We start from the raw sequence: 288,358 nt of genomic DNA, 5'->3' as shown, positions 1-288,358 counted from the left end.
CTCTGATCTCCAGTTGCCAAATTTTTCTTTCAGATTCCCAAGACTCTCCACAGAATTCTGCCCAAATCTCTTCGCTAGCAATGTCCAAAACCAGAAAGTTAGCCCACCAGTTGTCCAAAAATGTACATTACCTGTGCCCCCTTGAGGAGAAGGAGGGAAGATATTATGCCCCGGTACAAGTACAGGGGCAGGGTACAATCTCGGCACTGGTGGACACTGGATCTCAAGCTACCCTTCTGTCCAGAAGGGCCTTTGACGAACTGAATGCAGGAAGGGGAGAGAATTACCAAATTCCTCTCACCTCTCTTCCGGGACAACTACAGAACTTTGACGGGAAGGAAATTCCCGTTGAGGGGACTGCAGACTTGACATTAAAATTGGGCGACATAAGTTGAAACACCCGGTCATAGTTGTGACCCCAGAGGGCACCCCTTGTTTACTAGGGAATGACCTCCTGAGAAGGTTGTCACCCCTAATAGATTGTGTAAACAAGGTCCTCTGGACCCAGACTAGCCGACCAATAAAATTAAAACAGAGTGTCAACCATGTTAGTTTAAACGGCACCTGCCACATGGTTGAACAAAAATCTGACCAAGTAGAATTTCACTTCCAGAATAACCAGATTCCAGACGTGACAGTAATAGCAGTAGGACAACAGACTGGTGATGGGGGGTCCTCTCTATTTCTGAAAATCAACCTTCCTTCCAGTCTAAAGTGGTATTCCACACTGGAAGGAAACACTCTGAAATTCTATACCAATCCACAATCTGAAACTCCCACTCCTATAGTCCAGAAAGATGTGAAATCAGCTCAGAGCCTGGCTGAGATTCAGCAAATTGGAGAGCAGTTGTTCATCCCTGTTCAGTTAAATGATGGGAAGGACTCTGTTCTCGCTCGAGTGTGTGTGAACAACGGTAAGAGCTTCATCAGCGAAGCCATGTTCCGCCATCTCCCAAAAGATCCAGCCATTCCCACCTTCAAACTGATAGACAAATGGGAAATGGACCTGGAAGCACCTAATTCCAAACATCTCCTGTCAAACAGGTGTATGCTCAAAATCTCCATTGGCAACAAGAGCATAGTCCACAATTGTTGGGTCGTGCGAGACGTCCCTGCCGCCTTTTACTTAGGCAGTGACATTCTCAATCGCTTTGCCATTAGTTTGGACCTAATAAACTTCAAAGCTTGGTCCCGTTTAGCGGATAATCCCATGGGCTTTGATGATCCAGAAAAAGCATTTAGGTCAGCTCAATTGCTACCTTATGCAGTTGAAATTCAGGTTAAAGAGGAAGTCACCATCCCAGAAAGGACCCGACAATTCTCCCTGGAAGTGAGAGTTAAAAGGGGACAAGAATTGAAAAACCCTGATGCTTACATACATCTAAATGCTTCTCTCCAACAGCAAGGGTTAGGGGTAAACCCAACACCATTAGTCAACATAGAACATGACACCATTCCAATAGAGGTGGATAACAGCGACTTAAAGAGTATTACCCTAGCCGCAGGCACCATTATTGGAATGGCGGTTGATGACCGACATTTCTCCATTGATCTTGGAAATTAACTGTTAGGGCCAATCCCCAAGGACTGTTTTGACAGTGACAGTGATGACAATACAACACCAGACAGGATTTTTACCCGGCATGGGGGGAACTTCCTGGTGTACACTTCCTGCCCCTATTGTAAGGAAGATGTGACTTGTGACTTCAGGAGGGATGAGGTGATTTTCCAGGTCCATGAGGGCTGCCTTTCCCACCTGAAGCCTCCGGTCCAGATCAGCACTCTGACCAGGGACTTCTCCACCCAGCTGGAGGAGGCCGCGGAGATAGCCAAACCAGAAGTCTTTCCAGGCTTCAGGCAGATGGTGGAAGAGAGAGTCAACCTAGCTGATGCCTGTGTGACTCTGGAACAAAAGCAAAAGTTGAAACAAGTTTTCTTGGATTTCCAAGATCTCTTTGCGGTAGACTCATATGACTGTGGTCGCACCGACATCCACACCACAACAATCCCCACGGACCCTGGCATGACTCCTGTGTTTGTGAAGCAATATCGCTTGCCTCTCGCATCAATGGAGTCCCTTACTGAAATAATTAAGAACCTTGAGTCCCGGGGAATAATCCGTCCAGTCCACAACACCTTCAATAATCCAGTGCTGGGGATATTGAAGCCAAACGGCCAGTGGAGACTCTGCGCCGACCTCAGGGAGCTCAACAAACGGGTCCATACTTCCCGATGGCCTCTGCCCTACATTGACCAAGGGCTGGCCCAGATTCAGGGGTCACAGGTATTCACTGCAATAGACCTGACCAATGGATACTGGACCGTGCCTGTCAGCAGGGAGGACCAATACAAACTGGCTTTTACCTTTGGGGGCCAGCAGTACACATGGACCCGGACTCCCTTCGGATACCTCAACTCCGGCAATGAATTCAACATTTTCCTACATAAGGCCATGCCCGACCTGGGTGCGAGGGGTAACCTGGCTTATGTAGATGATGTCCTCATCAAAAGTTCATCTGTGGAGGAACACATAGCGGAGATCCGTTATGTTCTGACACAGTTGAGGGCCGCCGGAGCAAAACTTTCCTTTCAAAAAGCACAGTGGTGTAGAACCCGTGTTAATTTCTTGGGGCATGAGATTACTCCTCAGGGTCTCTGTCCCCAGGAAAAGAAAATGGAAGCACTTCAGAAACTGAAAGACCCCACAACTCTGCGAGAACTAAGGAGCCTCCTTGGACTGACTAATTACAGCAGAAAGTTCATTGAGGGCTACGCAGAGATTACCAGACCCCTGATTCATCTCCTGAAGGGGGGGGTCAAGTGGGAATGGGGTCCAGAACAATCCGAGGCAGTAAGACAACTCAAAAGAAGCCTCTCACAAGCGCCTTGCCTAGCTTACCCTGTCAGAAACAAGGAGTTCTTCCTGGAGACGGGGTTCTCTAATACGTGCTTGACGGCAGTATTATACCAAAAGCATGACAAGGTCAATAAAGTAATCTCCTATGCGAGCAAAACTTTATCCTCTGTGGAGGAAAAATTCAACGATTTTGAGAAGGCACTCCTGGCGACGGTGTGGGCATTGAAGAATTACCGCCCGTTTATCCAGGGGGAACACATCATAGTGGAGACTCCACACCAGCCTCTGCAATATCTCCAAAGTGACAGAATCCGGGCCGGAAATGTGAGTAATTCCCGAATTACTTCCTGGATTCTGTCAATGCAAGGCTTTCCTGTGGAGGTCAGATATGGCCAAAACAAGAAGAGTCCACTCGCGCAAGGTCTGGCTGACTTGCATGATTGTGCCAGAGAAAACTGTCTCGAGGACAAAAGTCTAAAAATCAAGGACAACACGGAGGCATACCTTAATTCCCCACACAAAGTCTTTGAAGAGGACAAGTGTGAGGGAATGCCCACTGTCTATGTGGATGGATGCTCTTACCATGTTGACAACAACGGGGAGAAAGAACTGGTGGCCGGCGTAGGGAATGCATGGGTGAATGAGTCCCCAGAACCCTCCGCTGGATACCAAATTGGTCCCCGAAGTAGTCAGGTGGCAGAATTGATGGCTGTGCATCAGGCCATCCTCACTGCTGTCCAGCATCAACTCCACGAACTGGTCATAATCACAGATTCGGATTATGTACGGAACGGGTTCGTGGAGCACCTGGTTAATTGGAAAACCAGAGGCATGTTATGTGCTAACAACAAACCCTTGAAACATGGGAAGTTGATCCAAAACATTGATGATCTGGTCACATCGAATGAGATGACCATCTATTGGAAAAAGATCAAGGGTCATTCCAAAGTAGAGGGACCAGACAAAACTGGAAATGACTTAGCTGATCAGCTGGCCAAAACCGGGGCCATCCAAGGGGATCTTATTGAGATTGAGTCCCTGTTGGGGGAAATCCAGGTCACTGCCATCACTAGGTCCCAGACAAATGCTCACAACGACCTTTCAATTGCACAATGGAGTAAGGAGACCCCTGATGCTGATTTGATTACTGCTCAGAAGGGGGATCCAATTATTGGTAAATTTTACCAGCACCTTGAGGACCCTGAGAACTTTCCCCTGACGGATACCGATTACATTGGGAAAGAGGACCTAAGAGTGTTGATGAAATGTCCAAAAATGTTCCGAATCCAAGACGGTTTGTTGGTAAGGAAATCCAAAGCTGGCCACGATCAGTGGGTGGTTCCTACCTCATTCCGAAGCCTGATGTTAAGTCACGCCCATGATGCGGCCACCGCCGGTCATAGGGGGTTTCACACAACATTGGAAATCTTAAGAGAGGTTGCATACTGGCCACACATGGTGCAGGACCTCGACCAATACTTGAAGGGGTGTCTTGTGTGTGCACAATTTCAGCCATCATCCCTTACGCACCGGGCGCCTTTACAAAAGAGGGGAATGACACTGCCATGGTCAGATTTACAAATCGACTTTGTAGGCCTGTGATTCGCTCGGCTAGGGGGAATAAGTACATGTTGACTGTGACATGCTTGTTTACCAAGTGGGTGGAATGTCTCCCAGCCCCAAACTGCAAGGCAGAAACGGCAGCTGCCTTGATGATTAACCACATCTTTTCCCGTTTTGGTCTACCTCAAAGGATTGAGTCAGACAGAGGTAGCCACTTCACCAGTGAAGTAATGACAAAGATGTGGGAGATACTGGGGGTCAAGAGAAAGCTGCATATTGCTTATAGACCAGCTTCTTCTGGGGCAGTAGAGAGATATAACCGGACAATTGTGAGCATATTAAAGAAGTTTGTGGCAGATTCTGGGCCAAGTTGGGATATCCGATTACCTCTGGTCCTAATGGCTATCAGATCTACCCCTTCATCTGCAACCAAAATGTCACCATTTGAGTTGATGACTGGGCGCAAGATGGTGCTTCCTCAGCATTTGCTCTACAGGACCCGAGAGCAGACACTGATAAATGCCTCCACTACTCATGAGTATGTGGAGAATTTACGGAAACACCTTCAACATGCTTTTGCTTATGCTCAGCGGAATCTAGAAAGATCGGCTGATAGCATGAAGACCCATTATGACCTGAAAACTTCCAGGAAGGAATATCAGGTGGGAGACCGGGTCTATCTATACAACTTCCAAAGGAACCAGGCCAAGCAGCGCAAATTTTTGCCTACGTGGAAGGGACCCTTTGAGATCATCGACAAGATCTCCCCTGTGGCCTACAAAATCCACATCCCCAAAGGTCCTTTGGCAGCGGGGGAAGACAAGTGGGTCCACCTAAACCAGTTGAAATGTTGCCATCCCAGGCACACTCTGCAACAACTGGAGGAATCCTCTGGAATCCTAGCGGGTACTGTCTCAGACTAATTCAGTTCCAACCATAAAACATACCACAGCTAGTCTCTAAAATATTGTGATTTGCATGGAACTGTCTCTTAGTTATACTGTTTTTTTTTGTTTTTTTTTCAAAATAAGAATTTAATGTTTCGTTATGATGAAATGCATATGCTGCCCCACTATCTCAACAGTGGTGGAAAAACGTCTATGAGTAGGTATTGCCGCTCTTCCTTTGTCGTCCTAGGAGAAAGAAAACCTGGAGACGGGCCAAGGAGGGCGATCCGGAGACCAGGAACGAAGATCCAATGGGCCCAGTGGACCGCCCAATATTCACATCAGGACCGGCGAGGAGAACCCATCGATCAGTACCGGATGGAGAAGAAGATGCTGAACTGTGTCATCTACAGAGTAGGAAGAAGATTATGCGGACAGACCGGTGCGTGGGTCAAAACCCTTGTGCACGCGACTCCCCATCGACTCAAATTCAAAGTGCAGTCGCGTGGGGGGGGGCTTGTTGGGTGTCCTGACCCACGTTTAAGCTATCATGCTACAACATTTGGTGCTGTGGGCTCAGAAAATTCAAGATGGCGGAAAACCCACATGTGCGCCGAAATCCAGGAAAGCTGCGCAGTTTGTGCGCACACCAAAATGGTTGCCTCACTTGCCACCCACCAGTGCGAGAATGAAAGGCCGGGTTGCCATGAGGGAAATGGGTTGCCAAAGGAAAAACAGTAGCGCTGGTTAGCTTCAAAGCGCTTTAAAACCACCATTGGACTACCTGCACAGTAGTCTGAAACCATTGGGAATGGCAATGCTGATTGCCAAATGCAACTTAGAATTGTGGGGAATTCATTTGTTAAATCCCAAAAATGGGTGCAGTACCAGTACTCACCACTATCCAAAAGCCGGCGTTTTAAAACCACCCTGTGTTTCTCTGAAGGCAGGCTCAAAATGCCTATTTTCAAACATTACAATATGTGCAAAATATTCACTGAACACCAGCAGACATTTGGCAGAATGGAGTTTTGTGTGCCTACAAAATCTGGGAAATGAAGAGCCCAGAACAATGCTTATAACAAAACTGGCTGAGCTATGGAGTCAGCAGTTTAAGTTGCACTGGATTTAAAGACACTAAAATCGAAAATGTTTAGATTAAATGAGTGACCTATGTTTGGTGTCACATGCCTTTGTAACTGTTGAAGTGTCATAGTTTTGCACTTAGAATCAGCATTCTAGCTGCATGTGTAAAATTGCAAGTTAATTTAAAAAGCAACAAAAAAAACATGACAGTTAGCTGAAAGTCTGGCTTAAGGAACTTGATTTTGCTTGACAACTACCCCCATCAGGAGTGAAACTTGAGTCACAGCTGTGTTCCCAGGACTAACTGCCTTTTTGCTGGCCACACTAAGAATATACCATCTATCTGATAATTGAATTACCTGTGCTCTGCAGGAGAGTGAACAATGCAACTCCCTTCACCCAGGCAGAGGGTTTATTGAGAGGATCATAAATGGCTTCCTCTTGAACAATGAGCCTTTCAGGACCCAAGCAAATCTTATATTGCAGGGGTCGTAAAAGTGGCTTACTCTTGGCAGAAACTGGGAGGGGGAGAAACTGGAGACAGAAGCTGGCTTGGCAGAACTGGATAAACCAGTATTTCTACCTTGTGCTGAGAGGAAACCACACCCCTTTGTAGCCAGAATATTGTTTAGAAAAAGATGAATAACTCATGGTGCGGACATGTGAAAATTTTATAAATGATACCATAATTCTTGTAATTTTTCTGCCCACAGTTTAAGAGGTTTTTAGAACCAGTGGTATGTTCAGGGGGGTGTTAGCGGAAAAGTGGATATTACTCTAAATGTGTGCATGTTAAAAATCTGAAACTTCATCAGTTAATGTCCATACTCCCTGCGCACATGTATGTAAAGTTGGGTCAATGTCAGAAATTGAAAAATCAGTTAAAAAGTCAATTATGTGCCATTTCTGAATGCAAGCTCTTAGAAACAGCAGATTTGGACAGAGACATGGCTAAATTCAGCCACACCATGTATATGTAATTTCAAGCAACTGTGTAACTGTGAAATATGTCTTTTGTTATCAAATATAGAATGTGTGCAATCTGACAGAGGAGTGTCCTATCTGCAAGCCATAAAATGACATCACTCTGACACAACTTAGCTTCGCCAATCAAGTGAGGAATGGAAATTTGACCAATGACAAGTGAGAGGGGCAAGTTTAGTTATGACCAACATACCCACCCACTCTCAAAACACATAAAAGCAGACAGACAGGACAGATAGGGACCTTCAATTCCATTTGCTGCAACGCGCTCTGCCGGACCATACAACATCCAGAGATCCAGACTTCAAATTCATCAACCTCCAGAAAGCCAAACTAGAGACTTCAATCTATCCAGAACTAAGAGACCAGACCAGAGAGCGAGCAGTTCCAGAGACCAGACGCTGTGCCCAGAGAGAGACCAGAGCCCAGTCTAAAACCCTGACCAGATCCGTGATGAGGCCCATTTAATTCAAGAATATAGTGTGAGTACCCAGCAGAACTGTGTAGAACCAATCTCTTAGTTTAAATTCATCTAATTCAATCTATTTAACCTAAGTAGAACTGCCTGATAGCTCCAAATCTGTCACCTGTCATTCTAGCTGCAAAATCTGTCACTTGTCCTTTTGAGCTTTTAAAATTTCAAATCTGAAAAACGACCTTCACAAAATCGCTCATATCTCCGCGACCGTTTGTCTTACAGACTTGCAGTAACTTTCATTTGGAAGCTGAGATCCTAGGCTTTCCTAGGACCCCAAAACGGTAGTGATAGTCCTTGCGGTTCCCCTGTAATAGCGCTCGGCGCATCCGCGAATTTTGCCGCGATTTGCAAATTTCTCCACGTGTAAAAAGACAGCAGTTTTGCTTTTCCTTGCCAAAAACTTCGTTTACCTGCTAGTTACTACTAAAGCATTGTTAAGGTGATCCTGAATTCATAGAGAGTAGCTATCACTCACCCTCAACCTCTGAAAGGGAATTAAAAGCATTTTAGCATACTTTTCACTGAATTGCCAGCACATATCAAAGCATTTTGCCTGTGTTTTAAAGTTCTGTTGTCTAAGCTTGCTGGGGTGAACTGAATCACATTTGATTGCATTTCTGAGAACTGTGTGTTTTCCTTCCATTTCCTTGCCTTGCATCAAGAGGGGGAGGGGATTGCCAGAGAAAAGTGATTACATTGTTTTGTTGAAATCATATTGAGTATTTTCTATACTGCATTTCATTCATTCAACCTTGCATTTCCTTGAACCCTATAAAGCATTCTCTACCACATTATACTTCTGTACCTATTTACCAGTGTGCTATCTTATCCATTTCATGTCAACTCATTAGTGATTATAAAGAAGTGTGCTAGTGCCAGATTCTCCGTTGTTAATCTTTATCATATCAGATTAAGTGTGATATTCAATTATTAATTTACTATAAAGCGTGATATCTATATATATTGTTTAAATTATCAAATAAACCTTTTAAACTTGCAAAACAGAGCTACTTCTTGGCTCAGTGGGGTCAGGAGGATTCCAAGAGAGGGGTGTTATATAGGGGTAGTCATCCAGAACGCATGAACTGGACATAAAGGTATATCAATAAGGGTTTTCATTCAGTACTATAAACTAGGCGCTGACTTAGCTGTAGTGTTGAATTGAATCCTCTTATAAATGCAACCTGAATTGTTTAGTGCGCATTTCTTTGAAAACTAGTATTGGTTCTAGAAACACATTGTTTAAAGTGTAGGCACATTGTTTTTGCCCTCTTATCTTTAGCAGGTTTTCTTTAGGTAGGATCCCATTAGAGCCATTAAGTAGCTCATGGCCAAAATATAAGAAAAGCTCAATTGGAGTTCCTTTTTTTGCCATATGAGTTACATATGTGTTATATGTATAAATGTGTTTTGTTCATGTAAAATTAATTATTATTATGTGATTGTCTTTTTAAACAGATGTAGTGTGGATTCATGTAATTTTGATATTAAAATATGACTATATTTTGTGATAATACATGGTTACTTGCCCTCATTTATGACGAAAGGGTGTGACATGATCACTTCAATAGGCATTTGAGAACTCACCAATCACAGGATGGAAGCAAGCTGGTTTGTGGGATTTGTTGTATTTCATATAGATTGGTCCTCGCTCACACAGCCCCTAAAAAGAGGACTCTATAGCTCTAGTTAGCTGATGGGCAAGCATGATACAAAATGTGCCCTAACCCTCTGTAAAGCATCAAAATTGCATGATACAAATGTAAGCTGCCCTTACCTCATACCACACCCTATGTACCCTACAGGCACGCAGCGATCATCGCATTGCAATGTTGATGATGAAGAAGCAGGCACATCCAGCTGCATGCCCAGACACGCATCGACCGGCACCACCACCCACAAAGGGACCGTCCAGAGAAGTCAAGGTGCAGGACACACCCCAGGTCACCCCACCGCAGCCTAGTCAGACCGGCTTCACGTCCACAAGCAAGCAGAGTGTCACTGCCTCAAATGCCGGAAGCCACCAGGGGTTTGCAGGATGTGGCGGTAGCCCCTAGTGGGACAAACATGGATGAGGGCCACACATCCACTGAGGAACAACACAGTGCAGCAGTGTTCTCACCCAGCTAGAGTGTCACTCAGGAGATGGGCACACCCCAAGGGACCCCCGAGCAGGTGCCAGTGGAAATACACTCTCCCCATGTACCTGCACGTGTACGCCGTGCACCACACCATTTCCTGATGTCGACACTCCTTCTTATGGCTCCCCTGAAGGTAGCCCCTCCAACCGCGGCAGCCCCACCAGACAGACCGCCATGTCCACCAACAGCTCCCCTACCACCAGTCACGGGAGCTGCTGTAATGGGACGGCGGATGTCATAGAGGAACGTCAGCGGAAGATTGAGGCCATGGCGACTGACCACAACTGCAACATCAAGGCAATATGCCGTGCCATTTGTAATGCAGCAAAGACCATGGAACGTGATACTGTGCGCATGCGTAGAGTGATTGAGGGCTGTAAAGCGTCCCTGACTGGATTTGGACAGAGAGTCCGTGCTCTGTGTGAGGGCCAATCTGCTCATGCAGAGCAGATGTGGGAGGCAAACAATCTGCTGGTCCAGCAGCTTTAGTTTGCAGGAGCAATCCCATCAACATTGACAACATCCACAGAGGGATCCCTGGAGGGTTCGCCCAGGCGACGTTCCCTGCGCAATCTCCCACACAGCTCACCAAGGAACCCGGACACGGGAAGCGTCCACGACCATCATAGATGGACATAGCACATTTGGGCCGAGTCCCGGGCACATGGACCCACATGCACTGTTTGAGTTGTTTTAGGGGGGGGATTGTGTGGTGGGGTGTTTCATGGGGGAGGGGTATTGTGTGCTGGGGTGTTTCAGGGGGGAGGAAGGATTGTGCGCTGGGACGTTCTGGGGGATGGGGGATTGTGTGCTGGGGTGTTTCAGGGGGCAAGGGGGTTTGTTCCACAAAAAATAAATCCGGGTCATACTGCATAGAAAGCTTGGACATTCTTGATTGTGTTAAGGTGCTCTTTATTCTACAAGTGATATTTGTGACATGTACCTATCCACCAGATCAAAAATGATTGTCAATCAACGCCTGTCTGGCCAACCTCCCCTCCCTCACCCCATACCTATGTGCATTTTCCCCGCCTACGGGCACATGCTCATCGTCACACCCATCCTCATGTGGATAGCCATCAGCATCCTGGGGCAGTGGCACATACCTGTGGCAGCAGATGTTGTGCAGCATGGCACAGGTGAACACGATTTTGCCCACTTCCTCTAGTGTATACATAAATGCCCCTCCCGTATGCTCTAGGCACCGGAAACGTGCCTTCAGCAATCCAAATGCCATTTCCACACTGAAGCGTGTAAATCTATATGAAATTTTATGTTATGTTATGTTATTTGGCATTTATATAGCGCTCTATATATCATTGGTATGACCTCAAAGCACTGGTAGGTTGAACACCCTCGGGGACCGTAGTCCAGGTCAATTGAGAAAGTAAGGTGTCATAGGGTACTTGGGTGCATCAGTTATTTGTACAGCTGATGCAATTGCCTGATTGTAGCTGCATCCTAGCATTAGGTGTGGTGATATTGTTATCAGTTGAATGTGAGCAGTCTGGTGGGTGGACACTGTGGGCCTCATTACGACCCTGGCGCTAATGGGTTAACGGCGCCATAAAAGGCTGCGGTGCCGTTAACTCATTAGCGCCTAATTACGAGGTCCCTTTGCGGGACCCGACCTTAACGGCTGGTCTAGACCAGCCGTTAAAGTAGAGAATCGCAAAGGGACCTTCGCGGTAAGTATGGTACCGCAATTTGCGGTACCGTACTTAGCGCCTTCGCCATTCCCATTATGCCCTATGGGGCAAAAATGGGAATGGGGTAGGGCCATGGGGAAAAGGGGAAATACCGCCCCGCCAACCTTGGAATGGGGCGGTATTTCCCCGTTTCACCATGGCGGACACATTACGATACCAGCACCAACCATGGTGCTAATAGCGCCATGGTTTAGCGCTGGTATCGTAATGAGGGCCTAAGTCTGGGTTCTGGCTGTGTTAGGCCTGTGTAGGACGCTTATGTGTGCAGCTAGGCCGGTTTGTCATGGGATGTACCTGCGTTTTATTAGAATGATGAGGTGTTCATGGGGTAATGTTCTTAGGTGAGCAGCTAGGCCGAAATTCATCGAGGGGTGTAGCTGCACTCTAATTGTATGTTGGTGTTGAGTAGGGAGTAAGCATAGTGATATGGGAGGTGAGTGTTTGGGTGGAGTTATGATCTAAGGAGTTTGCTATTCCGGATTTCAAGTGTGCGTTTGCATAATAGTGACTTAATAAGCGTATTCAGTGGCGCCATTGCTCGGGATATCATTGAGTATTTGTCATCGGGTTTCAAGGCTCAGTCGACTCAGATGGTCGTAGTCGGCATTACGGAAAGAGACACGTTTTTAGAGCTTCGCAAAAGGTCATATAGTCTTGGTTGTGTCGAATATGTGGGGGAAGTGAGTTCCACAGTGTTGGGGCCAAGGTTGAGAAGGCAGATCCTCCGATCCTGACAGAGTAAGAGGTTGGAATCACTAGAAGGAGGGCAGTGCTTGATCTTAGGGTGTGAGATGGGAGGTAGAGTTTTATCTTTTCTTATAGGTACATTGGGCCGGTCTTGTGCACCACTCGGTGAGTGATGCATAGGGTCTTGAAGGTGGCCCTTCATCCGACTGGGAGCCAGTGGAGGGATTGGAGAGCTGGTGAGATGTGGTCTCTTTGACCGAGGGTGAGGATCAGTTTTGCGGCAGCATTTTGGGCTCTTTGGAGTTTGTTGAGTTTGTATGTAGGAGCTCCCAGGTATAGGGAGTTGGCATAGTCCAGTCTTGACATCACAATAGACATAACTGCGGTAAGTCTGTTCGGGTAGGAGAAGTAGGGAAAAAAGCGTCTGAGAGGTTTGAGGGGGTAGTGACATCATTTTGACACGTTGTTGATATGACGGGAGAGGGTTAGGCCTGAGTCCATGGTGCAGACTAGGCTTTTTAATGTATCGGAGGGGAGGAGATGGGCAGAGGGACGGGGACCATGAGAGCGGATGTGGCAGAAGGGCAGTATTGCCGCACACCATGATTTCAGTTTTATCAGGGTTCAAAAGGAGGTGGTTTATTGTCATCCAGCGGTCAATATTGCAGAGACAAGCTTCGAGGCCGGGATGTGGGTTAGAGCCTGACTTGGGAATTCTTATGATAATTTTAGTATCGTCAGCGTAGTCGTAACAGGAGATGTTGTGCGTGCGGATGATTCCGGGTAAAGTGGTGATATAGAGGTTGAACATGAGAGCAGGTAGGCATGCGCCTTGCGGTACTCTGGTGTTCACAGAGCAAGCAGTTGAGACAAAAGGGGAGAGGAGGGTTATTTGTTACCTGTTGCTGAGGAAGGAGGTAATCCATTTGAGAGCAGTGCCACAGATTCCTAGGGAGTGAAGGAGGTCAAGGAGTGTTGACCGTGTCAATGACTGCAGAGAAATCGAGGAGAATCAGTGCTGAGCAGCCTTCAGAGTCTGCAGTGACCTTGAGATCACCCCAGATCGAGATCAGAGTGGTTTCTGTACAATGTCGCGGTCTGAAGCCTGATTGTGCGGGTCGAGGATACAGTTGGATTCTACAAAGAAGTTGAGCTGGGAGTATGCTGTCTAGTTAATGAGTTTGGTGAGAAATCTGTTGTTGGAGATCGGTATGTAATTCTTGGAGTCAAGGGGGTCAAGGGATGCCTTTTTTAGAAGTGGCTTGACATGCGCTATTTTGAAGGCATCAGGGAAGATGCCAGAGGTGAGGGAGTCATTTAGTATGGCTCTCACATGTTCTCCTGCGCAAGTAGATGAGAATATTTATTTCAGGAGAGAGGCGGGGCAGGGGCCGAAGGGCGAACTGGAGGGTTTGTTGGCTGATAGTAGGTCAAGGAACTCGCCTTTGGAGATGGGTTTGAAGGAGTCGAATGTAGGGAAATTGGGCATCGGGGCAATGGGATCATGAGGGGTTAGTGATGGGAAGGGGGAGAGGAAGAACAGTTTGGTATTAAGGGTTGCCGTCCTGTCAATTGCGGTGTTGTAGAAATGTAGGGAGAGGGAGTCACAGAGTGATTGTGTGGGGGTGGATTGGGTAGCGGTGCACAAGGGTTTCACTAATTCTGATATGATCATGTGCAGTTCTTTGCTGTGGTTGCCACAGTTGAGAATTAGTTTATTGTAATAGGCTTTGTTGGCCTTTTGAATTTTCGGATTTGTAGTTATGGTGGTGCAGGGCGAACATGGATCTGCTGAGATCGGTTTTAGATGCTCGCCATTTGCGTTCAAGGTAGTTGTTTTATTTTTTGGCATTCCTCAGGCAGGGTGTGAACCATTTGAGGGACGGTCCTTTGCGTGACGAAGTGGGACGTGAGGGGGTGAGAGGAATTAGTGAGTCATTAAGCCAGGAGTCGAAGGAATTGATGGTTAAGGGTCTAATCGGGGGGCAGTGTTGCAGGGGGACGAAGGACCAGGGCTTTGGGTAGGTCAGGAAGGATCTTGACTTTGTTCCAGCATTTCAGATCAGGGGTGGGGCCCGGGGGAGCTGTAGGAGGAGGGGCAGGCATGTGGAAAGAGAAAGGGATGGCATAGTGGTCGGTCTAGATGAGAGGTTTGGGATGGGATACATAAACCAGGTCATGGAACCTGAAAAGTGCATCAAGGGTGTCTCCACCTGAGTGGGTGGGATCAGTGGTATGATGGGAGAGGTTGAGCGCATCAAGACTGTCAAGCAGCGGATGAGTCATTTAGTTGTTGGGCATATCGAACCAGATATTGAAGTCTCCAAGGAGTGTAAGAGAAGGATGATTTACTTGAATGGTAGCTATTGAGTCACAGAGGTTGTTGGCGAAATGTCTGTTGTATCTCGGGGGACTGTAGATGAGTAGGAAGCTGTGGGCGAAAGTCGGTGGTAGCGAGAGTTTTACTAGAAGGGATTCACAGGTGGCAATGCATGTCTGGGATTTGATGGGTGAGATGGAGGAATGAGGATTGAAGAGGACTGCCACTCCGTCACCTCTGGAGGGTCTATTGTGGGCGAAGAGCATGTAGCCAGGGAGAAGGCTTCATGTGCTACTGGGGCAAAGTCATCGGAGAACCAGGTTTCAGTGATAAAAATTAGGTTGGATTTGTCAGAGGATAGGATGTCAAAGATGCTGTGTCTGTTTCTTGCTACGGAGCGGGCATTAAAAAGGATGCATGTGACTTTGTGAGGGGAGGTGGTTTTCGTGATGCTTATCATAGTGGGAGCTTGGTGGACATGAGTGCCCTGTGGGGTGGTGAGTGTGGTAGGAACATGAAGGGTGGTTGAAAGCGGTTGAGGTGGGGTATGGGAGGGGCTTTGAGTGTCGGGTGAGAGGGTTATGTCGATGGGGGAGGGAAGAGTAGGCAGGTGGAGGTAGGTATGTGAGAGGCGAGGGGCGGGTCAGGTGGTGTTGGGAGGGTGGTGAAAGGATCATTTGGGTGTGGGGGTTTAGGCGGGTTGATTTTGTAATCTCTGCTGGAGTTTGTGGATTACACACAGAGGTCATGAGCCATGTGTACTGCAGGTGTCCAGAATCACCTGTAGGGGACAAAACGTGTATATTATGCCTAGGTTGGTAATGTGTATGTGCAAGTGTTACACTACAATTCACTGACTACAATGATCACATATGTGTGTAACAGGTACATGCTATCTAATTGAAATACTGATATGCATCCATCATCATTTTGTTCGTGAATGTGGTGACCTATACATGCAGTCTGGGTAAATGGGTAAGGTGTTAGGTGGCAGGCTGGATATACATGCACTGTCTGGCAATGCACATGCAGCAGTGTAACAAACATGTTAATGGATAAATGTGTCACACTCATGCTGAACATGTATGGTCATGTGTACATTTCCCTTTTCAATATGGTGTCTTCATGTGCAGCGTGTGTGGTGTGCAATGTGCGCTATGTGCCTTATGGGGTACTCACTGCATGCACCACCCCATGTGTCTCATTGCCACAGGGGTGCATCCCTTACCTCAGGAGGCAGGTCCCGTCATATCTGCCTGTTCAGGTATTATATTGTTAGGTGATGGGTTGTGGCTGTCACTATGCCTGGTGTCACGTTTGCTACTTTGCAGATTAATCAACATTTGGCCAGGCATGTCATTGGACATTCAGGGGTCAGTATTTCAGGGATGGTCATGGGTGTTCCCATCTACAGTGGTTTTGTGGATATGTTTTCCATTAGACTCACTTGGCACTCCTGTGTGCTGCACAGGATGAGATTGTACTTGGGTGTCAGGGTGAGTAGCAGCAATGCAACACAGACAAGATGCATTGTGGTTGTTGTGTTTCCATATGTCATTGTGCATTCACATGTGTGGAATTCACCTTCAGTGTGTTCTACTGTGGGGACCATGTGCAGGGGTCCTTATGTGACACACATGCATATGCATAGAAATGGTGCTGTTCTCGTGGTGGCTGTGTCTCCTGATGGCATGCAAGGATTAGTGTGTGTTTGCCCCCGCGCCCCTATCCGAACGTTGGCATGTATTTCATGTAGGAATTCTACTCACCCAACATCCATGTGTTTTGGCTTTGGTGCCTCTCCATGAAGGCTGGCAGGGTACTGTTGTGCACCACCATGGAGTCATGGGTAGAACCTGTGTAGCGGGCGCAGCAGTGGCTAAAAGTCAGGTCGGGGCTACAGGTCGTCTGTGCGTTGAGGGTATGGAAACTCTTCTGGTTCCTGTAGGCTGCCTAATGCTCCTGCGGTGCTACAAGTACAACATGTGTGCAGTCTTCGGCTGCAATGACATTCGGGAGTTGGGCAATGGCATGGAACTGTGCCTTTGTGGCTGGCAGTGCAATGTGCTCACTGACATGGAGCAGCAGTGCATCCAGCACCTGTTCCAGCAAGGCACTGAAGGTGGACTGGGCCATACCATGCATCATGGCAACTGTGTGTTGGAGGCTGCCAGTCCCGAGGTACTATAGGACGGACACTAACTTCACAAGTGGGGGCACAGCGGTACTGATGGATATCCGGCTAGCTAAGTCACCCTGGATTGTGTCCAGCAACTTGGTGATGGTGGCCCTGTCCAGCCTGTACTCAGACAACTGCCCATCAGTCAAGGCCCAGCGTGTTGGCCTGACCCTGGGGATGGCTGGCTGCCTTGCTGGTGCTGGTCTCCTCCTCCTCCTCCCTGTGCTCCCAGGGCACTGGGCTGGTTTTCAGGCCTCTGTAGTTCCAGGCGCAGCATTTACATGTCCGCAGCAAGGCTCCCAGCTACAAATGCAAACATGGTGTTGGGAAGGGTGTGTGATGCATGGGTGGGTCTTTTGTAGGCATCCTGTGTGCATTGTTTCCACCTGGGCCCTTATTACTGTCTCCCCCCTGCTCCTAATGGCTAAATGGTTTTGGGGAGGGTGTGTGGGTCATGGGTGGATCTTTTGTAGGCCTCTTGTGTGCATTGTTTCCACCTGGGTCCTTATTGCTGTCTCATGTGTTCTTTTACCACCAGCATTTGGCCGGCTGTATTTTCAGCAGTATTAACGTTGATTTTCCAGCGGTATGTGCGCCAACGCTGTACTTGTGATAGGTCTCTAATAGTGCGTTATGTTGTTGGCGCTATTACGGCTGACGATATCACAGCCGCCTGTTTTTTCCACCAGCTGTAATAGCGCTGGCAGGTTTTATAGTCGTGATCCGGCAGAGCAGTATTGCCAGCGCTAATACTGTGTCTGCCGGATTTAAGGGTTACCACCCAACTCGTGATGACCCCATATGTTTTTTTCCCATTACTGCTATGTTTCAAATCTAGGTGTTTCTTCCTACTAATGTTGTGTTCCAATTCTAGGTGTTCCTCCTATTACTGCTATGTTTCACATCTAGGTGTTTCCCCACTACTGCTGTGTCCCAATTCTATGTGTTTTCCCACTACTGCTGTGTTCCAATTCTATGTGTTCCCCCATTACTGCTATGCTTCAAATCTAGGTGTTTCCTCACTACTGCTGTGTTCTAATTCTAGGTGTTTCCTCACTACTGATGTGTTCTAATTCTAGGTGTTTTCCCACTACTGATGTGTCCCAATTCTAGGTGTTTTCCCACTACTGCTGTGATACAATTCTATGAGTTTTACCCCATTGCTGTTGTGCTTAGAATCTAGGTTTTTCTTGCCACTACTGCTGTGCTCCTATTCTAGGTGTTTTCCCACTACTGCGCTGTCCCAGTTCTAGGCGTTCGCCCACTACTGTTATGTTTCAAATCTAGGTGTTTCCCCACTGCTGCTGTGCCTCAATTCTAGGTGTTTTCCACTATTTTTTATTTTTTATTTACTACATTTATTACTCGCCCAGACCCGAAGGTATCACATCGAATTTGCAAGCATATCACATTTTTTATACAGTGTTGCGGTTATAGTCATATAATCACATTTCTCATACAATGTTACAATCAGTCAGGCAGTGAGATCACAGATCGAATCAAACACTAGATGCAGGTCTAATAGTGACCACTGCAAATACATGTGGGCAATACATATGGACACAGATGTGGGATCAGCATTTGGTATTACGGTTCCATGAAGATGAGGTAGGCCTGGGACGTTCTAGTGCTAAGGTGGATTGAGAGTAGTAAAGGTTAGTATTTATTGAATAACCAAGTTTTCAGCACTTTTTTTAATCCTAGTAAGGTGTCCTCATTTTTGATACTGAGTGGTAATGCATTCCAATGCGACGGGGATAGGACTTTGAAGCTACTTCCTCCTGCTCTGCTGTATTTATAATGTGGTACTTCCAAGAGAGACAGTTTATTAGATCTAAGTGTCCTGCAGGAGATTTTTTTCTTAATGGTATTGTTGAGGTAGCTAGGCGCTTTGTTTGTGATGCATTTGTGAACAACACTAAGTGTTTTGAATATGATTTTAGCTTCAATTGGCAGCCAGTGGTTTTCTCTCCTGATGTTGGATATGTGTTCGGATTTCTTTATACCTAGGGCCGCTCTACTGCTGTGTTTCAGTTCTCGGTGTTTTCTCATTACTTATTTGCTTCGAATCTAGGTGTTTCTTCCTACTACTGCTGTGTTCCGATTCTAGGTGTTTTCCCCCTTATTTTTGTGTTTTGAGTCTCGGTAATCTTTCCCACTACTGCTGTATCCCAATTCTAGGTGTCTTTCCCACTACTGCTGTGTTGCAATTCCCTCCAGAGGCACTGTCTAAATTAATCGATGTACTAACCAATTCCCCCTTTCCCGCACCTCCAACATAACCAATACCAATATACACGACTAGGGGCAAATCACACCGCACATAGACACAGGTAGCATTAATCTGAGTCACGGCACAACTACTTCTCGGAGACTCTGGAAATAACCTTAGCTGGAACACACCAATGCACTCAATCCATAAATCCATCGACATTACTCAAAGCACACCAGCACAACTCAATCCAACACCTAACAGATATCTGCAACACTGGACACCCCTTATGGAAAAAGCAAAGGTGTTCTCTATTTTAGGATCAAAGGTCCTTGGCCGAGATGTTCTCTGATTGGTTGGTGTAAGCAAGCAGCAATCCCCACCATCACACCCCATTTGTGACAAGAGGAACCCGCTCTTTTGTCCTGGCAGGAGGTAATAGCACTTCACTCTCAGGTGTTTGACAAGAGGGAAGTAGGATTAGGGGTGGGAAGATAGCTCAGGGGAAACGTGTTTGAAACACGGGTTTGAATCCCAATCCTGCCTTTAGAGACTGGTCTCCTTCATAAAACATGAATTAAAGAACTGTGGATTCTCAGCGGGTTGTTTCCGGAGAGACCAACGCACATTTCACACTGAGACCTGCAATAATGTGATACATGTATACTTGGCACGTGTCTTGTGTTGAATATACATTTGAAGAAAAAAAAAACATCCAAGCCAGACATTTCTGATTTCTATTTTTTCTCACAGGTGGGGATTAGTCTGAGTCACTGCGACTACTATCATGAGTTGGTGCATATAAGCATGGGCCGAAGAGACTGTGGGCTGTGCACTCCACCCAAGCGCTCTAGGCGCACTGCAGCCGACAAGTGGCTACATCTCAAAAAGAATTTGTATAACCACACACTGTTCAGGGAAACAAACTGTGACGTTGAAGCGATATTACTAGTCAGCGTGTTCCAGGGCAACCACTCATTCCAATTAGATCATTGCTTTTGTTACTCTGCCACGCTCCAGATGAAGAAAGCCATACCACATTTGGAACAGAAGGTGCTTCTTTGACCTTGATCTGACAGTAGAGCTTGCCTATGGCTGAGAACCTTGGTTTATTTTATGCCACAGCAGCCCCCTCCTGAATAGAGCATTGTCTTGTCACCCACTGCATGGACAACACAAGGCAGGGGTGTCAGCCATCAACCAAGCTCAAAAAACGTTACAGCCAATCGGAGGCCTCAGTAGACTAGTAGGTCAGCAGAATGCAGGCAGGGTCTTACATTCATACCAGGCCTTTGTCTTCTGAAAACCTATGCTCCGCCGTCATAGAAAGTGAGACCATTTTGGAAAATGGCTGGATAACTTCAGCTTGATACTGTAATTAGAGTTGTATAACATCAATTAATCTACAGTTACACTGCCCTCTTTACACCCAGTGCACAACAAAACAATGGTGACTCTTAGGTGCACTGTGTACCTGTACTGTAGGATCAAACAAGGAATATTGAGGCTTAGTACCAACAAAAATTGGATCCACCAGTCACGAAGTAAAAAATGTATTCTGTACAGATTGAAATATCAAAGCAGATAGCTATCTGGCTCCCAACACCTCGCAGTGTGTACCGGAAAACACTGTGAGGGGAGTGAGTACTGGTCATCACAAAACATGCAGTATTTATACACAGTCCTGGGCATAGCCCACCCCATCTCCAAACTAATACTTACAAATTTGGGTTCGTGCCCAGTTCACATAACAAATATACAATATTGGTTTGTACTTTTGACAGGTTGTCCCATCCTTGAAGATTCAATGGTGTTGTTGGTTCTCCAGTTTAGGTTGATCCTAGTTTCAAGAAACAAATTCAATAGCTTGTTGCTAAGGCACATAGTTCTAGTTTGTCTAACATTCAGTTCTTATGTTTGAATATGGCTGAGGCTATTGATGCAGACAACATTTTAAATTGAAGTTCACTTTGGCTCCAATGTTCCTTAAACATACTGACAAACTTTGTTGTATTCAGCTGTGTGGATCTTTAGTAAGTCCTGTTTCAGGAAATCTGCAAAGGATTCCTTCAAAAGCACACAGCATTAGTTTACATGCATTGTATGTCACTGTTTGAGGGAGGATAAGTTTTGTGGACAGAGATAACACTTTGAATGATAGTTCATTCTGACTACTAGGTCTGTTTGCACAGGAGAAATAGTTTGCTCTGCCAGCCCCAGTGTTGACATGGTCGTTTCTGCTCTGGCAGCTGAAAACATGGTTAATCATTACTGAACAGAGAGCAGAAGTTAGAATCAAGATGGTGGATATTTTCCAAAATGGCGTTTGAAGTCAATTCTAATTAACTGCAGGTTTTAATACAAATGCGAAATGGCTTAGGGCAATATTCATAATCAGACGGTATTTATGCGAATATGGTTTAACAAACCCTCCTTTTGGCCTCTACCAAGTGCATAACTCAAACATTCTGACCATACAATGACCATGTGTCATAATCAGAACACTCTTAGTTGTTGGATTCAAAAACATCAATTGCCATTAACTCTTTAATAGTTATTTCCTGCATTACTAAGGCATTGGTTGCTTTTTCAGGCATTTGTATCCTAGGTCCTAGTGTACCTACTGCTTGTGTACAACATTCTCCTATCATGGAACATATGACAGGGAGGCATTGTACACAACAACAACAGAACATGAGAATACCAAGAATCACCATTAAGACTGCAAAGATCTTCCAACTCCATGATCGTAATAAGGCCCAGAACCAAGTACTAAGATTCCAGTTTCCCTCTGGGACATGTACTTCAGTACTCAAGGTATGTAGATTTTGAATTGCCTTGAATATGGTAGGGGAGGAGTCAGGTACGAAAACACAACAAGCAGATCCCACCAATTTACATACTCCACCACGCTCAGCCAGGATGACGTCTAACACCATCCGGTTCTGTAGAGCCACTAATCTAATTGCTTTTTGTTCTAACGTCATATTGTATAGTATATTCGTGGCCCGGTTGATGGTTTTCTCCAATACTCTTGCCAGTCTCCTAATATTTTCAGAGTTCATGATCTGTCTCCAAAATGGCACAAAGGATTTTGCTACATCACCCATGACCTGTGAAGGAGTATCACCACTCTCGTCCCACCTTGGACGAGAGGTGCTAGCTACAAATACCCCCGGTAGCAATATATCCAAATAACAAGTACCCTGCCAGTCTCTAGGTAACCAAGGATAAGCTTCATTGCCACAGACAAAATAAACGGGATCACCTACATACAAAGGTTTGTCATCACTAGTTAGATTCGCAATGTTGGGCAACCCTCAAAAGTACCCATTGGCTTAGAACCATCCCTTTGTATACAGAAGGAAATGGAGTTGGGGCTAGGATTTATAGTGTAAGAAGGGGGCATAGCATCCCGGTTGCCTACGGGAGCCATCTTGAAAGAAATTAACGATTGGAAAGGCCGAGATAGTCTATTGGAAGGCCTAATAGAAGCAACATTGAGTTTGCTCCTATTTGCGAAAAGGGAACATCCCAGAGGCGTCAGGACTCATCTTTCAAATTCATTCAAGTTAGTCCCATCAAAGTTCCCAGAGATGCTATCATTCCAACGACCAAAGAATAGTGCCCTTAGAGAGGCATAGCATGCAGTAGTCAATGGAAGAGGATGAATATACCAGCCCAACCCTTTTTCACTGTGCTGTGGCAAATGCGAACATATCCAGCAATTTGTTCTATTGAGAATTGCATGACCGCATTCATGATAAGTAAAAGAGTGTTATTGTGGTAACTCTGTCTGTGTTGGGAATCCCTAGTAGGTAGAGTGTGCAGATGCACGAAAGGTGAAGACATAGTGGGAATACTTTCAGTTGGTAACAAAGTCTCAAGTGGACACACCCCTTCAATGTACCAAAACCCAAGCGCTATCACAACTGTTAGACCAGTTAACATTATCACAAGAAAACAGTAAGTCCTCAAGGACCGTGACTTTTGATGGTCAATGGGCCTCATTCCGAGATTGGAGGTAGTCATGGTGCTATTTGCGCCATGACTGCCTCCAATAACGGTACCAGCACTGGTCTCGTTCAATGGGGACTTACCGTGTAGTCCGACCTTTGCGGGACCGGTAAATCCCGGTAAATCCCTATTGAAAAAACCATTCCCCATTCCCTTTGAGCCCCCATATGTCTCAATGGGAATGGGGAAGTAGCTAATAACGGTACCGCAATTTGCGGTACCATTATTGGCTCTGATTTCCCTTAATGGTCCCGTCCATAACGCCTGGTCAGACCAGGCGTTAAAGGAGGGACCCGCTAAGGGAACTCGTAAGTAGGGCAGTAAGGGATTACCGGCACCGGTCTCCTTACCGGTGCCCGGTATCCCTTACCGCCCTACTCGTAATGAGGCTGAATGTCTTTCTTAGCCACACAACGATTGGTTGCTCCGTACGAGTAGAGTTAGCGATGGGCATTGTTCCTCAAAGTTCGTTTCGAAAACTTTCTGCAACAAGTTTTGTTCATTGGCGATCTCCTGACCACATGGTTTTTCTTGATAGAAGATAGCTTTGCCGGTCCCGGCCACTCACTTATGTTTCAGTGAGAGAGTGGTAAGGGACTAGCTCAACAGTCGTTTCCTGTGGGCACAGCTGTGCTGTGCTGTAAGTCTAATGTCGTGGATGCAGATCGTAGCTCAAGACTCCTGGTACTGTGTGATCTGCGAACAGTGTGTCGGTACTTCCTGATGGAAGTGGTGAAATAACAACAGAATCATGCAAGGGTGTGGAAGAATCTGAAGAAGAGTTCAGAGACAAAGCAGCAGTCTCCCCAGGCCCCGCAGGCTCAGGAAGTGTCTCCAAAACACCCTCGATGTTGTTCAAGACTGATTGATCTTTGGGAACAGAGCAAGTAGGTTTCTTCTTATCTTCTTCGTCGTGTGGTAAAGGGAAAGGTATTTTCTTGATGTGTGTCGATCCAGTGTCTTTTCCCCTCTACTCGTACAGCAGTCTGTGTGGCCAACGGGACCTGGAGCAGTCCTCTTCAGTTTGGTGCGAGACTGGATGCTCTCTCAAATGCTATAGTTAGAACCCAGTCGCCGGGTCAAAGTAGATGACCTGGCCGTGCGTATTTTATTTGGAGGGCTTCTCGCACCTGTTGATAAATCAAAAACAGTTTTGAGTTAACTGGTCACAGCATTCAGGAAGAAGCAAATACTCCACATATTTTAACACCCTAGGTTTTTGTCATACTTCGAAACATCAGCGGGCCTCCCCTCCATTATTTCATCCGGGGGGAGGGATTCCAGTTCTAGTCTTTGGGATCGCCCATATGGACAGTAGAGCTATACTTAAGTGTCTAGTTATTCAAATTACTGAGATGTTTTGCGTTTACCCAGACAGGTTCTAACAATTTACAAATCTTTTTGGCACATATATGAGTTGGACCATGAGCCATTGTTACCATAGCGTAACATAAGCATTGGGCAGAATCCATTTATATTGTTCAGTGTCTACCCAACAACCCTCATCATCTAAACTTGCTGGACCCTCAGCCCACTGTTTGATTTCGTCTGGGGTAGTGACAGCCTGAATTTCTTTTATGCAATCGATCCCTTCATCTATCACACGAGTGTTAGTGACCCCTCTTGTAGGGTCCAGAACATACATCTTAGAATGTAAATCAGTAGCAGTTTGTTTGGCTATTCTGTCAGCAAAAAATGTGTTTCCTTTCTCCATATCATCTGTTACTTTCTGATGTGCAGTGCACTTCATGATTGCTAGTTGAGTAGGAAGCGCAAGTGCTGAGAGTAGCCAAACTATCAAGTTACCATGTTAAAATATTTTTTCCCGTGCGAGGTCAAGGAAACTCGCTCTGCCCATCGTCAACCCAAGTTATATACCACCCCAAAGGTATACCGGTTATCTGTAAATATATTCACTCTAAGCTGTTCTGAAAGTTCACAAGCCTAAATCAGTGCAATAATCTCTGTGGCCTGCGCAGAGTTATGCAAAATTCTCCTTGTTTCCACAATCGTGCTTAGTGTAGTGATGGCATAAGCAGTAGTGGATGAACCATCCTGAAGTTTGAAGCAGGAGCCATCAAAAAACAGCTCCCCTTGTGGATCATTTAAAGGTGCATCATTTAAATCAATCCTGCCTTTAATTTCTTACCCTGTGGTATAAAGGCAGTCATGTGACATTTCGTCACTGCAAGCAATGTCTTGCGGAAGAGGTAACAATTCAGCCGGATTTAGTACACAACATCTTTTAATTTGGATATGCGGTGCAAACAAGATCAATTCATATCTTGTTAATTGTGCGGAGGTAAGATGTTGTGCTTGCGTTCTGTTTAATAGAATGTCTACAGAGTGAGGTACCAACAAGGTTAAAGCATGGCCTAGGACCATACCCTCGCTCTGTTTGACAGACGCAGCAGCAGCAGCGACAGCTCTCAGACATCTAGGCAAAGCGCATGCAACAGGATCAAGGGTGGAGGAAAAGTAACCACACAGCCTATTCTTCCCCCCATGTTCCTGTGTTAACACAGCCAAAGCACATCCATCACGTTCATGCACATACAATTCGAAGGCCTTTTCATAATTTGGTGTGCCCAAAACTGGTGCTGAACACAGTGCAGTCTTGAGCAGATCAATAGCTTTCTGGTGTTCCAAGTTCCACGGTAGTGGCAAAGAAATTCCCTTCTTTGTCAATGCCAACATTCGGGTTTATCACTAGTGAAAAGTCTGGGATCCACTGTCTACAGTAAGAAGCCATTACTATCAAGGCTCTAACCTCTTTCTGTGTATTTGGGACAGACATGCTAAAGATGCCTTTTATCCGTTCAGGTGTCAATTTTCTTCCCTCCTTTGACAGGAGATAGCCTAAATAGGCGACCTCCTGTCAACAATATTGCAACTTTTTCAGTGAAGCTTTATGACCATGTTTTGCCAGATGAATAAGCAACAACACAGTGCCTTCCTTGCCAGCACTTTCTGAATCTGCAGCTAAGAGAAGATCATCGACATATTGTAACAATGTATAAGTAAAAGGCAATTCAAGTGTATCGAGCTGCTCTTTCAAAGCCCTACTATAGATACTTGGACTCTCCGTGTACCCTTGTGGTGCACGTGTGAATGTAAACGAGCATCCCCCTAGGGTAAATGCGAACAAATATCTATTATCATCTACTATCCAAGGTTCCTTAAACATACTGACAAACTTTGTTGTAGTCAGCTGTGTGGATCTTTAGTTTTTAGAGTAAGTCCTGTTTCAAGAAATGTACAAAGGATTTCTTCAAAAGCACACAGCATTAGTTTACATGCATTGTATATCACTGTTTGAGGGAGGATGAGTTCTGTAGACATAGATAACACTTTTAATGAGAGTTCATTCTGACTACAAGGTCTGTTTGCACAGGACAAATAGTCTGCTCTGCCAGCTCCAGTGTTGACATAGGCTCAAAGGTCGTTTCTGCTCTGGCAGCTGAAAACATGGTTAATCATTACTGAGCAGAGAGCAGAAGTTAGAATCAAGATGGTGGATATTTTCCAAAATGGCGTTTGAAGTCAATTCTAATTAACTGCAGGTTTTAATACAAATGTGAAATGGCTTAGGACAATATTCATATTCAGACGATATTAATGCAAATATGGTTTAACAGTACTGTATCTTTGACTCTCACAGAAATGGCAGGCCTAGCTCCAGAGACAAACAGAGCTCAGCAGCACCAAGAGAAAGGAATGCCAGGTGTGGAGCGACAGCGGCAGCACCGGAATGCCAAAGGTGCCCAATCTGGCAGTGGAGCGCAACTGAGCCGAGTGCAGCAGTGCATGCCACACCTTGCAGTTGGCATCTCAGTTGAGGCAGCTCGCTACCATAATTCTGAGTTCACAATAAAAATGGTGCAGTATTTTATTTGAACAGTTTCAGTTGTTTCTGTGTACAGCATATCCCGTACATCTTTTAACCTGTCTGCATTAATTCCACCTGGGTAATATTGAACCTGATTTGAAGGTTTTCCGATTCGACTAATAGTATTACTGAAAGTAGTAAATACTACTTTTATAGCATCACACCCATACTAGAGTAAGCTGCTCTTACTCTGCCTTGCTGTATATAATTTGCATGTACCCTGCACATTATTCTGTCTTGTTGTGTATCCTTCACATCTATCGTGCAAGTTATTCTGATGTGCTGTGTATGATTTGTATTTACCTTGCATCATTTCTGCCAATTAATATTTACTAAAACTAAATTCTGTCCAGCATCCATTGTGTCAGTAAACATTGGCTCGGGTCTGCTGTCTTTCTTTCATGCACATTGGATCTCCATTTATGTTGCTTAGTTCTGAATGTTTTTCATTTTCTACAATTATTTTGCATTGCTTCATCATTGCCCATTGTATTAGCGCTGGTGCACCAAGGTCTGGAGTACCCCATTCCACTTCTTCCCCTACCTCAGTCATCCCCATTGACGAGGCCTGCACAGTAACTAGCCCATCCACACTGTTGATTCAAACTCAGGAGTACTTATCAGGTTTCCCATTTTTCATTGAACCTTAATTTTGTGGAGGTACTCGCTCGTAAGAACCCTGGTTGGTCTAGGCCCTCACCTTATGAGGGTCATTTGAGTAATGTGCACCCTTTACATTGACTTGTGCTACAGGCGATCTAAATAGCTACAGACCCCCACAATGACTTGTATATCTGCTCCCTTTTTTATAGCCCCTGAGGATACCAAGCTCGAAGTGAGCAGGTCTAAGGCACAGTGGAAAATATCAGATCTTCTTCAGAAGATGGTGCAGTTTACATAGAGTATCCAGGTTCAAGCCATGGGATCTGCTAATATTACCCCTCCAGGGGAAGAGTCATCAAAATGAAATGAGAGATACTTGACCATATGTGAATCCAGTCAGATTACAGTTGTTTTTGTACCATCTGCATTGTAACATAAAAGCATTACTCTTACGTATTTTAATGTGTCTGTATTTGTAAGGTGGAGCTATTATCTGAATTGCAGGTAGTACATAAGCTGCCATGGTTTGCATTTTGTACAAGTTGCTGAAATGGAATGGATTCACAGTTAGGTATGGATACATACACAAAGCATTCATTAGAGACGTGTTCCTGTGCCACATGGTTTCAGAGAGTGCATGTATTTTTCCACATGGATGAAATCTGAAGGATTTCATTTATAGGTATGTTTTTGTTTTCCAGTACTTGTAGTAAGTACATTAGAAATTCTTGAGGATCTTCTTGTGAGTTTATAGTGAAAAGACTGTGCTACCTATATCTATTAATGCTTTATCTAGGGTAAGATCTTGTGATTTGTGAATGGTAACTGTGTATGCTAGAGTTAGTGAAAATTGTTCTCTGCGTACATACATGTCTTTGAAAAAAAGGAAGTGGGCTGTTGAGCGTCCTATCCTTTTAACTTCTGATAGTTTGTCAAAGAGAATATTGACAAATTGAATGTTGTTGTCATGTGGGTATATTTGAAAGCCAACAACTGTACCAAGTGCACCATTAACTAGTCCTTGCTCCACGTCAAGGTTACGTTTAAGCATTACTCTACAGTTTAAAGATAATTTTAATATTTTCTCCAAACCGGCTGTGTTCGAGGGTATTTAGTCTTGTTGTGGCTTGTTGGCACATGGGTAGTGTCATCCAATATACGTCCAGTTTATCTGTGGAGCAAATTTCAATTATTGGTTGTATTTCTTTTTTCCACATTGTTTCATTGAATTTTGAACAGCTTGCAAGATTTGGCATCAAGGACATACAATTGACATTTTTGTGTGCTAATTGTTCCATGACATCATTAGCACATGAGTTATGGCCATAGAGTGCATGGATGTGCCTGTTGTTTAATATTGTGTGTAATTCTTGAGATAGTACACCAAATCTAATACTTTTTAAAATGTTGGCGTATGTGAGGTCTGCAGACTGGCACATGTTTTCTGTTAATTCTCTGTACTGGAAATGTTGCCATAGGTTCAGCTTTCACTGGTGTCAATTGAAGAAGATCTCCGAAAACAATAATGTATTTTCCTCCAAAGAGCTGTTCATAGTCTGTTTTGAGGACCTCTTGTAATCTGCGGTGAATCAAAGCCAACATTAGGTTGGAGACCATGCTCACCTCATCTATTAGCATCATTTTCATTTGTTTGAAAACTCTGGTTAGTTCCATTGCAGCTTCTGTGTAAAGTTTGTAATAGTCTAACTTGTTTTGGTGTTCTACTGGAAGGAGTAGTAATCGGTGTAAAGTGACACCGCCTATGTTGTAGGCAGGTAAACCTGTGGGGGCAGTTACAACAACTGACAGTTGGTTGTTTGTCAATTGTTGCTGATGATTTTGATTAAGAATGTTTTGCCTGAACCAGCTTCCCCCCTATGTATAGCAGTATAGGTTTGCAGTCTAGGCAGGTACAGTTTTTATTTTCATGTTCCACACCATGTGCAATTTGTTTTGTTATTTCTTGGAAAATGCTACGCTGCTCATTGTTCAGTTGTGATTTTAGTACAGCAAAGTCTTCTGTAGCTTGTTCATACTGACACATGGTGTTTTCTACTTCTATCATGGATAATTCTGCCATATTTGCTATTAGTGGCTGTCCAAGTGGTTCTTGGCTTCCTGTAACAGAAGGTTGACAACTGTCGGGAGTGTTCACTTGTAGTTGGGCCTGGAGTTCTTCATGTTGCTGTTCATTGTGCAACATTGGTACTGTGTAAAGTTTACGTCTGTTATAGTGCTTTCATTTGGTTTGAAAGCGTCTTCATAGGAGTCATATGTATCCAGTAACTCTTCTTCTTTTCTCCATGGTTAAAAAAGTTGTAGCAGGGACATGTAATACAGTTCTTTATGTTGAGGAGTCTTTAATGACAATTTGATATGATTCATTAAGCTGTGTTTGGTAAGTTTCACTAAGCTGCCTTCACAATTTACCATTCTGTATCTACCTTTCTTTTCATCTGGTTTAACATTATTTTTGTATGTGATGTTTTGGGCTACGTGGAAGAGACACATGGTTTCCAAAGTGGTACTCCTGTTTGGGTAGTATGTGTCTAGTAAATTGTTTTCCAAAATGTCTTGGCAGTTGGGATCATTTTTGGCTATTGTTTCTATGTCCTCATATGATTTGAGAACTCTTTTTCTAGATTTAGCAGGACCAAGACTTAGCCATACTATATTGTCAGATTTTCCATACAAGGCAGTACCGGTTAAATGGTCTGCAGCTACATAGCAGCCACATTCTCTATGAGAGAGCATTTCCATGCCTAAGCTGTACAATTTCTGTGGTAGTGTTTTGTCAGATGATATATCATCCCAGAGGTCCTGAAGCTCTGTTTCCTCTGCTTTGGTTAAGTAGGCTGTGACATATCATGCAAATGCCGTGGAATTGTCTGCAATGTACTGAACATCTATGTTTGAATTCCATAGGAGGGCAATGATTGCATTGTAATCATTGATGTATTTTGATTGTTCTCTTCGATTAAAAAATGGCCTTAGGTGATTTACCTTTGACACTATGTCTGACTGAAGACATGAAATTGTTTACTTGACCTGTGGCTGAAACTGGTCTAGGGAAACCAAAGCGGCATTTGGTGTAGTATTTCCTTTTTTAAAAAATATTTGCGACAACAATATATCCCACATATGTGTCTTTGAAATTGTAAAATTTGTGCATGAAGGTCACTATGTGTTTTTTATGAAGGGATTTCACAAGTGACACATTTTTGGATGAACTGCAAAACAGTGGCATCACTGTCCTGACCAAATTTAGGAGCATCTTTAATCCACAATAGCATGTGGATGTGTGGTGCGCCTCTGGCTTGGTATTCTTTTCTCCAAAAGAAGTGTTGAACTTCTCTGAGGGGAGGAACAGTCTTATTACAAATAAAGTGTAGCATAACAATGAAGCGATGATGGAAATATCTTGATACATTTACAGGATCTAGAGAGCAGAGTTCTCCTGGTGTTTTTATATTTGTGTTTGTTTTATTTTTGTTTGATATGTGTAGGAAATCATGTAAATCTTCCCATGCATATTCTGTACAACTTAATGTAACAAACCAAGTGGGTGGGCCAAGGTTTTTTATCATGCAGCGTAAATCTCCATGACGTCGGAACCAGTATTCTTTTGTACCATGCATGTTTGCTAAAAGATTTGTAATACTTGACTGTAAAACCTCATCTTTTTCTTGCACTTTTTGTAATAATTGCGTAGCTGACATATTTTGAAAATGGTACCTGATTTTAATGTGTGTGCAACTCCGTAGCATAGAGTTGCTAGTTCACTGTCAAAGAGAAGGTGGAATATGTATTCCACATTTTGTCTGAATCTGGGGTTGTCAGAATACATTCGTAGAGAGCGATATTCTGATGCTGTTATCTGTGTGGGTATATCATCGTACCTTCCTCCTTTTCCAGTAGGAAAGAGTAGAAGAAAGGCCCATGCTTCTATACTTTTTTCCCATATGCTGATTGGAGATCCTTTGGCTTGTCGCATTTGGTATGTTTCCAGTGCATCATATATAGTGTCTTTAGAGTGTAAAGGATGAATTGTATAATGGTCTAAAATATTGGATTCTGTAGCAGGATTTACAAGTTGAAATTGACCAGTTTCTGGTGCCTCTTTAATTATTTCAATGGTTTCTCTCAGGTTTTCTTCAATATTAATTTCTTCGTAGTAATCATTGTTGTTTTTTAGATATTGCAGGGCTTGTCTAACTTTATGTAAGTTGACGAGTTTCTGACAAATATTTGTGTCTTTTGTAGGTATGCCATTTACTAAGAAAATTAAAGATTGATCTATTGGCCGATGCACTCCTAGAGTGTGTACATCTTCTTTGAGATCTAATGGTAAATAAACTACTTTGCCACAAATTCCTTTCACTAATTCAGAGGGAGGTAATTTTGCTGTTTTCGGTTGGAGGCATATTACTGCTTGAAATGGGTGCACTGTTTGAATTATGATGCTCTCATATAACTTTAGTTGTTGCAGGGGTTTTGGTAGTGGTAATAATTCCAAGTTATTTGTGATAGCACGTGAAGGTGTTTGGTTGTTGTCAAGATTTGCAGTGCAGTAATTGCAAAGTATTAAGGGGTCAGTAATGTTGTATTTGTTTTCTGCTATAAGGTAGAGAGCTAATTGGAACCATTTGGAATCTTCATTTTCTTCTATTTTGTACGTTATGTCTATAGTTTTTGTGGTATTTTTATAAGAAGTTCTGCAGCAACAAACACACATGGTTTGGTACTTCAGCTGAGGTACTTTGAAACTTTAGTATTTCTTTTTTGTATGTGTTTAATAGAAGGTTGCTATTTGTACAGTAGTTGCTAGTTTGTTGTACATCTATTGCATGTTGTAAGTGGCTTTCAATTCCAAAATATTTTCTCTGGATATACTCTATTTCTTCAAGTAGTTGTTTGGCTGTGCCATGTAGAAGATTGTTATTTAAATTGGCTAGTGCTAAAGCAGGACTTTTAGCATAGTAGAGCTTTTGGACCAGATTTTTTATAGTTGAATGATGTGTTGATATCTTTTTGATATGAGGGAAGGTGCTTTTGCAAATAGGTCCTGAAATTTGTCTTTGCTTTTTACATACTGATTGAGGAACTGGCATAAAGATTTTAAAGATTTTTTTGCAATATTACACATTGATGTGCACAGCCATTTTTAGACTGGACGTTTTGGTTCAGTAGAATGGGAAGGTGATACTGAGTTTTCTGGGTATATTTTTGTGAGCAGAGTTTCTTGTTCCATAATGGTGTTATTAGGTTTTTCATACCCTCGTCCACTGCTATGTATGGCAATTGGGTTTGTTTGCTTTTGTTTATATGCTTCTTCATTAAAGTATGGTTCTGTGGTCATGGTGTGACTCCATTCACCTCCACAGATGTTTAAGAAGCTATATTTGTTGATATTCCGTTTATTGAGAAGTATTTTTTGTAATTTAGTAGTTAGTTTTGTTAGGGGTTTCACCCTGTTTAAAACTAAAATAAATAACTTCCTCTTGAGAAGGATTGCACTATGAGAGCTTCTAGGATGAATTTTCTACGGTAGGTTTTAAGGGTTGTGCATGATTTCGCTCCTGTTTTTAAAAGGTTCTGAGGACTCTTTGGCGGAACATTTTTTGTAAAATATTTTTTGGGGTATGCTTACTTGCCACTACATCAAGATATATAGGTGCAGCGTTAGCAGTAGTGGTAGCTGAAGTCTTGTTAATCACTTTCTGTTTCATTCCACATTTTGATAGAGGAGGGAAAGTTTCTGTACTGGAAGCTTGTTTTGTTTTGCTTAGTGAGCATTGTATTAGCTGTTTTGTTTGAACTTTTTGTACAAAATCTGCTAGAGATGGATGCTTATTTTGGACACTTTTATTTTGATTTGCTCTACTTCTGCATTGCTTTCTACAGAGTTGCTTTTTGGTTGGTAGGCATTCTTAGGGGTCTATTGGAGAAAAAAAAGAAAGTGTGGGTTGGGCTGTTGTGCAGTGTATGCATGCTTTGTGCATGAGTGTCTGAGTGTGATGGTAAGTATGATTGTGGAGATGTGTGATTGTGCAATGGGCAGCTACATCAAGTTGGGAAGGCTATTCTTGTATTTGTGTGTTACTATACTGGGATTCAGATAAGAATATTAAGTATGCAACTGGTAAGTGGAAGCACTAATACTACATCTAATGGTAAAGGGTTAATATACTTGTTTCTTCTACAATACTAAAATGTTAGTGTGTTTGAGTAACAGTTAGAACATTATGTTAGCTTTGTACTTAAGTTTTTGTATGGAAAGAGTAGGTTTCTTCTATGTCCTTGTTCGTACTTCAGACGCTGCTGCTTTTCAGGAGAGTGGTCTTCACTGCAATTGTAAAAGAAAGAAGTTAGTGAATATGTGTGTTTATAGCACGTTTGTTAATGTAGACATTGTTTTGCCCTTTCCGGCTGTTGAGCAGAGCTGTACGCATCTTTGGGTGAACTGTGTCTCTATGCTCTGAAGTGAAGTGAAGGACACTGAGACGTGTATTCCTGGCTCTGTCTCTTCCCCAGAGAGTGTGCTATTTAATGGGTGATAGGGCAATACCTGCTGGTGAATGGAGACTCTGCAGGCCACCAGAAGATGAACATAGTCATACAGTGTGATGCAGATGCCCCCACACTTGGCAGCCAGTGTCGGAGGCTGATGAAGCCACTGAATGCTCGGCTTGTATGGGTGTGTGCCTGGCAATAAGTTGCATTTATTCTGTCACGGTAGCTTGGCAGGCAGTCAAGGGGTCAGGAGGCGTGAGAGCGATCAGAAGCCTACAATGAGCACACACAGTAAAGATACCACTGAATACTCGTAGGCAGGTGTATATAAAAAATACATATACGTTTATTTTAGGCCCAATAAAACAACACAAAAAACCAAACGAATAATGCAACAGTTACCACACAAGCATATCACTATGTAACATATATACAACTACTGTAGCCTAATGCGATAAAGTGAGTAAAGCATACATAACCCGCAACACTAGGAGGCTTAACAGGAATTATGCATTAGGCAATCTTCAGGATGGGACCCTAACTAATACAGTCCAGCCCTATGAAGTGGTGAGCCTTGTGCTCAATGTACAGCAGTGCGTAAAAATGCACGGTTGTGCGTAAAGCAAAGACAGTACCCTTTCAAGATGCTGGGACAGTTAAGTAAGGGTCTTGAAGGGGGTGGAAGAAGTTCCAATCACAAGGGAAGGGTCTGCCCTCACGGACAGAACCGTTTCTGACTTTCGGAACAGGCCAGTGAGTGCAGGCTGTCCCAGCCAAAGAGAGGATCTCAAGGAACCCTTGTGCGTAAAAACTACTGAATGAGCCAGGTGCCACCGGTAAGTTATGCAAGTACTCACCGCAATCCAGACCAAACTATGCCAGGTTAGTCGAGGTCGTCTGAGGTTGAAAATTCCACCTTTACTTCTCGGATCCAGCTCTCAGGTGCTGCGAGACAGGATAGAAGTCTGTGACGGGACAGTAGCCACAACTCTACCCACGAAGGGAGGAGGAAGAAAACAATTCAGGTGCAGCGGGACTCAGGGCACAGCAGTGAAGGCGGAAATGTCTCACTCAGCGACCATCACTACACCGTAGTGAAGCAGGGACTGCAAAGGCTTGCGGCATGACACACTTAATTTGTGACCTAGAGTAGCTAGACCTATGAACTTTGGTGGAAGAGTGTCGAGAACCACGAGCTGAGGATTACTAAAGTTTTGAGTCTTAACTCGAAACGGCAGTGCTCTTATGTGGTGTCCCGAGACAGAGATGGTCAGTTCACTGAATGGCCCAGGAACACTCCAGGGAACGCTCTTTTGGTGGGAAAATCAGGCTATGCCCGAGAATAGTTGTTCCCACTTCTCAAATGGGTCAAAGCACCCTCGCAGGCCTTCTAAGGTCGAAAACAAAGCAGGGATCCAACTGGACAGCCGCAGGCTCAGGGTGCTAAATCTTCCAGCGTGTTTCCGGTGGGTCCTCAGGTCTGCTTCAGCTCACAGGATAATTGGCTCCTCTGGTAGTTCAAGATGAACCACCATAGATTGACCTGGAATGGATGCTAGGCTCCTTCTCTTTTCCAAAGTTTGATGCGTGATTGGATCTGGATGACCAATGGAAGATCTGCTCCCTTGCATGCATGGTAGTCGTGGTCCAATCATGGTCCACGATGGCCCTCATGAATTCATGCACACCAGACATCCTGGCACCAGTAGTGTGGATTGGGAGCAGACAGTCCCATCCCTCTTCCTGGACACTAGCACACATGACATGCAGGAGCCCGCTAAAGATGTGGTTTTCGTGGGAGACTGCCTGCCCAAATAAGGAAGTCCCAGTTCAGCTCGACCTGGGGGAATGCCAAGGGACAAGATAGCCAAAGGACAGAACAAAAGATTTTGTGGCACAGCCATTTTCGGCACTGGTCACAGTCGAGAGCCATCTGTGGTAAATGTAGTATTGTTTGCTAAAAAGTAGTACAAATTCCATTACAGTAAAGTACTGCCACCAGTTTGTCCTAGGCACACTTGTACATTCACCAAAAATTCCTCAGAGGGTGCCTAGGGCCATAAAACAAAAAGGACCCCAGGGCCCGGTACTGTAATGTACTTTGCGCACTGATGAAAAGTTACCAAGAAATGGCAACCGAGTAAAAGACTAAGGGAAAGATAGTTTCCCAGTACTGACAGCCTGAAGGATGTGTCCGTTTCCCCATAACAAATTAGCAAAAGCCCAGGGGAGCACAACTGAATGCTGTGCTCCACTGGAAAAGTCAGGATAGGATAGTCAAACAAAAAGCAAAATGTTTGGGGGGTCCATAATATGGAGGGAAAATTGCATTCAGCGACAGCTTTCCAAACAGCATCCAAATTTGCATGGGTACGGGGTAAGTGCAGGTTGAGGAATGTCTCTCTTGGGCACAAGCAGCACCTGTTTGCATTGGAGAAGCCTAGTAGCATCTTGGTCTCTGCAGCAGCCAAACTAGTCAATTGGATGCCGCAGCCATCTTCCTCTGCAAAGAACACAGGTATCTATCTAAAAAGAATCTGGTGCATCAGGAAGATATCTAATTATGCATGCTGAGCCTTTGGACATGCAAAGGTTCCAGAGGTTGGAGTTAAGCAGGAATAGGAGGAGGACGTTGAAATGCCACCAACAAAGATGCAAGAGGGAAAGATATATCAGATCATCAACAAAGAGAGAAATCCACGGATTAGGAAGAAGAGGTGATTCCTGAAAATTAGCCACCTCTGATTTCTTTTGGAACAGATGACAATGAAGACAATGGGCCTCATTATGAGGAAGGCGCTAGAGGGTTAATGGGGCCTGTAGAGCTGCCGGCCCTGTTAACCCCGTACCGCCTCATTATGAGTTCCGCTTGTGGGGCCCGCTAAGGACGCCTGGTTTTACCAGAAGTCCTTAACGGGTCCCGCGAGTGGTCCAGCATGGTAACAACTGGCCCGTCATTAACAGGCCCATTGTTAGCATGCTCCCCATTCCCATTGAGCCCTATGGGGGCTCAAATGGGAATGGGGATGGACCGGGTCCGGGTTCCTTGAATGGGGAAATACCAGGCCCTCCAAGGTCGGAATGGCCCGGTATTTCCCCATTCAGGGAACCCGGACCCGGTACCCAGAATGGGGTTAGCCATGCCGCAAATAGCGGCATGGCTACCACCAATGTCGTAATGAGGCTCAATGACAAAAATTATGCTCCATCGACTGATTCAAAATCGAGACTCAGATACGTGTACTTTTACTATATCACAGATATCAACGGAGACCAAGAGACAGAAGAATAAGGTGCAGGCACTGACAAAACCATGCAATTGTCAAGTGCATGCACTGTACGTCTCAGACACTCCCCATGCACCAGTGTACAATCTTTTCCAGTAACTGCCTTAAAAAAACAGATGCTAGTGGAAGCACAACTTTCAAGTGAGTTACATAAACCCAAGAGTTTTGGCAACCATGACATAAATGAGGAAATCAACAAATATGAGTTTTTGTTGCTTGCTTTTTAGGGAGCTTTTGCAAACTTGTCAAATTCGGATTTCTGTCATATTTTGCTGGGGTCCCAGGGAAGTAAGTGTAAGATCTTTGCTGCATATGTTTTATTGGGCACGGCCTCAATCGGCCTAGCCTCACCATGCCGTGAGTAAATCCCAGACATATCCTTATTGCGCAGTGAACACCTCCTCTCTAGCTATTTCTCAGCTTGGTGTTGCACCCCATAGCATACAGTTGAGTCCCACGATAAATGAGTTCCAATTGTACACATAGCTCCTCTACCTTTTCATGCCTTCCTGTGCATCCTTTCTATCCCTCACCCTCATGCCAACTATCTAACCGACTTTGCTTCTCCCTTACACTACTGAATGTTCTGTCATATATCTCCTTTGCCTCTCTGACTGATAAAGCGCTTCAAAAAGGCTGAAAATGGTGTAAGGCTTGTTTATTCCAGTATGTAGCAGCTGAAGGAATCTGGCATGAAGTACATTATTGATACTGATTCCTATGGATTCTAAAAAAACATTAAGGCCCATGTTGTGAAGCGGGTGGTGGTGGCCTACCTGGAGGTATGAGATCGGGTACATCTGGTTGCATGGGTCCACTTATCGCATTTTTCTGCAGCTTTATGGGGCCTGCCCCTCTTTCCCCTCTTCTACTACTCTAGCTCTTTTCCCTGACATTCTCACCGATCGCCCAGCAGCTATTCTACCATTCCCCTGTACCCTTACCTCCTAAAACATACTGCAGTAAAATTAGGTAAATTGTCTCACTAACCAATGCGGTCAGTCAGCTGCGGCCGAGGTTTTAAATGGGTGGACTCTACTCCGAACCAAAAATGCAAAATGCTAGTGTGGGCACGTTCTTTTGGTCAAAGTGTACCACTTTTTTGGCCAATGTGGGCCAATTTGATGAGTTACTTCACAATGCGGCTAGTAGTGTTGACCATTGCTCCTGAATAAATATTCTTTAACTTGCACAATTTGCATCACACTTTATCAAAAAAACTCCCCCTTGGGTACCATTGAAACAATCTGTCACAATAGGAATGCATTGCCATTTGCAACGCAGGGCCACTTTTTCATTGATGCCCGAGACAATGTTATTGCCCAGTCTGACCCTGAACCCAATCTCATCACTGGTTACAAAGTTTCATCATCGATTACATGTGAAGCCATCTTGTCCTTTTTTATTATGCAGCGCTCACATCAATCCTTCTGTCACTGATAGAGGAACTCCTTTTTAATTGGACCAAAGGCCTTTTTTGCATTTAGTGTTGTACTGCATATACAGTTCGCTTCTCTCCTGTTCCTTCTGTTACACAAAGCAACCTTCTCAATTGAACTGAAGCTTTACTGCCTGCAGTGAATCACAGTTTTTCTCAGTGCAGGTGCTTCTTTAGAACTCTACCCAATGATGTGGCTATTCTTTGACTCATTCCCATACTATCTTCTTTTCCCTGCTAGAAGCACTCAGCAGTTCCTTGTGGGCTGCCAGAATGAGTGCTACCTCCTCTGACCTCTAGCGCTGCCAGTGGCTCCGCCAGCTGTTCCTCGTCTGCATCACGGAGAAGCTTCCTTGTTTTTCTTTGGATTGGGCTCCATTTCGATAGGAACATTAAATGATTGGAATCCTATCTGCGCCCGATAAAGGTGAATGCTCTTCCAGAAGTTTCTCTGCTCTTCCCCTTTAACATGACTAAGCCCAAGAGACTTTCCAAAATGAGTGTTTACTTCGGCAAGGTGGTCTTTGCCTAAAGTCCTTATTCCTCCTCTTTGTTACATTTTAACCCCAAAGCTGTAAAGGCAATGAGAGGCAAAGCGGAGGAACCTCAGACCCAAAGGAAGACAGCTTTTATCCTGGTACAAGCAAGGTTAGTCACAAGACAGTCAAGGGGTTTGTACCACCCTATTAGGAGTGACATTTTTTAGTCCCATCTCTTGGATGTGGGTCCATGGTTGTTGTTTGTAGAGGCCTCCCAGGGCCCATTCCTTTGCCCACCTATGTGGTTGCCTAGTGTTGTTGTCCTTGAAAACCTTTTCCTGTGGCTTGTCTGGCTGCAATGGAAAATAGTGTTACTCTGCTTTCTCATTGGTCCAAAAAAGGCTTTTCAGGGCCAGGGTCTGTCGAAAATTATCTACAGAAGAAAAAATGCAGTCAGAGCTAGTTTCTTTCATGCACCTCTGTCCTTGAAGACATTAACACATGTTATTACACTTTGGGCGTCAAAACCTGGCTTGGCATGGCTATAAGGTGGGATGCTAAGGGATTCCTGCATACTGGGAGTTAGGATGAGGAGGCAATCAACCCCCAAGACGCCCATGAGTCTCTGAAGGCAAGAACTGGGCTGCTCATTTCAGCCAACATGGCTAATTCTGTTATAGAAATTATGATACATATCTTACATTATATATGTTATATAGTTACTGAAAAAAGCTTCAGTTCAAATTTCGATAAGGTGATGGTTTAAAGTACCCCATGAGTACACAAATGACATCCTAGGTGACATCACTGATGACATTGCAGATGCCATCACTAGAAACTAGAGCACACTGGTGACATCCATAGCCTGTTGACACATTGCCCAAGCACTGCCATGCCACCCAAAGTGACCACTCTACCCCCATACGGGATCTGTGTGCCACTGGCCAGGCCGGGGACCATGGCCACTGGCCACACTACCTGGGGCATGGCCTTTGGACATACCCCTGGCATGCCACCCAATGTGGCCACTGGGGTTGGCCTATTGCCAGGACCAATTTCTACTTTATCCCATAACATACTTGTGTGTATATTATATCTCTGTTAGAATGCACTACACATACAGCTGTTCTATATGTTTGTCCTACTCCTTGAACTAGACTAAGAGAACGTTTTATTCTGACAGGTATGTTCCGGTAATTTATGTGTGATGTCATCTGTGATGTTATCTGTGATGCAATCAGCATGATCTAGTTTCCAGTGATGTTATTGATGATGTAATAACTGATGTCACAAGGGATATTATCTTAGATGTCGTTCGTGATGTCATCTGTGTTATCAGCAATATGCTGATTGGCTGTGAAATGGAGGGCCACAGTTAAGGTGATGTAGCTCCCAACACCTTCCCAATTTCAATGGTTTTGTTGCACTAAACCATCACTTTAATGTCATTTCATGCAAAGGGTTTTCATTGAATTCTAATGGTTTTGTTGCATTGAACTGTTTCTACTTAACTCTCTCGTAACTAACGTTTTTTTCAATGAATGTCAATGGTTTTGTTATGCTGTATCTCCAACCACCTGCAGTACTAATGTTTTGGCTTTTCACATCATCATTGAAATCATTTTCGCTACTATCAGTGTGTTTCTAAGCTGCACACCATGGGATTTTCCCCCATTTTGGGTCTGTGCCCGTGGTCATTTTGCAATAATGAGGGACCAGGATGAGACTGTGCACGATATTTGGTACATGTTAGCATATATTTTGAAAAGGGTTTTTTGTGTTCCCTACTTGTTCTTGGGAGAAAATCTCGCAGTATTTTATCCGAGAACGCACCACAATTTCCTCACGTGAAAGCAACGATGTTCCCATATTTGCGCGAATTCACAGTTGGGAACACGTTGTGTCTCTCATGCATGATTCATGTGAATATGTAATTTATACTCACAAAATGACTAAAACAAAAGCCCCCACAAATGTTTAATACACCCAAATGCTACTCTTTTACACTGGCCCACCCAGCAGGATGGCAAACTTCCCCCTGAGTCCGTACAATTTTCTTTAAGCAAGTTGCAATTTCCCATTCTGCTGAGAATATTCCTGAGAATGCCCTGCGCTGGAAAAAATGGGAGCTTTTCATTTCTGGAAAGCCTCAGTGGTTGCAATGCACTATGGAGATATTTGACAGATGTTGGTGCTGGGGCACCCTGTCACCAGCATGTTTTAAACAAACTTCACAGATTTGCAACGAACCACCAGAAGGCACTTCTGTACTATATTTTACCCAGCTTATTTTTTATTTGAAGGAAATCGGTGCAGTGGTTTAGGGTGTGTGCCTGTGCAATGGGGGCTAATTTTCTCTCTGGGAAAAGCAATACACAGTGTAAAAGAACACCCTTTTTTCCACACTTTATACGTTTTAAAGCATTGTACGATTTTTATACAAACCTTCTAATTATGCAGAGTTTTTGCTAGACAACATCTTTGTGAAAATGAGTCAAAAGGTATTAGCAATACAATGTTCACTAAGTCACGGGATCTTAGGTTTCACCTTAACTATAGACTGTTACCCTATTTTATATATATATAATATTTATATATTCAGTGAAAAAACGTTGTTAAAAGGGATAAAAGGGACGTTATGGTTAAGTTGCGCTACTAAAAACCTATCAAATTCAGTAAAACAACTTTGTTAAAGGGACGTTATGGTTCAAAGTAAAACCGAAAAACCCCTGAAATTCGGCAGTTATGGTAAGAGAAGCAACCATAACTCGTACCACCGTGCACTGCTAACACTAACACCCAAAGATGACATCACAAATGTCATTGATGACATCACAGATGACATCACATGTGCATTTACTTTTCATGAAAACTCTGTAGGAGGGATATATTTTATGCTTGTTAACTGTTCACTGGTAACATGCAGGCAATTCATCGGGCAGCAGTAATAAGACATAAGACAATGAAACTAGGAGACAGATCATGAAGTTGTTGACACTTTACTAATCAAGCGCAAACTGGCGCTCTGCGGGAAACCCCGCCTACAACAAACTTGTGGATGGTAGCCCACAAATAGGACATTACATGTGGGTCACAGCCCACAACCATAGCAATGGAAACAGGACATTGCAATGCTCAACTGTTTTTACACTTAGAACCATCAAAAAAATGCTTGGGGCAGCCCTTGGACCCTCTGATCGAGTGATCAATGTCACACAAAGGTTACCCTGACATTCAAACCCTGCTTCAGTGTTACAGAGTGTTATTTTGAGGGTGAGCACTGTGAACATGAAATGAGCACCAAGCCCAGTGTGCATTATGTACTTACTGAACCATACGATACATTTATCAGAAACACATCTGTCAAAGGTAAAAATCTGTGTTCATTCTTATATTCCTGAAATGCCCTTTGAATTCATGCAAAGCCAGCTGGAGTCCTCATTGGTGCTGTTTGTGTCCCTCACAGAGTTATTTCAAAAGACTACAATGGGAGTGTACCAGAATATCCATCTTGGAATGACAACTTTCTATCAGAAAATAATTGACAATGGTATTTTAGGGTGTGATAATGTGCGTTGCTCAGTAAGACAAAGGTAACATTGGATAAAACATTGTATAACATGTAAAAAGGTGCAGCCTGTGAGAATGTGATGCCCAGCACGTTGGGCTGTAACCCCTTAATGGACCCCAAGTATTTCCTTAAACTTAAATTCCATTCCTTTGGGAGATATGACATACCGCCCTTCCACCAGCACTGTTCTGCTTACTTTGCTACTCCTCATTCACCCAGGAGTGCCTTTACATAGACACCCCTGCCTGTGTTCCATTGTAAATATGAGCCCATTTTTAAACATTCTGCATAATTTGCCTTCAGACATAACACAATTTTGTCCAAACTCTGACATGTATCCAAAATTTTGCGTGCCTTGAATCCCACGGTTATTGCTTTCATACTCTATCCTGTACTTATATTGATGAATGTTTCTTTTGAGCCCTCTGCCCCTTGCCATGTTGTTTTGTGTCTTAACTTTTTAACTTATCGTTAAATTACTTTCCCTTTGATTTCTTTTACATTTCTTTTTTAGCCAGTTCTTTCATCTTGCTGCTACCTCACATTTAGTCATTGTTCTTTGCCACTACATCATAACTCTGCCACTACATCTGTTACTGCATTCATCTTTATGACTATCCCTTTACTGCCACAACGTTTGTTTCTCTGCTGCCACCTCTTATCTGTCATGCGACCCTGCACATTCTGTCTTTCTCTCTGCTGCTACTGCTGCAGAATGAGGCGCTAATGCATTGCATGCAATGCAACAAACCTAACTTCCAAATGATATGGCAATAACCTAGCAGAGAGTACTAATGCAAATTCCAAGATGCACAGAGTTCATGTCTGGTAGGGATATTTGTGTAGCACCAGTTGGCTTGTGGAGCCAAAGGTAGCCCCTGAGAGCTGTTGGTGCCATGTTAACCAGGCTCCCTTTGTCCCTATCCAGTAGCAAAATAGCTCCCAGCTCCCATCAACTTCTAACCCTGCATGTACACACAGCTATCCTTACCCCGGGACTGGAAGTCACCTCTCAGCCCTTCCGGTTACATGTCTTTATATCGAAGTAATTTATAATGAATACCCATATATATCAAATCTTTTATCTTGAAAACCTTTATAGTGAATGCATATACTTTATTTTTGTGGGGTTGGGGGACGTCGTCCCAAACCCCCATTTCCCACCCCTAGAAACCCATCCCAATCGTTTCCCATAAATATTTAAACCTTTACCCCACCCTAAATGCATTCACTATAAAGGTTTTCAAGATAAAATATTTGATGTATGGGCATTCGATATACAGGATTCGATACAGGATTCAATATAAATACTGTATACCAGCCCTTCCTCTTCTAGAATTGTAGCACAATGGATACCTATGGGCTAGTCCCGTTTCTGAAGCAGGACAGTCATAGGTCGAATGGTATATGCATAGGTAGCAGGCATTTTATTCTCATATCCAAATTCTGAGGCTCTTGCAATGAGTATATACATGGTTATGTTAAGTTAGGGTAAGTGTTGCGAAGAATGGAAATAAGCACCAAGTCAAGGATACATTATATACTTATTGATTCTAGTGGTCAACTATGTTATGCTCGTAGTCTGTAGAGCCTGGTGCCGGAAGCTTGGGATACACAATGTTGCGCACAAAAGAGTGCTGTGCTATTCCCCAGGCTTCTGCCGCCACTCTCTACAGATTGTGAGCAGGAGCAGGGAAGCCGGGAGCCGCCCACAGCAGGCAAGTGGAGGAGGGAGCGGGAGTGGGTGGAGGGGGGCAGAGGGTGCCACATAGCGGCCAGGTATTCGGCGTGGTGACCCCCAGAAAGGGAAAGGGACGAGGGCTGCGCACAAATGGTTGCCCCCTTTGTAACGAACATTGTAACATTTTAAAAAGAGGCAATATAGAATGTTAGTACAATTAAATAATTTCCTGTTTTTAATAACTCCTTTTTCCGAGAATAAACACTGATTAAAACCAATGATCTGTTTCTACTGTGAGCACCAAGGCAATGTTTAATTTTGCGCGCTCACCACTGATTGGTTGGTAATGCTGCATACCAGTGCATTTGTTCAACATGCACAAACATTAACAATTAAAACAATAGAAAATAGTTGGTCTGTTAGAATTCAAACACCCCCTGCAGAGCCTATCCATGTCCTGTCATTCAACCATATGCATAATGCATGCTTAGTGTGATAGTGAAATTCCTGAAGGGCATTCACGATGATACTGTACATCTCCAAATATCAGACCAAGCCCATGTCGCGGTTTGCCTCAGTCACAGGTGCTTCCATTACTATTCTAACCATGAAAAAGCAACAAACATTCCCCTTCCTTCAAGATATCTTTGTTTTTTCTCTGGTCATGATGCTATTATAAGTGGCTGGGGTGGCTACAGCAAATGTGCCCCTGACACTGTAACTCTTGCCCCAGAGAATGAGAGAGAAAGAGAGAGAGAGAGAGAGAGAGAGAGAGAGAGAGAGAGACGGAGACAGAGAGACAGAGACAGAGACATAGCATTAGACAGCAAGAAAGAGCAAGAGAGACATAGGGAGAAAAAGGAGAAATAGAGCTCAGATAGAGAGGGAAAAATGATGACAAAGAGGGGGATAGAGAGACAGAGAGGTAATGAACTAGAGAGAGATAGACAGAGATAGAAAGAGATAGAGAGGGGGAGAGAGGGATAGAGAGAGTGGGAGAATGCTAGATCAGAATATGATACTCAGGGTGCAGCCAGTTGTGTGTATTTGCAGTGGAAAACAACCTTTGATTTTAATTGTATGTGTGAATGAAAAGGGATTGATTGCACCTTAAGATCAAGGGACCAATCAGCGTTGCATATAAAAGTATACTTGTCTTCCTATCATCTAACGTTTCTTCCAAAACTTGATGACTTTCAGTTTTAAATCAGTCATTCAGTTTCACTGAAAAACCTTTGTGTTGTGGGGGCTCACCATCAAGGAGTAACCATTTTTAGAGGCACTGTACCGCATAAACTCTCAGAACATAACTAGGAAGACTGTCACACTCCCTTCTTTTCAGCTTCAGGCTTTCCTAGGTCCAGTTGTCCAGTATCACTATAGACGATCTCTGGCCTGGGACACCTTCTCTCTATCAAGGTGTGATGGATGTACAGTCGTAGGGAACCTTGAGGTGGCGGCGTTTCTCATTGCTACCCACCCAAAATTCCCCTGCTGGGAGATGCAATACTTTCTAGGCTGCTTTGGACCTTTTACAGCTCACAGATCCAATGCATTATGCAAGGTGAGCCCCCCTGTCAGAATCCTGAAGTATGGGCCTATTCTTTGATAATCAACTAGCTTCACTCTTCCACTGGGTTCATTGGAGGCTTCCCTCTATACCCGGAAATGATGCTGACTTCCTTCCAAGCATGTTTGAATGCCAGCAGGAATCATTGTCTAGAAATGGTTACCTGGGGGCGGGGGGTCCCTTTAGTAGTGCCTGCTGATTATTATTATTAAGGCTTGCAGTGTTAGAGTATTTATTTTGTTTATATCTCAAAGTGTATCTATTCATATTTATTCGTTGGTTCTCTCATCAGTATAGCTCTACCATATGGATTTCTTTTGAGTAAGAAATGAAATTTTAATGAGCATTTTCTACATTTATTCAAATTACATTTTTACAGAAGTACTTGGAACTCAATGTTAATTTTGAAACATAAAAAACGTGTCAACAGTGCCATTCTCACGTAGTAATTCATGCCACACTCTGCCACTAGTGCTGTTCCAATAGGTGTTATTATTACCCAATGTAAAAGTGTTCTGCAGTTTTCTCCGTTCAAGACATGGGGCCTGATTCACAGAGTATTTTCCAATGGGATTGTGCGTTAGAAAATGCTTCTGTGAATCAGGCCCATATGGTTTTAGCAGCAAACAAATTACACGATGCGCACCAAGCTAAAGATTCTCTTTTTAAAACACATGAAGATGAAGAGAATTAATGAAAAATAAAACCACATTGGGCATAGGTAATTTGGCTGCCGAGGGAAATCTTCAGTATTTTTTGTTTACTTGGCAAATCGAGCTTTAAGGGATGAAAGGGTGTGCTGGTCGTGTCTCGGTTCGTCCATGTTTGTTCATTAAAATCTCCATGCATCTCTGAAGAGCTGCATATAGGCGCACAATAGTCATTTGCCTGTAAAGCAGCTGCTGAGTAAGGCCACGCCGAAACCCAATGAAGCTATTAATGCTGACACACTACTGCTCACTTTCTTTCACCCAACATCACTCATTTATAGCCTGCTTCTGCAGTTCTTGTGTTTTTAATGTATGCCATTCTGCAGTACAGAGTTAGTTTTCCATAGTAAAAGCAGGTCTGCAAGTAAACAAATACAAAGTGATTTGAACCTTTCTTCATCATCACTTCCGCCACCTCCAGTGTCTGTTCCATTTAATGCACATATGGATGGGCAACAACCTTAGAGTTCTGGTGTATTGTGCTTGGTGTGGATGCAGGTAATGCATGAGAGAATGTTTAGGTGTGAGTGATGGAATGTGTGTCGTGAAAGTTGCACAGAGAGTCACTTGGAGAGCTCCTGCCTGGGTGATGGAAGCCAGTGGCTCATCTTAAAGCAACCTAATGTAACAGGAATAAAGGTAACTGATGGAACCTGCCTGATCTGTCCAAAGGATCTTTGATTATTACAGTGGCGGTGAGTAGGTCTTGATGAAGACAAAAAAAGGACCTGCGTGGCAGAAGAGTGACCAGTCAGCTGCGGGGGGTGCACAGAAGAAGGAGAGGATCCACTGCCCCCACAAGTAAGCCCCATCACCCAGGGCCAGGAAAAAGGGGGTGCTGCTGCTCATCTGATAACCCAGGGTGAAGAAAGAGATGAAGGGAAATGTGCCAGGGTTCAGAGGCACCTTCCATGGATAGTGAAGAACAAGTTAGCCCCCTGTTAGCACAGGAAGAAGAGGAGCAAAGCGGCGGGAGCTGCATACCTGTGCGATACCCTAGCAGTACAGCAGTGAAGGAGGGGGAGCGTTCCCATGCCCCAGGGCTATCATAAGAAAGCAAAGAGAAGGAGGAACTGTGTCACAGGCAGACCCAGGGTCACAAGAGGTTTGCTTCCTACCTTGTGTGAATCCCTGTGTGACTGCTTCAGCACGTTACAGATTTGGAGAGGCGCAGTGATCTGTGGCTCCATTCTGAAAGAGGGAGGTGTGAATGGCGCTATGTTTCATGATGCAAAGTGGAACTAGTGACCCTCCCACTGGCTGGGCCAGTGTGCAGTGAGTACCTGAGGGCTGTATGTATTATGTGCATGCAATTGTGGTAACGAGGAGCAAACCGGGCTCACCAGAAATGGCACCAGGGATAGGGAATGGAACAGCCAGAGTAATCAGAAGGGGACGCCCTCCGCCTTATCTTTAACTTGCACCTAAAAAAGTGCCATGTGTGGGCGTCCCCCATTTGTTTTCCTTTTGTGGATCTGTGTGTGTGAAGAAGGGGGATGTGTTGTATTGTGCTTGGTGTGAATGCAGGTGACAGGTAATGCATGAGAGAATGTTGGTGTTTCTGAGAGAATGTTTAGGTGTGAGTGAAGGAATGCGTGTAGTGAAGGCTGCACAGAGAGTCACAGTTGGAGTGCTCCTGTCTGGGTGATGGGAGCCAGTGGTTCATACTCTGTCATCTTATAGCAACCTAATGTAACAGGAATAAAGCTAACTGATGGAACTTACCTAATGTGTTTAAAGGAGCTTTGATTATTACAAGTACCGTTCATTCTGATGGATCCATCTGCTCCTTATGTACAGTGCGCCATCCTTTCAAGGGGGATTTATTGTTTTGTTGATACTGGACTGAAAGCCTCTGAATTTCCCCACGTTCCATGTTCCAGACGAAGCGATGAATGTGGTGGGTATGGGGCTCAGCCGATACTCCACCAGGACACATGACCTATGACTTTTGCCTTGGGTCATATTTCTGAACACCAAGCTTTCTTATTTAGTCTTTCTATGCCCGTGAACCTTCCATGCACGGATCTGCTATGCAAAGTATGTTGTACTATTTACTGTTCCCCTGGTGGTATTTATTGAGCTGCCACTCGGCATAGAGAATTGGAATGTTTGACTTTGTTGCGAGAACATACAAATCAGAGAGACGAACAACAGGATGGCACTCCTGTGCAATAGGGACTGTTAGCCCAAACACCACCACAATCATGGCCCGCGCATGCAAATGAGGCTGCTCGCATATTGAGTGTGGATCCTCTGCATATCACTCTGAACCCAATCAAACTGTCATACCTCAGAGAACCTGGCGGCTGTGGACTAAATGGAAGCTGCGTCCTCCATTACTGGTTCCTTTACGTACAACGAAACGCAGAGTACGAGTCTAGTCTTTTTAACGCATTCCGACGCCCGTTTATAAGCCGCTCACTTCCGGGGTCGGATGCGTTGCAACGAACAGTTTTCCTGATCGCCTGCGCTTTCGTACTCCTTGTACTCGCCCTTCAGAGTTTTGCCCTCTCTTTCTCGCCTCGCTTTCCTCCCGTCCTTGCTCTTAGTATTTCCACCATTTCTCTTCGCCTCCGTTTCTTACCCTTACCCTTCTACCTTCCGCTCCCTTCTTCCTCCCGTCCTGTCCTCCCGTCTGGTGTTCCTTTACTTCAGCCTTACCTCCCTCCATTTCCTCCTTCCAGTCTTTCCTACGAGTTTACTTCCCGTGTATCGACCACATTCTGTGTAACGGACTGCCTTGCCTTATCCCAGTGACTTTGTTGTTCTTCCAGTGCACCGACTCCTGCTTGCCTACGGACTGCCTGCCTTTTCCTGTACATTGTTGTGACGATCCAAATTTACTACTACTGGACCTACCCTGGTTGATCCGGATATTCCGAGTTCACTCATCTCTTCAGTTGAAACATTCCTTTCTGGGGTTTTTTATGCCGCCGGCTTTTTCCCCACCGTATTACGGCTGAGGAGGGTAGCCACAGTTCACCCATTGGGTGTCACTGTGGCGTCCTTTCACGGTCGTCCTTCCCTGCAAAAAAAAAAGGGAAAGAATCGCACACAAGACAATCCGAAGCTTGCTTCACATCGAAAGATCAGAGGTGAGGAGGAAGGGGAGGACAGGGGATCAGACTCTTCACAAGCAGAGGAAGAATTCTCTGACACAAACATCTTCTGCGTATACCATAGTATCTCATTTCAAAATAGGCTGAAGAAGAGATGCAACCTGTTCTTGAATCTCTATTCAGCAGAAAATTATTGTCCATATCTGAAGTCTTTGCAGTACGCTTATTTTCTCCTGTGAAAAAAACTGGCACAGCAATTCATGAATGCATACAGGATCTCTGTGCTGTCAATGAGGCTGTTCTACCCAGTGTGCCTGCTGTTTCTGATACCAGCACTATCTTATTGTGTAACACGAAACTGCAACCCATTTGAAGTAGTAGATCCGTGCTCAGTGATTCTAGCCATACCTATGCATCTACCCATTTACTTCCAAAAAATGAGCTTCTGGAGGAGTTTGTAGAGAGCTCAAACCTCTTTTCTTAGATTTTGAAATAAGATATAGACTCAATCTTGTTCAAAAGAAGGGAGGGGTACGTTTGCTGACAGCTCCATCACTAGAAGCTTGCCAACAGGATTCTCTTTCTTTGACGGGTCTTACAAAAAGAAAAGCTTCAATTGTGTCAAAAAAGCGTACATTTTCTTGGACATGCTATCCCTACTGGGGTGATACACTTATTAATTTGACTTTCCAGGAGCTCAAACCCCAAACCTGTTAACAATTAAAGGGTTTGCTTGTAATGGCTCTAAAATTGCTGCAAATGGCCAAAGGGGTTATGGCCCCATTGTAAAATCCCTCTAAAATATTACCCTTGATGATCCTCCTGAGCTCCTTCCTTGGCCTTTCGAAGCAGTTGAGGCATTTGTTTAAATCAAAGAAGAGCTGCCAAAGGCTCTGGCCTTCGGTTTGTAAGATTATCAAAAGCCATATATCCTTTATTGTGAGGAAAGAGGAGGATTTGCCTTGGGAGGTTCAAGTCAAAAGCCTGTGACAAGCACCATCGTATTTCTGGACTGGATCCCCTTGCAGTGGGTCTGCCACATTGCTTACATTTTCTCCAATAACAGAGAAGCTGCTGTGCTCTTGGTGAACACAAACAGCTTAGTCCTGGGCCAATCAGCCCCTATAGTAATTCCCTCTGATGTCACAGAGCTACTCTTAAAAGGGAACACTCAGAAAATCTCCAATTGTCACTTAAATATGAGAAACTGTTGTTTTCTGCTGATAATGTAACTGTATCATAATGTTCTGTTTTAAACCCGGCTTCTTTATTCCTGACACATTCTGATGACAAGCCCCACAATTGCCTCTTAATTACCGAGACTCTTTTAACTCCTAGAATTGATCTAAAAGATGTACCATGGCATAACCCAGAAATTACTTTATACATGGATGGTTCTTGTTCAAGAGATTCTCAAGGAAAATCTACTTGAGATGAAGCAGTGTGAGCTCTATGTGATGCTTTAGGAGAATATGCATTATAAAAGGTTAATTCAGCCCAGGATTCCCAGTATCCCCATAGTGTCACACACTTCCTTGGCATACTGGAGAAGTAATATGGATCCAAAACCACAGCTGGAACCCCCTAGGTAATGGTCCTAATGTTGCTGCTTGCTTTGTTGCTCCATAAGTCCTTGTGACAACTCATGTGTCTTCTGGTACAATTGTTGCTACTGGTAACTCTTTTGTTGATATATCAGCTTCAACTGAGGCCCTAAAAGGCCCTCTCCCTCCTAATAATATCCTTGTCAGTGTTGTGGCAAACCAGTGTATGATTGCCACTCTGTCTAGCCTGATCTAGGTTCTGAGAAAGAGAAGGTGTATTGGGCTTGGAAAAATTGTAATTTGTGTCAGGAAACCTCACGGCGTAATCCAGACGGTTCTTGATAACACTAAGATATCTTTCACATTAACTTGCTCAATTGGCTCACTCTGTGGTTCATTCAGGGAAAAACTGTCTGCTACTGGTCATCAACTGCGAGGATCTACGTTAGAACATCAAATCCATCACTGAAAATAGGATTTCTCCAAATTATTTTTTGAACACTTCAACGCAAAACAATGCGGGAGACCCCATTACCCTCCAAATGTCCATACCTTATTAATACCCAAACCCACACTGCCCTCTATTTTGCAATGAAATGCGTAAAAAAGGATCCAGTGAAATCTACCTCGCAGTAACGGGCCGTAATGTATTGGTATGATATCCAACTTGCGATTGCTTTGCACCTTATTTTCCTGCTACGGCTCAACTTTATTGTAATACTTGTACTATTTGATATTTGTCTAGTCCATAGTGTGGATCAAGCTGTGAAGGGCTTCTCCTTTGCTCATACTGCTCCAGAGGACCCCTTTCTATGTACTCAAATTGATTTTATCCAATTACCCAAATGGTTGTCCAATGAATATTGTTTAGTCCTAGTCAATGGGCCTCATTATGAGTTCGGCGGTAGCCATGCCTGCATTACAGGCACGGCTACCGCCGAACTCGCATCCGGCACCACCACCCGCGAATGGACACTTACCGGCCCATTACGAGTTGAATAGGGCAGAGTGGGCAGAGTGGGGATGAGGAGTATGGATGCACCGGCACTGTTTATAACGGTGCCAGTGCATCCATGTGTTTCCCTCACGGGTGCCGCACATCCCACCTGCGAGGGAACCCGCGAGAGAACCCTCGAGGGAAACTCGGAAAAAGGCGGTACGGTATGGACGGTGCCGGTGATATACCGGCACCGTCCATACCGTACCGCCAGGGTCGTAATGAGACGCAATGTGTTATCTGGGTGGGTGGAAGCTCATTCTTGCAAAAAGTCTGACTCTGTCAATATTGTACAAACAAATCTTGAATATTCTATTCCTCAATTTTGTATTCACATTATTATAGAGAGTGGCAGAGGCACCTATTTTATAGGCCAATTGTCCAGAGGCCTTTGCAGAGCTCTGACTATTTCCCAACAGTTACTTTGTGCATATCATCTGCAATCCAGAATGCAGAATTGTGATATTAAAATCATCCGTACAAAGGTTGGCAAATGATTGGTCTTAAATGGGCTGAGACCCTACCATTAGTTCTGCTACATAGTCGCAAACATCCAAATTGGAAGCAATGGATTGTCACCCCATGAGACCGTAACAGGGCATCTTATGTGCATGGCTACTCCCCCCTCCTTCATCTTCAGGCAACTTGAATACCCATTTGGAAGATTAGACTGTTTAGTACTCTTGCAACTCCTGGTGGACTGTGCCAATGCCTTAAAGCGGGGTGTCTCTGTAGGTGCACCAGAGAAGGTCAGTGCTTTAGCCATGTTGGCAGGGACCTTTTCAGATTCTCCTCCTGACCTAGACAGCTCTCAAGTGTGAAGGAAGTCGATGTGGGTACATGCCTCCTCCAGCAGAAAGCTACTGTCTCCAGTAGATGCATCTGAACTGACTATGGATTCTCCGGGGACTTCTGCTTCACTCCCTCTTTGAGCCACTCCATCCTCAAGATCATCCTCACCCGAATATGCTCCTGTACATGATCCGGCTGAATCAGATGCCACAGTTGTGTCAGCTGTTCCACACAGTGATCACGCTCCAACACAGGCTCCCTCTCCAGCTTCTATCGACAATGCAGTCTCACTGCCATGGATTGCTGAGATGGATGAAGAGATTGACCACCAACAAGCCTCCACTCCCAAAGGTTATGGATCTGTGTTTTGCTGAAAGTAACATGTCTATCCTCGCTGGAAATAGCTAAATCTGTTTATTGTGTCTCCCTGAGAGAATATTGCTGATGGCAACACATCGATAGAATAAGCCCCATTGACCTGCATTATGATTGCTGTTGAAGTGAAAGTGTAAAACACGGGAGGCAACAACACTGCAATGAACTCCTCTGCTCAAGATACATTTCCCTGTGTTTACATGCCTTTCTATAGTGTTATCATTTGGGAATTGCTACTCTCCGTTGGCATATTAATTTGGGTTTGTATGTGTGGTGCTATCTGAAGGATGCTAAACATTGCTGGGTGTACTGTTCTACCACCTGCACAAACAGACGACAGTCTTTGCTTAAGGTTGGCGTTGTGGTTCTTCCTGCTTGTGAATTTGCATACGCATATCGACTCCTTAACTGCATCTGGAAAACTGTGTAAGAACTGATCTGGAAATTGAGCTGAACTGTTTGTTATGGGTGCCTCATTCTTGTTGGTTCTATTCCCTGCATTAACTGTAAGTGCTTTCAACACTTCCTGCCATCCGCCAGAGAGCTATGACGCACCTCTTTCGGTAGAGAGCGGGATTAGCTCTATGCAGGCTCACTGGAAATGTATTTGTATCTAGAATGTGTCAGATGGCTGGGTGTGCATGCATCTTCCTCATTGCATTGGCTCAGGCTTTCCTATGGTACCCGTCCCTTTAACATGGGGAGGTATTTGTAGTGACTTGAGATTAGTTTATAAATCCTACTGTCCAAAAACTTGTTCTGGACATTATTCTCAGTTGGGGTTCACTAGTGTACCGAATGTCCTACTCCTGACCAACTAAGCAAAACTGCTGCTATCAGGCTGTCATCCCCAGCAAGAGTATGATATAAACTATGACTCCTTCTTCATAAGACCAAGACCAGAAGGTAAGTAGTTTACATGTAGGTTTATTCTCTTAGATAGCAAGTAGAGAAAGCACTGGGACATCCTTCCAGGCCAGCACATTAATTCCAACTGACACCAGTGGAAGCCAGCACTCCAAACAACCATCAACACTCCACAATGATGCCCCTGACATCACCACACCAACACTCCACATGGAATGTCATTGACATCACCACATCATCATAACACACCATGGGCATAATCCAAACCAGCTGATTATGACAGAGTTCCTCTCTGCTACACCAATCATGGTGTGTTATTTATAGAATCCGCACCTGTAAATATGCTCTGTGCATTGGTAAACATGTTACTATTAATGGTGTGCTTTTCTCTTTTGCTAAAGGGTTTTATTGTACTGAATCTGTTTATGTGTCTTATCATGGTACATATTTTTTAAGTGACACCTCAGCCCACAGCTGGCTTCCAAGAACTGGATTTGTAGTTGTTACATGGGTTACGTATTACAACTACCTGCCATTAGGCACTTTATTAAACTGCCGCCTTCCCCCAGATATAGAAAATAATGTTTTCTGAAGGTATAGTTTATCTCAGGGGTGTTGCTAGGTCTGGAACAGATCCGGGACTACACTAATTTTAGCAACGACTCTGGTTTATCTGATACTAGAAGTATGCATTAGTTGAATCATGACAAGTGGCTTAAGCTGTCATTACTGTTGTAGAAAGTTGTAAATAATACATCAGACTCTCTATCCTCAGCTCATGAACAAGTGGATTTATACCCCAAGGTATTGCAGAACTGTATGACCCTGGATACTATTCTGGCCCTTATCTGTGCAGATTGTTTTAGAAGTGTTCCTAATTATACTGACCATATAACGGATATAAGCATTAACACTAGAAGATTTGTTGCTATCCTCCTTAGGGAAAACACATATACAGTTTGGTCTCTCTGGTCGTGGCTTTCCAAGTCAATTGTTTCACCGAGAGCCTCATATGTCAGTGGGTTCTAAATGTGTGTGTTATATACATGGGGGTTCATTGTTTATATCTACTGACCATGTAGACCATGTATGTGCTCAATTGCTTGTATAAACAACCTATGAGCACTTTGAAGGTACAGGGGAGAGTGATGTGAACACAGAAGAGGTGTTTGAGAAAGACAATGGTTATTTCGAATTGATTTTTCAAAATATCTAAGAAAATGATTTGAGGATAGTTAGTAACAGCCACAAAATGAGGACTTCTGTAGAGGAAAACATGCAAATGAATGTGCATTAAGGATCTTGGTGGGAAATTCAATTTCTAGTTGACATAATGAAGTTGTGAAGTTTCTCCGATTTCTACTTCTGATACTATGTCTTTGCTGGCTCGTGCTCACCCTGCCCTTTCGGACCCTAACCCTTCTTCCTTATACCTAATGTCTATCCTTTTTTGGTTTCTTATCTTACTTCTCTCTTTAACATCACTCTTCTTTCTTTGACCATTCCTTCTACCTTTAAGCATGCTTCTATTCTTCCTATTTTGAAAAAGCCTTTTCTGGACTCTGTGCTTGCTTCAAATTTTAAACCTTTGTGCAGTAGCACCTGGAGAATTCCAAATAACTGGACAGACTCAAAGAACATGGTGAAATACTACTTTATTATCAGCTCAAATGAAGTAGGTAAACCTGGTTAACAAACAAATTATAGCTCACTCACTCTCGAATACCTTTCAATTACACAAAGGATTTATACCTCCATGTACGTCAGCTATGATGTCATCCTATGTGGCAAACAGTAAAAACCTATTGAAAAGGAATAATTGGTTAAGGGAACATGTATAGGTATACTTTGTTTAGTTATAAGTAGCATAATTGGCCACCCTATATCTGGTAGCACACCTTCAACTACCTCTAACTACGGATACTACAAATGAATAGTAGAATAACAGCAGCAGATTGGCTTCTGCAACAATGTATGGTGCATTGCTAGACAGGTCCTCACGAGTGGTTTGCATTCTCCCCCAACCTTGGACATTTGGCTCATTAGTAGCACATAAGCAAAACGAAGCCTGGGTGCAGCGAATGACATCAGCCCACTTGGTCAATTAGCCTACCATCTCTTGCCAGTTAGGCCCTAAGTCAAGGATTTTTCTGTGTAGTTGGCCTTGCTGACTATTCTCTTCCTCAACTTTTAAGGCAGTGAATGTACATTGCTATCTTCACCTGGAGCTTAATGAATAGGTCTTGTTTCTTGTCTTACAGAAGGTCTGAAGAGACCACAATTTTGTCTATTCAGACTTTTTAGCGCTATTTGATTCAATTATACTGGGTGATATTACTCCTCTTGGCCTCTGGAGACTTGGTTGCTTAGTCTTGTATATGCTTTCTGCATCTTTGATTGTTCATTACTTGGCACTTGCAAATGTTCACTCGTTTATTTAATATAAGAGAAATATATTGTGCGTATTTAGCTTATCCTCTTCGACTCCTCTTGCGCTTTGCAGTTACCTCTTGGTGTTGCATCCTTGATCCTAAGCCAAAAAAAATTCTTTGTTCCTTTCAAGAAGTTATTATCCAGCGCCTCTCAGCTCTGCGGGCATGATCGTTCTCTTCAAGGCTTCTTTCTTATTATTTATGCAGAAAATCCATCTTTTCATCATGGCCGCATTACCTGTGTTATATTTTCTACTGCAACAAGCTTGTTTATGTCTCATCTACCTTGCGCTTTTACATATATACATCTACTGATTCTCTTCTCACTTATCTTCTCACAGTATATGATTTCTTTGTATTCGCATACATGTTTACTTTGTTACTTCAGTTACATCTTCATTTTTTAAGTATTCGCATATCGTTTCAGTGCGGTCTCGTGTATTCTCTGTATGAAGTCACTTTACTCTTGTCTGATTTCACTTACAGCTCTTCTGTGTCCAATGTAGATATTCTTCCACTATGTCAGTGTGAGGGTACATTCGATACGGTTGTCTGAGTGTATAACATCTCTCATACCAAACATACTATGATCTTACGCCAGAGAAAATTGGACTCCATACAAAATTTGGTAGATGCGGGTTCATCAGTGTGGATTTGTATAGCCGGAAAAAATACACACATACTTACATTCCACTTTATATATAAAGATTGAGCATAATTTGTGATAATTGTGGTGAAAATCTAAGCCAGAGGTGGCCATGTTCCACTGCAAGATTCTTATGAAGGGATACCATGGAGAACTAATAATAGATGGGAAAAAGATAAAAGGTCTACTGAATAGCTAGGGGTAATTAGTTTCTCTTCAACTCATTAGGTAAAGGAAGCACTGCAACATTGATCGTACCAGGCCTTTACATTCTGTTCACTTTCTTGTGTGACCGGACATGGTTCTCAGCCACTGCTGTTTACTGGATCTATTTCCTCCAAACTGAAAACACCCCTCAGGCATCATCTATCCCAATAACTTTCAAAGGAAATAAATGGTCTGCATTGTTGCTGTTATTGTTAATAATCTGACAAAACAATCACCACCTAGGTGCACACTGTAATTCTACTTGCTCTAATTAATGACTTTCAATACAAAATTACCTAATTGTCTGAGGCATATGAGATGCTCCTACTAGGATTAATTGGTACCATTAATCAATAATCCATAAAGTTCCTCTTCGAACTCAAAGAAGATCCCAAACACACTCCTCACACGCTATGAGCTCTTCTTGAATATTCTGAGTTATATTGCACAATCTTAAAGCTTTTTACAAAAATATCTTTTTATTTCAAATTCCTTTTATGCACTTTTCCACAAACTATAATAATTTGATACACATGTTCATGATTTTCAAATTCACGGTATTGATTCATACAACAATATATAATTCTCTTATGTTTGTGTCTGAGCCATTACATGTTCCAAAATCCGTAAAAAAATGGGTTCACATAAAATTCATAACAAATTCAGAAATCATCCAGATCAATTCTCAAATCCAATTCTCACAAACAAATACATAGGACATAAATGAGAGAATACAATTCTTCAGATTCCCCAGGTAAATCTTCCAATTCGATAAATATGCAGACATTATTCCAATGATGTTATATGGAATTACTCTACACATTTCTGGATCCCTATCCCTTCTCCAGGCGTGCCTGAACAATTTTCTTCATGTGTTGTGATTTCCTCCTTTTTCCCTTAATTAATCTTCACCAATTCTAATTCTTCATAGTCAGCTGTATGTTGACTTTACTGGTATCAAATACTCCTTAAAGGTTCACTCTTGACAACAAATGTTTGTTTCATCGTGTATATGACCAAACCTGTAGCACTGCTACCACTGTATGGAATACATATGCATTTGTATAGTTGAGAATTTGAGATCAAGCAAAGCCACGGCAATTTTCGAGGCCACGTTCAAGTGCAAGAAACCGGGTTGGAAATTCTTCAGGCTTCGGTGCTCTATTCTTTGGGTGGGAATGGATCCTTGATGCCAACCTGACAGCATTCTAGAAAGCCTGCAATATGTCTCCTACATAGCAGTGTTTGTCTTCCTACCCAGAACTCTTTTCACCACCACCCCTTTATGGTGGGAATGGGCCTTGCTCACTCAACCTGAGACTAGACCACATCTCACAACCAGAAATGGATACCAAGCCAACCATAGCCAAGCCAACCATAGAGAAAAACAGACATCTTTTTGAGTGGTCAAGATCATTATCTGGGTACAACCACTCACAAGAAACTTAATCCTGCAAAGTTACGATAGGGCAGTTTTTTGGTGCCAAAAGAACCTGCTAAATAAATGAGTAGAATTCCCTATCATTTGCTCAACGTGACAACACACCAACCAGGTAGAAAATGTCCGACATTTTGGTATCCTGCTGAATGTACACTTTGCACTCTCCATGCCAGTTAATGCAGTAGACTAGGAAGTACCTAGTTAAGCAATAATAATGTGTTCTGCAGCCTTCACCGGCGGGTAACAGCCAGCGTTCTAGGTTTTTCTCACGCCTTAATGCTGTGCTCTGGTGCTATTACCAGGTGGTTAATGCAGCAGAACACATTGTTTTTGCTATTACCAAACCGAGGCAAACCCTCAAGGTTCTAATAGCAATTGGAAGAAAAAGCAAGTCAGCCTTGCTTTGTTCGCAACAGCAGCTGTGGAGAGTCAGCATTGCCATGGATTTGGAGGCAGGACTCCACTTAGAACGCCTCTTCCATTTCCATGGCTTTAACAGGAAGCCAAGCGGATGGTACAGCCGGGCGTAGGAGCCCTTTTCAGGTAAGGAGAGGGTGTTGGGTGTTTTCAGGGGCTGGATTTTGGGGCGGGAGGCAGGGGAGGAGGGAAAACAGCAGTGCCGGGTGGAGGGCGGGTGTGTAGAGCACTCGTGTTGCTCTGAACGCAGGCTTGCATCAGTATATTCAGCCTAGGTTTGGAGCAATCTGGTTGCCTGCTGGACCCACCAAGGGTGCTAATAGCTAAACATGCCATGAAAGATACTCCGACTCATCCGGTGGAAATAATCATTGCACTAGAAGTTGGACCCCTGTAAGAGCATATAAAGAGCCATTCTCTGGAAGCATTTACTAGAGTGAATAGATTATAGCATCTGCCTTAGGTGCCTCAGGGATTTAGCCCCGCTCCACATCTTAGCCATGAATGCCATTTGTAGACAGTTAGTGCCATCAGCCAGGCAAGGTTCAAACAAATCAGACACAGAAGGGGTCAGGACATTCATATTTGGAAAGTTCCACTGGTGGAATAATACCATGGATGGCATTTGTGGGTTATCAGGGGTTGCAGTTGTGACCCCTGGTGACTTCCCTGTGATCCCTGACAATGCCTCTGCACCTCTGGTTTAGAAATGCAGAGGAAGTGTGAAAAAAATAAAGCAAATTCTTAGAGCCATATTTATTTCCAGATTTTCTCCTGTGAATGTTGTGTTTCCCATGTGCTTTATTTTCAAACGTGTATCTGTAGATTAGTGTTTCTCTATATAGGCTTGGCAGACTGGATACCCCAAATGCAGAGCTTCCTATTTGAAGTCAACTTGATTATTTTATGTTTCTGAGGCCTACAATTTTGTACATAAATACCCCACATTGTGTGTTACTGTGGCCTAGATTTTCCTGTATCCAGGTAAAATGGTAGCTATATCATATATTGGTGTATATTGCTTCATGTCTGACTCCTGATTCCTCCTGTTTCTAAGCGCTTTAAAAATAGGTGTTATTACTATGAAGTACTGAATCTATCAATGTGAGACAGATGACGGGCTGATTGGCCCTGCTGATATATGAACTTGGAAAGAGCAGCCCGGCACATGTCAAAGTTAAGCTTTTAACTAGCTGAGCTATAGAATTGCGACACACTGTGCTGTTTAATGAATACTGCAGGTAAAAATAAATAGGTTATCAACTCGCAACCCCTTCATGTCCCCTCAAGTCCTTTTTGAAACAAATATAACATTGCTATTTGCAGGTTTATCAGTGGGCAATGACATATTCTTCTTGCTTATAAGCAGTGGAGGCTCATCAATAGGGGGCAATAGGGCCACGCCCCATCTATTTTTGGGGATCCACTGGGTGCAAAAAAGTATTCAGGTAGTTACGGAAAACAAAAAAACTAAAATATTGCATTATTTGTTTATTTAGTTTTTGTATGTGTAAAGCACCTAAGTCTGAGGGCATTAAGGTGCTGTTGTGAAACCAGTTCCACACAGAGAAGACGCTTCAAGGCAATGCATTGCAGAACTAGTTAATGTACAAGTATTCTCTTAGTGCTGCCCACATTGAGGAAGTCTGGGAGGTGGTAAGCCACCTCCTCTGGCTCTTTTAAATTTTGGTGGTGCAAGGCGGTGAGCGTGGACTGACTTTACCGGTCTGATGGCATTGGTTCTCACAATTGTTTGTGACAGGTACTCCGGGGCAGTGTTAGAGAGACATTTGTGAGTTATAGAGAGCATTTTAAAAATCACCCTTTTGCGAATTGGGAGCCAGTGGGTCTCTCTTCAGTATCCCCACAAAAATATTGGCACAAAAATATTGCCATATTTTTGCGGCGATATTAAGGCATGGAAGCTGTGGGGGACACCCCCACAACCCCTGTATTATTTTAAAATGCGCAGGGGGCACCCCCGCGACCCCTGCTCCCAAAAAACCCTAATATTATCCCCACTAAAAATATCACCTATGGCCGTTCCCGACGACCATATATACGGCGATATTTTTGGTGGGCATAATATTATCTGATACCCTCTCTTCTTGCTGCTGAGATGTGGTCTCATTTTGAGATGTTTAGTGCTGCGCGTAAGGCATTGTTTTGGATTACCTGCATTTTGCTAATGTTCTCTTTGGAAGTCCCGGTAAAAAGGGCATTGCAGTAATCGAGTCTTGTGCTGATGACCGCTCGGGCGATGGTGAGGCAGCTGGTGGCTGTTAGGATTTGTCTGGCTGTATTGATAAATTTGTCAGTGTAGGCGGCTGAAGAGGCAAACACATTCACTTGTTTGGTGAGAGAAAGGGAGGCATCCAGATGGATGCCAAGTCTTTTCACTGATGCCGAAACAGGGATCTTTATCCCATTGATTGTGAAGGATGTGAATTGGGGGTTGAGATTCTTCAGCGTTGCTGGTGATCCCGCCAGCAAGATCTCAATCTTTTCGTTGTTGAGGCAGAGATGGTTCATGGCCATCCAAGCCTGGATAGTCAAGTACATTTTATTGATAATCAGGGAGTCATCATTATAGATACCTGACAGGAGGAGGAGGATTTGGGTGTCAACATCATAGTTAGTGTAGGATACGCCGATGTCGTCCAGTATCTCAAAGTGGGGTTTGGTAAATATGTTATAGAGGAAGGGGGGGACACATGAGGCTTGTGGGACACCACGTAGGATAGGGATGGGTGGGGCTCTAGAGGTGTCAGAGAAGAAACTCATGGACCTTCCTTCCAAGAATGACGCCACCCATGTCATAGCTTCTTGGGAGAAATTGGCGGCGGCTATGAGGTGGTGACACAATTTCCTATGGTCCACCATGAGAAAGGAGAATTATAGATCGAGGAGAAGGAGGAGGACTGGCTTTCCCTTGTCTACAAAGTTGTCGAGTTGGTTTTTCAGGCACAGCAGTTCTGATTCCATACCATGACCTGGTCGAAAGCCTGATTGACATTTTCCCAGGATGTGGTTGGTTTCTAGGAAGTGTTGTATTTGGTTGTAGGTCGTCCTGTGCAGAATCTTAAGTAGGAACGGGGCTGTTGCAATGGGGCAGTAATTGTTGGGTGCTGATGGGGCAAATGTGTTTTTTTTTTTTTTAGTATTGGGAGTACCCAGGATTCTTTTAGGCTGGCTGGTACTAGGCTTGATGTGAAGTAGGCATTGATGAATCTTGTAATGAAAGTGACTGGGGCTTCTGAGCAGTCTTTGAAGATATTAGCTGGGCAAATATCACTTTACATCGTGAGAGTTTTAGACTTCTAGGTATGTTGGAAGTTTCTACCTCTGAGACTTCTCTAAATTGAAAAGACAGGGTCTGCAGCTTTGTGGTGAGGTGAGGCGATGGGTGGTGAGTGGTCGTTTTGATTGCTGCTTGTTTCCTGGCTACTTCCTGCTGTGAGGAGCATAGTTTTCAACTGCTTAGCATTCTGGATGTTTGAGCACCACATCTCATCTTTCGTAATGGTGGTAGGGGGGGGGGTTGATGGCGTTTGCAGCTCTCTGAATATTCTGAACATTCCTTGGGAGTTCGAGACAGCATTCATTATTCTGGTGTTGTAGGCAGCATATTTGGCTGCAGTGAGGACCTGTTTATATTCTCTTGCAATCATACTGAAATAGAGTTTGATAAATTTAGTTGGGGCTTTTCTCCAGGTGGCTTCTGCCAGTCGTTTATTAGAATGTAGAGCTTGGAGGTCAGGGGTGAACCAGGAACTGATATGTCCTGCTGGTTTGGCCCACTCAGGAGCTAGTGGGGCAACCGTGTCCACAGCCTTGGTCATTGTGTTCTTGTAGATATTGCATTGACCCTCGGGTCTGTCGAGTCTAGGTGCTCGGGTAAGAGTTGGGTGAGATGGGGTGAGATAGTGTCTTTGGTCATCTTTCTTGAGCTACGAGACCAGGTGGGGGTAAGGTCAGAGGAGCCGGAGATTGCCGTTTCATAAGGGGGAAGGTGAAGGTTAGGATATGATGGTCTAACCAGGGGCAGGGGGTGTTGGAGGAAATTGTAATCTGGCTAATCAGGTCAGCTACTGTTAAGATGGATTTCTAAACTCTGACCTGGTCGACAGAAGTTTAGGAGGCCACCATCAGTTTATTGAAACAGGGGAACCTTCTGGACAAGCCAGAATAAACTAGGTAGTTGGACAGGCGGTCAAGACTAAGTCACAGGCAGGGTGAGAGTGATCAGAAGCCCAAAACTAGCACACATAGTAATGAACCACAAATTACTCTTAGACAAGTGTATATCAAAAATATCTATACATTTATTGTTGGCCGGACCAATAGACACAGGTAAACTTTAGTCGTATGAAAACAGTTACCACACAAATACAATACTAAATAACATACATACAAAACATTTCCTAATGCGACGAAGGAGTAAAACACAGCCACAACCTGTAAAGAGAAGGGTGGGTTAACACACTAGGAGCATTAGACAATACTTCTGAGTCGTTCCCTAACCTTTGAGTCCAGCCATAAGAAGTGGGGAGCCTTGTGCTCAACAGTACAGTTGTGTGTAAAAACGCACGATCGCGCATGCAGAACAAAAAGTAGGCTTTCTTGGGAGAGCTGTAGCAAGTCAGGAAGGGGCTTGAGGCAATGAAGAATTGGTTCCCACTACTCTAATAGGATCTGCCCTTGGCAGCAGAGCAATTTTCAAATTGTGAGAATAGCTAGGAAGCGTAGGCTAACCAATCCAAAAGTGAATACCTTTTTTGGGATATTCGTGTGTGAAAGAGATCGGTTGTGCCAGGGGGCCACTGGTAAGTGATGCAAGTACTCACGACCCTCAGCACAGTCCAGACCAAACTTTGCCAGTTTAGTCGAGGTCACTAGTAGGTTTGAGTCCTGCAGTTTTGTGGTGCTCCGGCTGTCAGTGGCTGTGGGATGGATCGATCATCCGTTATGGGACAGCTGCCTTTTCTCAGCTTCCGAAGGAGGTATAAAAAAAAGTCCAGTGCAGCAGGCTTCAGGGCATAGGAAAGCAGGTCACCAAGACACATACAGTGACCATCACCAACAGGTAGTGACACCGGAATCACAGATGTGTGCAACGTTACGCACTCTCAGGGACGTCATTTCACCAAAATGCCTGGGGTAGCGGAAGTGACATCACACGACCCTTGACCCACGATGACATCAGAGATACATGGTGCTGGCCAAAGCCCAGGAGCTTGTATTACAAAAAAAACCTTTTATTTTTTAAACATTTTTTAGAGGTCGCAAGGGAGATGCGACCTCTGGCGACCCCTAAATGACGTCCCTGCACACTCCCCTAATTTGGGACCTAGATAGGCCTTCGAAATTTGGCGGGCGAGTGCACGGGACCACAAGCAAGCAATGTCCCAAGTCTCAGGTTACAACTCGAGACGGCGTTGATTCTGCAGGATACCCAGTGGTAGAGCTGGACAGTTCACTGGACGGCCCAGGAACACTTCTGGAGGGGTTTGGTCGAGAGGTAAACAGGGGGTGCCGAGAGTAGTTGTTCCCACTACTCCATAGGGGCGAAGCGCCCTGGAAGGCCTTCTTGATCAATGAAACAATCAGGGGTCCGACAAGACTGCAAAGGGTGAAGGGTGCCAAAACCTTCTAGTGCATCTCCGGCAGTGCTATGAGTCTGTTTCTTCGTACAAGATACTTGGCTCCTTCTTTAGTTCGGGGAGAACTCAGGTGATCGACCTGGAATGGATGCAGACACCCTTCTCTTATCCAAGATTAGCTTTGTGTCAAAAATCGTCGACTTCCAATTGAAGATCTGCTCTCATGCAGACATCCAAGTCATGGACCAATCACGGTCCACCATGGTCCCAGTCATTCAGGCACTCCAGACATCCTGGCAGCAGTAGTGTGGATTGGGTCCAGACAGTCCCAACCCGCTTCCAGGGCACACACATGTGACATGCATACTCCTGTAAAAGAAATCGGTTTTCACGGGAGGCTGCATGCCCAAATAAGCAAAACCCGGGTTACTCTTCCTGGGAGAAGGCAAGGAACAAAATGGCCATGGGACAGAACAAAAGACTTTGTGGCTCGGCCATTTATGGACCTGGTCACAGTCTTGAACAAAAAGTGGTAAACACAATATGATTCAGTAGGTATTAGCCTATTTGCCCTAAAACAATTGATCTAATGACCAATTTGATCGAATTTGCAACGGTGATTTGGCCTTTGGGGCAATTTGGTTGCATATATTGCAAAATACCAACTCTCAAGAGAGGGGATTGCGGGGGTGTCCCCCGCTCCCCATGTTTGATATTTAGCAATTTTGGGTTGTGGGGGTGTCCCCCACTTCCTTAAAATTGGAGGCGAGGATAAAAAAATAGAAAGAAATGAATGTGCGTTTAAATTGGGCCCCGAGCAGATAAATTGCGGTCAGTTTGCCCCGATCCAAAAAACTTTGGTCAAACACACCCAAACCGATTCAGTAAAAAGAAGTAAAACAATTATAAAAAGTAACTGCTGCCACCAGTTCGTCCAAGGCACACTCGTACACTCACCAAAAAATCCTTTGAGGGCGTCTACGGCCATAAAACAAAAAGTACCCCAGTGCACGGTATGGGAAGGTACATTGTTCACTGTTAAAATGTTACCAAGAAATGACAACATAGTCAAAGACTAAGCTAAACATAGTTTTCTAGTACTAACTGTCTGAAGGACGTGTCATTTTCCCCATAACAAGTGAGCGAAAGCCCAGGTGAGCGCAGCTGAAGGATGTGCTCCACTGCCAAAAGTCGGGATAGGATAGCCAAACAAAAGCAAAAGGTTTGAGGGGTCCACAAGTGGAGGGAAAATTACACATTGATGAAATATTTCCTAACAGCTACTCGGTCCAGAGTCCTGCCCTTGTTGTGAGTCTGGGCTTTAAGCAGTGTTTAAAGCCGAGGTCAGAGAGCGTGTTGGCCATTGCAGTGGCAATAGTGTCTGAGGGGTCATTTAGGCCTAAGTTTAGATCCCCTAGAAGTATGATTCTAGAGGTAGGTTTAATGTTTTCGCCCACCGTATAGATATGGTCCTCTTCGAAGGAGGTGGTGGGACTGGGTGGGCGGTCGATTATATGGATGGTGAAGGAGTCGGAAAGGGATGACGAGAGCTTGACTGATAGAAGCTCGTAGTTCCCTTCCATAGAGCTGTTGGTGAGTTTAATTTGTGTGGAGTCTTTAAAATTGAGTGCGACGCCTCCACCTCTGGAGTCGTTTCGGTCACTTCTGATGATAGCAAGGCCATTGGGAAGTGCTAAAGACGGGGCTGATCCAGAGGCTTGATGAAGCCAGGTTTCTCTAATGGCGAGCAGGTGTACGTCTTGGGATGTGATGAAGTCATATATGTCTAGGGAGTGAGCAAGGATCAATCTAGCATTTATGAGGGCTCCTTTTAGGAAGGATAGGGGCAAAGCTGGCGGGTAAGTAACTTCGGTGGCAGGTGGGGAGGGAGCATGGAACACTGTAGTATTGGTACTAGAGGTGATGCTGGCGGTAGTGGCATGGGTGGTCTTGTGGAGGGTTTTGACCCATGTGGAATCATTAGACGGGGTAAATATGGGGATTAAGCTGTCGCTGCCCATCATTTTACCCCAGAACAAAAATAAATCATTGGAGTGCGTAAAGATGGGGATGCGCTGTCGCCGCCCATCATTTCATCCCAGAATCCAGGAGAGCTGCGCAGTTGTGCGCACACCAAAATGGTTACCTAACTTGCCACCCACCAGTGTAAAGAAAGGTCTTTGTTAACAAAATCCACTGTTACTGATGTCAAAAAGTTTCTGAAATCGTGACTCATTGGACCACTTCAAAGATTCAACCCTTTTGTGGGGTTCCACATAACCATTTTACTGTAAGGAGCCCCATCAAAACAATGTTAAGCAAGGATTTACTACCATGTAAGAACCATTCCTGTTTAGAATGCATTAACCTAAAAAAATCCCAAGGATGGATGCAGTAACCACAAAATCCCGATGGTGGCGCTAGCGGTCTAAACTCTGACAGGAGAGCTGTTTTGCAAGATTGTCTAAATGCAAAGAAAAGGGGTCTTATTTCATCAAAGGTTCAAAGGGGTTGCCTGTCTTGGGAACTCTTGACACTTCAGAACTCAACACAAGAAGCCAGGAAATCACAGGGTGCTGTTAATTAAATGCAAAGTGGCCCCCTGGCCTCCTGATGTGAGCTTGCCAGACACCACACAAAGGACCCTTTCCTCTGAAAGGAATATGTTAATTCTGAAATGTTTGCTGTCAACAAAGATCTGCCAGCCAGCAGAGATCTGTGACTGACCCACCCAAGTCTTGGAGGCGGACCTCAACACTCTGAGGACTGAATTGAAAGAAAAATATATATTTTACAAAAACACTGATAACTCTTTGTAATCAAATGACAGAAATGTATAACTTTGAGAGCTTTAATTTAAAAAAATGTACCTTTAATTCAAGGCCAAACTCCAATTTGTGTGATGTTCTGGGGCAAAACCCCATTGTTTATTAATATTACAGGCTCCCTGTTTCAGCTAGACAAACGAAAATGCATTGGTATGTGGGTAGATATGTGAGGAACAGTTGTATAAAGTTTAATGAAGATCCAATGTTGTTCAGCACATGAAAAAGTGCTAGAAGTTGCCATTTTTGAATGCAAGCTCCTAGAAACAGCAGATTTGGACAGAGACATGGCTAAATTCAGCCACACCATGTATATGTAATTTCAAGCAACTGTGTAACTGTGAAATATGTCTTTTATTATCAAATATAGAATGTGTGCAATCTGACAGAGGAGTGTCCTATCTGCAAGCCATAAAATGACATCCCTCTGAATCACAGTTCATTCCCCAATCAAATGATAAATGGAAGTTTGACCAATTAGAAGCTGAGAGAGAGGTAGGGTCAGTGATGCTAGAACACACCCACATTCTAAACACATAAAAGCAGACAGACAGGACAGATAGGGACCTTCAATTCCATTTGCTGCAACGCGCTCTGCCGGACCATACAACATCCAGAGATCCAGACTTCAAATTCATCAACCTCCAGAAAGCCAAACTAGAGACCAGACCAGAGAGAAAGCAGTGCTGTACCCAGAGAGAAAGCAGTGCTGTGCCCAGAGAGAGACCCGAGCCCAGTCTAAAACCCTGACCAGATCCGTGATGAGGCCCATTTAATTCAAGAATATAGTGTGAGTACCCAGCTGAACTGTGTAGAACCAATCTCTTAGTTTAAATTCATCTAATTCAATCTATTTAACCTAAGTAGAACTGCCTGATAGCTCCGAATCTGTCACCTGTCATTCTAGCTGCAAAATTTGTCACTTGTCATTTCCTACTTGCAAGCTGCACTTGTCTTTTTGAACTTTAAAATTTGCAAATCTGAAAAACGACCTTCACAAAATCGCTCATATCTCCGCAACCGTTTGTGCTAGAGACTTGCAATAACTTTCATCTGAAAGGTTAGAATCGTGGCTTTCCCACGAACCTAGAACCACATTCCTACCCCTTATAGTTTTACCGCAATCGCGGAACACGCATTCGCGAATTTTGCCGCGATTTGCAAATTTCTTCACATGTAAAAACTGCTGCTGCTTGCCTTCCATTTGCCAGAAATTCGTTTAACCTGCTAACTGTCCCTGCACCATTGCTAGTGTGAGCCTGGACTAATATTAACTAGATACCACTCACCCTGAACCTCTGAAAGGGAATTAAAAAGCATTTCCAGCATATTTCTCATCCATTGCTAGCACATATCAAAGCATTTGGGCCTGTGTTTTCAAACTTCTGTAGTCTAAGCTTGCTGGGGTGAACTGAATCACATTTGATTGCATTTCTGAGAACTGTGTGTTTTCCTTCCATTTCCTTGCCTTGCATCAAAGGGGGGGAGGGGATTGCCAGAGAAAAGTGATTACATTGTTTGGTTGAAATCATATTGAGTATTTTCTGTACTGCATTCATTGAATATTGCATCCACCTGAGCTTACATAAAGCATCCTCTACCACATCATACTTTTGTTCCTATTTACCAGTGTGCCACCTTATCCATTCATGTCAACTCCTTATTGATTATAAAGAAGTGTGCTAGTGCCAGATTCTCCGTTGTTAATATTTACCATATCAGATTAAGTGTGCTATTCAATTATTAATTTATTATAAAGCGTGATATATATATCTATTTTAAATTATCAAATAAACCTTTTAAACTTGCAAAACAGAACTACTTCTTGGCTCAGTGGGGTCAGGGGGATTCCAAGAGAGGGGTGTTATACAGGGGTAGTCATCCAGAACGCATGAACTGGACTTAAAGATATATCAATAAGGGTTTTCATTCAGTATTCTAGACTAGGCGTTAACTTAGCTGTAGTGCTGAATTGAATCCTCTTACAGTCTGTGAGCCGGTAGTCTACTGTTTGTAGGATTGATGGTTTGCATTGTGCAGTGAGAATCTATGGTGGACTGCATTTGATATTGCCTATTTTAGGGGTCCCTAGTGGGTTGTATGGAGGGTTTTCTACTTCTTGTTGGTCCGCAGTTCAGTGTATACTTGGTTCTTACCATCATGATATTGGGAATAAAGCGCAACTGTGTGCTTAAGTTATGGTTCCTTGCTGAAGTCGTAGCTGGAAGGCAGTGTTTAGTTTAGGTTAGTTCAGTTTATCTGCTTGTATAGCACGCTGAACCCGGAGGTAACTAGGCGCTAGACTTGATGGCGATACAGGTTACATAGGATACAGTTACAGAAAATGTACAAATGATAAGAGAACAAAATTACAGGTTTACAGATAAGGCAGTCACAATTTACAAAATATAAAGAATGTACAAGGTATCGGTAGTAACTTACAGGTGAACTAAGTAGATGTGATAATAGAGAATAGCCAGGTTTTGACTTTGATGCTGGGAAGGATGGTTCTTCCCTAAGCGCTGGAGGCATGGTATTCCATGTTTTTGCGGCCAGGACAGGGAAGCTGGCTCTGTCTGAGTTTTGGAGTCTGTATTTGGGGATGCTGAGGCAATGAGTATAGTTAGCTCTGGTGGGTCTAGTGAAAGTCTTTTTGCAGAATTTATCAGCCAAGTATTTGGGAGCAGTATCATTGAGACATGAGTGATCATAAGTGTTCTGAAGGTGATTCTGTCTTGTATGGGGAGCCATTTGACATTTTGTCTGGCTTGGGAGATATGATCAGAGCGTGGAATGTTTAAAGCTGCGTGGAGGGCTTTATTTTGCAGGATTTGGAGTTTGTGAAGGTTTTGCTTGCTTGTGCCCAGGTAGAGGGTATTACAATAGTCTAATTTTGAGAGTATTAGAGCTCTGGCCAGTGTAATACAACTCTGTGAAAATAGGAATGGTCTACAGGCATTTATTAATTTGGCGGTGTAGGCCGAGGAAAATGTTGTGGCATTGAATTGTCTTTATAGTGAGAGGGTTGAGTCGAGGTAGACACCCAGCCTTTTGGCGTCTTTGGAGGCCTTAATGAGGTTACCATCAATGTTGAAGGACTTGTACTGTCGGTTGATTTTGTTGAAGCGTTGCATGGAGCCAATGAGTAGGAACACGGTTTTGTCATCATTTAAAAAAAGACTGTGCTTGGTCATCCAGTCTTGTATTTTGCTGTAAATATCATTAAGGATTAAGGCGGGCGGCGTCATTCTCGTAAGAGCCTGAGAGCATGACGAGGATTTGAGTATCATCTGCGTAGTTGTTGTAAGAGACATCCATGTCATCTAGGAGGTCAAATAACATCTTGGTAAAGATGTTATAAAGCGTTGGGGAGACACAGGAGCCTTGAGGGACTCCACAGCTGATGGGGGACGGCTCAGCGGAAGCAGTGTTGGAGAAGACCCTCATGGATTTGTCAGAGATGAAGGATTGGATCCATTTGGCTGCATTTGTGAGAAGGAGGCTGATGTGGTTAAGTGAGAGGTCAGAATACTGTGGTCAACCAAATCGAAGGCCGCTGACAGATCCAAGAGTAAGAGAAGGGAGGGGTGACCATTATCTTTGACCTCGTCATCTGGATCTTCAAGTCTAGAAAGGCTGTCTCTGTGCTGTGTCTAGGTCTGAAACCTGATTGACAGAGGCCTAGCAGATTGTTAGTTTCAAGGTGGTTCTGAATTTGAATGTAGGCTGCTTTGTCTAAGTATTTTAGCATGAATGGGACAATAGTGTTTGGGTGGTAATTCGTAGGAATATTGGGGTCCAGGGTGGGTTTTTTGATAAGGGGCTTGATACATGCGTCTTTGAGATTCTTGGGTACAGAGCAGGAGACAAAGGAGGAGTTGATAAAAGCAGTGATGAAGGGAGCAAATTCTTTGGCTCCTTCTTTGATGATGGAGGCTGACCGAATATCCCCTTGGCATTTAGATGGTTTGAGTCCTGCTATTATGGTCTCCACCTCTTTAGTGGTGACAGGGGAGAATTCAAATAATTTGCCGTTCTTGGGTGAGGGTGAGCAGCTTAGGTTGGAATTGGTTTTGCCTTTGGAGGCTAGGATGAGTCTTTTTGGTTTCTATTTTGGCGTGTAGTAATGCTATTTTGTCCAAAAGTGCTTTCTGGATGTTGGCACACCATGGGGCATCTTTGTTGCTGGTTGACTGTGGAGGTATGGTTGATTCCAACTCTTTAAGTATGGTGAAGAGTTCTTTAACATTAGAATTGGTATTTTGGATTCTGCTGTTAAAGGTGTCACTTTTGGTTTTGATGATGGCTTTTTTATAAGTGGATTCGGCAATGTTGAATAAAGCTTTATTTTGAGGAGAGGGGTTCTTTTTCCAATTATCTTTCGCTGTTCTTTTGGGTTTCCGCAGAGCCCTTAGGTCAGAAGTGAACCATTTTTTGTGGTGGCTAGGTTGTTTGGCTTTTCTAGTTTTGAGGGGGGCTATTTGATCTAGTGCTGAAAGAGTTTACTAATGCAGGAGGGTCTGATTTGGAGGACGAAGGGGTGTTGAGGATGGGCTGGATAAGCGGGAATAGGCTTTCTAGGGTGATGAGCAGGTTGTTTCTGGTGGTGGCAGGGGGTGCTTGAAAGGCGATAGGAGGAAGTAGAAAGGAGGTCTCTAGTTCGAAGTGGATGATGTGATGGTCAGACTATGCACACAGTGGCCCTCATTATGACCCTTGCGGAAAGCGACTGACCGGAGCGCCACAGCGTAAATAGCGTTTCCGCCATTGTACGAAGGAGCAAAGTGCGGCCCATTCCGACCCATCGGGCACGAGCACCACGCCACGGCGGAAGTGCAAAGTCCGCGATGGCGGAAATGACCCCAAAACGGCCCACACCGCCGCCGTACGGCGCCCTAGGTGCAATACCGCCACCCCACTTAGCGGTCACCGCAGTGTGCGCCTACCGGAAAGTACGGTGGCCGGAAATATACGGAAACGGAAGTTAAAACATGGGCCCGGAACGGGAAACATCCCGGCGTACACCTATAAAAACACCAAAACCACACAACCACTAAAATCACTACCCTGAAACACACCCCAACCCGTCAACCACCCTAGCGAAACCACGAAAAATGGGAAAAGTAGCGAAGAAAGCGTGCGACCGCAAGCGGCAGGTCCACTTCTCCCGTGAGGAACTCACCGTGCTAACAGAGACCCTCCAGGAGAATGCAGCCGTCGTCTTCTCCACGCAAATGACCAGGACGGCACTTGCAAACAAGAAGGCCATATGGGCTCTGGTGGCACAGCGGGTAAGTGCGGTGGGGACCGCACCCCGCACCCCACAGCAATGCCGCAAGCGATGGGACGACCTGCGGATACGCGTCCGCAGCATACTCTCTGCCAACCGCAACATTGCCACAGCCACCGGGGGAGGTCCTGAATCACCCATCAAGTTGACCCCCTGGGAAGAAATCTGTGCCTCCACCATCGGAATGGAGAGCATAGAGGGAGTCGGAGGGATGGAGAAAGGAGTGCAGACATCCGAAGATTCAGGTAGGTGGGCCAGATAAAACAATGCCAAATCCACAAAGTCCAACCATGTGAAGTACCATGCGTCCACATAGTGCAACAGAAACACATGTCCAGGAGAACGTCCACACACATCGGCCTGAAAGCGCACGTCAAAACCCACAATAAATACATAAATAATTAAAAACCCCTAATACACGCACTACACGTGCAGCAGGCACACCCTAACTGCAGGCTGCCAAACAACTGCACCCTCACTCCACACACAAATCAAAGCACCTCCAAGACCCCGACCCAAATCACCCTCAGGTACCACCCCAATGCATGTGATACAATGCCATTCCAATTCCCACTGACCCATCAATAACCCTCGCCCTCCTTTACTCCACCACAGGGTCCGATCCAAACGACGAGCTACAGGACACCCCTACCAGCACACCTGCAAAGAGGGCCAAGACCAACGGCCAGAGACCCTCCACCTCAGCTGCACGCATCAAGACACGGCAGCAGCACAAATCAGGTGGCAGCACAGAGGAGGGAACATCAACAGGCACCCCAGCAGCCAGCATGGCCACAACACCACCACCACAGGTCCCCCCAATGGATGCCACAGAAGGCACTGCCTCTGGTGGCAGCAGCACCATAGGTGACACCCCATTGATGGCAGCATGCTCGGACACAGAAGACGGGGATGTCGAGGTCAGATCCATCCATGACCTGTCCCAATCCCCCTGTCTGTCCCCTCCCGTACAACATGAGGATACCACGCAGGTGCAGCCACAAGACGACGACTGGCCATCCCCCACAAGCCCTGTGGCAAGGCAACATGAGGACAACAGCCCCTCTGTGACACCACCGCAAATGGCCATGGCCCAGCAGAGGCAACAGTCCCTCGACAAGTTAATCGTCCAACAGCAGCAAATGGCCACACTCCTCAAGGGCCATGCCGATGAATGTGGGGGCACCAAGGCAGACATAGAAACATCAACAGAGACACTTAGGGCAGAAATGGAGAGAGGTACAGAGACGCTAAGGGCACAAATTGAGAGTAGCACCGAGAGCCTGAGAGTCCAAATGGAGAGTAGCACCGATAGCCTGAGGGGGGAACTGCATGCGACGTCCAAAGACGTATGTGCCGAACTTGCCGCAGTGCGCCGTGTGCTCACTGAGCTCTCGCAAACCCTTAGGGACATGCATGGACGTGAGCAGGCAGACACATCATCCGTTGCAAGTTCCGTCCAGGGCAGCCCCCAACGTAGATCTGGAAGGAACCTGCGCTCCACAGGCAGGGGTGCCCCTGATACCCGCAGAGGGGGCATGCAATAGCGACAGCCCACTGACAATGAGCATCTTTGGACACTGGTGTTCGGGTGGGAGGTAGGAGGGTGGAGGGGGTGTGTTGGGCTCACTTGGGTGGCGGGTCGATAGGGTGTTCAACATGATATCACATATGCCATAAAAAGTGCACGATCAACCAATGAGAAGTGTGGACATTGATCTTTGTGTACTAGGCCATCATAGGCGTACAGTCCATATTGTGCATGTCCCAGACACACGCAGTGCCACGAGTCCCGTGTCCATGCATCAGCCACCAGGCGTGAGTGCTAGAAGCATACATCAATGAGATGCTGACGAATGTCACGGCCCTCCGGTGCCTCGCAGACTCCATGAGGTGCTGCCACATCCCCACCCTCATCATGACCATCATCAGGTGCTTGCAGTTCTGCGTCAGGGGGCATGGGCACATTTCTACGTACGCACATGTTGTGGAGCATGACACATGCCATGACCATCTTTGCAACCTTCTCATGGCGGTACAGGAGTGCCCCGCCAGACCTGCTGAGGCAGCGGAAACGGGTCTTCAGTAGGCCGAATGCCTGTTCTATGACTACACGGGTACGTGAGTGGGCATGGTTGTAGTCCTCCTCATGCTGGTCCCGTGGGTTCCGGACTGGTGTGAGGAGCCATCTCTTCAGTGGATATCCAGCATCACCTGTATGTGGACGAGAAACGTATGATGTGGAATGCCATTGATACGTACGCACACTCCCCCCCCCTTCCTGGCAGGTCATTGACAATTCACATACCCCACATCATCATGCATGTAATGAGACTCACCGAGTAGCCAGGATCTGTTCCCTGCGTGTCGTTCCATGTAGCGTGGTATTGTAGAGTTCCTCAAGACCATAGAATCATGGGTTGATCCAGGGAATCGGGCACAACAATGTGTAATGATCCTGTTGGAGTCACACACCATCTGTACATTCAGGGAATGAAATTGTTTTCGGTTGCGGTACTGGGCCTCCATGGCATGTGGGACGACCAATTCAACATGGGTGCAGTCGATGGCACCAATGCAACCCGGTATGCCGGCAAGTGCATGGAATCCCACTTTTGTGTTGGTAATTTCCTGCTCCGAGCGTGGTAGAGAGATGTAGTCGTCTGCGTGCTTCAGGAGGGCATCGAGCACTTGCAATAGTGTCCGTGAGAACAGTGGCTGAGAAATGCCATGCAACTGTCCGACTGTGTGCTGGTAGGTGCCTGTGGCCAGGAAGTGGAGTACAGACACCAGCTTCAGTAGGGGTGGGATGGCGGTTGGGCTATCTATCATGCTGACAAGGTCAGCCTGTGTCATGTCCACAATGGCGGCTATGGTGTCCCGGTCCAGACGGTAGAGGGTGTGGATCTGCTCATCAGTGAGGTTGAACGGATGTGCTCGGAGGCGTTGAATTGCGGGCTGCCTGCGTGGTGGTAGTGGCTGTGCTGGTGGGCCTTGCTGGCCCTGCCTTGGCCTCCTCCTCCTCCTGCGTCTCCTCCGTGCGGCTGGTTGTAGTTGGTGTTCGTCTACTTCTAGGAGTCGGAGCACTTGCAGTGCTATCAGGTCCCCCAGGGCCAACATCGCGAGTCCTGCCGGTAGCATTTCGGTGTGGTTGTGGGAGGAGACTGGCTGTGCAATTTATGTGTTTTCAGGCTGTATGGCCTCCACCTGTGGTGATTGATTCCACCTGTGCAAACTGCTCTCCCCTTTGGCCGAGCACGTCCCGCGCACAACGCTGCAATTCGGGGAATTGTATCTTGCTATTGCAATCATGTATTAGTACCCGATGGCCGTGTAAGATTGGTTGATATGTTCATTCTGCTGTGGTCCCATTGTTTCACATACTATCTGTGCAGTCGCGAACAGATTTGTGAGGGGTCAGTGGGACGTAGTACTCGAGTAACGGTGGGCCCTCATGCATCACTGTACCGAGTTGCAACGACGGGCGGGGCGTCCCATTCGTGGGTGAAGGCAGTTGCCATTTTCACACACAGCCGCACTCGATGGGATGATTAGTGATTTCAAACGGCCACAGATGCCTTTTCGACGTGATGTTGCAAATGAGGAATTCGAAGGGCGGTGCTTTCGGTTTCCAGCTAGCGGCGAGGAGATGCCCACAGGTCTGACTGCAAATGTAACGTTCTATTGTTCTATGTCCTTGAGACAGGGCCCATGGCGAGGGAGCAATGATTGATATGAATAGTTTGGGATGCGCAATAGCTACGTGGGCGATGAGGCCGTCCGTTCCCAAATACATGTTACTTCACAACACTGGAATTACGGGCTGGGGCACTGTGGATTTAGCAGGCTGCATAACGCACAGACTCAATGGATGTTTCTAATGTCATGTGAGTAATTATTCAGGCATTTTGATCCCGGGATGAGGGAATGATGGATGGATGCATGGGCAGGTGATTTGATACAGAGTTTGCCATGTACAGGGCTTCTTGGGATCTATCCGCCTCCCCTACGCTATGTGATGCAGGGCTGCCATAGTGGGACCATCGTCCATCTGGCCTTGTTGAGCCCTCCCTGTCTCGAGGCGCCCTCAGACACTCGTTTGCGATGGTGTTTGCACCTCGATATAGATGGTTATGAGTCGCAAGTGGTTTTGGGGTGGTGATGTTCCTTTGGAGTGGGCTAGCATGCATATGGCTGTGGATTTCGTGTGATCATTGAAGTGAGTTGTTGGTATGTAGTTCTGATGGCCATTCTGTTCTTTTTCTTTTCTTTTGGTTGACAGGTATCTCCTCCCCTTTTGCCACTGCCATCTGTATGCCACTCCTGCAGATGGATTTTACTCCCGACACCTGCTGCTTCGTGTTAATCAGTGGAGCAGCATTACGATCTTATGGGACGATCGCCAATGGGCCACATGCCCTTACGCAGTACTGGTGGCTCGGAGCAACATTTCGGCCTTTCAGCTGGACTAGTGCCTCCCCATTGGGACGGCCCTGCGGTTCTGTGCGCTTCCATGTTGCCTTTTCGGACGTGAATGTGGCTCTGTGTACCATGGGGGAACAGGGCGACACACAGGTAGTGGCTGCTCATTTCTTGCGGAAGCAGCCCACAATGGTGATTGGTGTTTTGGATTTCATGGCCTGATGGCTGTATGTGCTTGGTGATTTTGATGTGCATAAATATCTATTCTGATTTGGCCCGTGTAGCGTTTTTCTTTGCAAGTGATGTGGCATATGCCTATTTGGGGGGCGATGTATTGTGAGGAGATCTGCATTGGGTTCCAGCTTCGGGGTTTTGTTGCGTGGTACTGTGCTGTGCGCGTTTGCCTACGAAGCCCAGTGAGGTCAGGGTGGGGGCTGCCAATATGCCAATTTGAATGTTGTCATGCTCAGGGGCGGGGGATTGGGTTTTGTGTAACAGATGCCGGTCAGCCAGGTGGACTGGTTGATTGATGTGGTTTTCGGTATATTGCTGGTCACAGGTGCCTGTGTTTGCGTGCGTTTCTTGGTGGGGGACTGTGGTCATGTCCATTGGGATGGCTTCTGTATTCGTGCCATCTGTGCCCTGCAGCTCCCATTGGCCCCTGTTGTGTTTCTTTTGTTCGTTGGCATGCATGGGTGACTTGTACATTTCAATGGTTGCATTGTAGCTTCATTGCACCTACGGGGAGTTGTACTTTGTGGGCAGGGAGCGGTGTACAGGCACTCAGTGGGGCCGTTTACGGTTGATTCGCGATGCCGTACTTCTCGCCATGGCGGAATGGTACATTCCGCCATGCCTGATGGCGTTAGGTACATGTCCGCTAGGGTCGGAATTGGCGTACCGTTGCACCATGGTGGTGTTTGCGGTTTGGCATGGCGCGCGCGCGCGTGCTTGGTGCAGTTAGCGTTGGCGTTCACTACGGTGTCGCTAATGGCTTCGTACTTTGCGGTGACGGGTCATAGTCGCACCGAGCGCTATTCGATGGCGGTATTGCATTTCCGCCATCGTTTTTCGATTTCCGCCAGGGTCGTAATGAGGGCCAGTGTGTTGGAGAGTATTTTAGTGTTGCAGTTTAGATTTGCAAACCAGTCGAGGGTTCTTCCTTTGTTATGAATGGGTCCTGAGAATAGTTGTTTAAAGCCTAGTTCTTGAAGGGATTGTTCTAAGGCTATGGCGTGTGGGTCTAGTGGGTCTTGGAAGCCCAGATTTAAGTCACCTAGTAGTAAGATTTTGGATTTGTGTTTGGTGTGGTGTGAGAGTAGATTAGTGATATCATCTTCAAAGGTTGCCAAAGGACCGGGAGGTCTATGAATCAAGTGTATGAGTAGAGTGCTTTGGGGTGATAATGGCAGTTTGACGGAGAGGAGTTCTCCTGATGGGAAAGGTAGGGAGGCAAATTCTCTTATGCAGAGCTGGGTTTTGGAGATGAGGGCAACTCCCCTCCTTTACTAGTTGTTTGGTCAGCTCTAATGATAGTGTAATTTCCGGGTACAGAGAGCATAAGTGAGGGACCTGCTGCTGGATGCAGCCAGGTTTCTGTGACTGCTAGGAAATCGAGATTGTTGACTGATATGAGGTCAGCTATGTCGAGTGTGTGAGCTTTGAGGGATCTGGGATTTATGAGTGCTCCTTTAAGTTTGGAGACGTTGGGATGGTGGAGGCCGTTAGGACGGTTGGGCTTGTGAGGTGGGGGGTCTGATTTTGTTGTTACTTGAGTCATGTTGCAGGACTGTGTGGGTGGTGGTTTGGGTGCCCTGTCTAGGGTTCCTTTGTAGTTGGTGGGAGGTACGGTAGCTTAGTATGGAGTTTCTGTGTTTGAGGGTGCATGGTTTGAGTGGGGTAGGATTAGAGGTGTGAGTATGTGGTGGTGTGATGCTATCAGGTGAAGTAGGGCTCAACGGCTTGTGTGCAAGGGGATGCATCGCTGTAATTGGAGATGTTGTGGCTGTGACACTGGGGATAGCGTGGTGACAAATGGCCATTATAAGAATGGTTAGCCCTAGAAATGCCATGGAGGAATGGGAGTATGCAGGGTTAGGTTGGTAACTGGTGACTATAAAGTCGAAGGTGAGGAGGCCTGTGGCGGCGCAGATGTTGACCAGGCTAATCGACTAAATGCAATAATGCTAGTCTAGGATGCTAGGTAGTGGCGAGCACACAAATGCAGTGATGGATTAAATGCGATAAGGCTAAGAAAGATTACATTACTAAATGGGTCAATGCAAGGGTGCTGCACTAGTGTGTTTAGCATAAGTAGTAGTCACTGGGCTGATGCTAGGCACACACATGATTAAGGCTAATAACCAAGGTGTCAAAGTCAAGGTACTGAGGATAATCATCAGGTAGCAATAATGAGGCTAGCAATCATGATGTAGTGGCACAAATAGAGGATGCAGTAGATATAAACTAGTGTGGTGGCAGAGGCAGAAGTCACTTAGCAGCGGGTGAGCAGACAATGTTGATTGGCTTAGTCAACGAAATAGGCTAACTAATAAACATATTTGGTGCAAGCGAGAGTCATTGGAGGGTGCATGTGCATGAACATCACAGTTTGGAGCGTGGGTAAGCAAATCATGCCCAGAGGTGTGAGACCATGGAATGTAAATACAGTGTTTGTCGTACAGTAGACATGAAACAAGTTATATAGGCATTGCGCTGAGCTGGTGATAACAGTAGGCGTGACAAAGATAGTATTCAGGTATACAGGGATACAGGTCAGATCTACAGCCGTGAGATCACTATCAGGGGTAGTAGGATATAGTCTATGCAGCACAGTAGACAGGAGCCAGTCAATCTAGACCTGGTCAGGTGCCAGTGATTAGCAGTTGAAGTCACATTGATAACGAATAGTCATAGCATATAACTATTGCGTTGCAGACAGGAGGTACCGCAGTACAGAGTTTTGCAGGACGTCAGGCTGTTGGCGGTCTGGAGTAAATAGTAGGTGAGTAGCATCTGCATGAGTGGCTGGAGCTGTGAAGCGGAGATTAGAACTCGTGGGATCTCTTATGGTGATGTGGATGTGGTACGGAGTGTATAAATGGGAGAGCTGTCAGTGAACATATAGGGCTTACCGTATGGTGAAACTGGCGGTCGCAGTACGTGACGAGGTTGGTGTGTCCAGCGGAGAGAAGGTTAAGAGCAAGTGAGTGGAGTGGTTGGTAGCCAGGGTTCTCGGCCGAGGCGTACGGCATCTCATTCAGGCACAGTCACGCACCTTCCGATTGCACCTTGGAGTGCACCGGCTTCGCCTCACCAGTGAGCTTGATTGGCTGAAGAACGTATGGTGAGCCACTCAGCATACAGTCGCCACCAAAATGCTTTGGGACGTCGTAATGGCAACGGCGGCCATCTTGAGGCAGTGTAAGACGCGTTGCACTCAATTCAGGCACGGAATACTATAGATAGTGTGGGACAGTTCCATGTTGATAAAGTAAACAGCACAAAGAGAGGCTGAAAGGGGCATCGTGTAGCATGTCGTGATGAATTCTACTGGAGATCGGATGAGATCAGAGGTGGCCTTGCAAAATGCCGGCCAGGTCACATGGCCTTACCTCAATCTCTTCGACGAAATGCAGCGCTTCTTGCTGCTTCGGAGGTGGTGGGAGAGGAAGTGTTCTGGCTGCTCTGATGCGAAGCCTGCCATTTCTTACTTGAATGGTGGCTGGGATCATGGTACACACTAGCGGAGTCTCCAGCATTACTTGCTTTGGAGGCAGCACCGAGGTCTTGTTTGAATGTACTTGTGCCATAATGCCAATTAATCTAAATGCAAAGACTGGTGTTGTGCCCAATGCCTTACACAGCACTTTCCATGGAGCAGGGCTGCCTAGATAGATGCCCAGGCACTCATTCATGGAAGGCCTGTGAAAAGACTCCAACCTAAAAAAACTGAGTCCCAACTATCGCAACTTCAACATAGATGGTAACACAATCAAGGTGGCTACTGAAGTAAAAACTCTAGGCTTTTACCTCGATTCCACTCTATCTCTCAAAAAACAAGTTAACACCTGGCATCCTCTACAGCGTACACCTGTAAATTAATCAGGACCGGTAGACCTTACCTCTCTAAAACTAACTGCATCTTGCTAGCCAACGCATTAGTAATGTCCAAACTGGACTATTGCAATGCCCTCTATGCAGGTGCCAATATATCCATTATCAATAAAATGCAAATCCTCCAAAATAATGCTCTTAGAGCAGCCCTTGACATACCCCACAGAGCACATATTTCTAACGTTAGGAAAGATCACCACTGGCTCAAAATCAGTGACAGAGTCCTGCTGAAGACACTATCACTTACCCACAAAGGGCTCAACAACACAGCACCCCCCTACATCTCAGCCAGATTGACTAGAAAATCATCCAGCCACCACACTAGGGCCACCAACCACTACCTGCTCGAAACACCTAGATTCAGACGATCCAAAGCAGGCGGAGCAAGCTTCCCTGTCAGAGCTGCCCAGGCCTGGAACGCATTGCCCATCGCACTGAGAGCTAAACTACCCTACTCCAACTTCAGATGCAAGGTAAAAAATTGGCTTTGGTCGAACGACAACTAATTCTAGTGGCACCCAACGGCCATGACACCCTTGTAATACAGTCCAAGATGATTCTGCTTTCTTAATACTGTAACGTGTTAGTGTCTCATTCCAACTGCTTGCATTGACATGAATGTACCGTATTGATATGTTTTTAATATACTCTGTATGCAACCCAAGCTTAAGTAACCTTGTACCTGCTGCGCCCGGCTACCCCTGGGTTTTGTGCGCATTATCAAATAATAAACATAAACATAAAAGCATTGCGAAGACCAGCCCTGAGATCACATGGGTCATCTCAGTCCATAGGTGCTGGAAAATCCGGCGCATGGAAAGGCGCTCCCACTTCCTGTCTTTCTCAGGCCAGGGGCGGGACCTGACCCCGCCGCTGGCCTGATTCAACAACAAGAAAAGGGAATGGTGAAAGGAGGGCCCTAACCCCTGACCTGCTGCATGGATGAACGTGCTGCTGGTTAGTGAGCTAGGAGGGAGAAGATGCCACCAACCATCGCATGAGGTCCAGGTAAGTGTTTAAAACAAAACAGGTATCTATATATATACCAGTGTGTTTGTGTGAATGCTTGTAATATTTGTCTGTATGTTTAAGTGAATGTGCCCAGTTTGTGCTCGTGTCTGTATGATTGCGTGAATGTTCGTGAAAGAGTCAAATAGCTATGTATGCCAACGCTCTTTGATCAGGTAGTAGTCTCCCCCACTATACACCATCAACCATGGACGTCATTCAGAGGTCACCAGGGATCACAACTGTGACCCCTGAGGTCTCTCTTGCTACCCTTGTGGTCTCCCTTTCTACCCCTAAAAAAAGAGATTTTTAGATTGAGGCTCATGGGCTGTGGCCAGCAGCAGGTGGCTCTTTGTTCCTTGAGTGGCTGGTTTTCTGATAGCTATAGCCGGTAAGATAGCTCAGTGGTTTGAGCGCTTTCTGCTGCAATGTGTATGTGATCTGCATGTTGCAGGTTCGACTCCCAGCAAGATCAACTCAGCCTTTCATCCTGCTGAGATTGATAAATGAGTACCAACGCAGGTTGGGTGATATTATATGTATATTTGTTCTATATAAAGCGCTTAAGCGTAAGTGCTATATGATAACACATCATTATAGTTTGGCCTTGGTTGTCTGCTTGCATTCACAGTGATTTGGTAATATGGGCCTATACGCACAGATATTAATGATACATATGGTGATCCATTCTTGCAAGAAATTTATATCACTTTACAGTGACATTATAACCATATTGTTCGTAGTGTACTTAGAAACAATGCTATGCGATGCCACTTCCTGTTTTGTGATGGGGTGAAAGGTCGTATTCCATCGCTTCTGCGATGTCACTGCGGGGTGGGGTCAAATTACATCTCTCCCTGTGATGTCATCAGCGGTCAAGCGTCGCTTGATATCACTTCCGCTACCCCAGGCATTTTGGTGAAATGACGTCCCTGCCATCAACATCCGATTGTCTTTGCTCTCCATTTTTCCAAGTCAATTGGCAGAGTCATGTCACATGCTAGGAAAAGTGCTGGTGGAGCGCTCCTCCAGATTTTTTATTAAATGTGAGCGTTCCAATGCTTTTATTTTAAAATTAAACCATTTTAGTAGCTTCCTAGTCATTTCATCGAAAAAAAGCATCAAAATGCCACACCATCGAAAAAAAGCATTGTTTTCCAAAGCATCGACTGGGTATATTTTACATGTAAAAGTGCCTTTCAATCGCAACCACTCCATCGGAAATATAAATGGACTGGTTTCAATGGAAACACACTTTTACATGTAAAAGATAGCATTTCAATGCATTTTTTTGTAACGTTAAAATGTTACATGGAGCTGCACAGGGCTGAAATTTTTAGCACTGGCCAGCTCCTTGTAACGTTTTAATGTGTTTTTGTATATTGTGGGGGGGGGGTTTCCCCACTCAGCCCCCCAACCCCACGCCCACCCCCAACCCTAACCCTAACCGTAACCCTAATCTAACCCTTAATCTAACCCTAGCCCCAACCCTAACCCAAAGCCTAACCCTAACACTAGCCCCAAACCCTAACCCCTAAACCTAATCTAACCCTTAATCTAACCCTTACTCTAACTCTAGCACCAACCTAACCCTAATCTAACCCCTAATCTAACCCTAGCCCCAACCCTAACCCCTAACCCTAATCTAACCCTTAATCTAACCCTAGCGCCAACCGTAACCCCTAACCCTAAATGTCAAAATTAATTTTGATTACACCATCGAATTATCGTCATTGAAAAGGTAATTCGATTGCAGTGCTTTTCGTTGAATATAAATCGATGGTGTGGCATTAGATGAAACTATTTTCGATGAAATGACTAGATACCATTTTAGTATGGTTTCGTTTTAAAATAAAAGTATAGAAACACGTCAATTTCTCCTCTGCATTGTGCTGTGATGCAGCAGTCGATCTGGGTTTTGCCAGACACACTTTCTCTCATTGTGCACCTATGCTGCCCCCTCCAGTCCCAGCTCCTGGCATTTTACTAGCTTCGATTAAGGATGCCTGTGCACGCACGCTGTGCAGCACTAAGAAGACACACAGCAGGCCTAACACACAGAAGCATAGCAGGCAAGTTCCCGTCGTTGGGATAATATAGCGTTAAGATCCGATCCGGCAGTGGACCGGAGAGGGTCTTAATGCTATTAGCACCCCGGGTTTCCAATTTTTTTTGATTCATTGAACGGGATGCTGCTCCCGCCCTGTTCAATGAATGAAAAAACTGTCTAAATATGTCCACCATGGATATGGAAGGCAGGGCTTCATGCAGAGCCCCTCTTCCATTTTCATGGCGGCCACTGAGCAGAAGCGCGGCTGCGGCAGAAGGGGCATCGATAAAAGGAGGTAAGTGTGTCAAAGTTGGGGGGTGGAGGGAACCATAAAAATAAAGGAGGGTGGAGGTAATGTGGCGCTGCAGGGCGGGGGAAGCAGCCTACAGGTTCCATGGAACACGACAGTTTTAGCCCGCGATCCAAGGAACCTGATTGGCTGCTCCCCTCGCCCTGGGTGCTAATGTGGCACGCAGGCCGAGGTGGCGTCTACGAAACAGGTAAGTGGGAAAAGGGAAAAAAACAGAGTTTGTGAGAAGATGTCGGCAGGGGGAGCCAGCCGTCAGGTAGGATGGAACGCGGGCTTGCACCAGCGGTTCAAGCGACATTCCTGGTACCCCGCGCCAGGGTGCTAATTCATATTATTAAATAAAGTACGCTTTTTGGATTAAGAGGATGTTCGATCCGACAGGGAGCCTTTCGAAGTGGGAGCCGCTGCTTCAACTTCCCAGTCTAGGCCTTCCTAACAGGGCTTGGTGAGATGGCACTGCTTCCTCATTCCTGAGAAATGGGAATGGCACAATTACATTTTAAGGGCTACTGGTAAAGCACACGCAGCTTGCAAAGGGTCCAAAGATCTACCGCCTCCAACAGGAGACTGTTGTAGCTACGCAATTCCGGGGTTTGCATTTTGCTATTTCAGAGAAAAGCCTTATTTATTTCATACTTAAATAACCTAACCGATTGCCCGTTTCCGGCAAGCATAATTTGACAGCATTGCCAGGTATGATGTCCATATCCCGCTTTGTGCCACTTTTCAAAGCACCACTAGGTTTCCCGGTGAGCATCTTTGCTGTTTTGGACCACTTTCTTCCATACATGACCTAAACACCTTCGCCTTTTTTCAAACAACAAACATGCAGGCTCAAGTCCAGGGAACACGCAGGTGGACGGCGTCCTCCCAGTTTTTTCAGAGGGTGCACACCATCTTCCTTTTGTGTTTTAAATGAAATAAAACAATTTATAAGAGGTGCTGCTGCTGCCACTTGATAAAGAGACCACAAGAATCTGTAAGCAGAAGTCCTTATATAACTCCTATAGACTCTTTGCTCTAGCGTATATGTTTATTTACACATTTTAAGACAAAAGGTACCATCCTACCTTTTATATTTAGCAAGCAATGTTTTTTTAAAAAAAAACTTGTTAGCTTGGCAAATGCCTATTTGTCCTGTGCAATTCCTTCAGTTGTGAAACACCCCCTTAAAAATAAATATGCAAATGCCTTCCAATTTACTGTCACTGCCTGTGACATCACGTCCCATTGCATACGTCAGCGTTACCCCACTGCAAACATGCATCAGTTTCCTCCGAAATCAGTCTGTTTTTTCCATTTCCCAGGGAAATGTCACATCCCACCCCACATTTGCCAAAGGGCTACCGAGGACATGATCTTCAGAGGATAGCTCAGCGGCAACGTGCTCGCCTTGGAAGCAAAATGATACAGAGCAATACAGGTTCGATCCCCGGGTCCGCACTTAGAAACCAATGGGTATTAAGCACGTTATAAATAACCAATCATATCATACCACACCCGGATCTCCTCTGCCATGGCATTCAGGTATATGCGTTCCTTTGAAGCAGTGTAAAGTTTGATCAGGCACGGATCAGCACTGCTTCATGAGTCAGGGTGCCCTGTATTCACTTTTTACAATATTATTTTGATATCCAAAATGTGAATTTTTCAAATATTGCACACAATCACCTAATTGAAATTTCACTGAATCCATTTCACCGAAAAATGAAATATACTTTTTACTTGTTCTACTTTTTTTTATAATGCAGGGGGAGACACCACCAAGCCCCCACTCACCCTTCCCTACTCTAACTTATACCCATACCCTACACCCCATCTATTATGCAATACACATACACCCTTTCCCCTACCATTTTTGGTGAAATAAATACGGTGAAATGGTATCAGGTGAAATGGTATTCGAAGAAATCTACGGTAACACCATTTTAGGCATTTGCACAGTGAGAATGCAGACAGAGATGAATTGAGTTGTGGGTGAAGTAAAGTAAATTGGTTGAATTAACGTTCTTTTAAACGAAAAACTGGATTTAGGCCTTGGACGTTAATCGCAAGTGTGTTCCTTTCTGCTGGGTGAGATGTTGGAGTCTTTAAAAAAAAGGGAGGCTTGTGGGGACTGTATGCTATCTGGCAGGTGAAGTCAATCATTCCTAGAGGATGGGATCAGGCTGATAACATCAACACACTGAACTGTTGAATGAGTTCACCACAAGCCTCCAAGGTACTGCTCAGTGCTTTGTGTCAGAGCCAACTGCATTATTTCATGTTTCTGTGGCCTATCATTTTATGAATACCACCCGATTTCACATTTTTAGTTTGTGCTATTGGGTGTCACCAAAACTATTGCATTCGAGTACAGATAGGATGAAATGGCATATGAGGAGGGAAACACATCTTGTAAGTGTTGTTTGGTTATTTGCCCACCCATTGACTGCCACGGCCATGCTAATCCCTATGGCCATCCCACCCAGTTCCTGCCCCTACCTGCTCAAAACATCTCCTCATGGGAACTCCTTGAGCTCACTTTAATCAAGACTGGAAGTGCCTGACAGTGTTTTTTCAAAGCCGTCTTCTGAGAGTTAATCAGGACCATTACGAGTTTGTGGGTCTGGAAATAAGGTGCCGGAAACAACATGTACCAGCATCTTTCTAAACTGGCAAATGCTAAGTCTGCTGGTAAGGGCTGTGATGTAACTTGCCGGTAAATCAGGACCCTGCCGGCAGACGGTGCCAGTGATTGCGGCATCCCCATAACTTGGAGTTCTACAGGACTCCATGGGAATGGGAATTTACTGGCGTCTCTGCCACCCATAATATCCCAGTAATACCAGGGTTCCAGCGGCAGAGACGGTACGGTAGTCCCCCGGTATCCCTCTGGAATTACATGTGGGATACCGGGGGACCCTATCGAGGCCCAATGACTTAATTGGAGCTTTAAACCAGCTACTGTTTTAATACAGATTTCTTAACCACGTCTGCTTACAGCCACTCGATTTATAAAGACTAACCGTGACCTTCACTGAAGTCCTTTTAAAAACAAGCATTGGCAAAGCCAACAGTTTTAGCTTGTGTATAAGTATTAGGTAGTTGCCAGGAACTGTTATTAGATGCCCAGGTACTCGCACCATTTTGCACCTGCTAACATCAATGGCCAGTTAATACCCCTACAACAGTGCCTGGCAAGAGCCATTCCCATGCATACACAAAAGACCAAACAGTTGGCATTGCCAATTCTTGTTGCATTTCTGTGGCCTATACTTTCCTATAACTGGCTATTGCAAGGATAGTGATATTATATCCCATTTTTTGTTAAGCGCTTCATGCTTGATTCATCCTGCTCCTAAGCACCGTAACATCAGGTTTCTTTACTATTGAATGTGATGGTATTCACATTTTCAACGTATCTTTCCCCTCCCCTCTGAAGCACTCCCTTGTACATCCTCTTCTCATGAAACCCACAGCTGATCCTTCCTGTCCGGCTAACTATCGCCCAATTTCCATTACTCCCTTTCTGGGCAAACTCCTGGAAAAGCTGGCCATCTCTCAGCTTAACCTTCATTCTGATTCTGTTGGCTGTCTCCATGACCACAAGTCTGGTTTCATAGCGTCCAGAAGCACGGAAATTGCTCTCCTGAACATCCGTGAAGATCTACTTTCCAACCTTGACTCTAACATTCCCTCTGTCCTCATCCTACTCAATTTCTCTTCTGCCTTCGACATGGTTAACCATACCTTCCTGCTCAACCGTCTCCGTGAGAACCTGCGTATCACTGATCAGGCTCTGGCTTGGCTCACCTCTTTCCTCTCTGATCGACCCTCCGAGGTCTAACTGGGGTCCTTCCTATCATCTATCTTCCTCTCTACCCGTGGTGTTCCCCAGAGGTCTAACCTCTCACCGTGGCTTTTTAACCAATACTTGGCAACTCTCACCCACTGCATTGCCATTCTATGATCAAATTTCCAGTGCTACGCTGACGACACTCAACTCATTTTCAGGCTGCCCTCGGCCACCTCCTCTTCCTCTCTCATCTCTGATTGCCTAACTGCCATTCAAGATTGGTGTGCCGCTAATGATCTTTGTCTGAATGCCAGCAAGACGGAGATCCTCCTCATTGGCACACTTTCTCCATCCTTCCCCCTCTCTCTCTGGCCGGCCTCTCTTGGCCCTCCTCCTATCCCCACATGCGAGACTAAGAACCTCGGGATCATCTTTGACTCCACACTTTCCTTCTCCGCCCACATCTCTGGGGTCTCTAAAAAGTCAAACTTCCTACTGCACCTTCTCAGAGGTACTCTTCCTTTCCTCTCCTTCCCGCAGAAGCTCACTGTCTCCCAAGCTCTGGTTCTCTCTAGGTTGGACTATTGTAACAGCCTCTACTCTTCGCCCTCTGCAACTAATCCAGAACAGGACTGCGAGACTTGTCCTTGGCCTCAAGCCCTGGGATAGTATCTCTCCAGCTCTGAAATCTCTCCATTGGCTCCAAGTGGATGCACGGATTAAATTTAAAACCCTTTGCATTGTCCACCAGGCTTTCTGGGGCCTGGATCCAAAATACCTTCAGCTATCCCTCTGCAAATACCTCCCCTCTCGAGCTCTTCACTCCTCTACCTCTAACTCCCTCAGGGTCAGTCGCTTGGGGGTAGATCTCTGTCTTCGGCTGAAGCTTCCCTATGGAACAGCCTCCCTGCCACTCTAAAACTTGAGGAGAACCATATCCGTTTCCGGAAGCACCTCAAGACCTTCCTCTTTACATCTGCCTTCGCTCCCCCTCTCCCTGCTGATCTGCTCTCCCTTGGCACTGTGCAATTGGCCACCCACTGTCCCCTGGGCCCAGGTACCTGCTCACCCTGCCATCCTCCTGCACTGCCTCCCAGTCACCCCTTGGACTGGGGACTGTATCTGTACCCATACACCACCCATCCCCCCATTTTCTTCCTTTTATGCACTTATCAGACTTTACCCAATCCTGCTGCCGTAAACAAGGCACTTGCCACTTGCTGGCTGCACTAGCCCTGTTTATTTCTCCATTATCTATTTTTTTGTATTTATTATTATTTATCTGTTCTCCTCTGCTCTGCACTTTTCACTCTCGCCCTTCCATGCACTTTTCCCTTTTCCCTTTCCCATGCACTTGCACGTTCGCAATGTCACTGGGCCTAGTAAGATTGTTGTTTTGTTCTCCCCCGTCCCCCTCCCTTGCCTTGTCGCGCTCTGAAACACTTGTGTACGGGCGCGATACAAATAAAATATCGTATCATATCAGAGGGATGAAAGGCTGATTTGGCCTTACTGAGATGTGAAATTGCAAAGTGCAGGCTGACACAGGGCACAGTTGAGCGTTCAACTCGCTGATCGACCCGCTCATGCCACAGTATGTTGTTTGATCAACTGTGCATTATCATATATACTCAACACCCTCTCCTGTCCCTTTCAGTCCTTTGTCAACACAAAATAACACATTCATTGTATCACGTTTATTGGGAGGAGTGCCATGATGGTGCATGCAGCCTACCCCTAAGCACTGTTATAATAGCTGTTAAGTTAGGAGAAATGCCAATATATTAGTATTTATTTATTGCATTTAAATTGTTAACATTTTTTTTGCAATATATCTCATTTGGCAAACGAAAAGTATAGAAACAAAAAGCAGAAAAGGGTAAGAAAGATAAATATGATTTTGGTCAATTTAAGTTACATTAGCTCACTGAGCCCGATTCAAAGGACAATCTATCAAGAAATTGAAGAAGAGCAATTACATACTTGTGTGAAGGTCTCTCAACCCAAGGCATCCTGTAACAATGTGAGTCAGTGTTTCATACTCCTCTGGGTTTCTGCAAAATCGACAGTACTTGTCTTCCGACAGACCTCTTATTGCTTGGATCTCTTTTGTCGGATATAAGTTCAACCATGCTCGAAGGAACTTATCCCGCATTCTTTTATCTGGGAATTGCTTCAAGCAAGAGGAAATATAGTCTAATTTCTAGCCCTACAGAGGCAAGTGTGCCCATATATGAGTATCAATAATTCCAAGCAAAAGCTTGGGATAGATAAAGATTCATCATGGTACAGCATTGTTTAGTAGACAACTACGGGGAAGTCAGCATAAAGAGAGTTCCTATGCGGTACTGGCCGACATTGGCAGATCGAGTCAAGACAAATCCTTCCTCTAGCATGGCTTTGTTTACTGGGGATCATGGGTGAAGTCAGCATGATGAGTGCTCTCCTATGTTGTACTGGCCCACAATAGTGGGTCCAGACTTGACATGTTTCTTTAGTGTGGCATGGCATTTTTTACTGGGCATCAAGGGTGAAGGCAGCATGATGTGTGTTCCTACATGGTACGGGCCCACATCAGTGGGTCCAGACGACATGTTTCTTTAGTGTGGCATGGCATTTTTACTGGGCATCAAAAGGTGAAGGCAGAATGTTGAGTGTTCCTACATTGTGTTGGCTTACATTGGTGGGCCCAATCTGGACACATTTTCTTACTGCAGAATGGTATTTGGTACTGTTAAAGCCAACAAGAGTATGTAATTATATGATAATACTGGCATATATTGGTGCAGCTTACATGGACATTTATGGGTAAAAGCACACGAACATGCTTTTTAGACTTGCATATATTGAGTGCAAAGGTATTAGGAAAATGAGCTGGAAAATGCCCATGTTCAATGTTGATGACTTGCATCTCTTCAATGTTTACATGTGTTACCCTATAAAGCTCCCTGCAAATTTTGGCTTTTAATCCTATTTTTCACAGAAAGTGTCCTGAAGATACATGATTTAACTCAATATTTAAAAACATTTCTCTGGGGTGGAGCCCTTAAGCCCACCTGCTTGGTTCAGGATCCCTCGCTACAGTTGTTCGCTCCTGCACATTAAGCATATTCAGCCTAATATGTACACCCCTCCAATAAAAACAAAATCACCAGCCGCCACTGCTAATAAACACTGTATTATTATGTTATTACGAAATATAACCACGACAGCCAATGCAGTACCAAATGCTGTGGTATGCACATTTATGGAGAAATAGCTGTTCAGGGTTCGGGTTAAGTGCTCACTGCAAGAATCTATCTGTGTTCTTCTAGTCAGTCACAGTTTTGAATTCTAGAAAGGTCTACTCAACCATGTATGGTCAGTAGCCTATATGAGCACAACTCCACGGGGTCAGCCTCTTGGTCTCCCTGATGATGATTCATGTACGGATCGAAACACGTTCAATGATGGGTTCCGTGGATGTCATTTCTCCAAAATGCCAGGGGTAGCGGAAGTGACATTACACGACCCTTGACCTCTGATGTCATTACAGGAATCAATGTCATTTCACTCAACCCCAATGTGACATCACAGGAAGCGATGGAACATGACCTTTCACCCCTTGACAAAACAGGACGGGGCATCATAGAGCAATGTTCTTAAGTACACAACGAAAAATATGGTTATGATGTAACTACAATACGATATACATTTCATACAAGAATGGATCACCATATATAGCGTTAATATCAGTGTGTATTGTCCCATATTATCAAATCACTGTGAATGCAAGCAGACGTCAAGGCAAAATGATAATGATGTGTTATTATAAAGCACTTACGCTTAATTGTTTTATATAGAACAAATGTACATACAATGTGTTGGGACTCATTTATCAACCTCAGAAGGATGAAAGGCTGAGTTGAGGTGTTTGAGAACAGACTAAATCAGTGACTTACCCCCTGAAGTGTGCCTGAAATAAACCTTTAATGAGTCTAGCAATTATTGCGTAGAATTCCAGAAAGACATTATTTGTTATTCCCATTCTTTCTTGTTTCACTTGTGCAAAGCCCTGAACAAGAAAGCCAGCCACTCCAGAAACAAAGAGCCACATGGTGCTGGCCACAGCCAGCCCAAGAGCTTACATTTAAAAAGAATATGTGTCTTTTGTTTTAGGGGTAGCAAGGGAGACCCCAGGGGGTAGCAAGGGAGTCTTCAGGGGTCACAGTTCTGACCCCTGACAATCCCCAAGTGATGTCCCTAATGGGTTCCCTTTCAGTTTGTTTGTTATGAACTTTTGAATTAGAATTTGATGGATATTGCTTCCAAAAAGTAGGCATTTTGAAAACATATTTCTGTGTTTAAAGGAAATAAAGCGTTATTTGTCACTTAATGCAGTGTGCAGGGTTTTGTGTGAGTTGTCTATTCCTCTAACTTTATCTGGTGCCAGGTGTATGGGGCATTTAGTGAAATTGCGTGGCATCACTGGTCATTTGAGGGTGCACTTTGCATATGAAAGAAGGAACTGCATATATGAAGCTGTGACCATGCCTAGGCTGTAAGGCTATAACAGGCATGAGCAGTGGTTGAAGTGGGAGGGAGCAGTTGGGTCTGGTGACCCTTTACTTTGCTCTATTTAGTTTAACTGTTTCCGTTCTTTTATTTTAAAAAGTAACCGGAATGGTTTTGTTTTAAAATAAAAGTGTAGAAAGCAGTTGAAACGTACACTTCAGTGCACTGCACTGAACGTTCCCTTAAACAGCAGGAGCATTTGTTTGGGATTTGTATTCTGCGTGGGAGGGGGTGTGGCGATGGGGTTGGAAGGCAGTGGGACAGGCCAGCATGGAACATAGTTCTACTACTTCGACCACTGGACATGAGATGTCAGTATCCTGAAACAGAGGCTACATTAGCCATACTGTACTATGGCAGCACCTGGGAATGTGGGACTTTCCTTGGCATATGATTACCAGACCTGACATTTGAGTTATAACTGGTATAAGGTGGCAGCAAATTGACATATAAGGTTGTAGTGGCATATGCCTGCAGAGCCCCTGGCCTATGTTGGTTCTACTGGTATACACCTATCATAACATGACACCCTACAGGGCCTATCAAGTCAGCACCCTTGTTAAAATGTGCTTGGTACTTACAAAAGCTGTATGTCTACTTTAGTATTTAGTTTCGTATTGTGTGTCTGCTTTTTACCCCCATGAATCATTTCAGTTGATGACCTTAATATTAAATGTCATGAGATGCCACCAGGTCAAAGGTCATATGCCACCACTTCCTGTGATGTAATAGGATATGTGATGTCACTTCCGCTATCCCGGAACTTCCTGAATAACACTGGCATAAACTGTAGCCAGTGTTATTCCGGTGCCACATTCACCTAGATCGAACCATCCTGTGTAGTCCCAACTCATATTAAGATGGTGATTACGAAAGAAGTGGTATTTAAATAATCACTTGTTTTTAAAACTACCACTCTACTCATAATGAGTCCCTAGGAAGCACTTATTGAGAAAAGGGGGAGTAATGTAATGTAAGCTAAGTGGTCTTGAGTAGTATTCTTCTGCGACTATTGATGGCCTCAGTGTTATGATATGATAGGTTATTTATAACGCGCTTAATACCCAGAGGTTTCTAAGCGTGAACCCAGCGATCGAACCTGTGTTGCTCCGTGTCATCTTGCTTCCAAAGCGAGCACATTGCCCCTGAGCTATCCCCCCGAGACTGCTCTTGAGTAGCCTGATAAATCGGTTACTAACGGCAGGAAGGCAGCAGGGAAAGGAAAGTAGTGTCTAAAGTCCCATGATCTCGGTTGGCCGAGGACATTGCCGAGTTATTGATGCCTGTCGGGAATAGGAAGCCATTTTCAAATGTCCAGAAGGAATCATTCAAACTCTAAAATGAATTTAAAAACTAGTTTCACCATGTCGGTACAGTGCCTGAATGATTGTGCTATGCCCATTACTGTGATGCCATCTCTGCTCTTATATTAGGGCCGCATCCCTGCAATGTAGGGTAGTGCTCCTGGTTAAAAATGGGTTACAAAGGCACCTGGTGAGTCTGAGAGCACTGGCATAGCAAGGGGTGCGACAGGTTCACAAAGAGGTGCATTTGTGGACCTGGTTGTCAGACATAATATTATGGGTTAAATGTCACATGCCAAAATAGTCCCACAAACAATTTTGCATTATTTACGGTTCTAAACATTTTTTTCTATAAACATGAAAAAGTGAAGAAGTATCAAGTAAAGGTAACAACATAGATGAATTCAATGCACATTGTAAAGCAATGCTTTTCTGCAAAGTTAAATGATGCATTTTTTTAACAAGCAGTCAAAAGTTTAGCTTAACGCTGCCTCACATCAGCGCCAGCAGATATTCTCTCAAAATGAGTTCTTAGTTGCCTAGGGGACCATGTTACAGAGTTTGACTGATGGGGGGATGATCCAGAAGGATGAACCGGAACCGGAAGCTGAATATTTCCTTGTGCTTCAAGTGACACTCAGTAACCATCGATGGAGAGTGGAGGGTTGTACCTGGGAATGATGCCGCGGGTGTTCCCTTTAATGTTTAGTTATACCAACACCTGCAACATAAGCGGGTGGCTAAGCACAGAAGTGGGTGCATGCAGGTGAATGGGGCTGTGCCTCAAAGGTTGCATTTGTGATCTTTTTGCTTGTCCAATAGGCTCACTGTGGAGTGAAATCGTGCTTGTGATATATTGGGCCTCATTATAAGTTTGCCGGTGCAGGAACTACGGTACTGGTAAGCATGGCGGTACCGCAGTTCTCAGACCGGCAAACTACGAGTTGTGCTCGTGGGTGCCTTTATGCCTGCCAGGTCAGCGGGCAGAAAGGCACCCACGAGCACAGCATGTCGATGCACCGTTAAAAAGGTGCCGGTGCATCCGACCTCCAAATTCCCATTCAGCCCTACGGGGCCGAATGCGAATGGGGAGCATCTTTTTTCCCGATCCCGCAATGGGCAATTACTGGGTCCGACAGGGCCGTAATGACCCGGTAATTACCCATTCGCGGGTGCCAGAAAATTTCAGAAGTTTGCCGGTAGCCTGCCGGTTTTACCGGCAAGGCTACCGCTAAACTTCTAATGAGGCCCATTGACATATATTGTAGTGGTGGAACTAATTATAATTGTTCTTTTATAACATGCTTAATACTAGGGAGTGGTTTCTATGCGCGAGATCGGGTTTCAAACCTGTGCTGCGGTGTGTCGGGTTGCTTCCAAAACAAACACGTTGCCCCTGAGCTATCCTTCTTCCCCGAAGGAAGAGTGGAGCTTGGGCACCAACATTTCACTGAAAATACCTTACGTGGGAGTGGGTAATGAGGGCCATGATTAAGATGCATTAGCAGTGCAGTGTGCGGGTTTCCATTCTGGAGAAGTGAGGGATTGTAAAGTGCTGAAATAAAGCGTGCCAGTAGAGCCCAGGGGAGCTGGAGGTGCTTTGTCAGAACGGTCTACATGGGGCCTAACAGGGAAGCAGCTAGTGGTGCCCAAGCTAAGGATTGCCGCGCCCCAGCAAAGCTGCATGATGAATGAATGCATCACAGCCCCGTTCACCACATGCTGGGATCTAACCTGCGCAAGGCCCTGACGTAGAAAGCCAAGGTCAGTCAACACGAAATAAGACCTTCCAGGCAAACATGTCGGCGGGAGGTCATCCTTAAGTGAACAAAATGAGGCTCTAAAATCTTTACTGGGCTCACAGTGAAGAAACGGGGATGTTCATCCTGCTGCCACTCTATGGATGCGCGATTCATGATAGATCAGGGAGCGCAATCACACGATGCCCTTGCCACATCATTCAGCCCTGCGCAACTCCCTGCAACGTTAAAAGCCGCTGTGCCAGTGGCAATGTTAAATCCCACCCTGCTACACACTTAATAACCATATGCGCTGTCCTTGTCCGCGAAGGAGCCACTCAAAGGATGGCATTGCTCATCCTGATGGACAATTATCCCAGTGCAATTCCGGAGGATGCCGTCAGCAAGCCTTCTATTGCTGGCCAACCAAGACAAGCAAACACGAGCCTGGCCTTACTGCTAGGGTAGACATGTATTGCCATATGCTCTGAGCTCTCTTTATTTCCTATTTGCTTGGCAGGTCCGATCACCATTAGACTTCGCCACAAATCCCATATTAGTTGCAAGCTACCTTCCAGCGGCACACAATCCTCAAACACAGATAGCCAGAAAAATAACAACCTGCACGGAGCCCGTCCATATCCTGGTAATGTGGCTATATTCACTGCTTTAATGGGAAAAGTTAGGCCACTCTGCTAGTGGCACTGGTTCTGAATCGAGCCCATCCACTAGACTGCTTGCCACGTGATCATCACAAACGTTTGCACAGTTGATGTCATGCACCTGCCCTTATTCTGCTCGGCGCTTCATTGCAATGTATATAAGCAAATTGCAAGCAATTGTTGTTACCATAGCGAGAATTAACTTCAGAACTCTGCTCTATAAAGTCAATTAGCACCTGGGGTGGGAGGAGCAACTATTCAGGTGGCTCGGATTGCAGGCTGAATCCCAGGATCCAAGTCTGTGTTCTAAGCAACCTGATGGCTGTTTCCCCACTCCGCCTTCTTCCTCTCACCCTCCCTTCCCTTCATTGTCAATTTCCCATCCCTCCCCACCCCAACTTACCTGATGCCTTCAGCTGCCACAGCCTTTGCTGCTGCTGCCGTCTGTCTTCCTGCTGGCCACCATGGAAATGGAAGTGGGGCTCTGCTTGGAGTCTCGTCTTCCAGCTCTCTGGCGGCCATCTTGTGTTCGTATTTTGTATGAATGAACTGGACGCTGTGAGGCATCCCGTTCATTCATTGAAAAGGCATGGCTATCAGCACCCCGGGTTACCGGATTGGCATCCTGGGGTGCTAATAGCAATAATCATCCGTTCCATGGGCCGGAACGGGCGGTAACAGCACCAGGACGCTTGTTTAACTCATTGCCACCTGTTCCAGCTTGTGGAACAGGTGATTATTGCTTAAGTACAGCCCAGCTCCCTTTCCTCGTTTTCTGAAGGATCATTCCCACGTAACAAAACCCACCCATCATGTACTTCCCACTGGAAGTGATGGACTCCTCTGACTATTCCATAACCGTTTTCGAGCAGCAATGTACCCAGCCAGGGGGGTCTGTGCTTCTTTCATTCTGTCCTCTTGCTGCTTCATGAGGCATTTGCATGACTCCTTCATCTACATATGTTTTTATGTTTACATCAAGTCCCTGTCAGGGAGGTTACTTGACACGTGTACAAAATATATATGTGTGTGTGTTTTTTACATATGGTACAGCCCATGCTCCCCTGGTCAGGAACCACATAGGTTGGTCCCATAGTGCATCACCTCGCAGGGGACTTTTCAGGAATGCATGGAATGGAATGCTCATGTAGGTGCCAGAGCAGAGCACCTTTATGAAAGACAATGAAACAAGGTAGGGCACTAGAATGAGCAGATCACTGCGCTGATCAAGAGAAATCATACCCTGTTGCGTGTGTTGGGGTTCTGGTGGGACGGTGCCCTTCCATTCCAGGTGAGGTTTCAACTGATCTGCAGTGGAGAACCCATATCACATGCGCTGGGCACATGTTTTTGTTTCAGACTGGGATGTCTATGATCATAACAACACACAGATCCTGTTGGTTTTACACAACCAATATTTATTCTTGTAGCCAACACATGTTTCGACCCTCCTGGGTCATTATCAAGGCAATCTTGAATGTAGGGTGTATTACTCGATTTGCAGGGTTGCAGATAGAAACATCTGGAGGTGGTCATGTGGATCTGGCGGTCAAGTATTTGGTGAGATTGACCTGTGGGGGTAATTGAGGTACAGGACTTCAGTCCGGACAATCTGTCATGGTGATAGCCCTGTTGCGTTGTATGGTCCAGTGATGGAACAGGCGACTGGGGAGGCTGTGTCAGGCCTATCTCCTATGCCAAGCGGCGTGTTATGACAGATACTATTTACTCTCACTGTTGAAGGGTTGTGTTGGCACTCCACTCCAGTGTAGGCATGTCTCTGGAGGCCTTTTCTGCCACTCTAACACACCTGGTTCATCCTGCCCAATTTACCATTCATCTGCCCCCTGCCAGGATAAGCAAGAGAGGCACTGCGCTGCTCACCGCATTGGTCAAAGGCTCATACTGTAGCAAAACACTCCTTGCAATGGTGGGAGCACTGTTACTGTCACTGCACGGGCTCACTCACACTCCTGGCTAGCACCACCTGTTCCTTCTCTTCATCCAGGCCGCTTCCCTAACACAGCGTGTGTCTTTGGATTTTAACGCACCCCCAGCACTGCTGTTGGTACAGACCCAGGCTGCCCAACCCTCACTGCCCCGCACTCGGAGCCCTCTGCACACAAGGGGACAAAGGGTCTTCCTTCCTGGCCCCCACCCCAGGACCAATCAGTGGCTGGAACTTATCCAGCAACCTTCCTGAGCTTCTTGTTGACCCTCCAATGACACCATCAGTCAAGAGGACTGAAAATGACAACACCTCAGGCAGCCATGGCCTGGCTGCCTGCACAGTGATAAATCTTTATTTAAAGTGCAGTTTATATTTTTATATATTTTAGTTTTTTTTAATGTAGCTAGGGTTAGTTGGTGTTAAATATATATAAATAGGGGTAGTAAAGCTTGTTAAGAATGTTTTGTATACTTATGTGCAAACCCCGGTGTACTGCAGGGGGCCTTGCTCCTTTCATCTAGAACAAAACCAGAGAACATCTAATATTAAAAATGTAACTGAAGAAAACAGTACACAAGAGGCTAAGTGACCAGTGTTTAATTTTGGTTGACTATGCATATACCACCTCCTTAGACTGTAAAACAGGGTGTATTTACAATTTAGGGAGTTGGGGCCCTTTCACATCCAGCTACCCTCCTGTCATACACCTTCCACCTTCGACATCGCAGCACAACCCCCTGAGTGGGGTGGGGTCCTCGGACTGTAGGATCAGTGGGGCAAGAGAGACAAGTAAGAAGTGGAGTAAGGGCGATTAGAGTATTTACAAAAGAAAGTTAGTTCAGAGTTTGGCCTTGCCCACCTATGCTTGCCTGTGGCTCAGAGCTCCACAAACCATCCCCCTTCTACAGCCTAGCTGCTCCTTAGAGTGTATTCCAATTCTAATCATACACAAATCATACTTTGGAAATTGCCTGAAAGCCTTTGACAAGCAGATGCGCCTCCATTGACCCTAAATGAAAACAGATACAAAAGGTGCTCTTGGTGGTTGATTGAGAACTTCTGGGGCATCACCTTTTGGCCATTAGAGATGGGGACACCCACATCATACTCCCCACGGCTTAAGAACCTTGAAGTAAAAATGAATTGTTCTCTTTCACTACTCTCAGTGGGCGATGTAAGCGATATTCAATCAACACTACAGCTAAGTCAATGCCTAGTCTGGGATGCTGAGGAAAACCCTTATTGATGTATTTTTATGTCCAGTTCAGTACTCTGGATGACAATCCTTGTATAACACCCCCCTCTTAGAATCCCCCTGACCCCACTGAGCCAAGAAGTAGGTTTGTTTTGCAAATTAAAAGGTTTATTTGAAAATGTAAACTATATATATATATATATATATATATATATATATATATATATATATATATATATCACACTTCTATAAATAAATTGATAATGGATATTACACTTGTGAATATGAGCAGTAATCAGCAAGAGGTAACTTATGAATAGGAACAGAAGAGTAAGGTGGGAAAGAATGCTTTATATGGTTCAAGGAAACGCAATGATGAATGAAATGCAGTACAGAAGATAACTTGATATGGCTTCAACAAAAGACAATGTAATCACTTTTCCTTGACAATTCATTCCCCCCCTATGCAATGTAAGAAATGGAAGGAGAGCACACAGTCTTCAAGAATCCCAACAAAATGCAATACGAAATGCAGTCCCCCCCCAGCAAGCTTAGAGGAAAACAGGTAGAGGTTTGAAACACAGGCCCAAAATGCTTTTAAATGTGATGGCAATGGATGGGAAAATGTGCTAACTGATTTTAATTTCCTCTAGAGATTCAGGGTGAGGGAGAGATACTTTATATTAGTTCAGGCTCACTTTATCAATGCTCTATGCGTAACTACCAGGTTGCAAACGAATTTTAACAAAGGAAAGAATGGAGCTGCTATTTTGACAAGTGGAGAAATTGAACCAAATCGCAAATCGCTGTAAATTTTGCGAGTGCGTGAATCGCGATTGCGGAAAAAGTATAAGGAGTAGGTCCAGGTTCGTTGGAAAGCATAGCATCACAGCTTTAGAATGAAAGTTAAATTTCGTTCCTAGCCCAAACGGTTCAAGAGATACGGACGATTTAATAAAGGTAGATTTTTGGATTTAAAGTAAAACTCAAAATGACAGGTGACAGTTGGCAGCATTAGGATGACAGATGACAGCTCGCAGCTTTAGAATGACAGATGACAGGATTACTAGGAGGCAGTTCTACTTAGGTTAAAATAGTTTGGATTAGATTATTTTAACTAAGAGATTGGGTTCTGCACAGTTCTGCTAGGTACTCACAATATAAATTTGAAATAGGCCTCGTCACGGATCTGGTCAAGTTGGACGGGACTTCTGGCGGATCTGCTCACAGCGGTCTGGTCTCTGGTTCTGCTCTCAGCACTGCACAGTGCTGGTCTCTCTGGATCTGCTCTCAGCACTGCACAGTGCTGGTCTCTCTGGATCTCTGGTCTCTGTCTGGATGGGATGTCGGCCGTCAAAATGCTCTGCAGAAATGGAAAATGAATGTCTCTACCTGTCCCAGCAGTCTCTTTTTATGTGTTTTGGAAGTGGGTGTGTGCGTGGCATAACTGAGCCTGCCCCTCTCTACTTGTCATTGACCCAATTCTCCCCTCTCCCATGATTGGGGGAATTGGGTTGTGAGTCAGAGTGATGAGGTCTGTTTATGGGTCAGAGGATCCTCCTCTGGTCAATTTGCCCACAAATCTATATTTGATTCAAATACATATTTCCTAGATACACAATTTGTTGAAATGACATGTACACATTATATATTCCTTATGGTCCATGCGTGTCCGCCTCTGATCTTCCTGGGGGCTTGCATTCAAAAATGCCAACATTTTGCGCTTTTGACTGGTTTACCAATATAGGACATTTACCAAAAATGACACCCATGTGCGCAAGGAGTATGGACATTAATTGATGAAGTGTCAGATTTTTAACATGCAGACATTTGGAGTAAGACCCTATTTTCCGCTAGCAACCCCCCAGAATACACCACAGGGTCCTAACGCCTCTTAACACGTGCACAGAAAAATCACAAGAATAATGATATTACTTATATAACTTTGACCAGTCCGCACTATGAGTTATCTATCTTTTTAACTTATGCCCTGGTCAAAAAGGGGTGTGGCTTCCCACATCACATGATGGAAGAACTGGTTTATCCACTTCCCCCAAGCTCAGCTGGCTCTCACAGGCACTTCTCCCCCCACTTCTCCCAAGAGGAAGCCACTTTACGGCCCCCCCAATATAACATTTGCCTGAGTCCATTGATCAGTTTCCTGCAGTCCCCAGGTAATTCAATCAGAGAGGTGTCAACTCCTTTTGGTGGGGAAGCAGGATGCAGCTAGGCCTGGGAAGAGTGGCTGAGCAGGTTTCTCCTGTCGGGGGCGGTTGTCAGGCAGAATTCAGCTAAATGTCACTTTAGTTCCCAGTTTAAATCAAACTTACAATTTTTATCTATACATTAAATAATTACTTCCTTCAAGTCATTTCAGAATATAGTTTTACATTGTATCCACCTCTTAGCAAGTCTTTCCTTGGTCTGGTTTGGGTTCCTCTGTTCAGTTTTACACAAAAGTCTGGTGGTTTTAAAACGCCGGCTTTCTGATAGTGGTGAGTACCGGTATTGCAACCATTTTTGGGATTAAGAAAATTAATTCCCCACAGTTCTGAGTTGCTTTTTGGCAATCAGCATTGCCATTCCCAATGGTTTCAGGCTACTGGTTGTGTAGCCCAATGGTGGTTTTAGGCAGTGCCCTCCTGTGCTCACAACATAGGCAAAAATGGGTGGCAGCCTATTCTTCATGTTTTCCCTGTGCACTCTCTGGGGAGTTCTGGCCATCATGATGTTTTCCATGCCAGTACTGCACAGTTTTATGGTAGGGCTTGGATGCATGGGTAAAAACATCCACAGCGCTGCACAATTCAAAGTCCTGTACATATCCTGACACATAGTTCTCTTATCAACCGTCTGTGGTCACAGACACTATTTCATCAAGGCAGGACTAATGTAATTTCTTATACCTCAGCGGCCTAACATTTTTGTAACAGGAATTCAGGTTACAAAGAGTGCTGCTGCTCATACGTTTATAGAAACTGACAGGTGTTATCACATCTCGTGAATACTTTGCTTACTACATTTGTTGCCACCTCGCTACCGTATCCATTTCAAAGTCCTCTGCATCACTCATCAGGCCTTTTATGGGATAGAGGCTCTGTTCCTCCTTAATACCTTTCAGAGGTACATGCCCACTCACCTGTTGTGCTCCAGCTCTCCACTGCTTGCCCAGGCCGCGGCTATTGACAAGGTAAGATGACCCCTACTTGTGATCCCTCATTTGTGCAATAAGTGTCAAGAGACCTCTCAGTGGTTGTCTACTCTAAACATTTTACTAACATAACAAAACATAGCTTCACCTGGATGTTGAGTTAGTACTGATTACAGTATTTTACGAACTTTGCATGGCTGGTGATGAAGAAGGTGTCACTGCTGGGCTGATGCTTTGGAATGATTTTGATCACGTTAGCCATAACATCCTGCTCTGCTTCCTTGTGGAATCTGGAGTTGGTAGGTCTGTACTATTCTGGCATGGACCATATCTTTGTAATCATGCCCCAGTTGTTTATGTGCACCGCCATCAATTTTTTAATCATGCTCTTTATCTAGTGTGGTAAACCCGCGGCTCTGCCATGTCACCTCCCTTGCATAATATAATTTTGGCTCTGAAAAAGTGGATCCAGTCCTGTTTATTATGTTATGCTGATCACACCCAGATCGGCTGGACCAAGCTATGTGTAACAACCCTTATAAGCTCACAGAAGGCATGGCGGCGGAATGGGCAACTACTGGCTGTATCTGAACACAGAAGAAACTAAGCCTCAGTGGCGGGGCGGCAAGTCTGACCTTCACAATACCTCCTACTAGCCAGAAAAGATGGGATCACCATGCACTCATGTGACTACAGCCAGTGATCTGCTATTTATCACTAACACCTGCCATACCTTTTCTATTGGTGCAGTGACAAGCTGCCATTTCCCTCTACAGAGAATTCTCCCTTATTTGCTCATTGACCCCCATACCTTGGTGATTTCTGCTACCATCTGCTGAACATGAGCTCCTCCCTATCTGAACTGAGTTTCTCAGATACAATACTACAGTCCATTTGATTTCTGGGGTTTGTCGTTCAGACAATGTGACATCCTTTCTCCACTCCCTGTATTGGCTCTCAGTTAACAGTTTTCTCCTATGCCTTTTGTATTTCTCATCCTGCCTTTGAAGGCACCAGACTTTCCTTTCTGACAGACAAGTTGGTTCCCTAATGTTGGGGTTTTATTAACATATAGATCATGTAACTCATGTGATGGGTATATCAGTGTTCTATACCATGCACACATCTAGAATCCAAATTAGAGCAAAAGCATTTCAAATCCCATTCTGCTGAGAAATTGTATATTTTACATGGAAACATATGATGTTTGAAAGGTGTTCATAAATGTATTCTAGACCCATAGATGGGACAGAAAGTTATTGGCTGCGAATATGTATGTTTATTTAAGATATAAGTAAATGATTCTTACACATTTACTGTAATGTTCCAATAAAATAGTTAATCCTGCAAACTCCTGGTTCACATGTTATTTCAGCCCCCCTGTTACAACAGATCAAAAACATGTTGCTTTGCTGAAGGTACTGATGCTCATTTTTCTCACTAAGTATACACACAATATATAGAGGAAATCACAGTGTTTCTCTGGGCCAGTTCTGCGATTTGAATCTGTTAAGTATGTTCATTCACTGATGACTTGTATATGGAGAGAAAGATATTACCTGCCCAGCAAACTATCACCCGATCTCCATCATCCCTTTCCTGGAAGAACTCTTGGAAAAGCTGGTCATCTTCCAGCTTTCTCTCCACACTGAATTGGTTGGTTGTCTCCATGATCATCGGTCTGGCTTCAGAGCTGCCAGAGGCACGGAAACTAACCTCCAGAACACCCGTGAAGATCTGCTCTCTAATCTTGATTCTAACCTTCCTTCTCTCCTCATCTCCTGGATCTTTCCTCTGCTTTTGACACAGTCAATCACACTATTCTGATCAATTGACTCTGTGGGAACCTGGGCATTACAGATTAGGCCCTGTATTGGCTGACCTTCTTCCTCTTGGACCGCCCCTCCAGGTCCAACATGGTCCCATTCTCTCTGCCACCTCTCTCTCTACCTGTGGCGTTCCCCAGGGCTCTATCCTCTCACCCTGGTTTTTCAACCTCTACTTGGCCCCTTTGTCACACCTGATCTCTACCTTGTCCTCTACCTTTCAGTGTTATGTGGATGACACTCAGCTTTCCTTCAGGCTCCCCTCAGCCTCCTCTCCTCTCTCGCTCATTCCTGACACTCTATCCGCTATTCAGGATTGGTGCACCTCCAACGATCTCTGCCTTAATGCCTGTAAGATGAAGATCTATCTCATTGGGACTCCTATCCCCGCTTTCGCTCTCTCACTCGGGCCCCCCCTTTGGGCCCTCTTCCTTCACCTTCCTGCACGGCAAATAACCTTGGTGTCATCTTCGACTACACTCTCTCTTTCTCTCCTCACATCTCGGACGTCGCCCGCCAAGAAGTCCAACTACCAGCTGCACCTCCTCAAAGGGAAACTTCCCTTTCTCACTTTCCCCTAATAGCTCACTGTCTCCAGAGCCCTGGTTCTCTCTAGGCTGGACTACTGCAACAACCTCTTTCTCAATCTGCCTTTCCCTTTTCTCCGCCCTCTACAACTAATCCAGACCAGGACTGCAAGACTTATCTTTGGCCTCAAGCCCAGGGACCGTATCTCTCCAGCCCTAAAATCTCTCCACTGGCTCCCGGTGGCTGCAAGACCCTTTGCATGTCCACAAGGCTTTCTGGGTTCGGGCCCACACTACATCCAACGCTCTCTTCCCAAATACCTTCCTTCTCGAGCCCTTCTCTCATCTGCCTCCAACTCTCTAATTGTTAGATGCTTCTCCAGGCAGAGAGTGGCGGGTAGATCCCTCTCATATGCAGGTGCCTCCCTCTGGAATTGCCTCCCTGCCCCTCTCAAACTTGAGTCGGACCACCTGAAGTTCCAGAAGCAGCTCAAAACTTTCTTCTCCTCTGCTTTCTCCCCCCCCCCTCCTGCTGACCTACCTGACCTACCTGTATGCTGTACCGTCTGTTGCTGGGCTACCCTCAGAGTCTCAATGGGTACTAGGCTCTTTCTTGATCAGTCACCCTTGCACTTCCTCTGGCCCTAACACGCACTATGGGGCTAAAACTGTAACCCTTCAGTCCCTTGGTCTCCTTGCACTACCTAGAGCCGCGCTGCCCTGGCTGCACTTATTCAGAGCATTGCTGCCGTGTTGTCCCCTCCCCTCTCCCTTGCACTCCCTCCTCCCTTTCCCCTTGCACTTCTCATTCTCACACTTGCATGATTTGAATGAGACAAGGCCTACTAACTTAAGATTGTTTGTCTTGTCCTCCCTCCCTTGTCTTGTCACGCCTAGAAACACTTGTGTACAGACGCGTTATAAATGATTTATCATATCATATCATATCATAATGAAGACAATGGTTATCTGTAGCTCAAAACAAATGCAATTGATTCATAAGTGAATGAGACTGCTAGTCTTTTCACAGTATATGGTAGATAGCATATGGCCCCTAAGGACCCAAATGTCCTTCTTTCAAAGACGTTTATGTTTCTGCTTTAAAGTGCACAGACATTTCACAGTTACATGACTGCAAAACAAGGCCACAAAGTCTTTTTAGCATGTGCTATGAAATTGATAATCAGGATATTTATTTATTTATTGTCTTTATTTTTATATTTGTATAATACACCGAACCCGGAGGCCTTTAGGCGCTTTTGCATAAGGTGGTTGGTTACAGAAGTTGCTTAAATAGTAGGTTACAGACTTTGGTTACGGTGGTTGCATCTTACATTAGGTTACGGTAGTTACACATTGCATTAGGGTACTATATAAAAGAGAGGTACTATTTCGAGTACAGACAGGTTAGGGCATAGTTGTTACAGTTCGAGGAAGGTCAAGGTAGGAACTGGTGAGTATGCAGCTTAAGTACTTCTAGGTATCTTGGGAAAAGAGCCAGGTTTTGGGGCATTTGCAGAAATATACATATTTTTTCATGAAATGCTCTTCTATTGCATTACATTTTTATATATAAATCCAGGCATATTTTGGCACATGAGGACAGTGCTTAATTTGTAAAAATAAAGAAGTGGCGGGGCGCAAATATTTTGTAACACTCCCCTGATACGTCAAGATTGGCAGCTCCCCTGCCCACAGTTGCCACTACCTAGGATGCTCCCCATGCTGTCAACACATATGGGGTTAAAGCTGCAACTCCCACTGGCTTACTGTGGTTGACGGAAGTACTCAGTCGCTGCAGATAGGTGATTTACTGATACCAATCAAGACAGACATAAAATAAAATACTTGTGTCTTGACATGAGACAAATGTATAAGTGTGTCTTCACATACAATCATCATTTCATTTTTGCTCTGATTCTATAGGTGTTTATTATGTAATTGGCAGTTAAAATAATAAAGTTGCCAAAAACACCACATTATAATCGAATTGAGACAATAAGTACTCTGGCTCAGCAATAAGTGTCGGGTTCAGCAAAATGACAACTACCACATGACTGTAGCATCGTTGTTACACTGCCTATTCACAATAAGTGTATTTTAGCATGCCATACTTATCCCACAGTACCATGTTTATAGTGCGATCTCCCAGCAAGAATACCACTATTTAGCCAAAAGTATACTAGTGTATAACGTGATACCCAGGTCTATACCAAATATCCTACTTTTAGCTCCCACTAGACAGCACATCATACAGTTCAGTACTATATTTTATCTTGTTCCAAGTGCACAGATTTGTTTTATACCTCATGATAGGTTCTAAATGCACGGCACTGTATTATGCATCTCGCTTATACTGCATACCCCTTCCAAAAGATTCTAATTAAACTATCACTCCTTAGATTCCACCTTAGTTTGCCTAGTAACGCTCAGAGAAAATGCTTGGCAAATGGATCTCAGATTTTGTAAACAATTAGGTGCAACGCCAGGTGTGCTGGTAATACTGCTTATATCAATAATGAACGCCCAACCGCAACCCCACCCTCCCAGCACTTCCACTACAGCCTCCTATCCCGGCCTACTCACTTCATCGAACAAAAAGTCCACCTACACCACAGACACCACCCTCAGGGCTAGCTCAGGCCTAGCACACCTATACTTCCCCAGACACCACCCCTACCCTGCCCTACCCCATTTTTGCCTAATATACCAGCCGTCCCATCCATTCTCCTCAAACACGCCCACACCTCCCATCACCACGCCCATCCTAGGTGCATCACGCCGTGTCAGGCTCTCCACCAGAACACACAGCTCCCTTGTACAAACAAAGCCTATACTAGACACCTTGAGAAAAATAAGACTCCCCACCCGTACTGCCATTAACCACAACTTCCCACTCTTCACTAACAACGCAGGCACTCACCAAGCCACCAGCTCCCTCAAAACCATAAACCCCAGCACACTGACGTCCGCAAAACCAAATCCCAAACAACACGTAAGTCATTGCACCACTGCACCCCCGCCACCAGCACCCCCCCAGTACCCACAACCCATTTTCACCCTGTACATACCACTGCTAAAAGGTGCACTGATTAATGTAAGATCGCTAAGAGCGCATGCCATCGACATACATGACCTTATCCTCGAATATGAACTTGATTTCCTAGTCCTAACGGAAACTTGGCTGCACTCAGCCTGAGGCCCTTTACTCACCATCACCACACCACACAATTGCACACTACTTAGAGCTGATCGCCAAGACACTACAGGTGGAGGAGTAGCCATCATCTCAAAATCTTCTCTCCAGTTTAGAGAATGCAAAATGGAAATATTACTGGGGTATGAACTCCTAGCTCTCAAACTAGCCATGGACCCCAAAACCACTATCAACTTTCTAATAGTATACAGATCCTCCAGCTCAACCAGCAGCCCAGTTATAGAACTAACTCTCCTAATTTCTCATCTTCTTAAGGCCAATACCACATTCATTCTCCTAGGAGACATTAACCTAGGGTACGACGATACCTCCAACCTTAAAGCCTCTGCCTTCCATAATGCATTCCTAGAAATGCAATCCTCACAAATTGTTAACGCCACAACCCACTCAAAAGGTTGAATCCTAGACTGGATTCTTACACTGAATACCACAGTTCTCCTTGAAGAGATCCTAGAGATCTCCTGGACTGACCACTTCCTTATCAGATTCAACATTATCCTCACCAAGCACCCCACACTGCCCATCACACCAACCCCGCCCATACTAGCGAGAAACTCAAGGAAACTCACCTTTGAAAACCTATCCCCCTTGATTAACAAGTTACTCAATACCCATCTTATAGCGGATTCCAACCCAGACAACATCTCGCTACATTATCACACTTTTCTTAAAACAGCCATAGACCAAATAGCACCCCTCAAACCCAAGCTCCCTAAGCCTAAATGCAGCATCACATGGTTCAATGATGACCTCATTGAACTTAGAAGGAAAAAAAGAGCACTTGAACACCTCTCCAGGAAAGACCCTATCAGCAAGTCCAAAAGAGAACTTCAGCGTATATTCAAAGCCTAAAAACTTGAAATATTTACACAGAAAGCTAACTCCCTCAACCTACGCATCACTAACACCACATCCAATAGTAAAGAGTTACTCTCCATCATAAGAGAATTATAAATTCCCATCCTCCCTCGCTGCCTAGTCAATGTGAACAAGGATTGGTGTACCACCATCCAGGATGCTCTAGCTTCCAAGATAAACACACTCCAAAATAAAATACAGTCGCATAGAAAACTCTTAGCACCTACCACTGAACCTACCACATCAGCATCGACACATGCCACACCCAACTCCCCTGAATTTCATTTTAAGCCAGTGAACACTGACTTGATACTCAAAACCATAGCCTCACTCAAAACCTCCAGTTGTAAAGGAGCAAGTTTCCCCACCAAATTAGTCAAGGACTGTGCCCCTATACTAGCACCTATCATCACTAACTTCGTTAATGCTTCATTCAAGACTAATACCGTCCCAGCTAATATCAAAGAATCTTGGGTCACCCCACTCCTCAAAAAACCCTCCTTAGACCCTACCTCCCCCACCAATTATAGGCCCATCAACACAGTCCTCTTCCTCCTCAAAATAAAAGACAAAGTTACATATACTCAAGCACAATCCCATCTCGAAAACAACGAGTTACTAGGGGAAAGACAATCAGGCTTCCGCCCTAGACATAGTACAGAGAGTGCTCTACTGGACCTTAAAAACCAGATGGACGCCATCAGGGATTCAGGGTAACTATGTATCCTAATACTACTTGACTTGTCTGCAGTCTTCCACCTAGTAGACCACAATAAACTCTGTTTTACGCTTGCGAACAACTTTCATTTTTCAAAAGAAGCTACTGCTTGGATTAAGTCATTCCTCGCAGTCCGTACTTCTAGAGTAGCAATAGGAGATGTTGCAGCAGACCCATTCACAGTCCCATTGGGAGTCCCCCAAGGATCCTGCCTCTCCCCGACGCTCTATAACTCATACACAAAATTACTCTTTCCAGCACTTGATGCTATGGGAGTAACATATACTAATTTTGCAGATGACACACAAATACTCATCCCCATCTCAGGCAACCTCGAACAGGATACCATCGCCATCAACAAAATATACTCCATAATCCAGAACTGGATGGTGACAAATAGCCTCTGCCTAAATGGAGAAAAAACAGAGGTTCTCATAGGAGGCTCCCCAGACCGACTAAGTAAGCTACACCCACATTACTCAGCCATAGTCATCGCCGGAACACCAATCAATATTTTCAAACAAGTCAAAACCTTAGGGGTTTATTTAGATTCTAGCCTTACTATGTGCAAACATATTAGTGCACGCTCATCATTTACAGCATACACGGCTAAACTTATAGCCCTAAGCAGACCTTTTCTCGCACCCCAAAACTGCATCACGCTTGCCAGAGCCCTCATTCTGGCAAAAATCGACTATTGCAACATACTCCTATTAGGGCCCTCCAAAAAAACCTAAACAAAATGCAACTACTTCAGAACAAAGCTCTTAGAGCAGCACTAGGCATAACAAAGAGGGATCACATCTCTCAATGCAGGAGAGAGGCCCGTTGGCTACCCATACAAGCTAGGATATTACATAAAACCCTCACCATAGCTCACAAATGTGTATCGGGCATAGCACCAAGCTACCTCAACCAATGCCTTATCCACAAAACCTCACCTTCAACACTCAGATCTAACACAGACACACACCTATGCATCCCCCGTTTCAAGAATGTAATAACAGGCAATTCTAGCTTTCCAGTAACAGCCTCTAGAATATGGAACTCACTTCCAGCCACCTTCTGCAATGAGCCTTCCTTCCCTAAATTCAAGAAAATCCTCAAAACCTGGCTATTTAATAAATTCTAAACAGCCACAAAATCCCCAGTACACAAACCAAAAGCTAATGTAAATACTGATTGTAAGAATGTAAACCTGTATTACTGTGCCTTACTATGAGGCTATGCTTGACTGTGTATCACTGTATAAATGTTCAAACTTTACCTCTTGTCAAGCTTTCTCTGTGTATCTCTTTTGCACCTCGTCCAAGTATTTGTATTTGTATTTGCATTTATTTGTTTATATAGCGCTTTCATTTACATTATAACAACAGAATACATAGAACATTATAACAGTAGAAGCAATAAATAATCATGAATCAATCAATCATGAAGTAACAATACTGTATGCTCAGAAATATGCCAACATGTATTAACTAAGAAAATAAATATTCTTGTAACCTATGCCGTGATACCCGAGGGTTTGGGCGTATAACCAAATGCAATAAATTAATAAAAATAAAAAATAAAAAATACCATCCTACCATGGAAATGTATATGAACTTGCAGACAAGGAACTGAGGCATCCACAGAGGGGATGCAGCTACACCCTCAAAGCCTTGGTCTAGGACTGAGAAGGAGGATTACATTGTCTGATCCAGTTTTTACAAGGCCTTGCCATGTTCTATCCATGACAGAGGGGATATCGGTCATCCAAGCAACTCAAAAGATTCCTCAGTTGACACTGTACTCCTGTCCAATTCCCTACTAATATATTGGAAAACTTGCCCTTTGCATCACAGACCTGGCTCTAGACTGGTTGACCTCCTTCCTCTCTGACCGACCCTCCAAGATTCAACTGGGCCCTTTTCTCTCCACCATCTCACTCTCCACCTGTGGTGTCCTTCAGGGATCTATCCTCTTGCCTTGGCTTTTCAACATCGCCCTGGCCCCTCTAGCCCATTTGATCTCCACCTTATCTCCTAACTTTCAGTGTTATGCTGATGACACGCAGATCTCCTTTAACCTTCCCTCCTCTGCCTCTTCCTCTCCCTCTCTTATTTCTGACTGCCTGTCAGCTTTTTGGGCATGGTGCACTGCTAGCGATCTCTGCCTTAATTCCCATAAGACAGAGATCCTTCTCGTTGTGACCCCTGCTCCCTTTTTCCCTCCCACAATCTGGCCTCCCTCCTTGGGTCCCCTCCTCACCCCCTCTTGTGAAGCAAAAAACATTGGTGTCATCTTCGACTCCTCTCTCTCTTTCTCTACTCACATCACAGACCTTGCCAAGAAGGCCCACTTTCAGCTGCATCTCCTCAGAGGCATTCTTCCTTTCCGCACCATCCCCCCAGAAGAGGCATTCTCCCTTTCCGCACCATCCCCCCAGAAACTCAATATCTCAAGAGCTCTGGTCCTCTCTAGGCTGGACTACTGCAACAGCCTCTCCCTCAATCTGCCTAACTCCTACCTTCGCCCCTTTCAACTAATCCAGAACAGGACTGCAAGACTTATCCTTGGCCTCAAGCCCAAGGACGGCATCTCTCAGTCCCTAAAATCCCTAAAAAACTGTAATTCCAAATCTAATTGACATATAATTCACAACCATATAGCACCAGAGCTATTATCAAGCCTCCTTAGCCTTGGAAGAAGGGCTTGTCGCTCGAAACACGTGTCGGCTGTTCTTGATTTGAATTAAATTACGCTTAATCAAGCACTTTAATCCTTGGTTGTGTGCACAATTTTTGGGAGCAAACCAACCCTCATCACATTTAATTTATGTGCACACTTTAGGCAAGGTGGCCACACATTGCTTCCAATTGCTGTCCGTCAACTATATCAAGTCTTGTCAGTGCGCCAAACCACAACTGTCCTTTTCTGCCAAACTCTCCATTATTAGATATTTGCCCTGTGAAAATCTTAGTTTGATTGAAATTCCCCAAATGCACTTAGAGAGTTGGAGAGGGATTATTATATTTTGTAGTTATTAAACAGGTGTTATTCCTGTACGTAAAAGCAAACCAAACACAAATATTTGAGCACATCTTGTTTTGGGCAGCATTATTCAATTGCCCTATAAAGGTGTTCTCCAATTAATTATAGATATTCTGACACTAATTCCCTTCCCAATTCTTCTATTCTTCCTTTCTTCAATTGATGTATGTGTCACCTTAAAACTGGAAATGTAGAGGCATTTGATTATGGCCTGTCTTGGCTGCCATACTTTGGAACAAACTCGTATCCCCAAATTTGTGCTGATGTGACCATCTGTTTCCATAGAACCATTGAGACATGGTCTATCTGCTAGATGTGTGTGTAATTTGCTACCACGCTATTCTTGGAAGCTTCAGTGACAAATTCCTAATGCCCTCGTGCACCGTACATGACCCTTACCAAACCAGAACCATACGAAGTGTTTAACCAAAGGCAACTCCATGCACCAGTGCAACCAGCTCCTCCAGCGTTCTCCTCTAACTCTGACTGCCCCACTATGGCACACCAGTAAACGCATGCGCTTTAGCCCAGTCTCAGAGCCACCAATCCATTCACCACTATTAATCATAAGACATTGCAATGTAAACCATTTCAATTCAGGCCCCTGCCTCACACTCCTCAGCCAAGGAGAAAGGAGTCATTTCTCCTTGAACCTGCTCCTTAAGCTGCATTTCTATGATTAACAGTAACTTTGGGACGGCTCAGTTCCAGAATATTTATTTTGATCTATGTAGCAGAACACTCAAACACATGTTGTAACTGAGTCACCAGTTCTTCAGGGGCCTTTTTCAATGGGAAGAGTTCCCTTCTATGAGCTTCTGGTGTTAGACCTGGGAGAATTCTAACAGTCTCTACACCCAACTTAATATTTCCTAGGCTCCTGGCACAATTAGGAATGAAGTCCTTCTCATGTTTTTCCCAGACATTTAAGATAGTCATTGGCATGACAAATAGCAGCTTGGTTCTCCCATGTTGGTATTCTGAATTATTGTATTACATGTAGCCCTGTGAAATGATTGTCCAGCCAAAATATCCACTGCATATATGCCTCACAATCTGTAACTACGAGCCCTCCTGGCACCTGTCTGTAATCTTATATCTGCGTATTCTCTGTAACAGCGCCTCGATGCCTTATGGGCTGCAAGTGCGCTTAACAAATGCAGATAAATAAAAATAAAAATAAAATAAAACTCAACCTCATTACAAGTGTGGCTGTCTGGAAACAAGGGTGCCGGTATGCTTATCGGCACCCTTGTTTCGGGACTGCCACACTACAAATCTGACCCTGCCGTGCGCAGCGGCCCCGGTAGGTGCAGTTGTCATGGAATTACCGGCACCGTTAGCAACGGGGCTGGTGCTTCCGAGTCCCTTTTCCCGTGGAGTCCTATTCCACAGGAATGGGGACTTACCGATTCCCCCGCCTGACTTCCCACTCCGCCGGGACTTGTAATGTCCCAGTGGCACCGGGATGTCAGGCAGCTGACCCAGTTTTACGGGTATGGTGGCAACCCGGGGGTTACCGCTGTACTCATAATAAGGCCCGATGTCTGTGTAGGGACATCTTGTATGAAACATTCATGTCGGAATCGTCTCCCTTGCAGGTACCCAAGTATCCCTTTTTTTGTAATCACTGCCTAGCATTTCCAGCTTTTCTTTCAATCACCCATTAGAAACCAGAGGCAGACCACCCCTTTCACTCCTCATTGGTGCCATTCAGCCTCTTATTACTTTGCAATGGTTCTCATCACCTCATCTTCACCAACAAGGTGATGGCCGCCAGCAAGGGCAAGACGTACATTCATTCTGACACTTCAATGCAAGGGCGCACCCTTTTTTCAGGATCCATCAGGGGCCTGGGTATGTCGTTACTTGGTGGGCTTATCAGGGGGTCCTCAACATGTTGTGAAGGGGGCCCCTCATGTTGGGCTACACAACTGGCCTTCAGTTTCTCCTTTAGGATTTATTTTCCATAGCAGTAACTGAAGGCAGAACGTGATCTGACGTTATTGCCCAGCATCTCTGTGGACTTCATTATAGTTGTGGGATTGACTCTGCCAATGTTCTTAACTTTTTGTGGTTCTTTGTGAAGATTCTAAAACCATAATGTCTAAACAATACTTTTCACCTCTTTCCTTGTCGGCATCTTTGTCTGATCACAATGTTCAATTTTCTTCCCAGTCAGACATTTACATTATGGTTTAAGAAAGGACAGAAGCCCACCTGCTTGCGACACCCACTATCTGCACTTTTTAATAATGCAATACGAGGAAATAGCCTGATGCAGCCTTTTAATACATATACATGTAATGCCCGGAATAGGGTTTTAGGGCACGTTAAGCATTTGTCAGGAAACCCTACTTTACGTTTATCCACCCATATTCCTTGTAAGTGACACCATAAATCTTAGGCCCGTCATATTACATTTGCAGGCATTGAAAGAGATGATTCCCGACATTACAGAGTGAGAGAGCACGCCTATGAGGTCACGGGTAATAGAGTGTTTTTTTCAATTGAGGCAGGTTTTCTGGTTAAATACACTGGACCGAAATATAGCCTAGATTACTTTTTGTATAATGCTGAATGCTGTGGTCTCAGTCCGCAGGCATGCCTTCTGAGCCCTGAGTGGTATCCATGATAGAGTAGCAAATAGCACATATCTAGACAGCTGGTCGAGCTGCCAGGACCCCAGCTTTCTTTCCTATGTTATAGGAAATTTGTCATATTTACATTGACACCCTCTTGGCGCTGAATTATTTCTCAGATAAGAAAGAGGGATAACAAGAACAGCCAGTTTATTAGTGTTTAATCTGAACAGCATTTGATTATTGAGGTCTCTGGGAATATATTGAGAGGTTCAGAAGATGGTCAATCTCAACTGAAAGACATGTTCTCTATAGTGATTGAGGATGGATAAAGCTGCAACTGGTGAAGAAGGAAGCACATAGGGGGAACGCAATGATGAAATCAGCCTATTGATTGGGAAACTATCGGAAGCGGCCTCTGTAGTGCGAGCTTGGTCGTTTGTGTGCTGGAGAGAGGTGTGGCTTGATGGTTCTAGGTCCTTTCCTCGAATCTCGCGAGTGAGTACTGGTGTGGACGCAGACGAGGAAATGGGCGTGGGAGCAGGTAGCTCTGTAATTACGGAGTGCCGATGTTGGACCAGGACCCCGTAGTCCCCTCCACACCCACCGAGCCTGGCGCCTAGGCTGGACACCCTACGGTGGAGTTTGATGAGGTGACACGGACTCTGAGCCCAAGTCACTTTGCCCTGCACTACCGTTATACTGTTCGCAGCTGATTCCGCAGTTTGAGCTGAGCGGGCTGCAGGTTACGGGCCACGGGTGAGTGCTCTGGAAACTTATCCGTGTAAAGTGGTGATTGTGGTCTTCATGATCACATTAGTTTCACATTTGGGTGAGAGCGTGCGCCCGGTGATATGCTATGATATAGTGCAATAGGATACGGAGTGTGGTGAGCGGGGCTGTTGTTGCCGGTTGCCGCAGCTACCTCTTAACTATCACGAAGGTAGCGGTTTGCAGTGACCTAGCGGCACCGTTTGCTCTGCCGAGCCGCCCACTAACTCTGAGAGTGGGTGTGCTATATACAGGTGGGGTGCTGAGAGGGCCAATATTAGCTCAGGTTGGGTCCCCCTCTCTATCACCACAACTTCACGTATCAGCAAGCCAGTAGAAAGATAGCTATACGCTCTTATTGAAGGGTGAGATCTGGCTAAGAGGCGTTTGTAAATGCTAAAGTGAGGCTTATAGATATTGGGAGTAGCCAGGAGCCATGGCTAATTACTCAGTTAATATATGGGCACCTCTTCAGACATAGTAATTTGCTCCCCATACCTTGAACTTAAAGCTGAGACATAGCGAGTGCCAGTGGTCAGGAGACTGTGAGGACTTTTTCCCTTTGATCCTGAACCTTGACACTACCAGGAGACTGCGGGGACGTATGCCCTTTGATCCTGAATTCCTGTGAATTGAATTACTACTAGCATACTACATATCAGATTGTACTCTGTTTGAGTTAAGAGTGGCTTGATTACCTTGCACAAAGACTAAAGCGAATGGCACCCTCTAAAAAACCCACGCCTTCTAACTGCAATCTAAGAAGAAAGAAGCAGGTATAAGCAAAGGTGCTCACCGGGGGTGAAGCTAAAGGCAAGAAAAATAGACCTAATAAGGTTACTCCTGCCGACCAAGGAAGGATTACGGGATATTTCCCTTTGAACCCTCCAGTTGAAATAAGTTTCACAATCCTGGAGGCACCCTTGGCCCGAGAGGCTAACACCTCTAATCTTGGTAGCTCGCTGAACTTCGAAGACATCGACAACAGTTCCCTTTTGGACCTATGTTTGAGCATACAGAGAGGCATGACCCCACAGCTAGCGGTGCCCACTGGGAGCATGGACATTTCCCAGAGGGAGAGTCAGCACAAAGATCATGTCGACCAACCTAACCAGGTGGGGACTTTGGGGAGATTATCTGCCTCGCCTAATTTAAACATTGACACTACCTCTGACATTGATACAGAGAGAGTAAGCAATAGCTACCCGGGTGCTGCAGAAACCGCTGAGCTACAAGCATCTGTGGCTTCTTTGCAATTCACATTAAAAATTCTACTACAGATATCTGGGCGTATTTTGGCAAACACTGATGCATTGATCAATGACAATGCGCAAAGACAGAAGGCGGCCGAGGAGGTGGAATGTAATCTATCTGAGGCCATTCAGATGGTAAACGAGACACATCAGCTACAAACATCGGATTTAGATCCAGTGCTACCGGAACACACAGAGGTTCCACCCTCACGCAGGCAACGTAGTATGGCCAAGCAAGTATCCAGGGGCATAAGAGCGAGCAGCAATGGTACACCTTTGATGGAGACTGGGATGCCTACTATCCGCTCTAAAAAAGCTAAAAAGAGCTGCCCGTGCCAAGAAGCGGAATGCTTTGGGAGATGGCCTACTAACTAGTTGGCTGATTGTGGAGGAGGACGAAGCCCCAGAGGGGGCCATTGAAATAGAGACATCGGTGATCGACTCTCTCCCTGAGGAAGACCTTGCTACCGAAAATATCTCTAAGGCGGCAGGTCCCAATGGCAGCCCATATAATCCTGCACTCTCTAAACCAGAATCTATTAAAGAGGGTGATGAGGCTTGGGGGAATCGTATTTGCCTTATTAAAACCCTATTTCAAACTGGCAAAAGCATATGGCTCTCACGCTCTGAATTTCTGAAGAGAATGTTTTCAGTACCTCAACTAAGAGTATTACAATCTGATGATTTTCAATTCCTGGAACCATTATCGGGATCTAATACTAAAGTGTCAGCACTACACTGTAAATTCATATCTACTGCTCAACTATTAAGAACATACAAGAGTTGAGATCAGTGGACATTGAGATAGATGCGGAACTGAAGTACAACGAATCCAGCGGCCAGGAGATAGAAATAGTCACAGCTGACCCTATAGATGCCTGCCCCAGATTGCCAACTGGAAAGAAGGTTGACCTGACAGAAGTACAATCTGTATTGAGGTGGCTGGCAGAAGCTTTACCTATGGTCACTGCAAGCAAATGAAAGCTATCCTTGGTATCATGGAACTGCTGGGGTTTTGCCCATCTATTAAATCCAATAGGGCCGATGACTCAGTCACACACAATTGCATCTGCCTACAAGAAACACTGGCAATGAACCCCCTATATTTAGATGGGTTTAAGGGACATCAGACATTTGCTAAAATAGGTGAAAGGGGGAGGCCCTATGGGGGATTATGGATTGGGGTGTCTAATATCTTTTGCTCTAGGAGGATTGATATGAGCCAAGATGACCACATGATTGCTGTTGAAATAGCGCAAAAAGGCAAAGGGAGTACAGATAGATTGCTAGTGGTATGTCTATACAACCCCCCTGGGGCAGGGATGAGAGAGGCTATACAGGAAGTCCTGCATGAGCTTCTGGCCAATTGGTTAAACATCCAAGATAATACTGATGTTTGTGTGGTAGGAGACTTTAACACCCATATGTTAGGGGGGGAACTGAGTACCACCAATCCGAAACTGCATTCACATTGTGGAATGGTACATCATAAAATAGAGGCGGAAGGGTTAGGTTGGGTGCAATTCTTTCGAAACTGGGAACTTGAGATGATCAATGGTCGAACCAAAAGCGATTATCCAGGTAAACATACTTGGAACAACGGGCAATTGGTCAGTACATTGGACTATATTTTTGTTTCCCCAAGTATGTTGCTCCTTGTCAATGGCATGCCCATAGCCCCGAACAACTGAAGTGACCATGCCACATTGACATGCACAGTTGACACCCCTGAAGTCGATATCCAACTGTGCTGTATGGGGGAATTAAAAGTGAATCACGCAGGTACAAGTATTCGATGGTCTGGTAAGAATGTACAACGAGCAGCTGAAGCGATAAACAATGATTGCTACCCGAATTTTGAAGAACTTGATATGATGTCCATAGAGGACGTAGAAGAATGGATTCACCTGTTCTCTGATAAACATGCAGCTACCCCAGAAAGGGGCATGATCGGTGAACAGGAGAATCCACCTACATACGATAGATATATTCGAGATGCAAAGAGATCATTGAGGGCGAAACTAAGACGGGCTAAGAAATCTAGCATGTCACGGGAGACCTATTTCTCTACTGTTAAAGACTTAAGAACAGATATCGGGCAGATATAAAGGCTAACAGAAGCCTAGACAGAAATAAAACCTGACAAAGGTTAGTACAGACTATCTGCTCAAGGAAAGCAAGCAATATCTGGGTGCTACTTAGTGAAGCTAGTGGCAATAAAACACAGCAGACAGTTAACCCCATTGGCAGTGTTGAGTGGTGTAGGTTTCTGGAGAAACGCAATATAACAACTATGGGTGAGGAAACAATATTGGTAAGCAAAATACCTTCTGAACGCACTATTGACATCTCATATGAATCTGTTCTGTCGGAGATCAAATCGCTGAAATCTTCCAGGGCTCCAGGACCCAACATTTTGGCCAATATTGTAATCAAGAGCAATCCCGGCTTCTGGGCGTCTCTGCTGAATATCTTGTTTGCAAAAATCTTGAAGGACGGTAAGGTCCCGTGCTCATGGCAGTCGGCGATTTTAATACCAATATTCAAAAAGGGAGATCGCCTTGATCCTAACAACTATAGATTACTTTTTATGCTCAACACTATAAGCAAACTATTTGCCTCATTAATACTGAAAAAATTACAGCTATGGGTGGATTGTACTAAAATCTTATGTAAGTTCCAATGCGGTTTTAGGCAAGTTTATTCTACCACCCATAACCTTTTGGTCATGGATATTTTGCGTAGTAGGGCTCGACAGTGCGGGCAACCACCTTTGTATGCACTCTTTGCTGATTTTAAAGCAGCATTTGACTCTATCCCCAGAGAGAATCTTTGGAGGAAGTTGCAAAAACTAGGCTGCCCCGAAGACCTCCTATATTATCTTAGGTTATTACACCAGAATACCAAGGTAAAATTAAAACTAGACCAGCAAGGACATATGTCCGAAGACGTTTTACAGAATAAAGGGGTCAAGTAGGGGTGTGTGACTGCTCCCCTAGTGTACAATCTATATGTACATGATATTGCTCTAATAATAGCTTGGGCGAATAACTGCCCCCCGAGCATTGGTAAAATTCCTTGTTTGGTGCTTGCATATGGTGATGACTTGGTGGTATTCGACCATACCATCAGTGGACTACGTCGATCAGCACTAGCCCTTTGGGAGTATTCTGAAAATAATGGTCTTACCATCAATGCAGAGAAAACACACGTGATAAGATACACAAATAAAAGAACAACACGGGTTAAGCTCTACATTAATAATGTTGAAATCACATATGTTCCTGTATATAGATATCTTGGAATTGATTTTGAACCCAAAGGTGAATATCTCACATGCAAGCGCAACCGTATGATAAGAGCTGCTCAAATCACAGCCCTTTTCAAAAGTTTCACAATAAAACAGGGAGGCTTTACCCTATGAGGGACTCGTCACCTTTATATCCAAGTATTCTCCCCTATGATGGTGTATGGGTTGGAAGCATTAACTCAAATGGAGCTGAAATGGTTGCAACTAATTGAGGGAAAATATTGGAGGAAGATGCTGGGACTCCCTCCATGTATTCCAATGGCTCTGCTACGACTTGAGCTTGGACTTATATCTTTAAAAGCACTGGTTCTGAAAAAGAGAGTAGGGTTCTATCTAAAAATGGTGAAGGGAACAGATAATGCTTTATTGACGACAGTCGCGTTGGAAATCAATAAAGAAAGATCAACCTGCCAACTCAAAAATCAAATGGAACAGTTGTTAAGGGACATCTGCTGCTCGCACCGAGCTGGGTCTCTTACGGAGGCAATGCAGGCGGCATTGGGAAGACGGGTTGAGCTATGGGACTGGCTAGAGAATTACACAAGTTAAAAAGATATCATTTTGTACAATCTACATTATACACATTTAAGAAAACGCAACAATATTTGATGTTTTGCCTGTCCCATAGGTTGAGAAGATTTGTACTCTTATTAAGACTAGATCATCTTCCAATCAAGATGACCACAGGGGTGACAGAGAATGTACCCAAAGAACAGCGATTCTGTCACCTCTGTAAGAAACAGGAAATACTTGAGACAGCTAAGCATGTCCTCACAGAATGCCAGGTAATGGTGGGTGACATTAAACAACTGCTGGGAAAGTATGTAGACAATTGTGAACCTATTGGGGAGACTTGGTTTTGGAATCATTGTGTTAACACTGATAGTATGTGCCTGTTAACTGCACTATACAACATCTGGTTGAAGGTGGAAGTCAAATTGGGCATATCATTATGAAGTCTCCTATGATATACTTAGGCCCTGTTTGTATAGCGAGAGTGTGGTAACAAAGAATGAGGTCAAACTTGGACTTGGAGTACTACATCAAGACTAAGAGATAAAAGATTATTATTATGTAGTGCTTAATTTGATTTGATTTTGCAAAAATGTATTTTATTTTATCTTAGTAATGTATATGTTTTGCTTATTTTATATATGATTTATATTGTTATGATTTATATGTGTAAAGTTTATTCTTTAAACTAAATCACATTAAAGATATTATTATTAATGATGTAATCCTTGACCCCTTGTGAAGAAAGTTTGTAAAGGCAGGGATGCAACATTCAAGTAAACTCTATTGGTCATCACATTGCAAGGCTGTGATTTCCAGACGGGTGCTTTCCAATCTCTTTTTGCTTGCCAATCAATCAATCAATCAATCAATCAAATTTTTATTTGGGGTAAAAACTTCATATCGGTAAACATAATATCACAGAATTACACATCCAATATGCAGCAACAATTGACATATCAGATATAAAAGCAAGTCAACCGTGGAGTAAAAACAATCTGCTGAAATTCATACAATTGTAAAATGCTACAAGCCAAAGGATGGTTACATGAATTGTCTAAAGGTCCCTGATTTATGTGACAAAAAAAGAAACAAGGCAACAAATTACCTAGACTTTAAAAAAAGTGAGAAGGCCCCATTGTAAGGAGGACAACCAGCATTCAAAGCATGTACAAATGTTGGACGCCAATGAGTAAAATATGTTCATTTTAAGATGTGGACATTTGTGCTAACTCTAATATCGTTATAAATTGGACAAACATATAACTGACACATGCTGGTTTCCAATGACGTGGGGCAGGCAGAAAGGACAACATCTATATTCTAGAAACTCTCCCTCTCTCTTTTGAATCCCATACTTCAATGGGAGACAGATAATTTCAGACTAGTGATTTAAATATATAGAACTCAGAAGGGAAGGATTAATCATTTGTGTAATATAAATTGATTCTAAAGCCAAATCAGAGCAGAGGTTTGTCTGAACCTCTTCAAACAATTGTCTATACCAATGTTTTAATGCCAGGCTAATCCTTTTTGCCATTGCTTCGGTAAAATGCTGTTCCTCCTCAGAGTAGCTTGGACAAGCAATAGTTGCAAGATCATTAAGTATGTGTTTAATCATTGGTACATGCGTTTGATTTGGGTGAACACACATATATGTAACAATAGCCTGGATGAGCACTGCTTGCTTGTTTGTCAATCTTAAAAAAGAAAACAGCACGAATAGCCACAGTGAGATGCAAAGGATATAGGATTCCCAATTCCCTATGTATGTCTTGAGTTGGAGCAGATAGAGGAGTGCCTATTTTATTGTGTGCACATTTTGTTAACAAGTACTTTTGCCTTAGCAGGTTTGATTTTAAGCTTCAAGCTAAAGTTATGTAAATGCCTCTGTCCAGTGCCCTTGTTAATGCTTTTCTTGCTATGTGTTTATGTCGTGTCAGGGTTACTGAGAAAGAGACACTTAGAAAATCACAGTCAAAGACATTTGGAATCATTTCCTCATTTGACCCACCTACAATGTAATCATTGTGCCTCCTTGTCTGTAGCAACTGCCATAATAGCCAACTTCTGGACATTTATCTGTAAGCCCAAGGTAGCCATAAACCTTGCATGGAATGTGATCAATGTCTGCAAAGCTCAGGGAGTCTGAGCGATTAATACAGAATCATCAGCACAGTCCAGAATTTGGATAGGCTTAGAGCCTATTATCGGAACAACAGCCTTTAGTTCTACCAAATTTCTACATATCCATGAGTAAAAAGGTTGAGTGATCATGCATCCCTGCCTTATGACCTTATGCCTTATGACCTGGGAAAGAACGCATGACTACCTATGACCATTTAGCCTCACTACAGCCACATTATACATATGCAGTCTAACAATAACTGAGAGTACATTTAATGGAATTCATATCGCTGCTCGAGTACGTTGCAACATTATATACTAAAGCACTTGCGTCACAAACAAACAACAACATTTGCATTACAGTAGGTGGTATTAGACAGTTAAAGTGTGCACAAAGTCAATAAAATAGACATTCCAAGACCAGGTACACTTCTGGGTGTTGAATGACCGAAAGCAGAAACCAATGCAATATGTCTCATATCGCTTTGTCAAGGTAAGTCCGGAAGCTGTTCCAGTAGTATCTAGGAAGGGAGGATGGGCTCGTCATAGCTCTGAGTGCATTTTCCTGTGTGTTACACCACATTAAATATCTTAACCAAAATTCCATAGTTAGCACTCTTCCCTTACTCCAGGATTCAGCCATCACAGACTTAGCAAGCATACGGGCACAGCATTTTGCATCTTTTTTGTTAAGCGTCAAGAGGCATCCCAGTAGACAAACTTAAGGAATATTCTGAAAATCACATTCGGGTATTTACACCAGCTTTTTCCATACTTCATCCCAGAACGAGAAAATGGGGGACAAGGGCATTGCTAAGATAGTTAACCATTGGATAATGGAGAAGAAGGTAATTAAATAAGCGCAGACTGGTTTTTGCAAAAGTGTCAGGACTATACAGCACATTTTCAGATTAGCACGAATTATTCAGAAACAATGTTCCTTTATATTTAATATTTGCTAACCTAAAGGTAGCTTTTAATGAAGTCAGTAGAGAGGTGTCACGGGGTCATTGGTTGATAAGGGCATTAAGCCCCAACTATTAAGAGCAATTACGTCACTTCATGTAGATAATGAGGCAATTGTCAGATGGGGGCAGAGAGGGGAAAGTTCAAAGTCATTCCCAGTTACTAGGGAACTTCGACAAAGATCTGTAATGGCTCCTAAACATTTCTACCTGTTTATTAGCAACATTGCCAGTTCGCTGTCAGCCATGACGGTTAATGCTCAAATGCTAACCAATAAAGGATTATGCATTCCATTGGCATGGAGTGATGAGTGAGTGATCATGCATCCCTGCCTTATGACCTTATGCCTTATGACCTGGGACGGCTGGGCGGTAATTCCCCATTCCCATTTTTGCCCCCATAGGGCTCAATGGAAATGGGGAAGGCGGTAATTGTGGTACCACAAATTGCGGTACCGTAATTACCTCCAAGGTACCTTTGCGGGTCCCGTCCTTAACGGCTGGTAAAAACAGCCGTTAAGGGAGGACCCGCAAAGGGACCTCGGAATTGGGCGGTAAGGGATTACCAGCACCAGTGCCCTTACCGGTACCGGTAATCTCTTACCGCCCGGGTCGTAATGAGGCCCATTGTCATCAATGCTTCCAAGACCAAAGTAATGTCTTGTGGTAGGAATCGCCCTCCCTATTATCGACCTAGAATTGAATAGTGCCTATATAGAAAATGTCCATCATTTTGACTATCTAGGGGTGAGATTTAATAAGAAGGGGAATTAGTTAGCCCAACCACAGAAAAGCGACCTTATCATGAGAAGAAGAATTTGTGTTACTGTACGTTTTTCTAAAACATATGCAGGAAGAGTGGTGGGCTTGACACTAGAGGTATGCAGGGCACAAACACAATCTGTAATTCTTTAAGGCTCTGAGATTGTTGATGTAGTCAAATTGACCAGCTAATTATAGCCAAATATGTATTTTTTAAGAGTCTTCAATCTATTCAACCATATTTATGTCAAGCTAAAGTTAGGACAACTGGGCCTGAAATATGTTGTTTAAATTAAGCAGGTATTGTCATGGATGAAGTTGTGGTCCAGTCCAGAGCTGGTGGTGTATAGCAATGCAATATGGTAAAATATTACACTGGAACAAGATAATAGCTTGGCCATTATTTTCACATGTAGAGGGTTTCTTTGTTAATATCAAATTGGCACATCTATGCAGTAGCCCAGATCCTATTGATAGATCTCCAGTTCATCAGGTTAATTGTATGCATAGGGATGGAACACTAATGGATTTTCTGAGCGGAAATACTGATAAGTGATCAGGCGGACCCTACAACTAGGGTATCAGCCCTATCTTAGCTGGCTGCTTCCAAATGAAAAGTGAAACGTATTCCTAAAATCATGCTTAGGTACTCCACCTCTGGTGAATTCTAGGGTTACTGGAAGGATTCAAATACTACACTTTTCACCATATGGTCTTATCATAATGAGGACGGATATCACTTTCTTTTTTTGTGTCCAAAACTTAATTATATAAGACACGCTTTGTTGATTCTGCTTCTCAATCAAAACACTAGCTCCTTTACCATCAAGGCTCTTGACCTTTTTATGTCCGCATGGGACGTGTTTAGGGTTTTTGCTGTATCAGAATTTCTCACCAGGCATGAAATTGGAGACATAAGTTTATGAAATCGGTAAAACTGCATTATTTATATCATGTTTATGTCGTTGTTTCAGCATTTCTATTTGTAATATCGGTTTGATTGTAAATATTCTGTGCTGATTACTTATGGTGTTTTTTTATGAAAAAGTTTAGGGATACAATTAATTAATATGTTGTGGTGTTTAAATATATGTGACTGTTTTATTGATTGTTATCCCGGAGTAAACAACAAAAAGATGGCATTAAATGCAACAGTCAATAGAGGAGAACAGACTACAGGAGTGTACCTAAATGCTTCCTTGGGATCAGAATCCGATTCTGGGCTCTTACTCCACCTGAGGTTAGACTAGATTGCCTCACAGTTTGAAAACGGTTACTAGTTGGAATCTAGACATGTATCGGACCCGTAAGGAAAAAGATCTTTGCATGCTAAGACTTCCAATGGCAATGGTCTGCAGAACAATTTCATTTATAGGTGTGGAATTTGACAAATCTGAAGATAAAAGGTAATTTCAAAGATCCACATTCTTTTATGTGAAAGCCATTCCGTCCCTTTCATAATGTATGTGCTCAGGATGAACCCAGGAGATGTTTCTGGCCATAAGAAAGTTCTGTGAGTTTATTGGGGCATCTATACATTGTGTATTGGTTCCATGCACAGTCGTGGTAAGCAGGCTCCTAGAGATTCCCCTCAACACAAGTGGAAAAACAGGGACATGAACTGCAACCCCTCTAAGTGGGTCAACAGCCGATAGGAGAAGCAGGATGGATTCTTTGTTGGATTTAGGAGTAGTAAATCTTCCTAGAATGGGGGTCAGTCATATCTATATTCCTGCTGGGGTAGTTGATGTTGTCAAATATTGAACAGTATTGACCATAAAGGCCAGTTAAAATCATTTGGGGTGCAGGCTGATCAGACAGCATATTATGTTGCTCATTGGCAGGTGTATTAGGTGGAAAAACCTTAGAATTAGTTAACGGTAAAGATTGAGTTAGTCCCCTTGGTACAAAGCCTGACACTCAGGACCCAAACTAAAAAATGCAGATTGTATAGTTTATTATCCATCTTTGTAGAAATAGTTATAAATTCGAGCCACACACAGACAAGGACAAAACTAATGATATAAGGAAATCCTGAGACTTCAAGATGTCTTTGTAAATTGACAAAAATGTTCTCTCATAGTTTGAACCAGAGGATTATCTCTGCTGTTTTTTTAATATCGAATTCTACTTCTCTGCAACAAAACCAACAAACATGTTAATCGGCGTCCATTTTTGTGAGTTACCAATATGGTTATCTACCTAACTTGTAGGTTTTGTCACACATTGGGGTATCAAACCTTTCTTTACAATGGTCTTCCTCTCTATGGGTGATTTAACTTTTCTTTTCCTTGTGAAAGGACTGCTTTTTCTGTGTCTGCTTTGCCCCTTGAAGGTTTGAAGCTGGGTAAATATGAGTCAGGGAGGACAAGTCATTTACCAAAGATATCCTTATGTTTAGTGTCACAGCATGAATATTATTGTCAAGTTCTCCACCCACTCTTTTTAGGAAGGAGTCCAATATGCTAATCATGGCTAGACTTTTCCTTGCTACAGAACCCACAGTAGTGGTATTGGCATTTCTCTTAATCATGTTATTATATCCTTATGGACTGATAGTGGGGTGGTTATTGCTGGATAATGACCCACCACCAAGTTATTGCCTGAGCTTAAGCAGAGGCCCATATGGTGGTGACTCGCTGGGGTCCTGACAATAAATACACTTACTGGAACCTGAGATGCCTGTTGTCTAATTCTTGACCGTCACGACAACCACACATAGTCGAAATCTAAGGCAGCCTCCAACTGCCCCAATTCCCTTCTTTGCACTGCCTCACATGCTGGCTCATTTCTGCCTATTTATTTAAGATCATCTCTGCCTTCACCTCCTGCAATCAGCTCCCAGACCTGTTGCAGGTACTACTGCAGTACTTAAGGCACAGAGACATCGTGGGAACAAGGTTGAGCTCTTGAAATCACCAACACAGAGATTTGATGATGACCCTGACTGTAGGAGATCCTCACCACCAAGACTGATGTTGGACATGTTGCAACAGATGATGGAAGAAGCAATGGAATACCGTCAAGAAAGGTCTGCAAGGTTTCAGAAACTATTTATATTTTTGTAGCATTTACTTTAAGCCAATTCTGGTTCCTTCGGTGCCAGATGGAATGCATGCAAGAGCTGGGTCACAACATTGCAAGTGTTTTATTTCTTAAATTAATCAGTGTTAGTGAAGTAAGCAGTGCCTTAAGTGGCACTGCAAATCGAGCCGGGGCTCATCGAGGGGGCGTGGCCTAACAGCAGGGGCCCTGCTGGCCCATTAGGCCACACCCCCTTGACGAGCCTCGGCTCAATGGGCTACTGGCACCCCTGCCAGGTAGCCTTTTGTAGAGATCAGCACCCTCTCCCTATTAGGGAGAGGGTGCTGATCTCTGCATTTATTGTTTATAGGCTTGCCTGGCAGGGGACAGCGCCTCGCCTATTCAGCCTCAATGGTGGTGCTGCCCCTCGCCAGCTGGGGAGGGGCAGCGTCACCATTAAGGCTGAAAGGGCGAGGCCATTGGAAGCTGAGGCTTTTTCCCTAAAGACTGAAACTCCCGCGAATCCGCGGGAGCTTCAGTATTTAGAAAGCGAGGCCTCTGCTTCAAGCGGCCTCACGTTTTCTCCATAATGGTGGCGCTGGCCCACGTGCATCTCTTGATTAAAGGGATGCCTCGCAGGTGCGGCGCCACCATTATGGCTGAAAGGCATTTTTTTCTGATGCCTGAAGCTCTCGCACACGAGCGAGAGCTTCAGGCTGTAGAATAAAAATGCCTTTTCGTGTAGTGGCTGGGGCTGCCAGGGGAGATTAGTGGGCCCGGCAGGCCCCCGCCTCAAAATGAAATTTCGGAGACTGCCGGGGCCCACTTAAAGCCCTGGAAGTAAGTTTAAAACACACATCAGTTGAGTAGACACACGCTTTAGATGTATGCTAAACAGTAAGGGAGAAATTGCTGATACTGTGCAACCCAAAGAGATGATGTCTATGAAGAAATCTGCCTTTCATGTAAATTGAGGTGGGAAGGGAACTAGGCATAACTTCAGGAGTTGTATAGAGAAAGGGTTTTTTGAAGTACCACTGTTACATGGACACACACACACACACACACACACACACAGTCTCTCTCTCTCTCTCTCCAGCAGCTCTTTTATGCATTCACATGGAGTATATCACAGTACGACGTGAAGATTTTATAAAGTCTTAAATTCGTTAATTAGTTCGATAACAAATCCAGATAATCACTGAGTCACCGATTGCAAATTAGAAGAGGTATGGTAGTGTAGTAATGTGCTACACTTGCAAGTTTCAGACCCCAGTGATAACTGTAGGAGCAGCAGTGGACCAACAGTCCTCAAGATCCTTCATCATCGATCCACAAGACCAGCACCAACTTCATTCCTCTACATCAACAAAATGTACCTTAATGGCCGTCCACTGCAGTTGCATTTCCTTCCAGAGTTAGAGTTGATCTGTCACAGATCTTCCAAAAAGCTTGTACACAGAGGTTAATCGAGAAATGTGATAATGGCTGTCCTGGCATTACCTCGGGAAGATCAGTCTCTGCAAGAGGGGACTGCATACTTTAAGGGTCACATTTCTCCCCATGATCAACAGGGGCCGGATCTTCGCAATTGTCAAGAGCTCAGAAAGAACGGTTTGCAGAAGAATGTCAGTGTGCCCCGACTGAATCAAAGCCATGGGGTTCCGCTTACTTTCAGAAGATCGACATTACTACATATTTAGCACTAGCCATTCCTTGTTCTTTGTAGGGGGCTCTGCACCAAGGTTAAGATTTTGTATATGTGTCAAATCAATCTTTAGTTTTCTTTTACCAACCAACTCATGACTAGAAAGAACATCAGACTATATCAACACAGTGGGTGATTAAGTAAGGAATCAGGTGTTTTCTGGCTCATATCTGTCATCTTTGTTTTAGGGTAAGTAAAGGAAAAATGTGCAGAGAACTCACAGGGCCTTAAAGGATACCTAGGACATAGGCCTCAGTGTTTATAATTCAGAAGGTAGTGGTTTCTCTGAGAACCAGGCTACTTCCTCCCACATTTGTTAGAGCGAACATCATAAAGTGTTCCAGATGTTTCGTTTATGGTGCCCAATTCACTAGTCCTTACAGCTAACAGCCTCTTAACTCCTACACTCCAAAATTACTGACCTCATACCCTGTAACACCATTTCACTCATGTTCTGATACATGACTATGTGCATTCTAAATGAGTTTCTTTAAAGCCCACCTTTACAACCACATAGTGTACTCAGGCCACGCAATAGTCTCCTTCGTTACCAAATACATCGTTTTTTACTCCCTAATGGAAACTTATAACTCCCAACATTACTGGCCACCTATATCATTGCGGTCTCATTCGTTTAACAGTGAACAAAAACGTTCTGGGAATATTTGATCTCACGTTACTGATAAACAGTGAATATCTCGACTTTAGAAAGCGACTATCTGTCAACTGAAGACCACCACAAAAGGCACAAATGTACCCTGAACTACAAAGCCACACCTCTTTAAATGAGAGTGCACGCCATCCAGGAAGCCTCTTACATTCCCCACAGTGTATCTGTTTTCACACACACATGTACACGTCAGTGGCATAACATAAAATGTGGGTTCTGTTCGAGCTATAACACGTATACATCCACACACATTAACACAAACATGCTGCAGCTCTCTCTCTCCTCGAAAGAAGCATGGGGTGCTCCACAAACTCCCGGACAGACCTGGATCACCATGCATGCACAATGCGCACGATGATCATGTTGCTACAGGGGCACACCACATGCACACCACATGCTGCACTAGGTGAAAGATATAGGTATGTTTTTTAAAACCTGACATCTTTCACCCAATGTAGAAACAAGGGGCTGGTTCTTGGCCTGTGGTGCCAAAATGTACGAGCCACCTCTTTGAGTGATCAGTAATACTATATGCCTACCAGTGGTGGAAGCAACTTTTTAGCATATAGCATAGGTACGGCAGGCAGCTTCTGAAGGGCCACTGGCATTGTAAAGGATTCAAATTCTGAGGTAAAAGGTGAGTATTTTTAGTAGAGGGACATCAACACCTCCCACAAATTAGTGCTAGCAACTAAGCACAGCGATGGAGCCCTAGGTTAGATCGAGGGGTTTGGAGAATGACATAATGGGCCCGATTCATGGGAAAGTGTGCATAGATTGTGCACTGCCTGCGTGCTGAGCATACGTGTTTCTGCGTGCCCTGCATAGTCATGGAATTGTTCCACCAAAGTAAGCCTATATGCAAGACACAGTCGGAACACACCGACACGCCCCCCATGCAAGGCAAATTCAGCCATGTACACCTACCTTTGTGGGCTCCTCGGTGCAAATGCATGCACCCTGGTAACACTGCGTGCGGTCCTCCGCAACCAGGCCAGCACCTCAGTGACACTGCGCGGTGTCCCCTGTAATCGTTACTTGCACCCTGACAACATGTGCACCATTGTCCGTAACTCAGGCCAAACTCTGGTCAATCTGCGTGCAAACCCCATAAACCATTCCTGCACCCTGCTACACTGCGTACGTGTACCCCTAACTTAGATCGGACCCGTGTCTGAGTGCATGCACCCCTAAATCCAACATGCAAACTCACCTCTGCACGGTGATTCCTATGTGCAAGTGTGTGTATGCCTGCCTGCCTTCCGGTGGCAGATAGATCGAGAGCTTTCCGTGGGCATTTCCCCAATGAGAGGTTGCACAGTCAGGTCCTTGAATACGCTTGGTTGTGCGCATTTGTAGGCGTGTGATGCACTGTCTGTGGGCCTTCCCTCATAATGCCCACTTTTTCCCTTGTTCTTCCTCATTTTGCGTGTTCTGCCCCCTACTCTGGACCGTGCGCAGGCCACGGCCACACTCAGCATGGGGTCTCGTGCAACGCACTTGGCCACTCGTAGAGAGATGTGCTGAGTCTGTGCGAAGTCCCTGCAAAGTACAGAAATGTCCCGCGCAGCCGATTCTATGAATCAACAGAGGGGGTTTTGCACGCAGTTGGCTCGCAAAGTCCCTATTGACTGCGCAAATCATTACATGAAACAGGCCCAATATTTGGAAATGCTCCATTTTACAGTGCACATTTTGAGAATAAATTGCCAAAAAAGCCATACAATTTACAATTGATTCTCTGGGTGCTATGAGTAACACATGAAAAAAATCCAGTAGATGCCATTGCACCAACAGTATGCAGGACCATTTTAAAAATTTTCTTGATGTCCACTACATGCACCAGTATTGCCATTGAAAGTCACTTTCATGCAGCTACAGATACATGAAACTGCAGTTTGATAACTGTGTGATCACTGTAAGACACTTTCAAGAAGCTGCAGCCACAATCTAGTCCAGTAATAGGCACTTTAATCACTTTCACGACGCTGCAGCAGAAACTTTGCAGTAACGGGCACTGTAAATTACTTTTATGAAGCTGCAGGCTGCAGCCACAATCTGTGCCAGTAATGTGCATTATAAATCGCTTTCCTGAAGTTGCAGTTTGCATCCACAATTTATGACAGAAGGGCTTAGCGAAATTGTTAAATTCCATTCCGCCAGCTGCATAAACAAAATCTGGCTAATTTAGATCAGTTTCTCCCCAACCCGCTGTTCCGCCACACCTGCATATTGAAAAGATCGGCGCAAAGTTTATTGTGCCATTGTGCGAACCCGGCATGATTGAAACGAGCCATGCAAAGGTTTTCTTGCTGCTGCGTGGACCTTAACGGATCAAAAAAAGTGGCACGAGGTTTCCATGCCGCTGCGCAAAACTAGCAGAGATCCCAAAACCGTGCAAAGTTTCTTGTGGCACTGCGCGAAACGAGCACAGATCAGGGAAAACCATGCAAAGTTTCTTGTGCCTCTGCACAAAACGCCCACGGATCGAAAAAAGACCTGCATAAAGTTTTTTGTGTCCCTGCGCGAAGCTATCATGAATAGTAAAACTGTGCAAAGTTTCTCGTGTTGCACTAAACTAGCAAAAAAATGATACGTGCAAAGTTGCTTTTTGCGCTACACGAACCAAAGATGGGAAGGAAACCGTAAAAAACAGGGACATTTCAGTGGCGGCTGATCCATAATGCTGAACGGGCAGAAGCGGATTCCGGTGTGAATTCTGCACTTTTCACTTTGCGGACAGATTTTTCACTCACCCCTATGGTCACTGTAAATTACATTCATCTACCTTTACAACTCCCTCCTCCCTCCCATCCCTCCCAGGCACAGTGCATAGTTGCATTGATTGTCTCTTGGACACACACCACCTCCTTTGGCTAAATGCAGGGTGAACACCGTCATTCCTCACATGCATTCACCCATAGCAGCCACCTCACCTTAATTGCTGTTGGTAATCCTGTGCACACATATTGCATGTATACAGTCAGGAGGGTCCTCCTGGATTTTTGCTTAAGAGCGTACACCAACCATGTGGCTCCATGGAATGATAGCAAGCCTAATAATCACTGCCATCCTGATGTGTCTGTTAAGTCATTTTCCACTTCCAACCAAGTCACGGTATGGCCTGCCTCCTATTCATTTATATTTTAGATATAATGTTTAGCCTCCTACTGCATATTTATACATGTTTGACAACACCTGTTGACAACATGTGTTGCATAAAAACAGACCTGAACAGCCAGTCAGCACACAGTCAGCCAGACACACTTACACTAACACATACACATGCGCACAAGCATTCCAACCTTTACACACACACACTGCTGCTCCTGTGGTCTCGATGTCCGGGCGGGGCATTTGGGTGGCGACATGCCCCTATGGAGGACCGGAATTAGTCAGACCACCATGGCTGGCATGTAGGCAGGCTCTTGGAAGCTGAGCAACCATTAGAGCCATCTGGCACTAAGCTCACACCTTTTATTTGTTTAAGGAATATTTACAGCACTATGACTTTCGAAAAACATTGAGATTTCTTTTGACAGGGTATTGAGGGTTCCTCCCACCATGAACATGGGGCGCAGGGCCCCCTGCAGTGTCGGCGAACCCTATTCACTAGTGACACATGTGCACATGCTAACTGTTTTGCTCACTTAAATGGAAACTTGCACACTATATGTGGCCAAGCCAATGCAGTCTGGAGCCTTGTTTGTTTGTTTGTTTGTTTGTTTGTTTGTTTGTTTATTTATTTGGTAATGCGAGCCAAACCCATTAGGTGGCCGGGCGCAGTAGCGGTCAAGACAACTTAAGCTTGGTTACATAATGTGTACACAGAAGCATATAATATACAAAAACAGTTTGAAGATAGGCTGCCAGGATAGTTACAGTGGCATACAGAAGGAAGCAAGTTAAGAGACATGCAGCAGAGACAGGAGTGCAGGTACCGAGAAGGTAAGCTAACAGTCATTCGTTCGTAGCCATTTAATTATATTGAGTCTAAATTTAGGATATGGTTGTTTCCTTCTGAAGTCGTGCGGTAGTGCATTCCAAGTTTGTGCTGCAATAACTGGGAAGCTGTGGCACGTTTAAATCTAAGGGTTTCCAGGGTATGGGCATTGGCTGTTCTCGTTGGTCGTGTGAACGATCTTCTATTTATCCTTTCAGCAAGGTAGGGTGGGGTCAAGTTGTTTAAGCATTTGGAGGTAAGGAAGGCTGTTTTTAGAGGTATTCTGTCAGATATGTTTAGCCAATGAACCTCTCTTCTAGCATCAGAGATGTGTTCTCTCCTAGGGATATTCAGGGCTGCTCTTAGGGCATTATTTTGCATTCTTTGTATTTTGTCGATGATATTTTTGTTGGCGCCTGAGTAGAGAGTGTTACAGTAGTCTAATCTCGACATTACAAGGGCATTGGCGAGGGTGATGCAACTCGAGGTAGAGAGGAATGGTCGGCAAGCTCGGATAAGCTTACAGGTATAAGCTGTGGAGGATGCGAGTGAGTTGACTTGTTTCTTAAGCGAGAGAGTGGCATCAAGATAGAAGCCTAGTGTTTTGACCACTGGCATCACCTTGATGAGATTGTTGTCGATATTGAAGGCGGTATAGTTAGGGCTAAGTTTTTTTAAGCTAGTTTCAGAGCCTAGGATTGGTATCTCAGTTTTATCGTCATTCAGGCAGAGGCCGTGAGATGCCATCCATGCCTAAATGAGGAGGTATACTCTGTTTACTAAGGCTGTGTCCTCCAAAATGTTGCCCGAAAGGGGAATGAGGATCTGGGGATCATCTGCATAATTTATGTAGGTGATACCCAGTCTGTCCAATTTGTCGAACAAAGGCTTAGTAAAGATATTCTACATAGTGGGTGAGACACAGGATCCTTGGGGTACTCCACAGGAGATTTGAGTTGGGTCAGCATTTTTACATAGGGACTTTAAAAAAAAAGTCCCAATCGATTTTTTTTATTATTGCCCATCTTTTTTTGCAATAAGAATTTTTGGGCGAACCATTCCTTTAATATAACGGAAACCAAAATCTCGAACTACAAAATCACGAACACAATAGGTTTGCATTTTGTAATTCGAGATTTTGCATTTTTTTTGTGCTCCACACCACATGTTGTTTATGCGGGAAACTCCCCCCTCCCCTGACCCCCGCAGACCAAAATACAGAATTAGGGTAGCGGGGGACAACCCCGCAATCCCTGCACCCCTAATTCAGTATTTTGGAATACAATATGCGGGACTTTGGGTGATGTAGGCTTTTAAATGTGGTATTTTCATTGTATACCCTACCCTCGGCCTCTTCCTCCTCCTCACTGATTCTTGACTATCTGCAATTCATTCTTGGTGTGCTGCTATCGATCTCTGCCTCAATGTCAGTAAGACAGAGATCATCCTCATTGGGACCCCTGCCCCCACTTTCCCAATTTCTCAATGGCCGGTCTCCCTTGGCCCTGCGCCCCCATCTGCTAGTGAGGCAAAAAACCTGGGTGTCATTTTTGGCTCCACTCTCTCCTTCTCTTCTCACATTTCTGACATCTCCAAAAAGTCCCACTACCAGCTGCACCTCCTCAGTGGTATTCTACCCTTTCTCACCTTCCCCCAAAGGCTGACCATCTCTGAAGCCCTGGTTCTCTCTAGGCTGGACTATTACAATAGTCTCTTTCTCAATCTTCCCACTTTTTCTCTCCATCCGCTACAACTCATCCATAACCAGAACTGCAAGACCTATCCTTGGCCTCAAGCCCAGGGACCGCATCTCTCCAGTGATAAAATCCCTCCACTGGCTCCCTGTGGCTGCTAGGATCAAGTTCAAGACCCTCTGCCTAGTCCACAAGGCTATCTGGGGCAGGGGACCACAATATCTAAGACACTCTTTTCGTAAATACTCTCCTTCTAGAGCCCTCCACTCGGCCTCCTCCAACTCTTTGCAGGTGAGCCATTTTTCAAGCAGAGATTTGTGTGTAGATCCTTATCCCCTGCAGGTGCCAACCTCTGCCTCCCTGCCTCTCTCTGCCTTGAGCCGGAGCTCCTTAAATTCTAGAAACTCCTCATGACCTTCCTCTTCTCTTCCTCATTCTCTCTCCCTCTCCCTTGCCAACCTCCTCTCTCTTTCTCTCCAGCCTCACTCCGCCATCTCTCCCCTAACTCTGTTCAGCTTTTGCTGACTGGTCTCCTGACTCACCTCCAGAGCCTTACAGGTCTCAGGCTCCCCTGCCAGTCTTTTCACTTGCCTTCCAGCCTCTGCACTATGCTCAGCACCACTGCACTTTCAGTATATGTTCCATGATAGAGTTACCCTCTCTGCACTTAACCCAGGGCCCTGCTGGATAGGGCGCACTTGTTCCCCCTCTGCCTCCCTTGCACTTCTGTCTGTACACTTGCATGACCTGAATTCAGTTGGCCAAGTAAGTTCTGCCTTATCCCCTCTTTGTCTTGCGCTAAATCTGCTTGCACTAGGAGAAATGCCATCAGGCCTAGTATGCTGGTTACTTTTCAGACATCTCAAAGTCTAAGAATGACTACTGTATTCCCCTGCTCCCTTCCCGCCTTGAAGCGCTTTGAAGCATTTCACTTGTGTATAAGTGCTGTACACATAAACAATTACAATTACAAGGCTACAATGATGTAGTTGGGAAAAATTAGCTGCTTATTTCCCACAGTGTCTGGTGCTCATTTATCGACCTCGGAAGGATGAAAGGCTGAGTGTGGCCCTGACGGGATTCGAACCTGCGTCAGCAGTCTCTGCACAATGTCAAAGCGAGCACTCTACTCGCTGTGCTATCTGACCAGCTAAAACCATGTCCATGAGACCTTAAGATGGGAAGGAAAAAAGAGACCTTTTAGAGCTATCAGGTATATCACTTATCAAATAATGTAGGCATACACGAGAATTATGCAGATTTTTAGCAAGCTTTCCAAGTGTATGACTGCAGTTCCAACAAAACAATTTTTTGCACGGTTCAAAGTGACTTTGCACTGCTGAAAAGTGACTTTGCACTGCCGACAAAAAATCTGATTCATGGAAATGTGCAAAGTGTACTGTAAAAATGACTTTGTACTGACTTTGCACTGCAAAAATACACTTTGCACAGATCCATGAACCAGGGTTTGTGTCTGCAGAAAATTCCATGAATCAGGCCCAATGTGTTTATTAAACTGCAATGATGAGTGAATCTCAAATAATTAATGATTATCTAGAGAATTTTGTAAACGTGTACATATAATTTAAATATTTGTTCTTTTCTTCAGGCCCTGAGATACGACTAGAATGACTTACTATGCGTCCAAAACTAGAGAGTGTTCAGGCCCATTGATGTGAACAATGGTAAGTTCAACTTGAACCAGGATTTCCATGTGTGAGAGCAACAATAACCTGACTTTGAAATTAATTCAGGTCCCAATTTGAAATGCCTGTTTCTGACTGAATGAATATTTTGTGTGTCTCAGCAGAAAACTGTTGGTTCAAACGTTTCCTATGGTTTGGCCTAAGCTCATGGTAAACGTGAATGGAACAAAAACAGTTCCCAAAAGGATTTATTGATTTATATTATTTATTTGACATTTGTATGGCGCCTATACACACGTTTTTTCAGGTGCCACCAGGCAAAAAAGGGAAGAGATGATACATAGGAAACATAAAACAAATGTAACAGCCGTACTAACCCTTGTTATGTTCTTACCACGCGATCAGAGAGACGAGGAAGTGCAAGCGGGCTGGGGGGTGGGGAGGGAAGGACTATGATAGGCTTCCTCCCTAAGGAGCTCCTCCACAAGGGGCACTTCCTGTCTGGAGTCTGTCCGGAGGCTTCTGAGGCCTTGGCCACAAATCTCTGCCTAATAGCAGGTAAGCCTCCTTAGTCATTACTATATTCCTGGAACTTTGCAAGCCAGCGCACCTGAGGACGCTTCCCTAAATCACCATCGCTGGACAGCTGATCGCATTAGTATGACTCTAGTTGCTCCAATGTAATGTATCTTCCTAACACATGCGTATACTCCCTTTTCAATTTATATATACAGGCACTTGCCTTACCTTGCCCCCTACCTCCCGGCACTAATTCCACCTACACTCTACAAGTGCATCCCTCACATTAAAAGCAATATCTAGCATGCTTATTTGCTCACACTATGCTCTAGCATCTTGCGTACCAACTACTAACCCAGCTACATACCTGATTGTGCACCGTAGCACCATTGTGCATCAGCATTGTGTATTAGCACTTCCTTGATGATTTTGTGCGTAGTACCTTCACTGCAGCACCATTGTGCATTAGCATTGCATATTAGCATTTCTTTGATGATTTTGTGCGTTAGTACCTTCACTGCAGCACCATTGTGCATTAGCATTGCATATTAGCATTTCTTTGATGATTTTGTGCGTTAGTACCTTCACTGCAGCACCATTGTGATCTAGCATTGCGTATTAGCATTTCTCTGATAATTTTGTGCGTTAGTACCTTCACTGCAGCACCATTGTGCTCTAGCATTGCGTATTAGCATTTCTCTGATAATTTTGTGCGTTAGTACCTTTACTGCAGCACCATTGTGCATTAGCATTGCGTATTAGCATTTCTCTGATGATTTTGTGCGCTAGTACCCTCTAAATCAGATATGATAACCTGGACCTTCCTCATTATGTTCCCATTCTGCCTGGTCCCCCATGACAACCCATGTACAGGGCTACACTTTCGCTCACACCCCAATGGCCTCAGCAGACTAGCCTGTCCCAGACATTATCCCATACCCTGCCCCACCCCCTTCCTACCCAACATCAACACCTTCCAGCCTGCCTCCACCATCGACTCTCACTGCATAGCAGATACCTCCAGCCCCCAAAAAGCATCACAAACTACACACGCCGGCCTGTCTACCCTCACGAACCTCACTACCAGCAAATCTTACCCCTGCATAGGCTCGTCGAGACTCGCCCGACTCAGATCCAGAACCCACACCCCTGCGTCCTTCCTCAATCTAGGCAACAAACAAAACATAACCTTAACCAAATATGCTTCTCCTTGTACACACCTTATACCTCCGACAGACCAGATCACACCCTGCCTGAACGCACCCTCCCCCTGCACCCACATCAAAAAACCATGCATTACCACCGAAACCATCAAAGGTGCACTCATCAATGCGAGATCCGTAGTCGCCCATGCCCTAGACATAGCCGACATTATCTCCATCAATGATCTTGATTTCATAGCTATTACAGAGACCTGGCTCCATCCAGCGTCTGGACCATCTCTATCACTTGCTATACCCAATGACTATACCATCTACCATGCAGACAGACAAACAGCCAAAGGTGGTGGAGTAGCCATTATTGCAAAAAGCTCCATCGACATAAGACACATACAAAACCAATCCCTCCCATCAGCGGAACTACTCACCCTCAAACTATCTACAACGCACACAAGTACAATCACCATCCACCTCAATTACAGACCGCAAGGCCCTATATTATCCTTTAATGACGACATAGCCCTTTTACTCTCTAACAATATCAAACCCAACTCTCGACTACTCATCCTAGGAGACTTTAATCTAGGTCTCAACGATGAGAAAGTTAACAAATCTTACACTGTCGCCAACACCATTTCAGAATTAGGACTCACCCACCATATCGCACAACCCACACATAACAAAGGCCGCATCCTTGACTGGATAGCTGATCTTAACTGCAACACCACCATCCTTTCCAACACACCATGTGCTTGGACTGACCACCACCTCATTACTTTCACCATCAACAAAGGCACTCAAACACCAGGGCCACCCCCCATTGCCCCACCCACACTCACAAGAAATAACAAAAACATCACAGTAGAGAAATTCCTCCCGTTACTCCAACCCATCATCGACTTCTCACCTACCATGACTAAGCCTACTGAACTAGTAGAGTTATACAACACAACCATCCTTAAGGCCATAAACACCATAGCACCACTCAAGCTTCGGAAAGCCAAACCACGCGCACACCTCAATTCTTGGTTCACCCCCGAACTAAAAACACTCTGCAAAACCAAAAGACAAGCGGAATTAGCATGGAAACAGTCACCATCCACTATTAACAAGATATCTTACGCACTGGCCTCTAACATCTATAAGTCAGCTATCATCCAGTCAAAAAATAAAAAGTGTACAATGAAAGAATCTGCAATGCCAAATCCAATACCAAAGAGCTCTTCAATATCCTGAGAGATCTGGAATCACCATCCCCCATTCCAGACACTTGCAACAAAGACATCTGCTGGTGCATGAACATTCAGGAAGCCCTCCTAGGCAAAATTGCCACGCTACAAGCCAAAATCCTTACCAAGAAAGAAAGCCTCACCCTCACTGACAACATCACCCCCTCTACACACACCCACACCACCTCCCAAAATCATGACAATAACCTCTTTGAGTTTTCCATCATAACCATCAAAGAGGTTGAAGAAATAATTAACTCACTGAAACCGTCCAAATGCCAAGGTGACATTTGCCCAGCCCCAGTCATTAAAGACGCAGCCAAACAACTTGCTCCCTTCATCATGTCCCTCATCAACTCATCTTTCACATCCAACATAGTGCCCAACAACCTCAAGGACTCCTGGGTTCTTCTCTTACTTAAGAAGCCCACCCTAGACCCAAGTGTCCCCACCAACTACAGACCCATTACGACTGTACCCTTCCTTCTAAAAATCCTTGACAGAGCTGCCTATCTCCAGATACAGAACCACCTCTAGGAAAAATAACTTACTAGGACTCAGACAATCAGGCTTCCGCCCCAAACACGGCACTGAGACCGCCCTGATTGACCTTAAGACACAGATGGACAACACCAAAGACAATGGCAAACTGGCCCTCCTTCTCCTTCTCGACTTATCGGTCGCCTTCGACCTGGTCAACCATGACATCCTCTGCAAACATCTACCCTCAGCAGCCAAATTCTCAGATAATGCCAACGCACGGATCCAATCCTTCCTCAACAAAAGATCCATGAGAGTCTTCGCACCCACAGCCTCTGCCAATCCAGCCCCAGTCACTTGCGGCGTCCCCCAGGGCTCCTGCGTCTCCCCCACTCTATACAATCTGTTCACGAAACCCCTCTTTGACATATTGGACCACTTGGGTGTCATCTACACCAACTACGCAGATGACACCCAAATACTAATCCCTTTAACATGCAACTACTCCACCGACCTCACTACTCTCAACAACAATTACTCCATTATCCAAGAATGGATGGCCAAGCATGGCCTATGCCTCAACGACAACAAGACCGAGCTTCTTCTCCTAAGATCCCAACCCAGACTTAATAAACTCGACAAACTCTATCAGGCATTCACTATAGACGGTAACAACATCCGCGTCTCTAACAGCGTCAAAACCTTAGGAATCTACCTCGATTCCTCCCTCACACTGACAAGACAGATCAATTCCATCTCATCCGCCACTGCTTACACCTGTAAGCTCATCAATGCCAGCAGACCTTACCTCACACCATCCAACTGCACCACCTTAGCCAGAGCGCTAGTCCTCTCCAAAGTCAACTACTGCAATGCTCTATACCTGGGCACCAGTCAGAAAAACATTAACAAACTACAAGTCATCCAAAACAGCGCCCTGCGAGCAGCCCTGAACATACCGAAACATGAACACATTTTGGACGCCAGACACTCCTGCCAATGGCTATCCATACCACAAAGAATTGAATATAAAACCCTCTCACTCACACACAAATGCCTAGCTAACCAAGCACCCAGATACCTATCCGACAACCTCACTCACCACACCCCAGCGCGCCCTACTAGATCAGCTCAAACACACTGCTTAAATATCCCAAGATATAAGCTCCAAAAAGCAGGTGGCTCTAGTTTCCCCGTGCTTGCCTCCAAACTTTGGAATTCACTTCCTCTCGAGCTGAGATCAGAACCGTCCTTTCACCGGTTTAGACACAGCACCAAAACATGGCTTCTCTCCAAAGAAACGTAAACTGCATAGCTTTACCTTACTAGCATGCACTTAGACTGTAAACTTGTAAATTTGTAAATTGACCTGTACATTACCTGCAACTGTTTGATAATTTCATTAATGTATTGCTTTCATCCACCTTGGATCATGTTATACCATATATGTAACTATCTGTAATTGCAAATGAATGACAACGCCCTCAACCTCTGTTATTGGTCCCCTATGACCATATTTTATCATATTGATTTGTTGTATTAATCTTGTTGTATTCATCTCAAGCGCCTGGATGCCCCAGGGCCAGGCGGCGCTATACAAATAATAAACTGAACTAAACTAAACTTATGAAGTGGGAGGGCTGAAAGTGCAGGTTTGGCTGGGGGCACAGGGGCTGGGCAAATGCAGCAGGGGGACACAGAGGGCAGGTGCCAGAGGGTAAGTGGGAGAGGAAAAACATGTGCAGTGGAAATGGTAGACAAGGATGATTTATATCGTTTATATGTTTGATGACTGACACCAGAGGCGTAGCCAGGATTGTCTAACAAGTGGGCCTGAGGTTAATGTAGTTGGGCCTACCGCAGTGACATTAACATCTGTAAATGCCCAAACAGTGCTGCTCAGTGGGCATTTACAGATTTTGGGTGGGCCTTGCCCGCTCAGGCCCTACCCTGTCTACGCCTCTGACTGACACTAATGTTAGTATCATAGGCTGGTCACAGTACTTGATTCCCCCTTACCAGATGTTATCTTACTTTGCGCTGGATTTGTATTCATCAGTGCTCTAATTATATGCTGTACATACATGCACACAACATGTGCCTAATATGTGTTCTATATTTATCCCTTGAATACATGTTTAACCTTACTCAGGGTTGGATAGGCTTGGCTTGGACTTTGAATTCTACTGGCCATGTTCACTATATTAGGCATGCTCTTCTGGTCAATGCTGCAGCCATTTCCTTTGGTAATATATTTTATGGTTGTCATATTGTCAGAAAATCTTCCTTAGACAGTTTCTGTTTGAATATGTACATTTTGTGATGCATTGTTTGTGAGGGGCCTACCTGTCCTCCTTCATACGTTGGTTGCAATACCCTAAACACAATCCATTGTAAGGAATTACAGTCAAGAATGCTCTAGGTTGGCGGTGTCATTAGTGATGTCAGTGCATGGCAGGGGCATGGGTTATGGTTGCATAGATTACCCAACCTGGTGCATTTCTTTGGTTTTTAGATGTTGCACTGCAACCATACCATCCCTTGAGCAAAGGTTTCCTCTGAATTTCACAGGCTGTTATTAGAGGTATTAACCATAATGTCCCTCTAAAAACGTTGTTTTACATTGAATTTCACAGATTTGTATTAGAGCAACTTAAAAATAATGTCCATTTAACAAAGTTTGTTAATTGAAATTCACAGGATTTAGTTAGAGAAGCATAACCATAATATCCTATATATTTGAGAATTCCATCCTCCCCCATTGCATTATGTATTGAGTCTGCAGGTTGTGAAAAGAGCATGGCAAAATGCATGGATGGCATGTGCGGTCTATCCGTGAACAACCACATTTGTCTGCAGACTTTGAGAGAGGGACACACAGGATCCTGCCATCTCCATTACTCATATATATCCAACTCACTCTGATTGGCTGGATTCAAACAGCCACGGGCCATCCACAAATCTCATCCACAAACCCTCCGTCTAAAATTGTCATCTCAGCTCAACAGTTTAGATGTATCTATCAACTCTGGGGTCCTCATTTAGAGTTTGTCAAATGCATGGAGACAGTGGATTTTCTGCCAGTTGTCCGCTGGCACAATCACAGTTTAAAGCTGGTGTAATGCTATCTTTAAATAGTCTTCTTTCTCCTTATGTAAACCCAGCAGATGTTATACCCTGCCATACTTTAAATGAGACCCAGAGAGGGCAATTGTGCTATGAATCAAATCCTGCTCTATCATAAACTGACTCAGTAAACGTTTACTGCTTTACACTTCTAGAATCTGCAGCCATCAATATTTAAGATGACACATTAAAGGTATGTTTTAAAGACTTTTGAAGAAGTATACATTATGTTAAATTGATACAGTAGATTAATGTAAACGTTGTACAATATACTAGCACTGCACATTTTTACTGTATGCAAAATTTATTTATTTCAAGTTCTAAACTGTGTTTTCCAGTACAGCACTCTCTTTAAACTTGAAACAATAGTCAATTAGAAAATAAGTAATAACTATTAGTGCATTTAAAGTTTCTTCTGATATCAATATTTACGTATACGTGTACTAGAGACCACAATTCTGAGTGCAAATATTGAAATATGCTACCACATATGGCAGTTTCCACCATTTGCAGATAGCACAATTAATACTCTACAGTTTAAGAAATAAACCTTTCGCAAAATTCTACTGCACTTGAGATAGCTGCAAAAAGATCATTGAAACTATATTATGAACTGAATTTTCATTTTGAAAATATTATACAGTTTACATTCCCATACAATATTCAGTATTGCTCAAATGTAAAACAAGAAAAACGAAACGTTTGCATATACTGACATTATTTTAAATATTAATTTCAATATTTGCAGAGGATAAACTTAGTAGTCTTGAAAATGATCTGTGTGTCTTCCGTGTGTCTTCCATGTATTTGTATCAGGTTAGGTTATGAGAGCAGATGAGTGCTGTGAGGGTCCTACACTAGAGATTGAAGAAGAGTGAGAGAGAGAGGCTCCCTGTGGGATCCCTTTGGGGACAGGGTCTGGGAGGGAGCAGAATGGGAGAGGAGCATGATTTTAGAGCGGTTGGGGAGGAACGAGGATATGCATCCTAGAGTGGCATCCTTGGTGTCTCAAGAGTGCAGTCTTTATGTCCAAGGAACTTTCTTACTTTCAAGATTGTGAGGAAGTAATTGTTCATTCTTTCTGTTCATCTCCATGTATAGAAGATGAGATCTCTTCATCTCCTTAATGTGAGGAGGGCAGTCCTGGTTCATCTTCAAAGGACCTCTGTTGTTGTAAACTATTAAAGGACATGTTCATTATAAATGTGGATCCAAGCAAGGCAGGAAGGCTTTAATGTATGTATGTATGCATGGGGGTTATAACTTGTAAACCTAGCTGGGAAGAAATGGAGCGCTGGACAAGGGGACCCCCTGAGAAGGTCATACGTGGAGAGTAGGGGTAGTAGAGTAGCTGGGATGGGTACGGAGAGCAGTTGCCTTCAGTAGGCAGATCAGGTTTACACTCCCTGGGCCTACTCTGTGTATCAGGGTTTCCTCCATCAGGGCACTTAGGTGAGGTCCACTAGAGGGATGAGGATCAGGACATTTCATTGGCTCCTCGTACCTCTGTTTCTCACTCTCTCTTGCATCTCCTGTGCAAACCTTTAAACAGCTATGGTGTTGCTATCTTCAAACTTGTGGCCAAGTAAGGATTGTCATTTGCTGTCCAAATAAATCATGGATGTTGCATTGACCAAACTCGTGTTTTGTTCTTTTTACTGTCTCTCTTTCCCTAAAGTTTGCAGCTTAGGTTCTCCTTGTATATCAAGTACTGGTATGCGGCAGAGAGATGTGGATGCAGTACCTGGATTAATTACTGTAATTCCTTTATTTCCAGTCCAGCCCTTCCTTCCACACACCCTATGTTGCACCCGCCCTCGCAACCAAGGAAGCAGCTTCTGCAAATCCAGAGATTAAAATTAGAAAGGAAGGAATTATGTGTAAGGCCTCCTTTTATGTACTGTGGGAAGAGTAGGACTAGGTGCAATGTAGATTACCCGCTAGTACTCAAGGAATTTACAGTGACACTCATGACTAGATGCAGACTTACTGTGTCACTGATGTAAACAATACATTCTCCTCACTCTTAGGGATCAGGGCTAACAAAATCTATTAGCCCATTCGTATTGGCGAGAAGATTTTATGATGGGCGAGTACCATTTGCATGGTACTCGGCCAGTGTTGGTGAGTATGGGCTGTTTGAAACCTTTATTTGACATTTACTGCAAACAAACTTTTTAAAAGTAAATGGCAAATAAAAGATTCACTGTGCATGACCTGCCCTTGTATGGCAAAATTGCACCAAATATGAAGTGTGCTTATGTTGCCATGCTCCACTTTACAGAAAGCGCTGGTCAATATTTTGTCACCCATCAACATGGGGCATGTGCATTTCTCTTAGGTCGAGTATGCTAACCAAGGAACTCGCCCTGCTGGTCTAGTGGTATTTTTAAGAATGTTTCAAGGCCTGGGGATGCACAGTGCACTTGCCAATGCCCCCCACATTAGCACTCTGCATGTGTTCACAGTTACTAATATGGCTGTCAAATCAGCAGTTGGGTGCATTCACACCTCTTGTAGAGCATCGAACCTGCCCACAAATGCAAAATGGCAAACACAACAAAATCTTGTTTTCTATGGGAGTTAAGAATATAGTGATAGACAAAATGTGCAACTTTTGGTCAGCAGCAGTGCATGCATTCACACAAACAGTGGAAAAACAGCTAGGGGTATGCCTCTCAGATATATAAACACACACACGCACGCACACCAACACACACGGACACACACTCACTCTTTTTGTAGAGTACAAACCATTGTGTCAAAACGCATGGAAACACAGTTTTGCTGAATATGCACCATTTTGGAACAGTTTTTCCATATGCAGGGGAAGCCTGGTGAAAAGCCCTCTCCATTGATTTCGTATCTGTGGAGAGAATCCAAATGTGTTAGGATGCTGGGAGAAGAGGGCTCCATACAGAATGTTCCTGCTTGTAAGTGTGTGCTAAACGAAGGCACACAAGACTTATACACAGGGATCCTATGTTATTTTGGGCATTGTGTTTTCTCCTTTCAACCGCCATTCCAGGCCTCTTCACTGTGTGCATAGTGGAGATCTAGTTGGATTTTACACATGGGAATTATACAGGCACACGATCCCAGAAGTGCAGAAACTCCATGCCTGCTTATGCTCTAATCTGACAGGATGGTCGTGCATTGCACAGGCAGTAGTGGTAGTGCCCACTTTCACGTATTCTCCTCCTTCATGAAATGGCAGGACTCGTATGGTCTGCAACAGTGAATCTCTCCCTCAGACACAGTGCACGGCGAACATAGCCCTTGCAGACACATCCGTTGATTGGTTGAATTGACACTTATCTGCTCACAGTACGGGATCCTTTATGTCTGGTACAGATCTAGAAGTCACATGAATGTTCCACTTTAGATGCATATACTGTCTCGGAGGTTCAAGTGGTATTCCTTCCCTACACTGTACTCTTGGCCCGCTCCTGGCCTCACTACAGTTTTAGTTAGGCCCAAGTTGGCATTCCTTTGATTGTAAAATATACAATGCATATCATTCTGAAAAACTTTCTAATGGCTGGCGGCTCTTTATTACTGGTAAAATAATCTTGGAGAAACATGCAGTTGATCATTGTCGTATTTTATAATTTTCATGTGTTCATACTATTTTAACCATTTTAGGTGCGGTTTTACAATCATTCAGGCCACTGTCTCAATGGTGACTGAAGTTTGATATTCTTTCAACCTGTCAGACTCGGTTTCCCCAGCGGTTCTGCTAAATATCAATGGCAATGCTTAGGATTTCTTCAGGTTTCCATTGGCAAACAGGGCAAAAGAGATCAACTCTAGATATTGCATGACTTATGATCCCCTAAGATCTCAGACACAGAAAAGAGAGGGATGCCACATGCTCTTAGAGCAGAGGTTTCTTTCTGGGCCTTCCTCGAAGCCCTCAAAACATGGCTGTTCAATTAGCATCTATCAGTGTGTAACAGTGTTCGCATGATGTTTTCCTTCAACTTCAGGCTACATGTAGCTGGATCCACAGCGCCTTGATGCATAAGGGTTTGTGTGCGCTATACACCCACCCTATTCACAGTTACATTCATCATGTTCTTACAGCTCTTAAAGGTGTCATTTAATTCCCTCCCTCACCAAGTGGACAAGGGGTTATGGCTCTTTGTTGATCTGTTTTCCCTTGTTCACCTTCCCTCTTTACCTTTTGCGTTTCCTCATTCATATCTACATGAATGACTCTTGGTTCTGGCACTTCTTGCTTTGGTCGGTTCAGCACTCCTAGTGTTTTCCCTTGGTGATCAAGGAGTGGGAGGGGAGGCTTTTAAATCTTGATCTGGTGAAGACCCCTCCACACTTCAAGGGCGCGTTTCAGCACACCTGGCGTTCATCACCTAACTATGCACTGACTAATTCTAGTAACACGCTATCAGTGTGTTAGAAAATGCCTTCACTGCAAATGCTGGATATAGTGGCTGGTTTTTACTTCACCTTTTCATGATTAGCATTCCATACGATCTATTAGCAAAGTTTATGCAGGCACCCCAATACTGCAATCATACAACCTTCCCCCTCAACCCTCTTGTACATTTTAAATTGCCTGTTTTTTGCTATCCGACACCTGTTTGTCCTATCCGTTTATTATTTGCACTCTTCTATTACCCCATGGTCTTATTACCCCAGGCAGGGGCCCCATTTACCATGATCCATACCAGCCTCAGCACTGTAAAACCACTAGGTGATGACAGGTGCAGTACGAAAGCGTTCTACATTACATAACGGAAGCAGGTTGTAGGGCAGACCCAAAAACAGATCAAAAGGGGGTCAATAATGACTGCACGGCTTGCAAGAAAAACAAAGTTTTATTAGAAGCAAATACTGCCGGGAGTGTCAGTTAATCTCGTAGAACTAAAAAACTGAGATCACGCTCGACAAACTCGACACGCTCTACACGCCTATTATAAGTTATACAACCGGAAGTGCCAACACAAGAAGACATCATTTTAAGAGATGTGCTGTTTCCCCCCACGAACTTCAGAGAATGGATAATATGGCTGGGGCACGGAAGGCATACCAGCACAACATCCATGAAAAGGAGAAGAAGGGGAAAGTGCCGGTGAACGCAGATGAACACTGAAATAGAGAGAGTATTAACTACCCTCCACATTGTAACAGGAGTGTCACCATTCGGCATGATGAGGAAAAGGACAGCCAACACGAAACTATCTCCATCCTGGGTACGCCCGAGACAATGCAGCAATGGCGAACGATGCAAGGAGAGTGGAAGCCAAAGTAAAGAATGACACTATGCCAGGAAAGCAGTGAAGGACCACAACATAAGTGAAGGAGACTGGGCAAAAATCGGTATGCCCCCTAAAGTCCGACAAACAATGTCCTAGTCCAGTGACCCACTACAAGTATGTAGAGCAAAAGGCCACGACATCCTGACAAAAGATAGGAGGAAATGGAATGCTGGGAGGTTAACTAGTCTATAGCAAAGAGCACAGAGAGCAGAGAAGTGAACATTCCGATCAACAGGAAGAAAACAATGAACAGGGACAGCTGCAAACTGAATAAAAACGAAAGGCAAGAAGAACTCAAACAGATATTGAGAGATATTTAGGGTATTCCGTTGTTTCCTCAAAGTTAATTACTTCGATGTAATTTACGTATGGGAAATTACTTCGGAAATACTTTGAATTGTATATGTATTTGTGGGGTAAGCGGTAAAAGCGGGTGGGGTTGGGGGTTTGGGCTGGTGTGGTAATTGTGGTGCTGCCCGATGACGGGCCTACGCGGCGGCGTGACGTTTCACGCCGCCGCGCTAAGTATAAATAAAGGGGGCGTTCCCGGCCGCATTAGAGCGACCGGGAAGCCCGAACACGAAGGACTGGTCTCGGTTGATTCCTTCATGTGTCGGGGGCTTGCGGCATCGCGTGGGGGCTCCGACCCGCCCCCAACAGTGGCGACGAAGCGGTGAGGGAGACCCGGGCCCGGTGGTGAAATCTCTGGGAGATTAATTTTTCTAAACGAAGCGGAACGGATTTTCGTTTCATCTCATGCCGGGTCGCGGGAGGCACACGCGGCCGGCGGCCATTTTGTTCAGAGGCCGTGAAACTTCACGAGGCTCCGGTTTGGAGCGTGGAGTTACGACAGGCCTAATTTTTGGACACATTAGTAGCAGGAGGCCTACCCTGCACGCCCATGTCTGATTTGTGGATTTTAACCTGTTTTTGGGTCTTTTACGTCGTGTGAAAGCCAGGAGAGGACTGATATGACAGGGCCAATCCACCATCTTTGGCTCAATTTCTGGAACTTCTAAGTCCATTTGGAGAGCGGCAACGTGGATCCACGGTGTTCTTTGCCCCCTTCATCATCAGAGTGCCGTGGGTTTTTCTTCTTTGTCCTCTTCATCATCAAGCCTGGCTGCTCTGGATAACTGTGTTTTTGGACATCCACTGGTGCCTTATCCGGATACCTCCCCGTGTTGGAACTGTTGTGTACCCGGGAAGGAGGGGTGAGTCGCACTGTGTCGGTGGGTGTCTGAGTTGCGGCCCTCAGGACAGTAGGTGGGGGTGCCTGTGCGCTCAAGCCCATGGGCGACTCTGAGGATTCGGACAGTGGTGGTGCAGCAGCGTCCCTCCCCCGCGATCGTGGCCAGGCAGCGGCTCAACAACAGGCCGCCCTACCTCCCGTGATCCAAGTCCTTGCAGGACCGCCACCTGGACAACCGGGTTTTCCCATTATGGCTCAAGCAAGAGCACCCGCGGCCCATGCCGCCTTGCAGCCGATTCCGGAATTCGATGCGTCAGGCCAACCCTCGAGCATGGGGCCCCGATGGAGAAGATGGGTGAGTCGCCTCGACATGTATTTCAGGGCTGCTCAGGTGACGGATGATGACAGCAGAATTGCCACCATGCTGTATTCGGCAGGGCCGACAGTCCAGGAGATATTTGAATCGCTTGCTCCTGTCAACAACTCTTATGATGCGGCCAAGGCGGCCCTCCTCGCACACTTCCTTCCCCTTGCAAACGTGGACTATGAGAGGTTCGTCATGCTCTCGGCGAAGCAGAAGGAGGAGGAGACGCTGGACACTTTTTATGGTCGCTTACGCCGCCTCTCCCTCGGTTGTGCATGGGGGGATGCAGACGACATGATACGCACCATGCTAATCCAGGCATGCTCCTCCGGCAAGCTCAGGAGGCAAGTCCTGAGAGAGCCGGGCCTCACGCTGCCCCGTATTTTGGAGCTGGGCAGGTGCCACGAGGTAGCAGAGGCACGAGCCAACAAGATGGAAGCTGGGTCTCGGTCGGTGAGGTCGGAGGAGGTGTGTGTCGTGTGGCGGGGTGGCCGAGGAGTGAGACGCCCGGGTGGAGGACCCCGAGACAGGGCTGGGAGAGCCGGGGAGTCGTGCCAGAAGTGTGGATACGACCTCCCTCATATGGCAGGCTGGAAAAACCTGTGGGAGGTGTGGACTGGCCGATCACTTCTCGATAGTGTGTCGGGCAGCCATGCCGGTGATGGTGCCGAGAGGTCAGGCACGGACATGGGCTCCGCGCCAGAGCCAACAGCCCAGTATTGCCTAAGTAGAACAAGGGGAAGTTGAGTCCCATCCGGAAGGAGCCGAGGAGGAAGACGAGGAAAACATCTTTTTCGTCTCAAGCGTGGGAGTACTTAAAGGAAGAAGCCGGAGACAGCCGAGATGTATGGTCGAGATCAATCACTCCCCAGTCCCAGTGCTCGTTGACACCGGCGCCTCTGTCAATGTGATGGCCAGAGGGCATTATGACTCCCTCAAACCCCTTCCGGGTCTGGTCGCACCGAAGGCCCGCATATTTGCGTTTGGGGGTCAGGAACCGCTACCGCTCGACGGTGCCTTCGTGGCAGACGTGGAACATGATGGCTCACAAATCAGGGCCCGATTTTATGTGACCCCGGTGAGCAACAATACCCTGCTCAGTTGCGCAGCTGCGGAGGCCTTAGGTATCGTCAGTTTTGCATACTCCGTCCACCTGGAGGACATTAATGATCTCCTCGGCAAATATGCTGCACTCTTCAGTGGGATCGGAAAGATGATCGGGGAACCAGTTCGATTACACATCGATGAGTCAGTACAGCCCATCGCATTGAAACACCGACGAGTACCTTTTCATTTAAGGGAGCAGGTCGATAAGGAGCTGGACAATTTGGTGAGCTTGGACATCATCGAAAAGGTTGAGGGCCCAACCCCCTGGGTGTCCCCGATCGTGGTGGCCAAAAAGCCCAAGCAACCCGACTCGGTACGCATTTGCGTGGACATGAGGCTCCCCAACAAAGCGATCAAAAGGGAACGCCATCTTACTCCAACGATCGATGATATCATTGCTGATGTTCAAGGGGCTCGAGTATTCTCGAAGCTGGACCTCCGAGCCGGATATCACCAGGGCGTCCTTCATCCAGAGTCCCGGTACATAACAACGTTTACCACCCACCGGGGACTATATCGATACAAGCGGTTGAGTTTTGGAGTGTCGTCTGCTGCTGAAGTGTTCCAAAACATCATCAGGGGCGCCCTAGCAGATCTAGAGGGCGTCCTCAACATCAGCTATGATATTCTGGTGTTTGCCAAACCGAAGTGGATCACATGAGGAGGCTCGAGGACACTCTGAAACGACTTCAATCGTTGGGCCTCACCCTGCACAGGGAGAAGTGTGAATTCATCCGCCCCTCTATTGAATTTTTTGGCTTCATATTCAAGGAGGGGGGGTGTCGCCAGACCCGAAGAAGGTGCAGGACATCAAAGCGGCGAAGGCCCCCGAGTCTGTGACGGACGTGAGGAGCTTCCTGGGGATGGTAACGTATTGCGGGCGGTTCATCCCGAACTTAGCCTCAAGATCCGAACCACTCCGGGCGCTGACCAAGAAGGAGTCACCATGGCATTGGGGCCCTCTCGAACAGGCCGCCTTTGAGGACATTAAGGGTGCCCTCACAACGGGAGATACTATGGCGTTTTTCGACCCCGCCTTGGAATCGGAGATTGTGGTGGAATCGAGTCCTTTCGGGCTGGGGGCAGTGCTGACTCAAGTGGACCGCAGCGGGACTATTCGACCTGTGGCCTATGCAAGAAAAGCGCTCACCGAAACGGAACAGAGGTACTCCCAGATCGAGCGGGAGGCCCTGGCAGTGCTGTGGGGCTGCAAGCATTTCCGGCTCTATGTCTTGGGACGTCCAGTGACGGTGGTGACTGATCACAAACCGCTGCTTCCGATTCTAGTGGGCTCATCGTCAAAGCCACCAGCTAGAATTGAGAGGTGGATGCTCGCCTCCTCGAGTATTCAGTCACCCTGGTATATAGGCCGGGGGCCAACAATGCCACGGACTACCTGTCTTGTCATCCGGGAGTAGGTGGGGGAGATGGACATGACACCTGCGGAGAAGAGGCGGACAGTTATGTACGAATGGTGGTGGAGGCGGCAACGCCAAATGCGATGTCCCTAGAGGAGTTGGAGGCTGCTGCGGCTGAGGACGAGTGTTTTCGGATCTTGAAGGACACAATGCACAATGGGTCCTGGAAGTCCGTCCTCGGAGCCGTGTCCGGGCGCACCCAGGAAGCCAAAACAGCGCTGGAGCAGTTGTGGAAAGTGAAGGAGGAGTTGTCGTTCTCCGACTCAGGGCTGTTACTCCGGGGTGACCGGATTGTCATTCCACGGTCGAAGGTGAGCGACGTGATCAGTCTCGCCCATCATGGACATCAGGGCGCCGCTAAGACCAAGGCGCGGCTCCGCTCGAAAGTCTGGTTTCCGGAGTTGGAAAAAACGACGACTTTGTGGCGGCCTGTGTATGGTGTCAGGCGGCCTCTCCGCTGCAACGAGAACCTGCAATTGAGGCAATGCCCCGTGGCACGAGGCCCTGGGAGATCGTCCACGCTGACTTTGGCTCAAGATCAGTGGGCACTCACTTCCTGGTGATAGTAGATGAACACTCGAGATACCCGGAGGTTGAGTTTGTCGAGTCGGTGGCTTTTGAGCATGTGGTGGTGGCCATGGAGAAGATATTTGCGGCCCATGGTTTCCCCCACACTCTATGCTCTGATAAATGATCGCCCTTCCAAAGTGAGCGGTTCTCCGAGTTGATGGAGAGCTGCGGAATACAACACAGGAAGATATCCCCCCTGTGGCCCCGTGCAAACGGGGATGCCGAGAGACTGATGAGGACCCTGAATAAAACATTCCAAATTGCTCAGGGGCAGGGGCAATCCTTACAACGCGCCCTCTATCAGTTTCTGCGGGTGTACCGCACCACCCCACATGCCGCCACGGGAGTGGCACCCGCCGAGGCATTATTCAAGAGGTGCCCCAGGGGACTGCTGCCGGAAGTGGGGGAGAAAGAACCAGGGGTCATCGATAGTCCGCGGGTGGAGGCTGAAAGACGAGTCCGAACGGAACAGGAGAACCTGCGCAGGGGTCTCTGACCTCAAAGACTTGAACCGGGAGATGAGGTCCTGATCCGTAATCGACACCCTCACGGGAAGCTATCGCTCCCCTATGAACCGGAGCCTTTGGATGTAGTGGCAGTGAAAGGATCCATGGTGACGGCCTCGGATGGACGGTCGGCTGTCACCCGAAACGTGAGTTTCTTCAAGAAACTGGGTGATTCACGAACTGAGACCCCACCCGAACCTGATCCACCAGACATGCCTGCTGACGGAGGTCTCTGGGGCGAAGGACCCGAATCCCCAGTCCGGGGAGACGCGGCGGAAGGACATCACGTGCCGGAGGTAGGCCGGAGGTACCCCCAGAGGGCTGGGCGAGGGAAACCTGCCTACCTCAGCGAATATGTTGTGGGACGATTGATTAGTGAACTGGGGTGATAAGATCTGGGTGGATGACATGAAAGGGGTTTTTGTTTTGGGTGTGCAGTAGTGTTTATGTTAGATGTGTGGTTTTCCTGGTTAATAAAGTTACTGTTAATCTATGTTCGTGTTCCTCCCGGAAAAGGAGGAGTGTGGCGCTGCCCGATGACGGGCCTACGCAGCGGCGTGACGTTTCACGCCGCCGCGCTAAGTATAAATAAAGGGGGCGTTCCCGGCCGCATTAGAGCGACCAGGAAGCCCGAACACGAAGGACTGGTCTCGGTTGATTCCTTCATGTGTCGGGGGCTTGCGGCATCGCGTGGGGGCTCCGACCCGCCCCCAACAGTAATGAAGGAGAAGGTGGTATGAGGGGAGCCCACCCCAAATAAATAGACGTCTTTTTTCAAAATAATTTCAAGGAAGTAAATTACATTGAATTAATTTAGTTCATTGAAATGACATGGAACCATACTTAGATACACATTCAGGAATCAGGAAACATAATGACAGGAGGAGAACAAACAACTGTTCCCAACGACCCAAGAGGAGTAAGAAACTTCGGAGAGATACAGGCTATGTAATGGGTTATGTTAAACTTTATATAAAAGGGGATAATGTAGTGACGCACACCGTACGCATACGTCAGGTTGCAAGCTTGTGTGCTTGGGAGAGGGCCACTGCAAAGGGAGGAGCACAGGCAAGGCTGCGTGGAGAGGGGCGTGAGCAGAGGACACACAGCATTGGTTAAATCTCCCATGTGGCTGTGCAGTAACTACCTGATTTAAATAATAAGGCGACTGTTTATACAGCAGTTCGTGCTGCTTATTATTGTAATAAGAACGCGGCATTTCCACACTGCCCAAACACAGAGAACAGGCACAGCACAGGCATCAGCTGTCCATGGGTGTCTCGCACACAGACCATGTACAGCACAGCAGGCAGCAATAGTGTATACTTCTGTCATAACGGGACAGGGAACAGCACAGACTGCAGCAGGTTTCATCCTGCGCAGAACAGGCCGCAACAGTGCGCGCAGAGAACAGGTGAAGCAGCCTCAGTGGCAGCAGGGAAAGCTCACTGAGCTCAGAACAGGTACATTATGACATCCAGTGAGCGGCCTTGCACTGCTACTGTATTTGGACTGTTTGACTGCATCATACCGGTGAACGTCATTTTTGCAAATCAAGCTCATATCCCTGGTGATTAATTCATCACTGCTCCTTGTTTGAGGCCTGTGTCACTGCTCATGAACCTAGGACTTCCCAGAATACTGAATGTGCAGGATTTCTATTGGTTTGTTTCAGGAGCTCGTGTTTTTTCTGCATCCCCAAGGCCATGTTTGACCTGTTTGGTGAATACTTGGCCCCCAGGCTCGCCAAGGCACACGCATCCCTAACCTAATTCGCTCTGGTGAAGCAATGTCCTTGCGGACGGCCAAGGGCACACTGTGAAATTCCTGGCTTCATAACACACAGAGTCTAAGGCGACCGCTGCCACCCATCACTGAGTCGCACAGTGAGCGCAGCTGTAGCTGCCAGCCCAGACAAATAGCTCATTAAAAATAAAAACGGCCTGTTTTTTTTTCCTCTCCATTGTTATGCACCAGCTCAGACATGGCAAACACAACCAGGGCTCACACTTGTCTATATAGGAAATGCTGTACTAATTTAACAAGTTGCATGTTTCTGTATGCCAACATATGCATGGCAGCTCTCCCTGTAATTGCAATGGGAACAGTTATGTATAGAAACCCCGAGTATGTTTCAGTACTCCGAACGTAAAAGCTCCTCTATTGGGTTCAAACAATCACGCAGTCATTTGGACAAGTCTCAGTGTGAGGAGACAGCTACAGTGGTAATGGGTGCGGTATAAATGCCAATTACTTTATATGAGGAGCAGGAAACAGTCCATTCACTTCACTGATTGGTAGTGCTTAATTTGGGTCGGTGTTTACGGTGGGCAACACCGGCACACTTTTTTGGGCAACGGCACTCCTTGACATTTAAGCGCCCCAAAATCATATGGGAGATGGGCGAGGGGCCGGTCTTGCACCCGTTCAGGGCTGCCTGCAGGCCAATTCTGATCTGCTCTGCATGATCAGGGCCTGCAGGCACCGAGACAGCGCAAGACAACATGGCGCCAGTGAAGGAAGTGTTACTTTTTTACAAAACACTGGAGGAGGGTCGGGCTGGCCTCAGACCGGCCCGCTCCCAGTGTTTTGTAAAAAAGTAACATCCTGGGGCAGCACAGTGAAAGGTGGCACGCTGCAAGCTGCCAGGGCCGTGAGTCGGGACCCTCTCTCTGTTCTGGAACTAGCGAGCGGGAGGAGGGGCAGATCCGGACAGCTTTATTCCCCGCGACCCTAAGAGGAACTCGGCCGCCTCGCCCGTACAAGAGAAGCCGTTGCCCACCACCCAGCAGCACCCAGGTAACGCGACCTGAAGGAGTTTTGTGTTCACAGTTGCACCCCATGCCACAGAAGCCTGCGGCATGGGTGCAATGGGTGGCGAGGAGCGAGTGCAGCTGCTCCATGTGTGCAACAGTTGTGGAGCAGGAGCAGCCCCGAGGCTGCGCACGGCATCCACACATCGGTGAGGCTGCCAGCTGCAGGGAGCTCGTCCTGTTTACATCCAATCTCATCCCATTGTCCATCTGCCCACCCACCCCTGACTTCTTTACCTGTAATTACACAGCGGAACCCATGTATGTCAAAGGGGAGATGTGTTCCCTAACCTACAGTGCTCCCTGTTTTCAACTTTGCCTCTCCTGGCAGCAGACGTGCCCGAGCTGCGTGTGTTCATGCCCGTTCTCGGGCAGGGAAGGAGCTGCTGGGGTTGCTGCCAGGACGTGCCAGCGGCTGCACCAATGTCCCCGCTCCCCCGTTCCTCCAATAGGGACCACCACGTTCCACCGGCCCCGTGCTTGCCCCCACAAGGGCACCTAGTATTTCCGCAACATAAATGTCTGTGCTCTGGGTTGGGGTGCAAGTGGACTAAACCACCCCAGCTGCTCTGTCCGTGAGTGGGTGTATAGGACAGGGAAGCTCGCAGGGTTTTCTTTTCTTCACCGCTGCCCCCGAGTCTCAGTTTTACACAGAGGTGAAATCGGCACCTTTACAGTACTGAAATGCGTGACATCTGCCTGCCATTAATCGTTCCAATATCTTTGAAAGAGGTGCAAGAGTGGCGTCTACAAATCATGCCACCATTTACATTGTCATTGTTAGACTCTCCCAACCACACGTCTGTCATGGTCTGAGTGGGTGGGAATAGTGTGATTTTTAATCTGCCAACGTTCATGTTCAGTGGGCACTGAATGCTGTGGCTCTTACGAGCATGATTTGGGATGGGGGTCATTTGGGTAGTGGGAGCTCTCCTAAGCATTCCAAAGCCTCCCGTAATGGCAGCAGCATGCCCATGGCGGTTCCTGCTGCGCCTGCCGTAGAGGAACCGTGGCTTGGGACCACTTGTCTCGAAGGCTTGACCACAGCCACAGGGCAAGCTAAATGTCTGTGTTAGTCGGGAAAGAAATAATGCACCCCTGGCAGGAGCACTGGAACTAGCCGAAATGACAACGGGGTGCCTGGGCACGTTTACCAACAGGTCAGCTAAAAACCGCTGCAAGCCTGGCAACAGTATTAAGATGGGTGGTTGCGGTGACGAGTAGTGATAGATGGAATGACGAAGATGATTGGATGGATGGGTGGGTTTATGGAACGCAGAGGGAGGATGCAAGGATGTTGGAATAGAATGGATGGCAGGAATAGGATGGCTGAAACGACTGACAAGGATGCATGCATGAATAATCGAATGGATGGATGTAAAGGAGAGAATGGCTGGAGAAGAAGGATGCGAATGGATTGAAGAGGGTAGGCAGGTAGATATGATTGATAGGTGGGTGGAATGATTCGAGGGGATGGAGGAATGGATGGATGGACTGGAGACGATGATGCATGAATAAATGCACACATGCCTGGCTGTCGAAAAATCCTGGCTCAGGTAACATTTCCCGAGTTTTCCAGGCACCCAACGACCATTTCGCACGCTTCACATTTTTGTGCTTACACAAGAGCAACTTACATTTATGATTTCAATGATTGTACAATCAATCCCATGTCCCTGTATTGCGCAGTAAAGAGACCATGCAAGTTCCCTATGAAGATGCTAGGCAGTACTTCTTAACAGGGAGCGAGGTTGTACGTCGCTAAACATATTAACTTTCAAGTCTGGATCCATGACAATAGAAGCACATGCGTTACTGCGTCTGGGGTCCCTGGTTGAAAACACAACTTGTTCCCACCTGGAAGCTTTTCTATGTTTACCTGACATCGTGAGTGAGAGGCACTTGGCTCGAGTTGCACGGACCTTCAAATTCATAGGCATGGGTAGGTGTGATTGGAGCTGCTGCCACGACCTTTCCAACCACTTTTTCCTTGCATAGCTGAATTTATTTTTATTTTTATTTTTTTATTTATTTTATTTTTCATTTAGTTTATATAAACTTTTGAAAAAGAGTTTCCAGCTTACAGTTACTTGGTGTCAGAAAAGCCGAGATAAATTAGGGTACATCTTAATCTCAATGGCTTATGCAACAATTTTAATGTCCTTTGTTGTTAGCCTTCCCGGTTCAATTTTCCAGTCCTTGTTTGGTTTATCAGTTTATGTTTCTTCAGATGTTATAATCCTCCAGGTTTTATTATTCTCCCTTATTCAGTCTCTGCTTCCATGACACATCTATGGCGTGTTTCTCTGCAATGCTACTCACGTTAATATAAGTTTATAACACGGACTCCAAGTTTTGTAGAAAATTAGTCAACCCAAAAATGTCCTTTTCTCGCGGGTTGAACAACTTTCGCCACAGTTCTTCTCCACACAAGATAGGATATTGTTTTACTAAATTTCCTAAATACACAGATCTCATATCTTTCAAGCTTTCGCAATACAATGTAAGATGTTTAAGCGTCTCCTGCTCTTTATTGCAGAAGCGGCAGCTTAATACTGCTACCACGTTCCGAGTTCTTATTGCATAGCTTACCCTTGTATTGAATAGATTCATTCGAAATTTCATGTACAGAAAACGATGTCTAGCACTTGGTGATTTCATCAGATATTGCAACATTATGTTCCGATCCTTGGCTTCAGTTGCGGCAACTTTCATCAGATTATGTCGATTTCGATCATCCACTGTTTTACACCAATCCAATTCCCATAACTTTTTCTTAACGAAGTCCGGATTGGTTTCCAAGGTTCTTTGATCAGTGCCCAACTCCGCGAGCTTATTTCTGCATCCAATTACCCATTTGCACAGAACTGATTCTGAGTTTCCCATAAGGGCATCCTGTAGTATTTTAAACTGGGGGGAGCAATCAGGTATGGTTATCTTCCTGTATATAGATAGCATGTTCCATAGTGCTCGGGCTTGCATAGATATTAGATTGAGTTCATATCTAATGCAGGCACTCGAGATTCCCTTTTGTAGATGTAATACTCGCCTCCAATATTGGTTTTCCAGTTCTGGCCATTGGGTTGCAGGTACTCCCAGTGCGCTTTCTGCGCTATATATCAATGTTGGTAGCGCTTTCTGGTTGTAGTGGGCCAGAACAGGTAGAAGTGAGAATTTCCCAAATCTTTTATTTATAATCACTTCTTGACTTGATAGTTGTTTGCATTTCTGTTTTACATTCTCTACCCAAGGGGCATCGTTTATGTTGCTGTTGATCCACATTCCTAAATATTTTGCTTTTTTCACACATCTCAAGCTGTCATTATGTAAACTCCATTTAGGTATTCGATTTTTGTTTTGTTTGTTGTTTCTTGTTAAGTCTTGCAGGATTATTATTTCTGACTTCGCAGAATTAATCTTTAGTTTGTTTTTCTCCACATAGCTTTCTAGAGCTCTCAATTTTCTTGTCAGACCAATTGGCGTTAGATCTAATATAACAATGTCATCAGCGTAGAGCATCCATTTTATCCATGATCCATAGATTTTTGGTGGATCGGAGATTGTAGACTCTAAGCTTTCTTCAATATCGGATAAGAATAGGGCGAACAATGTGGCTGCTAAAGGGCAGCCTTGTTTCACGCCCTGATTAGTTCGTATAGCCTTACTCAATGTTCCATTGGAGTCTAGTCTGACCTTAATTTGTGTGTCTGTGTGGAGTGCTTTTATGGGTTCGAGAAGATTTTCGGGACATTTCCATTTCTTCATCTTACTCCATAGTAACTCTCGATCAATTGTATCGAAGGCACTTGATAGATCCACAAACGCTACATAGATTTTTTTATTTTGGCAGATCGCTTCCATTTTTAAGAAATTCAGAATCGTCAAGTTCAGACCGCATCCAACCCCTTTAACAAATCCTGATTGATGTGGATCATATTGTTTGGAATCGTATATCCAGTTTGTTAGTTGGATTTGAAGCTGCGAGGCAAAGATTTTCCCCACCACATCAAGGAGCGCTATGGGACGGTAATTGATTGGGTTAGTGTGCTCCCCCTTTTTAAAAATCGGTATGACTGTAGCGCTTTTCGAAGATGTAGGAATCTTTCGGTTCTTTAGAATGGCTGCAAACAACGTAAAACAAACCTCCGTCCATAACTCGGGCTGTTGTTTTAGCATCTGATTCGTTAACCCATCGGGTCCTGGGGCTCTTGATGTACTTAATCTCTTGATGTTTCTAGAGATATCTTCTTTGGTTATTGTAATTGACCACTCGTTCTCTGATGTGGTGGTTTCTTTTATCTTAATTTCATTATTAAAAAATATTCTCGCATAATGCTTCACCCATAGTTCTTCTGGTATTGTGTTTTTTATTATGGCACCTTGTGGAGTCAAGATGTTGTTCAGGTAGGACCAAAATTCACTTGCATTTCTATTAGCTAACGTTTTCATCATGCTTTCCGCATTGCGTTGCAGCATGATGTGTTTATGACTGAGAAACCAGTTCTTGTAGGTTTGTTTCAGAGTTTTTGCTGTGCTTCCATTGCTCAGATCCGGTTTCTTTTTGAGCCGTCTTAGTTCTTCAGTTATTTTTTCTTGTCATTGAGTTCTTCATCCCATACATGTTGGTTCCTGAAGTTTGATCTGGTTTTGGAGAAATTCTTCTCTCGATATTTCTCTAGAAAGTTTGTATATTCAATTTTCTCTAGCACTGTTGTTTCTTCTAATGATTTTAGCAGTGAGTTCACTTTGGTCGCGTTTAGTCGTAAACAATTACGGCCCGGTTCAACCGCTAGATCATTTTTGGCAGTATCAGGGAGATTTCTTAGATGGGGAGTCTCCCAGTATACTTTTACTAGGCTATGGTCACTATGTTTCATTTCAATGATTTTTAACTGTGCGACTTCATTTTTCAATCTTTCGTTTACAAACATGTAATCTATTGTGGAGCTTTGCTCATTTCTTCGCCAAGTTGGACGAGGCAGAATATCTCCCACCACTTCTCCATTCAATATCTGTAGGTTCCATGATTTCATTTCGTTTACCCACAGATCGGTCGCATAATCTCTGTCTGTTTGCTTCCCGTCTCGTCCACTTGGCAGGCAATTTATGTTGAGGTCTCCACATATTAAGATATTTATGTCTTTTTCCTACCTCTTAATGTTGCTGATAATTTCCGAAACAGATTCGATGAATGCCTCAGCTTTGTTTGCGGCATGTTGCCAATAAATATTTATCCGCATAAGTAAATTCTCGTTTTTCTTTGCACTCGTCGGTATTTTGATCCTGGATATTTGTATGTACGATGAAACATTAGTTGTGGATAAGATACGTATGCCACTTTTAATTTTTGCTAATGTCAACATTCCTGACATGGGACGTCCCTTGTTCTTTTTTATTGCCTGATTGAAAGCAATCTCAAAACCATCTGCAATAGGAATATCAGTTAGCCATGTCTCTTGTAGGCATAATAAATCAATATCTTTTAGTTCACTTGGGATTTCACTCAGCAAATGCATACAGCCTCTTGTATTCCATGATGCTATGCATATCTTTCCTGACTCGTATGACTTTTGGCATTAACTGATATCGTGGTTATTGATGGTTTTCGCAACCCATGTCCAGTCGAGGTCCTCAGTTCTCAAATCGAATTTCCTCGGACTTTGGACATCCGAGTATCTACCTCTTGTTCTAGTTGGCACAATCTTCAATTCTTCGTTCTCACCAATTTCCCTCTCAGGGGAGACATGTTTGTTTTTTGGGACATTTTCTTCTACCTCGGTTGCAGATATTTTATGTTCCGCTTGTTTGTTGTCAGAGAAGGATCTTTTTCTCCTTAATAATTGTCTCTCCTTTAGGTCACCAATCTCATTTATGTCAAACCCCAGGGAGTTGAAGATATCACTAGTCTGTAAGAGGGAATTTTGAATGAGTTTGGAGGCTATGTGGAGTATCACACGGTCATTATATTTTTCATCCTCAAATTCAACCACTTGGATATCTTCAGAGGTCACTGTTCTAAGTTGCGGGATGTGATGTATTAGTCTCATCACATTTGTCCTATTTAGTAAGAGACCATCTTTTTCTCTCACTATTCGCTCCACTCGTAGAAGAAATTTTCCTGGTTTCGTGGGGTGCTGATTTTGAGGACGGGGCTCCTTCTTGGGCATTTTATTTATTTTTGCATTGGTCTGGGTTTTCTCAGACATTGCTTGGCGTAAGTCAAAAGGTATCTGTAATTCCATCATCAGTCTCTGCGACTGTGGCGACGGAATTGACTCAGTTAAGTTAGCATCTTTATCTCTGGAGTGTATTTCCGTAATAATCTTAGGGGCGATAAGTCCGGCATCCATTAGGGCCATCTTGGCTTCCAGAGCCTCAAATTCTTGTTCATACTTCCACAGATCCTGAATTCGGGATGGACGTTTTGAGGTGGAGTGTTCTCGGTTGTTGCTGGCTATGGTTATCGCTCTTTTCTCCTCTAGCGTTATGCATGCTGCTGGAGCTTTCGCTGTAAATTTCCGAAGGGAACTATCTTGCTTTACTAGTTGCCTGATGACACATTTTTGCTGATGCTCAGATTCATTCATTATCGCCCCACCGATTATACCAGTTGGAATATCTTGGGGGATATGAGGCTTCTTGCAATTTTTCTTGCCCTCGGATAATTTCTCTTCATGCGATGTTGATCTGAGGTCAATGCTAGTTACAGCTTCTACTGTTATAGACTCTTCATATGGGATTGAATTAGGAGTCTCAACCCAGCTATCACTTTCGCCCTGCTCGTATGTCGAGAGATCTAGTAGATTTTCTAGAGAATTTTCCTTCTCCGTCATTGTGCTTTTTTCACCTTCATGGCTCACCTGTTGCTCAGCAGGTGGATTTGGCTTTTGTGTGCTAGGGTGATCATTAGTGACGGCTCCAGAGAGTTGTTTAGTAGTTGTTGTAATACTGAAGCCTTTTATATTTCTTAGAAAAGAACACACGCTGGATCGTTGTTGGTTTTTACGATTTCTCATGTTCTTTGTTTTTTTCGCAGCTATCATCGCCTCTGTGTTTTTTTTTTTTTGGATCTCTGATTTTTTCACCTCGAAGATTGGAAATGCAGCTTTAGCACTAGTTAAGGACTGTTTTTGTGGGGCTGCTTCAGTATCTCTCAAGTCGCTGCCTGGGGCTGGATTTAAGAGGTCTTGTTCCGTCAATATGGGCTGCTTTTGTAAGGCTGCTTCAGTATCTTTCAGGACACTGCCAGGAGCTGGATTGGGATGTACCTGATCCGGCGAGATAGCTTTAAAGTCTGGCAGTTTTATTGATGGCAGGTCTTTATTGGACTGGGTCAGATCTATTTCCTCAATGGGGCTATCCCTGACATGTTGCTCCAGTGAAGCTTCCTGGACTTTTTTCAAAGAGGCTGCTGGAGAATGGACTAGATTTGTATTATCAGTAGTGATAAATCCTTTCTCAATTTCTTTGGTTCTTTTTAATTTTTGTTTATATTTGGACGGAGGCTCATTCATGCATCCATTGGCCTGACGTGTCTTTTGTGTATTTAACTTTGAGTCTTTATCAGTCTCAATTTCCACAGTTTGTTTGACCTCTTCTAGTCTATTAAGTACAGATGTTATCTCCTCGCGCACATCAGTACATTCACCGTTCTGTTTCACTGTCTGCTCCATAAAAATGGGATTTGTTTTTTACTGTTTGAGCAAGGCAATCGCTTCTCATGCTACTTCTGCAAACAGTCTTTTATCAGTTGCGCTGTTCTTTGTATGTTCTAGTATAATCTTCACATTTGCCTCAGATTTTATATTTTCATTTGATAGCATTTGTTGGGTTCTCGTCAGGTCTTGCTCTACGGTTCGCATTTTGGTGTTCATCATGGCCAGGAGTGTTGTTTGGTCCTTTATATTGTCATTCAATTGTTCGTATAGCTTCATGTATGGTGACATCGATATCGTATGCGCAGCCATTATTAATGTGTTTAATTCTTTGGTAATTTCTCTAGTTAGGCATTCTGCCAAGTTTTGAATCTGAGGTTTCTTTTTTTTCCTTGCAGTCTTTGGTTTCTTACTGAGTGTTTTTGACTTTGGCTTCCAGAGATCGCTTCCTTTGGTAGAGATTTTATCTATATTAGGACCAGCTGTCAGGACTGATGTTAAATATGGCTCGTCCCCAAGTTCGTCTCGACCAGTTAGATGTCTTTCTTCAGTATGTCTCTTCTGGGATACAAACAGTAGATCAGTTAGATCATCATTTGAAGAGTTGGATCTTTTTCTTTTCGTCATGGGTTTTAGCCACGGGTGCTGTTTTTCACCATCTTCCCATGTACTCGGTAACTGCTTTTGCATATTGCTCGGTAAAGACATATTTGCCTCTACAACTCTCTCGGGGAAGCTGTTGGAAATACCGTTAATGATGTTTTTACCTCATTATGAGAGGTTTGCTGGCTTGTCAATCTCGTGTTTATTTCGATTAAGTCTTTGAGTATTTTATCAGCTGTGGCTATCGAGCTTCGCCGGTTTGGGCTCCTTGCTTCCTTGTTAGTATTGTCAGTAGTACCTGATAATTCCTGTGTTTGTGTTTCAACTACCCTATTACCAATGCCGGTTTCAAGATCAGCTGCCATATTACTATTATCTTCTGCCAGATCGCTTTTCTCGGCTCGAGTTGGAGGGCTAGGATTATGCAAGTGTAGCTCATGGCTACTAAGTAACTGTCCTACAGTGCCAACATTTTCAGCTTGATTGCACTCCTTCGCTTTTGTATGATCTTTGTCCTGATCCCGCGTGAAGCACCCTGTGACTGATAAAGATCTTGTCGCCGTCTGCTCTACATCTTCATATGGGTGAACTTCTATTGTGGCAACCATTTGATGGATATTTGGGTCTATGTCACACTCCGTGACAGCGGAATCAAATTCTGAGAATGCTACCGGATGAACCTCCGGATGCATCTCAGACACAGTTTGATTTATAGTCCTTACAGTATCTTCTTCTAGGATTGTGCCATAGGGAAAACAGGGGGTATGGACTGTCTTCGGTGTTCTAGTGATATCATGTGGGGGCGAGTTGTTTACTTGGCAATCAAAGAAATTTTCAGAACTGGATGATGAGATTGAGGTACATGTTCTTTTACGAGATCTGTAATCACTTACCAGGGATGTTGTGAGTAGTTCGACAGGCTCGATTCCTCCAGAGGCCAGAAAACGACGCTGCCGTCTGGTGAGCGGATGTACTCCCCCATCTTCACTACTAGATTGACACTGAGTAGCGACTTCAGTCAATAAAAGCCCTGAGGGTCCCGGCTCCATCCTGGACACTCGGGGCCTAATAAGATCGATTGGGATCAAAGAGATAAACTCTGCAGTCTCCCAAACTATTTCGAGCCACCAGCGCCTAACAGTTGCTCAACAGTCTCTGGGCTTTACCCCTGACGGGCTTAACGCCGCAAGGGTGGACTGGCCCTGTTCTTATGGGCAGAGAGCGTCACGTGAGCAGTCACCTGACCGCCGCAATGCTCCACCCCCTCCTGGAAGCGAGCGTTCAGTAGGCGCGAGTTCAGAGAAACTCCCAGCGCTGATTTAACACACAGCAGCAGCAGCAGGTAAAAGTGTTTGTATCCTGAAATGAACTTCTCACTAGTGAGGAGAAGTCCGCGCCGCTCAGCTGGACTGGCCCTGTTCTTATGGGCAGAGAGCGTCACGTGAGCAGTCACGTGTCCGCCACAATGCTCCGCCCCCTCCTGGAAGCGAGCGTTCAGTAGGCGCGAGTTCAGAGAAACTCCCAGCGCTGATTTAACACACAGCAGCAGCAGCAGGTAAAAGTGTTTGTATCCTGAAATGAACTTCTCACTAGTGAGGAGAAGTCCGCGCCGCTCAGCTGGACTGGCCCTGTTCTTATGGGCAGAGAGCGTCACGTGAGCAGTCACCTGACCGCCGCAATGCTCCACCCCCTCCTGGAAGCGAGCGTTCAGTAGGCGCGAGTTCAGAGAAACTCCCAGCGCTGATTTAACACACAGCAGCAGGTAAAAGTGTTCGTATCCTGAAATGAACTTCTCACTAGTGAGGAGAAGTCCGCCATAGCTGGATTTTATCTATACTAAGTAAATTACAACCTGGGGCCTAACTGATGAAGCCCCTGCCTCCCTACGTGTTGAATAAATGTGGTGGTGGGCCGATTTAGGACATATCCGTCCCAGGCTGCATGCATTGTGGGTGCCGCCTGCTGGGGCCGGTAATAGGGGGTCAAGATTTTTTGGGCCCTGCCACTTATTTTTTTACAAATTAAGCACTGGCTTTGCCTTGTAAAAGCGCAGAGTTCTACTAGTGCACCACGCATGCCCGGTCTCCTCATGTGCCGCCTGTGTTTGTACTTCAGCCTCCTTCATTTCTGGCTACATGCCCCCCCCCCGTGTCTATTCATCAGCCCTCACCCTTCCCTGACCGCCTCTGGAGAAATCTGTTCCCCTCCCTTGCTCTCATCGTGCCTCTGCCAAATACCAGCTTGCAATCGAGTAGCCGCACCGCCCTTCAGTGCCACCCTTGTCTCACAGGTCCTACACTAAATTTAACGGCCTGTTGCTTCCTCCACTGCGCCTCAACGGCCTGTTGCTTCCTCAACTGCGCCTCAACGGCCTGTTGCTTCCTCCACTGTGCCTCAACGGCCTGTTGCTTCCTCCCTGGCGCCTCTGCCTGGATCCAGGTCCTCCTTAGTCCTTAGTTTGATTCCTTGTCTTCTCTACCACACACTCCTGGCTTGACTTTCCCCTAACTAGTCAAAATGAGTAGACTGGGCCTTCTGCAGTGTAGTGGTTGCTTCCAGGCTACTAATCGATATAACCTCTTTGAAAAAGAAATGAAAAACATTTTAAGGTTACTAGCCATGAAATACAATATTCTAGTTGAGGTCCGAAAAATATTTCTCAAATCTTAACTACGTACATCCAGCTACAAACCAAACCTTAATCTTAAACCCCTCCCACTCCACCAAAGACTTACTTTGACAATAATAGTGATATAAGCCACCTACAATTTAAAGTAAGTGCTGTAAAGTAGTGGAAACGTGAGGGTTAAGCTACTGATCCAATTGACAGAGGTAGCTTCTCATCCCTTTTCTTGATTAGGGTGAGCAAGAAGGTTGTACGCTACCTAAATCAGACAGCCACCTCACAGTTCAGCAGCTTTGCTAAACTCAGGTTGCTTACTTGGTAAAATCGAGCAGTGGACCTCTCCTTATTAACTCTGACTGGAGTGTCTCTTTGCACTTTTGCTTCATGGTGATATGATGGCCCGTGGTATCCCATCAGACAATGTGTAGATGTAGAGACTGGACTCATGCAGCTGCAAAAGGTTGAAGGAGGTGGTGGAGTAAGTGCCAATATTACCATTTTCTGTATGTGGTATGGTCAACATTGAGCGGCAACAAGAAGCATGCAGGTCCCCAGTGACGGTCTCGCTTCATGTTATAGGTCTAGGATCAGGAGGGGGGCAAAATAGTGTAGAGCTGGTTAAACTTGGCGGCCATCTTTGAGAGAACATTAAAAGAAAATAATTCAACGCAAAGAAGGGACTACTGCTTTTCCCAGTTGCTTGGCATCCATGTTGATGTTTGGGCATCTTGCTTTCAGAGAACCTGTGGAATGAGAACAGTGGCAGTTCTTGAAAAATAACAGTGGAAGCATACATTTTCTATTCTGACTGATGGCTCATTATATACCAGGGATCCCAATTCAATCCTTTAGCCTTTAGCTGTAATCAATAGAGTGTCTCCTGCAATGCATTTCTCACTGTGCGAAAACAATAAATATAGGAGTTATGGGGCATCATGAAGGAGGTGGGGTTTGTATTAATGTGTGGAATGCCTCTCACCAATGATAGGGCATCTGGAATACTGTTTTTAATTGCTACTCGCCTTTTGTTAATTTCAGTTTTTTTTTTGGTTGCTCCTGGCTTACTTTTTCATTTTTTGATCGCTGCTGCCTATTTTTACATTTGTTTGGGCGTCACCATACTTTTGTTAAATTGTTGAATGATTACTGGCCTATTGCTAATTTCTCTGGCAATTCCTATCCTATTACATTTCTTTATAACTGGTCCATTGTTTGGTATGATCGACTATTACCTGCCTTTGGGTCGCTAACTATTTCCTCCGTCTGCCACTTCCTTTCATCATGTGCCTACAAATCTTCATTCTTACTCTCACCATTATCTGAATACCCTTCTCTTAGGCAGTCCATACTCTCACCGCGTGATCCCCCTAGATCTCCCCTAACTCCCAACCAATTGCTGTCCATAACACTCTCCCACACTGGATGTTTCTCTGACATCACACTTATCTACGTCCCTTGGCTATTTCTTTGTGCTCATCTCTCATCTACTACATCCTACGTCCCTGCCTTCCCTTTCTCTTGCTTGGGCTTGGAAAGCCCAATCACTCAGCAATAAAACATCTTTACTTACTGTATACTTGGACTCCCCCCTCAATTCTCTATCATACCCATAACAGAAACATTGACCTACTCCCATGATACAGCTGTGCCCTCCACATGGATTCTGCCTCTTTCTCTCACTCCGCCTGAATGACTAAAGGTGGTAAAGGGGATGGTCTCTTGATCAGCCAGGCTCGCTCATTTGCCTTCTCCCACCCTCTCACATTTCCCACCCTCTCCTTTAAACCCACTGCCCTTCGGTCCTTCTCTCTCCCCGTGCTGAATTTCCCAATCTACAGGCCTAATGGCCCCATCAACTTATTTGTTTCTGACATAGACCACCTTCTCGTTTTGCTACCCACATATCTTCACCAGTATTGCCTTTATGGTGGTATTCAACCTTTCTTAAATCTCATATGAACACCATCTGGAAACTGACTCCAATTTCCCCAACAACTGACTCTCTGTCGTCCCTGTCCCTATCGCCCCTCAACAATCGACCAACACACCTCCATTGTAACTCACTGGGTCTCATTGTTCTAGCATCCTCCATCAGCTCAATGCTTTTTCTTGACCCCTCTCCGTCTGACTACTTTCTCCTGTACTTTACTGTTTCTGCTCCCCATTATCTCACTCTACACCCTGCCTTTACCCTATGCACCTTCTCTCTTGGTACTCTCATGTCTCCCTTTGGCTTCTCCTACCAACATTATGCAGCCAACACTCAAATGTTCTTCCTCTCTCCATCCTTTCCTCCTGAACTACCCACACACACACACGCGACTGAATGTCTCTCTAGTATCCAACAATTGCTCACACATCAGTGTCTCATCCTAGATTCCTCTGGAGCCAAAGGTATCTACTGCCCAGCCTCTAGTACCGTCCACATTACATGAGATTAAGTTCTTTAGAAACCAGATGATCCCTTAATTCTCTTGCAACATTATTTCCCAATTAAGTTAACTGGATAGCCTTCCCTTATATTACAAGCTTTTAGCTTGATTCCGAAGAATCACTTTGGGGTTTCCACCTGCTTAGTCTGTAACCCTCTTCGAAGCAAATACATTGATATCTCTGTGTACCATCAGACTCCTGTAGGAGAAAAAACACCCATGTTTTATTCACAGCACCCTTGCAGCAACGTGGAACATTGAGCAGCACCCTGCTAATGTTATCAGCATGTAGTCTGTCACGTGGCATAGGATAGTTATACATAATGTGTCACAGGAATGTTGATGGTTTGTTGAGTGGAACTGGACACATCATTGGCATTATTTAGTCTATAAATGTGGACTATCTCTATAGATTTCGATATAGCCTTGCAGACGGCTGTGATTAAGGAACGTGACGTTTTCAGTGAAAAGCATAAAAGGCTAAGCTGACTGCATCCAACCAACATGGTTTATGGTCATTGCATCGAAAAAGATGCATCGAAATGACAATGCATCAAAAAAGATGCATTGGAAATAAAAGCATTGAAATTCTATGTTTTACATTAAAAGTACATATCCATCGAATGGATATGTACTTTTAAATGTAAAAGATAGCATTTCCATGCGTTTATTTAATGCATTAAAAGGTTACATGGAGCTAGCCAGCTCCTTGTAACGTTTTAATGTTTTTTTGTATATTGGGGGGGCCCCCCTACGTGTTTCGTGCCTCCAATGGAGGCGATAGGAGGTGCCTCTGTTTGTGGAATAGGGACTGGGCATGAGGCTGAGAATTGGGGAGCTCTATATGTAGCACAGTTGCATTTCTGAGGCATACTGTGAGCTACCATATTGGTCCAAGTGGAGCTGAAAGAAGGGGTAGAAAGCCCTAAATAAGGAGATTGTGTACCAATCGTGGTAATGGTATCACCATTGGTACATGGAGAATACAATGCACGTATTGGTACCACTGGTACCTGGAAAATCATAATAATGCGACCTCAATAAAGGGACTTCATAATGGTATATAGAGGTGAAGACCAAGCCATTTTCCTGTTCACCAACAAATTAAATCTGTTATCTTTTTCATCAACGTTGTTATTACTCACATAAAAATCTTCTGTTCGGGTGCTGTTCAAGAAGAATTTTGCAGATGAGTTTTTAGCAGAGTACATTTTAAAGTATTCAGAATCAAGAGACCAAGCAGGTGTTATTTCAAAACAATGAGACCTACACGCGATGGAAGGGTGGTTTTACGGAGTTGTGTTAACATCCAAAGGTTTGTGCACACAGAACGTTTTGGGCCTTTCCTGACCATTCACTGGAACATTTCTGATCCGGGGTCTAGTCAAGATTATTCCCAAAGTGCCCCTTCTCCATGCTGCTTCCTTTTGACCTTGGTTTAACCTGAAATTTCTGGTGAGGGTGTTTAAAGATCCCCTTGAAATGTATAAAGCCATACAGACCAATCCCAGACCTCCATTTGATTCCAGTTCATCTGCTCCTGTCTATCACTACTGCCACCTAGTGTCAGCGATGGGCACTGTACATAATTTGAGGAGAGAACAATCGAGAACCATGCCAGGCAACAGGAGAAACTGGGCTCATGTCCCCCTGAACAGAGGATAGCACAGGGGCAACGTGCTGGTCTAGGAAGCAAGAGCATGCATCGTAAGAGAGGTCCGAAACCGTGCTTAGAACCAAACTCAGGTATGTCAATAGGCCTGTTATAAAACAACTATAAAAATCTATATCTAAAATTAAATAGATCCATCCACACGCCAGCATTTCCCCCCCAAGAAAGATGGGGACATGTTTAATCATGATGTTTTGTTTGTTTATTTTCTGCAAACTGTATTGTGTGAAGAAATAAAAGAAAATTCTTCTGGTTGTTTACACACTCCGTGAGAACAGTACCGGACTGGGTGCCAATGTAGTGGGTTTTAGTCTGAATGACAGATGTTCTCGTGTAAATTGAAAGGTTTTTGTTCAGGGAGATATTTCTTCTTGTGGTAATAAGGTTGGAGGGGAACAGGTTTTCTGTCCGGTAGTTTAGCACATCTTGAATCACCCTCATGCATTCTTTATGTTGAATGTTATTGTAGAGTGCCACTATGTCCATACCATAGTAAGATATTACTTTACAGTGAAGGGCTTGCATGGGATTTTGTACAAAAGAGGTCATATTTCAAAACAAATGGATGAATAGAAAATGACTATGCATGTTGAGACTGGTAACAACATAGAATGTATTACAGAAGTGATTTATTCCCTGGGTTGGCGTAGGAATTTTATGAAATTAGGTAGGGCAAAGAACACTGTGGTTACTTTCCCTTCACATTCCCAACCTTCTTCCAGGTCACCCAAACACCCTATATTCCTTCTTGCAACCACTCTGCAAACCGGACTTGTGTGAGTTTGGACACTTTGCATGAGCACCTGTTTTTTTGGGTGATGGCCCGCAGTTTTCCATATGTTTCCTTGTGATAGTCCTTGAAGTTGAGGATAGAAATAACACTGCCCTTAGAGGATGGCTTGATTATAGAGCAAGTATGAGGCTATTCAATGCTTCCCATCCCACCTGAAGAAATGTCACTCTTGATCTGCAACCTCCTGACGACAGTCAGTCTGGGGTTGGTCGTGTGCCTTCCCTGGCCTTCCATCTTGTCTGCAAGGCAACAGCAGCGGCTTTGCAGTGCAGCACAGCCCACCCATTCATACCTTGAATTTAATGAAAATCGCAGAATTTAAATTCCGGCAGTATCTGGCCCTCCCAAGGAATGGCAACGTCGGTGCATGGATGGTCCTTGAAAAATGGTACGATTATGTTTAGTAAATTGGCAGCTGTTTTGTAGATCTGCCTTCAGGTCGAACCGTTTCATGTGGACCCTCACTGAACCAGAAAGAAGCACAGCTTCTTGTAAAGCACTGGGTGCCATATACAAGATGGCAATGGCTTATGATCTGCCATGCTGTACCACCATGGATGCTTTGGAAGCCTGAGATGGATTCTTTATGCCAGAACGAGGGGCAGTGGCGGGTTGCCAAGGAACCAGGGGTTGTCAGGGAAGGTCTTCAAGAGATGCACAGGTGTACTTTACAAATCAAAACGCGTCAGACTCCCGTGAGTACATCTATTACTTCTAACCACACCAGGTCCATTTTAAAATCCCACCCCTGCTGCCACCTACGGTTCTTTCTTCTCTTTGTCTGTGTTGTCGACACCAGTTGTAAACAGCACTTAATGGTCTATTCTTCTGCATTACTGGACATTTGATTGAGATCACACATGTTAAGCCATATGGTGTAGGTCCTTAGAGTGGTAAGTGTGGCAACAGAAGGGGAAGCTCAGGGGTGCAGGAATACCCACTTCTTTGTTTGGGTACTGGAGCCTAGGGAGCCTGCTGTTGACATCAGGTAAGGCTCAACCCTAGGAGCAGTGGACTGGACCTATTTGGGGTCCTAAGTGAAGGGGGTGTTTGTAAAAATCGATTTAGAAGACTTTCTAAACCAAACTGTCCCGCCCCTGCTGCACCCAAATGCGTGCAGGGGCTGACAGGCACGCCAGGACCCGGAAGAGGCGTCGAGGGAGAACCGGTAAGTGTATGTGTGTTGGGTGTTTGTGTATGTTCTTAGATTGGGGGAGTCTTGGGTGGGGAGGGGCGTGGCAGGGGCTGAGGGAGGACAGGTTCAAGGGGTGAACTCCCGCCCCGATTTCAAGTTAATCTTGCCAGAGTGGGAGGGGGGAGGGTGTGATGGGCGCTAGGGAGGGATGGAATGTATTTTTTTTGTTTTTTGTAGGCTGCATAAAATCGGCCCAAAACAATCTGTCTTTTTGTTACACGACCTTCAAAAAACGAACACATCACATGGAACCATCTTTGGTGCTGGCCTCAGTGTAGGAAATGGCCCGCCTCCCTCGGGAGGATGGCCCCCCGTTTGTCACTCACACTGTCTCAGTGGTGGCCTTGGGACAGGGTGAAGAAATTATCTGGAGGAGCGTCTCGTGCTATCACACTCTCACACTTTACAGATGAAGGTGACTCCGGGACTAAGGCCAGAAGAATCAAATGAACAATTAGAGTTGGGGTGCAGCAGGCTAACCCAGGCCCCAAGAGAGTGCGCTCACAAAGAAGCTCACTGCGCGCCATGATCAGCAAACGTGCCACCACCGGCCCCACTTCCAGACCTCCCGCCCCTTGAGTGCCCACAGACGGCCTCTGTCAGGGCCAAGCCACGGTAACAGGAGATACAATAATTCTGTATCTATCATTTTGTACGGCTGTATATTCATTGAGATCTGAGACTGCTTTTTCTGACACCAAGCCCCTTTGCTTCTAAAATTCAGAGAAGCTCTCCTTATATGGGAAAGGAAACATCTCTGAAAACAGGTAGGACTTTCAGCCTGCATGGATTACCAATTATGGCAGCCATGTTATCCTTTCTTTAATAGGTATATATGATTAATGGCTTCAAACGTTTAAATGATAGGGTGAGCGTTGTGAAAAATAAAAGCGCCCAGTGTATGTTATGCACTTAGTGATTCAAGCTTACAACACTTTTATCACACACACACATATTTGTCAAAAATAAAGATCTGTAGTCATTCTTATGTTCCCACAATGCCCTTTCATTTTATGCAACATTGTCACAGACCCTCATTGGTGCTATTTGTTCCCTATGCCTTTCTTTTTTTACTTTTTTTTATTTGTTTAGTTGATAAAATCAACCTTTCAAATTTGCAAAACATTACAATTCAATTCAAAGTATAAATCTTCAGTCAACAATACAGTAGACACATAATTAAGACATCCTTTAACAGATCTAAATCTAGTAAAAAAAAATTAAATAAGAAGAGAAAGAAAATTAGCATCTCAACGTGAGAAATTGATTCAACAAATTGCATAATTGACAAAAATTGCATGGTTTAACAGTATACAAAAACGTGAAAGAATAGATATATTTCACCCAAAACTAAAACAATAACAATTGATTACACTTGTACAAAGTATTTGGTACTTTTTAACTTGGGTTGATAAGATGAAATATTTATACAAGCTAAGTTTGAGGTAGTATCGCATCCAGAAAATGAACAATTGCCACTTTTATGGCCAACCTAGGTGACGAAAAAATGTATGGCCAAATGTCAGAGTGAAAAAGCGGGTTTAATTCATCAAAAAAATTATTTCCAAAGTGAGCTTTACGCAGAAAGTCTAGCTGAGAACAATAGACCAAACAGTGCTCCAAAGTTTCTTTTTGGTTAAGGGTTTTACAGAAACGACAGATATTTGATTCCTTTGCAATTTGTTTCTTCTTCGCCAGAACATCTAAGGTTGGCCATAGATTTAATCGAAAACGTAGAAACTTATTGCGAAAGGTGGATGAAGGGAATTTAACTAAATAATCTGCCGTAATTCTGTAAATCTTGTGACCAAATAACCGGCAATCAAAATCTTTTTACCTTAGGTACTTCGATTGGTTGACACACCAATCATGTTGATGGATCTTAGTTTTAGCACAAGCGTGGTTGGTTATTAGTAATTCAAGGTCTATTGAAGCATCCGCCATAGCATTCAGTGTGAAATTACACCAACTTTTTGAGAACATGGAATGTTGGGACAATAAATGGATGGCCACCTTGCCCAGAATGTTCGGTTGGGTTAAGGATAACAAACATTTTCGAAGAAGGGCACAACATTTCCAAATGACATGTGAATGCATTGAAAGAGAGCCTAACTCATAACGAATTAAAGGAAGAGGAGTGCAGTTCGGAAGATGCAAAACTTGTTTCCAGAATAGAGCTTCCAGTCTATCCCACCATAACGCATCTCTAGGAAGTGTTGATTCTGAGCCATAGGTCATAATCTGTCACACACTCACCCTCACCCCTCAGTGTTCCTAGTGTTCCCCCTGCCCGTTCTCACACCTCCACCCCATCCCGTCCTCTTGCCCAGTTCCGGGACTCACTTGTGCTTTCCCTGAGTTCCCATGTGCCACCGCGCATGGTTCGACATGCTGCCTACTCGCGGAGACGCCCGTTCCATTGGCGTGTTCCTTGGCGATTGCGAGACCGGCTTCTTCCGCGTCACATGACCAGCATCTCCCGCTCACGTGTCTCTAAGTTACGCTCACGTGATGCGGTTACGACTCATGTGACCGGAAGGTAATAGGCAGCGCCGGTATTTAAACAACCGCATCGCAACACTTCGGTGCTTCACAGCTGTTTATTTGGACACCTGTTTGGCGCTACACTTATTCCTTCGGATTACTTGGACACTGACCTCGGATTACTATACGGACCTCTATTGGATTTCCCCAGGCTTCTGGTTCTTGCTTCATTGGATTCCTTGCTACGATTCACTGACCGCCTTCTGGATATTCTACTTCCTTAATCCTTTGGTACTACGTTTTGCTCAGCTTCTTTGTCCAAATTCTGACAGCAGGTGGGCCCGGCACACGCAGCTCAGTGACATCTACTGCCCTGCAAAAAGGAAACAGCCTTGCTGGGTCCCGGAACCTCCTCTATAGGTGCAGCAGATACTCCACGGCCACTTATTGGTGAGACCGTTCCACTTCCTTGTTGTCTGGTTTGTTATTGCTGTCTTAGGCTTGTTACTTAACCGGTGCTTTCTTTACAGTGGTTCGGGGTTCCCAGAGGTCCATGGTTCCGGAAGATCATCTCCCACCTGTGGCCTCAAAGGTTTTACAGAGAGTGATTTAGATTCTCTCTGTGCGGCACTTGTGGACAGAGGACTCTTCTGACTACACGAAAGTCAAGACACAACATAATCGGAATTACCTTTTGATGGTAAAAAGATAGAGCATGTTTTATGGTGAACTTTCCAAATTTTCCCATGAGGTTTTTAGCTTGGGAAATTAGAGACCGAAGTTTAACTCGCAGATTTGGTTCATAGTAGGGGTTAGGTGAGGAGGATGAAAATATTAGGCCTAGATGTTTGTATTGCACAACTTTATCAAGGATAACCTTGTGTAAATTCCAATTATATGATTTGACCCTCGCACTGGAATTCCCTTTGGAAATCATTGTTTGGGTTTTGCTATGTTTATGGTAAGATGATTCTCGTTCACGTATGTTTCTAAGCCATTTAATAGGTGCTGCAGGCCTATAGGAGTTTGAGAAATAAGCACGGATCATCGGCATAAAAAAGATATGCAATTTTATGTAAACCCAAAGATGGTGCATCGCCCTGCATGAGACTTAGGGCCGCTCCTAAATCATATATAAATAAATTGAAAATTGTCAATGCAAGAATGCATCCCTGCTTTAACCCTCTGCACATGTTAAATTTTGCAGTCATTGCACCTGCTGTAGATAATCTGACCTGCATAGAGGTGTTGGTATGTAACAGAACAATTAGAGCCACAAGAGATGGGGGGCAATTATACTTAAGCAATTTGTTATACAGTAAGAGCTGATCAATTGAATCAAAAGCGACTCTAAAGTACACAAAAGCTAGGTACAGATTCTGTTTTCTGGCTACGTAATCAGTCTGAAGCATATGCAAGGTTATAATGTTTGGTATAGTGCCCAGGCCGGCGACAAAGCCTGCTTGAAAGGGATCGTTGTGGTAGGTTTGCGCAGTCCACCTATTCAACTCCCTTAATATTAGGTGAGAAAAGATTTTTGCCGGCCCATCCAATAGCGCAATTGGTCTGTAACTCGAGGGCTCTTTCCTGTCACCTTTTTTGTAAATGGGGATTATGATCGAATGAGTCCATGTTGGCGGCAGGATTTGAGTTTTGTTAATAATAGACAAAATGTTAAACAGGATTTCCGCCCAAATCGCAGGATGAGCTTTCAGCATCCTATTAGATAAGCCATCCGGGCCACACGCCCCTGACTTGCTAGCTTTGTTGATGAAAAGGCAGATGTCGTCTATGTCAAAATGAAGATGGAAAATACATGAGGATTTAACAGATTTTAGAGATGTGCTCCCATCAGGAACTTTGTAGAGGTTGGAAAAGTGTGCTATCCAAGCAGATTATGATACTTCATTAGCTTGGGTAATGATTTGACTCCCTACGGTGGCTTCGTTAAGCAGAGACCAAATTCTTGCTACATTTTTAGTTTGCACAGCACTTAGCAAGAGCTGGCCATCTGCTTGATAAAGCTTGGCACGCTTGAATTTGAGCCAGTTTTGGTATTTGGTTCTAATGTTGGTTAGAACTTTGAACCTAGTCTCAATGGGGAGGTTCATTGCTTCACGTTTTTACTGTCTGTACAACCTTTTACGAGTATTTAATTCTACATCAAATTCATGCAATTTTGGAGTATCCATGCCATTTTTTCGAGAGGAGGGAGCCGAAGAGGTTTGAAAGGCATGCATCATGTCAGAATATGCAATGTTGTTAGATCCATCACTTGAACATATTCTGGCAGATTCCCTATTCATACAAGAATGAAAGTTACTCAAAGAATTCTCTGATCATCATAGTCTGTTACCTGCATTATTTAGCGTAAGGAGACCTTGGGGGTGTTTGTTTCTTGGTACAAGAGGGACATTATGATGTGTCCATTTTGCAGTTAGTTGTTTATGGTCACTCATAACGGAATTTATAATCTTAAATTCAAAGAAATCTGGGAAGAAATTGGCATTGGTATAAACACAATCAATGGTGGACGAGGAGGAACCTCGCTGCCAAGTTGGACCGGGGGGTTGTCGGATAGGAAAGCACCATTAAGTCTATGCAAATTGTGATGTTTCATGAACTGGTTCCATTTACTCAGTCTACTTGAGCTGTTATTAGGATTGTTGGAAATGCAATCCAGGTTTAGATCACCTGCAATCGAGAATTTTTCAATAGAGGTATCCATAGTTATTAAATTGAGTGCTTCGCCTAGATCTTTTAGGAAGCAATCGTCCGTGATCCCCACCGGATTCCAGTATACTTTTATGATGGCGTATATGCTGGCACTTATTTTTAGACAAACCATTTGGATAACAAAAATTTGGAGAGGTCCATGGTGTAATAGAGGTATTGGAATGAGCTTGTATTGCTGTAAGTAAACCAGCTGAGGGTCTCTCACGTTGACTTGTTTTGGCAGGAATAATAAGTACATCATGATCATCCCAGATTGGACAGGACGTAAGCCAAGTCTCTTGAAGCATTACTAGATGGAATTCATCTAATCCACTGATGTTGTTGTTTGATAAATGTGTGTGTCCTCTCGAATTCCAGCTAAGTAAAGCAAAGTCTTTGGAGGGTGCAAGTGAGACTAGTTACTGTTGATTATGCTGTTGAACTGGGAAGCGGGAGCCTTTCTCATTCTGAGACAGATTTTTGTACATGTTTGGCCGGGTCGCTTTGGGTATTGTTTGATGCATCACAAGCTGATTCTTCAAGTCTGCATCCACTGTAAACTGAAAACCCGAATCAAAGAGCTGTCTTTTAGCCGACCAAATGGTGTTCTGAATGACTCTCGATTTCATCCAGATTCTAACTGCATGAGAAGTTGGATGAATACAAAATTCCACTAGTTCTATGTCCTCAGAACTGATGACTTCTAGTTGTGGTACATCAGAGAAGATAGATAGTATTGACCTACGGTTCAATGCATATTGTGCACTTGGGGCTGGACGACATAACAAAATCAAAGGGTAATTGGCCAAACGTTTTTGATTTACAAATTTGGCCAATTTGGTTTTGTCAATGAATGTAGAAACTGGAGTAATACTAGTCATTTGTTTAGGGGCCTTGTGTAGAGCAACTTGTAACAGCTCTAAAGTTTCAGGGGCAAGTTCTGGCAATAGCATACGTTTCTTTTCTCTTGGGGATTCTTCATTCAAGTGATGGTGGCAAGCTTCATTACTTTGAGTAACTATTGCAGGGGTGGAATGTTGTGCAATAGGCAAAGTGGAAATTGGAACCTACATGACTTGTTTCTGTGGCACCTGGGTGAGAGCTGCTTTGGGGGCAGTAGCCTCCCGAGCTGGCTTAGGATTTGGTTCAATTGGCCGCTGACCATCCATATAAGCATCTACGGCCCGTCTAATTTCTTGACGGTGAAATTCGGTGATTAGGCGTGCCGATGCGTCACTTGCATGTTTGTCATCACTTCTCACAGCAAAGATTGCTTTGGAAGAAGGTAAAGTAGGGGAGCTAGAACCCTCTGCTTCTTCAATCAGTGCATCCAGAGGGGCGTAGGGTGGAATGAATTTTGCACCGGTCTGAGTATTTGAGACAGAATGGAGCTTAGGTATTTGAAGATTTTTTTTGTCACAGCAGATGAGGCAATTTGTGCACTCTTCATTGGAGGTTTAAGAAGTTTCAAATTTTTTTTAGTTTTGGACGACTGAGCCTTCTTTGGCATTTGCAAGTTCTTTTGTTTTTTGCATGAATTCTCAACAGTGCATTGCTTATTGCCCTTTAGGGAATGTTTGGTGAATATTGTGAAGGGTGTCTTTATAGACGTTGTTATTGTTTTTCTTGGAGTTTTGGAAGTATTTTCCTTTTATCGCATCATCGATGGATGAAGCAGGAGCAGGTTTGATAATGCCTGTAATCAACGGTACAGCAAGCGTTAGCGCAGGTTTCAAAAGGGAAAGATGTCCAACTACCGGTGTCTCTATGATGGGTTGAGGTCTAGGTGTCATCATTGAGGCAGTGGGCTTTAATGCAGGGGCAATGGCAGTTGGATCAGGCATTCTTTGCTGTAACAAGGCACTTGCATCGTTCTGCCATGCTAGGATTCCATCAAGTTGATGTGTTTGGGCCTGAAATTTGTCATTCAAGGATTCAAACAATTTATATAATGTTTACAACGAAATATTCATGGAGGTTAAATTTGTATTAATCACATTTTTGTCCACGTCCCCATTCCATTTGTTGCACGGAGCAGATGGAGAGGAAGGGGAACGTTGCGGGGTCGGTGCAAGGAATGACACTTCAAGGGCCGAGAAATGTATGTCATTCTCTGAGAACATGACCAGTGAGTAGTAAAGGTTTTGTGGCATGCCATCAGGAAGCAAATGAGGCGACAAGCCCGACTTGCTCACATTCAGAAAGTTCAGGGCGGCTCTCCACATTTACAGGGGCTGAGGCCGGAATGTTGTTCAATAGTATGCCATCGGACGCTGAGACATGAATATTAGAATCACACTGGGGAAGTTTAACAATGAAGTTTGCAGCTGTATTTTCTATTGGAATGCTAAAAGCAACATGTCCCGGCAACACACTTCCAGTCAATGCATTAGGGAAATGAACATTAGATCGGGTGGAACACCTGTGACGCCGATCATTAACCCCGGGTAAGGGTTTAGGTGTGTCAAGGGCCAGGAATTTAGGAATCTCTTTGTAAAAATGGCAGATATCCGATGGAGGCGGCTTCCCAAAACCAGTTCTCCCACCTTTGCCGCCATGCTCCATTACTGGTGTGGAACAAAGTTCTATTGTTGGTTTTGTGCTGGGGGCAATTGACATTGTGTTTAGAGATGATTTAAACCCACCTGGGAGTAACGTGGCAGGCATGCCTGCTTTTAATGAAGGGAGCCTAGATTGCATGTTAAGGTCAATTGGGACTTACTTGAGGTTTAGTTAAGGTGCCGGTGTAAGTAGATTGGTGGGGCTCGCTGCTCGCTAGAGAGCTAGACAGCCAAACAGCACCACTCAGCTGAACCACTCCTCTGAACGCGCGCGCTGAACGCGCACGCGTGATGATGATATGGAGGGAGCTGGAGATGGAAGGAGGGGCCGGCAGCAAGGGGGCGGGCTACAAAGAAAACCAAAGGGACAACAATCACTACTTGGCGGCACGCCAAACACTATCTTGCAATGATGCGGCCCAATGCGGCACGTCTACCCAACAAAATCCAGAGTCCACACACTGAGCCTGGCAAAATCAGTTCACAGGGCATCAGGCAGCCGAGAAAACGCTGCAGAGCAGAGCACCACAGCGAGGCAGCACCACTCAGCTGAACCACTCCTCTGAACGCGTGCGCTTTTGGTTTTTCTAACTTCTTCAGTAAAATGTGCTCTAAAAAGCACCGTTTCTACCTGGGAAAGGTTAGAGCTCAGTTGCTTTCTCATATTCACAAGGGTGGTGGGAATCTTTGCCCCCATACTGAAAGTCAAAAGTAGGCACCGAAAACCCCGCTGACGTGCAACAGTATTATATGTGCCATTTGTTGAGTACTCAGCTGCAAAGCACTGAGGAGAGGGAGTTCTGTGATTCCAGAGTTTTCAAGCAAGGAAAGGGCCCGTTCTCTCCTGTAGTCCTTGTCTGGACCAAGGGCATTAAATTGGCTGGGATTACCCAAGGTGAACCCCAGCAGTCTCCAGAAAGGGTTTCCAACCTGTGGCCTACCCCTGACTAACCCCAGCCACGCTGACACCTCAGGCAGCCTGTGTAGCCGAAGCACTGCACTGTTACACGGGCTGCCTGCAGGAGTCAGCACTTCGGATTCCATACAGACATAGCCTTTTCTTTTTTCTAAACCGAAGTACTGACACCTGCAGACAGCCAGTGCAACCAAGGCTTTGGCTACATGGGCTGCCTGATGACTTTGTACTCAGAAACAGGGGGAGGGCTGGATGGTCTGCTCTCATATTGTTTCTGACTAAAGAGCAATCATGCAGCATAAGAGCCCATTAAACGCATGGTTAAAGGGCTTTTATGCTGCGTGATACCTCTTTACTCAGAAACAATAGGAGAGCCGCCCTTCCAGCCCTCCTCCTGTTTCTGAGTACTGTCATCATTCAGCAAACAGACCTTTCACTTAAGCTGCGTCTGAGAGCTGGGGTGCACTGGTGGTACACCTTTGGTTCACCCAGACCCTGCTTTTGTTTAAAAGGAGGGGCTTGGCGCACCAAAGGTAAATAATGCCAGGGCGCCCCAGCTCCTCTGCTTTCACAAGCTCTCACCCGCCTCCTTAGGTGAGGTGGGGCTCTCGTCAGAGGCATAGCCCATCGATTTAGCATCCCACTTAAAGCACTGCCTGCACCCCTAATATAATACCATGGTATATGGCTCCTCACACAGTCTTATTTTAGAAAGAGAACATGTGTTTTTAGGGTCACTTTGTCCTTCCTTGTTCTGCTCGTTGACTTCCCAAAACAAACCCACCTCCTGCAGCCGTAGTTCCAGGCAATCTGCCTATAGGTCGGTCCCGGCGTGCACGCGCTGAGCGCATCTGCATGCAGCGCGAGCCATAGCTCAGGCTCCTGGAGGCTTTATGCCTTTCGGTTACTACTGTAGTTGCTCGATGGCTCGATCCATCTTGTTTAGCTGATGCACAAAAACTGCAAAGCCGGTTGGGATTGTGCTGTGAGCAGCACTCCCCTAATTGCCTCCCTAGTGGAGCCACTGATGTGCCAGGCGCTCTCCAAGCACGCACAGACGTGTGCCAGTCTCCTAGGTGCCAGGGCGGGCGAGTCCCCACAGCGGCTGAGCTCGCTTGCCATTAGATCACGCAAAGGCTTATTTGTCCTGGAGTGAACCCCGGCACCACATCAGAGACCGAGAGTGAGGCAGCCAGCGGCGTCCCTCCGATGTTAGAAGCATTCCACAACGTGAAATCTACTATGCTAGCGACTTCCTCTTGCCACACAAATAGACGCAACCCTGCCCCCGAAGGAGTTCTATTGTACTATGTTAAGTGCGAACACCCGTCCCGAACACCTGTGCTCCTAGCGCCCATTTTAAAAGACATCTATAATGATATGATGATATGATATTTTATTTATATCGTGCTCATACACAAGTGTTTCAGAGCGCGACCATGCGAATGGAGGGGAACAGGGGAGAACAAAAACAACAATCTTACTAGGCCCATTGACATTGAGAATGCACAAGTTCATGGGAAAGGGAAAAGGGGGAAAGTGCAGAACAGAGGAGAGAATACATTATAATAAGTTAAATAAATAATAAAGGCGATAAGCAGTGGTAGTGCAGCCAGCAAGTGGTAAGTGCTAGGTTAAGCAGATAGAGTATAAGTGCAGAAGAAAAGAGGGTGGGGGACTGTATGGGTACAGATACAGACCCCAGTGCAAGGGGTGGCCCAGAGGCAGTGCAGGAAGGTGGCAGGGTGAGCAGGTACCTGGGCCCAAAAGGACAGAGGGTGTCCAGGTGCACAGTGCCGAGAGAGAAAACAGATCAGCAGAGAAGAAGAGGGGCAAAGGCAGAAGCGAAGAGGAAGGTCTTATGGTGCTTCCGGAACCAGCAATGGTTCTCCTCAAGTTTCAAGGTGGCAGCAAGACTGTTCCAAAGGGAGGCCCCAGCTGAAGACAGAGATCTACCCCAGCTCGTTTCTTTAAAAAATGACTGACCCTGAAAGAGTTTAAAGTAGAGGAGCAAAGGGCTTGGGAGGGGAGGTATTTAGGCAGGGATAGTTGAAGGCATTTTGGACCCAGACCCTAGAAAGCCTTGTGAACAATGCAGAGGGTTTTATATGTAATCCTTGCATCCACTGGGAGCCAATGAAGGGACTTCAGAGCTGGAGAGATACAATCCCAGGGCTTGAGGCCAAGGACAAGTCTTGCAGTCCTGTTCTGGATTAGTTGTAAAGGGCAGAGAGTGGAGGCAGGTAGATTTAGAAAGAGGCTGTTACAGTAATCCAACCTAGAGAGAACCAGAGCTTGGGAGACAGTGAGCTTCTGAGGGAAGGAGACGAAAGGCAGAGTACCTCTGAGGAGGTGCAGTAGGAAGTTTGACTTTTTAGAGACCTCAGAGATGTGGGAGGAGAAGGAAAATGTGGAGTCAAAGATGACTCTGAAGTTCTTAGCCTCGCATGTGGGGGTAGAAGGAGGGCCGAGGGAGGCCGGCCAGAGAGTGAGGGGAAAGGATGGTAGAGCTGTACCAATGAGGAGGATCTCATTCTTGTCAGCATTTAGACAAAGATCATTGGCGGCACATCATTTTGGAATGGCTATTAGGCAATCAGAGACGAGGGAAGGAGAGGAGGTGGCCGAGGGAAGCCTGAAAATGAGTTAAGTGTCATCAGCATAGCACTGGAAATTTGAGCAGAAGATGGAAATATAGTAGGCAAGCCAGGTATTGGTTGAAAAGCCAGGGCGAGAGGTTAGACCCCCGGGGAACGCCACAGGTAGAGAGGGAGATGGATGACAGGAAGGACCCAAATTGCACCTGGGAGGGTCGATTAGAAAGGAAAGAGGTCAACCAGGCCAGAGCCTGATCGGTGATACCCAGGTTGTCACAGAGACAGTTGAGCGGGGTGGTATGGTTGACTGTGTTGAAGGAAGAGGAGAGATCAAGTAGGATGAGGAGAGAGGGAATACTAGAATCAAGGTTGGAGAGCATATCTTCACGGATGTTCAGGAGAGCAGTTTCCGTGCTTCTGGCAGCTCTGGTGCCAGATTGGTGGTCATGGAGAGAGCCAACAGAATCAGAATGAAGGTTAAGCTGAGTGATAGCCAACCTTTCCACGAGTTTCCCCAGAAAGGGAGTAATGGAAATTGGGCTATAGCTAGTCAGACAAGAAGGATCCGCTGTGGGTTACTTGAGGAGAGAATGCACAAGGGAGTGCTTCAGAGGGGAGGGGAATGATTCAGAGGCAAAGGAGAGGTTGCAGAAATCGGCAAGGGCGAGAGTGAGGATATCAATGTGGTCCTTAAAGGTTTTAGAGAAACAGGGATGGACCTGTTTCGAATAGGCTTTCATAGATCGGACTTGTCTAGCGACATCATCGGGGAGTAAAGAGGAAAGGAGGGGAAAGAGGGTGGGGGAGTTAGCTGAAGGAGGGTCGGTAAGCAGAGACGAGAGGTGAGAGGGGGAGCGGAGGAGAGGGAGGACAAGATGTCCTGGGTTTTAGAGATGAAGTGAGAGGTAAGGGCATTGCAAAGAGCCTGGGAGGCGAGAGGAGGGGCAAAGACTGCAGCAGGGTTGACCAGCTCCTTACAGATTTTAAAGAGTTCGGCCGAGTTGTTAGATGCTGCAGAGACACGGTCTTGAATGTGGATTCTCTTCTTGGTGCAGACAGAGAGTCGGTATTGCCTTTGGAGCAAGCGGCAGGCCAGTTTGTCAGAGGTTGAACAAGAAGCCCTCCATTTCCTCTCAGCTGCCCTACACTTACGTTTAAGTGTAGCTAAGTCAGAGTCATACCAAATATTGCACATTTGCTTTTGAACTTCAAGCGGATCCTCACGACAGTGGCAAGAGCATCAAGAATAGCTGAAATGGAGGAGTAGAGCAGGGACAGGGCTGTGTCAAGGTGTGAGTCAGCTCGGGGACGGGGGGGGAGAAGGTGGCAGCGAAAGCCTCGACTGACACATGCTTCATGAGCCGGATGTCCGAGAAGGTGGGTGACAATCTTGGGTTAGGCTTGGCTTGAGAGTAGGAGAGGGAGAGATGAGAGGAGAGGAGGCAGTGATCACTCCACGAGAGAGGTGTGGTAAGGGAAATAGAGAGGGGGAGGCCAGAGGAGATCAAGATATCAAGTTTGTGACCAGCAGAGTGAGTAGGGGAGGATAGAGAGGGAGAGTGAATCACAAAGGTCGCGAAAGAGCGCAGATATGATATGATATGACATTTATAACATGCCTATACACAAGTGTTTCAAGGCACGACGCGGCAGTGGAGGGGGAAACGGAGGGAAGACAGAGACAATGATCCTACCTGGCCAGGTGTCATTTAGATTGCGAAAGTGCGGGGGCAGGAGGAAGAGGAAAGTGCAGAGTGGGGTGGGTACAGTGCAGTACATTGTAATTATTCGCTGTTTCCGCCCCTTTTGGACTTCATGGTCCATTGTGCACTGCAACATTGTGCCTGCTATCCTACCAACATGGCTGACACCACAGAATCACTGCTGTCTAGTGTTTACGCAAGACATGTTGGTTCCTAGAAAACAGTCATGCGCCCGCGGCTCTGCGCATCTCAACGCTTCCTTTCTGAGTACCCAGCAAGTGTTTTCCTAACTCCCTTCCTTTTTTATGTGCTACTCTTCCGATTGTTATCGACTCTATATTCCTTCCTGGTGTGCTACCGTGTTGCCCCTTGCACTCCCGCCTGAGGACCGCTTGTTCCTTTTCCTTCCCGGGCCCTTATGTAGTTCTCCCGTGCACTCTCTCAGCCTTCTGCACTCTGCGAGCATTGCGACTCCTTCCTTGTTCCTAGATCCATCCCAGACTTTTGACAGCAGCTTTTCTTACCTTCCTGGAATTCTGAACGCTACCTTCTCTCCGAGGCTGGTGTCCGGTCTACACACTGGAGGCGGAGGATACCCGCCCTTACCTGTACAAGTCCCAAACATCCAGGAACAAGGAAAGACCCCCAAGAAAGAAGACAACAAAGGACAAACAGGTGAGACAAGGGGCAGAGTGTGACATACATGGAGTAAAGAATAAATAAAACAATGAGAGAAGTAGGGCCAGCTGGCGGCAAGTGCAGGCCAAGTGCAGACATCAGGTGACAGGTGCTGGTGGGGGACTGAAGGGATACAGAGAACAGTCCCCAAGTGCAGGGGTTCCCAGGGAGGCAGTGCAGGTGTGTAACTGGTGGGGGAGGGAACCTGGGCCTGAGAACAGAGGGTGGCCAGGTAACCACTACAGTTTCAGCCAGAAATTCAGCAGGGGAGAGGAGGAGAGAAAGCAGAAGCAAAGAGGAAGGTTTTGAGGTGCTTCCGGAACCAGAGATGGTCCTGCTCAAGTTTCAAGGAGGCAGGGAGGCCCCAGCCGAAGAAAGAGATCTACGACCAACTCGTTGCTTGGAGACCCTGAGGGAGTTGGAGGCGGATGAGTGAATAGCTTGAGAAGGAAGATATTTAGGAAGAGAGAGTTGCAGATATTGATTCCCCAGATGGCCTTGTGGACAATGCAGAGGGTTTTGAACGTAATCCTCGCAGCCACTGGGAGCCAATGGAGAGATTTCAGTCCTGGAGAGATACGATCCCTGGGCTTGAGGCTAAGGACAAGTTTTGCAGTCCTGTCCTGGGTGAGTTGTAGAGGGCGGAGAGTAGGGAGGGAGGAACAGGGAGAATCAAGATGGATGTTGAAGTCACCAAGGAGGAAGAGTTGAGTGGTTGAGGCCAGGAGGGAGGAGGAGAGGTCTGCCCACTCAGAGAGAAAAGAGGTGATTTTACCAGGGGGCTGGCAGAGAGTAGCAACAGTAATAGAGTGGCTAGGAGAGAGAGAGAGCCTGCAGACAAGGCATTCGAAAGAAGAGTAAGTCTGAGTTGGGATGATAGAGGCAGGAATAATAATAAGTCATCCTTCAATTTGCTGATCAATCTACACCATCTGCAGTGGGCGTGAAACAGACTTGGCATCAGAAGTACACTAACAATACCTTAAAAGTCAAATACTCCTGAAGCAGATGAGTTGGAATTGTATTCTGAATACCAGGAGCGATGGAATCAACCTAACTTGATTTGGTGTTAGCTCTTTTAGTTTGGGAACTTACAACCCATGGGTGTTTTTCTGCTGAAAATGATTTCTCCCCCTTGGATTGTGATTTTCTGGGCGACATGAATAGGATTTGCTGGAAGAGCAGCGTGGCATTTTCCCGTGCGCAGCCGTGAGCTCCTTAAGGAATGCCTTCACTTTCATTTATTATGTATTCTTGTTGAACTGGAAACCATTTTAGCCACCAGAGCACTGTAGGGCCACAAGAGGCGTGCCTGCATAAGAAGTGGCATTCACATTGGGCAATATGCCCAACCATGGGGTTACCACCTTTGAGTAATGTAAAAATCGGAATTGAAGTACGCCCCACACACTGCATTGCATGACCCTTTGACACATCACTGCACTGTTGAAGCCCAATGAAAGGTAATCTGTTTATTATTTTGTAATATATGCTGCTTTATTGGGTCGCTATAGAATTCTTGGGTGCACACAAAGAATGGATCCATTTTTATTACCGAATTATTTAACGCCATGAAATGGCTCAAATGGCCCTGGCAATGCTGCCTCCTGGCATTGCAACGGATAAATGACTTAAAATAGAAATACATAAAACACCTGTTGAAGCTTTGCAGTGCCTGCTTCTGCATCCTGGCCATGGAAATTACAATTTCAACCAATGGCGTGCACGCACGTGTCGGACCTTTACAATTCTAGTTCAGGTTACTGGGCCAGCTACATCACACCCCTGACCTGCCCAGAATATAAAAATAAGGGAATATTCCAAACAGTAACCTCCAGTTCAGATCTAGGGCGTTTCAAGTTTCCCCAATTTAAACACTAGCCATAGTTTAATCTCCTCCGCAAAACCTTGGCAGGCCAATGCCTGTGTCCACAGGTATCGCAGGTCAGCCGCGTACTGGGTTGAAGTGCCAGGCAATGATTCAAGCTGAAGCTGGAAATTATCCACATTCAAAATATTGATGGGTTGTGTTGTGCACCTATGAACCTCATGCATCTTAACATGGTGGCCGGAGGCGAAGGAGGTGGAGGAGCAGGGGACACTTTGCTGTTCTGCGGGAGGGCCGCCACGGGGATGTGGCAGGTTGGTGCACCTGAGGGTGTTACCGGTGGTATGTCAGGATGCTGCCTCTGCCCCTGAGGCCTGAATTACAGTGGTTGGATGTCACCAGATCGTGTCAGAGCCCACACCTCTTTTACACGCACCTGACATGTCAACCCGGGAAGTTTCTCCCAAATGATCTCAGTCTTAGGACAGAATCAGAAGTTGAACCCAGTGACCTCCTGTGACTCCTCTGCTTCCACAGAGACTTGATATTTCGGATCTGACCCATCCTGGAGGCCTCCCCTAATGATGGCTGGCTTCATCATTACCGTTCTCCTTCTAGGTGGCTCAGAGCCCACTATGGGAAGCCACTCTGATGGAGTTCCCCATATCAGTACATGTCCTGTGGTTCTGCCCGCAACACGAAGCATGGGTACGCATACAATGCTTGAGGGGCATGGCTAATTGATCTTCATTGCTATTCAGCCCAACTATTCTGAAACTCAATTCAAATGTTTGGACCAAGTTAATACTCCCGTAGGACTTTGGCCCTGATTATAAGTTTGCCGGAAAACCAGCAAACTGCGCTTAATGTCTCCACCTCCCGATATCCTGGTACTACCGGCATATTATACGCAGCAGAGTGCCGGTAAGTTCCCATTCCCACAGAGTCCCATAGGACTCCATGGGATGGCATTGACTGAATCGCCAGCACCATTAGTAACGGTGGCGGCGATTCAGACATGTGTTTGCCGGTAGGGTCTGGGTCAGGTCTGGCCTGCCGGGAGATCCGTAGCCCCCACCGGCAAACATGAACTGTGCCAATCTGGCAAAAATGACAGGGCCGGAAGTACCGGCATTTTTACTGGATGGGCAAATGAGGCCCATTTTTGTACTGCTTTTTTTCCCCGGTGTGTTTCCTTATTATTCGGGCCTCATCTTTCACTTCATTGCCATGTTTAATGACTTCTCCCAATGCCAAATTGCCCTTACTAGCTGAGCACAGCAATACAAAAAAAAAATCAAAATAACTAAATAAAATATCTTTTTAGTTAAAAACCGTCTTATCTGAAGAGTTGTTTAAAAGGAATTATGTAGTCAAATTAAACATGAAGCATAAAAAAAAGAAAAAAGTAAATCACAATAGGTTTCTTTGGTGTAGAGCACAAATCCGGCCACTGCCTCAACAGCTCTTGAAACAGTACGGCTTAAATCGGGATAGGTGACAACTTTATACAAGATGCAAATGTGCAAAAGGTCTTTGTTCAGGTTAGTGTAAAAAGCCACAGACTGCGCGCTGTAAATATGTTTGTTCAAGGTTTTCGCTAGTTGGCAAGTAACAGAGTGCTGTACATAGACTGAAAGGCTACCGTAGAGTGAGAGGGAGAGGTAAGTTTCAATATTGGATGCAGGTTTTGGTGCTGGAAGGGGCAAAGGACATACCCTCCAAAAAGTGAGGTGCACTCAGAACTTTACGTGGTTCTACCACACCCCCCTGAAACGTTTTCCAACTCCTCCCCACCTTAGTGGTTCGGGACCAGAACATTTTGAAAACATATTTAAAATGGTGCATTTTAAAGCTCAATTCAAATGAAGACACTTGCTGCTAAAACCTAATATACCTGCAAAGGAAATCTGCTGGACACCCTACCAACAGGTATAAAAAGTTTCAAGAAAAAAGGAGTTAATAAAAAAGGATTCAGCGACAAGCCCTTGTCCTTTTCATAGATTTTGCCATTTTTTAACAGAACGTATGTATGGATGTGAAATAATCCAAAGTTATATGGAAGAATACAACAATGTAAGCCCCTACCTTTATTTTTCCCCAACGTGATTCCATGTTTAGATGCTCCCACAACCAAACTATTCCTTAACATCCCAATGCCCATTCAATTAAACTGCAAGGGACTCATACCAATTAACTCTATTGGACGCAGCAGTGTTGGACACGGAATAAAGGGGTGACACTGGATCCAACAATGCACCAGGAGACCCTGCAAACATGTACGTTGGGTCCCTTAGCATGGTCTCAGACAGTGTTGTTTGCATTTAGACTATACTGTACATGAATTGCTCTGGGGTTTGTACATTAATCACTTTCTAACTTAGTATACAAAGAATTAAATTAATGAGTAGACCACACTAATTCTCAAAATAAATCGCCTACGAGGAAAGAGAGGGGGACAAATAGCACCAATGTGGTTTCCTAGCGATTTACATAAAATTAAAGAGCACTTTAGGAACATAGAATGACCATATAATTTTATATTTGAAATATGTATGAGATATTGATTGAAGAATGCATACTTGGTTGACTCATCACATGAGCTATTTGCTTTAAACAGTACAAGGATAAGCCTGTTTTGTGGAGATTTAATTGAAATAAAGACAGTACTTGTGAGGAAATGGTGCACAAAACCCTCAATCTAAATCTAAACTATAGTTGCATGTTTTCAAGGAAATATATTGACTACCTTAATTGCTATATAGAACAATATATAATTTAGCAGTAATAAGCTACTTTAATTGTGTTTCAAATAAGTCAGGGGGCATATGGGCCTGTTCTTAGTTTGGTGAAAATGTAACTAGTGACCTGCCTGTGAACTGGATTATGATATGATATGGCATTTGTAACGCGCTTATACACAAGTGTTTCAAGGCGCGACGAGGCTGGGGGGTGACAAGGGGAGACAGACAACGATCCTACTAGGCCAGGTGTCATTCAGATCACGCAAGTGCAAGGGTAGAGGGGACTGGGAAAAGTGCAAGGGGAAGGGGACAGGGGAAAGTGCAGTACATGGTTAGTAGAATACAAGATAAATAATAGGGCCAGCAGGTGGCAAGTGCAAGGAAAGTGCAGTACATGGTTAGTAGAATACAAGATAAATAATAGGGCCAGCTGGTGGCAAGTGCAAGGTAAGTGCCGGGAGAAGGGGCTGTATGATACAGAGACAGTCCCTGAATATACATGGTCACAGCTGTATGTGTTAAAGCAACGTGTCTGTTTTCTGCAACCAATAAAAATAGACAAATATCCAAACATTATGGCTCAAAGCTACTCAACATATGGGCTTGTATTCTAAGGTAATCTAAAAGACCATCATTGCCTTGATTAATGGAGTGGCAAGTTAAGTGTCATTTTCAGAAACAGATGCTTAGCAATGTCCATTGACTCTTAACACCTGAAAACATTAGGTCCAACAACAGATTGTACACCTTTTCCATTGGGTCTGAGTTAATACAAAAAAGATCATACATTCATTATTTTGTTCACCTAAAATACCTTTGAAAGACCAGATGGTCAACAATTGATAATGAATAGGACACACATATGAAACGTAGATAATGTACAACAGAAATTGACTAAAATGTGAACAGAACAAATGTCCAGCTAACGTTTGTTAGTCTCTCTGAAAACTGAATATAGTTCTGAATTCAGCTTAAACAGACCCAAACAATCCATACCGTGAAATAATTTTAAAATATATACTTTGTGCACAATCCACATATATTAATAACACCATTATGCATAAAGTGATAAGAATGCAAGTTAAATCACTGGATGAGGGATATTCTTTTGAATCTGAATATCATGTCCACCAAATAACATCTTCATTTAAAGAATTATATTAAGATGGAATAGTTCATCTCCATATCAGTTGTTACGGCTGTGTGGGGGGTCATATTTCGCATCTGACACATCCCTCTTATGACACAACAAATTCCATGGGCGAATGGAAGCAAGGTTTGTGTATGAGATAGAGAAGGAAACCATTCCCTGGACCCGCCCTATCCAAAATGCTGCTAGTGGGTGGACTTTCGCCTAGTATGAAAAGAGATTTTGCCATGAGTAAAAAGAAATAATCTGGAATATGTTTCTCAGTGCCTGCCAGCATACATAAAACTTAGCCAAAGGAACACATACTAAAATTTGCAGAAACGGAGGAGGGCTGTACCCAAAAAGGATTTCCCATCAGAGACAGAAAGAATCCAGAGATGGGTAGTACCTTATTACCTGGCTCCAAAGGGCCACAAGTGAAACAAATGACCTGAAAGCCCAGTGCTTTCTCACTTTCAACTGGCAGACTGTGCCAACCGAAGAGCGGGCCTGAAACATCTCAGAAGTTCATTCCTTCCCATATCATTTTATTTGACAAACCAAAACATTTGTGAATTTCCACCCCATTATATTTAAATAAAATTCCCTTAGAACTAGATCTCTGAAAAATGGGCTAATTTCTCACCAAAAACGAAGTAAAATAATTCATTTCCTGGGCTTGTTTCAGAAAATGCCAGGCCTCCTGGAATCTGTTGCTTCTTGATCTGATTTCACGGATTGGATAAAGAAGTAAAAAAAAGGCCTGATGTAAAACGCTGCCCTTTAATGATTAAATGTAATTAAGTACACCACTTCCTGAAATATATCAAATAGAGGGGGCAGAATCTGATAGGAACTGCCATTTTCTGAAGCCTGTCATGGAAAGCGTGTGTTATGATGGAATTTGGTTAGTGGAACCGCGGGGCAGAATGTTTGTGGAGGAATGATGTTCCAAATTCTGGGCAAGGGCAGTTGGCGAAGGGAAACTGGAGCAGGGAGGCTGCACTGGGGATTGCAGCAATGTATCTTAAAAAATAAAGCTAAGTACAAATACCTGTACACATAGTCCTTACAAGGTTGGCAACGAGCTGCAGAACCCCCAGATACGAGCAACAAGTGGCAGCTTGTCCCTGTGTGGTGTGATGAATATGGCAGAGTAACCGTACCAGCGGTAACAGAGTGGGTTTCACACTCCTGGAGCCGTGTGCATGGAATGTTGAAACACGGTAGAAGGCTATCCCTCAAGCACAGAAGAGGCCGATTGCGAAAGGAGATAAGGAAACTGGCTGTGTTGTGCTAGAAAAGTGTTAAAGGAAAGGACCTACAAACATGCACGATGTGCAGCCATCTTGGGGTAAGCTATCCTCATTACTCGCGCTCCTCTTTCCAATCGCAGTATGTAGAGGTGATCATCTCTACTCACTGGTGTGCCTCCTCGTCCCAGCATTCATTAGAGCGTTGGTATTCCATTCGCCATATGAATTACATTGCAGTCCATGCCGAATAGGAGGCCCAGACATTAAGACTAATAGCCTGTGAGCAGATAATTACCCTCTAGAGTGTTGTGATTTGGATAATCACAATCATGTCTATGCCGGATGTACCTCGCCCTCCACTGTTCATGGCATTAACGTGACCTGTCAAAGTTAGGTGGAGCAAGTGGAAAAAGGGTTTCTTAGATTACATGGAGGCGGCATGTGGGACTACAATTTCTAATACCAGGAAGGTGTTGTTACTTATGCACTTCTTAGGATATGAACGGCAACGCGTATATGAAACCCTGCCAGAACGTGATGCTGCAAAAGATGAAGAGGCGACTAACGAATTGGACATGGCTCTGCTGAAGCTGAATGCACATTTTATACTAAGAACAAGCACCCTTCTTGAACGATATAATTTTGGTGTGCAGGTGCAGGAAAATGGAGAGCGTTGAAGAATCTGTTACGGCTTTATGGCACCTCGATGTCACTTATAAATTTGGCAATGCCCTGGATGTGCACATTGAGGACTAATTTTGGATACACTGTAGTAACAATCGTATTAGGGAGAAGCTCTGGTTGAAGGACGAACCGAGCCTGGAGGAGGTTATGGAAATTGCGGAAAGAGTAGAGCATTCAATGGAGTGTGCGGCCATGCTAGCAAAAGCAGAATCCAAAGAAACCAAGACACAGGTTTTGAGAAGAATTTCTGATGAGAAGCAAAAGAGGAAGCAAAAAGAAGGTGTGCAGAGCAACACAAATAATAGAGAGAGTAATGGAAATCACTGGAAGATGCAGCGAGGAGAGGACTGGCTATGTTTCCGGTGTGGGAGTGCATCACACTTTGCTGCATCTCCTGTTTGTCCCAGACATAAAATGGTGTGCTCCAAGTGCAAGAGAAGAGGCCATTTCACCAGTTGATAAAGAACTTCCAATTCAACCAAAAGAAAGTATTGTATGTGTCTGAGAATGGGCAGTGCTCATCTGAGGATGATGGGGATGCTGATGTTGAAATGATAACTGTGAACGTGGAACAAGGCATGGAAAGGATAAATGTAAGGCTCTGTATGTGTCCATTAATGTAAATGGGAAGGCTGTTCCTATGATGGCAGATTCATATGCAAATTTATCAGAACCGGATGTGAGACTGAGTGGGTATCATTGGATAAAAATGATTTGTTGGGATATTTTGAAACACAACTGGAAGTGAAGGGCAAGAGAGCCCAAGGAAAGATGTTTGTGACAAAGAAAGGGACAACATTGTTGGGGTGGCAAGAGCAGAAGAAGTTAGAAATCAGGCTAGATCTCAACACTATTTAACAAGTGCTGCATGTTGGTGGGACAGTGTTTGAATCATTTGGGAGGGTATTCTCCAAGAGGATCGGAAAGGTTAAGGGCATGAAGCACCTGATTATTCTTAAGGATGGAAGTATGCCTGCAAAACTCAGGTCTATTCCCTTAGTTCTTAGGGAAGAGGTGAAAATGGAACTTGAGAAGTTATATAGTATGGGTGTGGTTGAACGTGCGGGTAGTCTGCAATGGAGCTGTCCTCTGGTGGTGGTTAAGAAACCGTTGGAGATTTACAAAAATGTGTTGGCCTTCGTGAGTTAAGCAAATGTGTTGTAGTAGAAAGGCACCCCTTACCGAACATGTCAGAAATGTTGGCTATGATGGGAAATGGTAAGGTGTTTTCCAAATTAGACATGTCTTCATTCTCTCATCAAATAGCGTTAGAGGAGGAATCAAAGAAATAGATGGCATTTATAACTCGCAAAGCAATGTTTCCGTTCTGCAGAATGCCATTTGGCCTAGTGTCAGCGTCATCTGTTTTTCAAAAGGTTATGGACAAGCTATTCAAAAGCATGAAGTGAGTATTTTGCTTTCAGGATGATGTGTTAATGTGTGGATAGTCAGGAAGAACATGGTATAATGTTGGTTCAGGTTTTTGAGATTTTACAGGAGCGTGGTGTAATGTTGCAGGAGAAAAACTGTGTATTCAAGAGAGACATGGGAGAGTATTTTTGACATGAAGTTTCATTATCTGGAGTGAAACCTAAGGGTGAGATGATTGATGCAATAAAGAAGGTGGGCATAGCAGAATCTAAAGCAGAATTGAGGTCTTTTTTAGGCACGATTTAATGTTATAATAAATTCATACAACATTTTGCTGATAAGGTGAAGGAGATGAGAAAGTTGCTGAAATAAGGTATAGAGTTTAGCTAGAATGAGTTAGGTTTAATGGAATCAAGGAGGAAATTGATTTGGCTAAAGCATTAAAGCAGTTTGACATGGGGAGAAGGACTGTGGTCACTGTAGATGCTAGCGACAATGGGATAGGAGCGGTATTACCTTAGTTGGACCATGCTGACAGGGAAAATAATATTGCACATGCATCAAGGGTGTTGAGAGGACCTCAAATGAATGATTCAGTATTGGAGAAGAAAGTGATGGCATGCCATTGGTCTGTGGAGAAGTTCCATAATTTTGTGTAGGGTACTGAATTTATAATAAGGATGAATCATAAACCTCTCAAAAGTATATTCAAATCTAAGGGATTGAGTAAGGTGTTAGGATGTGTGGCAAGCTGGGTAACAAGGATGCACAGTCACAAGTTCAGTGTGGAAGTGATTTCGGGTTGAGAAAATGTGTTAGCAGACCATTTATCAAGGTTCAACGGTCAAGTAGCGGAAGTAGGAGCAGTAGCAGTTTCGGAAATGGTCTATGTTAACCATATGGGAATTCTGGAAAAGGTGGAATGGATGGAGGCTTTGAGGACAGATGGGGTATTAATGAGAGTAATAGACTATATGAATTCTGAATGGACAGACAAATGTAGACTATCAAATGAAGAGAAGTCCTTCTGGGAGGTTCAAGATGAATTGAGTTGTGTTGTGGGGCTATTGTATCCTTGGGAAAGTTCCTGTGTCGGTGTGAGGAAAGCTAATTGAAATAGCTCATGAAGGACACTTAGGTGTGACTAGGACAAAAGCAGTTTTGAAGGAGGATTATTGGTGGCCCGGGGTTCGACCGCAACATCGAAAGTAGGTTCAATGAGTGTATGGAGTGTGGAAGAGCTGGAAAAGGAGAAGTGGCGTGCTCCCAACCGCTAGTTAAAGTTAATGCACTAAAAAAGGTGTGTGATGACATGGCGTTGGATATCCTGAGTCCCGTGGACATGGGTAGTGGTCGAGGAAATGTCATTATTGTGATGTTTGATCTGTTGTCTAGATGGACCGAGTACAAAGTGTTGAGAGAAACCTGTGTAGAAACTGATGTAGAATTTTTACAAGCGATCTTTGAGTGGGAGGGTATTCCAGTAGCATTCTCATGGACAATTGGACACAGTTTGATGGAGGAGTTTTTGAAGGATACTTGAAAAGATGTGGGGTGCGTAACAAGAAAACAGCTTTGTTCCACTCTGAATGTAACGACATGGTTGAAAGAACAAATAGCTATATCATGGAAGCCATACAAATGGCAGGAGTGTGTGGTAAAGACAAGAAGGCGCTGGTGAAGGAGAGAATGTATGCATTGTGCATGCCTCCCCATGCTGTTACTGGAATTAGTCCATTTGAAATGATGAGAGACCGCAAGGCTAATTCTAAGGTTGTTCCTCCCTGGTTGGGGAGAGCAAGGGAAACAGACTGTGTGGTGGAAGTGCTGAGGAAGAAATTAAATAAAAGAGGTGTGGGTGGAAAAGAAGAATGAGAAAAGTGGACAGAAGAGAGTGGAGGTTCGGCGTGGCGATTGGGTGAGGATCAGGAAAGGTGTGGTGATGAAGAAATGAGACTTATTGGCCCTCATTACAACTGAGGTGCTAAGTGCACCAACTTTACCACCATGGTGTAAACTACGTTTACACCATGGTGGATGGCGGATTTACCGCCCCATTACAAGGTGAGTGGGGCGGTAAATCCCCATTTCCCATTTTCCCTTCCCCATTCACATTTTTGCCCCATAGGGCATAATGGGAGTGGGGAAGGCGCTAATTACGGCACCGTAAATTACGGTGCCGTAATTAGCACCAAGGTGCCTTAGCACCATGGAACTTAACGCCTGCAAAAAGCAGGCGTTAAGGTGGGAATCAGGCGTTAAGGGTTAACGGTGGCGTTAACCCTTAACGCCTGAGTTGTAATGAGGGCCATTGTATTGAGAGCCATACAGGTGAAGGATGTGCTGAAAGGTGCTGTGACAGTGCGAGGGGGGCTGGTGTGGAACATGGACAGAGAAGTGGTTGTTAAAAGGAGAATATGAGAATGTTGATGGAAGGAAGGGAGATGTGTTATGATGTAACTTGGATAGTGGAACCTGGGGGCAGAATGCTTGGAGAGGAATGGTGTTCCTGGTTCTGGGGAAGGATGGTTGTCGAAGGGAAGATGGATCAGGGAGGCAGTGCAGGGGGTTGCAGTAATGTATCTTAAAGAATAAAGCTAAGTACAGTCCAATACCTGTACACTTTGTCCTTGCAAGAATGTATAATTTCCTGCAAACTTCTCTCTTCCCTTTTAAAAGGAAAGCAAACCCATCTGAAACATTCCCTTGAATTTTTTCACAACTCCAAAATACAAACCTTTTGAATTTCTCAGTCCATGTTTTGTAAATAGGTACCATTCTGTTCCTACCAAAATTAAACCTGAAACTATATGGCTTTCTTTTATTATTTTATTCGATTACAATGATCTTCCGATCACATTGAATTTCTTTTAAACAACACAATAGAGCATCTAATTCCTAATTTCAACTGTTTACTTGAAAGTATGATTGCCAATTGTTTTTTTTATACAAATTCGATTTTCTGTTTTAAAACAGTATTCAGATATGTACTGGCTGGTAAAATGCCCGAGTGCATTTTCTAAACTCGCCATTCATACTTGATTCTATATACATATGGATGTGTGTGCGAATATGTAAAGTAAACTGGATATTTTATGTTACATGAACATATTAGTAACACCACAGCAGGCAGGCCACAGTGTATATTACATGTCATTGTGGTCTGACTTTATTTGTAGTGTTTTGAGATGACCTCCCTAGCCTTGTGAGTAAGGGGACCACCTATATTTTCCAGATTTGTTATTTTAAGGAAGACAGCATATTCAGAATAAAACAGTCTGTTTCCTGCCCCAGATCGCAGCATGGGATTGTTATATTTGGGTGTAGTATACCCCTGCCATTACTCTGTAATAAACAAACCTCTATAAAACGAAACATAGAATCTGTAGACATCAATTTGTATCCTACTTAAAAAGTAACATGAACAAAATACAGGGAGGGAGGGTGTTACTTTCTCAGCACCTGCATGCTGACCACGGTGGTGTACCCGTGCAGTCCAGGCTTGGCCCTTCACCCCACAAGCATTACCAGCCTGTACGCCATTTGCAACATCTTCCATTATGCAGAACTGGAGGCTGACCACACCATCTAGCAAATGAACTTGGGGGAGACCTCAGCAGAATCAAATCTTGCCTAAAAAATACATCAATCAATCATAACAGAAGTATCGACCAACAGCCATCCCTGAGACAAATGCCTTCCAGAAAACAATCTGAAAATTGAACCCACAACCCATCGTGAACTCCTTAAAAAACAGATGACATCACAGGGCGAAAATAGCTGCTTAAATCAATGACAGCAACACCAATCCTAACCAATATAATACCCTCCCATTCAGACATGAGATTACACAAGATCTCCACAAATAAATTCAGAAGTTCAGACTTGGTCGGGTTGGTCTCCCCTGCTCTGTCCTTAACACAGAACTCAGAACAGTACGAATTCTGCTTCCTGTACAAGGCAACATGACTACAACCCCACATTCACGAAAACACTCTACACAACTGCAAAAACAATTTAAAAGGATTTAAATATACACAAAGTGATCATTCAAAGAGGACACATTTCACTCAAGAGGAGGTGAGGACACATGTTTTACGGGAAGAATGAAAAGTAGAAAGCTTGGCGACAGTCATCCAAGGAGGGGGTGAACATTCTAGAGTTTGGGGCCTGGAAGGCCAAACCTTTCAATTCAAATTGCGCAGAGGGAGGGTGAGTGAGAGTTAGGAGAAATTAAGAAGAAAAACAAAGTGTCTGAGAAGGAACATGGACTGAAATCAAATTTCACATTTAAAAGGAATGTAGAGAACATGAAACTGAGGACAGGCCAGAGAAGGGAGCTAGTGATGTGCTTCTGAAGCAATGTGGCAATATGAGAACCAGGTGGGAATGCGCAAAGTAAGCATCTAGGAAAATTAAAGATTGATGAGGTACAAGAAAATACATGGGCAACCCGACAAGAAGAGAAGAACAGTAAGCAAGGTGTGAGAACACTATAGTCAGGATAAAGTGTTTGGATTTTGTGAACGTTGAAGAGCTGATAATGGCAGGAGTGAGTGAGAGTGTAAATGTGATGAGAAAGAATGGTTAAGGAATGGTAAAAGTAACCCCTACATTTCAAGTACAAATAGACAGGGAAATACGATCAAGATTGAAAGAAATGGACGGGGAGGTGAACAGTTATAAGGAGAAGGTGTTGGAAACAGATACTCTCAATTTCAGCAGCGCTTAGGTAAAGAGAATGAGACACCATTTGGAGTTTAACAGCAGCAGGTTTCTCTTGCTGACTGTCACCAGCATAGAAGTGACAGAAAAAGTTGAATGAGTGAATGATAGAAGAAAGGGAATAGTCTATAAAGAGATGTTTAAGGGGTCGAGGACTGAGCCTTGCGGAATACCATAAACCAGGACAGAGCCATCAGCATAAATGAAAGGGAATAAAAAGTGTGGAGTGGTCCACCATATCCAACTCAGTGGATAGATCAAGAAGAATTAGAACAGAGGATTGCTGTGCAAGACGAGACGAAGTAAGAATATTTGAGATGTCGAAGAGCTACCTCAGTGGAGGGAGTGGGCAGTACCTAGATTAAGAGGAGGAAGAAGGGAATTAGTCTCCAAAATGTTTGATAAGAAATGGAGCAGAGCAATAGAATGATAGATAGGAGTCAGAGAAGAGTCAAAGGAAGATTTTTTGAGAATGGGTAAAGTGGTAGCATGCCTGAAGGAAAACATCCATTAACAAAAAATAATGTAAAATCGAGGTTAGATAAGGAAAAAAAGGGCATACCAAAGAAATAAGTGCTGACCGAAGGGGAGCTAGAGGCGTGGCAGTGGGAATAGCCAGGTTGGATATAGAGAAGGATATCATGAGTGTTCAGAAGGCAAAGCGAAACAAATAAATAATAAGGATACAGACAGGGAAGGAGGAGGTGAGAATGAGGAAAATCAGAAACAAAGATTACCAACTTTAGAGGTGAAGTAAGAAGCGAATTTGGAAGGAGAAAAAGTAGAATCAAATTGATATGGCTTATACCAGGAGATATAGCCCAGCACCTTTGCCAGGTGGTAATGGGCATTAAAACGAGGAGTCAATCGGGCAGAGGATGGGGTTCGACGTGAGTGAAACATCTCGGCTTCTGAGATGTTGTTTACTGCATTATCTGGAGCAGCAAATCTACATGCAAAAGCTATTAAATGGGTATGTCTCGTTTACGTTGGCACACAAGACGAGAGTGAATGTGGATAAATAAAATTATATGGTTTTTGGAAAACAGAAGTGCAAACCATCACCAAACCTTAATATTGAGCAAACCAAACTGGAGGAAGTTGATTCATTTAACTATTTGTGTATCTATTTCAATAATAAATGCACATGGTTCACACATGCCAAGAATTTGTCAATGCGACTGATGCAATCCAACACAGGAATTTAACAATTTAATGCAAAATATGGGGTAACGAATTACTTCCAGCTTTAGATGTATTTAAAGCAAAAACGTGTATGGTGCAGGTGTATGGCCAATCAAACAGTATGAGTGTCAGATAAAACAGACCCTGATTTTTTTAAATGTGTTTTAGGAGCGAGGAAAACAATGGCAAACATACTCCTGCATTTAGAGCTGCAAATGTAACCAATCGAATTTATGTTGAAAGCAACGCTGGCATTTCTAACGTTGTCAGTTTTGTCTAATTCAGAAGATAAATGAACTCATCGACATATAGAAGGTGCCTTAAAGATGGCCAACATAAAAGATTTAAGATGACTGGCCTGTGTAAGGAAATACCTAACATCTGTGGGTTTACAGAGAATGTACCAGAGTAAGCATGACATCTCTGAAGCAGACAAAAGTGCTTTAAAGGAACATTTATTGATCAAGTATGGTCAGTTTGTTACAAGAGCTATGTAACAGAACAGAACTGTAAGATGATCTTATTTGAACATTGTATTCCAACCACTTAATCATACTTATTAAAATATTATAACCAATTATAGATTAAGAAAGCATACCACAAGAATTAGATTTGATCAAGTTCCTCTACATAATACCTATGATAACGTTGTTACTGAATAGAGTCCTCGACTATTTTTTAGTCTTGAACAGGTTTTCGAATGATGTTTTTATAATTATATAATGATGAACTGTACATTTTTTGATTTTTTTTCTACATACCTTGTTTGCACTGTGGATTTTTCAATGCTTATAAAGTTGTATAGTTTGAGGAATTCTATTCGAATACACGTATCTGTCTCATGTACATACAATTATGGTGCATTGAAAGTCTGAGCACCTAAAAAAGGTCCCTTCACGTTTCCATTCATGCACCTTTGTTATCCCCAACAAAACGTGCATTGGGCTAGTACCATTGTATTTGCCTATTACTTCGTTTACTTTAATTCTAATGTGAAGCCGCAAACATGGTGTCCTGCGGCCACTTAGTAAATGCATATGGTTGAGGAAGAAGGAATGAAAAGGCCAAAGTTCAGACAATGGGCCTTCTTTATGACTACCGCGTGAGCTGTGCTGCCGCTGGAGTCATTTTTTTTCTGGCGCCCGGGAATGGGCAATTACTGGGGCATTACTGCCCCGACGGACCCGGTAATTGCCCATTCCCGGGCGATGGAAAAAAATGCTCCCCATTTCCATTCGAGCCCGACAGGGCTCAATGGGAATGGGAAGATCGGATGCAGCGGCACCATTCTTGAATGGTGCTGGTGCATCCGACATGGTCCGCTCGCGGGTGCCGGTCCGCCCGCCAGGTTAGATCTTAGGCAAGCTTACTGGTACCATTGTTACCAGACCAGCAACCTTATGCGGCCCAATGAGTTTTGCCAACATTGCTGGAGCAAAATAACCTACTGATGCATGTTGCCGCACTAAAAGGTTTAATTGGTCAGAGTTCAATTAGTTGGCAATTATGGGGGAAAATACTACATAAGGAATGTCAAATATAATCCATTCACCCTGTGTCAAAGGCAGTTTGATTTGTTGTAAAAGATGGATGGATCACTGTGCAATGTTAACTGGTTTCTCAATCACAACGTTCTAATTTGCAGACTTGTTTGAACCGCTTTCCATGTTTTCACCCATCAGATTTTTACATGTTTGCTTTTTAAATGTGCCCTTTTTGCCACTGTCGTTTTTACCAATTTTATTTTTAAACTATATATGTGTTGTGTGTTTGGGGTAGGGGATTGGGGGCTTTTGGGTGGCAGGGTTAGGTGCTGGAGGTGGGTTAGATGAGTGTTTAAGGGGAATGCCCCCATTAAAAAAAATCAGCAACAACGGATGCTAAAAGTGCGCGTTTAAAATGCAAACGTGCAAAAAACCAAGGATGAAAGCACGTGGATACATTTGAACAAATTGTTCAAACGTTGAAATTGTTGAAAATCTACTTTGCTGTCCTCTCAAAAACTGGATTGAGGGAGTCCCTGGCATTTATATGGCACCTCCTGTGAAAAAGCTTGACGATTACAACATAGGTAGGGGGTCTCCATCTCTGATGCTCAAGAGCCCCTACAACACCAAAGTTTCTGCATAACCACTGTCTGGCTAAATACCTTCCATTTAGATTCACTGTATTCAAACGTATTTTGTGTGGCTATCTAGAATACGTGGAGTGGATTTAGCTGTTGTGGACAGGAATTGGAGACTCCTGATCTATGTACATATGGTGAGTGTGCTGACTAATGCAGTGGATACAGCTGACTCCCTGTGCCATTATGGGTCAAAGGAAGATACCCTGTACCACCTTTGTCTCAGAAGATATGCAATCAGTGTGTCAAGTGTGGAAGCAGACCTGAACATTCCCCTTGACAACAGTGTCACAAAAAGCATATTAGACTATTTGCATCTCATCTCTTCACTGGCATCTCTAGGGAGTCCTTATGTTGGGGTAATTCTCCCAGGTATGCCAGAGGTCATCTGGGGGTACGCCCGACTCTTAAGGGCCTAACACCCTTATACAGAATACATGGAGGGCTCAGCCAATGGCAATTTAGAACTGCGGTTTATTACAAAAAACAAACAGGGATCATACAAGACCATCAAGATTCTACGGTACATCTCAGTATTCCATGGTGTGCGTTTGGTTTTTGTGAACAAATTACATCATCCCTGGACCCTTCCCTCAAAAAACCTATCACCACAAATGACTGGGTATCAAGAGTGGTAATCCCTATGGAAGTCACCTATAGAGGTTATAATACTGGTCCTTGCATGGCAGGTGGCTGGCCTGTCCCGTCCCCAAGAAACTATTACATTGTTGCAGAGTAATGGGTTTACCATTGGATCTTGCCCCTTGCCATCCACCCCTGATTTTCTATTCTGTGATTGGCTAGAGCTGATCTCCCCAGGCCTGGGACTCAATTCAGTTGCACCACACCCATTTTCCTCCATAGTTCTTGTTATCGTATGGATTGTCCATCTTCATCGTCTCCTGGGGGAATGGTGGACATTTCCTTGGTCTTGCTCTTAGCTTGTCTCTCTCTTCCACTACCTTGTTTTTTGCACCTCCTGCACTTCCATCCATCATCACTTTCATCCCTATTGATTTCTCTGTTGTCTTGCGGCATTAAATTATGCAGACCTTTATCACACATAGTGCCACTAGTACCAATGTTAGTGCCCCTAGTAATACTTTCAGTCAGTCTGCCAGCCGTGAAGGCATCCATGACCAAAGTATGCTATCCAGCTTTGGTCTTTTCCAGTCCCTTTGGCTTTCCTCCATTTTGGCATGTATTTTTGACAGCTGGGTCACTACTTCTGCAATTCTCCCGTCATTGGCAGGAACGAACTTGCAACAGGAACTCCCAATTTTTGCGCAAACTCCTCCTTCCATTGCTGTGAGAACATCCAGAACGTATCTATTGTGGATCGCCATCAAACGTTCTGCTCGGAGCTCTTCTTTTATCGCATTGAATCCATTCACTGTATCATCAAATTTATCATCAGCATCAGCTTCCATCTGGTAATCTGCAGCCATTTCACGTTTGTATATGTCTGGATTGCTGGAACCAGTGACGTGAAAAACATTTCGGTTCTGCTAAATAACCTATTTTCTGGTGGTACATCATCTAAGGATGTTTCTGACTCTTCTGACAAATAGTTGCTTCTCTTGACTCTACTCACTTCCTCAGACTGTTTCCTTCCTTCTTTTTTTCTGATTCCACTGACCTTTTCTTCCTTTTATTAGTGTCCATCTTGGGGAAGTCATTGAGCTTAAAATCCTTCTGGGGCACTACGAGTGATGGCATATTGATGTGTACCAATGAGCAAACTGCTCCCCAGTTGTGTGGCAGCTTCTCGTATGCCTTGGATCCACCCGCCCAGTAATGATCCATCAGTACTGCAGTGCCTATTCATTGCTGGATACTTTTCAGTGTACCGACATTCTGTGTTATCTCCAACTTTCACTTCTCCCTCATTCTTGTAGCACAATGCTGGCTTCTTCAGAGATATTATAGGCATTGGTCCAGCTTAATTGTCTACCCAAGTGAGCAAGTTGGCACTTGAATCCCATTCTTCCAGGCACTTGTCATTCTCTCCTTGTACTGTATTCACTGGTGTGTGTACTAGGGTGTGTGCTTTGTTTCCTACTACTCCATCCTTCCATCCCTTTTCTGTGTATATTTGGCCATACACAAGCATCTGAGGTCTTTCCCAACATCCTGGTTCGCCAGCTATTTCGTTCACCCCCTTCAGTGTTATAATTTTCGTGTCACCTTTCTGTGGCCCATCAGTTATGTACTGTATAGCTTGATCAAGACTCTTTATGTAACTATCTTCATAGGGGAATGTCACCTGAGACATCCATCTCAATGTTGCTGTTTTCCCTTGAAATCTTCCTCCGGTTGTAACCATGGATAGGTACATCAGGCATTGGGCTCTTGCTGCTGTTATTCAGTTGCTATAAATGTTCTGGAGGCACTCATGGCAGTGGGGATTAATGGGCAGACATATCTCTCCCCAGTGGTTTCCTTACCAACTTTAGTCATGTGCTTATACCACATGTTATTAGACACTCAAGCAGTGTCAGTGAGATATAGATCTACTCCCCTTATGTCTATGTCAGCACTGCACTTAGCTCTTCTCACCATGCTTTCAATGCTCTGCTGCCCACCTGACATGGTCGTTCCTTCTGCTGGGGTCGGGGTAATGTTAGTAGAGGATACATCGGTTTCACTGGACACAATAAATAAAATAAATACAAATACAAATACAAATACAAGCGATATTCTCCAGAATATGAATACAAATACCCCACTTGGAAATAAGAGACACAACAAAATAAGCACATTTTTTATTATTTCACCCATCTTTACATATTCTGCTGGATCCTTGTGCAGGTTCAAGATATCAGTTGCCTGCATGAAATGCGCAAAAGTGAGCATTATGTCACTCATGGCAAATGCAAACAGCTGTTCCCACACAGTTCTAATTCAGGGGTCTCTTAATATATCAAGAACTGAAGAGTTTCCACGTTCAAGTTGTGGGTAAGTTTAGGCCAAATATGCTATGAAAACAAGATAATATACCCTAGGTGGACGTGCTCTGAATTGGTTGGGTCTTCTAATAAAATGGACAAATTGGCCTGAAAAGGTATCAGGTTGTTAATCATTGGGCAACATGAACAATCATCAGATATTACAGTCGCACTTTCACGAAGAATGTGTGTAGAGAATAAAATAACAAACAGACAGTGTATCCCCACTCTGGATGTGTAGGAAGTCCTTGCCCTAACTCTGCTGCCCTTGAGCGAGTAACCATTGGGTGTCCTCCACTCAGCAGGGTAAGTTCACAATTACCTTGCTGCTCCTCTTGCTGATATCATTGGCCCTGTTGATCTCGTTGCCAGGTGAGGCCATAGCTTTGTAGGGCTTGATGTCTGCCAGGTGGTTCCTAACTGTTTTTCCTTCCAGCTTCAATGCTCTTTCGGCCACAGCCTCAACTGGATATGGGCCGGTGAATCTGGGTGCATCCCATCGATGGACAAAGGTGCACAAAAGAAACTGGTCCCCAGGATAAACTGGTTGTTCTTTCAAAAAATCCTGTGGGTCATTGACACTGTTGCTTTCTCTTCTGGCTTCAGGGCCTCCCTGGTGTCTGTGTATCTGGTGAGAGATAAAAGAGGCACTAGCAACCAAGGAAGTAATGTAATCGAACATTTCTTGTCCTAACACAGTCATGCTACTCTCTGCGTCTTTTAGCACCCTAGTGGGAGGAGCCAGGGGAAGTTGCATGCACCATCCTTTCATCATCTCGTGTGGGGTTAAATGATGGTGGGACGCAGGCTTGTTGCGCAATGCAAAGAGTGCTAAGGGTAAGCAATGGAGCCAATTCTAAATTGTGCTCTTTTTGGTTTTGCAAGGTCATTGAAGAGTTCAGACACCTCATTTTCTTGCAGGTGATAAGCACAGGAGAATTTGTGTAGGATGCCCAGCAATGTTGTAATGTGCTTGAACATTTAATTGGCAAAGTGAGGGCCATTGTCAGACCGCAGTACCTCACACACACCCCATTGTGGGAATACTTTCCGGACCAGAAATGCATAGTCACGGGCATGTGATGAAGCCTCCATTTCTAGAAGCTCTCCAAAATATACTGCGCTCTTTGCTTCCGCATATGCTGCTTCATTTCCCCTTGAGACGGGCCCTCCTCCTGTGTGTGCATTTGGCATTTCACTATGGCTATTTGCTCAGGATACTGTATGACTTCTACTAGCCTGCCCAACAAAAGTGCATGCTGTATTGGTGACCTGTCAGCCCTCCTGAAGACCCCCCTGATCCACTGTGACAGTCTTGAGTGTACTGTGGACGTGACATACGCAGAATCTAAATAAATGGTCACATCCTTCCTTCTGGTTGCTTCAATGCCAATATTAAGGAAACTAGTTATGCTGCCTGTGCTGACTAATGTGATGGCAATTGCGCACTGACCATTACCTTGCTCGTTCCATCCTTCCTTAGCCTCACCACTGCTGTTTATTTATGTCTGACCCTATCTGTCTGGTCAATTGTTGAAGACCTGTCAATGTAAAGCATGTCTCCCTCTTCAAGTGCATCCTCCTGTACCCTGCAGGTGTCACTATGTTCTCAGTGCAGTCATGTGCATAGTCATCGTCCTGTAAGATGTCAGTGAGAAAAGTCTCTGAGTTAACAAGTCTGCACCTCACTGCATTAAGTGATGGGTTTGATAGTAACACCTCATATCTGAGGCTTTCTGTGTTGTCAGTGTGCTCTTTCGTTTCTCCAGTATTGCAAAGAAGACATGCTCCATGTAAAGAGTGCCGCTGCACCCCATGGCAATACTTGCTGATTTGTCCACTGCGAATGCGGCAACAGCCAAAGCTTGCCTGCACGGATAGTGTCCTTTCATCACTGGGTCAAGCTTCCGACTGTAGTATGCTATTGGCTTGTGCCCCAAGCTTGTCTTCTGTGTCAGGAATTCTGTCAACACTACCCCATCGGAGTATGAGAACAAAAATAATTATTTTTTGTAGTCAGGGATCCCTAACACTGGAGCTGTGCATTTTGTGTTTTTCAGTTCATCGAATGCCTCAGTCATTTCTATCATCCATCGTGTTATCTTGGGACCCTTCTGTGCTTACTTCAGAGCACTCAGTAGAGGTCTGGTTTAAGTGCTCTAGTCGAAGACCCATGCCCTGCAGTAATTGCACAGTCCTAAGAAATGCTGCATCTCTCTCACTGTTGTGGGTTTTGCTGTCCTGTGTATTGCCTCCGCATTTTATGGCATCACCTGATTCCCATTTTGGGAGATCATCTGTACAATGCATAGCATGTATAACTATACATCTGTACAATGTATCGCTTCCTTCTGACAGTACTGTAGTTTGGCCTTGTTCACCTTGTAACCCTTGTCAGCTAACACTGTCAGCTTGTGTACTGAGTTGTTTCTACACTGTTCTTATCTCATGCTGCAAATCAAAATGTCATGGTCAGCTCTGTCACGAGCTTTGATTCGCTCTTACCTGACAGCTACAAGATCCTCTCCGCGCCAAGAACCAACTGCTCTGGCGGGGGTGTAGCCCTGATCTTCCCCGAGTGGATTCCTGCATCTGTCACTCCTACGCAGGCCTACTCCTCTTTGAAATGCCTCGTCTGCAGGCTCTCTCTCTCCCCCAGCCATTCACTTACAGTGGCTAGTATCTATCAGCCACCTGGTCAGATTTCATCCTTCCTCTCTGAGTGGGCGGGCCTCTCCTCCTCACTCCTGGCCTCAACTACTCAACTCCTCCTTCTTGGAGACTTCAACATCCACCTGGATGCCTCCTGTCCTCCCTCTGGGCTCTTTTGTGACCTCTGCGACTCTCTCTCACTCACTATTCTCCCCTCTGGCCCGACTCATTCTGCAGGGCACACTCTTGATGTTCTCCTCTCCTCCCACCTCACCCTCCCTACCCCTCAGGCCAAGCCACTTCCATCCCTGCCACCCACATTCTCAGTCATCCGACCCATGAATTGCGTGTCAGCTGAGGCTTTCGCCACCACCTTCTCACCTCCCCTTCCCCCTTTGGCTGACTCTCATCCTGACACAGCCCTCTCCACGCTCCACTCTGCTATATCTGATACTCTTGATATCCTTGCCCCTGTCATGAGAATCCGCCTGAAGCCCAAAGCCAAGTACAACTCCTGGTATGACCCAGACCTTGTCATCCTAAAACACAAGTGTAGGGTGGCCGAGAGGAAATGGCATGCTTCATGTACATCCTCTGACAAACTGGCCTGTTGCCTGCTGCAAAGGCAATACCGGCTCTCTGTCCTAACCAAGAAGAGAGCACATATCCAAGCCTGCATCTCTGCGGCATCTAACAACTCGGCTGAACTCTTTCAAATCTGCAAGGAACTGGACAATCCTGGCACAGTCTCTACCTCTCCTGTACCCTCCCAGGCCCTCTGTATGGCACTGGCGTCTCACTTCATCTCTAAAACTGAGGACATCCTGTCCTCTCTCTCCTACTATCCCTTCCCTCCCCCCACCCCCTGCTCTTCCTCTGGCAATTCTGCAGCCACCTCTCCTGCCTCATTCTCTGCCTTTCCCCTGTTCTCTGCAGACAAGGTTTCTAGACAATTCTGATCTATGAAAGTCTCGTCGAGACAGGTTCACCCCTGTTCCTCCAAAACTATCAAGGACCACATCGACTCCCTGGCTCCAGCCCTGGCTGATTTCTGCAATCACTCCTTCACCACTGGAGTCTTCCCATCCCCCCTGAAGCACTCCCTTGTGCACCCTCTTCTTAAGAAACCCACTGCCGACCCCTCCTGCCCGGCCAACTATGGCCCAATCTCCATCACTCCCTTCCTGGGCAAGCTCCTGGAGAAACTGTCCATCTCCCACCTTAATCTCCACACTGAATCTGTTGATTGTCTCCATGACCATCTGTCTAGCTTCAGAGCTGCCAGAAGCACGGAAACTGCTCTCCTGAACATCCATGAAGACCTGCTCTCCAATCTTGACTCTAACACCCCTTGCGTCCTCATCCTGCTTGATCTTTCTTCTGCCTTTGACACTGTCAACCATGCCATCTTGCTTAACCATCTCCGTGATAACCTGGGTATCACCGGTCAGGCTCGGGCATGGCTGACTTCTTTCCTCTGTGATGACCCTCTCAGGTCCAACTTGGGTCCTTCCTCTCTGCTATCCTTTTCTCCACCTGTGGTGTCCCCCGGGGGTCTTACCTCTATCCCTGCCTGTTCAACCAATACCTGGCACTCCTGGCCCACCACGTTGCCACTCTCTTCCCCAACTTTCAGTGCTATGAGGATGACACCCAGCTCATCTTCAGGCTACCCTCTGCCTCCTCCTCTACTTCCCTCATCTCTGACTGTCTACTATCCAGGAGTGGTGTGCCACCAATGACCTCTGCCTTAATGCCAGTAAGACTGAGATTCTCCTCATTGGCACACCCGCTCCCTCCTTTCCTGTAGCTCTCTGGCCGGCCTCTCTAGGCCCCCTTCCTGCTCCCACCTGTGAGGCTAAAAACTTCGAAATCATCTTCGACCCTACACTCTCCTTCTCTCCTCACATCTCTGATGTCTCTAAGAAGTCACACTACCAACTGCACCTCCTCAGAGGTATTCTTCCTTTCCTCTCCTTCCCCCAGAAGCTCACTGTCTCCAGAGCTCTGGTTCTATCTAGGCTGGACTATTGCAACAGCCTCTTTCTAAATCTGCCCGTTTCTCCTCTCTGCCCTCTGCAACTTATCCAAAACAGGGCTGTGAGACTTGTCCTTGGCATCAAGCCCAGGGATCGTATCTCTCCAGCATTTAAATCTCTGCACTGGATCCCTGTGGCTAGGAGGATTAAGTTCAAACCCCTCTGCATCATCCACAAGGCCTTCTGGGGCCTGGGGCCTCAATATCTTCAACTCTCTCTTCCTAAATACCTTCCTTCTTGAGCTAAACTCCCTCAGAGTCAGTCGCTTCTCCAAGCAACGGGTTGGTGGTAGATCTCTTTCTTCGTCTGGGGCCTCCGTCTGGGGCTTCGTTGTCTGATTCAGAGCTTATATTGCTACAAAAGTCATCCACAAAACTCAGTCTCCTAGAAGTGGTGTCTATGTTAGGCTTCATGGTTAAGTCGATGTCATGCAAGTTGTGCCTGCTCCCTCCCCTGCAGGGCCACAGGCCTGTTCTGTCTACAACACTGGTAGTCCTCTCCTGTGTGGTTGTGCTGCCCGGCTCCACTCATCCGCCCCCTCCTGCGCTGTCATTTACCATGCTCACTGTCCATTGTGTTTTTACTTCTCTGATCACGCACTCCTCCTTCTTCTTGCATGTGTGCTCTTGTGCTATTTGCCCTTCATGCCATTTCCTCTATTCCCTGTCTATTTGCATTAGTTTTTCCTTCTCGTTTGCTTCCCTTCATCTCTCAATCTCTTGTTGCTCCCTTCTCCTCCTTTTCCTCAGCTCCAGCTCATTCTCTTCCTTCCTCTTCCTCTGTCTGCACTCCCTCTCTAGTCTCTCCTCTCTTTCCCTCTCCCTTCTTTCCGTTTCCTCCATCATCACAGGCCAGTCCTTCGCTTTGCTGCTCCCTTTACGGCCCTCTATTTCTTTGGTTACTCGCGCTGCTTCTCCCATTCTCTTTCCTTCTAGCTTTAGGAGAATCTGTCCCCCTACCCACTTGTTTGTGACTATGCCCTCTAGCCCCTCCATCGTGACCTTCTGCGCCTCACTGCTTGCTCCTCTTTTGCCAATTGGCTGCCCCATCACTTTCTTTCACTCTTCCTTTGTATGTGGTGGTTGTTTATATAACGGGTGTGTATGCCTGTCTGCTGCTTTTATCTCCCATAATGGGTACATACCCTGCTCATCGTAGGTGTCCTCAGAGTTCTCGCTTGCAGGAGAGGGTGAGGGAGCGGAGGGTGGGGGCACAGGCCCCTACACCTCCTGCTGGCTCAGCATCCACTGACAAATTGCTGTGACCCCCTCACCATCCTGAAACATTCACTACAACTCAAATATTGCCATGCGGTTTACTAGCTTCTTTCCTTAAAGGTAACCTGTGAGTGTGTCAGTAGTGATTGCTGCACATCCTTGGAGAAACTTCTGCACGGTGGCCATGGTTTGGTCAGTTTTCCCTCTGTGCTTTTAGTCGATTCCATGCTGTATTTACAAAGCTTGTCTTTGTAAAATGGGAGGGTCTTACACAGTTTCTATAGGGATGTGTCACCCCTGTAGTTCCCTTGATACATTGCTCTTGCTCTTACATAACCTCAAATAGAGGATTTCGATATTCCGCTGTTAGGAGAAAAACACAGTGTAATCACAAGTCTATCGAACAATTTCAAGACTCCCTGGCTCCACAAAAACAGATATCAGGCATGCTCCGCCTACTGCCCCTTCACAGTCTCTGCCTCCTCAGGCACACCCACAATCTTGCGCATGCGCCTCCCGCCCATCGCCACTGGACACCCTTGTCTGCCAATCTCAAGCTTTCCAACGCTAGCTGCTCACCGCCTCGTGTTCTCCAAGTCCTATGCACAAACGGGTGACGTCACCAATATACTAAACAAGGTAGTGCTAAGAAGTCAAATAGAGCATGCGCAATGCTATAACCCGGTTGCCCAAAAAGTACACACAATCCCAACACAAACCCCACAGCTGTCTTCCTGCCTCCTAGCATAGTATACCAATATTCTTTTGTGTTTGATCTGTACCTGTAGTGTCGCCTTAAAAGTAATACACCTCCTCGAGATTTAACCAGTCAAATCACCTACTGCAACCTAGGTCAGCTCCCTTGCCAAACCTTACTGGAATACCATCAGCTATGACCCGAGCTAAAACGCCCAACCCACATGAAATCCACTATTTAGATAACTTCTGTCATCCGTGCCCTCAAGTGGACGTTACTTTTGCCTAGCGTTTTGCGCATCCAACTAGAATAGTTTGTATATAGTGGATTATGCCTGATTCCTCACTCTTCTAAGCACTGCAAGAACAAGTATTATCACAATGAAATGTAATTGTCTTCAATTTATCAACTTCCGAAAGATGAAGAACTCAGTCCGCCCTGCCAGGATTTTAATTTGTTTAGTGTCGGCTGACACATGGCAGAGATGAGTGTTCAACTCACTGAGCTATCTGCTTATACTACTGGATGTTCATTGATCAACAGTGCTTTTAATAGAAATATTTCTTATGAGCTCTACCCACCCCCTCTACTCACCACTCCAGTCATTTTTCAAGAATAAAGCCCACAATATTAACACTGTAACATTTTTTGACATGTTCCTTAAATTCCTGCTCCTTATCATCTTGTATACTTAAGAAAACTGATGAGAAAAAATAGCATAAAACTTTTTTTATATAAGGGGGCCTGACTCTAGGATGTTAGGTAGTAACAGTGAAATGGCGAACACAGTCAAAGGCTATCCTTGTCATTGACGCCCAGAAGGTCACCCTATATTTGCAGTGAAGCTAGACTGGTATGTATTAGCTCATACAGATCACCAGGAGTAGAATTGTCCAAAACAAATTTTAATCTTTTAAATAGACACACATTTAAAAATACATATTAACTTAAATGGCACATGAGGTGTGTGTAACACAACAACAATATGCGTATCCGTGGGTTAGTAGGCAGAAAAAGAAGTGACAATCAATTCATGTACTGCTGCATCAATTAGCAATACACAATGTTTGTCCACACACAAATTTGTGGTGTTTCTGGTTCGGTGAGAGAATGGGACTGTAGCAGGGGCTGTATACATTGGACAGCACTGTTAGATGCAATAAACTGTTGTCCGGCGTTGATTCTGATGTGAGGAACATGAATCAAGGTATGAGGTGCACCTCGAAAGAGTTGTAGAGAAATAGTTTTTAAAGGTGATCCAGGAGTGGAATTACACCAAAGGAGGCACTGCGGGAGAGGGACCTACCTAAATTAGTGAGTAGACTTCATGGCATAGAGTTGTTAGTAGTTATCCGACTGTCGTTTGTACAGCTGGCAATGTTGTAATCTGTGTCAATAAAGATATCCGGATATAGTTGCATGCATTATAATAGGTTGCCGAAACATATTAGTAGGAGAGAAAGGGCAATACCTGGGACCGGATCGATGAAGTCCAAGGGTGTGGTAGTGGTCCAGGATTGTTGTCTTCAGAAATTATTCATGCGTGCAGCTAATAGATGCTTGCCACTGCCTGGAGGAAGTCGTGCAAGTATATGAGTAACTGTGCAGTCTGGTTTAGAAACACGGTTTTTGTTAGTCCGTGCTGAGAAATTAGCAAGGTAGAGTTTACAGTGTACAATAACCGAGGCGGGGCCCATGGGTGACAATGGTCCATTCCATTAGATGCAGGCATGAGCGGAGTCAATATAAAAGCGTTCTGTGCTCTTTAAGTGATCATAGGGCCTCATTACACGGTAGGCGGTGAGCCATGGCGCTATTAGCGCCATGGCTCATGCCGGTAAAATACCGGCACCGCCTTGGCGGTAAGGGGATTTACCGCCCCATCCCAAGGTTGGCGGGGCGGTAAATCCCCCTTCCGCCATTGCCCTTCCCCATTCCCATTTCTGCCCCATAGGGCTCTATGGGAATGGGGAAGGCGCTAATTACGGCACCGCAATTTTGCGGTGCCGTAATTAGCTCCGAGGTCCCTTAGCGGGTTGGTATTTAACGCCTGCAAAAAGCAGGCGTTAAAACTCCAACCCGCTAAAGGACCTCGTAGTAAGGCGGCAGGGATTTACCGGTACCGGTATTTTACCGGTGCCGGTAAATCCCTACCGCCTACCGTGTAATGAGGCCCAAAGACCCAATGTTTCTTGATTCGGAGCCTCCAGACGGCTGCGGTCTATAAAAAGAAACTGAAGTGCGAGATGATTCAAACCGGCAATAGCATTTGTGCACTTATGCAGGGTGCGGTGGGGTGGGGGAAATAGGTCTGCAAAACCTGTGCTCATTATTGAAGAAAAAAATGGTGCCTTACCCGCGAGGAGAGCTGTATCTGCTGCCAAACCCTGTGTCTTGGATGCGCGCATGCATACTGTGGTATTTCGCTTATGTTCAAACCCTCCAAAGACAAAAACTTTATTGATCGCTGTGCGTGGCGTTAATGGGCACAGATAGCCGTGTGTGGATGGCGTGCCTGTATTTTGTTAAATTTGAATGAAATGAAGCGGGGCACAGACAAAATGTAAAAGGTGGCTGTCGCAGCTAGTGTAATAGGAAGTGTTGCAGACTAAAAACAGCAAGGTGTATTTCAGAGTAATGGGGCACTATAATTTGTTATAGAAAACAACAAGCAGTTTTGGTTGTTAAAGTATGGCGGTGAAACACCCAAGTCATATAGGTTCACAAAATGTGTTAATATAAATGTTTGCACATTGGTTTGGTTGTTGAAAGGGCAATGGCATATTGAGTGAGCTCCAGAGCCTGGTGAAACTAGCTTATTGCATGCTGGATATTTATAGTTTTTTTCAAGCAATTTATAACAGATATAAACAGATGATTGCAAAACAAGCATAATTAATGTGTACAGATTGGGGGGACACAGAAAAAGAGAAACACTGTTAAAGTTCACACGTATTTCTTTGATTTGTCAAAGGGGAGAATGTTTCTGAATAAATGAACTATTGGTCCATTGGGTCTGGTCAAGGGACATGGTGTAGAGGACCCATTTGTTAGGAAAAGAAAAGGTTCCACTCAATTGAAATATTGAAACCTTGTTTTACACAATCAAGACGGTAGATCTATTTTTGTTCCAATTTGCACAGAGCAAGATCTCGATTGCCTCAGTAGAATGGATTTTTAGCTGTTTGTAAAACACACCAATAAATGTTATTGTGACTGTGTTTTTTTGCCTTAAAATGAGCAACTGGGGGTTTTTCATCTACTAGGTTCTTCACGATTGATCTGTGTTCTCATATCCGTTGTTTTAGTTTGCATTTGCCTACATAGATTAGATTGCAAGGGCATTTTTTGGTGTAGACTGACCACTTGGTTTTGCAGTTGGTGAAGGAGTCAAAAGTCCAGAGATGACTGTTCAAATCGATGTTTTTTATGTTGCTGGTCAGCGAGCAGACAGAACAGTTGCCGCATTTGTAGTGGCCTTTGGCAGGTGCAAGGTGCCACAGTGTTGTTTGTAAATCTCTTTGGGTGTCTGGTTCTTCGTAGGTACGGAATGGCCGATCTTTCAAATTTCTGCTGCGTTTGAAAGCAAATCTTGGTTTTTCAGGTACTTAAGAAAACTTGCCTCAAAGTCAGCCCGAAGTTTGATGTCAGTTTTCATACATATGTTTGCATACATATATGTAATTTACATTTACGTGTGCAGTTCATATCAGAGAGGCAAATTCATTCTGCACACACATCATACATAGATAATTCTTGAAAAGTTAATTGGCCAGCTTGATTTTCAAAATATTTTTTCAGTGCACCAATTTATAATTTCTAGGTGGCCAATTTTCAGATATTTGTGTTGAAAAAAAAGATTGTTTTCCCTATGGCAAAACCCCATGTTAAAAGCAGTTCAAAAGATGATCAAACCAACATTTTTAAAAACTATGAATATGCCCCCAAACAATTCTTACATTTTCCATGCAAGGACGTCTGCTTTGAAACTTTTCTGTGGAATGTCTTCAGATTTTTTCATGCAGGGTTCACAAGATATTAAGAAAAGTTATTTTCTGAAACTCCGTAGACAATTCCTCTTAACTTTAACTATTCTATTGTCTAGTGCTATGAAATAATATCCATATATTTTGCCATCACACTGTGTGGGAGTGAGGGGTCGTTTGGGCCCCTGCCATACATTCAGTACAGCTTGGACCACTTGCTCTTCCAGTCATGGGGGACGCCTCCATTGCCCTTATGTTAACATCACCCTTATACTGCCATTGGCATAAATGGGGCTGTTGCGAGAAACACTTGGCATCCATTTTGTACACCCTCGACTCCATCCTTTTGGACTAGGCCTCATTACGATAAAACAAAAAGGCTTCTCTCCCCTGTGCAGTGCCGCACGTACCGCGCACATAGCCCCACCCTTTCTCACTGTGTCTGAAAGCTTCGCAGCTCCATTCTCACGCTCAAGCCGGAGGCAATTGCAACAAAAACAAATGTAACATCTCGCTCTTGTTGCCTTGATGCCCGCCGACGTCACATCGACGCTAGGCAGGCACGTGCTTCGTTTTTGTTTCTTGAGGGGATCGGGCACAATTACACTCATTTAGAGCCGTTCGACGCCTCGAAGCAGTCGCTTTCTCCACCGGCGCTTCACTCAGCTACCGCTCACAGGTATTTAGAGGGCATCCTGCCCCTTGCTGCCAGCACTCATATGAAGCTTGATGCATCTTCTCTAAGACATTGCTTTGTATTTTTACAGCGGTGCCTGCCAGAATTTGATCTGTCCTCCTCCAGCACACCAGCTGTGCACTGAGGTAACTGTCCTCTACACTGCCCTTCGTGGGCCCACAGCATGTAACCCTTTGGGAGAGGCCCTTGCACATCCCCTTACCTACCTTCCCCATCACTCTAGATGATGAGTCTAGTTCTCTGGTGTCCAGGCACCCACACTTTCCTGTTAAATTTAGTTGACCATTATTTGGATTTAGCTATCTCACACTCCAGTCGAGGTTTGATGAATGTCCCCCTCCGCTTTCTAAGGCAAGATCCCCACAGCCTTTTTTAAACAATATGTTTCCTCTCCCCACCCCTGCCCTCTTTATGTGCCCCTGCAGGAGATCCCTGACCTAGTTCAGTCATTCTGAACTTTATGGCTTTGATCCTTTATTGAATCTTGGTTCTGATGAAGATGGCCCCATTCCCACACGCCATTGAAACCGGTCGACCCCAGTGGTCATGAGGGCTATCAAGACCCATTGCAAATATCTCGAGTATAAGGAAAAAGATATTGTGAATTTAAACCATTCCTGCGCATACTCAGAAGGAAAGAGTGTGTACTTTTTAAAAGAGCCTTTCCCCACAGTCCCTTGGCCCTTTTATCTTGCCTGCCACCAGGCTTTTCCACAATTTGAACTACAAGTATCTCAGTTTTGATGTGACCTATGGGAATGATTAGAAGATTGACACGAAAAAAGGAATACAAATAGTTGACCTGATCCTAGGTCATTTCAATTACATCAAGGCATTTTCCAGAATCCAATCCAAGGTTCTGGACAGTGCTGAAATAACCAAAGTGGATTTGCCTCCCCTTCTTACACTCCGCGCCTTGTTTTTGAGTTTGAGCAAATTGTATCATCATTTTTCTGTTTCACAGAAAAAAAATGAAATTGCTCTCTTCCTACAAAACCGTTGTTTTTGTGCTACCAAGTCTATCCTGATAACGGTTTAAAAGAACCCAACGGCTTGTCCGTGCCCTCTTGCTTACAGTAGTTTACCCTGTTTGTTGTTACTTTGCGATTACATGAATACAATTTATAGGTTTATGATGATTTGCTCAAAGGAGTTGTAGTGACTATTGTTTAGTGCATGTTTAATGGTAGTGTATTATGTTAGCTTAGTTAGCGGCCACCCTGCCTAGGAGCGACCTGACCCTCACCCCCCTGGACACAGACAGACCTCGTGACGCTCACCCTCCTGCCAACACAGCAGCCAACCACAGAGGAGCAGCACCTATATGTGCCTATATAACGCAAGCTTATGTCCAATCACAATGAACTTTGTAACCTTCATGTCTGACATCATTTATGACGCTTTATGCCCTTATAATCAATTGTAAGTGTATTGTTTGCCAGAGCGCTCTCGGGCAGCAGAGTTCTCTGGATGCCAATTCTTTATAAAGAAAGACTAAATCTCTCAGCCTGTTCTCTTAGTCTCATTAACCCGTTGGGGTGTGTCTATTTTATTTGCATTGCACGTGCTAAAACGGGGATGGGCCTTTACATTTGTTGACCCGCTGTGATCTGATTTGGGACAGGCTGAGCCGTGCAGCGAGATCTGGGACGCCCCCCAGCAAAACCATCGCTTCTGCGGTTGACCAATCCGTGCGCACAATGAGAGGGTCCAAGGGTTCCCGTTTTCCGAATACCCAACTAAAAACTGCTCGCTGAGGCGGGCCACGGCTTGGTTGGTGTGCGGACCAAATTGTGGATAGACCGTGAACGGTGGCCCTCTGACCACCTGACTGAACACGTGAGTACCGGTTGCGAGAGTTCAAGGGGAGAAAAGAGGGTTTGGGAGAAGGGGTACATATAACAGAGTGGGTAAAATAAAAGAGGGCAAAGTTGGGGTCTGTGTGAATGTTACTGAGGCTTTTTCTTATCTGTCTTTTATATGGCCATTATGTTTTGTGGAGAAAACGAAAAAGAGGTAAAGAGGTACAAGGGATCCTAGCCCGAAGGGGGTAGAAGGCGGCGCCGCGTAGCATTGTCTCGTCCAGTGCAGGTAAATAAGTGAAGATAAAGAGAAAACAGTAGGAGTCTCATATATTTAGTAGACTCAGAGTAGTAATTTAGAATATTCTTTTTCCGTGTGAACAGAATTCTTGGTGAGGTAGATTGAGGGGGCTTAGAGGTGGTGAGTGCATGAGAAAGCAAGGTTGAGGGGTGTAAACTGAAATAATTAAGAAGGGGAGCAAAGTGAAGGTAGTTCATGTTATATGTTTATGTGTTTTTTTTTGTTTGTGTGCGACAGTGTTACATGTTGTTCGGTTAGTAAATGTCTGTGTATTTGTGAATCGAAAAGAATTAAGGTTGATCAGGAAAATTGGCAATGAAATGTGTATAACGTGTTGGATATTGGCAAATAATGAATACTGTTGAAATAATTTGTGATTTCAGCAAGGTGGTGTAAGTATAAAAGTTGTTGAAATATTGTCGGCGCCAAAGGTTAAACAAGGTTGAATAGAAGTGTCACAGAATAAGAGATTGTTGGCTGATTGATTGTGCATTTATCTCTGAAAGTGAAGTAAACAAATATAAGAGTACAAATACGCTACAATGGGAGGGGCAACACCATTAGCACACATTCGTCAGCATCTCCCTTTGTATAGTGAGAAAATACAAAAGTATCATGATCAATGGGCGCTGGAAATAAAAGGAGACAGCGTAACGCCGATATGGCCGGAGGGAGGGTCCTTTGACAAGAGGGTATTGGATCTAGTATCAACCCATTTGCTTGCGAAATACAGGGGAAAGCAATTGCAGAACAGAAGGGAAGTGCTAGATTTGTGGCAAATGTTTGAAGAAGTAGCGCCTACTGGTGAGGTAAGTAAGGACACGATAATTGAGAAAGAGAAGGTGCCGGACGGAGGAGATGGGACTACAGGGGCAGAATGTACGACAACCACAACAGAGAATGGGCCTCATTCCGAGGTTGGAGGTAACCATGGAGTAAATAGCTCCATGGTTGGCAACCATGGAGCTATTTACTCCATGGAAATCCGGCATGGTGAATGGAGTAACTACCGGTCCATTCCAAGGTTGGAGGGACCGGTAATTCCCCATTCACCTTTTGCCCTTCCCCATTCCCATTTCAGCCCCATAGGGCTCAATGGGAATGGGGAAGGAGGTAATTACGGCACCGTAAATTACGGTACCGTAATTACCTCCGAGGTACCTTTGCGGGTCCCGTAATTTACTCCTGCTAAAAGCAGGAGGTAAAGAGGGACCCGCAAAGGGAACTCGGAATACGGAGGTAAGGGATTACCAGCATCGGTGCCCTTACCGGCGCCGGTAATCCCTTACCTCCAACCTCGGAATGACCCCCAATGACCCTACTAAAATATACCCATTGATGACAAGGCCTGTAGTGGGATACAGTGAGCCCCAGTATGTGCCAGCATGCACCACACCGACAAACCCGGCAACGACATAAGCCACTCTGTATGAAAGAGGATGGCTGTATGGCCCAACCAGTGAATTTGGCGTGGTTAACAGCAGATTTAGAGAGACAGCTTGTGCATGCACAATTGGAGATAACGCGGTTACAAGCCTTGTGCAACAGGGCCAGATATTGCCAGGGGGAGGGGAAGTACCACCATTAACATTGGGCGACCTCACACCTCTGCCAAGTGGCGCAGGAGGATCCACACCATCCCCGCCACCACCGTCGGTGCCAATACCAAAAGGGCAAGGGCAAGAGTGGCAATCAGGTGAGTTTCTGTTCCATTTGAACGGCAAACCTGTGAGAATAATACGGCCAGCAACCCCGGACAGCCAGAGAGGGGACACGCAGGAAAGAATGGAACAGGAGGAGGAGGTAGAGGAGGTAAGGAGTGATCTAGATGAATATGAAGAGGGAATGGCCGCAACACGATCTCCACTGCCATTTCCATTCGACGAAGAAGATGAAAGGGCTGCAGCAAGGTGGCAGGAGAGGTTAAGGCAAAGGGTAGGAAACATGCTGGTAAGTAAAACAAGGAAGGGAACGGTAAGTAAGAAAGGGGGAAAAATGAAGCTGCAAATGCCCCTAATACACAAAGGAGCAGGGAGGCCCCACTACATACCGTGGGCACAGATGGATAAGAATAACTTGTTGAAACTTCTCCCTCCACTTTCGGGTGGGGCGGGAAAATGGATACATGCATTCGAAAAGAACATAGCAGCTGTACCATTGGCCATAGCGAATGTGAAAAGTTTGCTGGTATTCGCTGTTGGTGATCAAGCAGACGCAGTGTGGGTGAAGGCGGGGTTCCCGGGAATGACAATGAGCTGTGACCGCCATGATGGATCCCCTTTTAACAACGTCAGAGCACAAGTATGGGCTGCATTGCGGAGAACGTTTCCAGATATTCCAGATTTACATTTAGTGATGCAGTGCACTATGGGAGAGGAGGGGGAGCCTACGCAATTCAACCTCCGGGTACAAGACCTGTGGAGAAGTGAAACGGGTACGGTGTTGGACCAATCTACCGCCTTGTTCTACTTTATAATTAAAAAAGGGCTTCCAAAGGAAGTACAGAAGGCCTTGGATAAAATAGCTGGGATAGAAGCCAAGGGATGGCCCGGGATTCAGAGCACAATTGTGCACCATTGTAGGAGGATTAAAGAAAGAGAAAAAGAGATAGCACAGCGAAGGTTGCCAGATGAAGCAAAGCTGGTACAAAATTAATTAGTGAAGGTCGCAGCGCTGAATGCCGCAACATCAACTGACAGGAACGGCAAAGGAGAAGAGGGAGTGGGAAACGCGCCAGCCAGAATGGCCGCAACATGGGCTGCAAGCGAACAGGAGCAGCGGGATGTAGAGGAACAATACGGAGGGCCTAAATGGCAAGGGAGGACAGCAAGAGGATGAGGTGGGTACAGAGGCCCAAGAGTGGGATTCAGAGGAATGGGAAATAGAGGATTTGGAGGGCCTGGGATGAGGGGAGGACCACAAGGGTCATGTTGGAACTGCGGAAGGTGGGGACATTATTCAAGGGAATGCCAAATGCGACCTATGGGTCATTATCAAGGACAGCCCCCTATGGGAAATGAACAACAGTATGGCCACCCACACCCAGGCAGTCCCTATGGGTTACCAATGGAAGGGGGTGGGCAGAACGAGCAATATTATAATAAGCCCCAAATGAAACAAAGGTGACAGCACCAGCAACAACCACAACAGAGGGGTATGCAACAACAAATGGCAGGACAAAATACTGTAGGAAATGCAAACAATAACATTTTTGCCACATCCACTAATGGTTCACCAGCACCTTTTTGCGGTGCAGCAGTGATGGGAGATAACGTCTTCCCGGTTCCAGGAACGGAGATATATGCCGATTAGGACAGCCCACAGAAAGCACTTGCGTGTCCAGTCCTATACACTACCCTACGTGCAGAAGAGGAACCACTAGTGGGAGCAGAGATAGGCAACAAACAGTTCATCTTTATGGTAGACTCAGGAGCAGAAAGATCATGCCTCATGGAAGGCCGGTTCCCGCTCTCTGGAAGAAATTTTGAAACGCAAGGGTTCTCTGGGGCTATCTTAAAAGTTCCTTACACAAAAGATCTTGAAATAACAGTGAGGGGGGAAAACAGTGCGTGAACCTCTACTGTACCACGCAGACGCGCCAATAAATTTGCTGGGAAGAGACCTTCTGAGTAAGTTAAACATGACCATCTCATTTACTGAACGGGGGATAGTTTGTTCCCACCCTCTTATGACTAGTGTTAACATGCCACCCACCATATTTGAGAAAGACATGGAGAAGGTGCTGCCAGAAATATGGACCACAGGCCCCTATGATGTAGGGTTGTTACACGAAGTTACACCAATCAAAATAAAATTAAAACCAGGGGCCATACTGCTCAGAGTAAAACAGTACCCACTCTCCAAGGAGGCAGAGGAAGGAATACAAGAGACATACCCGCTACAACAAGGTATAATAGTACCATCTAATTCACCATGTAATACGACAATTTTTCCAATCAAAAATGCGAAGGTCAGGGCTTGGAGGATGATCCAGGACCTATGCCCACTTAATGACGTCATACAGAAAGAATTCCCTTTGGTTCCTAATCCAGCCTCGATATTGGGTAGCATACCTAAAGATGCCACATGTTTCATAGTAGTGGATTTGAAGAACGATTTCTTCTCAATTCCGATTGACCCAAGCTCTCAGTACCTCACAGCATTCACGCTGGGGGGAAGCAGATATGAACATTGCAGACTACCACAGGGATATTGTGAAAGCCCCAGCATTTTTAATAGGATTTTGCATGAAGATCTCGGAAACATTGATGTAGAAAGCAAGATAATACAATACGTAGATGACTTACTTGTCTGCAGCAAGAGTGAAGAACAGTACAGGGCTGATTCCATAACATTGTTGAATTTGTTGGCAACGGAAGGGTACAAGGTAGACAAATGAAAACTGCAATATTGCCTAGCAGAAGTGCTCTACTTAGGACACCTAATTTCAAAAGATGGCAAGAGGATATTGCCCGACAGTGGAGCAGCCATACCCATATGATAATACCAAAAACAGTAAAGGACATGCAAAAGTTTCTCGGCATCAGTAATTACTGCTGCGCATGGATACTTGATTACGCAGCATACACACGCCCACTGCTACAAGCACTGAAGGAAGCACAAATGAATAATGTTCCAATAGAATGGACAATGAGATGATGACACAGTATTTCAAACTGCAAGATCTTATTGCACACGCACCCGTTCCGGCGAACCCAGATCACAACAAGGAATTATACTTATTTTCACACTGCAATGGCACTCTAATGACCGCAGTGCTGACACAGAACACATTGCTAGGTCACAAGCCATTGACCTATTACAGCGGAACATTAGATTCAGTTATGCAAGGGCACTTCCGATGCGAACAATCTCTCACTGCAGCGGCCTTTGCAATAAAAAGAAACGCCACCATCGTGATGGGATGCTCAGTGACCTTATACGCAGAACACTCTTTGCTATCCTAGCGAGATCCAAATATCCAAATCAACATTAACGACACAAAGGGCAACAGCCTACGAGATAATAATATACAGTCCGAATGTCCATGTGGTCAGGTGTAAAACAGTAAACCCAGCCACATTCATTACTCAACCATGCACCGTAGGAGACATGCAGAAACACGATTGTGCTACATATGAGATAGAAGAGGATGATATTCCCAAAGCGAGTGAGAATGTGCTACAGGAAGGAGAGACATACTTCATCAATGGATCAGCATCAATAGATAGTGAAACAGAGAAAAACACGGGGGTGGCGGTTGTAAGAATAGAAGAAGAAGGACATGAGATCATTGGACAGAAGCGCCTCCCCTCTCATTACTCCGCACAAGCAGCAGAATTGACTGCACTAATTAAGGCGTTGTGCACTGCTAAAGGATGTGCAGTGACGATATATTCAGATTCGGCATATGCCACAACAACAGTACACTCAGGGCTGTCACGATGGCGATGGAGAGGGTTCCGGAGGGCAGATGGGTCACCAGTGCAACATGCTGCATTACTAAATGAATTGATAGAAGCACTAGCAGAACCATCAGTAGTAGCAGTGGTGAAATGCCAAGCGCATACCAATAACACAGACGCAATCTATATTGGGAAACGTGGCAGCAGATGCAGCATCGAAACAGGCCATGTATTTCAATGTTCCAGCAGCAATTGAATGTATTATCAAAACGCTGAGTACAGACACATTAGAAGAGGGATACAACCATACACCAATATCCCAAATTATAGAGCTTCAAAGGCGCGCACCAGTAGAAGAGCAAGAACTTTGGGCCAAGAGAGGGTGCAAACAATCCTCAAAACATTTAATATGGAGACGGGAACTAACAGGGAAAGTGGTGATGCCAGTGGAGTTGCTGGAAATAGCGTTCCAACAGCTAAACTTTCCAACGCATGTAACTAAACAACATATTTCAGCAGACATACAAGAACATTGGTTTGTTCCGAACTTACAGGAACATCTGTCAAAATTCACCATAGAGTGCACTACATGCCAAACATACAGTTCAGGAATGACACTGAGGACATTGCAAGGAACATTATCGCGTCCTGTGGGCCCATTTAGAGACCTCCACGTTGACTATGCGGACATGGGAGAAAGATGTAATGGAGCAAGATACTTAATTGTGGTAGTTTGTCCCTTCTCACGGTGGTTGAACGCTGGACCATGCCCCCATCCAGATGTGAAGTGCACTGTGAAATTCCTAGTGCGAGAGGTGTTATCAAGGTGGGGCATATGTGATGTAATAAGATCAGATAATGGCACACACTTTGTGAATGACCTCTTCAAGGAGGTAACATCATTACTGGGGGTCAAGCACAAACTGTGTTCGATTTATCACCCAATGGCTAACGGGTTGGTGGAAAAAATCAACGGCCTGCTCAAAAGTAAGTTATGAAAGTTGTGCAACACGCTTAAAAAGAATTGGGTGTATTGCTTGCCCCTTGCACTGTTTCACTCAGAACGCAGCCAAGTAAAGTCCACCATTTGAGCTTGCACGAAATAGTGACGGGCAGGCGCATTCATACGCCACTCTGCCCAGTAAGAAAAGCTTCCGATGCTCACAGAGCTGCCAGAGTGTTGGGGGAAAAATTCAAGGAATACCTCACACAGTTAACACGCGCAGTGCGTAGCATAGCACTACAAGTTGCACCACCATTTACTGAAAATGCTGCGACAGACACTGCAATGCCAGCCCAAGACAGTCCAAAGGGTCAGTTAATGCCCAGAGAAAATGTGTATGTACGAAGTTTTGTTCAGAGGTGGAACTCTCAAAGATTTCATGGCCCTTACGAAGTAATATACTGCACACCAACCGCTGTAAAAGTTAAGGGATTGAAATATTGGGTGCATCTGTCAGATATGAGAAGAGCATGTGATCCCTCAATGTGAACAGACTAACAGCAACGAAGTTGCTAGTGGGTAAAAGAGGAACAATAAAAAGGCACAAAATGATGGAAATGAAAAATTGAAAAGCATTGAGTAAAAATGTGTTAGGACTCTCTCTCTCTCTCTCTCTCTCTCTCTCTCTCTCTCTATCTCTCTCTCTCTCTCTCTCTTTCTTTTTCTATCAATATCAAGAAATTAAATTGACAGCTTATATAGAAAAATGATGCTCATTATTGAAAGAAAATTATGTTAAATATGAAATAATATAATACAAATAAAATGCACGAGAAAAATAGAAAAATGCATTTAGGTGTGCACACCAAAGAAAGTATAATTTAGCAATAGTAGATATTTCAACAACAAAATGACAAGATAATGAAATAAATAATGTATGCATGTCACTTAACAATTTTATATCGCCCTACAGGTAACAAATGGCCGAAAGGAGTACACCCACAGATGATAGGGTAGTTAACAGAGTTAATAAATATTATAATTTAGAATGCGGCGTGAAATATTCTACAATATTGTTTTCGACTATACTATTTTTCATGGCATGGTACTATACTGTATTTTTCATTGTTGATGAAATGAAAAAGGGGGAGCGGGGCAAAGCTAATAAGCAAAGGATCAATATTTATATGGGCAGGTGTGAAAACCATGTGGAAACATAATTATTCTGTTAATAATTATTCTGTAAATGCAAACCTCACTACATTGCACATAAATGACACATAAATCGCACAGTAACAGCCCCCTCCTTCCACTTGCTGCTATGAGCCTGAGTACTGACAATGAGACCAACCAGTATGATGGTGATTACTTTTGGGAGAATGAACCTAAACTGATAAATATTGATGTACGAACAATCACAGAACCTACCTCACCAGGCACTATAATGCATTTTTATGTTGCTAATACCCAGGAGACCCCAGAACTACAGGCTGGGTACACTGCGAATGAATTCAATGACACAACATGGGCAGGAGTTTTTCCCATAACTTATCAAAAAGTAAAAACAATGAATAAACACGAAGGGGGGAGGAGGAGACGGAAAAGGGATGGGGAAGATATGATATCTGCCATGGCCTGGGATTATATAAAATTCAAGACCCCCGCCACCCAAACCAGTCGAATAAATGGTACTCAGACATGAGTGCTACAGCAAAACAAGCCATGAACGAGAGCTGCTATGTCTGCTCTCTCATAACACATGCATCAGGTGCGCCTAAAATACTAATACCACAAGAAGTACCCTTGTCAGACGCCCAGTGTTTAATTCATCTCGTATTATGTAGAATTCGGAGCACCTTGCAGGCACACGTGGTTACAATAGAACTGCTGCAGAACGAGAAAACATGCAGGAGCAGGCGCCAAGGAGAAATCTGCATTAAAGAACCATTCTTCTTCATAAAAGGAACAAGATTCACAGAAAACAAGTGGAATGATGAAACAATCGAGTGCAAAGCTGAAGCACTCAGGGGACTAACTGAAGAAAACTTTCAATGGGTCAAAGAAACGTGTGCTCCTGTCTGGTCCCAGCACATTGTAAAACTCACCTGGGTTACCGCTTTAGAAAAAAATATCAAGACCCTAAAAGAAATACCACATGAACTTTGTTTCCACGGAGAAGGGAAGGTACAAATGGGTGCCAACAAGCAGTGCAACAAAACAATCATTATCCTGGATATGAAAAAAAACAAATGCTGCATTGATGGACATGTATTGGGTGTGAGGCAAACAAGCCTACATGGAGAGGCACTTGCGCCCTGGCCACCCTGCATTCAGCTCTGATGGGAATCCCAGAAAGCCATATCCAAGGAGAAAAAGGTTTGGCTGGCATATCGGCAGCAGGGCAATCGGCTGACACATCGGCAGTGCCCCAACTAGAAATAACAGAACTTCCTTCATATGACATCTTGTCCGAAAGTGATCTAAAGGACAGACTCTCCCACAAAAACCGATCATCAAACTACATTTCCAGCTAATCATCCGCGCTTCTTGCTGAGATCCCAACAAAGTACAAACTCTTCAATTCTGCAAAGACATCCTTTGCTTCCCTCCTAACGCCAGGACTCCAGGCGTGAACAAACGCCAAATGATTACAGATCGTTCGCTGGGAGCTAATCCAACTGGCCAATGACATTGAAGAGGGATTCAATGTGATCAAGGTGGAACTTTGCGCCATGCGCCTAATGACAATGCAGAACCAGTGCATCCTAGACTTCCTCACAGCGATGGATGGCGGTGTTTGTTGAAAAATCGGGAGCTCATGCTGTACATTCATACCCTCTGAAGATGCAGATAATGGGACTCTCTCCCACGTAATCTCATCAGACGGAACTGGTTTGACAATATGTTCACCTGGATACCATCCTGGTTCAAAACCGTGATGAAAATGTTTGTTCCTGTCAACGTTTTTATATTATTAGTTTTTCTGTGTGTGCCAACTAGGTATCCGATGCTGTGCGAAGTTTATACCTAACTGAACAATGATTATGGTAACAATGGGCCAACAAACTACGGTGGATACTATGATAGATGCACAAATGCAAACTGGAAAGCCCAACCCACCAAAATATCGCATGACAGCTGTATATCGCCAGAATGGGGACAGGGTAGATAATCTATATCACACCACCATAAAAGAACCAAGGGAGCTGCAATGGTACAGGGAAGTGTGGGTGGACCTGGATGGGGATGGAGGAATATATATGACATGCACACCAGATGAATATGTAAGAAAAGGCCATAGCTTGAGAAGCGTATGTAGGGCTTGGATGCCAATAAAAGGAACACCTGATTGGGATGAAGCGGTTGCAGAAGCAGAGTATTATCGAAATGAGAATAAGAATAGTAAATAGTTTGCTACTTTAGATGTAACGAAAGGGGGGAATGTATGGGAGTGAAGGGTTGTTTGGGCCCCCGCCATAGATTCAGTACAGCTTGGACCACTTGCTCTTCCAATGGTGGGGGACGCCTCCATTGCCCTTATGTTAACATCAGCCTTATGCTGGCATTGGGATAGATGGGGCTGTTGCGAGAGACACTTGGCATCCATTTTGTACACCCTCGACTTCATCTTTTTGGACTAGGCCTCATTGCGATAATACAAAAAGGCTTCTCTCCCCAGTGCAGTGCCACATGTACCACACACATAGCCCCCACCATTTCTCACTGTATCTGAAAGCTTTGCAGCTCCATTCTCATGCTCAAGTCGGAGGCGATTGCAACAAATCAAATGTTACATCTCGCTCTTTCTCTGAGATCACTGTCCCGTGTGTGAACCGGCCTGAGCCGGGCCTTGTAGCTCATCCATCTCCACAAACCTGCCCATGCCCTCTTACCCTCACTGTTGGAAAACTACTGCCAGTGTAACCCTGTGTCCCTGCAAGGTATTCTCTTGATGTACCAGATATGTGACCCTGCATGAAGTCCACCCCAGGGTGCCCTTAGCTAAAAGCAGACCTCTGTCACAGTATATTGCTTCCTGTAATTAACAAACGTCAACCTGCCCCCAGCCTCTTTGATAAATCCAGACCCACCCCGCAATTGATGTTATCATACTAGTCAAGACCCTTAACCTGGTACCCCATATAAGTCCCAATAAGCAATGGTGCGATTACATGAATAAAATGTATAGGTTTATGATGATTTGCTCAAAGGAGTTGTAATGACTATTGTTTACTGCATGTTTCACTGTAGTGTATTATGTTAGCTTAGTTAGCGGCCACCCTGCCTAGCAGTGACCTGACCCTCACCCCACCTAGACACAGACAGATGGACCCTGTGACGCTCCACCTCTCGCAAACCCATCAGCCAACCACAGAGGAGCAGCACCTACTATGCGCCTATACAACGCGAGCTTGCGTCCAATCACAATGAACTTAGTAACATTCATGTCTGACATCATTTATGATGCTTTATGCCCTTATAATCAATTGTAAGTGCATTGTTTGCCAGAGCGCTCTCGGGCAGCAGAGTTCTCTGGATGCCAATTCTTCATAAAGAAAGACTAAATCTCGCAGCCTGTTCTCTTAGTCTCATTCCCTGTTGGGGTGTGTCTATTTTATTTGTATTGCACGTTCTAGGATGGGGATGGGCCTTTACAACGTTTATATTATGCCTGCGCGCCAGCGCATATGTCTTACATGTATACCCATAAAACACACACCCTTATGTTATGACACACCACTTACAACACACTTTTGCCACCCAGTTGCTAATGTGTAGAAAGGCTAGAAGACATGTGCTTAATTAAAATACATGTTCTATACGTACTCGACATGTATGTGTATGAAATATACACTATTATACTTCAATGTCAGGACTTACTTTCATATTACCTTTCAGAGGTATCGAACATGTATACAAGGCGAACAATCTGTTAATGTTTGAAATGTCAATGCTATGGCTTACCCCACAAACGCTCATGCAGGGATACATTCATACGGCAAACACTCATTTTATATACACGTGTACAAAATACACTCATATGCTATACATCATACTACCTGGAAAAAACACTGACATTAAATATTTAAAAAAATGAGTGCTTGTTCCTTAATTATGTAATTCCCACTCTTTGTAGCCATTACATTTTTGTGAGATTAAATTTAGCTCTTGACGCATAGGTGTGTGTTTAATTATTTATGATACAGGATTTTGCCTCACCCATTATAGGTGGCGGCACCCCTATTTTTGCCAGGGAATCCTTGAGTGCTCCAGCCTTATCCCCCGCCCCCTTAAATATGATTCCAGGGGATGCCACTTCTTCTCTGGATGCCTTCCTTTGCTGTTATGTGCTACCACCTCACCTCACCAGGGCCGGGTGGATAGTTCAGGGGCAATGCGCTCGCCTTGGAAGCATGACGACACTGGCCCACACAGGTTCGATCCCCAGGTCCATGCTTAGAAACCTCTGGGTATTCTCAAATCATTGTGGTGGTTATGTATCTCATCTACCACTCCAATTGTCTTTAAACTTAGAATTGTACAATCAGACCGAAAACAAATGGTCCGATCGTACAAAAAGCTTGAAAAATGCTACCACCAAAGGTTCGAACACCAAAAGTTCGAACCTTTGGTGGTAGCATTGTAGGTAAGTATATTAAAAAAAACTGCAGGCTGCAGGGCTGTCCCCCATAACACCCCGCTCACTATACTGTGTGGTACAGTGAGCGGGGTGTTGCGGGTGACACCCTTGCAGCACACCCGAGAAAAAAAAAAGAAAAGGACCCTGCGCCGCCGGTTCCCGATCTCAGAAGTGAAAGGGAACTGGCGCTGCAGGGAGATAGCATGGAGAGAAGGTAAGTAGGGTTTGTTTATGTTGGGGGTGTGGGTGGGGGTGTGTTGAGGATGTGGGTGGGGTGTGTGTTCTGGGTGTGTTGTGGGTGTGGTAGGGGTGTGGGTATGTAGGAGTTTTGTATGTGTGTTCGCATGGGAAATGTACAAACCTTTTTCACATGCAAACTTTTCGGCCGCGGTAAAATCAGCCGCGGTCGGATCACGTAGATCCTTAAACTCAACCAACACACAAAATAAGGTCCAGTGTCTACAGCCTCTGTCTCACTTCTCGAAATAAACAATATCAAGAGTGCATTTCTGAGTCTTACGTACATGCCTTCACTAAGGACATGCCACACATGGTCCTGTGTTGACAGACTGTGCTTATGGCTACACTAAGCACACGATACAAAGAGTTCAATATTGTGTGTAGCTGCAACATGTATTCGATGAAGACTGTGCTAGAAAGTGATGCCTATTGGGTTTTTCATCAGATGCTTGATAGATGCGACCCCCTCCCACTAGCTCTTCCCTTCAATGAACTAGAGTCGATGAACTCTTGTCTCAGGGTAATAAGTCATTTCACTGGTAAATTGCTGTTTTTTTAATGAGGAGTATTCACTGTACAAAACCGTATATCCCCACGTTAAATGCCACACAAAGAGGGGCATGAAACCTCCGGGCACGTGAGACATTCTGAGAAGTAATGAGCAATTTCTTTCGGAAAACTATCCTCTAGGAACAGGCTATTAAATGACTCCGTTTCTGCTCACTGGCACCGTTTCTCTTGCCCCCTATGGCACAGAAGGGGCAGGTCTCTCCCACGCCTTAATAGCACGGCGTTCTGGGGAGAGGGTTGCGGGCAAGGCCGGCTGCGGAGGGCGTTAATAATCCATGCCTATGTCTCCTGGGCACTAATGACCGCGATTCATCTCCCTTTCCCTGCCGCTATTCCAGAGGCGCATTTGCCACTTCTGCTTTTTTTGCAGCCTTGGCCATCGTGTTATATTACTTTTAATTCAGTAGACCAGCCCAGCGAATAAAGGCAGGGAGACGTGGCGGGCCATATTTCAATAGGAGCTCGGCCCATTATTAAAGATGTCACTGGCAGGCTGGCTCCTCCGGCTCCCCTGGGAGGCGCAGGCAGGAGTGGACTTGTGTGTGAGCGAACTGTACACAGAGACAGGGGGACATAATGGTATTCATCAAAGCCGGCTGTGACGAATCTGCATATGCAAGAGCGAGAGCTGGCGATGGTGGGGGAGGGGCGAGCGGGAGGGAGGAGGGACGTTCACAGGTAGCAGATGAGGGAGCGAGACGAGAAAGTGGAGGCGAGGGGAGGAGGCACGTGGCGGGGGACTGAAAAACAGTGCCAAGGGGAATCGCAGAGAGAAGCACAGAGAGGTTCTGGGTATGTAAGGGAGGAAGGCACAGGAGAGCAGAGGGAAAGCGAGGGGGGAGTGCACGAGAAAGGTGTAGGCGGTCTGGCTACTCACGGAGAGGGGAAGGTACACGAACGTCAAAGATAGTGAGAAATAGGGCTAGTGGTTAGCAATGCGGGAAGAAAAAAGAACCATGTTTTTAATTCCCGGCTTTCTAAAGTCTAGCTCTACGTCCAGACCTGCCTGCATTTGAAAATCAAAAACCCTGAGATTCTGCGGCGCGCCCTGTGCGCACACCTCGAAGCACCTATAGGTACCATAACGCTGCCCTACCCAGACCTTAGCTAAACACAACCCTACAATACCAAAACTGGTATCTACAATACCAAAACTGGTCCCCCCTATGCTGTCATAGACCTCCCGCCATACCCTATGTTGGGAGGGGGGTGATTCCAGTAGGCACCTTTCTCTTGTCTGACACCTTCCGCCTCCTGGCCCTACCCCTGCCCCCCTATCCGTCCAACCCCCCCATCTGGCCCCCCTGCCTGGCCAAAGCCATCCCGGAGAGAGAGGAAGACCGTGCCCTCACCACTGAACCTAACCAGCCTCAGGGTCCCCGCGGGAGAAGCAAATCACTGACCATAGGATACCCTCCACCTGCCAACCCCCACCCCCCGCCACCTCTTAACTATAAAAAAGGGAGGGTGGGATGGAAACTTGATCTGGAGCGTGGCAGAGCTTGCCAGGCGGCGGCAGAGCAGGAGGTCAGATGGTCCTGGAGATCCTTCCTTGTGCTGTCGTGGGCAGGGTCACGGTGGAGGAGTGGAAGAGCTGCTGCTCTTTCCCTACTACTCTGACTCTTTTTAATGGCACCTTTTGGCACTGTTGCCGAGTCCCCTATGTCTCCCCATTGTTCCGGCTGAGGGCGTGTTACCACACCCTCAGCCAGTTCTCTGCAGCTGCTTACTGCAGCCACCCATTTCCCTAGTCTTCCTGGTGCAATTCTTGCCGCCGACCCTCTGGCCCCTCCACTGGGGGAGGGGACTCGCTTCCATGGGCTGAGCAGGGAGGCAGTGCCAGTCAAACAGAGGAAAACCACACAGACACCTTCATTTTGGAAATATATGTACACGTTTAATTCTTTAACAATACTAAACAGAATAAACACATCCAAGTATAAAAGTAACCATAAAAATAATAAAAAGGCATAATCATAGCAGGTACATCTCAATTCATATAGACATAGTTACAGTAGTTCCTCCTTCTGCCTTCTGACTGTCGGTCTTGGTGGAACCGCTAACTCTGCCCCATGGGCATTGTACAGTGGTGAGCTCTCCCCTCCCTGTCACGGACCTCCCCACCATACCCTATTTTGGTGGGTGATCCCAGGAGGTACCCTTCTCTTGTCTGCCACCTTCTGCCTCCTGGCCCCACCCCCCATCTATTCGTCCACCTCCCCATCGGACCCACCTGCTGGGCCAAAGCCATCCCAGTGAGAGGCAGACGGTGCCCTCCCCACTGCACCTAACCCGGCCTCAGTTTCCCCGCGGGAGGGGCAAATCACTGACAACATGGTCCACCCCACTTGCCATAGGACCTTGGACCAAGCGGTCAGGGGTACTCCCCCACTCTTGTGCTGTGCGTATCACAGCCAAAGGGTTCTCAAATTGCAAGTCTGTTCCATGGTCTGATAAATGTTCTCGACCGTGATGCAATTTCCCTGTCCCTCTCACCAAACCGTTGGCCACTATCCACAGTCAACCTCCTGCTAATCGGACCAGTTCATTGTTTAGTTTCCTCGCCGATATGTTCAGGGGAATTGCCGACCACAGAACTCCCCACCTTGTCCTTGGGATGATTTGGGAGCAGGCGATCACAGCCGGTAGTAAAAATTACCCAACCAACCAATCAGGGCATGTCTCGCCCTGTGGTCTGCCATGATGCTGGGCACTTGGCTTATCCTATCCTCATGCCCCCCTTTCCAATCTAGTGCATCACTGCCTCCATGCGCCCAGGCACCCTATGTCGGTCCTCACTCTTTTTTCCATCCACCTTATGAAGGAGTGCCCGATCACCCATACCAAACGTGTCAGTGGCATCCTCTACAGATAACGGAAGAGAAATACACATTATGAACAGTAAAATCATAAAACAATCCTTCCAATCACAGCATTGATCTTGTTTCTTCCTCTACACCCCTCCTCCTCCCATTAATCTTTTCCTTGTTACTGTAATGCTCCTGCCCCTAGCAGGTCAAGTGTGGCATTTTGTAGCCCTTGTATGCCCTGGACTTCCATCTCTCCAATTTCATGATCTCCCCCTCTTGCAGCCTTGCCACTGCTGTTGGCGTACCTATACCCAGACCTGCTGCTATAATGCATCTCTGAAAATTCACCCAGAACTGAAATGTTGAGGCACTGGATCCTTCCTGGTGCCTGAATAGAGGCACCCGTGTCCGCTCTGAGTGCGATAAAAACTCCCATGGCAGCCACCGGACAGATGATTCTTTTGCTGTTGCTAGCTAGGTCCACTGTGCCCCCCGTCCCTTCTGATCTGTTTTTGATTTTCGTACATAGATTTGCACCCTGTGTTGTCCCAGAAAACAGATGTCAGAGAAAGCTAGGCCCCCTGACGTGCCTGTCTTGGCTGCCCCTACTATTTCCCCCAATCTGAAAGCCCTTAAGAAAGTTGTGATGAACACACCCCTGAAGCGTGATCCCTCATAGGAATCCATGCATATTCCCTCCAGAGATCACACCATTCTTTGCAGTTTCAGAGGGTCCAGAGGATGCCTTGAGTCCCTTTGTCTGACCCCCAAACTTTGCCACACTGCCAAGGCTTCTTTCACTGCGAAGTCATAGTTGGGACTAATCCCTCTCCCCAACACCTCTCCCCAACGCCGTAACCTGTAAGAGGATTCAATTCAACACTACAGCTAAGTCAATGCCTAGTCTGGGATACTGAATGGGAAACCCTTATTGATATATCTTTATGTCCAGTTCATGCGTTCTGGATGACTACCCCTGTATAACACCCCTCTCTTTGAATAACCCTGACCCCACTGAGCCAAGAAGTAGGTTTGTTTTGCAAATTTAAAAGATTTATTTGAAAAAAAATTAAACAATGTATAGATATATCACACTTTGATAATAAATTAATAATTGGATATCACACTGAATCTGAGCAGTAATCAATAATGGATAGTCTGGCACTAGCACACTTCTTTATAATCAATGATGAGTGGTTATAGGATGGATAAGATAGCAACAATACTTTATGGTTTCAAATGGATGCAAGGTGGAATGAAAATGCAGTACAGAAAATACTCAATATGATTTCAACAAAACAATGTAATCACTTTTCTCTGGCAATTCCCTCCCCCCTTTTATGCAATGCAAGGAAATGGAAGGAAAGCACACAGTTCTCAGAAATGCAATCAAATGTAATTCAGTTCACCCCAGCAAGCTTAGACTACAGATCGGAGTTTTAAACACAGGCCCAAAATGCTTTTATATGTGCTGGCAATGAAGTGAAAAATATGCTAAAATGCTTTTAATTCCCTCTAGAGGTTCAGGGTGAGTGGTATCAAGTTAATATTAGTCCAGGCTCACCCTAGCAATGATCTATAATGGTTGTCAGGTTGCAAACGAATTTTTGCAATGGAAGGCAAGCAGCAGCAGATTTTTACACGTGGAGAAACTTGCAAATCGCGGCAAAATCCGCGGGTGCGCCGGGCACGATTACAGAGGAACTACAAGGACTATCACTATCGTTTTAGGGTCCTAGGACAGCCTAGGATCTCAGCTTCCAGATGAAAGTTACTGCAAGTCTCTAAGCCAAACGGTCGCGGAGATATGAGCGATTTTGTGAAGGTCGTTTTTCAGATTTGAAATTTTAAAGTTCAAAGTGACAAGTGACAGTTTGCAACTAGAAAATGACAGGTGACAGCTTTACAAATGACAGGTGACAGTTAGGAGACAGTTCTACTTAGATTAAAATAGGATTGAATTATATTATTTTAACTAAGAGATTGGTTCTGCACAGTTCTACTAGGTACTCACACTATATTCTTGAATTAGAATGGGCCTCGCCACGGATCTGGTCAGGTTTTAGACTGGACTCTGGTCTCTGCACTTCACAGTGATCTGGGTCAGCTCTCTCTGGTTCTGCTAACAGCGGTCTGGTCTGGGTCTGCTCTCTCTCTGGATTCTGAAGATTGATGGATTTGAAGTCTGGATCTTTCTGCACAGCTTTCTCTAGAGATTGATGGAGGTAAAGTATAGATTTTCCCGGCAGAGCGTCCCGCTGCAAATGGATTTGAAGGTCCCTATCTGTCCTGTCTGTCTGCTTTTATCTGTTTTTAAAATGGGTGTGTGTGCAGCATCACTAGGCTCTACCCCTCTCCACTTGTCATTGGCCACTTCATCCGCTTCCACTTGATTGGGGGAATGAAATGAAGTGTCATCATGATGAGGTCTGTTTATGATACAGAGAACCCACCCCTGTCAACTTTACACACAATCTATATTTGCTCAAAAAACATATTTGCACAGGTACACATTTGTTTAAAATTACATGCACCCCTCACATATCACAGGAGGTATACCCTTGTCCAAATCTGCTCTTCCTGGGAGCTTGCATTCAGAAATGGCAATATTTGCACTTTTTAACTGATTTTGCAATGTCGGACATTAACCCAAATTTACACACATGTGCGCAAGGAGTATGGACATTAATTGATGAAGTGTCAGATTTTTCACATGCACACATTTTGAGTAATATCCTCTGTTCCGCTAAAACCCCCCTGAACATACCACCGGGTCCTAACACGTCTTAAAATGTGGGCAGAAAAATCACAAGAATTATGGTATCATTTAAATAATTTTCACAAGTCCGTACTATGAGTTATTCATCTTTTTAGAGTTATGTTCTGGCCCCAAAGGGGTGTGGTTTCCCCCCAGCACAAGGTTGAATTTTTGGTTTTTCCAGTTCTGCCAAGCCAGCTTGCTCTCACAGGCAGTGCCCCTCCCCTGTCCTTCCAGGAGGAAGCTCCATTTACGACTCCCGCCAATAAAACATTTGCCTGAGTCAGGACAGGGCTTTGTTCAGAGCTCCTGTATTCTGTGGGGGCTCCCCTTAATTCAATTATCAGAGAGATGGCATATCCTTAGTGTGGCCAGCAAAAGGCAGATAGGCCTGGGAACACAGCTGTGACTCAAGTTTCATCTCCTGTCGGGGGTAGCTGGTGGCCAGAATTCAGTTCCTTAAGCCAGGTTTCAGATAAAATGTCACTTTTTGTTCCCCAGTTTAAGTCAAGACAACTTTTTACATATGCAGCTAGAATGCTGATTCTAAGTTCAAAACTATGACATTTAAACAATTGCAACCTATGTGACACTCAGAAATAGGTCACTCATTTCTTTTAAACATTTAGATTTTTAGTGTCTTTCAGTCCAAATTTACTTAAACTGCTGAAATCCACAGCTCAGCCAGTCTTGTTATAAACCTTCAAGTCACTTCAGAATATAACTTTACATTGGATCCACCTCTCAGTAAGTCTTTCTTTGGCTTGCCTTGGGTTCATTTATTCAGTTTTCTACAAAAAAGTAAAATCTGGTGTTGTTTTAAAACGCCGGCTTTCTGATAGTGGTGAGTACTGGTACTGCACCCCTTTTTGGGATTTAAGAAAATGAATTCCCAACAGTTATGGGTTTGCTTTTGGCAATCAGCATTGCCATTCCCAATGGTTTCAGACTACTGTGTGGGTAGTCCAATGGTGGTTTTAGGCAGTGTCCTTCTGTGCCCATAACATCGGCAAAATGGGTGGCAGCCTATTCTTCATGCATTTCCCTGGGCATTTTCTGGGAAGCTCTGGCCATCATGATGTTTTCTATGTCAGTACTGCACAGTTTTGAGGTAGGGCTTGGATGCGTGGATAAAAACATCCCACAAGCCCCCCTCTTGCGATGGCCATTCTATTTCACTAATGGGACTCACAAGACCTGGGATGTTTCCTCATCTTCTTCCAATAGATGGCACAGTTCAGCATCTTCCTCTCCATCCGGTCGGATCGATCGGTTCTCCTCGCCGGTCCTGATGGGAATTTTGGGCGGTACTCTGGGCCCCCTTGCGTCATCCTCCCAGTCTCCGGATCATCCTCCTTGGCCGGTCTCCAGGTTTTCTTTCTCCTAGGACGACAAAGGAAGAGCGGCAATACCTATTCATAGACATTTTTCCCCCACCATTGATATAGTGGGGTGGCATATGAATTTTATCATAACGAAACATTACATTCTTATTTTGAAAAAACAAACAGTATAACTAAGAGACAGTTTCATGCAAATCACAATATTTTAGAGACTAGATGTGGTATGTTTTATGGTTGGAACTGAATTAGTCTGAGACACTACCCGCTAGGATTCCAGAGGATTCCTCCAGTTGTTGCAGAGTGTGCCTGGGATGGCAACATTTCAACTGGTTTATGTGGACCCACTTGTCTTCCCCCTCTGCCAAATGACCTTTGGGGATGTGGATTTTGTAGGCCACAGGGGAGATCTTGTCGATGATCTCAAAGGGTCCCTTCCATGTAGGCAAAAATTTGCGCTGCTTTGCCTGGTTTCTTTGGAAGTTGTATAGATAGACCCGGTCTCCCACCTGATATTCATTCCTGGAAGTTTTCAGGTCATAATGGGTCTTCATGCTATCAGCTGATCTTTCTAGATTCCGCTGAGCATAAGCAAAAGCATGTTGAAGGTGTTTCCTTAAATTCTCCACATACTCATGAGTTGTGGAGGCATTTATTAGTGTCTGCTCTTGGGTCCTGTAGAGCAAATGCTGAGGAAGCACCATCTTGCGCCCAGTCATCAACTCAAATGGTGACATTTTGGTTGCAGATGAAGGGGTAGATCTGATGGCCATTAGGACCAGAGGTAATCGGATATCCCAACTTGGCCCAGAATCTGCCACAAACTTCTTTAATATGCTCACAATGGTTCGGTTATATCTCTCTACTGCCCCAGAAGAAGCTGGCCTGTAAGCAATATGCAACTTCCTTTTGACCCCCAGTATCTCCCACATCTTTGTCATTACTTCACTGGTGAAGTGGCTACCCCTGTCTGACTCAATCCTTTGAGGTAGACCGAAACGGGAAAAGATGTGGTTAATCATCAAGGCAGCTGCGGTTTCTGCCTTGCAATTTGGGGCTGGGAGACATTCCACCCACTTGGTAAACAAGCATGTCACAGTCAACATGTACTTATTCCCCCTAGCAGAGCGAATCACGGGACCTACGAAGTCGATTTGTAAATCTGACCATGGCAGTGTCATCCCCCTGTTCTGGAGAGGCGCACGGTGTGTGAGGGATGACGGCTGAAATTGTGCACACACAAGACAACCCTTCAAGTATTGGTCGAGGTCCTGCCCCATGTGTGGCCAGTATGCAACCTCTCTTAAGATTTCCAATGTTGTGTGAAACCCCCTATGACCGGCGGTGGCCGCATCATGGGCGTGACTTAACATCAGGCTTCGGAATGAGGTAGGAACCACCCACTGATCGTGGCCAGCTTTGGATTTCCTTACCAGCAAACCGTCTTGGATCCGGAACATTTTTGGACATTTCATCAACACTCTTAGGTCCTCTTTCCCAATGTAATAGGTATCCGTCAGGGGAAAGTTCTCAGGGTCCTCAATAATTGGATCCCCCTTCTGAGCGGTAATCAAATCAGCATCAGGGGTCTCCTTACTCCATTGTGCAATTGAAAGGTCGTTGTCAGCATTTGTCTGGGACCTAGTGATAGCAGTGACCTGGATTTCCCCCAACAGGGACTCAATCTCAATTAGATCCCCTTGGATGGCCCCGGTTTTGGCCAGCTGATCAGCTAAGTCATTTCCAGTTTTGTCTGGTCCCTCTACTTTGGAATGACCCTTGATCTTCTTCCAATAGATGGTCATCTCATTCGAGGTGACCAGATCATCAATGTTTTGGATCAACTTCCCATGTTTCAAGGGTTTGTTGTTAGCACATAACATGCCTCTGGTTTTCCAATTAACCAGGTGCTCCACGAACCCGTTCCGTACATAATCCGAATCTGTGATTATGACCAGTTCGTGGAGTTGATGCTGGACAGCAGTGAGGATGGCCTGATGCACAGCCATCAATTCTGCCACCTGACTACTTCGGGGACCAATTTTGTATCCAGCGGAGGGTTCTGGGGACTCATTCACCCATGCATTCCCTACGCCGGCCACCAGTTCTTTCTCCCCGTTGTTGTCAACATGGTAAGAGCATCCATCCACATAGACAGTTGGCATTCCCTCACACTTGTCCTCTTCAAAGACTTTGTGGGGGGAATTAAGGTATGCCTCCGTGTTGTCCTTGATTTTTAGACTTTCGTCCTCGAGACAGTTTTCTCTGGCACAATCATGCAAGTCAGCCAGACCTTGCGCGAGGGGACTCTTCTTGTTTTGGCCATATCTGACCTCCACAGGAAAGCCTTGCATTGACAGAATCCAGGAAGTAATTCGGGAATTACTCACATTTCCGGCCCGGATCCTGTCACTTTGGAGATATTGCAGAGGCTGGTGTGGAGTCTCCACTATGATGTGTTCCCCATGGATAAACGGGCGGTAATTCTTCAATGCCCACACCGTCGCCAGGAGTGCCTTCTCACAATCGTTGAATTTTTCCTCCACAGAGGATAAAGTTTTGCTCGCATAGGAGATTACTTTATTGACCTTGTCATGCTTTTGGTATAATACTGCCGTCAAGCACGTATTAGAGAACCCCGTCTCCAGGAAAAACTCCTTGTTTCTGACAGGGTAAGCTAGGCAAGGCGCTTGTGAGAGGCTTCTTTTGAGTTGTGTTACTGCCTCGGCTTGTTCTGGACCCCATTCCCACTTGACCCCCCCCTTCAGGAGATGAATCAGGGGTCTGGTGATCTCTGCGTAGCCCTCAATGAATTTTCTGCTGTAATTAGTCAGTCCAAGGAGGCTCCTTAGTTCCCGCAGAGTTGTGGGGTCTTTCAGTTTCTGAAGTGCTTCCACCTTCTTTTCCTGGGGACAGAGACCCTGGGGAGTAATCTCATGCCCCAAGAAATTAACACGGGTTCTACACCACTGTGCTTTCTGAAAGGAAAGTTTTGCTCCGGCGGCCCTCAACTGGGTCAGAACATAACGGATCTCCGCTATGTGTTCCTCCACAGATGAACTTTTGATGAGGACATCATCTACATAAGCCAGATTACCCCTCGCACCCAGGTCGGGCATGGCCTTATGTAGGAAAATGTTGAACTCATTACCGGAGTTAAGGTATCCGAAGGGAGTCCGGGTCCATGTATACTGCTGGCCCCCAAAGGTAAAAGCCAGCTTGTATTGGTCCTCCCTACTGACAGGCACGGTCCAGTATCCATTGGTCAGGTCTATTGCAGTGAATACCTGTGACCCCTGGATCTGGGCCAGCCCTTGGTCAATGTAGGGCAGAGGCCATCGGGAAGTATGGACCCGTTTGTTGAGCTCCCTAAGGTCAGCGCAGAGTCTCCACTGGCCGTTTGGCTTTAATATTCCCAGCACCGGATTATTGAAGGTGCTGTGGACTGGACGGATTATTCCCCTGGACTCAAGGTTCTTAATTATTTCAGTAAGGGACTCCATTGATGCGAGAGGCAAGCGATATTGCTTCACAAACACAGGAGTCATGCCAGGGTCCGTGGGGATTGTTGTTGTGTGGATGTCGGTGCGACCACAGTCATATGAGTCTACCGCAAAGAGATCTTGGAAATCCAAGAAAACTTGTTTCAACTTTTGCTTTTGTTCCAGAGTCACACAGGCATCAGCTAGGTTGACTCTCTCTTCCACCATCTGCCTGAAGCCTGGAAAGACTTCTGGTTTGGCTATCTCCGCGGCCTCCTCCAGCTGGGTGGAGAAGTCCCTGGTCAGAGTGCTGATTTGGACCGGAGGCTTCAGGTGGGACAGGCAGCCCTCATGGACCTGGAAAATCACCTCATCCCTCCTGAAGTCACAAGTCACATCTTCCTTACCATAGGGGCAGGAAGTGTACACCAGGAAGTTCCCCCCATGCCGGGTAAAAATCCTGTCTGGTGTTGTATTGTCATCACTGTCACTGTCAAAGCAGTCCTTGGGGATTGGCCCTAACAGTTCATTACCTAAATCTATGGAAAAATGTCGGTCATCAACCGCCATTCCAATAATGGTGCCTGCGGCTAGAGTAATACTCTTTAAGTCGCTGTTATCCACCTCTATTGGAATGGTGTCATGTTCTATGTTGACTAATGGAGTTGGGTTTACCCCCAACCCTTGCTGTTGGAGAGAAGCGTTTAGATGTATGTAAGCATCAGGGTTTTTCAAATGTTGTCCTCTTTTAACTTTCACTTCCAGGGAGAATTGTCGGGTCCTTTCTGGGATGGTGACTTCCTCTTTGATCTGAATTTCAACTGCATAAGGTAGCAATTGAGCTGACCTAAATGCTTTTTCTGGATCATCAAAGCCCATGGGATTATCCGCTAATCGGGACCAAGCTTTGAAGTTTATTAGGTCCAAACTAATGGCAAAGCGATTGAGAATGTCACTGCCTAAGTAAAAGGCGGCAGTGACGTCTCGCACGACCCAACAATTATGGACTATGCTCTTGTTGCCAATGGAGATTTTGAGCATACACCTGCTTGGCAGGAGATGTTTGGAATTGGGTGCTTCCAGGTCCATTTCCCATTTGTCTATCAGTTTGAAGGTGGAAATGGCTGGATCTTTTGGGAGTTGGCGAAACATGGCTTCGCTGATGAAGCTCTTACCGTTGTTCACACACACTCGAGCGAGAACAGAGTCCTTCCCATCATTTAACTGAACAGGGATGAACAACTGCTCTCCAATTTGCTGAATATCAGCCAGGCTCTGAGCTGATTTCACATCTTTCTGGACTATAGGAGTGGGAGTTTCTGATTGTGGATTAGTAAAGAATTTCAGGGTGTTTCCTTCCAGCGTGGAGTACCACTTTAGACTGGAAGGAAGGTTGATTTTCAGAAATAGAGAGGACCCCCCATCACCAGTCTGTTGTCCTACTGCTATTACTGTCAAGTCTGGAATTTGGCTATTCTGGAAGTGAATTTCTACTTGGTCAGATTTTTGTTCAACCATGTGGCAGGTGCCGTTTAAACTAACATGGTTGACGCTCTGTTTTAATTTTATTGGTCGGCTAGTCTGGGTCCAGAGGACCTTGTTTATGCAATCTATTAAGGGTGACAACCTCCTCAGGAGATCATTCCCCAGTAAACAAGGGGTGCCCTCTGGAGTCACTACTATGACTGGGTGTTTTAACTTGTGTCGCCCGATCTTAATGTCCAAGTCTGCAGTCCCCTCAACGGGAATTTCCTTCCCGTCAAAGTTCTGCAGTTGTCCAGGAAGAGAGGTGAGAGGAATTTGGTAATTCTCTCCCCTTCCTGCATTCAGTTCGTCAAAGGCCCTTCTGGACAGAAGGGTAGCTTGAGATCCAGTGTCCACCAGTGCCAAAATTGTACCCTGCCCCTGTACTTGTACCGGGGCATAGTATCTTCCCTCCTTCTCCTCAAGGGGGCACAGATAATGCACATTTTTGGACAACTAGTGGGCTAATTTTCTGGTTTTGGACATCGCTAGCGAAGAGATTTGGGCAGAATTCTGTGGAGAGCCTTGGGAATCTGAAAGAAAAAGTTGGCAATTGGAGATCAGAGCCATTGTGGGTTCCCCTGGCTCCAGTTCTGGGCCGCCCTCCCCTTTTTGGAGGCAGTCACCAAGATGGGTATGAACCAGGGGATTTTCTTGCGGTTGGTTCTGGGAGGAGATGGTGTGCGGCGGTAGCTCCGTCTCCACATCTCCCCAGTCTAGATTTGCATCCCTAGGGACCCATTTTTCTTTGGGAGGAGTTCCCCCCTCTCTGAAGGAGAAGATCCTTTTCCCAGGATCCTCTGAGGATCCCTCTCCCTCAAATTGGAAGATCTGTACCTCCTCCTCAAACTGAGTCTGTTTGGGTCTTTTGTTTCTCCTACCCCCCCTCTGCTCCTTAGGAGGCAGACTTTCAGGGGGAAGAGATTTTGTTTCCGGTTCCTGGGTTTCCAGGGGCTGTTTACAAGTGAGGAAGGAAGCTTCCTCCCAGGCTTTACACCCCCCTTCCCTTTGTGCCTCCTCCCTGGGAACCGGTGAGTTATCGGGGTGCTGCCCCCGTCATTGTTCTGGAGCACCAGGTCCAGAGTTGGGTGCGTTCTGCACCGGCATGCCGATCTGAGGGTTCTGCTGAGCCCTCAGTATGTGACCCAGATCCCGCGCCATGTTTTGAACCTGGCGCTCTAACTGGGAAACCCGCTCAGGCTGATACGGGGCCCTGTTTTCTCCCCTGGGCTGATCCCGGGAAGGGTAGCTATCCCTTCTCTGGTAGTACCCCGGGTTGGGAAGATTTGGGTACCCCTCCACCCTTGGCCTCCCCTCTCCCGGATTAGGTTGTCTGGGCTCAGGGAATTGGGGAAAGAAGGATGGATGATTTTGGGGTTGGAAGTTGGGTGGATACCTGGGGAAAAAGTTCTGCCCAGGATTTGGAGAATTTCTGCCCTGGGAAGTTAGGAGGGAAGTTCCCTGGGCTAGGTGCTTGGCTGGACCCCCCCCCCTTGGGCTGGAGGAGTCCACACATAACCCAGGATGGGTCGATTTCCCTTGTAACGGGGACTTACATAGTCAGGAGAGCGAGGGACCCCATTTGTGGGACTACCTCCTTGACTCCCTGTTTGTGACTGGCCCGAGGACCTTCTGGGCCTAGCATTATTAGGTGCAGGTAGGTTTTTAGGCCCCCCCATCTCCAAATCCAAAACGGGGGTGACCTTTACCTCTGCCACCTTGGCAGCAGCAGGGGTGCTGTTGGCTTTGGGGTTTTTCTGGGCATTACTTTTGCTATCTACCGGTTTCTGCACCTCATAGATCCGGGTAGCCTGTTCAATGACCCAGTCTAAAGATCTTTTCTCGTGAAAATCCCTCACGAGCTGGGTCATTATGTATTTGGGCAAGGCATGGAAAAACGTATTAATAAATTCTCTGCTATCCGTGCGCACCCTTCTTGTGGTCTGTGCAAAAGCACGCTTTAACTCCTGCACAAATTCTTGTGGGGCCTGATCCTCCCCACATTGTAAATTGTAGGCTGCCTTGCGAGCCTCTTGGGGATTTCTGTGAACAGAAACATGTTTTAATATGGCCGCCCTATAGGTGGACCACCTGGAATGATTTTGGTCCTCCATCCCTGCAAAGAAACTGGAGTACTCTGGGGAGAATGTCCACTTTACATATTGGATACAGCTTTGGCTGTCCTTCAAATGGAAAGTCTCCATCATTTGCTCAAACAACTCTAAGTGCTCCCAAACAGAATACTTGGCATTCTTATGATACGGCGTGATGACGCTCCTGATTGCCTTAATCTGCTTTAAGGGGTCCTTAAGCAAGGCCCTTTTTGTCTTATTGGCCCTTTTGGTCCGGGTAACCCTGGTCCATTCATCTTCTGACTCAGAGGCACTGCTCCCAGAGGTTCCCGTCTGTTCTTCCAGGTTTTCCCGGATTCTGCGAGCCTGGGAATGGCTGGCAGAATGTGGGGACCTGGTCTCTTGTGTCCTGTACCGCTCAGAGGAGTCTTCAGATCCCTCCTTGCTGCCAGGATTTGATGGGTACCCCCCCACTGACCTAACTGGGCAGAGGTTTTCAGGATGCCCTTAATGGGCCTACTCTCCTGGGGTTCCCCACTAAATTGCACTGTGCTTGGGTGCCCATACCCGGATGCCCGCCCCTCCATTCCTGGGTGGTACTGGCCTATGAGCCCCATGCTTCTGGCTGGATAGTAATCTGCCATCCCTGTGTCCCTGTGCTCATGTGCGCCAGGGGACATGGGGGTGGCAGAGTCCAGGGACTGAGAGAGATAAAGGCCTCTGGTACTAGGGCTCCTGAGGTTATGCTCAGGAGTTTCCCTTTCCCAGCGAACTTGGTCTCTATCCGCCCCTGCTCCCTGTTGCAATGCAAGAGCCTGCGCCTTCAGTTCCTCAGTTAAGGCCTTACTAGACTCTATCAGTCTCTCCTGCATCGCTACCTGTTGTTGGAGCCTATCATTGTGCTGGCAGAGAGCCTCATTCTCTCTCTGTGTTTCCTGATTGGTCCTGGAGCACTGGGCCAGTCTTTGCTGCAGGAGGGTTACCTCCTGAGCTGTGTCCCTATTGGCCTGCTCCTGTCTTGCCAGAGCCTCCTCCACCCTCCTGGTGTGCTCTAGCAAGTCCTGGTGTTCTTTTTGGAGGTCACCCAGTCCCTGGTGGGCCAGGTGATTTTCTTCTGTTTTTCTTTTTAAATGGCAGACTTCCTGGCCTAAGGCGTCTCTTTCCTGGCTAAGAGCCTGCATTTGTGCCGCCAGGTCGTCCCTCTGCCTTTGAAAGGCACCAGCTTTCTGGCGTTCTTCATCAAACTCTGCCTGGGTATCCAGGTCTTTCAAAATCAGCTTGTTGCTCTCTGCCTTCACTCTATCTAGATGACTTTGCAGGGTGGCTACCTGCTCCGTGCATGCCCTGTTAAAGTCTAATTGTTGCTCCAGCTTTTTCTGGCTCTGCAGTAGGGAGTCCAAACCTTCTTGTTACTCCTTCTGCAAGGCCAGAAATCTGGTATCCTGGTCAGCCTTTTCCTGTTGCAGGATGTCCATATCCCTCTTTATTTTAATGATGTGCTGTCTACTCTCATTTTCTGACTCCTGGCTCCCCTGCAGCCTCTGCTCAGAAGAGACCAGGTCAGATTGGACCTTCTCTAACGCCATCTGTCGCTTATTCGCCAGATCTTGGCTTTCAGTACATTTATCCTGCATGTCTCCCATATATAGGTACAGGTATGCGGCTATCCTAACCATCTTGTCTTGTTCATCCTTAGCTTTAGGAGCCATGTATAGTTCACTCAGGGCCACATGGAGGGGACCCTGATCTCCCCATATATCTGACCCTGTTTCAGTGACCTGTTGCGTGATGGCCTGCAACCAGACCATCTGGTCCTGGTGAGTCCACTCACCTCTCACAAATAACTTATGTAAGAAGTGCTCTCTGGCTATTTTCATGTCTACTAAGGTCGTCATTCTAGAGATTGGTCTCTGTCCTGACTTACAGAAATTAGTATTTTATTTTTGCAAAACAGACCTTTTTCTTAGAGCGTTCCTTTGAGGAGTGCTTTACAGCGTAACACAGCGTGGTGATCCGACCGGATATGTGTATCTGGTCAGCTGGCACGCTGTATCAATCTGCACAAGTGATAGATCTAACCCAAACGTCCGGCACGAGCCCCCAATTTGTAAGAGGATTCAATTCAACACTACAGCTAAGTCAATGCCTAGTATGGGATACTGAATGGGAAACCCTTATTGATATATCTTTATGTCCAGTTCATGCGTTCTGGATGACTACCCCTGTATAACACCCCTCTCTTTGAATAACCCTGACCCCACTGAGCCAAGAAGTAGGTTTGTTTTGCAAATTTAAAAGATTTATTTGAAAAAAAATTAAACAATGTATAGATATATCACACTTTGATAATAAATTAATAATTGGATATCACACTGAATCTGAGCAGTAATCAATAATGGATAGTCTGGCACTAGCACACTTCTTTATAATCAATGATGAGTGGTTATAGGATGGATAAGATAGCAACAATACTTTATGGTTTCAAATGGATGCAAGGTGGAATGAAAATGCAGTACAGAAAATACTCAATATGATTTCAACAAAACAATGTAATCACTTTTCTCTGGCAATTCCCTCCCCCCTTTTATGCAATGTAAGGAAATGGAAGGAAAGCACACAGTTCTCAGAAATGCAATCAAATGTAATTCAGTTCACCCCAGCAAGCTTAGACTACAGATCGGAGTTTTAAACACAGGCCCAAAATGCTTTTATATGTGCTGGCAATGAAGTGAAAAATATGCTAAAATGCTTTTAATTCCCTCTAGAGGTTCAGGGTGAGTGGTATCAAGTTAATATTAGTCCAGGCTCACCCTAGCAATGATCTATAATGGTTGTCAGGTTGCAAACGAATTTTTGCAACGGAAGGCAAGCAGCAGCAGATTTTTACACGTGGAGAAACTTGCAAATCGCGGCAAAATTCGTGGGTGCGCCGGGCGCGATTACAGAGGAACTACAAGGACTATCACTATCGTTTTGGGGTCCTAGAACAGCCTAGGATCTCAGCTTCCAGATGAAAGTTACTGCAAGTCTTTAAGACAAACGGTCGCGGAGATATGAGCGATTTTGTGAAGGTCGTTTTTCAGATTTGAAATTTTAAAGTTCAAAGTGACAAGTGACAGTTTGCAACTAGAAAATGACAGGTGACAGCTTTACAAATGACAGGTGACAGTTAGGAGACAGTTCTACTTAGATTAAAATAGGATTGAATTATGTTATTTTAACTAAGAGATTGGTTCTGCACAGTTCTACTAGGTACTCACACTATATTCTTGAATTAGAATGGGCCTCGCCACGGATCTGGTCAGGTTTTAGACTGGACTCTGGTCTCTGCACTTCACAGTGATCTGGGTCAGCTCTCTCTGGTTCTGCTAACAGCGGTCTGGTCTGGGTCTGCTCTCTCTCTGGATTCTGAAGATTGATGGATTTGAAGTCTGGATCTTTCTGCACAGCTTTCTCTAGAGATTGATGGAGGTAAAGTATAGATTTTCCCGGCAGAGCGTCCCGCTGCAAATGGATTTGAAGGTCCCTATCTGTCCTGTCTGTCTGCTTTTATCTGTTTTTAAAATGTGTGTGTGTGCAGCATCACTAGGCTCTACCCCTCTCCACTTGTCATTGGCCACTTCATCCGCTTCCACTTGATTGGGGGAATGAAATGAAGTGTCATCATGATGAGGTCTGTTTATGATACAGAGAACCCACCCCTGTCAACTTTACACACAATCTATATTTGCTAAAAAAACATATTTGCACAGGTACACATTTGTTTAAAATTACATGCACCCCTCACATATCACAGGAGGTATACCCTTGTCCAAATCTGCTCTTCCTGGGAGCTTGCATTCAGAAATGGCAATATTTGCACTTTTTAACTGATTTTGCAATGTCGGACATTAACCCAAATTTACACACATGTGCGCAAGGAGTATGGACATTAATTGATGAAGTGTCAGATTTTTCACATGCACACATTTTGAGTAATATCCTCTGTTCCGCTAAAACCCCCCTGAACATACCACCGGGTCCTAACACGTCTTAAAATGTGGGCAGAAAAATCACAAGAATTATGGTATCATTTAAATAATTTTCACAAGTCCGTACTATGAGTTATTCATCTTTTTAGAGTTATGTTCTGGCCCCAAAGGGGTGTGGTTTCCCCCCAGCACAAGGTTGAATTTCTGGTTTTTCCAGTTCTGCCAAGCCAGCTTGCTCTCACAGGCAGTGCCCCTCCCCTGTCCTTCCAGGAGGAAGCTCCATTTACGACTCCCGCCAATAAAACATTTGCCTGAGCCAGGACAGGGCTTTGTTCAGAGCTCCTGTATTCTGTGGGGGCTCCCCTTAATTCAATTATCAGAGAGATGGCATATCCTTAGTGTGGCCAGCAAAAGGCAGATAGGCCTGGGAACACAGCTGTGACTCAAGTTTCATCTCCTGTCGGGGGTAGCTGGTGGGCAGAATTCAGTTCCTTAAGCCAGGTTTCAGATAAAATGTCACTTTTTGTTCCCCAGTTTAAGTCAAGACAATTTTTTACATATGCAGCTAGAATGCTGATTCTAAGTTCAAAACTATGACATTTAAACAATTGCAACCTATGTGACACTCAGAAATAGGTCACTCATTTCTTTTAAACATTTAGATTTTTAGTGTCTTTCAGTCCAAATTTACTTAAACTGCTGAAATCCACAGCTCAGCCAGTCTTGTTATAAACCTTCAAGTCACTTCAGAATATAACTTTACATTGGATCCACCTCTCAGTAAGTCTTTCTTTGGCTTGCCTTGGGTTCATTTATTCAGTTTTCTACAAAAAAGTAAAATCTGGTGTTGTTTTAAAACGCCGGCTTTCTGATAGTGGTGAGTACTGGTACTGCACCCCTTTTTGGGATTTAAGAAAATGAATTCCCAACAGTTATGGGTTTGCTTTTGGCAATCAGCATTGCCATTCCCAATGGTTTCAGACTACTGTGTGGGTAGTCCAATGGTGGTTTTAGGCAGTGTCCTGTGCCCATAACATCGGCAAAATGGGTGGCAGCCTATTCTTCATGCATTTCCCTGGGCATTTTCTGGGAAGCTCTGGCCATCATGATGTTTTCCATGTCAGTACTGCACAGTTTTGAGGTAGGGCTTGGATGTGTGGATAAAAACATCCCACAAACCTTATCTATCCTCATCTCACTAACACCACCAATGCCTTTGACGTCGCCCTCTGGAACACCAGGTCGATCGGTAATAAAACCACTGCTGTCCTTGACCTTTTCCTACGCCTTAAACTCCAATTTCTCTGCATCACCGAAACCTGGATCCCTCTCAAAAACACCTCTGTACCTGCCTCCCTCACCTCCACCTCTTCCTCCTTTGAACATGTCCCCCGTTCTACTGGCCGCGGAGGTGGTCTTGGCCTTCTCTTTCGGCAACACTTCACCTTCTCTCCATCCCCTACTTCTCTACCTATTCATGTTCAAAATCTTTAACTCTCCTCATACTATCTCATTCCTTATCATTTACCGCCCCCTGGCCCACTCTGCTCCTTTTATGAGAACATTGACCATCTCCTCAGCCTCATTTCCCCCAGCCCCACTCCTCTACTTGCACTTGGTGACTTTAATCTCCACCTCTCTTCTAACCCTCCCTCCTCTCCTCTTGTCTCCATTCTTGACTCCTACCTCCTCTCTCCCCTCCCCTGCCCTCTTACTCACCAATCTGGCACTACTATTGATCTCATCTTTAATTCCTCTCTCATTGCCTTCCCCCGTATCCTCCCTTCCCACCTAGTTGTCTGATCACTCTCTACTTTCTTTTTCCCTCTCCCCTCCCTCCTCTTCTCCTCCTCCATCCTCCAACTCGTTCTTCCGGCGTGATCTACGTGGCTTTAATCCCTCTCTATTTTTTACATCCCTCTCCTCTTCCCTCCCCCCCATCTCCCACTTCTCCTCTCTCTCTGCCTCTGATGCCTCCTCCATCTGAACTTCATCTCTCTCTTCTTCTTTCAATCTTCTCTATTCACTCTCCTCATTTTGCCCCTCTCACCGTCCTGCTCAACCTTGGCATTTTTCTCATCTCTCCTCCATGCGCCGCCTCCTTAGGCGCCTTGAACGTCAATGGCTCAAACACCCAACCCCCTCTAACCAATCTGCATACTTCTCCTATCATACCCTCTACGACCTGTGCCTCAACTCCGCTAAATGCACCTACTTCTCTGACCTTCTCCAGTCTCAATCCTCCCACCCTCGCCACATTCTTCAAACTTTAGCCCGTCGTCTCTCTCCATCTACCCCTGATCCCTCCATCGCCTCTGCTCTCTCTGCACTGATCTTGCCTCCTTCTTTTCTAACAAAGTCCTCAACCTTCGTCAAACTATTCTCTCCTCCCCCTCCTACTCTCCTCCTCCTCCTCCTCCTCCTCCCCCTAGCTTTTCTATGTCCTCTTTCTCTCCCGTCACTCATTCTGATGTTACCCTCCTCCTAACCAACACTCATCCTACTGTTTCTCCCGCTGACCCCATTCCTACCCCCTCATCCCGAAAATCTACCCCCTCCTTATCTCCTTATACCCTACCTTACCTCCTTCTTCAACATCTGCCTCTCAACTTCCACTTTTCCTACTCCTTTTAAGCATGTGACTGTCATCCCTATTCTCAAAAAAACCTTCTGCTAATCCCCATCTTGCTTCCAACTATCACCCCATCGCTCTCCTACCCTTCCTCTCCAAACTTCTCGAACGCATTGTCTATTCCCAACTCTCTTCCTTCATCTCTAACCACTCCCTCCTTCCCTCTACCCAATCCGGCTTCCGCCCACTGCACTCCACTGAAACTGCCCTCACCTCTGTTCTTAACTCTTCTCTGCACGCTACTCAAAACACTCCTCCATTCTTATTCTCCTTGACCTTTCTGCCGCTTTTGATACTGTTGACCATCCTCTTCTCCTCAATTCCCTCTCCTCATTTGGCTTCAAGGACACTGTTCTTAACTGGCTCTCCTCTTATCTCTGTAACCACTCCTTTTCTGTCTCCTGGGGTGGCTCCTCCTCCCCCACATATCCTCTGAACCATGGAGTTCCCCAAGGTTCTGTCCTTGGCCCCTTTCTTTTCTCCCTCTACACTTCCTTCTTAGCTACTATCATCTCCTCCTTTGGCATCTCACACCATTTCTACGCGGATGATACCAAGCTTTTCCTCTCTTTCTCCTCCTTCTCTCCCGACATTCATGATAAACTCTCTTCTTGCCTTTCTGCTATCAAATCCTGGATATCCTCTCACTTCCTTACTCTTAATACTGAAAAAACTGAACTCCTCTTCTTCCCTGCCAACACTCTTCCTCCACCCTCCCCTCCCGCTTCCATTCTCTTTCCCCCCTCCCAGCTCTCCTTCTCTCCCCATGCCCGTAACCTTGGTCTTCATATTGACCCTCTCCTCTCTCTATTTCACCACATTTCTCTTACTGCCAAGTCTTGTTGCTTTTACCTCTACAACATTTGTAAAATTCGACCCCTCCTTACCTTTCACGCTACTAAACTTTTAATTACCTCCCTCATCTTCTCCAGACTCTTCTACTGTTCCTCCCTTCTCTTTGGACTCCCCTCCTCTCATCTCTCCCCACTCAAATCTATCTACCACTCTGCCATCCGCTCCCTCTGCCTTCTCTCACCTCTTGATTCCATCTCCTCTTCTCTCACCTCTCTAGGTTGCCTCTCTTTTAACTCCCAGCTCAAATTCAAGTTCCTCTGTCTTGTTTTCAAATCCCTATATGGTCTCGCCCCCCCATCCACCGCTCCTCCCTTCTTACTTTCTATACCCCTTCTCGTTCTCTCCGCTCTGCTAATCTTTTCTTACTCTCTCCTCCTCCACCTCCCTGCGTCCCCTCCCGCTTCCGCTCTTTCCAACTCCTCACTCCCTTCTAGTGGAACTGCCTCCCACTTGACATCCGCTCTTCCCCCTCTTACCCTTCCTTTCGCTCTTATCTAAAATCCTATCTTTTTCACTCACCTCCCTAGCACCCTTCGTTTCCTCGTTCTTCTCCCTCCCCGTCATTCCTCACCTCCTACTACTGCTCTTCCTTACCCTCTCCATCCTTTCTACCTCCTTCCTCCCCACCCCCTGCTCTCATCTAGTCTTACTCTTTCCTCACTTCATCCTCACATATTCTTGCATTCCCTTTTACTCCCGCTCTTACCTCCACTAACACCTACCATTCCCTCATACACCTCTGCCCCTCCCTACTCCTTCCTCACCTCTGCAATATTGTAAATTGTTCTTCATACTGTTTTCGAGTTGTGATTCAATTGCCATCTTATGCTTGTTGTGTTTTGCTTGTTCTCATGTAAAGCACTTTGGATTAAAGGGCTATATAAATTCAATAAAAATCAAATACAAATACAAACCTGATGGCCGCCACCTTCCCCTTTCCCATCCCTGCTGAAACACCCTGTATCATATAAATGCCCAAAGAAAGACAATCAAGGTGTCCCTGTGGAACATCTCCCTTCTCCCCTGATCCCCACAGAATTCACAATATCCCTGAAATGCTTTCGCATATGCTGCCTTGGTCTTCTTGGTCAGAGAGCCAGCCATCAAGGGTGCTAAATTGGTGCACCAAAACCCCAGAGTGTGTCGAGGAATGGAGTCATCGTCATTTCTGCCTGAGGCAACCATCTGTGGAATTCCTGTATCTTAAAATGAGATAATGGGCCTCATTACAAGTTTGCCGGTAGCATTGCCGGTAAAACCGGCAGGCTGCCGCCAAACGTGCAATTTTTTCCGGCACCCACGAATGGGCAATTACCGGGTCATTACGGCCCTGCCGGACCCGGTAATTGCCCATTCGCGGGCGCCAGAATGGAATGCTCCCCATTCCCATTTGAGCCCAACAGGGCTCAATGGGACTGGGGAGGTTGGATGCACCGGCACCATTCAGAACGGTACCGGTACATCCGACATGCTCTGCTCACGGGTGCCGGTATGGCCGCCAGGTCAGACCTGTCGACCGTAATGGCACCCGCAAGCAGAACTCGTAGTTTTCTGGTCCAGGAACTATGGTACCGGCAAGCTTACCGGTGCCAAAGTTCCCGGACCGGCAAACTTATAATGACCCCCAATGTGTCAGCAGCGTTATTGAGTACCCCCGGGATGTGCTTAGATTTAAAATGCACTCCCTTCCTTAAACACACCAACATCATATGTTTCAACAGTCTGAGCACCATGGGGTATAATGACCTTTGATTGTTTATCGCCATTACTACTGACATGCTGTCTGACCAAAACACCATGTGCTTCCCCAGCAGGTCCTCACCCCATATGTCTAGAAACACTTGTGTACAGGCACTTTTTTAAATGCCAGTTCATACCATATCATATCATATCATATTGTCAGGGCTACCACGATAGTGAATAGTTCTAAAAATGTGAAGTTCCTACTAAGACCCTTGCTGGACCACTCTTCTGGCCATTACCCCCACACCACGTGTTTGCCCAGATGGCCTCAAACACCACGCTCCCTGCGACTTCTCTGTATAGACCAATCCCTTCAGTAGGGCACACCTTTTCTGGCCGTACTTGGAGCCCATTGAATTCTGCCAGGAAATTGTCCCACGCCCAATCCCCTTTAATAGAAGTGTATAGTCTAGTATAGTGATGCTTCTCTGTGAGACCAGGTATTGCCAGCTTTGCATGTGAGATTAGGCACCCCATCGGGATAATACTCAGAGTGAAGTTGAGTTGTCCTACTAGGCACTGCAGCTGCGCCAAGGTCAGCTTTTGGACTGCAAGCATATGTACACCGATTCTTGAAATTCTGCCACCTTCCCGGCTAGGAGGCGGCATGTCCCTTGTACTGAGTCAATTTCGATATCCAAGAATGTGATAGTGGTCACCGGACCCTCTGTTTTCTCCTGTGCCAGTGGCACCCCCAATTCTTTTGTTATTCTCTGAAAAGCCCCCAATGTCTATGCCCATTGCCTAGATTGAGGAGGGCATAAGAAAAGGAGGTCATCCAGGTAGTGCACCAATCTTGTCCCTTTCAATTGTCCCTTTGTGACCCATTCTAAGGATTAGCTAAATGCCTCGAAGTAGCTGCAAGAAATGGAACACCCCATTGACATGCATTTGTCAAAGTAAAATCTTCCTTCTGCCTGAAAACCCATTACTCGATTGTGGGCCATGTGGACCAGTTATAGCCTAAATGCTGATTCAATATCTGCCTTTATTTATTTATTTATTTGCATTTTTAAAGCGCTCACACAGCCCACAGGCATCGAGGCGCTGTTACAGGAATTGGTTTGTTTTAGTTGCGTAGTTGTTTTTTGTCTTAGTTGCGTATTTATAACGCGCTTAAATACCCTGGGGTTTCTAAGCATGGACCCGGGGATAGAACCTGTGTTGCTTCATGTCGTCTTGCTTCCAAGGCAAGCACGTTGCCGCTGAGCTATACTCCCGGGACTTTGCTAGCCGCGCCCCCTTACCCAGCTCCCTAAGTTGACGAAGAGCGTCAACAATGGTTGCTTTCAATACTGAGCATATTTCCTCATTGATTGCATCTTTCACTGATGCTCCTTTTAGATATGACAAATTGTGAATCATTCTAAACTTCCCCTCCTCTTTCTTGGGCACTATTCCCACAGGGGAGCAAATAAAAGAAGGGAACGGGGGAGTGTGAAAGGACCCTCTATCCTCCCCTCTCTCCTTTCTTTGGCAATTTTTTCCATCAGTACGGCATTGTTGTCTGCTACTGAAGACTGGTTTCTTGGCACCGTTGGTGGTACCAGCCCTTTCACCGGAATGTAAAACCCTCCTGAGGAAACTTCCACTAACAAATGTGCCTCTGTTTTTCTAGGGTAACTGTTTGCCCATACATGAGTACATCTACCCTGATTGGTGTGCGTAAATGGGGCTGGTGTGATGGGATCTTATTTGCTCTTTTTGTTATCTGTCTTTTGTTCTCTTTTTGCATCTTTGTTCGGGATGATCCGGTAGCCCTCAGCAGGAGCATGCATGTTTAAATCTGCATACTTTCCTGGTACATGTTTTAGTCTTGAACGCCCAACATGTTCCCTTTTCCCCCCTTTGGGGGTGAGGGGACCGAAGGAACAGTCCCTGTCTTGGTGCCCAAACCCCTTGTGACCAAGCCCCCTGAGGCCTCCACCCTGCTGTCGGGCCACGATGCAACTTGCCCATAAATCCAATGCCCTGGTCACCCAGTCGAGCTGCACGCTTCCTGCCTTGGAGATCCTGAACCTCTCATCATAGTTTAGCCAGGCGCCAAATGCGCATTCTCAATACATGGACATTATTAGGTGCAAATATGATTACAACTTTTGATGTAGCTCTGGGTTCTTTTCCACCATTACCGCCACTAATATTTTGAAACCTGTTGTCCAATTTACAATTGATTTCTCAAACTGCACCATCTTCTCCTTCCCTTACCCTTTTGCCTCCCTTCCTTCTTCTGACACAATATTATTCAACAATTAAAATATATTTTAAAAAATTCTTTCCAAATGTTCTCCTTCAATTCTGGCGATATGTGCCAAGTGAGCATACCTGTAGGGTTGCTGATGGGGGCCACAGGTGCTCTCACCTCTCCCACTGAAGTGCCTGTTACCGGCATGCCTGCAGGACCTTGTGCCCCTGTTTGAACTATCCAGATTACTGGTGTCCCCCGTGTTCTGAGTTATCCCTCCATTGTCATTTAGTGATGGGTTCTGTGTCCCTACTGCCAGCCTCAGCCCTGTGTTCGATGCCCCCTAGGTTGGGTATAACGTGTCCCAGGTGGGACCCCCTGCAGTCCTCACTGTGTCGCTGGCTCCATTGTCCCCATCACAGGCCAACACTTCCTGGCCCGTTGCCCACTGTCCTGCCATGTTGGCATCACATCTCGCCCCCATGGGCCATTGACCCCTCTACATCTTGGGAGTCCCCCCACAGCCTGCTTGCTCAGTGTGCTGGGCCCCGCCCCAAGTGTTCAAGCCTGTACCTGCAGGCTCTCCAGCATATCCCTGTGGCCCTGGCATGTTCCCCAAGTTACCTAGAAGGCCCCCCTGTAGCATGGGCTGATGCAGCGCCTGCTGCCCAGCTGGGCTGCGGGTTGATGACACCATTGCCATTGGGCCTCCCTTCTCACTTCCTGCGCCCCTCCAACCTCGAAATATTGGGTGATTGATGCCCCCTGTGTTACTACCGACACCATGTTGTTTGCCTCTGTATTTACTGTGCACCTTGTGGTCGGTAGCCGGGGTTGAGCTGCCCCCTGCTGGACAGCTCACTGCATCCTGTACCTGTGTCGGCTGCCTGAGGGTGTTACCACAACCCCCTCCCTTGCTGTCTTTGCACCTTTTCTCTTTTTGGTGGGTAGAAATGCTGCCCTTGGTGCCCCATTCGTTCTCCTGGGATCAACCTTCTCTCCCCTCACCCTCCTATGCCATCTGCTGCTGTTCAACTGTGATTTCTGTGATTCCCCCTTTCAGTTGTGCCATTACTGAGTCAATCCCTTTGTCCTGCAATAAAACAAACAGTGCTGACACTTTTCTTGGGTCCATCCTGCCCTTTTTTATTTCCTATCTCCTTCTCAAAGCCCTCTACTTGTTTCCCTTTAACAAGGCTTTTCGTTTTCTCACTCTCTGTCCTAATAGGAGTTTTACCAATACTGATAACTATTTTTGCCCCACAGTTTGTAAGCAAACACATTTTTCTCCACACGTTAATTGTGGCCGCATTTCCCTTTTCCGTTTTCTACTATTTGCTTAGATATTTGTTACCGTGCTGTGCCATAATCCTCTGCTGTTTTCTTGCCCTAGCCCTGATGCTCCACTCTTCGGAGAGTATAACATGGTTGAAACATGTTAAATATCTTTATATGACATTAACGCTGAGGTATATTTTAACTGTTCAAATTACATAATACCTGAGGTTCATAACGATCTGGCAGCAGGGCTGAAACACCAGGTATTTGATAACAGAGAATCATCTGAATTAAATTTACAGTTTAACAGAAGACATATGATAATCACACAAATTAAGATTCAGGACTATCTCCAATTGAGCAACCGCATGACGGACAGAAACCCAATCACGAGCGTCCGTTTTAATTGTTTACTTTTGGGGGATGTTGTGGCCTCTAGAATAGGAAATTCAAATGAGCAGAGGGGCACCCTAGGCAATCTGGACAAAGAAGACTTCACTTACTTTATGTTTTTCTGCCCCATGTGTGCCACATTACCAGACCAAGAAACGTATTACTTGTTCTTAGCGGTCCATGGTTCTCCCAACATCGCCGGCATTATACAATCTGCTAAAAGCTGAGACATGCGCAGTCGCATGGACCCTTCTCTCCTATATAAAGTAATCATGGTGGTTCCGGAATCATAATATGAAATATAAAAGTACACTTAACGTTGCATAATTTTAAGAATTGACATAATTTGTCTCATGTCATTTGCTAGAAAGCCAGAATGCTAGCAATTTTTTACCAGACAGACTTTTAACGGTTTCTGTCGGGCCATGAGGTCTGGACATTTTTATCTGAATGTACTGTCATCCTTTTGGAATGAGCATTTTCGGAGAATCTCAGCTTCCCGATTTAAGCGGCCAAAACTATAAAATGATAATAATGTAGCCTGAGTCCGTAAAAAGTCGATTTACAAGCTTGTTTCTTATACTTCACAATGTATGCAACTTACCTTTTACAATGTTTAGCACTTGCACTTTACAGGGTTTAAAATATATATTGCTATCCTGGCAACGCATATTTTTGTTGGGCCACTATATGAGAAATGTTAGATTATGTGCAATGTTATGGAAAATTGCAGAATAAAGTGCATCACTCACTCACTGCACTCAGTGTGCTGGGTGAGTGGATGGTCCATTGCATGCCTTAAAGACAGGAGAGCATTGATATTTTCAGGAGAGTCCCCACACAAACATTTCTCTATTGCTGTCCTCAGATCTCGATCAAGGGAGGCCTGCCCAGTTCTCCTATTCTTACTCACACCCAAGGATTAAGATATCACTGCCCCACAAACAGTGGCCTTAACTGTTTACCAATAACCAAACAATGGGCCTCATTACGAGTTTGCTGGTCCGGATGCAACGCTACCAGTAAGCTTACTGGTACCCTTGTATCCGGACCAGCAAATTCCGAGTTGTGCTCGCGGGTGCCTTTCATTTCGCCAGGTCCGACCTGGCGGAATGAAAGGCACCCGCGAGCACAGCATGCCTTTAGCACAGGCACCGTTAAATTCCGAGTTGTGCTCGCGGGTGCCTTTCATTTCGCCAGGTCTGACCTGGCGGAATGAAAGGAACCCGCGAGCACAGCATGCCTTTAGGACAGGCACCGTTATGGACAGTGCCGGTGCTACAGGCATCCCCATTCCCATTGAGCCCTCTAGGGCTCAAGTGGGAATGGGGATCACACGATTCCAGCACCCAAGAAAGGGCAATTACCGGGTCTGGCGGGGCCGGAATACCCCGGTAATTGCCCATTCGCGGACGCGTAGACTTTCTTGCAAGTTTGGAGGTAGTCTTGACAGCTTTTGCCGCCAACCTTGTAATGAGGCCCAATGTCATCTACTGTATCGCTACTGTCCTCAATGAACAGTGTAATAGCTTGCTTAACATGATCAACAACATATTAATCTTTAAGCAGCTAAGATGGCATGCTACAATAGTGGCATTTCAGATCCACCTCCACCGGAACCACCTTATTGCCCAATGTTGATTGGCAGCTATTCTTCAAGCATGCTGCCAACCTGCGCTAAAATCTTCTGCTTCCTACATACTATCTGTCAAAGGCCTCTCTGCCTTCTCCCCATGCTCCCAGAAAAGATTATAGAACACCACACTCAGCGTGCTGGGTCAGTGGTGGTCCATTGCATCCCTTAAAGTCAGGAGAGCGTTTACATTTTCAGGTGAGTCTTCACACAAACATTTCTCTATTCCTGCCCTCAGATCTTCATCAAGAGAGACCTGCACCCTTCTCCTCTTTTTACTCACACCCAAGGCATAAGACATTACCATCCTACAAACAGTGGCCTTAACAGCTTCCCAATAACTAAAACAAATTAATCTACTGTATTACTAATTTCCTCAATGAACAGTTTATTCGTGTGCTTAACATGATCAACAAAACAATCATCTTTAAGCAGCTAAGATGGCATGCTCCAATAGTGGTATTTCAGATTCACCCCCGCCAGAACCCTATTTTCCCCCCAATGTAGATTGGCAGTACTCTTAAACATGCCGTTTGAAATATGGAAAACATTGATATGGGAATGGAAGTTTTGGGGCAAGGAGAACAATGTTTACTCCGTTTCTATGAGGTGAATGCACCCTAAGGGTCCTGCATACTCAGTAGCTGCTTTAAAGAGTGCGGGTCAGTTCAAAGTGCCCCATCAGAAGCTCCCATGCCCCCCTTTGAGAATCTGTCCACTGCACTGTTAGAAAGGATTTCTAAACTCTGCTTTGGTGAACAGAAGTTTAAGAGGCCACCCTTGTTAGTGAAACAGGGAACACTTCTGTGAAGATATTCAGACCAATTCATGTTAGGTTGGACAACAGTGAATGCTAAATCACAGGTGAGTGGAGGTGATCTGAGGTCTTTGATGAGCACACACAGCAAGACACCTATAATTACTCTTAGACAGTAGCATAAGAAAATATACAATTTATTAGGCCCACAAATAAACACAAGTTAATAATGAAATGCACAATAAAATCACCACTCAAACAACACACTTTGTAAAATATACACAGCCACTTTGGCCAATGTGGCAAAGTGTGGAATCCCATCAGAACCTGTAAGAGAAAAAGGCAGACAAACTTTATAGCATAGGCAATCTTCAGAGAGGGATAACCCTAACGTTATAAGTCCATCCCTATGATGAATGGAGCCTTGTGTTCATGGTTCGAGGTGGCTGTAAAAGCAATTGGTAGTGCGTAAAGTCACGAAGTATAATTTCTAAGGAGCAGGCAAAGTTAGAGACAGGATTCTGAAGGGTGAAAACAGGTTCCAAGAGTCAGGGCAGGATCTGCCGCGATGATCAAAGCTATTCCCGACTTTCAGAGGACTTAAGAAAGAGGAGGCTACCCAAGTCAGGAGAGGACCACAAGGGATCCTATGTGCATAAAATATAATGGATGAACAAGGGGCCACCGGTAAGTGGTTTCAGTAATCAGCGCCCATAGCTCAGTTTGGCTCCAAACTTGGCAGGTCTGGAGGGGACCGCTAGAGGTTCGATTTCCTGCCCTTGATTCTTCTTCAAAGAGCACAGGAATTGCGGGTGCAGATGCGGTCTGGTTTACACCAGGAGCAGTATTTCTCGTCTCGGTTGAAGAACAAAGAAAACACTGATGCAGCTGGTCTCAGGGCACAAGAAGGAATGCGGGACAACTGCCTTCAGTGAATGTCACTGTCACACAATAAGTGATTCAGGGGCAACCAACTCTCATGATCTGATGCACGATTCTCTCTCGTGGGCCAAAGCAGCTGGGATAATGAAATTCGGTAAAAAGGTGCTTTGCAGTACAAGCTAAGATTCCCAAAGTTTCAAAACACGACACCACAATGCTCCTGCACGGGTCTCATGTTGGACAGTCCACTGGATGGCCCAGGGACATTGTCAAACAAGCTCTTTTCCAGGACAACCTGGAGGCATCAAGAGTGATTGGTGCCACCACTCCAAAGGTATGAAGCACCATCACAGATCTTCGGAGATCAAGCACAAAGCAGGGCCCTACCGGGACAACAGCGGGCTCAGGGTGCCAACCTTCTTCTGCATGGTTCCGCATAGTCCTTGGTTCTGCTCGGCTCTTCTGGATACTTGACTACATCTACAGGTCGATTTGGACCTGTTGCTGATCTGTGGGTCTGCATTCAGGACACCTCATACCCTGGCAATTATATAGCTGGTAATTGTCAGCAAATATTTGCAGACAAGACCTTGGAAAGTCTAGGATCCATCTCTGGTTTCCAGCCCCCCCCTTGTAATCCCTGCAGCCCACCCTGGGACAACCTGGGCCTCCCCTTTCAACTGGTGTTAGTGAGCCCAGCATGCCCAAGGGCTCTATCCAGGGCACCTGAAATAGTTATTCCCTAGCCCCTAAAAACTGTCAAACCACATGTTTCTGAGGCAGACAAGCAATTGACCCCTGTCATAGACCAGCACACCCAGGGCCATGCTTCCCCCATCTCTATTGGCTCTTTAAATCCTAGCTACGAGTCTTAAAGGGCTCCAGGAAATCCTAGTAATAGCATCCTAGATGCGGGTCCCACTCTTATAAAAGGGCTTAGGGAGACTCGCTCTTCTTCAGCAAAGCCCAATAACTCTCTGGAAATGGCTCTTCTAAACACTAGGTCACTTAAACAATCATGCCCTCAACATTCACAACTTCATCCTAGAGAGGGATTTGCATATGCTATGTTTTTCCGTGACATGGATTATGGAATCCAGTGGCCCCATGATTGCTCTTGCTGTTCTAGAGGGTTATACAATTTACTGTAAGAACCGAGCCCTAGGTCATGGGGGAGGAGTGGCCATCATTGCAAAAAGCAAGTTCAAACCTTTTCTCACTCCATGTACCTGCCAAGATTGTGAAACCCTTCCCTTAAATATTGCCCTGTCAGATCACTGTTGTGTCCATTTTGTCTTGATCTACCATCCCTGCTTGGAAAGGCCCGGTTTCAATGGAAAAAATCTCCCCGATTCTGAGCAAAACTATTGGGCCAAATTGCTCAACCTTGTTTTTAGTAGATTTAACTTTACACAAAGGGAGGAGAGAGGCATACAATTTAACACCAAATCCCTCTCATCTGCAGTAATAGGGTACTGAAAATTGCCTTCACACCGTTAGTCCTGAAATAATGGACATAGTGCAGCTTACATACATTTAATTCAAAATATGTTTAATGAATTCCACAATAGAAAACAATCCTAAAAACATTCATAAAACACAGACCCATTTCTTTCACCCACATGGTGGGTATGTCATGTATAGACCAATCACAATTACATCAAAATCAACAGCATTTAAACATTAACAGACACTAATGGCATAACCATATGTGACTGAACACTCTAAAAGTGTCTTTAAAACATATTTTCCCAACATGTTTCTGTTCTTCTTAGCTCTGAATGCGCAAACATTCTTCAGGGGTACCATTATTTTTTTTAACTTTTTTTTCCCAACACCATGTGATCAGGGTCGAAGTGTTATTCAATCTCAGTGATGAAGTATACCTATGGAAGACAACAACACAACCACAATCAACTGCAGTGAGAAGAAAGGCTAGTTAATAGCTCTAACAACCCCTGGTGCACTGATAAGTCATGTACCAGGGACTAGGTAAATGTCACTTCTAGACCGGTCCTGTATCAAACAAAACACTAATTACCTTCTAATGATACTGTGTGTGCAACATGTCCAGGTCCACAATCAATCGTCTCAGATCTCCTTAATAGAACCCGTATGTAGATCCACAATGCTAATTCATAGCTCAAGGGTTCCAAGATATCTGTACAGACATTAAAACAACAACCATGGAAAATAACCATGGAAGAAATGTATTAGATACACCTCGCCAATCACATAGGTTGAAGCCACCTCTTTTCCCCAAGCACAGAGGAGATTTAAACCATTGGTGGGGCAATAAGGTGGTTAAAGACGCTGCTGACCTGCAATCTACACTCAACAATATCAATGTTCAAGTATGTAACAACAAACCCACTACAGCCAAAAACAACATGCTGGATTGAGTAGTGGCAAAAAACTTAAGTGTGCACCTGGATAGTACCTCCCTGTGCATTTGATCTGACGACTACACCATCGTGTTCCTTATCCAATTAAAGGATCCACTCCCAGAAATCAGTAACATACCAAAAAGAGTCCTCAGTTGAAACTTTAAAAAACGACTACCTTCCGACCTCCAAGGGTGCCTGGAGAATATGATGACGAGCACCTCGTGACTGCTTATTACAGCTCAATCATAGAACGTCTAAATAGAATTGCGTCCTTTACAGCTAAGTCAGTCAGAGATAATGCTGGTGATCAAAAATGGATCCCTCTAGAACTCAGTATTTTTTTTTAAAAAAAGCCACAAGAACACTTGAAACACAATGGTTAAAAATCCTTCAGGAGCTAACAAATTAGCCTGGAAAAAAATTTAATTTTTTAAATAAAAACACCATCATTGACCAAAACTTTTTCAACAAGCATATCAAAGAAGCCTCGAAAAGTCCAAGGAAACTGTTCAAGATTTTTAAATCTATGGAGTCACCCAGAGCCCAAACAATCCCTTCAGTTCTGTTGGCTCAAGATTGTGTTACCTGCAGATATCCTTCATTTCTAAAGTAGCCAAAGCCTGCAACAAAATTAGGAAAGATCTAATTAACAGTCCACCTATGAGCATCTCTGCTCACAGCCCTATTAAAAACAAGGAACTTCAGAAATTCAGGCTTCACTTATTTCTCCTGCTGATATGATACCATGCACCCCACATCCTGTCCAGAAAATATTCTACCAGCAAAACTGATTCTTGACCATATAAAGGTCTTTGGTCCTTTCCTCAATCTTTTGGTCAATGCATTGTCCTGTGAAAATTACGTCCCCAATGCCATCTAGACCATCTTGGTTATTCCATTGGCAAAAAAGGATGCCACCAACCTATGGCCCATTACTAATTCCAACATCTTCTTGAAATATTTGGACAAAGTGGCCACCTCACAGCTCCAAGTGGCCTTAGTGGCAAGTGGGCTCCTTCATAACAGTTAGGCTTTAGATCCAGACATAGTACTGAGACGGTCCTAATTGACCTCCCGACACGCATGCTGAACACTCTTGACAAAGGAGAGGCTGGTCTATTGTTCTTGCTCGATCTGTCTGCAGCGTTCGACCTCCTCGACCATGAACGCCAGACGGTCCCAGTCCACTTCCTGGGTACTCACACACGTGACCTGCAGTAGCCCGAGAAAGATGCAGATTCCGCGGGCAACTGCATGCCCAAATAAGGAATACCCAGGTCACAATGACCAGGGGGGCCACCAACTGACAAAATGGCCAAAGCAGTAGACAAAAGACCTTGTGGCGTGGCCATGACGGACACTAGCCACAGTCATGAGCCAAATGTGGTAAGCGCAGTATGGCTTGTAAAAAAGTTATAAAATTACATGAAAAGGCTTTTGCTGCCACCAGTCCACTCCCAGGCCAGTCACCAAAAAGTCCTTAGTGGATGACTGGGGCCAGAACACATAGGCACCCCATTGCGCTGTACAGCAATGTACTTTGCACAATGATAAAATGTTACCAAAAGCGCCAACAAAGTTCAGCTTTCTCCTCCTATTTCTATATACTATTACCCCTGGACCATGGTACAGCCAATAACTTTCCTCTTTGGCTAGTCTAACTCACACAATAGCAACATTGTTGTATGGGCTTTACTGAAACTTTGATTGCCTCCCCACCCCCATGTCCCTGCCCCGCTTGCTGCCATAAACACTGAATCTGCCACCTTTCTTTACTCTTGGGTGGCCAAGAGAAGTTATTAAAAAAGTCATCTGGATTTCTCTCTACCACCAAACTACTAACACCCGCCATTCACTAGCCCCCCGATTGAAAGGTCCACTGGCACCCTTCAATCTTCTTCCCTGATCTAGACCGACTTCTTGACTCCCTCCTATTAATGTCCAAGTTGTTCTAATGAAGACGTCAACCTCCTGAAATCCCCAGATCTAATCAACTCATATTTAACTCCCTTTTATCCAACCACTCTGTGGTCTCTCCTCACCCCCTGCGTACCCATGCTCAAGGAAAATCTCTATATCCTGTCTTACTTTCATCCTCCCTGACATCAGACAACATCTCTATTGACCTTTCCCTATCTGGCCAATCAGACCATCACTTCATATCTCTGTTCCTCCTCTCTCCCTTCCTGTCTTCTTTTATATCCAAACGTGAGCTTAACATTAATCGACTCCCTTCCTGGCTGAGTTCAGATCCTGCTGCTTAGCTCTTTCTTCTCCTCCTAATTACTTCATTGAAGATGTCTTCAATGATTTTAACCTGGCACTCATCTTCCCATTAGTGCACTGCTTGCCTGCTCACCTCTTTACTCCATCAACTCCTCCACACCAGCCATGGATCACACCCACAATTAAGTTCTTAGGACTGACATGCATCTAGAACTATGTTATTGCTGTCAATCCTGCTGCGAATCAGTCCTAATTGCTTTACAAAGTCATTTTATTTTGCCAGTCTCGGTTCTCCTTTCAACTGTCACCTCTTCAAACTCTCTACCTCACTTCTCATTTTCATCACCTCTTCTCACTCTTTCCCACATTGTCTTTGCTCCATCTCCTAAACCTCATGAACTGAGTTTTCTCCCATTCACCAGACTACCACCCTGCTTCACATCCTATTCATCCTCTTTGCTTCTTCAGCGATCAAAGATATAGCACCCATTACCTGCTTCCTTCTCTCTCCCATCTCTCTTCCATATTCATCTTCTCTGTCTCTCAGAGTATCGTCCCCGCCTGTTCCAAAATAGCTACTGTTCAACCTATTCTCAAGAAGCCCTCCATGGATGTGAAGTCCTTCCAAGTATTGCAAATCCTTCTTCTCTTCCATTACTCTATAATCCTGGAAGTGTGACTTTCAACATGATCACCAGTTAGTTAGAAGCTAAAGGATACTTTATTTGGGTGCTTGCAGTCGTATCTCCACTGAAATGGCCCTGAATCATGTCCTTAATTTAATCACCACCACCCATCAGAACAAACTCTACTGCATAAGCATCCTTCTAGATCGCTCTGCTGCCTTTGACACTGTGGATTACCCCAGTCTCCCCTTGGTCCTGACAATCCTCTGAATTCATGGTGCTGCCCTTGCCTACATTGCCGTATACCTCACTGATTGCTTACTATCTCCGGGAACAAAGAAACCCCTACTGTCACTCCATCCAAGTGGGCATCCCCCAGGTCTCCATTTTCAGACCTCTCATCATTATCCTCTACACCTCCTCTTTTAGTAAGCTCATCTTCTCCTCTGAGTTTGCGATTACCTCTTTGCAGATGACATTCAGATCTATCTTTTTTTTTCCTTTCCTGCTTTTACTCGAGATTTCTCTTGCCTGTCCCTTGGCCATCTGCTGCTGGATGGCCCTTTTTCTACCTTATGCTCAACTTTAAAACTGATGTCCCTGCCAAGAGGCCCCCATCTCTGCTGCTCTAACAAATACCATTTTCCTTGGATCTCCTCCCCATTTTCCCCACAGCTCACATAGTTGGGGTCCTCTTCCAGATTGATCGGAAGCTTCAACAATTCTTCACTTCTATCACCACTCCTGCAAGACTTATCCAGCTCAGCATTAGGGAGATCGGTCCTCTTGTCACCCATACTTCCACAAAAACTCTGATCTACCCTCTGGTACTCAGTCCTCCCAGTTTCTGCTCAAGCTACCTCCTTATAGTTCCTCACTAGTCTCACCCCCCCCCTGACAAAAGTCTTAACTTTCTCACTCACCCTCTTTTTAAGCACCCTCACCCCTCCACATTCTGTCTGGCTCTCTATGCACAATTTGTCTCTCTAAACATTTATGATACTGGTTTTCAAATCTATCTTTGGACAAGCACCTAACCTGGCTACTTCCATTCCTCATTACTTCCTACCATGTGCCCTGCCATGTGACACCCTTCACAATCTCCCTGTCCCTTTCACAGTTTCTCACTCCCACTCCTTCTCCCACATTTCTTCAGTCACTGGATCCTCTTACAACTCAAATGAAAAACATCATCAAAATGAATTCTCCTCCTACTTGAAAGGTTCTCCACACTATCCCATCAACCTCCACATGAACCCTGTACCACGTCCACCAATGTATATATTTTAACTTCTCTCTATACATCCTCTGCCGAGGCCTTGTATTTATTTTCTGGCCATGACTGTTTGTTTGTATTCTCAGAGAGTCAAGCTTGCAGCCTGATAGGCTGTCCATTGCCTGCCTGATTCACATGCCTCGGGGGATTCATCTTCTTATCCTTCCCGCTCTACTGATGTCTGGCAGCAACATCCATTGCTGTACTAGGCCTGTTTCTCACCCATTAGTTCCCCCTGGAATACATGACCCATCCAGCGGTCACAAACCCCCCTCCAGCCAAACCTGCTATCATATGCCATACATAGAAGAGCATTGTGGTGGTAAGTCATACCAGAGTCAAGATTGCAGCCTGGTAGGTCTTATCCCTCCATAACCTTGTTGACCCCATTGGACTTCCTTTCCTCGTTCTTCTTCTTCCACTGGTGCCTGGCAGCTGCCTTTTCTACACCAGTTCTGTTATTTGCCCATTGATGAACCTGAAGCACGTGACTGATTTAGCAGTCTATAGGCATCCTCTACACCCAGTGAGATCAACAAAGGGCAAAGAAGAGTGAGGGCAAATTATGAATGACCTGTTTGTGTGTGCCTGGATGCAACAGTGGCCACATACTCACTGCTGGTGCGTGTCACCTATGCAGACCTAATGGGCACCACTTACCCGTGCACTCTTTGTCACACACCTTCATCTCGTTCCTTCCTATCTATTCTTTATGCACCTAAACATTTCACTAACACTCAAAACAGTGCTCTCTCTTCTTGTTTCTTTGAGCCTTTTCCCCCACCAACCCTTCCCTCTGCCCCTCCCTCTTTTTCCATTTGCAATCTCCATGTACCTCTCAAATGACAGTCTGGCCACTCCTCACACTTACAACCAAGTTATTTCAACCTTGTATACCCTATGATGATAAGATATGATATGGCATTTGTAACGCGCCTATACACAAGTGTTTCAAGGCGCGACGAGGCAGGGGGGGAACAAGGGGAGACAGACAACGATCCTACTAGGCCAGGTGTCATTCAGATCGCGCAAGTGCAAGGGTAGAGTTGACTGGGAAAAGTGCAAGGGGAAGGGGAGAGGGGGAAAAGTGCTGTACATGGTTAGTAGAATACAAGATAAATAATAGGGCCAGCTGGTGGCAAGTGCAAGGAAAGTGCAGTACATGGTTAGTAGAATACAAGATAAATAATAGGGCCAGCTGGTGGCAAGTGCAAGGTAAGTGCCGGGAGAAGGAGCTGTAGGATACAGAGACAGTCCCGTAGTGCAGGTAGGCAGTACAGGGAAGAGTGGCTGGGCCAAGGACCGAGATCGGTGAGTGGCCCAGTAGCAGATTCAGTGCAGGTTCAGTGATTTTAGCAGGGGAGAGAGGGAGAGAAAGCGGAGGCAAAGAGGAAGGTTTTGAGGTGCTTCCGGAACCAGAGATGGTTCTCCTCAAGTTTCAGGGAGGCAGGAAGGCTGCTCCAGAGGGAGGCCCCTGCTGCGGAGAGAGATCTACCCCCAGCTTGTTGCTTGGAGAAGCGGCTGACCCTGAGGTAGTTGGAGGTGGATGAGCGAAGAGCTCGAGAAGGAAGATATTTCGGAAGAGACCTACTGGTCTCCCTCAAGGGAGAAACCCCTTCTCAATCAACCCCGGCTCTCCTGCTGAGCTCTCTGTGGCCTTATGGAATGCCCAATCTCTCAGCAAAATGTGGTTTCCCCTGCTCACAATATCACTATTGCTGGCCTTGACACTGATTCTGTTACATTTTCCCACTCCTCTCGACTAGACAAGAGAGGTTGGTCTGATGATTAGCAGCGGCACATATTCAGCCACTCTTCCTTCTTTCAGTTTAACTCTCTCTTCTTTCGAACATACCTATGTCAAACATCTTGCTCCCACCCCTCTAATTAGCCTACTCATGTACTGCCCACCCTACTTCCTCTTCTGTTCCAATCTAAGCATAGTAAGTTTTGTCATTAGATCTCTTCCTAAAATATTAACTGGTGTCAGTCTTGAATATAACAAAGGAACAGACATGCCACATTCTCCTATGGAGACTGGTAGTTCATCAATAAAAGGAACTCGATTCGTAGCTCCAGAGAACCCTTGAGCATTCATGACAAAACCTGATATTGAATATTTTCAATCTCGTATACACGAACGAGTTACTCCAGTGTCTACAAGAAACTAAAAGGATTTGCCTCCTACCATCACATTGAAACTTGGTTCCTCTTGGGGGTCTGGTGTCATGGATAGTACTGAACACAAGTCACCCTCTGAGCTATCCTATTGTGGGTACTAACTCATCCATGTCCCTGTAAAAGGATTTCCTCCCACCACAGTGACACCCCCTATTCTAGATGTCAATACCTGGCCTGTATTCACATACTGCTGTGTCTCCATAGGGGCTTGCTGTGATTGCCCCTGTGGTGGATTCATTTGTGCTTGTCCCTGCTGTGGCGCCTGCTGTACTTGCGGTACTTGTGTCTGATATGATGTGTGATCTTGGGCAAAGCCCTCTCTGGTCTGTGTGCTGTATGGCAGAGGATAAACTGTCCCCACTCCGGAAAACTGGCCATTTTATACAATCCCTTGGCTCTCGCATATGCGTGCAATATGTCCTGTCATTGATATTGATATTGATATTTTATTTCTATCGCACTCGTACACAAGTGTTTCAGAGTGCGACAAGGCAAGGGAGGGGAAAAGGGGAGAACAAAACAGCGATCTTACTAGGCCCAGTGACATTGAGAATGTGCAAGTGCCTGGGAGAGGGGGAGGAGAAAAGTGCATGGAAGGGGGGAGAAGTGGAAAGTGCGAAGCAGAGGAGAAACAGATAAATAACAATATATAAATAATAAAGGCAACAAACAATGGTAGTGCAGCCAGAAATTTGCAAGTGCTAGGTTTAAGGCAGCAGACAGGGTAGGTCTGATAAGTGCAGGAAAAAAAGGGGGGGCTGTATGGGTACAGATACAGACTCTAGTGCAAGGGGTGGCCCGGAGGCAGTGCGGGAGGGTGGCAGGGTAAGCAGGTATCTGGGCCCGGAGTACAGAGGGTGGCCAGGTGCGCGGTGCCAAGAGAGAACAGATCAGCAGGGGGGAGGGGGAGCGAAGGCAGAAGAAAAGAGTAAGGGCTTGAAGTGCTTCTGGAACCGGAGATGGTTCTCCTCAAGTTTTAGAGTGGCAGGGAGGCTGTTCCAGAGGGAGGCCCCAGCTGAAGACAGAGATCTACCCCCAGCTTGTTTCTTTGAAAAACAACTGACCCTGAGGGAGTTGGAGGTAGAGGAGCGAAGAGCTCGAGAGGGAAGGTATTTACGGAGGGATAGCTGAAGGTATTTTGGACCCAGGCACCAGAAAGCCTTGTGGACAATGCAGAGGGTTTTGAATTTAATCCTTGCATCCACTGGGAGCCAATGGAGAGATTTCAGAGCTGGAGAGATACGATCCGAGGGCTTGAGGCCAAGGGCAAGTCACGCAGTCCTGTTCTGGATTAGTTGCAGAGGGCAGAGAGTAGAGGCAGGTAGATTTAGAAAGAGGCTGTTACAATAGCCCAAGCTAGAGAGAACCAGAGCTTGGGATACCCTGAGCTTCTGGGGGAAGGAGAGGAAAGGCAGAGTATCTCTGAGGAGGTGCAGTAGGAAATGTGACTTTTTAGAGACCTCAGAGATGTGGGCGTAGAAGGAAAGGGTGGAGTCAAAGATGACCCAGAGGTTCTTAGCCTCGCAGGTAGGGGGTAGGAGGAGGGCCAAGGTAGGCCGGCCAGAGAGTGAGGGGAAAGGATGGTAAAGGTGTGCCGATGAGGAGGATCTCTGTCTTGCTGGCATTCAGACAAAGATCATTGGTGACACACCAATTTTGAATGGCAGTTAGGCAATCAGAGATGAGAGAGGGAGAGGAGGTGGCAGAGGGCAGCCTGAAAATGAGTTGAGTGTCGTCAGCGTACCACTGTAAATTTGAGCAGAAAGTGGCAATGCAGTGGACGAGAGTTGCCAGGTATTGGTTGAAAAGCCAGGGCGAGAGGTTATAACCCTGGGGAACACCAAAGGTAGAGAGGAAGATAGATGAAAGGAAGGACACAAGTTTGACCTGGGAGGGTCATTCTGAGAGGAAAGAGGTCAGCCAGGCCAGAGCCTGATCAGTGATACCCAGGTTTTCATGGAGATGGTTGAGCAGGATAGTATGGTTGACCGTGTCGAAGGCAGAAGAGTGATCGAGGAGGATGAGGACAGAGGGAATGTTAGAGTCAAGGTTGGAGAGCCGATCTTCACGAATGTTCAGGAGAGCAGTTTCCGTGCTTCTGTCAGCTCTGAAGCCAGACATGGTGGTCATGGAGGCAGCCAATAGAACTGGAATTAAGGTTAAGCTGAGAGATGGCCAATTTTTCTAGGAGTTTGCCCAGAAAGGGAGTAATGGAAATTGGGCGATAGTTAGCTAGACAAGAAGGATCAGCTGTGGGTTTCTTGAGAAGAGGATGCACATAGGAGTGCTTCATAGGGGAGGGGAAGGATCCCGAGGAAAAAGAGTGGTTGCAAAAATCAGCAAGGGCAGGAACGAGGGTGTCAATGTGGTCCTTGATGGTTTTAAAGGAACAGGGATGAACCTGTTTTGATGAGGCTTTCATAGACCAGACTTCTCTAGCAACCTCGTCAGGGGAGAAAAGAGGAAAGGACGAGAAGGATGGTAGGGGGTGGCTAAAGGAGGGTCAGCAAGCAGACATGGAGAGGGGACAGAAGGGGTGTGGGTGAAGAGTGTGGACAGGATGTCCTGGGTTTTTTAAATGAAGTGAGAGGCAAGGGAATTGCAAAGAACCTGGGAGGCAACAGGAGGGGTAGAGACTGCAGCAGGATTGGCCAGCTCCTTGCAGATTTTAAAGAGTTCGGCCGAGTTGTTAGATGCTGTAGAGACACGAGCTTGAATGTGGACTCTCTTCTTGGTGAGGACAGAGAGTCGGTATTGCCTTTGTAGCAGGTGACAGGCCAATTTGTCAGAGGATGAACAGGAAGTCCTCCATTTCCTCTTGGCCACCCTATACTTACGTTTAAGTGTAGCTAGGTCAGAGTCATACCAGGAATTGCACTTGGCTTTGGACTTCAAACGGATCCTCATGACAGGGGCAAGAGCATCAAGCGTATCAGAAATTGAAGAGTAGAGCAGAGACAGAGCTTGTGTCATTCCACAATTCCAACATACTGGGGGAACCCTTCTGACAATCCCTCCTTGGTTATATCCTCCCTGAGCACTCTGGTTCTCGTTCTGTGTGTTTTGAAACCCACCTTGGTTATTCTGAAATCTGCCTCCTCTTCCCCTATAAGCCATACCTCTGCCTCGTGGTGTAAACCCATACCCACCTTGGTCCATCGGGCACAGATTATTTGCCTGTGGTTTACCCATAGCTTCCTGTTTTCCCATTCCTTCTCCGCTTGTCAATACTGCCCCTTCTATGGCAAATTCGGACAACTTTTTTTGACAACTTTTTTTGAACCAACTTGGCTTCCTCAATTTTTCAATTTTCATTGTTATTTTTGTTCTTCTTTTTTACTAATCGGCAATGGTGTATGATTGTCAACTGTATCTCAGCCAATGGCTTTCTCCCATCCCCACTTGTTTTTTCATCTGCCTCTGTACTGGCTCAGGCAACCCTTGGCATAAAATATGGTAAAACAATGACACTGTCTTTTCCCATGGCTCGCATGTTTCAAGCTGCCATTATTCCTGAATATCTTGAATATAACCAATAGGGTCTTCATCTACTTTCACTTTACGTGTCATAATTGTACCCATATCTGATGTGACAGGATACTGTACCCTGAGAGACCTCCAAATATCTGCTCTACAATTATCGAATGACGCTACATCATGCGCTGTGTTTTGTGCAGTCACACTTGAATATCCCGCTCTCCTCCATATGTCGTTAGCCCTCTCTCCAAGAATGACTGCCAGGAGAACTTTTATGTCCCCTATGGCCAGCGTGTTTCTTCCTGTCATTTTATCTAATTCCTATATCCATTTCCCAGCTCCCGAAGTCAAACTAGGGAGCTTACATTTTAAGTTATCCTTATCCATCTGTGGCCATGGAACATATTGCGGTCTTGCCCCTCCCTTCTCTAACAAGGAGAACTTTGAGAACCCCATCCCACAGTCGGATCCCACTATTAGTCTATCCATGGCAGGGATAATTGTTGCTGTCTGTCTCCTTGTTGGTAATGACCTTAACCTATTTACATATGGTGGAGACTCTCCCTTCTCACTTCACAATCGTCCTCGTGATGCTTAGGATATGCCATGGGATCTGGTGTTCTATCGTTAGGCTGTTTCAGATTTGACCATCTCACTTCCTTATCCATTTGCAGGCTTCCCACAGGGGCGCATGTGCTTCCTCCTTCTGCCCCTAGACCGGACTCTCTTTCCTCGTCCGACATGTCTTAGCACCAACTAGTATGACTTACATCCTTCTCCCCTCTGTCCAAATTCAATCTGCTTAAAGAAAATGCTCGATGTTCATCACTAAACAGAGTTCCTTCCTCACTTCTTAATTGAGATACTGGGGATCAATCATCATCCCTTCGAGTTCCATACTCACCATCCCATCTTAGTTGCTGAGAGACCTTATCAATCCTTTCTCCAATGCTTTCCACATCATCTCTTTTATTTTGTAGCGCTACTCTAGATACTGCTGGTGTTACATCCTTTATCGGAAGAATCTCTTCCACTCTGTCCAATCGTATTTCTGGGCTTGGCCTCATTTGTTCCTTTAAGAATGAGACTGTCATTGAAACCTCGCTGTCTCCTTTTTTGTTCTATTTCTTCATCTACTTTCCTTCGCTTTCTCGCATCTCTTGTAATTCTTTCTTCCTGTTGTCTTCGTTCTTCCCTTCTTACTCCTTCTCTTCATTCCTCTTCTTCCCTCTGTCTCTGTAATCTTTTGTCTCTTAATCTTTGTGCTTCTTCCTCGTCTCTCTTTCTTTTCTTGCTGTCCCTCTCTTCTACCGCTTTTTGTCTATTGTCATACTTTCTTTGTTCTTCCGCACGTTTTTCATCTTTCTCCTGTTCGTTCTGATACATTTGTTCTTGCTGTTCCCTGCTTTTCCTTCTTTGCTCATCTTCCTTTAATCTTTTCACTTGTTCCTTGTCCTTCCTCTCTTGTTCGCTCTTATCTTCTACTCTTTGCCTAACTTCCATAATACTTTTCCCATCAATCTTAATTGATATCTGTCCTCCCATCCATTTGTTTTGTACCAGCACTACCTCGTCAGCCTTATCTTTTCTCCTTTCCAGCTCTTGATTTCTCTGTCTATATTTGTCGACAGTTTTGACCGTTTGCTTCTTTGTTCTTTGTCTTGTATGAATTTAAAAATATCTTCATTTCTCTTACTCTCTTCCAGACTGTCGTCACTACTATAAGCATGGGGATCATACATCAGATTACTGTACCTCGCTACTGCCATCAATTCCTTTAAAGGATATATCTCTTCCATAGCAACACTCGTTACTTCAGGCATGGTAAGGAGAACTGAGGGCTGAACGCCTTCCCCCTTATACTGATGAAGCATCCACTCCTCAGATGGCGGGTTTTCTCTTTCCTCTTGATAAATCTTCCAAAGTTCTAAAATTGCTAATTTCTTCCCAATGTACACAGCATGCAAGTATGTGGTCATGTGTTCTAATGCCGCTCTTCACAATGATCCCCTTGTGGCCATGGCATGAACATTTTATCTGCTGTGTCCTTTACCCATTCTGCACTGTATTGTTTGCGCTTGGGCATGTGTTTTGGTGGTGTCTTGCATAGGTGCATCCCCCATAATGACAAGTCTCAATTGACTGTCAATACTTACCAGATTGTTAAATAAACCTTTTATTTTAAATCACCACTTTTAACGATTAAAAAGAACAAATATGAGCAAGCACCACCAATTGTTGCTCAATCCTCTTATTTCAATAACGTATCTATTCTTTTGATTGGCGCCAATCGTTTCACTACACTTAACTATATTTGCTGTTACTTCTTCACAATTCTATCGCTGCTTGTCACTTTATTCAACAAATAACATTTAGACTTGCCAGACATTTACACATCATAAACACTGTGATCACCTTCTCACTTATTTATGTCTTATTCATAAATATGAGGTACTATTTCCCTCGCCTTTACTTTTACCCTGTACAGGGTTTGCAGGGGTCAAGTCCTAAAAATGTAAGTGGGGGACTCATCAACAAATGCAATGGGAGGTGACGTCACCAGAAATTAGCATATTAAGGCGAAATATGCACATTTCATTAAATTGGCTTTGCATAACCACCCAAATTGAACAGGACGAATGGCATTTGCCTTTCATAAAATCAACATACACACAAAACCAAGACAGGATATTTTCTTCTAATAGTGTTTTTGAAAACGTTAAAAGGTGTGTATGTTTTAAACTCCAAGAACCAATACAAATGTTTTCCCTGGGACTTGCAGTACCGACATGGGATATTTCACCTTTAGTTGTTTGTTATTTTTCATCAGGTTATATAGTGCAGTGGTGAAGTGCCTGGTCTACAAACCGGATTCAAATCATAAATTCAAAGAGGACATCCAATGTTTCTATTTTAGATAGGGGGGACTGAGTCCACCCTCTGAATAAAGTGGGTGGACTCTGTCCCCCCGAGTGTACCCTTGACTTGAGCCCTGAGGGTTTGAAACATTACCTTACACGGTCCTGACTTGTGCATTTCATATTTCTCTCTACTCCCATTGGAGTTTGAAATGTCTCCTTCTAATTCCCTTGAATTAGGACTCCTAGGCTGAATCTCTTTATCGTCACAATATTTCCCTGTTACTCAAAATTATCACAACCCCGTCCCTTTATTTGCCATTCCCCTTAGTCTACTCACCATTCGTTAATCGACTCGAGGCCTCAGTATCGACTCCTCCTCCAATCCGACCACTTCTCCTTCCATCCGCAAAGCGCCTGTGGAAATTTCTACAAAGGGCGACCTGCCCACTGTCTCGGATTTTCATGCAAGTTTATTTCTATTTGGCTGTTCTCCAAAAGAAAATCTGCGATCTTTCAGCTAATGGCGGAGGGTGCCCGATCATCCGAAAATCTGGAGCTGAACTAGTTTGGATCTTTAAACCATCCACACCACTACCATATGAGCTTAGATCATCACTTTAGGAACATGCATATGTAATGGATGGTGTCACACAGATAATTCCAAGTCCAAATAACCAAATCAACTCAGGAAGATGGCAAAGTACTGTTCTATTAACAATGATCTAAAACAGGGAGTTGCAACCAACATCAACAGACGGACGCTCGATTTCTCTCAGGGATGTTTTCATAAAATATAGACTTTATACAAAAAATATGTCGGAGATGATTTCATGCTACGTGGCAACAATGAAAAACCTATCAAAAGATGGGAATGGCTAAGAGGAACATCTAAGTATACTTTGTATAGGAACGAGGATTGTGATTTGCCACCCACTATCAGGTGGACAACATACGCCTACCTCTAAAACATGTTATCCTCAGAAACTTTAGATACACAGTTTCTCATTGGTTTTCAAACTATAAGGTCCTTCGTTATATGGATTACTACAATTGGTTGGCACGCTTGTGCCAGGTTTGGAACATTCGGTTCACTTAGCAGCTGGGAAACCTAGACCCACGTACAAGAAGATGGGTCATGACACTACCTCCCAACCCAATTAGCCCAGCATCTTTCATCGCCATGCCTTCTGCCATGAGGATTGTCTTTGAACTTGGCCTTGCAAAGTATCCTTGTCTTTTAGAATATATGAGAGTGAGAGCACTATCTTGTTCTAGGACTTAAGCTCAAACTCTATTTTCATCCTTGGCTCACGTGACAGGAGACCACCATTTGGTCCATTTTGCAGCTTTAAAATGTTATAAATGAATTAAACTTGACACTCATGGTGTTCTTTCTTTGCACCTTAACAATGGATGATTCATCTTTCGCACATTCGCCCATTTCCAGAATAGATAGCTGACCTTGACTGCTTCAGTCTTAACTATAGGCCAAACATTCTTGTCTTGCAGCTCCACGCTTCCACTTATTCTTGATGTGACACAGCATTCCCTTCTCGCTTCATGGGTTCTGGCTTACTAAATTCATGATACCAATGTCCAGTTTCTATACAATGGTGGCTTCACCTGCATTCTAATCTCTACATATAGCCAGTTTCTATGATGACTTAGTCTACCTTGCGTTTTAACATCTGTACATTTACTGAACAATTGATTTTCTGCAGCACTTCGTGCATGAATAATCTTCTTCCTTTATATTTGAGAGTTCATTCAATTCCTTACTTTGTCATTAGTTTCTTTAAGATCCATATATACTCTTCAATCAGTATCCCAAGACTTTGTGCATACTTTTTGTGATGTCACTGGCTTCTTTTCTCTGTTCCTTCTCATATTCCTTCAGGGAGTTCTACCCTCACGTTGTTATTCCTTTGGGGATATATTCGGTACGACGCCCATTCATCGCCATTTTTTTTTGCCACAGATGTTTTACCGCAAAAACCCATTGAAAAATATGGGGTGGGGTTGGGCAGAGAAATAAGGTTTCAGGGTGTTTTGGGACTAGATTCTAAATAGGTGAGAAGAGGGGTTTGGGAGGTAACCCCCACCAACAAAACAAAATAATTCGATGAGTTTTTGCGGCAAAAAATGCCACAAAATAAAAACGGGCGATGAAATGACATGGAACCATATATTCAGTAGGGTTGTCTCAATGGGTATCTTCTTTCTGACACACGCTGCAGTATTGGCACAACTGCTGGTGTCAAACACGGCACAATCTCAGGTCTCCAACATATAGATCGGGGGGCAGGGTTTCCTGCAGAGGCATGCAGCTGCTCCTCTACAGTGGGTTCTGCAGCATTTACTCCAATGAGAAAACTCCCATGTCTCAAACCTTCTCACTACACCTCACTGCTCATACTGCTCCTCTAGTCTCATTCTACCTGACCTCTTTGCCACCACCGACACTGTAGAACAACCCTACCACCTCCAAAGTTTGTCTCCCTTAAATTCAATGACACTGTACACACATGTGTGGTCACGTATTGCTCTGATTGCTCTTTCTCCATATTCTGCAACTCTGATACCTTCTCCACATCCCCTCCCAGTGGGAGACCGCAAGGATCACTGCTGGGCCCACATTTCCTCCTCCTATACACCATCTCTCTAGGCAAACTCATCTCATTATTCAGCTTTCCATGCCAACTATTTTCAGATGTTACATTGTGATGAAATGACTACTGCAAGTGTGTTGTGCCTTATGGTCGTTAACTGACCACTGCAATTGTGTTGTGCCTTATGGTCGTTAACTGACCACTGCAATTGTGCTGTGCCTTATGGTCACTAACTGACCACTGCAATTGTGTTGTCCCTTATGGTCACTAACTGACCACTGCAATTGTGTTGTGCCTTATGGTCGCTAACTGACCACTGCAATTGTGTTGTGCCTTATGGTCGCTAACTGACCACTGCAATTGTGTTGTGCCTTATGGTCGCTAACTGACCACTGCAAGTGTGTTGTGCCTTATGGTCGTTAACTGACCACTGCAACTGTGTTGTGCCCCTGGTCACTAACAGACTAGTGCTACTGTGTAAATGTTATATGGTCGCCCTTGCATTCCTTACCAGACTACGCGCGTTTAGACTCTACCAGGTCAACATGCCCCCCACCAACAGTCTAACTACTGCAAACTCACCACTGTACTCTTTCAGTACCCTACTTACCAGTCTGCTGCCTACCCTTCTCATCCTTATACTGCACCCTGGCTGCACTGCACTATACCATACCACCACCTCTATCTACCACTCTTACTTGCATCATACCTCAACTATGCCATCCCACGCTCACCACACCAACCCTTATCTTAACAACCCAGCCCTCTGGATCCAGCACTTTGCCACCAGACCTTTACCTAACCTACCCTGCTCTATCTCCTTGAGAAATGCTAGACTTGGCTCGCGTCTCACCCACGCTTCCCATCATTTAGCTCACCGCATCAAACTGCCTCTCCCTCTGTCACCACCTACACTTTCACCTAATCTACCACCATCTTCCAACTCCCCTAACCTAAACAACATCAAAGGCGCGCTAATCAACGCCAGATCACTCCCGGCTCACGCCCTAGAAGTAGCTGACTTGATCCTCAACCTTGACCTCGACTTTATAGCAATCACTGAAACCTGGCTCCACTCAGCTTCAGGTCCTCTTCTCTCCCTCGCTATCCCTCCTGACTACAACATTATCAGACATGACCGTAATTCCATCCAATCTAAAGGAGGTGGCATCGCCATCATCCACAAAAACGCTCTGAACTTCCACCTCTCAGCCACTCATCACTCCTCCACTCTGGAAGCACTGACAGCTAAACTAGCTCTCACACCCAACCATTCTATCACCTTTCATCTACTCTACCGGCCACCCGGCCCACTATCTACCTTCGCGGAGGACCTCTCCAACATCTTCACACACAACACCAAAGCTACCTCCCAGGTCATGATACTGGGGGATTTCAATTTAGGCCTCCACGACCCCAAGGACACCGCTGCTTCGTCTATTGACAACATCCTCACTAATGCTGGATTCACTCAGTTCCTAAACCAACCTACCCACAACAAGGGCAGAACCCTTGACTGGCTAGCCGCCCTCAACTGTCCCATCAACATCACCTCTAACCAACAGTGCGCCTGGACAGACCACAACTTAATTACATTCAATATTGAGTCCAAACCTATCAGCCTCCCTCACAACATTGCCCCGGCTATGGCCACCCGTAACAAACGCAACATTACCTGCGATAGACTCCTCCCCCTCCTCCTTCCAGCTCTTAATGTTCGGGATCCATCATGCTCTGACCCTACGGCCCTGGTCGACACTTTCAACCGGGCCATGCTTACAGCCTTAGACACCATTGCACCCTCAAAACTGAGAAAATCTAAACCTCGAGCCCACCTAAACTCCTGGTTTACACCCCATCTCAGAGCACTACGCAAAGAAAAACGAATTGCAGAATCCCACTGGAGAAGCAATCACTCTCTAGCTAACAAATCACGCGTACTCCTGGCCACCCTTAACTACAAGGAAGCTATATTCCAGGCAAAAAAAGACACATATAACAAACGCATCGAGCAAGCCAAATCTAACACCAAAGAATTGTTTAAAATCCTAAAAGAACTTGAAACTCCTGTTACCCCACCTGACACATGTACCAAAGATAGCACCTGGTGCTCCAAAATCCAAGAAGCTCTCCTAGGTAAGATTGCCACTCTCCAAATTAAAATCAACAACAAACAATCTAGCCTTCATTCCAACCCTCTACAGATCCCTATACCTACCATAAACCCCTCTATCACAGACTCTCTGACTCCTTTTAGCTTCTCTCCACTCTCCATTCTCGAAGTGGAAAAGATTATCACTAGCCTTAAACCGTCCAATTGTCAGGGTGACCTTTGTCCTGCACCTATTATTAAGGAAGCTGCTCACGACCTAGCACCTTTCATCACTACGCTCATCAACTCCTCCTTTAGCTCTGGGATTGTACCGGACAATCTTAAGGATGCATGGGTCATCCCGCTTCTGAAAAAACCTACCCTGGATCCCAGTATACCCACAAACTACAGACCAATTACCACTGTACCTTTTTTACTAAAAATCCTTGACCGCGCGGCCTACCTACAAATTCAGGAATACCTTGAATCAAATAAACTTCTGGGACTCCGGCAATCAGGCTTCCGGTCTCGCCATGGCACTGAGACCGCCCTTATTGACTTAAAAACGCAGATCGAAGATCTCAAAGACAAAGGCAAACTGGCGTTATTACTTCTCCTGGACCTCTCTGCTGCTTTTGATCTTGTCAATCACAAAATTCTCTGCCATCACCTCAAATCAGCCGCACACTTCTCAGAAAATGCCGCCACTTGGATCAGATCCTTCCTGGATAATAGATCTATGCGTGTGTTCTCCCCACTTGCGGCCGCACCACCCACTCCGGTCTCTTGTGGTGTGCCTCAAGGGTCCTGTGTCTCGCCCACGTTATATAACGTGTTTACCAAACCCCTCTTTGATATTTTGGACCATTTGGGCGTCACGTATACCAATTACGCTGACGACACACAGATACTAATCCCCATCACAGGAGACTACACAACTGACTCCCTTGCCATCAACGCCATCTACCAGGTCATCCAAGCGTGGATGGCCCAGCACGGCCTCTGCCTAAATGATGAAAAGACAGAGCTCCTCATTCTTGGTTCACCACAAAAACTCACTAAACTTGACCCTGCCTTCAAGTCTCTCACCATTGATGGGAACACCATCCCGATTGCTAAGGACACGAAAACCCTAGGGATTTACATCGACTCAACCCTATCCTTGACTAGACAATCCAACGCAGTCTCATCTGCAGCAGCGCATACTTGCAAGCTCATCACCGCCTGTCGCCCGTTCCTAACCACTGCCAACTGCGTAACCTTGGCCAGGACGCTTGTACTATCCAAGGTCGACTACTGTAATGCCCTCTATCTAGGTACTAATCTCCGCAACTTAAACAAGCTACAAATTGTCCAAAACAATGCGATCAGAGCGGCCCTTAACATTCCTAGGCGCCAGCATATATCTGACACCAGGCGCAACCTGCACTGGCTCTCTATCCCACAGCGCATCTCCTTGAAGTCCTTGGCTCTCACACACAAATGCCTCCACAACCAAGCCCCTCGCTACCTGGCAAACAGATTCTCTTTCCACAATTCCACCAGACCTCGCAGAGCGGCCCAAGCCAACTGCCTTGACATCCCGCGTTTTAATCTCCAAAGATCTGGTGGAACCAGCTTCCCCATCCTGGCAGCCAAACTTTGGAACTCACTCCCCAATGACCTTAGAGCAGAACCTTCCTTCCTGAAATTCAAATACCTTACCAAAGCATGGCTATCCGCCCAAGACTGCTAACACCAGCTTACTGCCCTACTTGCACTTTGACCTACTCTGCATCCCTTATTAACTATCCTGTAAATCACTGCCTTATCGATATTCATTTGAATGTATATTTTGTAAATTTTGTAAATCTTCCTGTAATAATCTTGTATTACTCTGTCACATTGCCTTGTCATGCTTTCATCTTGTTGTAACTAAGTTAAGCGCCCGGTTGCCCCTGGGCCTGGTGCGCTATAGAAATAAATAAAATACAAAATACAAATACTGCTCTGCAGGTGTAAGGGAATGAGTAGTGAATCAATCTCCTACACAGCGACACACTACTACTAAACCAGCAGTGATTCCAATTGTAAAAGTGAAAGAAGCACAACAAACATGTATAACTCCTTCATCTCTAAGGGTAGTACAGGCCGTGGGCAGGCAACAGTCTTTAGGAGGGATGTGGGATTGTATAGAAGCAAACCAAATAACAATAGTACTGTGGTACCTGAATAAAAGAATGTTCATCCAAGTTTCTATATAAATATATAAACAGTACAAACACACTAGTCGAAAACACTATATCCCACCCATATAAAGGAAAACACAGAGAATGCAGACTTAGAAATAAAGGGAGCACTCTGGGTTTGAAGGTAATGAAGGGGCACACAGGTAAAGAGTTCAGCAGCAACTGTTAAAGGTATTGAAAATGTCCTTATAAAGGAAGGGAGAGGGTTCTTACAAGACTAGGGCCCTTTAATACAAGCCATGGGGGACAGAAATATGTCAAATACCGTCCAATGCTTGTTTTGTTGCTCAACAGCATGAATCCAGGCATCTAGGTGCTTTAAATGGTTAGAGTCGGCATCAAGACATTTTAAGTCAGTGATTCACACTGGATCGCTGGGGTCAAGATGGATGTGCAGGCTTAAGATAGTGCAACAATGTGGTGTGGTCCTCTAGCAGTTTGTGGGTCAAATGTGAGCCTCAGAGACAAGGTAGGCCGTTTTTTCTGCACTTCCCGGCCAGGAGGATATTAAAGTGAACTTTCAGGGCTCTATCACTTGCCGTGAGCAGGACTTGGGTGCCAGTGGTGTCAGCTGAAGTGGGACCTACCCAGCCAGCAGTTACCCCAGATATTCTCTTGGGATTGTTAGGAAGAAGAGCTTGCCTGTTTCTTAGAGATCTTGGTCTTCACCTCTTTCGCAGAGGGTCACAGAGCAGACAGATCTCCCCACCAGGTTCCAGAGTAATATTTCTGCTTCAAGTGTCCAAATATGAA

The sequence above is a fragment of the Ambystoma mexicanum genome, chromosome 3q, assembly GCF_040938575.1.
Source record: "Ambystoma mexicanum isolate Mex_15411 chromosome 3q, UKY_AmexF1_1, whole genome shotgun sequence".
Classification (NCBI taxonomy): Eukaryota; Metazoa; Chordata; class Amphibia; order Caudata; family Ambystomatidae; genus Ambystoma; species Ambystoma mexicanum.
Note: the sequence above shows the minus strand (reverse complement) of the source record.